The 288358-nt window shown below is 40.0% G+C and overlaps 1 protein-coding gene and 1 pseudogene across 1 annotated transcript; one reads left to right on the forward strand and one right to left on the reverse strand.

Annotated features, from left to right (window-relative positions):
• Window positions 1-30815: 30815 nt before the first annotated feature.
• On the reverse strand, window positions 30816-161961 carry NR5A2 (nuclear receptor subfamily 5 group A member 2). The gene is made up of 8 exons (XM_047077359.1): window positions 161898-161961; window positions 150016-150153; window positions 145779-145897; window positions 144096-144237; window positions 141191-141837; window positions 88055-88174; window positions 78110-78257; window positions 30816-31063 (listed from the first exon to the last, which is right to left on the reverse strand). Exons 1-8 carry the CDS (start codon window positions 161959-161961, stop codon window positions 30816-30818), a joined length of 1626 nt encoding a protein of 541 aa, XP_046933315.1.
• A 54602-nt stretch (window positions 161962-216563) lies between these two features.
• Window positions 216564-223426, forward strand: LOC124509833 (keratin, type II cytoskeletal 8-like; annotated as a pseudogene).
• Window positions 223427-288358: the final 64932 nt, after the last annotated feature.

The raw sequence follows: 288358 nt of genomic DNA on the forward strand, positions 1-288358 counted from the left end.
AAATTTCATATATATATATATAAAAAAAATGGATGCACTATGATTTATTTAACCATTTTCCTGCTAATGGACATTTATGTTACATTCATGGCTGTATTTCGGCTTTGTCATGAACATTCCTGAGCACATAGTTTAGTATACTTTTGCGAGTATATCTGTAAGCTAAATTCTTAGAAGTGAAATTGTTTGCTCAACGAGTATATGCACGTAACTTTGGATGGATACTGACGAAGTGACCTCTGGGAAGGCTGTACCAATTTACATTCATATCAACAGCACCGAGAATGCCAGTTTTCCGGACACTTGGTCACCAATGGTTATTGAGACATTACATCTTGGCTCATCTGACAAATGAAAATGGTATGCCATTGTTTTTATTTGCATCTTAAAATTAAAATTGACACTGAGCATCTTTTAATATTTAGCCATTTCTATCTAATTTCTGTGAATTTAAAATCTGTTCTTTCTACACACATGAAAATATGAGTGGTTAGATTACTTCATGCCGTATTTTCCCATTTTGCGCAGCTAACGTTGGTCCTGTAATATGATACGAGTAGATTTATTATTCATTGAATCCCAGGATGTTAGAGCTGACAAAACTCTTGAGATCACTCCATGATACGTTCTCATTTACAGATGGAGAAACCGACTTCTAGGGAAGCAAAATTAATGGTCCAAGATTCGAGAGCGGGTCAGCACCAGAACACATGCTGTCTGAGGTATTACTTAGGGTTTGTATTCTGCTGTGTACTATATCAAGAGGTAGATCATAGAGATTTAAACCACTCATTGTAATCTATTAATATCCTGAAGAGTTTCTTATGACTGTAACCACCAACCCAATGAGCCAGCATCTCCATCCAATTTTTCACTTAATGGTGTATTTTGCCACTGTTCAGCAATCTGGAGACTGGCTCTCTGTGCATTGTGCTAAACCTGTTTAAGCGCAGCAGTAAAACTTTCTGCATGTCAGTGGCCAGCTCACGGAATGGGAGCTCCTTATGCTCAGTCAAAGCCAACTCAAGATAAATCGAGTGAGAAAAATCAATAGTCTCACTGCCATTTCTTACAGTTTTCATGAATTGTTTAACATAATGAAATAGTCACAGGAACAAAACATTCTAACACTCCCTGATGTGTTCTTCTCTTTGTAGAGCTATCCCAAATTCTTCATAAAATTATACCCACTTAATTTCCATCTTGGATTTAGAAATTCATTTTTTTTTTTTGTATCCCTCATGAGACGTTTAAATAATGACCAAAAGCTGAGTTTATCATTAGGAGAATTTTAAGAAGAGATTTGTTCTGTCACAGACTTTAACCCAAGGAACCCTAAGGACATGGGTCCCAGCCTTCACTGTTCCCACTATACCACCGTAGGGTTTTTCCCAGGCTGAAGAAATAAAAATTTTGATTATCCTTATAATTTAGATACATCTTGGTCTTCTCTTCTTAAACTAAATTTAAAAAAACGTAAAGAACCTATAATCTATCAGCTATGAAGTTATTGCTATAATTTTCAAATTGATGGAAAAGACATGATCTTGAAGAAAAGAATGGAACAAGACAAACACAACTGGCAATTTGATACTTAAGCTACATATTACTAAGTCATCTTTATCAGGAAGCAAAAAAAGTGAGGTTTTAATATAGAAAAAAGAAATAAAATATGTGTGCACTTTAAATAGTGTAATTAATAGAAAATGTTTCAGTATGTGGTCTCACTTTTTTTTTTCCAAATGTGTGCAGCTTAACCACAGTTTGGCTGGGAATCTGTGGTGAAGGGCCTACGTGCACTATTTCTGTTTTTGAGAGAGTTGTTTTATTTTTTCTCCCTTTTTCATTTCCAGGTTATGTTCAGTTAATTATTGAAATGCTGAACATTCTGTCCTAATACTTGAGATTGCTTGACTTGTGTGGGGCAAAGGGAAGCATAATGGATACAAGGGAAATTCTCCCAGTCCTGTTTTATTGACCTTCTCTCCAAGTACATTCATAAGAAATTGTGCTAAATAAATTGAAGTGTGCCTTTGGTTTCAGCTAAATGCATTTTGGAGCTAGCTTTTTAAATACTAATAAAAAGAGTCTGGCTTTCAGAAGTTAACTTTCTATGAAAATAATGGCAAATACGGGATATTTTTGAACACATATGCGAGAGAGCTGATTTCTCATGAAAAAGCTAAGGCTGATGCTGGATGAAGCAAGGGGGTCAGGCACCACTATCCAGGGGTTCTTCTTATGGATAGAACAACAAAGATTCAAGAGTTGACCGGGGAGCTGTGGTAATGAAGAGTGGTTCCACCTACTAAAATATTTAAGAAAAAGTTGAAGAAATATTCCTTTTAGTTGCCCCCCCCTCCAAACAAACATGGGATGCTGACAACTGAAACCTATCACTGATTGAAGACAATGGGGATACTCAAAATAGTGGTAGCTTTGAACACTAAACCATGAATAGGGGGAAAGCCAGAAGGGAATTATTTACTGTCAGGTAAGTCAAGGCAAGTGAGGGGTCAGGTAGGACTGCCAGGGGAAACTCACTAAGGGAAATGTGTGTTCTTCTTGCTGTTGTAAGCTTTCTTTTATTTTTTAAAGACAGAGGTACAGGGGAAGAGTACTATTATTTAGAGGGAATTGTATACAAGTTTGTTCTTAAATTTTTTTTTGATCAATAATTATCCACTTAAAAAGTATACTGTTGTCAAATTAAAAAACAGAGTGCTAACAGTGTGTTGCACATGGTGGTGGTGAAATCAACCAGGCTGAGACCGACTATGGGTTGCATCACAGTGGCCCCAACTGGCAAGGTGTGGACTGGTGGGGACAGTTAAGGATGGATCAAAAGTGACAGTCAAGGGATGCTTGGTGGCTTAGTCGGTTAAGCATCTGACTCTTGATTTTTGGCTCAGGTCATGATTCCATGGTTTGTGAGGTGAATCCCTGCATCAGGGATCACCTGCTTGGGATTCTGTCTCTCTCTCTACCCCTCCCCTGCTTGTGTTTGCTCTCTATCTTTCTAAAAATAAATAAACTTAAAAAAAGAAGTGACAGCCAAAAGTGATTTTTGCATTGAGAAAGCATTTGACAAAATACAGCATCCTTTCTTGATAAAAACACTTAAGAAAGTAGGGATAGAAGGATCATACCTCGAGTTCATAAAAGCCATATATGAACCACCCAACGCTAATATCATCCTCAATGGGGAAAAACAGAGCTTTCCCCCTAAGGTCAGGAGCAAGACAGGGATGTCCACTCTCGCCACTGTTATTCAACATAGTATTGGAAGTCTTACCCTCAGCAATCAGACAACACAAAAAAATAAAAGACATCCAAATTGTCCAGGAGGAGTTCAAACTTTCACTCTTCACAGATGACACGATACTCTATATGTAAAACCCAAAAGATTCCACCAAAAAACTGCTAAAACTGATCCATGAATTCAGCAAAGTTGCAGGATGTAAAATCAGTGCACAGAAATCGGTTGTATTCCTATACACCAACAATGAAGTGACAGAAAGAGAAATCGAGGAATTGATCCCATTTACAATTGCACCAAAACCCATGAAATACCTAGGAATAAATCTAACCAAAGAGGTGAAAAATCTATACACTGAAAACCATAGAAAGCTTATGAAAGAAACTGAAGAAGACACACAAAAAAAATGGAAAGATTCCATGCTCCTGGATAGGAAGAACAAATATTGTTAAAATGTCAATACCACCCAAAGCAATCTACATATTCATTTCAATCCCTATCAAAATAACACCAACTTTCTTCACAGAGCTAGAAAAAACAATCCTAAAATTTGTATGGAACCAGAAAAGACCCCAGATAGTCAAAGAAATCTTGAAAAAGAAAACCAAAGCAGGAGGCATCACAATCCCACACTTCAAGCTGTATTACAAAGCTGTAACCATCAAGACAGTATGGTACTGGCACAAAAACAGACACTCAGATCAATGGAACAGAATAGAGAACTCAGAAATGGACCCACAAACGTATGGCCAAGTAATCTTTGACAAAGCAGGAAAGAATATCCACTGGAATAAAGACAGTCTCTTCGGCAAGTGGTGCTGGGAAAACTGGACAGAGACATGCAGAAGAATGAACCTGGACCACTTTCTCACACCATACACAAAAATAAACTCAAAATGGATAAAGACCTAAATGTAAGACAGAAAGTCATCAAAATCCTCAAGGAGAAAGCAGGCAAAAACCTCTTTGACCTTGCCCGCAGCAACTTCTTACTCAACACATCTCTGGAGGCAAGGGAAACAAAAGCAAAAATGAACCATTGGGACCTCATCAAAATAAAAACTTTCTGCACAGTGAAGGAAATACTAAGAAAAATTAAAAGGCAAACGATGGAATGGGAGAAGATGTTTGCAAATGACATATCAGATAAAGGGTTAGTATCCAAAATCTATAAAGAACTTACCAAATTCAACATCCAAAACCAAATAATCCAGTGAAGAAATAGGCAAAAGACATGAATAGACACTTCTCCAAAGAAGATATCCAGATGGCCAACCAACACATGAAAAAATGCTTAACATCACTCATCATCAAGGAAATACAAATCAAAAGCACATTGAGATACCACCTCACGTCTGTCAGAATGGCTAACATTAACAACTCAGGCAACAGCAGATGTTGACGAGGATGTGGAGAAAGAGGATCTCTTTTACTGCTGGTGAGAATGCAAACTGGTGCAGCCACTGTGGAAAACAGTATGGAGGTTCCTCAAAAAATTAAAAACCAGCAATTGCACTACTAGGTATTTATCCAAGGGATACAGGTACGCTGTTTTGAAGGGACACATGCACCCTAATGCTTATATCAGCACTATAAACAATAGCCAAAGTATGGAAAGAGCCCAGATTTCCATCGATGGATGAATGGATAAAGAAGATGTGGTATATATATACAATGGAGTATTACTCGGCCATCAAAAAGAATGAAATCTTGCCATTTGCAACTACATGGATGGAACTGGAGGGTATTATGCTAAGTGAAATTAGTCATAGAAAGACAAATATCAAATGACTTCATTCATATGAGGACTTTAAGAGACAAAACAGATGAACATAAGGGAAAGGAAGCAAAAATAATATAAAAATAGGGAGGGGGACAAAACACAAGAGACTCTTAAATATGGAGAACAGAGGGTTACTGGAGGGGTTGTGGGAGGGGGGATGGGCTAAGTGGGTAAGGGGCATTAAGGAATCTACTCCTGAAATCATTGTTGTACTATATGCTAACTAACTTGGATGTAAATTTGAAAAAATAAATTAAATAACATCTTTTAAAAAAAGTTATTTTGGGGGCGCCTGGGTGGCGCAGTCGGTTAAGCGTCCGACTTCAGCCAGGTCACGATCTTGCGGTCCGGGAGTTCGAGCCCCGCGTCAGGCTCTGGGCTGATGGCTCAGAGCCTGGAGCCTGTTTCCGATTCTGTGTCTCCCTCTCTCTCTGCCCCTCCCCCGTTCATGCTCTGTCTCTCTCTGTCCCAAAAATAAATAAAAAACGTTGAAAAAAAAATTTAAAAAAAGTTATTTTGCATTTTTTTTTTTCTGATTTCAAAGCTTATGCTCTTTCTTAACCATATGACTCTGTGGAGGAGTGGGGGGGAGTGGGTGTATGTGTGTATGTGCAAATATACTTAGGAAGTTGAAGCAAGGGAGGTTTATACGCATCTTTTTTTTTTTAACATTGTATTTATTTTTGAGAGACAGAGTTCAAGCAGGGGAGGGGCAGAGAGAGAGGGGGAGACACAGAATTCCAAGCAGGCTCCAGGCTCCGAGCTGTCAGCACAGAACCCAATCCAGGGCTCAAACCCACCAACTGTGAGATCATGACCTGAGCCAAAGTTGGACACTTAACCGACTGAACCACCCAGGTGCCCCATATACACACCTTTAATCATGAAGGAAAGTTAAGAAAGAGGTTAGGTGTGAGAAGAGGCTTGAAGTATAGACAGGCTTTCTTTTTTAATTAAAAAAATATTTTTTAATGTTTATTTATTTTTGAGAGTGAGCAAACGGGAAGGGGCAGAAAGAGGGAGACACAGAATCCAAAGCAGACTCCAGGCTCTGAGCTGTCAGCACAGAACCCACTGCAGGGTCAAACTCACAATCCGCAACAGCCGAAGTCAGATGCTTAACCGACTAAGCCACCCTGGCGCCCCCCTTCCTGTTTTTTTTTTTTCAATGTAAATTGTAATTATTGTTTTAAAACAATTATTTTTCTTATAAAAATAGTACATGTTCTTTGCATAAAAAAATGGACATAATTTAATAATAAAAAGAAAAAAACCCAGCCAGAACTGTGCCACCAAGAGAAATCTCCTTTTAACAACTTGGTGTATATCTTTTAAAACCTAATTTCCTTTTTCTAGATAGGTTGATGGGTAAATAAATGGAGACAGAGAGAAAGAGAAAGACAGAGAGAGAGAGAGAGAGACACGAATGAGCATAATTATATCAATGTACTAATGTATTCTTATTTGTTTGTTTGCTCAGCCGACATTACATTATGGAAGTAGTTCACAGATTTTATGGGTGGACAGGGCAGAGATATTTTCAGCAAAGTAATAGTTTAACAGGATCATGGATTCAGAAAAGATTGTGAGGTATAACAACTACTTGTTGTGCACTTTGGGTTCACGTTTAAGGTGAGGGAGACTTTGGAGCTAGATTTGCAGGACCTGAGAGTATCAGACTGGAGACTACGGACTTTATTTGGTAGAAAAGGTGAAACCATTTAACCATTTTTGAACATTCCGACACTCTGCTTTAGAAAGGTTAATTTGGGGATCATATACTGGACGGGCAGGAATATGAGATGCGAAGATTAAAGCTTGTTAGAGGACTCTGTTCCAGGAGAGAAGAACTGAGAACTAAAACCTGGAGGTGACAGTAACAAGACAAAAGAAGAGCCACAGAAAAGGAAGAATTAATGGGGTAGCGGGGTAACCTACCTGTGTGTGTGGTGGGGACGGAAAAAAGCAAAGATGGATGAGGGCTGCCAGTGGTGAGCTGTCAATAGTCACGGGGTCACGGGAGAAAGGGCTGACCCCAGGAGCAAGATGACTACGTGTCAGCTTTGGGAGGTGAGTGAGACATCCAAAGTAGAAGTGTCTATCAGGCAATCACACACGTGAATGTGGGGTAAAACGGCACATGTCTTTCAGTTACCCATTAAAAGCTCCTCAAAGCCAAGGGTGGGCAATGCATTAAAACTTTAGTTGGATTCTTCCATTTTTGTTGAGCTTCTAAAAAGCTATCTCTTGAACGGTGTCGCCACCATCCATATAATCTGCTTAATGTAGTGACCATTGGGTCCTGTTTAACTTAGCTCTGCAATCATACATGATTTGGGACTATAATTTCTAGACCATAATTTCATTCCGAGTTTCCTTTTTTTGGAATAAGTTGATTAATTTTGTTCTTTTTGTAAATAGTGAAGTGACTGAATCCCAACTGTATACGTAAATGAGAAGGAACTGACATCTTTTGAACAAAAAAGGAGTATGAGGAATCACTTTGTCTGGTTTGAGAGCCAGATGGTCCACTTTTGGCACTGATCATGTCCACTTCTCACTCTTCCTATTATAACATACCTCAGCTAACTGTTTATGAAAATGACAAGAATCTTATTCCAAGTTACTGAAAAGATTTCATGCTATGAACCCAATGCTCAATGAACCATTGTAAGATTTGAGACTATATTGGTGTCAATCAGGAAGATTGCATTAACTCTTTGAAGGCCTTCAAATTTGAATTAGCAGATGACAAGCTGTAAAATGCATTCATGGTATCTCTGAAACATGATTCTTCTTAAAGGTCTTGTTTTCAGGGCCATTGGCTGTGTGTACTCCACTGAAAGACTGAGCCCCTAAATCTAGAGGCCAGACTTAGACCTTCTGATAATTCTTAAGACCCAACTTTATACCCCCAAAGTTTCTTGATTCTGTCCATCTTCACATTGCTACTGCTCTGAGATTCAATTCAATCCTCTTGACGCTGCTTGACCTAGACTATTGCAATAGCTCAACTGGCCTGTCTGCCTCTAGTCTCATCTCCAATCCATCCTTCTTGCTGCCAGCATGGTCTTTCTAAAACACAGCTCTGAATATGACACTTCCCTACTCAGAAATCTTTCAACATTTTTTACAATAGCTAATATATGGAAGCAACCTAAGTGTCCAGTGATAGACAGATGAATGGATAGGGAAGATGTAGTGTATCTACATAAAGGAATATGACACAGCCAAAAAAAAGTCAATGAAATTTTGCCCTTCATGACAACTGGATGGACCTGGAGTGTATTATGCTAAGTGAGATAAGTCAGAGAAAGGCAAGTACCATATGACTTATTATTGTAATAATTTTGTATGATGACAGATGATAACTACACATATTATGATGAACATTTTGTAAAGTATATAATTGTTGAATCACTGTTATATACCTGAAACTAATAGAATATTGTATAGCAACTATATTTCAATTAAAAACAAACAAAAAACCCCAAAACTTGTCAACACTTGCATTGTTTATAGAGGAGAATGCAAAGTCCTTAGTATACCAGAACAAAACATGATACACCCCGTCTTTAGTTACCTTTGCACAACCTCATCTGTAATCACTCTCTTTAACATTGTCCACACTTGTCATACCTCCATGCCTTTGCATGCATGAATTCTGTATTGGTGTCTTCTGCTTGGTGAACTATTCATTCCTCAAAGTCCAGTTTGTATGTCAGTTCTTTGAATCTCTGTTTCTTCTTTCTCTCTTTATCTCTCCATGTTGGCTGAATAAATTCCTCTCTCATTTCTATTCACTTCATTCTAATGTACATCATGTTGTGGTATACGGTTAGTTATTACATGTTTTCTTCTCTGGCTAGGATATGAACTCCCCCAAGGGTAGCAACTGTGTTATATTTACCTCTCCACCTTTTCAGGAAACATAAAATAAGGATTGTTTAAGAAAAAGTGTTCTGGGGCACCTGGGTGGCTCAGTTGGTTGAGCATCCAACTTTGGCTCAGCTCATGATCTCACAGTTTGTGGGTCCAAGCCCTGCGTCAGACTCTGTGCTGACAGCTCAGAGCCTGGAGTCTGCTTCAGATTCTGTGTCTCCCTGTCTCTCTGCCCCTCCCCCACTCATACTATTTCTCTCTCATGAATAAATAAATACAAATATTTTTAAAAATTAAAAAAAATTTTTTTAAAGTATTCTGAGTCCATCTCAATCTCCAGTTTGGAGTTTGTTATTTATAAGGCAAATTGAACGGAAAAGAGAGGAGTTCTGTTTAACAGCAAGCAAACATATTTATAACTCTCGCTCTTCTGTAATAAAACTGATATTTTATAGAATATTTAGAAAATGGGATGAAGGGAGTCCTGGGTGGCTCAGTCAGTTAAGCATCTGACTCTTGATTTCAGCTCAGTTTCATCTCATGGTTCATGAGTTTGAGCCCCTCGTCAGGCTCCACACTAACAGTACAAAGCCTACTTGGAATTCTCTCTCTCTCCCTCTCTCTCTGTCCCTTCCCTGCTTGCACGCACTTTTCTCTCACTCAAAAAAAAAAAAAAAAAAAAAAAACACTTTATTTTTTTTAATTTTTATTTTTTTAAATTTTTTTTAATGTTTATTTCTTTATTTTTGAAAGAGAGAGAGAGAGAGAGCAGGGCAGGGGCCGAGAGAGAGGGAGACACAGAATCCGAAGCAGGCTCCAGGCTCTGAGCTGTCAGCACAGAGCCTGATGTGGGTGGGGCTCGAACTCATGAACTGAGATCATGACCAGAGCAGAAGTCAGAGGCTCAACCAACTGAGCCACCCAGGCGCCCCTAAGGAATCAACTTGAAATACATGAAACATTTTTGTATTTTTGCTGAAACATGTGCAGAGTTCAAGGTGAGATCTGTGGCCGTCCTGGAGGTATGTCACATGGCTGTCCTGCTAGAAGAAGGACAGTCAGCTGACAGCCTCCAGCTGCTGCACCTTTGGGACCCAACACAACGTTCACGCCAAAGCCACTCTCTCCATGGACTGTTCATCCTCATGGACCCGGCTAAGGCTTCCTCAGAGCAGACGTCGGACTGAAGTTTGAGGGTACTCTCACCCGGTTTTTCCTTCCTTCTGGTCTTCCACAGGGTCGCACCCTTGTTTGTTGCTCAAAAGGCTTTTCCAGCTTATGCCTGCTTCCCTTCCCTTTATTCCTCATGGAAGTCCCCCCCTGGTAAATCTCCTGTACTCCTGAACCCATCTTGGCATCTGCCTCCCAGAGGACATAAACCGGCAGACCTACAGGATGAACAGAGGTTACCTAAGCTAAGAAGGAAGACAGAAAAATTCAGGTAGAGTGGACAGCATGGTGAGTTCAAGGGACTGGGGCAGAGTGAGTGGAGGGGAAGCATGGTGTGGCATGACCTGGAGGTGGTGGGGGCGGGGGGGGGGGGTCGGGGCTTTTCCTTGTAACAAAACCCATTAAAGGGGTTTAATCAGAGACGATGAGCAGATTTGCATTTTGAAAAGATTATTCTGGCTCCTTTGTAGCAAAAGCAACAGTTTGGAACAGTCTAAATGAGAATTAATGGTAGGCCAAACTAAGGTGGTGGGGGGCAGGGCGATGAAGATGTACAGCACATCTGAGAAATATTTATGGAAGACTTGGTCATGAGTCGGAAATACAGAGATGAGGGAGAAGGGGCATATGTGCTTTTTCAGTTTGGGCTGGCATGACTAGTTGGGCGGGAGAGCCATACATTGAACTTGGGAACTCGTGAAGGGAACTGAGTGTAGAGGGAGGAATGCGTCCACTGGATGTGGACACACTGAGTGTGAGATGCTTGGGCGCTAACACTCAAGAAGGGAGGCGGGTAGGCATTTGACATGGGGACTGGGACGGGTGAGAGACAAGTGTGCAGGTGGAGGTGATCGCAGCTGAGGCTGTCGATGCAGAGGCCTGTGATCTAGGGGCCAGAGTCCGACTCCGTGAAGGCCACGGAGCGACTAAGACATCAGTAGTGGCCCCAGCCCCTCTGCTAGGGGGCTGTGGCGGAGCTGGAGGACGAGTCTCAGAGGAACGGAGGTTTCGTCCTGATACCTCCCTCGTGTCTTTTCATAGTTTGACAAAGCATGGACGAGTAGAGGTCTGAACACGGCAAGGAGAAACAGCAGGATCTCCTTCCTCCCGGCACTGAGGTACGCGGAGTGCGGGAAACACCAACACGCATGTGCGCGTGCACACACGCAAAGACTTATTTTAAGAAATTGTTTCAATTATAGGGGCTTCGAGCCTGAAATTTGTCGGGCAGGGATCTCAGGCAGGAGTTGATACAACAGTCTTGAGGCAGAATTTCTTCTTTGCCCAGGAACCTTAGTTTTGGCTCTTAAGATCTTTCAATGGAGTGAATGAAGCCCACCCATATTATTAAGGATAATCTCTTTACTTCAAGTCAACCGATTGTAGATGTTCACCACGTCTACCTTGACAGCAACACCTAGATCGGTGTTTAGTTAAGCAACTGGCGCTACAGCTGAGCCAAGTTGACACAGAAAACTGACCACCGCAAAGACTGGAAACCATGGGCAGGGTGGGGTCCTGGGACCTTGAGGTTTCCATGAAGACCAATGGAAGGAAGTAACATCCTGCTCCGCGTGAAGACTCAGGGAGCCTGCTGGTTTTGGACTGGCCTTTCCAGAAGGTCTAGAGGAAGTATTTGTGAACTCAGAGAAAACTGGGCTGAGAATGAAAAGGAGCTGCAAGAGTGGCCTATGGCTGTGAACGAACAAGGCTCCCTCTTCTTCCTCATACCTGCAGGTGAGACAGAGTCCAGCTTGGCCCTTCCTCTGGATGTAGGAGGTCAAGTACGTTGGACATGGCGGGTGCATAAGGCCCGGTTCTGGGCCATCCTCAGCTCCCACTGTCCTGGCCATTTCCATTAGGTTGTGCTCTTATAATTCTGCAATCCTTAGTTCCCAGTACAGATGGCTGTGTTTTAATAGTGGCTTTCTAAACAGTTTAACTATTGCCAACTCTGCTATGATTCAGAAAGGAAATGGCTTTCAGGAGTGTGGAAACCAATCAGTCTAAGCAGGAACTGCCACCTGTGGGAAAACAAGTGAAACTTTCCAATATTCTTGGCAATATGAATATGTTTATACTTTGAAAGCACAAACTGGTGTAGAAGGAGTAGATACTTGCCCTGTGATTTCTCAAGTACTAAGTGTCGCACAGAGCCATGAAGAGGGAATAAAAAAGTACTACTATTGTGTGACTTGGTACATGTTTCTTGTCTTTGGACCTCAGTTTTCTTCTCTGTAAACTGGGTGGAAGATAATTCCTGCCTGCCTTATTCCGGATTGTTATGAGGAGCAGGTCAAACGAACCTATACAATTAATTTATTAGGAGGGGTTAAGATGTCTGACTGATGCAAACTGTTGTTGTGTGATTTTTTTTATTATCATTCTCCTTATTTACAGAGAATCTAAATATGCAAGTTGGAATTTTAATGTGGCCTCCACACAAGGGCAAACAGTACAGTCGGGGGCAGTGCTTGGGTCTTTCCGTATTACATTTAATATTAAATAATTAAATATTAAAAATTGCTCATTATTGACTTGCCCGTGTCTGATTACTTAATCAGTGTAATGTTTATTTAGACTTTCTCCCCACAGTCTGAGTCTCACCCGTTGGATTAAAGCCCAGGGTGGCCAGGCTTTTTGACAGAGGGCCACGCAGTGGTTTCTGATTGAGCCTCTGGGCCTCCCCCGCGCAAGCCTGCTCCTGTCTGCTGCAGACAAATTGCACTGCCTCGGGATATTGACCCTTTGCCTGCCGGCTCATTTTCTTCTCCCCTCTGCAAACAGAGGCCGAATTTGTCTCTCTTTCACTTCCAATTTAGGAGGCAGATTGCAGTCTTGGAAATCGGAATGATTTGCCCTCGTATACATGCATCCCACCGAACATTCACAGGAATTCAAACTGTGACGTGTTAATACGGTTTACGGTTTCATCAAAGCGCAGTTAGTTGAATTGTTGGCCAGCTTTAACTGGAGTTGCTAGTGCTCACACAACAGCAAAGCCCCGTGGGGCCCTCCCTGCTGGTACCTGGTCACCTGCATTGTCACATTGTGGCTACACAGTGTTATGAATCAGGTGGGCAAAAAGCTAGCATTTTACATCAGCCTGAATTTTTTTTCTCTTCTTATTGCTACTTATTTTATTTTATTTTTTCCTTTATTTATTGATTTTTTTAGCCCTGAATTTTATTTATCCATGTGGAAGTTGTGATTTTTAGGGCAGAGATTATTTTGAATTTTACCCTCCCAGTTTTGCAGGGAAAATTGATTGTGTTAGGTCAAAAATTTTTTGTCTTTGGAAATTAAGCTTTCTTCAAGCCCTAGGTAGATGACTATACTATTTGCAAATCACTGATATGTTAATTATATTCCATAGCCTTTACTGTGTGTAGTATTCAGGCTATCAGGTTCACATAAACTGTTTGCTTTAAAATGTGTATATTTCAAGTCCCGAATTAGAAAGAAGCTGCCTGGGTTTCAGTGGTTCTTACGGCACCTGCTGTCCTTTCTCCCCACATCCCAAGGCTTGCGGCTAGAGGCTAGCATGGTCTCTTCAATATGCAAACCTGATTCTCTTTGAAAACCCTTCATCACCTTCAGGCTCCTCCAGCCTTCTGGTCCTCCTTGTTGCCCACCCTCTGCTTCATTTTCCACCCTCCCCCACAGGCACTTGTGTTCCAGTCACGCCGAACAATTTGCAATTACAGAGGGATTTATGAGCTATCAGGGGCTATATCTGTGCCCCTGCACTTCCCTGCATCAGGAATGTCTTTCCCTCTGTGTTCTCTTCCTTATGTGTATTTCAAGATGAAACTCACATGTCTCATTACCCACCACGTCCTGCCCCACCCTTCCTCCGGGCCCCCAAAGATCCTATCTATCACTGCACCCAAGGCTGTTGTAATTGTTTATTTATCTAGTTTCTCCCTTTCAGACTGGAAGATTCTTCACACCTGGGACCGGCTTCCATCTCTGAACCCCGGCATCTGATACACTTTGTGATCATTTATAAGCACTCAATAAATATTTCTTGAATAAATTGTTCCTATCTATTTTCTATATTTGTTCTAAAAGAGACATCTGTAGTTAATTTACGCTTAGCCTAGTTTCTTAGTTTACAGGTCTCAGCTCCTTGAAGTGTGGTCCCAGGACAGTAGCATCTGTATCAGCTGGCAGCTTGTTAGAAATGCAGTGTCCCACCCATCCCAGACCTGCGAATCAGAATCTGCATTCTAGTAAGATCTCCAGGTGACTGTGTGCACCTTCAGGTTTGACAAGCACTGCCATAGGTAACTGAAGGTAATGCAGTCTTTTAAAATACTTCTAAAATTTAACCATTTTTTCCCTGAAATAATAGTATACTATTCTAAGCAATTTTGTAAAAAGTTTTTAGCAAAACTCTAGTATGCTAAATTTAGGAGTAATTTTTTTATGAAAAATATAAATTATCATTGGCATTTGATACGATTGCAGATATAGGAAATTTCTGTCTGTAAAAAGGACATGAGACCACATGGATGAGTAAAGTATGACTCATAATCTGTTTCCTCGTAGGAGGGGCGTAAGGATGACCCCTGGTTGGAAAAGGAGGCTAGACAATTTGTCTTGAAATTTTATCTGTATGACAACACACTCTTTTGTTTAGATTATGTTACCAGGTTTTGCTTAGATCAAATTACCAAGTTAATTTGTCTAATGATACAAGTATCCACATTTTATATAGGTTGGAGGAAATGTCAGTTGTTCATAAAAGGAATGAGTTAACTTCCTTGCCAATCTTTTTCTGTAAGACCTCACATCCAATCCACCAGCAAATCCACTAGGCATCACCTCTGGAAGGTACCCAGGACCTGACTGCATCTCACCATTTTTGTCAATACTGCTCTTTTTTTTTTTTTTTTTAAGTGAATTCTACAACCTATGTGGGGCTCGAACACATGAACCCCAAGATATCAAGAGTCACGGGCTCTCCCAACTAAACCAGTCAGGCGCCCCTTCCCAATACTGTTCTAATCTAAACCACCTTCATTTCTTGCCGTAACTGTTACAAGAGCCTCCTATCCATTTTTCTATTTCCACCTACCACCCAACAGTCTATTCTCCACTCAGTTGTCAGATAATGCGTCCTCTGCCCCAGATCCTCTGATGGCTGCTAATCTCAATCTGCAGGACATTCAAGTCCTCGTTATGCCCGGCAAGAACCCCCCGTCCTCTCTAACTTCATCTTTTCTTGCTTACTTGTTCCATTTCACTTTTGTGCTCCTGCACATAGGCCTCCTGGCTGTTGTTTCTCAAGCCCAGTCACCAAGGCTTCTGCCTCAGGGCTTTTGCACATATCCTTTCCACTGCTGAGAAACTTTCCAAATGGCTTTGTGTCTGCTTTCTTTGGGTTTTTTCTCAAATGGTAGAGTCCTTCCCTGACCGCATAACCCTTCCATCTTTCCCACCCACTATCACTTTCTATCTCCTTATCCTACTTAGTTTCATCTTGGTACTTTTTGCCATTCCTTACTATAGTACATATTTATCATTTTACCTATTCTCATTTCTTCCCACTAAAATTCAAACTCTGTAAGGTAGAGGATTTGTTGTGTTCACTGCTACATCCTAGTCACCAGAACAGGCTAGCATATAGTAATTGCATAGAAAATACTGGTTCTATGATGGAATGAATGACAGCACAAAAAGCAGGCATCAAGGGGTGCCATTGATAAAGATTATTGGAGAGTGGCTCAAGTCCATTGTCATTACATCTGATGTTACCTACACGTGCTCAACTCTTTCTTTGTAAAATTGAGTGCCAGACTTGCTAATAAACTGCAACATTGCCAGATTAATAGATCTTTCTTTCCTTACCAATGTTGGTATAATACTCAGAAGACAACATGTTAGAAGCAAGAAGAAGAGAGAGCAGAAAGTTCTTAGTCATTATTGTTTATTCTCTATTATGATTATATCCTCTTTGTTTATTCCCTTTCTCATTTTCCTTTTTAGACTTTGAAGTCTGTGCCACTTTAAACTGATGGAATAATTGTTTCCAATGTGAAGGTTTTTTTAAAAAATTTTTATTTATTTTGAGAGAGAGAGAGCATGATCAGGGTACAGGCAGAGAGAGAGAACCCTAAGCAGCCTCTGAGCTGTCAGCACAGAGCCCAACACAGGGCTCAGTACCACGAACCATGAGATCATGACACGAGCTGAAATCAAGAGTTGGACGTTTAACTGACTGAGCCACTGAGGTGCCCCAAAGTGAAGGTTTTTTAAGTGACCCAGGTATAACTCCAAGCCGTTAGCCTAAACCAGGGGGCAGCAAAGGCTTTCTGAAAAAGACCAGTTGGTAACTATTTCAGGCTTTGCATTCAGGCTTTGCAGGCAACGTGTGGTCTTTGTTGTAACTGTCCAGCCATTGTCATGTGGAAGCAGACGATATCTAAATATGTGTGTGGTTGGGGCGCCTGGGTGGCGCAGTCGGTTAAGCGTCCGACTTCAGCCAGGTCACGATCTCGCGGTCCGTGAGTTCGAGCCCCGCGTTGGGCTCTGGGCTGATGGCTCAGAGCCTGGAGCCTGTTTCCGATTCTGTGTCTCCCTCTCTCTCTGCCCCTACCCCGTTCATGCTCTGTCTCTCTCTGTCCCAAAAATAAATAAACGTTGAAAAAAAAAAATTAAAAAATAAATAAATAAATAAATAAATAAATATGTGTGTGGCTGTGTTGTGACAAAAGTTTACAAAAGCAGGCCTGCTGCATATGGCACATGGGCCATGGTTAGCTGACCCCTGGCCTAACCTAAAGTCATATATTTCTAGACTGTAAGTCCTTGAGGGCAGGAATGGTGTCTAACACATGTACTAGGTACAGAAGACTATCTGTTGAATATGGAAATAAATATATAAAGCCTAAGACAAATCCATGGGTAATTTTATATGGATGCTAATCACAGGTAGAGTGCTTGGTGCTTTATCCTTCCACGGTCCAAGGATCTGGGTTTCTGACCGTGAGGAACCTGTAGCAAGGGACACTGTGTATCATCACTTCTAAGACATACGTGTTTACAGTTAAGGTTCTTTCAAGTCAGGGTATGTCTTACAGAGATAGCAGAAGCACGTTTCCTTTTTTTTTTTTTAATTTTTTTTTCAACGTTTATTTATTTTTTTGGGGGGACAGAGAGAGACAGAGCATGAACGGGGTAGGGGCAGAGAGAGAGGGAGACACAGAATCGGAAACAGGCTCCAGGCTCCGAGCCATCAGCCCAGAGCCTGACGCGGGGCTCGAACTCCCGGACCACGAGATCGTGACCTGGCTGAAGTCGGACGCTTAACCGACTGCGCCACCCAGGCGCCCCAACGTTTCCTTTTTAATGGTAAATAAAATAATAGTGGGTCTCGCAACTTATGTGTGATGAGCTGATATGAAATTTGAAGCCACAAGGTATTTCTCACTTGGATTCTCAGGTCAAAGAGTGGCCAAAGAACATATTCACCCAAGTAAGAATGTAAACTTATGTTGTTTCTGATGTAACACGTACAAGGGCTCATGAAGCTAATAGTACCTGTATCTTAAGTGCAAGGCTATTGTTGGCTTTAACTTTCAAACAATGTGAACATTCATGGTGAATTAATAGACAATAAAAAAACAAGTAGCTTTTCATGTTTGGGATGATAATGGCTTTCAGAATTGTTTTCTAAGTCATATTTTCTTTATCCTGGATAATTAAGAATCTGATGGTACTGAAATTATCAGTGATAGTGCAATTTTTGATGGTTAGATTCTTTTTGATGCTTTGAAAGCAGTTACACGAAAAGCAAAGAGGAAGATTTTCATACAAATCAGAGCATGTATTCCTTTTTCAAGGGGAAAGGTAGACCATTAGTACTGCTTTTCAAATTATTTATGTTTTCAAGTATATGTCGGTCATAAGAAAAGCAATTAAATATTTTGTTCAATCCAAGAAACGTTTACTGACTATCTATTTTGAGTAGATATTGAGTTAAAAGAAGCTAAAGCGATGAGCAGGCTTAGGTCCCTGGTGGAGAGCTTGGCCACCCAAAACTTCATGGCAGAAGAAACAGGCATTCGGTAGACTTTCCATTCCTTTTTAATGCACTAGAGCCATGTGATGGCACAGTACTCCCGATGTGTGTTTTGTTTATGCTGGGAGATTTGTGACTGAAATTTTGTAAGTCCTGTTTTCTCTCTGAGAGCACAGCAATTCACTACAAAGGAAGTAAGGAGAGAGGACGGAAAGGAAAGATCACTGCCTTTGGGCATCTGGGCCGGGACCTGGATCACAGCTCCCTTAAGCCCCTGACCATGGGTGGATAAGTAGCCAATTTACTTTACTCTGATCAAGGAAGTACATGTCTGAAATTGTCCAGGCAAAGATGTAGAGCACGATTCAGCAACCTGGAGACCAAGTACTAGCTGGTTTGGGGAGCACAGTAACCTGATTGAAGGGTAGTTGGCAACACAGTGGGGAATGTGAAGATGGGCAGTGAGGAAAAGTGAGAGCCTTCCTTGCTGCCTTCTCTCTCCTGTGACCTTCCATCTCTAGGAGCCTCAGGGTTTCTCTGGATGTCCTCAGATATACAAGTGGCAGAGGTGCCCCTCACCACATGTTTTGCAAAGCCACTGTCCTTTCCTTCTGCCACATCCACACTCCTAACCAAGAGCTGAAGGAAGCCTTGACCACCTGTGCCACTGAAGTCATAGACTCCTGTGTAGGCATGGATGGGATGACAGGACCTACTTGCCATCCCCGACCTCTTGAGAAATCCCCAATGGAGAGATCGTAGGGAGACCACGTGTCTTTATTTTGCTTGGAGAGCTCAGAAGCAAACGTACATGATTAATAACAAGTATTTTACTAACTGAATACAAAAGAAGCAGGCTTTGAGTTTCCCTATTCCCCTGTAATTATAATGAATTGTGTTCAAACACATAAAAATATCTGTAGTCCCAATTTTCCCTGAAGTCCCTTCCTTAAGATTAAAACAGTGCTTACCCACCGTTGTGCTTTGGATCCTTTCTCGTATCTTCACATCTGTTAGGAGGCTTTGTTGCATATCAGATTATATTTGGGAAAGTTTTCCGCACTGCTTCAAAAACAGGAAATTGGCATCTCTGTGGATCATAAATCAAAGTTGGATGGAAACCCCCTTCTTTTGACTTGCCTAGTGCCAGCTAAGCTCTTGCTGCACCTCGTGAAAATAAACGCAGGAAGTTCTGTGGATGCTTCTGTAGAGCCAAAAAAAAAAAAAAAATTACATATATATAAAATCACTTGATTTCAACTCCCAGCACATTGATACCTTATTTGGCCATAGTTTTGCACAGAATGAGGTAATACAATGACAGCTTTAACATTAGGAAAAAGAATTACACTTCTTATTGTTACCTGGTGGGTCCTACATGACATGATTTTTCTTTTTTCAGTGTGATAGCCTAATCACACTTCCTTTTCTCTCTCTCTCTCTCTCTCTCTCTCTTTCTCTCTCTTTGTTTCCAAATCCCTCCGTGTTTTGAGCTCATCTGTTTGTCCCTTCTAAGCCCTTGTCTTCTCGCTGATCAGCCCTGGGAATCTCCCTTGGCTGACTAGTTCCCAGTTCTCATCTGTCAGTAGTCTCCTATTGCTCAGCCTTTTACACCTTTGTAAGCGGTATCCGCATTTAAATATTGCACCTTCCGTAAAATTCTCTTCGACTAGTAACGTTTCAGGCACCAATATGGCTGGGTAAGGTGCCTGCGTTTCAGTGTGGAAAATAAATCAGGTCCTCCTTTGACTTCTTTTTACATGAAAATGGAATGAAGCGAGAGTAAATGAAGAGAAAACAAGGATAAGAAGAAATCACTGAGCCACTTTTATTTTGTGCTTAGTTTGTGCTTTTAAATGATTATTTAAAAACATTTTTTAAAGTTTATTTATTTATTTATTTATTTTCTGGTTTCACTATTTTCTTTATTCAAGGACTTAGAACATTTTTTTCTTTTTTACAAATACAATAAATATTCATTACAGGAGTTATAGAAAATAAAAAGCTACCAAGAAAAAAAATTATGTAAATCTCACTATCTAAAGGTAACTACTATTAATATTTTGGCATCTCTTTCTTTTTAATCTTTCCAATCTTTCTTCTAAGTATATCTCCCTACAAAATGTTACCTGGGGTCATGCTACACCCATTATTTCACAATCTGCGTTTTGCACTTAATAACATTTAGGAATCAACTTATAAATAGATGTCATATTTCATCTTCAAATTTTAAATATTGAAAAAAAGGTAAGGTGGGGCTTAGAGTAGTAGTTTTTCTTAACAATGTTGGTAGGAGTATAGATCCAAACATTTTGGAGAGCGAGATGACAATTTGTACCCTAAGTCTTAAAGAGGGAAGTACTTTTGAACCAGCAATTTAACTTCTAAGGAAATAATTAGGACATGCACAAAGACTAAGCAATGAAGATTGTTGTCATATGTTATTTATATAACAGAAAAAAATTAATATTCATAAATAGCAAATTATTTAAATGAATCCATAGGATGTACTACTATGCAACACTTTACAGCTAGTGTTAGAGTGAATAATGATATGTTTATTTATTTTTGAGAGAGACAGCATGAGCAGGGGAGGGGCAGAGAGAGAAGGAGGTACAGAATCCAAAGCAGTCTCCAGGCTCTCAGCTGTCAGCACACAGCCCCACATGGGGCTCAAACCCACAAACTCCGAGATCATGACCTGAGCCGAAGTTGGATGCTCAACCAACTGAGCCACCCAGGCGCCCCAATAAAGGGATTATTTTTAAATTTTTTTTTTCAACGTTTATTTATTTTTGGGGGGACACAGAGAGACAGAGCATGAATGGGGGAGGGGCAGAGAGAGAGGGAGACACAGAATCGGAAACAGGCTCCAGGCTCTGAGCCATCAGCCCAGAGCCCGACGCGGGGCTCGAACTCCCGGACCGCGAGATCGTGACCTGGCTGAAGTCGGACGCTTAACCGACTGCGCCACCCAGGCGCCCCAGGGATTATTTTTAAAGATGTGAAATAATCATGTGGCAACGGTGTGTTTCCTGCCTTTTCTGTATATATGTATTTCAACTGCAGTTGAGAAAAGGGAGATTTGTCTCAAGGGGTCAGGCAGTGTGGTGATGGAATGAAGATACAGATGTGGAGATTGACATCCTTCTCTTCCACGTGTTTTTCATAGATTCTGTAGGAATCCAAAATGAAATTCGTGGCTCCACGGTGAAAGGCCGGGGCTTTGTGTTCAGCTGGAGCTGGGTTTGAGTCACGGCCTCGCCACTTACCAGCTGTGTGACCTCAGGAGATGCGCAGTATTTAACCCACAACACAACTACAATAACATCCATGTTGTAGAGTTGTTGTGTGACTAAAAGGAGACGATTTAACTAAATAGGGGCTCGGCACTTTTAAGGATGAGATCTTTGTTCGTCCTCCTTGTCTCTGTTTTCGTGAACAACACTGGGTGCCGGGTGGGTGGAATAGTCTGGCATGTGTGTCTGGCAGCCCATGTCAAGAGACGTGAGGACTCCTCTTTCTCCCCCAGGCGGTCACCCCACTTTCAGGCTCCTTTAAGGGAGGTGGGAGGATGAGCGAGCACTGGCCGGGCATTGCCCCGGGAGCTTGGCTGCAATCCAGGCCACACAATGGTCATAGGAACGTTTGACACTCAAATAACACAAGGCCACAAGGCAGGGGCAGAGGGGAAATAAAACCTGTTACGGCAACACTCAGGGGCAATGTAACACGTGTTTCCACACTTATTTATAGAAGCTCATTCCACCTCTATAGCAGGGAGCTTTGGCCAGTCCTAATTTGTTTCTGGGGGAAAATCCTTGGGACAAGATTTTTTTTTTTAAATGGTGAATACTTTCATAACTGGGCCCATGGCAGTGGAGTATGAGTGGAAATGACAAGCACAAAATGTTTTCTCTTCATAAACACGATTTCTTTGGATTCACACAGTCCTCCAAATTAATGCATATAGGATGTTTTTCAAATACTTTTGTGATAAAATAAATAGGGAAACTACTAGTCAAACCAGGGCGTGAGAGAATTAGGGTAGCTCTTAAAGTTACAACATGGTCAGCACGAATATTTGGGTGAAGGGTAGTGGTTAGGATGCTGCTTTCTGTTAAGACGGGGCAGAAATAAATGTTCACCCCAAATTCTCATTTATGTGAGACTCAAAGAATTTTTGCGTTGAGGATGTTCCCAAGGCATTGAGCAATTGACAGCTATTTTTTTTAATGTTTATTTATTTTTGAGAGAGAGGGAGGGAGAGAGAGAGTGTGAGTGGGGGAGGGCAGAGAGAGAGGGAGACACGGAATCTGAAGCAAGCTCCAAGCTCTGAACTGTCAGCACAGAGCCCAAAGTGGGGCTTGAACCCATGAACCATGAGATCATGACCTGCACTGAAGTCGGATGCTTAACCAACCAGCCACCCAGGGTAAGTCAGACGCTTACCCAACTGATACCTATTATAGATGTCAGCGGTTATAAGGGAGCTCATTCAGGCTCTTGTTGAGGCAAAGAAAAAAATTGTGTTTTGGTGCCATAACTTTAAAAAATGTGTTGTCACCATTATGCGTTTTGAATTCTAAAGAAAATGTTCATTTAATGAAATAAATGTTGGTCTTGCAGGGTGCCTTGGTTTGTGCTTTCAGGAAGGTGCTATAGCCAAGTGGTTAAAAGTATGGGGTTTGGAATCAAACAGAAGTGTTTGAACCCTTGCTCTAACACTTACTAGCTTTAGGACTTTGGGCAAGTCATTTAACTTCTATAAGCTTCAGTTTCTTTAGTCATAAATAGGGTTTTCTTGAGGATTGAATGAAATCATTTTTGTATATTAGGGTAAATGACAAGCTTTTGAAACAAAGAGAGCCCTAAATAGAGTGGCTTAAATAAGAACAGTTTGCTTCTCTCTTGCCTAAGTCTGGCCAGGGGACACTATTCACCAGGTCACTGAGGGACCCAGGTACCTCCATCTTTTTGCTCCTCAGTCCCCCAGTCATCTGGATTGCTGCCACACCTGGGGTTCAACCAGGGAAGGGGATAGGAGCCAAAGCCCAGGTAAGGTGGACTGTCTCTAAAGTTGGAGAAAACTGAGAAGTTGCTCTTATCATTTCTGTTCACATTCCATTGTCACGGACCCATCTTGCTCACACGGTCACACCTACCTATAAAAAAGGGTGGAAAATGTAGTCTTTAACTGGTAGCCCTGTGTCCAGGGAAAAAGGGGAGGGTGGATTTGGGGGAGACAACGGTCAAGTCTGTCATACTGTATAGCACATAAATAGATGCTGCTGTTTTCATGAATTATTTCCAGTATGCCTTCTACATATGCATTTCCTTAACTAGATCATTACCTAGAACATAGTAGAGGCTCAATTAATATTTTTCAGGTGAGAAAGACTGGATTAATAAACACATTGTTTTTCTTTCAGTTAAGACATTTTTTATGGATATCCTGGGTTTCTCTAGTGAAACCTCTTTAATTTGCTCTCTTTTGTCAGATGGTAGGGAAGGCTGTTAAGTACAAGATGGGACAGCAATGACCAGCAACCAGATGAGGATATCTCCTCTAGCCCCAGAGCATCTTGCCCCTCACAGAGGAGGTATATGTAGGGCAACCAGCTTCTCCACCACCATGAGCCACCTCCCAATACAGGTCAGATGTTGGAGAAGCAGTTGTGGATGCGAGGATAGAATTTTTCAAAAAGTAGACCCTTTCTTTCTCAGAACATTAACTACTGCCTGATGTAAGGATGCGCTGGCCTAGCATGTTTGGCAGAATGTGATTTCTCTCTTGCGTCCTACATAAACACTGAAATGAGCTTTGTAAATTCATCTCTTATACATTTAGGTCTCTGGAGTTGGCTGGATCTTGCCTGTCAGTGTCTCATCATGCTAGTAGACTTCAAAGACACAAGCAAATTTTTCCTGGAGGGAAAAAGTGAGGGAAAAGATCCTTCCTGAAGTTTTGGACCAGTCTGTTTGGATAGCCATGCTGGGATCTTGGACTGTCACTTCTGGAAGGTCATTAAAGGTGACCCAGCCCTCTGCGGGGGGAATCACATGCCCAACCCTCCAGCTTTAGGTGGAATAGTTTTTGGAAAATCACCAGCCTCTAATAGCATTGGTTTCATTTTTGGAAAGCTTTGATTCTATTTTTTTTTTTTCATATTATGCCAAACTCTCCCTGTCCATGATATCTACGTATTTTACTACCATTTTTTTACCCCCTGATGCTGCAAAGCACATTTCCTCTCCCTTTTGCAGTTCTTTCTTCAGATGGTGCACAGAGATGCTGAGAGCCTCGTATCCGTGAAATACAATGCCATTCTCACCGCCTCGGTCTTTGGATTAACAAAAGATGGGAGCTCAAATCTCAAGATGGGAGCTGAGATGCAGTCATATGTATGCACCATCCCTGAAGGAAACATGAAATTCATCTGTGATACTACGTTTGGAGTTGGATGAGCATGTTGGATGAGCACTAGATTATCTTGGTCTTGGCCCCCCTAAAATGTCCCACATCAAGGAGACAAATGGGGAGCAACGTCCTTAATTATTCTGTGAAGATCACGTGTGGTGCTTGCTCTATGCCCAGCACTGGGCCAGTGGCTTAGAGCTGTTCCAAGCACTGCCCTTGCCCCATGCTTACAGTTTAGAGGGGCAGCCTTGGGAGAGAAACACAATGAGACTAGACTGTGATTCACATCAGAGGTCTAGGGCCTAGAAATGGGATCTTTTGACTTTGATGGGGAGGCTTGTATGGGATGCGGCAGCTAGGAAGATTTGTCCAAGTCTTGTCTGAGTTTGCTAGGCCATTGGGGAACATGCCAGGAAGTGCAGAGGCAGGAAAGAGCAGGTGATGCTCAGGGTGGCGAGTAGCTCGGTGTGTTGGTATGTGTCGGGAGTGGAGTCTGGGAAGGCCCGCAGATGCTGTGTGCTAACAGGTCTGAGGTGCCATCGTAGGGGAAGGTGTGGGCTGAAACTTTTTCTTGCAGATATTAGGTACCAGAGGGCTGGAAGTGAAGGAGTGACATGGTTAGCTCTGGGGTAGGAAGTGGCACTGGCACCTGTAGGAAGGGAGGTTTGGAGTGGGTTGAGATTGATGGCAAGAGACCAGCCCAGAGGCTATTGTGTAATTTTAGGCAAGAAACGCCAAGGGCCTGATCTACAGCCGCAGGGAAGAGGAAAGGGTTGATTTGAGACAGTTACGGAAAGTAACTGGTAGGACCTGCATACAGGGGCAATGTGGAAGGCAGGAGAGGTGCATGAAGAAAAGCTGGCAAGGAGCCTGAAGCAGGCGTGGCCCCAGGTCAAGGGGAATCTGGAAGGGCTTCAATTCTTGTCACTAAAAGTGCTGGAGGCCAGGGCCCTGTCAGAGGTCACTGGGCTGGGCTTCCTCCTCAGAGGTAGGGTTGACAGAGCCAGCCAAGGACAGGGGGCTGCTGTTGGATCAAGTGAAACAAGAGGGCTGTGGTCTGTGGTTCATAAAGTTCAAGAGTTAGATGCAAATCAGGTATCAACATATTGTCTCCATGGGAGGGCAACTCCAGTCTCATCTGTTGATGAGATGGTCCTGATATTGACATGGTCCTGAGAACAGTTTCAGATCTAGTGGCCCAGGGAATCTGGTCTGGGATCCATAATGCCTCCTGGGGCAACCTGGGGTGTGGAAGACACTGGCCAGAGCTCAGGTGTGGTGTGGAGGGTCCAACATGCTCAAGTCTACTGGTTTCTTGGTTTCTTAGGTGTTTAGTGTCAAATTCATATTGGGGACACTCGGTGATCAGTCTAATTACACCTCCTTTTGCCCCTTTCCCAACAATTAAATATGCAACGTTTCATAGATTGGTTCTTAAGTTTTTCTGCAAACAAGTCACAATTACTGCCTGATATCAGTCACTGAATTATTAATTCCCAACTTAAAATAAAACAAATGCCTATGTGAAACAGTTAAAGTATTTCAAGAATATATATTTTGAGTGACTAAACTATACATTTCCTGTTCAGTGTTAAGGAAAATTGATCTTCATTATTCCAGGGAAATGTCAAGATCACTAAGTATTGTAGCATTTTGACCTGTGTTATGTTGAGCAAACTCTCCACATGTTTCTCATAAAAAATATACATCAGAGATGGTTTCAAACTGAACGTCAAACTTAGTTAAAGGTACAAACCTCTTCAAAGTTATCGTGAATATCAAATATAACAATCACATGCACGTCAACGTGAGCCACTTTTTTCTTGGGGCTCCCTCATGCTGATGGATTTAGCAACTTCGTGAGTGTTATTCTGTGGGGAGTGAGGCCTCTGCTCTCATCAGAATGACCTCTGCCGGCTGCCGGGTTGGGCTTTGTAGAAACTCCCTCTCTGCCAAATTAAAAAACGAATGTGCATAACCACTTATAAACACATTATTTTAAAAGTTTATGTTCTATACTTTGCTGTACCTATGTGATGATTACCTGGGTGTATACATATGTAAGAATGTATCAAGCTGTACACTCTTCTGTATGCAAATTATAATTCAGTTAAATATGAATATACATTTTCAAATTCCATGGGATGTCAGCAAGGATAATTTTTTTTTATTAAGTTCTTCCTGGTAAGAGGTTGACCAGGGAGGTGTTTTATAGGCCACTATCTAGGTGCTTAAAAATCTTAGTTCTGTAATCTACCTGGCCCTACATATGGTGTAGAATCTGAGTCCTTGGTAGCTTTTAGCAGGAACCTAAGAAAAATCAGTGTCTGCTTGGCGAAGGGATGGTGACTTGTGCCAATCTCGACAGGGGTAGGGAAGGCAAAGGCAGGGCAAAAGGAGGTGGCTTTCCCTGGGTCACAATGTTTCATAAGCGTATGGCTTTGTGGCCCTTGCATTACTTTGTAGCAGGGGTAATTATTAATTACCAAAATGGATTTTGTAAACATCTCCAAAGGCTCCATGGTCCTGAAGGGGGCTACTTTCTAGGAGATAGACATGTTACTTTTCAGGGTTAAACTCCAGAAAGTGTTAAAGGCTTTTAGATTTCCAAGTTATTGATATTTGTATCTTCGGCAGTGATTTGATTTTATTTCATATCTTTTCCTTTTGAGACAAATCCTAAGTGTCACCCTGGTTTAGAGACAGTGTGGTGTAGCATTAAGAACATGAATCCTGGAGCCAAACTGCTTGGGTTCAAATCTCTGCTCCTTCACTGGCTAGTTTCTCAGTCTGTGCAAGAAGCTTTAAGAGGTACATAATAATACCAAATGGAGATGTTCTGAAGATCACTTGAATTAACAAGGCACTTGGTAAAGTTCTCACAGCACAGGGTAGACAAAAATTACAGACACTATGAGATTTTTCTGCCCATCAGTTATGACAGTAAATAATATGAAATGCTTTATTTCATGTATAGAGATGTGATGAATAGATTGACTTTAATGCTTCAAGTATCCAACCAAGGACAAGACTTCTCCAGATAACATCTACAGAGGGAAAAGGACCTGTTCATGTGGAATTCTTTTGACTCCATTCCTACTCAAGTATCTAAATTACTGGACGCTTGAGTATGTAATAGAAAGAGGACAGCATAAAAACTTTTAAAAATTATCAGGCTGGGCATATCAATATTTATTGAAATACTGAAAAAAAATTCCATTTTGTTGAGAAATTCCTGGCAAGAACTGACATGACAATATGTATTTCACTGATACAGTAAGAAAACGTCAACAAGTAACTGACTTCACACTCTAAACATTGCATGGATTCAGGTCCAAGGTAGCTGCAGAAGATCTGTAATACAAATATTCAGACATTACAGATTGTCTGTTTACACACATAGACCAACTATAATAAACCAGGCTAAGCCAAAAACGTTTATATTTGAGTCTGCTTTTACTGATAAATCTTGTAATTGATAAGGCAGTTGCTAAGGAAATGTCTGGTTACAAAGTGGTCACTAATGAACACTAGAGAAATTTCATTTGCCAACTTTGGATGGGCCACAGACGTTGACTGGGGCGCATTCTTGTTTATCAACTTCTGTTCTTCATGATACCAGAAGTGTGGATGTAACTGTCCGTGTTGCCCGTCTTTCTAAGTGTACTTAGGATGTAATTTACTAGGTTAACAACATACCAATATTTGACATTTTTTTAGGTTTAATATTCAGTGGGGAGTACTCCATTATTGAAAATAAGAAAACATGGACTTTCAGAATTAATATATTTGGGTGGGTTTTGTTTTGTTTTGTTTTGTAATGTTAAAGACCCTCCAAGTAACTATCCCACAAATCTCCTAACTGCCACCACCCAAGATGCACATACATGATGGAACCATTTCAGTAACGGTTAACAACACCCATTCCTCTCCGCATGTCTTCTAACCAACCCGGTTTTTAACTGGAGAGAATAATGATGCTGTTAATCCATTTCATGCTTTGCATATTGACTCTGGTCGGCTATTTTTCATTGCCCTTTGAGCCATGATTACAGGTGACTGAGATTTTGCATGAGGAGCTGTGGACACTCTGCTTAGTGAATGTGTACCCTTCATGTGGACGAATATTAGAGGAGATTAAGAAAAATAATAAAATAACCCTTTTTGTACACACAGAAGTAGTAACTAATATCTTTGGTATACAACTTACAATGCTTGTAAAGGAAACCAGGTAAGACTCCACCCCTGTTAAATTTACTTGAAATCAGAGGAAACTACAAGTCACATAATTTACAATAGATATTAAATAAACTACAGGAAGAATTATGAAGATTTACAGACATTTAATCAAGTGAATGATTTTAATTCATTAAGACCCTTTTCTGTCCCTGAACTATGTTCCACTAACTTGAAGACATGCTACAGTAAACACATATATTTGGTTTCTTCAGTCTTGGCTATATCTTATACAAAGGTGAAACCAAGGAACAATAAATTAGCATCATAATTGTCTACAGTTGAAACTATGATATACAATATAAATAAACTATTCAAAAGCCTGAAACATTTATGAAAAAATTAAGGGACTAGGAGATATTTATTTTTTACAGTTTCTACAAGTGATTGTGCCGCTGATAATCTCAAAAAAATTAAAGTCTAAATGAGATTCCCGTTTTTGATTTTAGTGTCTCACGACATACAATAATTAGGTACTGTGAAAAGTAATTACCAATCAGAAAAATAACATTAAGGAAATTACTGCTTTAGCTATTTTGTGATATCATAGTTCCCTCCCCTCCCCCCACAGGACCTAAAGAATGTAAACACTATCTTTTATTTGACTTTAAAGTATTAATACTTTATTTTAAACAAATGTTGATCCACGTCTGCACAGCTACCTCTCGGAATTGTGAAATAAGGCAAGACTTCCATACCTGTGGCATCACACGTTAATAATACTGCTATTGTTGTTGGGAGATATTGTTTTGCAATTCTTTGTACTTCAATATTTGTTCTAGAGCAGACTTTGGTCTATGACTTTGAAAGATCAGCATCACCCTCTTCCTCTCCCTTTCGGGGAAGATTTTGAATTACTTTATCATCTTTTCCATCCACATGTAAAAATCACTGTTTCCATTCTATGTTTAGGGGATGTTCAATTGCAACAAGCACGAGACTTGAGGCCATTTATTAGCCAACCCTTTTCTTTCTTTTTGCATAGCTTAACATGCTTCGGTTTTATTTTAAACTACTTAGCACTGTGACTATTTGACATCCCAGCAAAATACGCTTCAGGTTTTATTTTTAAATGAACTACAAACTTTGATGGTTAAAAAGACGGATGTACCCTAAGAAGCCTTTTGGTGAGAAATTGTTACGAAATCCAACAACGCCAAAGCCACGGTTCAGTAACAGTAGCAGAAATAAGGGCTAGCTTGCTTTAGCTATGGAGCATTTGCTTTAAAAGTTTGTAGTCCTTTCCCTTAATATTAATGCTTATATAAGATCAGAAGAGGGATACTGCCTGCTTCTTCTTTTTTTTTTTTTAACATTATGAACACATGACAAAACAAACCCGAACATATTTAAAATGGCAAGCTAACATATTAATAGACTGTTCTTATTAGCTGTTTGCAGGTCTAAGACACAGACATTCAAAATTATGCTTTTCATGATTTGGTGGAGCTATGAGTGGGTGTGGCTGAGCACAAGTCCGTAAGGACAGATTCCGTGATCACAGGAAAGAAGGTGCTGGGTCCTTGAAGGAAGAGGGAAGGGCTATTACAGGTGTAGCTGATGGGTTTTTGAGTTGTTTTAGTTCAGCTTTAGCATGGAGGAATTCTGTAAGCTCAAATCCCCTGCTGTATAAGCCTAATTAACAACACAGATCAGTTCCTCAATTTCTTCACAGCGGAGATCAGTTTAAATATACAAGAATTGTTCTGTCCATTTTTATTCTGATATGGTGTTGGTATCCATCCGTGAGTTCAATTCACTCCATTATAATGTCTTTTACATGGAATCCTTTGGGGATGTGAAGCCTTTGATTCACAGTTTGCAATACAAATACCCTGATACATCATTTATTTGCTATTAAGTATTTGATTATTATGCCTTTTTAAATTCAATATCTTTAAACCAAGTTTTTAATTAGTGTTGCTTGGAGCAGTTCAGAGTATTTTTTTTTTTTTTTTTTTTTTTTACTTCTGTTCTTCTTTTCCCCCCACCAATCTCTTTTTGTTTTGAAAGCAGAGCTTCTCAGGGTTGTAACCTAAGCTCTTTTTGCATGCAACATTTCAATGAGGAGGTTATTATAGGGGACATCCCCATTCAGGTGCTTATAGTAGAGGTATTCTTCAGCCTGCATACTGATGGCCCGGATTTCGGGTAGTCGAAGAAGTAGCTGCCCAAATTTCTCTGTTTGCTGCGGGTAGTTGCACATTGTATAGTCCAGCAGGGCGGCATTGACTTGTTCCTGGACACCTTCTACCAGCTGGAAGTTCTCAAGGTTTTTGACATCTGGATTTAAAAAAAAAAAAAAAAAAAAAAAGCACAATATTTTAATGGCTTTTTAATTCCTATTTACTACAGCGGTGTGTTCAATTAATGGATGTATTTTCCTCCTGACATAAAGCATACTTTATATGCTGCTGAATATTCAGTAAGCCCCACTCACCAAGCTTCCTGGGAAAATGATCACAAAAGAGCTTTAGAAGAATGTCTTGTTGAAATTCTGCATATACCTCAAATCAATTAGACACCAATGGATTTTGAGCAAGGTCAACTCTTTTCATATCTTACAAAAGGAAAGGTTTGAGGATTCCTAAAGTAGAGGGATCATAATATATTGCCAGCAAATGAGTCCCTGGAGAAAGACCTATCTTAACCCAGTATATTACACAATTCATATAATTCTGTATTAATTTTTCTGACCCAAGGTGAAATCTGTGTCCAGGGTATGATGTAGTTAATTCTAATAAAAAGTGACAGGGTTCTTGTTTCTGTTTGACATTTTCTAAATGATTCTGAAAGCCTTTGACTTGTCTAGCCTATGCTAATGAACCATCTGGTACACCCCAGTGACTGCCAACAGAATATTCGCTACTGGGAACTCTGTAAAATATATATCTCAGTGACTAATGATCTTTATCAAATGAAAGCCTTGTCCTTTAGGCAGAATATGTGCCAGGATGGCCGGTGCCCTTTAACCTGAATGTGGCTTCAAAGTCTGATAAGTCTGATAACTTTGCTTTTCTTTTCTTTTTTTTTTCTTCTGGTCCTGGGTCACTCAGACACAGAACATGGACACAGGCAATTCATTCAACCTAACTCCTGGTGATGATCCAGTTGTTTTAAGGCATCTGCCCTAGAGGTCCTTATAAATATTGAATAAGGGAGAAACACAGAGTCAAAAAAAGACAGACCAACATACAAATGCGTACACAGACAATGAGCACGGGAAAAATGGTTATGTTGGAATTTCTCTTCTGGAGTTTATTTACGTTAACTGCAACTTTTATACAATGTGTATATAGAAGCCTCTGGAAAAAAAATATAGATATGTGTGTTTACATACATCCACGCTAAGAAAGTAAACAGATGCGGACCCCTCCAGCCCTGTTTTATGTTCTAATTGGACAAAAATAAATAAGGATGGTTCTGAAGAAAACCACATAACACTATGATTAAAAGGTTAAATGTACTAAACTCAGTTAATAGTTACCATAGTAACTCATACCCAATATTTTTGCCACTAAACTTGGCTGTTAAACTTAGCCTGTACACGTGTGCATGTCCACTTTGGTATCTCCAAATGCTTTTTTTTTTTTTTTCTAATTTTTTTAATGTTTATTCTTGAGAGAGACAAAGACAGACAGAGTGTGAATGGGGGAGGGGTAGAGGGAGTGGGAGACACAAAATCTGAAACAGTCTCCAGGCTCTGAGCTGTCAGCAGAGTCCGACATGAGGCTCGAACTCACGGACCATGAGATCATGACCTGAGCTGAAGTCGGATGCTTAACCGACTGAGCCACTCGGGTGCCCCGGTATCTCTAAATGCTTTTAGAAGAAGGTTACTTACTTGCCAGAAGGAAGGGAGTGGGAGATGGGCAAAATGGGTGAAGGGGTGTGGGAGATATAGGCTGCCGGTTATGGAATGACTAAGTCATGGGAATAAAGAGCACAGGATAGGAAATGTAGTCAGTGATACTGTGCTAGCACTCTATGATGACAGAGGGTAGCTACCCTTACGCAGGGCATGGCGTAATGTATAGAGAAGTTGAATCACTATGTTGTCTACCTGAATCTAATGAAACATGGTGTGTCAACTATACTCAAATAAAAAAGTTAAAACAAACAAAATCAAAAATAAACAAAAAACATTGCCTTACATTTGCTGTTTAAATAGGTCTGGGATGATTTTAGTGTTTATATTTTGAGCCATAACTTTGCATTAAACATGCTTTCCCCCTCCCTATCCCCCAAGTCTCTGTCCCAAATTAAAAACAGCGAGGAATTAGTAGCGAAACAGATACACAGTGGGAGCATTGGATACCACATCTATTTCAAAGTGAGATGGGAGAATAAAAAATATTTGCTTATTTATTAATGAGATGTACAGACAAATGTTACACTTTTAGGAGCTCTGCCTCCTCTGTGGCATTTATTTTTTTTTTTTTTATTTTTTTTTTTATTTATTTTGGGACAGAGAGAGACAGAGCATGAACGGGGGAGGGGCAGAGAGAGAGGGAGACACAGAATCGGAAACAGGCTCCAGGCTCCGAGCCATCAGCCCAGAGCCTGACGCGGGGCTCGAACTCACAGATGGCGAGATCGTGACCTGGCTGAAGTCGGGAGCTTAACCGACTGCGCCACCCAGGCGCCCCATCCTCTGTGGCATTTAAACTGGCAGGCAAGTTGTTGTCCACTTGACATTTAAAAAAAATTTGTCTTTTAATGTTTATTTATTTTTGCGAGAGAGACACAGAGTGTGAGCAGAGGAGGGGCAGAGAGAGAGGAAGACACAGAATCCAAAGCAGGCTCCAGGCTCCGAGCTGTCAGCACAGAGTCTGACTCGGGGCTCGAACCCACACTCCCACTGGGAGATCACGACTTGAGCAGAAGTCAGACACTTAACCAACTGCACCACCCAGGCGCCCCATTTTTTTTAATGTTTATTTTTGAGATAGAGAGAGAGAGAGAGAGAGGGAGAGAGAGTCAGTGGGGGAGGGGCAGAGAGAGAGAGAGAGAGAGAGAGAGGGAGACACAGAATCTGAAACAGGGTCTAGGCTCTGAGCTGTCAGCACAGAGCCCGATGCGGGGCTCGAACACAGGAACAGTGAGATCATGACCTAGGCTGAAGTCGGACGTTTAACCGACTGAACCACCCAGGCAACCCCCCCCCACTTGACGTTTTATATCTGTAGCACTTTACAGTTAATAAAGTATTTTCCATCTATTTTATTTAAAGTATTTTAAACATTATTTTTAAATTATTTAAAATATTTATAAATTTTCTAAATTATTTGAAAATATTTATAAATTTAGTTACATTTGTTTCAAAATTACAAAATGTCAATAATTGGAAATACCGTTGGTATGCTATAGCTGGGTCTGCCACAGAAGAATTTACATTCGTGTTAGCTTTTCCCCTGCTGTGAACCTTATGCTTTCACAGGCTCACATTCTGGTTACGGGTATAGGTCCTTCAATAAAGGATCGTGGCAGAAAGATAACATAATTTCAAAATAGCTCATTTGAATTTTGACAAATTTCTCAGCATTTTTTTCTTTTTGCCCTTCATCCAACTTCGAAGAGACAGAATTTAGCATCCTCCTTTACATCCAAGCAGAAAGTTGAAAAAGAAAACAAGCAACGTTCGGGGTTATGGTGATCTGAACACAATGATAGAAAAACAACTGAAATGGAGTATTATTTGATACTATAATGAAAGACGTTCTCACAAGCAAGGAAAACTAACAATAGTCCTAGAGATTAATAGGGAGGATGTAGGAATTTGCACAGTATAAAAATGTAAGATAAATGAATAATAGTCTTTTAAGAAAGTTGTTTTGAAACTTTCTTTTTTTGATAAATGTATTTTTTGAGAACTAGGTTCTACCTTCTGTGACAAATAATGCCAGTCTGTTAATAATAATAATAAAAAAAACTATTAAAAAACATAAAACAAAGGATAGATCCTAAGTCCTGGTTTATTTGTGTACTATTATCACCGAATGATCATGTAAAGTCTTCAAATCAGCATGTGCTGGATAATTTCTAGAAATACTGGTCCAAACTGGTACCTTTCTCTCAAGTCTAAAAATATGTCCAATTTTCCTTCTGAAGGAAAATATACACGTTTCCCATACTTTGGCCATATATATAATTTTTTTCTAAAAGACATTAGAATTGAATTGGCACAACTGAGGGGCACCTGGGTGGCTCGGTCGGTTAAGCGTCCGACTTCGGCTCAGGTCATGATCTCACAGTCTGTGAGTTCGAGCCCCGTGTCGGGCTCTGTGCTGACAGCTCGGAGCCTGGAGCCTGTTTCAGATTTTGTGTCCCCCTCTCTCTCTGCCCCTCCCCTGTTCATGCTCTGCGTCTCTCTGTCTCAAAAATAAATAAACGTTAAAAAAAAAAATTAAAAAAAAAAAGAATTGGCACGACTGAATTCATTATCTCATTAAGCTATTTCTAAGAATGTCTCATTAAATCTCACAAAAGTTCTGCTGCTAACTGTCCCAAAGGTACTTACTTATTTTGTTTCTAGGTCTATGGAGGCAATATGCAATTTGGAATCAACGATCCTGATATTTAAACTACATAAGGTTAAAAAAAAGAAGGAAAAAGATTTTTATTGAATGATTCTCATTTACTGACCAAGTAGTTCCGGGATCATTGCTCTGCTGGTGGACTCTACTTTTAGCTCTATATGCCTCTCACTTCATTTTGCACTGCTTTGTTAACTGTCCATTTCCCTAGCAGACTGACTGTAAGCATCTTGGCATGAGGACTGTATTGGTCAAAGCATCCCCAGAGAATTCTCCATTAATGTTTGCTTTATATCATTGGTGCATATGTTCAAGACTGATATCATTGTGACATTACCTACTACGTTAAACTGTTATCTTATAAGCCAATTTCCTTTCTTTTTCTAATTCGAAACTGGCTTTCAAAACTTAATTTATATGATAGATTTCTCCCTGAAATAAAATATTTGCAATGTGGTCTTGTTTTCTATCCAAAGAATCCTGGGTGAATCCTTTCGTGGTCTGAATAATCAAGTCTTAATGCTGAATAATCAGGTCTTAATTTACATGTTTTGCCAATGAGGATTTTCACTGGTCAGTTCTGCTTTAAGGGAAACGTGCCCACATCCTCATTTGGACTTGGAATAGGGTCCCTGTGCTCCCACATTTCTTGCATCTCTGGCTTGAGAGGCAGACCTTGGTTTCTCTACCGTGGTTGAGATGCTTCACAAGGACCTAAAAGCAAGGGAGGACATGAATGACAGAATACAGATGACATCACCTCTCGGAAGACTTGGAATTTTCTCTTTTCTGTATTTACTTTTTAGGAGGAGTCCAGAAATTTAAGTGTGCTCCCACAATACGCATGGAATTAGTTTTTATGCGAATTCATGTCCTTTTGTGAAAATTCACACATGAAATACATTTAAAATCTGAAGCATTTTCTCTGACATATTTCTCCTACAAATCAAGCCCTATTCCACATTAAGTAATGAATGGGAGCTGGCATACTAGGAAGTCTAAACTCATCTATAGCAGGGGTCTGTAACACCAAAACTTCATGAATGGATATTAAACTACATGAGAAAACAAAATCTGGAAAAATTACTACATGTTCTGGAGTCCTCAGAAATAATATGTTTCTGTGATTTGTTTATTTCCCATATTAAATACCACTGTAGCATATTTGGGATTTTAGAAAGAGACTCGGCTGGAAGAAGAGAGATTGATAGGAGACCAGAATTCCCACCAGTTCTTCTGTGAGATCTTATGCTAGATCTCACAAGTCTCCTGCATTTGGCCCTCCATGTTCTCCTTTGAAAGTGATATAGGCATGGGGCGCCTGGGTGGCGCAGCCGGTTAAGCGTCCGACTTCAGCCAGGTCACGATCTCGAGGTCTGTGAGTTCGAGCCCCGCATCAGGCTCTGGGCTGATGGCTCAGAGCCTGGAGCCTGTTTCTGATTCTGTGTCTCCCTCTCTCTCTGCCCCTCCCCCATTCATGCTTTGTCTCTCTCTGTCCCAAAATAAATAAACGTTGAAAAAAAAAAGAAAAAAGAAAAGAAAAAAAAAAAAAGAAAGTGATATAGGCTTCATTGTAATACAATTTAAAAATACAAGTTAATGATCTCTATCATTGCAAATTCGGAGTTGGAAATTGTATGTAAACAGTCAGAGGCATCCCCAACCCTTCCTCTATAGCCTTTAAATTTTGATAACTGGCAAAAGCATTTTGGCTTCTCCTCTAAGTATCAATCTCTTATCATCTATTCTACTTTATTCACTCAGGGACTAATTACCAACTTTTTATATGAAGCAGCATTACGATAAGCTCACAGTGGCATGCTCAGATTTTTTCCATCCTTATTGGAAAGTAAACCCTTAGGTCTTCTTGAATATATTACAGTACTGGCTTCTCAGTCATACACAGCACTCAGATTCTCTCTGAAGATGAAGATCCTGATTTCTGCCTCCCTGGTTCCTGCCGCGTGGCACAGCCTGTGAATCTTCCTGTTCAGCAGTTTTTTCAGTGATGGGTCCTTTCGCTAAGCAAGGGGGCTGGGGGGTTGGGAGGCTGGAGGCTCAAATAGAGTCTGCTATCTTTTGCTGAGAAGATAATTACCTTTGCTAATTTCTCACAGGTGGGGAGAAAATTTTATCTGGCCCTTTAAAAAATATGAAAATGGGAAAAAGAAGTAGAATGCTTCTTTTTTCCTTGAGGCATCTGGAGAGATGACAATCTATAAATTGGTACACAATTTGTCCTCAGAAGACCCTTTCCTTTACTAAACCAGAAAAGGAGAAAGGAAATGAATTTTCCGTAAGGAATTAATTTTTACAATTATTTTTTAAAGGGCTATATTTAAATAATTTATGTAAATAATTTTAAGAACTTTTGGAGAGATACCTGTTATATTCTTTTCCTACAAACAAAGTTCACTTAATAAAGAGTGAGGGCTATTTAGGGGTTGGAGATGGGAGGGTAAGAGATTTTTAGTGGGGATGTCTAAAGTTAAATCATCATGTCTCCAGCAAAACTTCAAACCCAAGATTTTAAATTCATCACTGTTAAGTCCCCCACAAAAATGTGTTTGTATGCGTATGCTTATTAACCCAAGAGCTATTTTTAGCAACTAGAATATACAAGTGGGTGCCTTCCTATGCAAATTGCTACCAAGAAAATGTAACTCTCTGGCAGGAGCTGTGTGTAGAAATGTGGACAAATAGCATATGCATTATTTATGTACATAGAAATAACAAGCCCTTACAAATGACTGACGCTTTGTAGCTTACAAAGCACTCTAACATGCATTATTTATTACTTCACACCTTTATGTATATGCAATATACGAATTCATTCATTCATTCATCCATCCATTCATCTGTTCATTCATTCATCCATCCATTCATTCTGACAGCCCTGTACCAGGTCACGAAGACACAGGAATAAAACAAAAGTCTCTGTGTTAAGTAGTTTATTTGATGTAATAGAGAGAAGCAGTGGGTGCCTGGGGCACACACAGGAAGAGCACCCCTGGGGAAGGTCCCAACTGAAGGGTTTTGAAAAATGGGTCGGAGTGAGTTGTGCTACCCATGGAAGGAAAGGCCGGGGACGCCCCGCAGACAGTATTCGATATACAAAGACTCAGCGACTGGGAGAAAAAAGAGGTCCTGGGAACACCATAAAGCAGCTTAACTTTCATGCAGAAGGAGAGCAGAGGGGCAAGATAAGGATGGACCACAAAGTTTAAGACTGAAGGACACTGAGCGTCAGAAGGGGTCTGGATTCTGTTCTGAAAGCAATACAGAAGCACCAAAAGATTTTAAGAAGGAAATGGTCAGCTCTCTGACTTAGAAAGAGCACGCTACCAGAAGTATGGAGAAGGGATTGGTCTCATGAAGGGAGGACCACCCAGGAGGCTGTCACAGGAATAAAGGTGAGACGTATGGTGGGCCATGGGCTGGGATGGACTTGAAAGGCATCAAAATGGTTGACTTGACAGGGATTCTCGGCCCTGAACAGAGAGTAGGAGAGAGTGAAGGTCCTGGGTGACTTTTGGGTGTCTGACAAGGGAGGAAGGTGGTGGCTGTCCTACTGGCAAGACGCAGAAGAGCATATTTGAGGAAGCAATATTTAATGAGTCTAGGTATAGCCACGTTGAACTTAAGGAGCGTGTGGAACACTCAGTAGCTATGAAGGAAATGGCTGGAAATAAAGGTCTAGACCTCAGCAAAAAGGCCTAGATGGTGGTATAGACTGGGGACTCATCAATGGACAGGTGATGGATGAAACCCCAGGGGTCTATGAGGATGTTTAGAGAGAGAAGAGGCCTAGTTGCAGGGTTCTGGAGAAGGCTAACTTTTAAAGGATTCTTTCTTGAGAAGGTATTATAGGTATTTTGAAATTAAGACCGAGAGATTAAATAGCTTTTCTAAGATCTCAAAGGATGCCAGACCCGGGGGGGGAGGAGCTAACATTTCCAAGCACTAGTCAATATGTGAAGGATTTTTTTATATGTCCTCATTTAATACTGCTAAGGTATTATTCTCTTCATTCTCTAGATAAGGAAACAGATTTACAGGGGTTGCGTAACTCTACTTCCTCAGCTAGTGGACACAGACCCTGCTACCTGGGTCTAGAGTTCTTGGACCCTGCCCATAAGATGTTCCACCTGCAGAGCTGGGAAATGGACCTTGCAGGGCTTGTGACTTTCAGGTGCTGGAGCCTGTTTATCCCTACTGTCACAGCCTGCAAGTTTCTGCCACCTGCTGGGGTTGGAGAATGGGATGTCCTGGTTAATCAAATAGTTCATCTTCTAAAGAGTCTCCTAACACATGGACAGTTTTCCAAGAATTTGAGTGAAATAATATACTTTTGACATTTATACTGATATGTAGCAAACCTTAATTCATCTTTGATGATTTTGAAGATTTAACATCTTTAATGCCACAGAGCATTATTATAAAAAGCAGTCACAATTGAGACTGAGTACAATCTAGAGTCATAGAGTGCCTTCTTGGGGACCTTTTCTGGGCAGTCCCCACCTGGCCCTTTCCACTGAGACTCTAAGGGCTAAAAAATAAGAGTTTCTGTCTGCTTCATATATGGAGTTTAGGCAAAAGGATTCCACTGATTTAAAAAAAAGTTTGAAGGGCACCTGGGTGGCTCAGTCAGTTGAGCATCTGACTTCAGCTCAGGTCATGATCTCATGGTCTGTGAGTTCGAGCCCCACATCAGGCTCTGTGCTGACAGCTCAGAACCTGGAGCCTGCTTTGGATTCTGTGTCTCCCTCTGTCTCTGTACCTCCCCCACTTGCACTGTCTCTCTCTCTCTCACTCTCAACAATAAAATAAACATTAAAAAAATTAAAAAAAAAAAGTTTAAAAAGCACTTGATTTTGTGGTTACAATAACATCGTGCAAAGGGAATGTGGTCTAATATAATCTCATTGACCAGGCCGATCAAGCAAGTCATTTAATCCTCCCGAGCCTGTTTTTCTATCTGCAAAATATAGGAAATAACTCTCCTAGTCTCTTAGGATCACAGGAAAGTAAAATATATTTGAATTAAGTATGAATAAACTTTAAAGATGTACAGGTATTATATACACACAGGGCACTATTTCTTAAAATTTGAATGATAAAATCTGAAAATATTACCAATAAAATATTAAAGTTTGCAGGTTAATTTGTTTGCTTCCAACACACATCCTACACAGCAGTCTGATCATTTCCCTGCCATGAAGTTTCATGGACAAAACAGAATCTCTCATGTTACAGTTTTCCTAAATTAATGGAAGGCACCGTGAGTGCCTGAAAGTTTATCCCATCCTCAATCACCAAGAATATTCAAGAACATGAGACCAATTCTTAAGGTCGGTTAAAGACTTTTCATTCTATGATACTAATCTTGAAACCCAATTTTCCCAACTATAAATGGCAGTCTGCACAAAATGCTTCTACTAAGCCAGTGCCCAGCATAGGTCCCGGAGAAACCCAGGCTCAGGAAATGTCATTGCATAAAGGATGTCACCTGGAGCAGTGTCTGCTCTTTGGTCAATTTTTTTATCATAATATGTCATCCTCAAGAGGCAGCAGACATTGGGGGCACTTTGGTGGCTCAGTCTGTTAAGCGCCCGATTTCGGCTCAAGTCACGATCTCATGGCTCATGAGTTCGAGCCCCACATCAGGCTCTGTGCTGACAGTTAAGAGCCTGGAGCCTGCTTCAGTTTCTGTGTCTCCTTCTCTCTCTCTCTCAAAAATAAACAAACATTAACAACAACAACAACAACAAGGCAGCAGACATTTAATTCCTCACTAATTAAATGTCTTTATTTTTAGTCTTAATTCTGTTTCTAACTGTGAGATCATAAGCACGTTATCATTGTTGTCATTTTGGCCCTCAAGTTTTCCTCATCTGTGAACTTCAAGGTTGGACTCGGTCTCTACTGTCACCCACAGCCCTAAGATTATATGATTAGGAATTGAAGTATCAAAGGGAAGATTCTGGATTGTCAACAAACGGGAACAAGCATGACTCTGCAATCACTCCATTAGACTATCACCTGTTTCTCTGCTCAACTGTCTGGAAAGTACTTCAATTCTCCAAGATGGTTTTTGACCTGGATGACAAATTATGTCAAACTTTGTTTAGTATATAGCTATGATAGAACACAATGTGCCAGAGGAAAAATGGCATTAAATTCATTTAAAGTAGCTCCCTTCTTTATAGGGAACAATGTAGCTTTTGCATGCACAGAAACAAAGCTCACAGAAGTTTCAAAGCTAGCTCCTGTGTGCTGACACATATCAGGCATCTTTTCCCGGTGGGCACAGAATACAGAAATGAATACAAATGGCATCACTTAAATACTTTGAGCAAAACAATATTCCATGAGTTTGCATACATTTCTTTCTCAGAAGAAAACTGAAATCCTTTTTCATAGTCTAACCCTGAAACCGCATCTGTTTGCCTCACTCCCCTCCAGACACTGGTCTTCCTGCTCTTCTTTAATACACCAAGTTTCCTTTGGCCTCAGGACCTTTGCACTTGCACCTATCCCTCATTCTGGATAGTTCTTCCCCTATTGTGTAGGACTCACTCCCTCACTTCACTTCAGCCTCTGCTCAAATAACATCTACTCAAAAAAGCCTTTATTGACCACCCCTTCTAAAAGAGCTCTGCTTCGCTATCAAATCACTCTCTAGGCCTTTACTCTGCCTTATTTTTCTTTAAAAATGTATGTACTACATCGAAGATATATTTGTACACCCATAGTTGTTCATAGCAGCATTGTTCACAATAGGCAAAAGGTAGAAGCAACCTAAGGGGCCATTGACCAATAAACAGATAAACAAAATGTGGTATCTACATACAACAGAATAGTCAACAGCTTCAAACAGGAGGGAAATTCTGACACCTACAAGGAGGGCATTGTGCTAAGTGAAACAAGCTAGTCACGAAAAGACAAATACCCTCTGATTCGACTTATATGAGGTACCTAAGAATAGTAAGTTCACAGACAGAAAATAGGATGGTGATTGCCAGGGCCTGGGACAGGAGGAAATGGGGGTTGTTTTCGATTAAGTATAGAGTTTTAGTTTTGCAAGACGAAAAGAGTTCCGGAGATTGGCTGGACAAGAATGTAAATGTACTTAACACTCCTGAACTGTCAACTTAAAAGTGGTTAAGATGATAAATTATATGTTATGTGTGTTTTACCACAATTAAAAATTTAAAGATGTAATGTATGTGTAGGTTTTTAAACATAATATAACGAACACTTGTGAATCCACCACTCTGGAGCAACAAACAGCACATCAAACAGAACAACACCCTTCAGGCTACTTGTGTGTCCCTTTCGGGAACTAATTCCTGATGCCCCAGAGTGACCACTACCTGGTTTGTGTTGACTCTTTCCTTATATCCCTAAACTACGTATTCTTATTGTTGCTTGTTTGACTGATCTTATGTTACACATTTATTTGCCTAATTTTTAAAATTGCCCGCCACCCTCCCAAGAAGGAAAGCCGGGACGGGAGGGACTTGGTCTAACTTGCAGCTGCACCCTTAGCACCCAGGCCAGTGCTCAGCACAGAGAAGATCTTCATTGTGGCAGCTCCCCTTACCGTGGCTTTGCCTTCCACGGTTTCAGCTACCTGCAGTCAACTGTGGTCTGGAAGCAGATGGTCCCACATCTGATGTGTCATCAGAAGCTTGGGAGCTGCCTAATGCTACATCACACCGTCCGCATCCTTCACCTCACTTCACTTCATCATGTAGGCATTTTATCACCTCACATCATCACAAAGAAGAAGATGGGTGAGTACAATAAGGTATTTTAAGAGAGAAAGACCACATTCACATAACTTTTCTTACAGTATATTGCTCGATTTCTTCCATTTCATTATTAGTTATTGCTGTTTATCTCTTACTGTGCCTAATTTAGAAATTAAACATCATCATAGGTATGCATTTATAGAAAAAACATAGTATGTACAAGGGTTCGGTATTATCCACAGTTTCAGGCATCCACTGGGGGTCTTGGAACATTTCCCCCACAGATAAGGGGTCGGAGGGGGAGGGGGACACCACAAATATGCCAGGAATGAACAAAGAAATTTCTTGATTAAATAAATGCTGCTCTGCCCCAAACCAAAACCTTTTTCTTCTTCCTTTTTTTTTCTTTTTTTGCCTTGACATACTACTATTCTTCCATATCAAATTCATGGCAGACTTTATTTTTGTTTCACGCAGAATTATTTCATAACAGTAAGCAAAAAGCATGAAGTCCATTATGTATTGTGCTTTCTTGGGAAAGAGTCAAAAGGGAATGTTGGCTGTGTGCTTTGACTGTAGTGCCAACCTTGCCTGTTCTTCTTGAATCATTTGGACTCTCATATGTGTAGAACATTTTATTTTGCCATGTTTCACACATTTACCAGCTCACTCAGTGACCCATGCTGAAGGCTACAGAATACGACTTAAGGTTCTGCAGATACACCTCCTTATTGGACATCTCTTCCCGAATGGCTGGTGGGTATCTCAAACTCACAGTGTCCAAAACTGAGCTCAGTCTCTCCATTGTTTCTGAGCCTGTTCCTTTTCTTGTTTTCCCTATATCAATTATTGGGCCACTATCTCCCAGGACTCAGAACAGACATCACTGCTCCAGGAAGCCTCCTTCGAGCGATCTCTGTTGAATCTACAGCACCTTCCATTTGCCTATCACATAGGTCAACGGGTATCACATGGCTATCTGACTGTCAATTTTGAGAACAGGGATATATCTACCTTCTTAATGGTTACACTTCCTTCCCCAGGCCTCGCACAATGCCTGGACAGAGCAGGAGACAACTTCACGCTGGTCGAATGAAAGAGTAACATTCACGTTAACTCATCCATCATCAATCTTCCCCTTGCTTGTGTCTCTAAGATCTTCCAAATATTTCCAATCATATCTTCCCTGTCACACTTTTCTTGATCTTCCAGGCACTGAACTGTACCTTGCCTCCTCTACTAGGCTGTGTTCTCTTGGAAGGCGGGGATCCTGTCTTATGTTTATTTCCCACACAGCACAAGCAAAGCACCACCCAATACATGTACACCCAATACATGTACTATTAAGCTTGCTAATTTGAATTAAGGTCCCACGAATATAAGGCATATGCAAATCAACCCCCCTAAGAATATACTGAACACCTTTTATGTGCCAATAGTCCTAACTATTAAACTCTTAAATAGTTTTAAAGTTCCTCACCTTGTTAAATTCATAACCAATTTCAAATACAACAGTAGAACACATATCCTGTCATTTGTCTCTAGGTAAAGTATAGTTTGATTTAAAATTGAAGGAATTGAGTTCAGAGAATTAGGGGAAGGGAAAACATTTGGTTTGTCTGATGTTATGAATTGGTAACCTGATATTGAGGAAAATCTATTTTGGGGCTGTACTGGGTTAAGGGGCCTCATGAGCTGACATGGGACATCCAGTTTTCCTTCTATGTATAAATTTACAATTTGTTTTCCAAAAGCCTTGGGGATAAAAATGAGGAAGGAAGGCTATCCTAAAGAGTTATTTTAAAATCATGAATTAAAATAGATCTTATGTTTCATCAACTTCTACATACCAGATGATAGCAAAAACCACATTAAAATGCTTGGAAAATGAAAGGCAAAAACAAGGTCTCTAGCTGGGATTTGACTGAATATTCTGAGCCAGGAGAACAAAATTTGAAGGGGCATGCGATGGGGCAGTTTTCTGGTTCCCCCCTCAATTTCAAATAAAGTAAAGCTGTGTGTCAAAACAGACCCAGCACTAAGGGCAAATACACACAATGCTTCTCAAGTGCAGGTAACTTCTCAAGTGCACATGACGTTTGCAGCTGCCCGGGCTGGCCAGCCTTGGAAGTCACAGTCCTTATCTTGTGTAAAGACCGTCTGTCCCCTCAGAAAACGAAATGTCCACATTCATAAACAAGCAGCCCTTCCTGAGAGGAAAGCTCTTCACTCCATTCTGGTAGTCACGTCCTAAAACAGTTTTTGATTCATAAGTTTGCATTTGATTTCCATTCAGGAACTTTTGTGATTTTGTAAAGTTTTCTTATTCTCTCGGAATAAGATATGAGGTTCAGTTTGTTCAGGTGGTAAGTCAAGACTATGAATAAACCAACGTTATCATATGAAAGAGAATTAAACAGGCAGATCCAAGTGGGGATATATTAAGCCAAATTTAAGCTCCAGTTGTTGAATTTAGCCTGTACTAGATGTCTGGTTTGCCTCGGGATAAATTCAGCTTTCCAGCTAATCGAATGAGGAAAACTGCCTCAGGTATGATAAAATTTACAAGAGAACGCTGTCCAACAGTTCTTGTTAAAAATATTAGCTTAAAGGCATTCTTATCGTCTTTGGGATGAAGACTGTATTTGCATTTAATTATTTGATTTCAAACTTTTATGAACTTGGATCAAATATTAGCTTAGCCAATTAAAATATTATTTTGTGTGAGTGTGGCTGAGAGCCCAATTCAGTTTGACTTACTCAGCTTGGGTAGTGATCTACAACTGTCTTACTGACTCTCTATGAGAGAGGATTTCCAAGAGGTAACAAAGGCAACATTTAAGAATTTACATGGACGATTGGTAAACAAGGCACTGTATTGGAAATGAAGAGTTGAAACATTTCCCCACATTATAGCATTAGTCCAGAAGAAAAAAGATGTGGTCGTCTAGATATTTCCACTCATACAATCAATCAATACTCCTTCATAATTCAGCATTTGAAATAAATCCCTTTCTTTACAACTACTCATGTTAGCCCATCGGCCACATTGCAGGTGCACTGCCAGGAGCAGCTTCCTGTGCAGCTTTGCTTCCCCACAGAAGCCCAGGTAGGGCTTGTTGTTTCTATCCTCCAGGTCTCCCAGGGTGGCGAGGGATGTAGCTCATGCAGAAATGGGACAGGGATGAGCAGGGAAGCGAATGCCATGGGGGAAAGGCTTACACGAAACTAAAGAGCAGCAGAACACTCTTTAAAAATCCTTTCAGAGCGGAATTGTTGAAAAAAGGCGTTCAACAATTTCTACAAAATAATCAGTTTATTTTATATAACTCACATGACTCAGACCTCAATGCCCATCGTGGATTGGGCAGGAAACTTCGTAAAATCTTTGGCTGAACTTAGTCCTCTGGTGCCAAGGCCAGAAATGGGAGGACTCTCGAGTGCCAGAAGGACACAGATATGGTCCACTGTCCTGAGCTGCTAACCTCCCCCAAGTCCCTGGAGTGATGTGACCCTGAGGGGGGCGGGGGGGGAGGGCCATCTGTGATGAATTGCCTGTAATACCTCCTATGGGCATACAGCTGGAATGATTAGATATGAATGAAGTCAAACCACTGGAGAACCACTGCCTCCTTGCTTCTCAGTTCTGACCTCACTCATTTCAACAGGAGTTTGAAACCAAGATAGGAATATAATATACTTGTCATTTTAAAGAGTAAGTATTGATTATTTTAAAAGAATGAAACACATTACGGTCAGGTCAATACAAGGATGTATAGAGGGTATGAAATTTGGCCTCCCAAGCCGCAAGAAGCATAGAATATGGAAAACATTACGACAAATGTCCCACAGTGTGTATTGTTGGTTCACTAATTAAGACTCAGCAACTTGAACTCCATGCTAATTCAGACACTGTATTTAGGTTTTATTTTTGATAAGAAGTTTACAGATGCCTTTCTCTTTCATACTCGTGAGCAATTCTGTCTAAACCCAGCAGCAGAAGCAGAAATTCAGGAAATGAAGGGTATTATGAATGTGTCATTTATTTTAAAATCCAAGTTTTAAATGTTAAAAGACCGGTTATAAAGTCTATGTGAATCCAGGCTTATTGTGTATTACAATTTCTGAAAACAAAATATTTGCTTAGTTCTTTGAATTTTTATCAAAACCCTATCATCTATTTTATGTAACTTCTCCCGACACTCGGGCAGATCTGCCATTAGCCTTTCTGAGAGAGACACACAATGAATTAAGATAGAGTTGGGAGCAGGGTGAGGTATTTTCATGTTACATCTGACATTCCCAACCTCCTTTAGTTGCACCACACCGTATTAACTACATTACTCTACAGAAAGCATTGGGTTGGGTTATTAAACTTGCATTTCTTTAAGTACATGTTAAATTCAGCTTTTTGTTGCCAAGTTGAATTGTTCTAAAGTAGTGAGGTTTATCGTACATTCTATGTCTGTTTCTACTTGTACCAAAAAGTAACATCACAATCATGAAAATTCTTGCAGCTTTATGCCCTTCTGAGAACTGTTGTTTACATACGCCTCTTCTAAATACCCAAGTCTTTCTTTTTTAAGTTTATAGAGTTCAAGACTAGTCTTCAAGAGCTAGATACACTTGTTACTTATTATTACATCATTTCCCTTGGCTTATCACTATTCTGGTCAGTAAGATCAGAGGTTGAAATGAAGGGGGAAAAAATCATTCAGATGACCAATACTTATTCTGAATTATTTGGACTGTAAAAAGAAAAGAGAGGTCTTTGGGGTGAAGAACTAAGGCATAAGAGAAACTGATGACCTAACAAGATCATTAAAACTAAATACTTATCAATTTTGGGGACATAACTTAAATTAATAATTCATCCAATTGCTCAGGGATATGCATTTGTATGTGAAAGACAGAAAATCTATATTTCCAATTTGTTTTGTATTTGTTTAACCATGTGGCAGAGAAAATAACGGGAAAGATTAGTCTAAGAACTTCCAAGAGCTTTAAACATTTTGCAAAGGAAGCTACCTTTTTTTTTTTTTAAAGCATGATTATGGATTTTACTAAGACAGTGATAGTAATGATACTAAAATATCTCCTATGTGATATTTGTTTTATAAAATGCTATGTTCAATCCTAAGCCCTGTATAGCAAGGGAACTAAAATTGTGTTCACCATACCTTTTCACGCCCAGATATCATTAATTTAGGAGACAGAAAATGTTTATGTTCCTGTAGTTGCATTACAGCCAACTCTTGATTATTTAGGGGAATTATGGATACTTGCATTTTCCATAGCTGGGAAAAATGAAAAGAGGTGATTTTAGATCTGTGAACACTCCACTAATCAACTAACCTTGGAATGAGGAAAGTGCTCAAAGTCCTCTTCTCCTCATCTTTTAAAATGTATTTTAAAAGGAATTACCATGAAGTAGGACAGTGCACCTGGTTTGTAAAGTATCATTAGTTATTTCACCTTTCTGCCGTGTTGACTTTGCTGACCAGGACACATCTCCACCCTGTAGCCCACCTCATGCTGTGCTAAAGGAAAGCTCAGATAGGGTTCTTCCTGAGCCCAAAGCATCTACCGGCTTATACAGACAGCGGCTCCTAAAAGACATCAGGAATAGCATTAATGATACTCTAAGCTGCTCTGAGCAATTCACTGTGCTCTCTCCCCCAGGGAGTGCTCGGGTCCACTGACATTCCTACAGCTCAGGGTACTATTCCCTTGCCTCTTAAGTAGGCCCTCTGTGGAATTTGCCCCCAGAGAACCATTACTGTCTCCTGGGGATTTTCAAACTTAAGTATATCCAGGACATAAGACAAAATACCGAATACTCTTCACATTGGCCGCATGGTGGCTCAGTGAGTAGACCCACATCCAATTTCAAGAGCAGCCCTGGACCACTTGTGCTTTTCCAAGTTTAGTTGGTATTTAATAACAGCTGTCATCTTGTGAAATAGAGGATTTTTAAAAAATGTTTAAAACTCGATTTTTGGATTATCTGTGGATTCAATGTTGGCCTTAAGCTTCCATTAATAGAGAAAATCAGGGATAATGTTTTAAGTTCCAACATGGTGAAATTAGCAAATTGGCAGTGAGCAGTTAGTGATGACTTCAGAACCACCCACTTCTATGTGGAATTCTTTTGAAAGCAAACTGTGGTGTGGTTGTTTTTTGGTTGTAAAGAAACAAAGGGACTTCCATTTCCCAAATTTTAAAATAAACATTTCTTCAAAGCATTAAAAACATCTTTAAAAAAATGATTCTTGACATGCTTAGATGTCTGTCTCCCAGTCTATTGCATAATTAATAATAAGTAAAAATCATATCTTTTGAGGCTCATTTTAAACTCTACAAATGTCATCTGGATACAAAAATATTTCTTTTAAAGATGCATAAATCTGGGGTGCCTGAGTGGCTCAGTCGGATAAGTGGCCAACTTCGACTCTGGGCATGATCTCACAGTTTGTGGGTTTGAGCCCTGCGTGGGGCTCTGTGCTGACAGCTCAGAGCCTGGAGCCTGCTTTGGATTCTGTGTCTCCCTTGCTCTCTCTGCCCTTCCCCCACTTGCGCTGTCTCTCTCTCTCTCTCTCAAAAATAAATAACCATTAAAAATTTTTAAATGTGTTTAAAAAAATAAAGATGCATAAATCTTAGATTTCATGAGGTGGAGAGAGCAACTGTTTATCTTTTCTAACACTATTTCAAAGCAAACGAATCCCTCATCATCCAACTGATATATAATCAAGAACAGTTCTTATTTCTGTGATTAAAACAAAAGTCATGGTGGAAAGGAAGTCAGCTGGATATACAGAAATATATATTATCTTGCAACAGCTGTCTAAGCATTTTTAGTTTGTGAACTATGTGACTTTTATATTTATTATTGGTGGCCTACTAACTAATAATTATAATGTCAGCAATGAACATTTTCTTTAAAGTAAACTCTATGCCCAGTGTGGGGCTCGAACTCATGACCCAGAGATCAAGAGTTGCATGTACACTGACTGAGCCAGCCAGGCACCCAGCAATCAACATCTTTTAAGTGTCTATCTGGGTTAGTGCCATCTCATTTAATACATAAGACAATCCAGTGGGGTCAATATTGTTATTATTATTAATCCCACTTCTGTGCTGGTTGGCGGCAGAACTGGAAACTGTATTGGAATCCAGTTCCTTGGATTCTAAAGTTGTGCCCTCCCTGCCTATAATTACATCCTGCTTTTTGTATTCTGGAGACTACATTTTTGGTGGGAGTGGAGGGAAGAGAGAGAGCTCACAAGGTGCATTTCTTCCAGCCTCTCAAAGCTCTGCTGAATCTTGGTTCCAGAGGTGTGAAGATAGGTATTTTTCCAAAGCCATGTCTACAAAGGAGGTCCCTCTGCGATGCGTGGATGTGCAAAAACATTGATGGGTCAGTAAAATGAAACATCTTTTTAAACTTCTGAAAAAGCTTCCAACTACCTAGGCAGATGCCGAAACAGTGAGGGTGTGGGGCAGATTAGAGACAACCTAAACCGGGCATCAGTGTATGAACAAAGCAGCTTCCGAACTACATGCCCATTACTGTTTCTAAGACCCTTCCTAAATGCTTTGTTGGAATTCCTATAGTGCCTTTGACGATCAACTTCTTACTTCCAAGCGATAGATTGCTAAGGGGCCACCAGAGGAGAGGGGTCCCTCTGGCTCTCGAGTGTCACCCATTGCTCTGTGGTGATTCACGAGGGCCAATGTTTATTACTATTAGTTAAAACAGTGCAAGGCCAGTAGGTTCCCTCTCACACTGTCAGGCTTCACTTGTTAGGGGACTAGAGGGAGCTAAGAGATGGTGTGCGGCCTCTGCCTGAGTACCGACCTGTCCCTTTCCTGAATATGTCAAGTGAGCATGTCGGCCACCAGCGAGTGGGAAGTCTTCGCACAGGAAATATCACCACCTGTGAAGCCGATCACAGAACACTCCCACACTACTTAGTACTCTTAATCATCCTTACACACGTACAGCTTCATGACTGCCGAGACAAATTTGAAGGGAACATACACTGGGGAGTTGAAGGAAACAAGAACAGACAGGGAATCCCTGTGGATGGAAAGATATTTCTGGAATAATGCAGTGGATGTTATAAGTATACTTGTGAAACATAAAAATATCCAAAAATATTTTTCTTAGATAATGTGCGTAAGTAATGCACCCATTTTAAGAATTCAACTGGGTCATAAGATAATATTTATGCCAGGGCAATTCTGGAATAGTTCTTTTGACACATGACCTTCCTTTATTTTTTAAAAGTTTATTTATTTATTTATTTTAAGAGAGAGAGAGAGAGAGAGCACAAGCAGGGAAGGGACAGAGAGAGAGGGAGAGAGAGAATCCCAAGTAGGCTCCACACTGTTAGTTTGGAGCCAGATGCGGGGCTTGAACCCACGAACTGTGAGATCATGACCTGAGCCGAAATCAAGAGTCAGATGCTTGGGGTGCCTGGGTGGCTCAGTTGGTTGAGCGTCTTGACTTCAGCTCAGGTCATAATCTCGTGGTCCATGAGTTCAAGCCCCGTGTAAGGCTCTGTGCTGACAGCTCAGAGCCTGGAGCCTCCTTCAGGTTCTGTGTCTCCCTCTCTCTCTGCACCTCCCTAATCACACTCTGTCTCTCTGTCTCTCAAAAATAAGTAAATATTAAAAAAAAAAAAAAAGCCAGATGCTTAACCAACTGAGCCACCCAGATGCCCCTCCTTTATTTTTTAATTAGGAAGAAAATTCAAATCTGATATGATTAGGGAATGAAATAACTATAATCAGAGTTGCCTTTGCTTAGTGTATATATGACTTTCTACAACTAGCCTCTTCTTTTCTTTCTTTCTTTCTTTCTTTCTTTCTTTCTTTCTTTCTTCCTTTTTCTTTCACTCTCCCTTTCTTTTATTTCCTCATACATTACTACTTCATTCTTATATATTCTCACTTCCTGATTAAAATGTATTTTTTCACTATACATATTTAAAAAATGTATTAAACACCTAGGACACGTGTAGATGTCTGACCAGCAACCTCTTTGGTGGGGAGCCATATGAGCTGATGGCAAATTTGCTGTCATTCTGGATTTCCCCATTAATTTGACCCGACAGGGCTGAGGATGGCTGGGTTGGAAAGCCCCCTACTGTGCGTAAGGTCCTGCTCTGGGTTTTCCTGCCAGAGCTCCCGCTCTCTGTCTCTGGGGTACTGTACTAGGGCAGCTCTGGACCACTGTGACATTCACAGAACGAACATTCGCCCAGGCAGCTCAGGGAAAGCACCAGGTTGTTTGTTATCAGGGCTCAGCGTGTCGTGAAAGGATTTCTTTTTAACTACGCAAGACAAAGTATGTGGAAAGAATGCAGTTTTGCTGCCAGATGACAGAATTATTAAAAAGACTATAAGTGAGACATACCGGGAAGTGTTAGCTTAGTTCACAGAGATTCTGTAATCATGCCTGGTTGAAAACCACGCAAATGATATTCCGTTATTCTTAGACCTCCAATTATAGTTAGGACAACCACATCTACAGTAGGTTAAAAAAGGAAAAAGAAGAAGAAAAAAAGGAAAAAGAAGAAAAAAAAAAGAAAAGAAATACTGTGTGTAAATAATATGTAAAACATCAACCAGGAGAGGAGCAAAAGAAATAAATGAAAGCAAGAATTTAATTAGAGATTGGTATTATATGAATTATCTTTACAGTTTTAATTGTTAGGGATATTGGCAAACAAAAAGGCTAACCTCATGGATGTTACTGCTATCTGATTAGCCGGGGAAAGATCTTTCTCGGAGGCAGTGGTGTAGAAGGAGAGAGAGCCTGTTGCTAAATTCTCAGTGTCCTCTGGCTAACTAATCTTCTCACGATCCTTGTGGAGCAAACGTTTTTGAACATCAAATGCTTAATGTAGTGCTTATAGCTGAGTTACAGTTCATTCTTCTGTCAGAATGTCAAAGGGAAATTAAAAATCTTTACACCTTTTCTTGGTTGCATAAAAACATGGAAGGAAAAACATGTCTTTAATTGGGAAAAATATGAAAGAAATCAGAATATTTGAAAACTGCATCACTGAATTATTCCTCCCTTTTCCCCAAAACAAAATACACCCAAAGAAATCAAACCACCTGCCCAGATTCGCCAGTATTTTTAAATGGTTTGGAGAGGTATATCTGCTGTTCAAGATTTTTGTTTGTTTAATATTGTTGTGATATTGCCGAAAATATTTTGTAGTCAGTCAAGGATATGAATGCAAAAATTATTGTGGCACAAGTTTCTACTTTCTTGCTAAATATATTATCTCTAAAGAGATTTTTTATAACTGGGGTCTGGAATTGGATCATAATAGTAAAATATGAAAAGCCTTTATATAGATCATTACTATCAGAAAGTAATGAACATATTTACTTATATACCTGGATACATTCCAGGGTACATATATTCGGAGACTGGGAATTCAACAAGATTTATGGTCTCACATGGTTCAGATTCAGCACTTGTTAGGATCTGCGTTGGCAGTCTCCTCTTTGCATCGTCCAAATTGATGCTGAAATGCTAGACAAGTTCTGAGGCCTTGACAGCCTCCAGACTATCAGCTCATACGTTTTGTTTTTCAGCATTCTTGATTTACATGCACTAATTGGTAGCTAATATGCTCCCAGAGGTAGATAAAGGTATTTGTTGCTTTAAAATCCTGTCTTTTTCTTCAACATGTGCTTTGAAAGAGAATTAGACTCTGTACATATGAGTGTCTAGGATTCCTGAATCTGGTTAAGACTTTGGCAGCATTACTGTGAAATCGCGTGGTTTTTAGCGTCCTCGTTGCCTGGCTGGGTGGAGAGCCCATGACTGTTAGCCACTCCCTTCGGTAGTGACTTTTGCGTACAGAGTCAATCTAGTAAGTATTAACCTGGTACCTACTTCTGCTGTCCAGATGACCTTAAAAAGACAATCGCAAGACAGAACACATGGAGACTGCATCTTTATGCTCCTTTGGCAACGCTGTTTTCATTCTGAAACATGATTATATGCCCCCCGTCCATGCCCTGTAATGGCTTTCCTAGGCTCTGTGTTCTTCCGTTTCGCATGCAGTAGTATTTTTTAAATTCCCTACTGTTGATTTGTCGACTTCCACAATTTTTCACTTAGGCTGCAAAGAGCCAGTCGCGTGTTGTGCACCTTCCGTTGGTGAGCGTCTAACAAGGTGTGCTCTTGCAGTGTGGGGCTCTTTACTTGATGTACACAGTAATGAAAGCTCGCTATTGATTTTTCTGTAGCTGCTTGTAACTATTATAGTTGATACATCAATAGAAAAGGAAAGCACAATGTTTCATGGGAGGCAGAAAATCAGAGAATACATGATGCTCTGACAGTAAATCATGGCATAATCTTAGGGGTTGATAGATGGTTACTGCTAACTTGAAACCCATGGCTTTCCTTAAAAAGACTGTCCTATAATCGCCCGATATGTCCTAACAGACTGACTGCCCAGAATGGTGCTAAAGGACACAAGACAATGTTTCATCTTCTAAAGAAGGCTCTTTTTTCTCCCTGGGCGTTGAGTGGGAGACATTTCAGCTAGGTGGTTTGCAGTCAGGAGGACATTTTCCTTCTCCCCTTCTCTTTCTAGAGCTGAAATGTCATAGACTCTAAGAAAGCTCAGAGCGTAGGTCATTCCTGAGAACAGCAAACAATAGGGGAAAAATGAGCTGCCATTAATTCTTAACTCTCAAGGGCCTGGAATGAAAAACAGAACTTTAGTGGAACTTGGGCGTTGGTAGTAACAGCATTTTCGTTATTGGCTCAGAAAAGCAAACAAGGCTGGGAGGACTTGCCCCCCACCAGTTTCTACCTTCTAAAAAGTTACCAGGAGTCTATGACTCATGGGTGATGTTCTTATGAAAGGAATGCTCGAAAAATGTTTGGGGCATTAGGAATGCTTGCATTCTGCCTTTACAAAGCCTTCTTAAAAATCTTAAATCAATAAAGCCTCTAAATTATTGCAATGTCCTGTGATCACTCTCTCTCTTTTCTCCCACCCTCCACCATCTTGATTAAACATCTCCCACGTTTATATACACAGGGTTAACTCCGAAACAATTACACCGATGCCGTACTTTTAGTGTTTAAGCCATTTTACAAGCATCTTATAATCTGTCCATTAATTACTGGAGCTTTGAGCATTGTTTGAAGCTCGCCCCCATCAAATGTATTAATTATTTAAGAAGGAGCCATATTTTTAAGTGGTGCTGATAATCATTTAGAGTTTTACTACTATAAACATAGAGGCATTAAATATAAATGATACTTACTAGTGTCCAGGATTGTTTTTGTCTTTACACCAGATTGATGCTATAAAAACAAGCTAGCAATGAATAAACTGGTTCATCTATTAACTCTTTGTATGAATAGCACAGTTTCACATTTCCTCCACTAAGTATCTACCAAGGGTGACAAAATATGGGTTAGGTTCCTAGCTTTCCATATGAATTTGGTTTCCTTTTCAGTATTATCCTGGGGATTGAATGAATTGGGATAGCAAAAAAGTATGCGAGAGAGTTCTTATTCAAATTGCTTAACATGGCTCCTAGTCAATGAATATTCATTCCATCCATCCATCCATCCATCCATACTGTGAGCCAAGCTTGGGGTTATGGATTTTAAACAAATGGTACAAACTCTAGTATAGACAAACACAATATGGCAATTACTACATGGAAGAAAGTATGAAAATAGCATAGAGAAGTAGAGCAGGCATCTTCAAAGAGGCAACTTTTAGATATAGGCCCTTAATGATCAATAGAAGTCCACAGGTAGAAGCAGGTTAAGTCATATATATCGTATGGTTAGTATATGCTAAATACAGTTGGGATGTAAAAGCAATGCTGAATGGGTTTCCTACCACGAGAGGCCCATGGTATGTGCACTTCTGACATTGTGGTGCACACACACTGCCAGTACCTGTGGTTTTCTGAATTTGCACCACTACCTTTCTACAAATGGGCTCAGGTGCTACCTCTGACAGCTGCCAGGGTCCTTTGAGCATGGGCCTCTCTGTCATGAAAAGGTCCGTCCTCCCTAATCTCATCCCCTCTATGGCACTTTCCAGTGTGTTGAGGGAGGGCATGCTTGGACATGAAAACGTAGCTGAGAGTTGCTGGGGAATACCAGTGACTCGGTGACTCACAGACTGGCTTGATAGGTCACAATCAGAAACGAGAGGGTTCTTAGCCTCAGCACCAGTCATATAATTCCTAGAGCCAGGAAGGGTGAGCCTAGCCACAATCAGCCAGCCCAGAGTGGGAATCACCGTTGGCGACATAACTGTTATTGCAACCCACTCTCGTCTGCCATGGTTGCTTTCTTGAATATGAGAGTGCAGATGCTCAGCACCAAGAAGTGCAAATAAACCAGACTCTGTTGATAAGCATATTGTATACCAAGAATTGGACCAGAAGCTAAAGACAAATAGATGAAGAAGAATCATCTCCATCCTTTTTCGTATAGAAGATCCACAAAGGATCCCTTTCACATTTTCTTGTGCCTGAAGATCAATTTTTATTTCACTCCTGTAGATTATTTATTGAGGTAACAAAATGTATTAAAAAAGAGAAAAATCACTTATGGAGAAACAATAATTTTAATAATTTATTAATTATCAGAGGTTTAAAAAAAATTTTTTTTAATGTTTATTTATCTTTGACAGAGAGACAAAGCACAAGCGGGAGAGGGGCAGAGAGAGAGGGAGACACAGAATCTGAAGGAGGCTCCAGGCTCTGAGCTGTCAGCACAGAGCCCGATGTGGGGTTCAAACCTGCAAACTGTGAAATCATGACCTGAGCCAGAGTCGGATGCTTAACCAACTGAGCCACCCAGGTGCCCCTATTATCAGAAGTTTTTATTTTTTAAAATGGTGGGGTTTTTTTTCTCTCAAATTTACAGCTACTATATTTTCTTCATTTTTGATTCAGAACTTTTCCCATATATATATATATATCAGTGCTTCCCTGTTTTTTTTTTTTCAACTCTATAGTACTGTCTTCTCTCCCCATTTTTGAAAGGTATTTTTTTTTACTAATGTGATTAAGACGTAGTAATTAACCAATTACTTCCATTAACCAAAAATTACTTCCATTTTTTTTAACATTTAATCAAAACATACATAACTGCCAATCAGACATCTATTCAGCACAAAATGACTACTGGTGGGGGTATTGACTTGCTACTGTTAAGTAAAAACTAAAGACATTTTGTGTTATTTAGCATTTACAATCTTATTGGAGACACACGTGCAATTTTTAAATGAATTTTTGAAAGTGTTAACAATATTCTGGGTAGTTTGATCATTAATTTTGAATTCCAGTCCCAATTTAGGAACCATGAGTCTCAGAGATCTATCAGCAATTTGCATATGGGAGCAATTTAATAACTATTCCCAATTTAATTTTTTTTTTGATATCTAAAAAGCCATAAAAATCTTTTTATGACTCAAAAATGTCATCTTAAATATATCATAAGTTGCCTTTAAAAAGCTCTCGTACTCACTAGGACAGAGATAAAGAATGCCAGGTGGTTTCAAGGGTACCTACTAATGGCTATTTACAGACTGTTAAAATCATAGCTGTATCATGTTAAAACAAACAAATAAGCCAACAAACATACAACATGGTCCTATGCCTGTCCCCACAGAATACTACTACAGTAGTCTCAGGTAAGCAATCCAGAGCAACAGTATTCATTTGGGAGGGATTCAGAAAGCCCAACTATTCTTTTTTCTTACGTATACTTGGAGTACTGCAGATAGCTCATATTGACTTTGAAGAATTCTCTATATACCAGTGCAAACCTCACAGATGTGTTTCTGCAAGTAAATTAAGAATGCAAGAAACTTATTGTTAATATCCAGCAACCTTATTAATATTTAGTTATCTAAATATTATAAACCTAACTTAAATATAAATCATTATAAGTATTATGAATCTCACTTATAATTTTATTTCACTTACATTTTTATTGTGCTGTTTATTGAAGTAAGAGCTTAGGGGCACATGGGTGGCTCAGTCGGTTAAGTGTCCAACTCTTAATTTTGGTTTAGGTCATGATCTCAGTTCATGAGTTCAGGCCCTGCGTTGGGCTCTATGCTGACAGTTCAGAGCCTGCTTGGGATTCTCATTCTCTCTCTCTCTCTCTCTGTGTCTCTGTCTCTCTCCCTCTGTGCTCCCCTGCCCTGTGTGTTCTTCCTCAAAATAAATAAACTTTAAAAAAAAAAGTGAGAGCTTATATATGTGTGTGGTTACATATAGTATATTCAATAAATTTTTGAGAAATAAAATTATATTTGATAATGATCTTTAGTAAAACTTATAATCATTTATGCAGTATATTCATCCCATAAATTTGTGGGTTTTGAAAGTTCAAATTTCTGAAAGCAGGGGAGACATCCATGTCTGTATGGTAAACTGCAGTTCTCTTATATATGAATTTTTCCTTTATGTTCAGGTCTTTCTAGCAGTCATTTCTAAAGCTTTTTTTTTTTTTAGAGAGCGAGAGAGAGTGAGTTGGGAAGAGGGGCAGAGGGAGAGAAAGAGAGAATATTAAACAGGCTGCATGCTCAGTGCAGGCCTCACGAAAAGCTTGATCCCACGACCCCGAGATCATGATCTGAGCCGAAATCAATAGTTCGACGCTTAACCAACAAAGCATCCAGGTGCCCCACTGCAGTCACTTTAGTTATTTGGGGCATCAAGTCACTCAGAGTCCTGTAATGGGAGGACCTACTGTGGTAAGACCTTCTGAGTTTTCAGAGGGAAACTGAAATCCACATTTTATACTGGTTCTCTTAATTTTAAAAGTTAGATCATCTTCTAAAAAAAAAAAAAAAAGAGGTCCAAATTTTATGAATCAGCCACCAATTTAAGACATCTACCTAGGTTAGAATTTTTTAGACACAAGGTTGGTGGGATATCTGTTTGAGACTCACCTGAGAATTCATTAATATAGTGACATTCATTACTCAGGAAATTCTGGGCATTATTAACCTCCCCTCCCTGATGATTTTAACGAGCAATCTAACTTTAGAAATTACTGCTGAAACCTAACATGCTTGAGAATCACCTAAGGAGATGGTTAAAATACAGATTCTTGGGCCTTATCCTTAGATATTCCGTTTTAGTAGATCTAAAAGAGGTTCCCTGGAATCTGTTCTTTTCAGAAGGACCCAGGTGATGCTGACATAGGTGGTCCTTGAACAGGGGCCTAAAGGGCTCACGCCGTAGTAGCACAAACAGCATTTCCACAGGTCGTAGGTATGGGACCCATGTGGAACAAAGTGGGGTAGTGGCTAGAGCATGGGCAATGAAGTGAGCCAGGCTGCACAGTCCCTTTCTCCACTGCACACCAGCTGACCCTATGAAGCCTCCTCTAGCTGGGTTTCCTCGTCTGTAAAATGAGCACATTTTACCTCATAGCAGATTTAGTGACAGAATTACATGAGACAGCAATGTACCTAAAGTGCCTCGGGCAACATCTGGCACATAGTAGTTTCTTAAGAAATATCACTTTTATTAACATCTTCAACATAACACTACTCTAAGTCTTTGAGGCTGGGTAAGATGTTTTATAATAGTATGTTAGATGATGACAAATGCTTAGTAGAGACTGAAAACCACAAAGGGTTAAGAGGAGAGAAAAACTATTTCCCAAATAGGGGGGTTGGAAAGTCTCTCAGAGAGAAAGGGAAGGGTTTGTGGAGCTTGAAAGATTGGGGAAAGCTCTGAACGGCATTTCCAGAAAGGGGGTTGAGTAAGATAGTAAGGTGCAACACAGGCTCTAGGAACATCAAAGTGTTCAGTTTGCTGGGGAAAAAGCAGCATGCTGAGGAGGGGTAGATGACAGTGGGACATGACTGGAAAGGCAGGCTAGAGTCTCACCATATAGGGCTTCAACATGAGATCTTGCCTATTCTGGGTGTGTGTGTGAGCATGTGCAGATGTGCATGCGCACATAGTTGTGGTCACAGTAGTAGGACTAAGGGCTTCCAGGATCTTTGGAAAGAGAGATCTGCTGGACTTCGGTCAAGATGTCTCAGTGAATTCACATTTGGACATACCCTTTCTGTTTCAAACATATCAATGACAGAAAAATATAAAGAGAGAAAATGACAATAGTTAGGTCCCCAAACAGTATCAACAACTCTGTCAGAAGCAGAAGAGAAATGCAGAGCTGTGGCCAGTGCTGAAACGGTGAACAGTAGCTAGAGTCCATCTTCTGGAGGCTGATGGGAAATAAAGGACTGTGCATCAGGCAACCAGAGGCAGGACTTACTTGAAGTCCGGGCATGGGGCAGGGCTCAAGCAGGCATGCTACTGCTCTGCTCCTTTTATAAAAGGAGGCTGCAAAAAGAGAGAGAGAAACTATTCCTAATATACTGCCTGAGTTACATATTTTGGCAGGCTGTGGAACTAGGGAAGGGGTTCCTGGATTAGAACGGTCTTTGACTGGATCTGATCTAGGTCCAGTATCACTGCAGTGCAAAGCCCTAAATGCCATTATAAGGCTGGCTTTTTGAACTTGGGACGTTGTAGTGTTAGATAGAAGCAAATACAGAAATTATGACTCAAGAAGAGAGCAAAAGAAACCTAAGAGAAAGACATAGAAACAATAAGAGGCACCAAAAATCTCACTCAAAAAAAGTCTGCAAGTCATAATGTGAAAAAACCATCAAGATATATATTGCTAAGGAAGAAGCCAACAAAACAATTAAAACATCAATTTATGCCACAAGAAATTGTTTCTATGGAAGATTCAGAAGCAAACTTCAAAATTAGTATGCTCAGGATGTTCAAGAAATAAACAGAAGTGTGCCTGGCAGGCTGAGTCAGTAGAGCATGAGACTTTTGATCTTTGGGTTTTAAGTTTGAGCCCCAGGTTAGGTATAGAGATAACTGAAAAATAAAATCTTAAAAAAAATAATGCTGAAGAGATAAATAAAAGGACACTATTGATTTTTAAAAAATTTTTAAACTTATTTATTTATTTGAGAGAGAGACAGCACAGGCAGCAGAAAGGCAGAGAGAGAGAGAGAGAGAGAGAGAGAGAGAGGAGGGAGAGAGAATCCCAAGCAGGCTCCACGCTGCCACGTGGAGTTAGATATGGGACTTCATCTCATGAACTGTGAGATCATGACCTGAGCTGAAACCAAGAGATGGACGCTCAATCAATGGAGACACCTAGGTGCCCCAGGACACTGTTTATTAAAAAAGATGGGTACCTGGGTGGCTCAGTCAGTTAAGCGGCTGACTTTGGCTCAGGTCATGATCTCGCGGTCCGTGAGTTCGAGCCCTGCGTCAGGCTCTGTGCTGACACAGAGCCTGGAGCCTGTTTCAGATTCTGTGTCACCCTCTCTCTGACCCTCCCCCATTCATGCTCTGTCTTTCTCTGTCTCAAAAATAAATAAAAAAACGTTAAAAAAAAATAAAAGTAAAAAAAAAAAGAAAAATAGGGTCATGTGGGTGGCTCCATCAATTGAGTGTCCGACTTTGGCTCAGGTCATGATCTCGTGGTTCATGAGTTTGAGCCCCACACCCGGTTTGCAGCTGTCAGCCTGTCAGCACAGAGTTTGCTTCAGATCCTCTGTCCTCCTTTCTCTGTCCCTTTCCAACTTGTGCTTTCCCAAATATAAATAAATTTTTTTAAAAAAAGAAAGAAAAAAATTATGTAATGACATAGGCAAAAATTAAAAACAGTACATATGTTTAAAACAAAACAATAATTATTTATATAAAAAAATTTGATTGATGGGATACATGCTAGGCCAGATATAGTTGGAGAGAGAATTTGAATTTTTTTTAAGGTAGGCTCCACACCCAATGTAAGTCATATGCTATACCTAGAAGATGATATTAACACAAAAAACAGCACAGTAAGATGGGGGCAAGGGGTTGGGGAGGAGGAGGGTATAAAAAAGTGCAACACAGAAGATAGATTGAGAGGCTCCAACATGTCTAACAGGAGTTAGCAGAGGGGATTCCATAGAATATATGAAAAGAGAATAACAGAATTTTCCAGTATCTTCCAATAAGATGTGCACTTCTGGAATAAATTTTTACTTAGTTTGTAGTGAAAGTATATTAGCAATAAGAGAAAGCCCTAAACGTCATGAGGAAGAGATGGCAGTAGACATCCAATAGATTTTTCAAGTGTTCAGAGAAGATATCATCAACATGAAATTTTATATCCAACTAAACTATCATTCACGATGAGGCAAAATTTTAATTATTTTCATACAAATAAAGGATGGTTTAGCAATAAACAGATCAAACTCACCTCTTAAAAAAACAGATTATTAACATGCGATTGTCAAACCACCAAACAAATGCATTCTTGGGCATTTACTCCAGAGAAATGAAAAACTTATGCTCCTACAAAACTTGTTCATGATCTTCATAGAACTTTTATCTGTAACAGTCCAAAACTAGAAACAACCCAAATGTCCTTCAACAGGCAAAAAGTTAGACAAACTGTAGGACATCTGTACCATGGAATACAACACAACCATAGAAGTAGCAAACAATTGATACACTCATGGATGGATCTCAAGGGAATATTGTTGAGTGAAAAAGGCCAGTTACAAAAGGTTACAAACTGTATAATTATCTTGAAATATCAAAATTCCCGACAGAGAGAACAGATTAGTTATTGTCAGGGTTTAAGAAAGGAGAAAAAGGCAGATGTGGCTATAAAGGGATAGTGCCAAAGAGTCTGGTGGTGATGGAAAAATTCTGTATCATAATTCCATTGGTAGCTATAACAAATTTATACATGTGATAAAATTGCAAGAACTACACACAAACGAGTGTATATAAAAAAACTGGTGATCTAAGCAAACTGTATAACTGAATAATCTCAATGGACTACACCCATGTCATTTCCTGGCTTTTATATTGATTAGTTATATAAGACGTTACTGTGAGGGAAACTGGATGAAAGGAATGTGGGACCTCCCTGTACAATTTTTCTTCCTTTGCAACTTCCTCTAAATCTATAATGATGCCAAATTAGAAGCTAAAAAGGGATTATAGACTGGATTAACACACACACACACACACACACACACACACACAGTCCAGTCACAAGCTGCTTATAAGAAACCCACCTGAATCATAGAAATCCTATTGAATCAAGTGAGCAGCTGAAAATAAAGAGATCAGAAAAAATATTGCCAATATTAATTTTTAAAAGCTGTTAAAACTTTATTACTATCAGACAGAGCAGATTTTAAGATAAAAGAATTAAAAGGAAAAAAAGACACTGTAGTAATATTAGAAATAATCCACCAAGATAGAACATTGTCAAGAATAACATAAATAAATAAAACTTGGCATCTAACAGAGATTGTATTTTTTAGTACATATGCCACATTTATGAAAACTAATTAAGGGTAACATCACAAAAGAAGTTCTAACACAATTATTTCAAGGAATCAATAATATGCACAGCCTTATAATGCAATCAACATAGAATCCAAAAATGAAGATAATCAAACTATCCATTTGTTTGGAAATTTTAAAATATTAAGTGAATCATGGGTTAAAAAAAAAAAAAAAACAGATCATAGGGGTGCCTGGGAGGCTCAGGCAGTTAAGCATCAGAATTTGGGTCAGGTCATGATCTCATGGTTTGTGAGTTTGAGCCCCAGGTCAGGCTCTCTGATCTCAGTGCAGAGGCCACTTTGGATCCTGTCTCCTCTCTCTGCTTCTCCCTGGCTCGTGCATGCACATTCTCTCTCAAAAACAAATAAACATTAAAAAAAAGATCACAATAGAGATCACAAAATATTTAGAACTGGAAAAAGGGTCACCAGATAAGGCTGTTCAGGTTGTGTACCACACAACTGTAAAGGATGCACTGACATAAGACTATGATGTTAGTGGTGCCCCCTAGAGTTTTATAGAGTGATATGCACAACTCTGCAGCAGCATTTCCCACATTAAAACTTCTGCAGATACAATTATGGATGGGCAAAGTGGGAACTTTCAAACACTAAATGCTTTCATGAAAATATACTAACAGAATTTTTAACTCAAGAAGGTAGAATGAGAAGAGCAAAGTAATAAAGATGAGAGCAGCATTTATTGAAATTGGAGTTGAAATAAAGGATCACCAAAACCAAAACCTTTTTACTTAAAAAGAAGGCTAATAAAATGGACAAAACTTTCCATAGTAAGTTGTGAGATTTTAGAAGAATTCCCATTAAAGACTTCCCATTAATAAGGCAAGAGTGCCTGTTATCACTGCTTCAAGTCAATACTGCCTAGTCAGTAAAATAAGACAGGGAAAGGAAATCAGAAAGGCAAAGGAAATCAGAACGGCAAAAGATAAATCTGTATTTCCAGACTATGATGGTCTATATGGAAGGCCCAAGATAAACCACAGAAAACCCATTTCATATGAGAGAATTCAGCAAGTTTGTTAAACACAAATTTTATATATGAATCAGTTACATGTATATTAACCAATGAGAAAAATGTAATAGAAAAAAAATTTGCATTCACAATAAATTCTAAGAGCGGCTCTGAATAAATCAATAAAAAATGATACTTCTGGGGAGAAAATTACACGGCATTATTGAAGAAGCTGTACCAAAGCACACCTGACTAAAGGAAAGATAAACTATGTTCATGGATGGGAAGAACTCAGTTCTATGAAGATAATAGTGCTCCCCAAACTAATCTCTAAATATGATGCAGTTCTATTCAAATTCCCATTTGTGTCATCTCTGGAATTACAGCAAGCCAATCATAAAGTTCATATGGGAAAGCAAGACCATAAGAATAATTAAGACTATTTGGAAATATAAAGTAGAGCAACTACTCAACCAGATATCAAGTATACCAAGAATACTTAAAACATGTGGAATTAGCACAGTGATAATCAAATAGACCAATGGAAGAAAACAGTCCAAGAAGAGACCCACACATACATAGATCTTGAGTATATAAAAAAATGTGACCTTAAAAATAGTGGGAAAGACAAGCTATCCAATAAACTGTGTTGGGACAACTGACTACTAGGGAGGACAGTAAGACAAAATAATATAAAAACTAGATCTCTACCTCATATTTTACACAAAGTTAATTCTGGGCACATTAAAGACCTAAATTTGAAAAGCAAGGTTTTCATGTGTTTGGGAAAAAGCTAAAGGAAGATACATTTTATGATATATAGAATAGATAAGAAAGGATTCCTTTTATGATATATAGAATAGATAAGGAAGGATTCCTTAAAGAAGCTACAAATAAATACAATGTACAGCATGATACCTATAGTTATTAATACTGTATTGAATATTTGAAAGTTGTTTAAGAGAGTAGATCTTAAAAGTTCTCATTATAAGAAAAAGATTGTAACTATGTATGATGATGGATATTAACTGGACTTTTATTGTGATCATTTTGCAATATATACATATCAGATCCTTATGCTGCACACTTGAAACTAATCCAATATGTCGATTATATCTCAATTTAAAAAGGCTACAAAAAGCAAAAACAAATGGTAAAATATTAATGAATGCGGCTACCTCTGTGATAGAAAAGATACGTAAGTGAAACAAAAACCCAATTATCTTTTCTTTTTTTCTATCTTTTCTATCTATCTACCTATCTATTTACCTATCTATTTACCTATCTATTGAAGAGAACACTTCAAATCAAGAAGGAAAGAAATACATCCCAATGGGCAAAGGACATGAATAGGTACTTTAGAGAAACAAAAAATTCTTAATCTCATTGGTAATCAGAATGCAAAATAAATCAGAATAATGACAGAAATTTAATTATAGTATTGATGATGATATTGGGAACCCTTAGTTACTGTGGATAGGAATGTAATTTGGCACAGCCACTTGGGAGAACAATTCGGCTACTTCTAGAATTGAAAAGTATCATTCAGAAATATATGTATAAGAAGACATGTAGAAAAAAACGTTCCCTCAGCATTGCTTATAACAAATATCCATCAAGTGGAGAATGGAGCAATAATTGTGGGGTTCGTTATATAATGAAATACTACAGATCAGTAAAAATGATGATCTGGGCTCTGGATTCCTTAAGGATTCCAGAGCTACATGAATCAAAATAGAAATCTGGAAAACATAATATGGAGCAAAGAAAAGGTAAATTAAGGTGTCTTCTAATACTAAAAAGCCTTATTCTTTTCTAAGATAAGTTTCTGCAACTACCTCTTTGAAAGAGGAAGTTCCTGGAAGTTATAATTAGAAATGATACTGTTACAGTATTCAGGGACCCCGATCCTTTTTGACATGGGTTGTCCTGGACAAATGCCAGCACATGTGGTTATCCAATTTGGCCTACAATTTCTTGTAGCTAGGACTAACAAAAACTTTTTTATGATTTTAAAAGAAGTTGCTCATTACAAAAACCCTATCCTGACCATGACTATCAAGAACATACTAAAGACTACATGCTGAAACTTTTACTTTGGTATTCTTAAAACACTTAAAAACATGTGCGAATTCATTTTTAAATGTCCATTTCCTGTTCTTTTACTCTACTTAGTCTAGTCCTCTGAGTTTGAAGCTAGCCATATTAAACAAAAGGGAGAATCTGTTAATAATCCAGGCTAAGAATCTCTGATAAATTATCAGCTTCTGTTCACAATAAAGATTTGTAAGAAGATAGGAATTTGGGCACCAGATGCTTCTTCACATTAAAAAGAAAATCTGCATAGAGTCAGCATGAAAGATAAATACCCTATAATTTCAACAGTGCTTCTGACTTTGCAGTGATAAAACTTGCAATCCCATTCCTAAAACTGGTAAATAGGAACCAGCCCTGGATGAAACCACTCTTGGCAGTCTTGAGAGGGATGTTGGTGAGAAGGCATTGCTAACCATTAAGAAGGAACTTTCAAGAAATATCCAGAAGGATCAGATTTCCTCCAAATTCATAATGGGTCTACTTAGAAGGGGTTATCTTGATAATAAATGACAAGCATTTGTATAGTGCTTTATGGTGTACAGATGCAATCATTTCACCAAAAAAAGCAGCAGTGAGTAGTGGAAAAAATCTGGACTTTGGAATCTGAGGTGTGTTTAGGTCTCTGTTCTATTAGTTTCTAGCTGGGTGATTTTGTGTAGTTGTTTGACTTCTGTTCTCAAAGAAGAGTAGTAAAACAGGAACAGCTCACTTCTTGTCTAAGATTTGCTGTGAGGATTAGAAACAACATGTGTAAGGTGCTCTGCTCATAGAAGACAAAAGAGGCAGCTATTATACTAAGAAAACCAAAGAGGTAGCTATTATAATTGAACACACTAAGCAAGTATCACATTTGTTTGTTTATTTTTAAGTATTGCTTTTAATACAAACTATATTCCAGGCATGATGCTAAGTGCCAGGAATATAGAATGAAAACAGACCTGGCACTCTGGTTGTGGGGCATCCAAAACAATTACAAAATAGAGTGAATGGAGATCTGTGTAATAAGCGACAGGAATTCAGAGGAAGAAGTGTGAGTCTGTCTGTGCAGACTTCTCAGAGAAGGTTATCTTGAACCAAGACATGATGCACTCATCTGACACAAGAACCTGCAAGATAGTCACTGGTGTCCACGTTTTAGAGCCAAGGAAGCAAAGATCCTAGTAGACTTGCACGTTGTTATTAACTAGGGATTCTGCCAACATGCCTGTTATTCTGCTTCTAGGTGGTAGAACCCAGAAGACTGGATTTCAAAGTTCCACATCTTTGAACTGTGAAAACGTTTTAAACCATGCACAAGTTCATGTTTCAATCCTCACTCATTCTTCCACCCCCTTAGTCCCTTGAATTTGAAGCTAGTAATATGAGGGGAGAATCTGCTAATATTCATTTTATTATACAATTACTATTACTAGTTTTTATTAATAAGGCATCATATTATTTTGCCAAACGTGTCTTAAGTAAAGAACAAAGTTCATTGCTCTAAAAAGTTTTCATTTCTCAAATTCCAACAATGTCCTTGGAAGGATTAAATTACCCAGGACTTTAGTTCCAAAAGAGGTAGTAGGGCTCCTCTAAGTGAAATCTTCTGTTTTGTATGGTTGAAGTCAATTTTTGTTTACCCATCAGATTTAGAGACTATGTATAAGTCTGAGAGAAGAATTTCAAACTTTTTAGGTAAAGTTAACTATAAACACTTCCAATTCTAGAAAATCAGACAAAAAATGTTTAAGAATTTCCTGGCATAAGCATTCTCCAGGGAGCAGGTGTCCACCTGGTCACTCCACTTTGTCAGATCATCATTATGTAAGGCCTCACCAGCCTAGACAGAGGACTAATTGTTTACTATTTGACTTTGGTTTGATCTTGGGATTTGCAGTAGATAAAATAAAGGGAGTGACTTGAGTTTGCTTCCTCTGACATCTCTCAAGATACCAAAGGTCATAATGGCTCCTTTTGTTAGTAGATCAAAGATTTTAAACTGTGGCTTGGTACTGAATTCACATAGCAGTTATTGCTGACATGAGGAAGTCCTTTTTCATATAATCTGTAGATCCAAGAAGATCATATCTGAGAAGAGGTATTTCCCAATAAGGAACCTTCACTTAGATGACTTTTGCTGATGTAAACACAGATGCTTTAAATGATAATAATTTATTGATACCGTGTGTCAGACGTGCTAAGTTCTCCACAATAACTACTGCATTTAACCTCTCCCAACAATCTTTAGGTAGACCATCATTATTTCAATATTACCAATGGGGAAATTGAGGTGATGTAAGTTGGCTAAGGATGCAAATAGAAAAGAAAAAACTGACCTCAAGTCTGCAGTCTTTACCACTAGGCCACACCACCTCCGTAGTAGAGAGCTAGTTTTGAACGCTTCCCGTTTTTCTCTGTTGCTATTTCATGCATTACTCTTCCAGACCCACACCCTAAGACTTCCTTTCCTGTGTGGTACAGAGTGACAAGTCTGGAATCAAGAAACCTGGCTTGCAGCATGGGCTCAGACTCCTTGCCACTCCTTAGGCACGTTAGCCACGTTGTGCATCTAGTCATGTTCCGTAAAATTACTGTAACTTTTAATATTACAGGCAAAAATACTTCCTAAATAAAGTTCTGCATGTAAATCAGAATGGTGGTCGTGGGGGGGGATAGGGGAGACAGGAAGTCATTATTTAATGGGTGCAGAGTTTTAATGCTGGACGATCAAAGATCTTCCAAAACAATACGAATGTACTTCATGCCACTGAATGGTACACTTAAAAATGGCTAAAATGGCATATTTCATGTTGTATATATTTGACTACAATTTGTGAAAATAAAAGAAAAACTCGGTACTTTAGAAAAAGAAGTCCTACATAGACAGTAATACTGACGTAATAGTTATTTTCTCTTAGGCCAAACAGTAGACAGAAAGGAGTATTTCAGGTGTGCTATCAATGACTATTTATTACCAAGGCAGACAAAATGATACACAGCTAGAATGTGGCCATGCTCCATAGGGATTAGGCAGAACTGTCCAAGTTGAGGTCAGCATTGTCACTCAGGTCACACTGACCTTTATGCATGGCACAGAGCTCCGTGTCCCCCCAGCGAAGCTGGGAGAATCAAAGTATGAGCTACTGTGGGCCAGCTGTCTTCCTCCAAAGTTCAGGGCACCCAGACACAGCATGCGTAACACAGCCCTGACACAATAAAAGGTAATGCGCATGCTTTACTCTTCTAGGAAATTATTTTTATGCATCACAATGATGACATTTTTAGATTCAGTTGAAAAGGATGCTTCCCCCCACCCCCACCGCAAAAAAAAAAAAGAGAAAAAAAAGATACCTAATTTTGAAACTAATGTAAAAGTGGTATTTCAAGAATTACTGAAATCCGTGGCTGTGTTCTTTTCCTGTGTGTAGTATCCAAAAATTTCAGTGCGAGCCCTGACTCCGCACGATTATGCACAAGTCACTTAACCCCTTGAGTCTCAATCTTCTTATCCAGAAGGGAGAGGTGGACACGTTGCAGGTTCATTTCTATGGTAAAATTCTAGGATTTGGTTTCCTTTCAGGACTGAGGCCAAAGTTTCTGTCAGAAAGCTGGGTAGCAGAGGGTGTGGGGGGTTAGGCATGGTGTTCCCTGCTGGAGCTCTTGGTGACCACATGCATGGTGTCCCAACTCTTTTCATGCCTCCGATCACTGTCGGATTTGTGTAACATGAGGATTGAGAAAGGCTTTTTTTTTTTTAAGTGTTTTTTTTTTTCCTTTATGTTTAAGTAATCTCTACTCCAACATGGAACTCAAACTTACATCCCAGAGATCAAGTCGCACACTCTACTGACTGAGCCAGCCAGGCGCCCTGAGAAAGGTATTTTCTTTGACAAAATAGGCTAGACGAGACTAACGTGTGTGTGGAGCATGCATTGGTTCAGTGGGAAGAGGAAAAGGAATGGAAGAGAAGCTGTGGCCAACGCATCATGCAGTGTTGGGATGATGTGTTGTGTATTAGACTTTCCACTCGATGCATTCCACCTTTTTCATTAGTGTCCCCTGGGTCCTAAGTGCGGTTCTGCATCATATTGATGCAGATACTTTCTCTCTTTGGAAAGACTGTATGTTGCCAGTTCATATGCTGCCTAGGACACTGGCTTTGCACATAGTAGACACTCAACATATATTGTGGGATTCACTCTTTCACACTGACAAAAGACCTTTAAACTTCACGTTTGTTCTTGGTTCCTGTCATGAATTGTTCTATTTGGAATTTAACCCTCTTAACCAAACACGGCCAGAACTCAAGATTGGACTCACTGGATCTTAGCAGTAAACTAGAAAGAAGGTTTGGGGCACCTGGGTGGCTCAGTCAGTTGGGCGTCCGACTTTGGCTCAGGTCATGATCTCACAGTTTGTGGGTTTGAGCCCCGTGTCAGGCTCTGTGCTGACAGCTCGGAGCCTGGAGCCTGCTTCAGATTCTGTGTGTCCCTCTCTGTCACTGCCCCTCCCCTGCTCGTGCTCTGTCTCTCTATCTCTCAAAAATAAATAAATATTAAAAAAAAAAAAAGGAAGTTTAATGAATTCCTCAGAAGTGAGTCACTGAGTGACTCCATTCTAGAAAACACATCCCAGGAGTTCACTAGAATGTCAGATCTACACTGACCACGTTAACCATGTAGCCTCTTTGGAGTCTGGACTAGCACAGCCACTGCATTCTGAGATTTTAACAGTGCGGGGGGTACTGCTGAAGCGTAGAGAAATACCGACCAGAGCAGTCAGGGTTGACATCTTTTTCCTTGCTGGTGAGTCCCAGTTTGCCAGGCCAATACAGCTCTGAAAAATCATCTCACTAAACAGCAGTAGTTAGCAAAATGACAATATTAGTATTAACAACTAAAAAATAATAAATATTTTTTAAGCATAAGCTACTCAGAAATATGCCTAAACAAATGCTATTTAGGCAATTATATTCTCGTGCCAGTAGATAACAAATGATAATCACTTCTTCCATGGCTGTAAATACGTATTGATTAAGTTCCAACTTAGAACTCCAAAATGAATTATATCTGGTCATTGCTAAACTGCTTTGCTCACTGAAAGAAAAAAAAATCCACACAACACCTATTATACTGCATTTAATTAAGACAAGCATCAACTTTATGTGCCATCATTTGCTTCTGCCAAATCTCTATGGTGTAAATATTGAACGGTGGCATCCCTTGAATGCTAATCAATCTTTTCTGAATTTCAAATGATTACATAAATTTTGGGAAATGCTTATTTGCCAGCATTACCCTCAGCTGCATATATATCAGTGAGGCATTAGTATGAAGATATGCATAGTTATTTGACAAGTGTCTAGTGAGTGTTTTTCTAAATTAGAATATCATATATGAAAAGGTAAAAGCAGAGACTGAATGCTAATTACAAGAAGAACCCTGGGATCTCTCCTCTGCTTATTTGACTTCAGGAGGCACAATTTAACCAATGCACTTGGGTGACGATGTGAGATGCACACTGCATCGCTAGACAGGCCAGTAAGTGCGAGTGTGTGTGTGAGCGGATGTAGGAGTGTGGCACATGCACGTCTGTGTACATGTACAAACAGAAGCGTTTGCACAGGGGAGTGTATGGTCATACTTAGAGGAAGGCTATAAGAAAGCAGATACTGTGACCAGCCTCAGAAAGGACTATTACCACATAATGGGAAGGCTGTTTTCTGCCGTGTTAAGACCATGTTTTACGCAGATACCAGGTAAACAGAAGTTGGCGATGTGCCGACTGTTGTGCTGGTTTCAAAACTGAATGTTTACAGACATACACTGGCACGCACAGATAGAAATTTGTACTGTTTTTCCACCTTTCTGAAGTTTTTCTGACACTTCTGGAGGGAGGCAGTCAACTAAGGAATGGGTCCAGGCACTCCTATTTCACTTTCTAGGTTAGCTGGAGATTTGCTTTATAGCAAACTATACCTGTGCTATCATTCTCTGATTTATAAAGTGAATGGTCCATTTTGCTTTAGGCACTGCAAACACAGAGTTTAACCACTGTGATCAAATCTCTCTGTTGGATTTGGAAACCTCTTTTGTTAACTGGATTTAATGTTGCAAAAAAGTGAAAGGTAAATTCATGTTTCCCTTTGTTCCTGTTGCTTTGTTCTTTCTTGGGGCTCCTGGGTGGATCAGTCGCTTAAACGCCCGATTTTGGCTCAGGTCATGATCTCACGGTTCGTGAGTTCAAACCGTGCGTCAGGCTCTGTGCTGACAGCTCAGAGCCTGGAGCCTGCTTCAGATTCTGTGTCTCCCAATTAGGGGCCAAGATGGCAGAGCAGCATGGAAGTTCTCTACTTCTCTCATCCTGGATTCTATGTCTCCCTCTCTCTCTGCCTCTCCCCCATTCATGCTCTCTTTCTCTCTCTCTCTCTCTCTCTCTCAAAAACAAATTAACATTAAGAAAATTAAAAAAAAAAATTGTGCTTTCTTATCGCACGCTTATACCCAACCTCTCTGCGAACAGGGACACTTATGATGGTAGAAAGTCTCAGACCCAACAAGCTGCTGGGCCTCTGGAGAGCTGAGCAAAAAAAGAAAGGGTATCCTCTTTCTTTTTGTAACACCTTACATTTCCTTCTCCAACAGTGTACGCCAGGACATTTGCAGGTGACTCTGGAAGTGCTGAGGGAGCTCCGGACACCAACTGTGCCCCCATGCACATACCCTCTAGGGGTCTGGAGCTCAGGAAGGCAGGTGCAGGAATCCTGACACAGCCCAGGCCACAACAACTTTTCTTTCTCAAGACCACTCCATAACTGGCCAATCATCAGGTGACCCTACAAAACTATTTCCTCTGTACAGGAGGTGGGATTTTGAAAAGTATCGTCACGATTTACACTGCAAAGCCATGCTACCGTCCGGACTTGGGTTCACAGGTGGAACTGCAATTTAATCAACGAGTTTTCACCCTCCTCTGCACGATTAGGCTATGCTGCCCAAGGGGAGCCAACAACCAAGCAGGTGGCATGAGGGGAGTATGCCTGGTGAAGTCTTTTCTCAGCACAGGACAGGACAGGACAGACCAACCTTGGTGGTCACTTCGTAATAGTCTTTCTTATTGAGCAAAACAGCAAGAAGTCTTCCCTTCAGGGGCCCTGACTGAACCGCCATGCTTTCTGGGCTATGTTAACACAGAAGCTTCTACAAGTCTCTTAATGACTCCACATTTAATATTCATACAGGTCCTTATAGTCTCTTATCAAGTGAGATGTGAGATCACTAGTTGCTCTGCAATTCTTTGCCCATTTATAAAGCCTTCATTTTTCAAATGAAGTGTATATATATGCCAGTCTTCACAGTGATGAGAGAGTTCCCATTATGTGATTGCTTGTGATCAAGTCTTAAGCTCTGCACAGAGGTGCTGACTTGAGCTTGGGTCACATGAAACCTGTCTCCCTGTTGGCATTGTTGCTTGACTAACTGCTTTGCAGGGAGCTTTGACAGTGCATCTTGGCTGGGTTCTGATATTGAAAATCAGGAGGAGAAATGATATTCTTAGGAAAGGAAAACAAAGGATAGATCTTTATTTAAATAGTAAAGCAGAATTACTACACATAATTCAAATAAAGAAAAAAATACCTATTACATCAAAAATTAAGCCTACTGGAAAGCTAATTGCTGAAATTAAATTTTCCCACCTAAAAGACTGAACTCATCCACACTTTCCAGCTCGTAAACGCAGTGCAATTTTATTTACTATTAACAATGTCAACATCATAACGCACAAACAGAGTTATGGCGGGCCCCTTCAGCAGAGTGGAAGGTTCTACCTGAAGGTAGAATTTACCAATTCTCCCCACCAAGGAGCTTCATCTCCTGAACTTTAAAGACACATTTGGCTCCCCTCTTTTCTGAGGGTTTTTAATGCTGACGACCACCAAAGGGAAAGAGTATGATCACCAAGTTACTTTTGTTCATTTTCTCCTTTTAACATTACAAGGAGCGAGCTCAAGTAGATAAGAAGAGAGACAAACAAACAATGAAGGCTTATGATCATTTAGCTTTCCTAAAGTTCAGTAAATAATCCAGAGAAAATGCTAAACCTCTAGGCAACAGTAACTATAAGAAGGAATTCTTTGGTGAGGGAGGTACCAAGGTTATGAGGCAAGTGCTTTCTACAAGCTTCCTGAAGCTGAAACCCAGAGCTCACCTCATCATGAAACAAACAAAAAACAACCTGTGATATATTTAGAAGCCAAGGGAAGTAAAAAGCTTTATTATTAGTTAGCATTTTCATTCAATAAAGATGGGAAATTCACATAAAGCAGTCCCCTGTTTACACATGAGAGTTTGGTTTTCTTTTTGGTCTATATTCCTTAGAGAATTTTCTATTTTGTCTATATAGATGGCGCCTTAGTATGTATGTAGTATTTTTAAAATATTGGTTGATGAGTTCAAATGACTGTGAAGAAGATACTGTGCCGTTGCAGAGAAAACACAAGCCTAGTATTTGGGGTTGTTAGTTCTAGACCTGGCTCTGGTCCTATAATGTTGAATAAATCACCTAGTTTTTACAACTCCAAAATGGGAGGGAGACGATGTCTTAGGTCCCTTCCTTCTCTAAGAGGGAAACTGAGTGATTTCCCACCTTAAGATGTTTTATTATTAACACTACCAAAGAAAAGCACTCCTGCCACTTCCTTCTCTGGCTCATTTTGGTATCAGACACTCTCAGTGTCTCGGTTTCAAACAGAACCGAAATACTGATCATCAGTACTTAATTCCATTCATTATTTTATTCACAAAGGAAGACTCTGTTTAGTCTTTAATTTCCTTATAAAAACCCCTTTCATAATGTGAAGACTTACAGCTTTACTTTCTAAACTAAAAAAGTATGTCACATTCTCTAATATTTATCCATAGGATCTATTTTCTAGCCTCTCTCTTAAAATTTTGTGCCTGCATTTTTATTGTTGTTCTTGCTAATTTTTCTAGTTCCCATTACTTGTTGTTTTTTTTTTAACTTAGAAGTTGGAAGGTAAAGCCTTCTTTCATTCACGAATGCAATAAATATTTATTAAAAACCTATATTATGTCAAGTGGTATGCTAGGAGCAAAACAAATATACTTCCTGTGTTCATGGACATTCTAGTTTATTAACCTGATAAGAGGTCTTTGCTTCACTAAAAATACTAGAACAACCGTAGAGCACTCTTTGTTTAGTTTAAGTCTCAGACATTTCACCAACAGCTTGGATGGTAATTTACATTAGAGGTAATACATTTAACTCTTCTAAAGTAAAGGAGTTGGGGTGCCTGGGTGGCTCAGTCAGTTAAGCGTCCAACTTCATGAAGCTCAGGTCACAATCTTTATGGTTCATGAGTCTGAGCCCCACATTGGGGCTTGGTAAGAAGTGCTGAACGTGCTTAATTCAAGAACAAAGCTGGCTGCAGGGCTGTTTGCACATTGGGCTCTCTGCTGTCAGCACGGAGCCTGCTTGGGATCCTCTGCCCCTTCCTCACTCCCATGCGCGCATACTCTCTTTCAAAAATAAACATTAAAAAAAGAATAAAGTAAAGGATTTGTGATCTGACACTAGAGAATGCCTATGTACCTCTGACATGAAAGCCATGCTTTCCTTTTTTCCCCTTAAGCAACAAACAGGTGTAGTTTTAAGGGACACTGAGCTCGTTATTCAGTGGCATCCAGGTTCAGTACACATTTGTTGAATGCCTTAAGACATTCCATGACTGGGCTCTTGCCCACCACTCTGGCCATAACTGAGGCTTCCCTCAGGCCACACTGATCTCCTACTAGCTCTTGAACACAATCAAATAACAGAGTGTGCGGCTGAGGTTCTGGTAAATATAGGGCCCAATGGTTCAGGATGGTAATTTGTAAGGTTCAGAGGTTACAAGCACTTCAGGACCACCATCCCACCCCCTACTTCCATTGTACTGGCAGAGAACATAAGAATTTTGAAAAACGATGAAGGAAGGACTAAAAGGGAGGAAAACGAAACACGGTTCATGGTTAATCTCTCCATCTTCAAATGCAATGCAGTTATTCACCTAATTTAAAATACGATTGAAGTGACAGGACTCTCTTTAAATATTTTGTCTCTAAGATGCTGTAAGATTTCTTACACATACATTACCACGTTTTCCATTTAATTACTGATCAAAAGGCGCTAGTCGAAAAGACGAAGATCTTGCCATAAACCAGAATGATTTGTGAGATTACAGCATGTAGGCCTGTGCGATCTTCCTCTTGATTTTCTAAACACTGTTCATGGGTAAAAGATGTAGACTTACTTGAGTAGAACTTTCCTATTTATAGTGGTTAATACAGAAACCACACAGGATCCAGTCCTGGCGTTGCAAACCTTTGAACACCACATCTATGAAATTCTGTTGTCTTTTTAAATTTTCAGTAACATTTCTCTTTGCTATATTTATCACATTTTCCAAAATATGAAAACGTTCTTTTTATTTTAAATGTTGACTACATGTGAAAAATTAACTCTGGTTCTATTACTTCAAACTATCCCTTTATTAGCAACAGTTGTGCAGTGCTGTCACGAAGAATTTTAAAATGAAAGTACCAAATTTGGAGAGTAGACACATCTGTTTTACTTTGCAGTTTGTTTTATTGTTTTATTTCTTCGGCTATGAATTCACAACTATCTTATAACTGAAGACTAAAGAAAAAACATATGTTGGTAAATCTGATTTCTGCAGTGTTTTCACTCGGGGGAAGTTGCCTCCCTCAGCTGTCTGCCAATAAGTAATAAATGGACTTGGCAAAAAGTTTATTTAAGTTGGCTTTATTAAGCCAACAAAATACAGAAATCTAGTATGGGACAGGCAGAAAAATCTGTTCCTTTGAAGTCAATAAAAATCCATCTCCTTAATCCTTTTTTTATTCCAAGCAGTGGTGATTTTTCTCAACTGACTCACTGAGAACCTTGATTTAGCCAATCTGTCTTGCTTAGTTATCTTTCTTCTCCAAAGCTTTCCTAAAGAAGCATCCTTTCCCCTTGACAACCATCATCTTTTATACTTGCATAGTGATGCATCTGGTTATAAACATTCTCTGGTTAATCCTGATAGAGATTTAAGAAACAGGCTTTTAATTACTATCCATCATTTACAGTAAAAACAGCAGTAGCTTGCAAGCTACAACAAAAGGCGCATAGAAATCATCAATAGCAGAAGGATGGCTCCAATTCGATACCATACGTCCTTCCTAAGCAATCTCCATTCAACCTTCTGACACAGTTTTATATAACTGCTGCTTACTCATTATGTCCATTATGAGAGAAAATTCAGGACTCCAGTATAATAACTCCTTTCCCACCCCTAACCCACCTACTAACAAGCTATGAATCATGCAGAAGGATATACATAAAAATATATTCACGCTTGAAGATTTCGTGATTTGAAAAGAAGGGCATTACCTTGGTAGAACAAAAACATGCATTGACTTCAAGACACTCCGAGACTGGCATCATATAGTAACATTTGGCTGTATGTAGTATGAGAAAGGATTCCTTACCTAAACTAAAGAGCACCAAGAATTTCAGACACACAAACTCTCGTTGATCGAACTGTAGAGAGCGAAGCTTTGCCACTAACTCCTGTGCATGACTCATGAGATTGTTGAGGGTGGCCCCGGCTTGTGATGCTATTATGGAATAGTCCACCTGCAACACAGAATGACAGTTTTAGTGACTACCAGAATCAGAAACATGTATTTTAATTGAAACTTTCAAGAATTGTGGGTAAAATCAGATTCCACTATAGATTTACAACAGAGGAGACATTACCTGTGAAAATAGTTGGACACATGCTATTATTTTGCAATGTATCATAATTACTCTGAAAAAAACCTAATCACTTTGATAAGTTTTGTAGGGAACATATTTTTTGCCTACCTAAATTTTATAGGTATATACCTTCGTCTTTTTTCTATTGTGACACGACATTACCAGGTAGGCTAAAATTTTTAACTCTCACAAGTAAGTTTAAAGAAAAATGTACGATCCATACAAAGTGAATCCAGAATAGCATTCTGCGAGCACGTGATGATATTAGCCAGTGCATGAGGAAAGCGAAGGCAGAGATAGGTTTCTATTTTCATTTTATTAAGAGACTATATTTTAAAGTAGTCATTGTTCAAGAATGCATGCTTGTGGATGATGAAGGAATCACATTGAGATTATTCTTAAGCTTGTTGCTTCCTACAAAGCAACAACTCTTTTCATATGATTATTAATACATTTTTCTCTAAAGACGGCAATGATCGTATTAAGAAAAATAACTGCTTGGGGTGCCTGGGTGGCTCAGTCGGTTGAGCATCTGACTCTTGCTCTTGGCTCAGGTCATGATCGCACGGGTTCTCGAGTTCAAGCCCCACATTGGGCTCTGCGCTGACAGAGCAGAGCTTGCTTGGGATTCTCTCCCTCTCTCTCTCAAAAATAATAAACATTTAAAAAGAAAAAAGAATTTCTTGATTTGGAAAACAAAACAAAAAAAGCTTATTTTCTTCTTCATTAAAAAAAAAAGTGCTGTAATGCACCAATCTTAGATTATTCATGGGGACATAAAAAGTTCAGCTTAGAATAATAAGTTAAGATGTTGGGATGGCTGTCAATGATGGTACTGGCTTTGCTGCTGCAATTATAGCATAATGGGAAAGCCCAGTTGGTACCTGATACCGCCATCCTTTTTGTACTGGAGAGCTCTCAGGCAACCAGATACTCTTTTAGGTGCATTTAATATTTGCAGCAGCAGCAAATTTGTCTGGGAGGCAAGTCCTCATCTGCCACTCACCCGGAGCAGACTGTATTAAATTTTTATATTTATTGACATTTCATTACCATAATTGACTGCACTTGCTTCTCCAGGAGAAGGCACAGGGCTGCCTCCTAAGCAGGAGAACGAGTCCCTAGAGTAGAATTTGCAATTAAAAACAAGGCAGAATGGATTTTTTTTTTATTGTGTAAATATGATGAGTTGAATTTTCAGCTTTAACTAGAGAATACTGGGTGTACAGAAACCTTTTTCAAGAGTGGGAAAAATTATGAGTCAGTGGAAAGATGACCCCCAAAGGTGTCAATCAGTTTATAAAGAGTCAACTATGCATGAAAAAGCCACAGTTAATGTGTGTTCTAGGTATGCTCTCGTATCAGGCACAGCACTGTCCTACCAGCTCTGTCCATGTGCTGGCACCTGTCTGCTACATTTAAACATCAAGTGTTCTAAGAACTCTTTGGTTTCTGACAATGTGTGAAGGCAAAGGCCAGTACAGAGGCAACCTGAACCGTGAGCTGGAAGCAGAGAGGACAAGCAGAAGAACACAGTGGAGCACTCTGTGCAGATCTGTGTAGCACCTGAAGGCATGTCTCAACTATCATTTTGCCAGTTCTCTTACAAGGGAACTTTCTACTCCGGGGAAGTTTTCCTTTACTTAAAAGTGGTGCCTTAAATTCTTCAAAACTTATACACATCGTCTAACTACCCCAGATAATAATAATATAAATCCTACAGAGACATACGGGACAGGTGAGGGAATGACAGCGGGAAGGTCTGGTAGGGTTGCAAAGGCCAAAGAAAACCGGGACAAGATAGGCAGAGATCTGGGCCGACATGGCCACGTACAAACAAAGCATCTTAGGGAGGTCTTATGAGAACTCCATCCCTTAGGGCCCTGAACGTTAAATAATACAGTGAAGGTAGATGATAATAGGGTGCCTCCCACTTCTAGGATCACCAGGAAATGAGAGTACCTGGGGTAATACTACCAATTCAAGCTCGGCATCAATTGTTGAATGTGCCGCAGCTGAGTAGCATACTATGTACAGAGCACATTTTTAATCAAAATCACCAGTTAAGCCTTAAGCGAGGAAGGTGCACTAAAATAAACCACAAATCTGTCACTATGACTTAACTTTTCTCATTATTAGGATAAAGTTAACTGAGTGTCGATATGTATATAGTTCCAACAAGTTTGCAATAGGTTCAAATAGGAGAACCTCCTACTTGAAAATGTAGTACATTGTAACAAGAACCTAAAATCATTTTTTTGAAAGACAGGTTAATTAAAAGTTGATATATGTGCAGTTCTTTTTTTTTTCCAGTTTTTTTAATGTTTATTTGTTTATTTTTGAGAGAGAAAGAGAGAGAGCAGGGGAGAGGCAGAGAGAGAGAGGGAGACAGAATCCCAAGCAGGCTTCAGGCTCTGAGCCATCAGCACAGAGCCTGACACGGGGCTCGAACTCATGAACCGTGAGATCATGACCTGAGCCCAAACCAAGAATCTGACGCTTAACCAACTGAGCCACCCAGGCGCCCTGATATATGTGCAGTTCTAGCAGGGATGTGATAGTAAGTTCAACTCCTAGAACTTTACACTTCAAGACATAGTACACTAAACCGATAGAAACTGAAATTGTTCCACAAGATTCTATAGTTAGATGAACTTCAGGAAGTCAATCGGCATACCAACAACTTTCCAGCTATACATTTATTTACATGCTAATTTGAAGGCTCAAACATGCTTATTAAATGGGAGCTCCAATAACATTTCCTTCAAGGATAATTTATCAAATTGCACGGCTCTGAAGGAGGATAGGTGATTTATTCCTGAAACAGCACACACATCTGCAACTTCCTTACATTTTATTACGCACATAATTATGTTTTCATTGTTGAGGGCAGAGTTTGTGCCCATTTCAGGAGCAGCTGGCCTTGTCTTTTATGTACTTAGTAAAATTAATTTATTGCTCTCTTACATGTAATCTTCGTGCCATTAAATTCAAGGCAGATATTGAAGAAATACTATAAGCTGATGTCCCCTATGGATAAATTTTAATCATCATGAAGGTAGAAACAGTTTTAGCTAAATTGCTTTTAGTTTTTTAGTTCTAACAGCCGAAATTTTTGATGACTTATATACACTGTAAGATGCCTGTCATTTTAATATGACACAATGATAGAAGATAATAAAGAAGTTGCCAGTGGACCTTTCCCTTGGGATGATATTACAGTGGCTGTTAATTAGTTACAATATGCAAATACGAAAAGCGATCCCACCTTAAACTACTCTATTGTTAATACACACACACACACACACACACACACACACACACACAAGTATTATGTACACACAGATATGTCTTATGTGCATGTATTTCTTTTATTTTAGAAAAAGAGAATGCAAGCAGGAAGAGGGGTAGAGGGGGAGGGAAGAGAAGAGAGGGAGAGAAAGAGAGACAGACAGAGAGAACCTTGGGCTCCAGGCTCAGCGCACAGCCCGACACAGGGCTCTATCCCCTCGACCTGAACCAAAACCAGGAGTCGGTCACTCAAACAACTGAGGTGCCCAGGCGCCCTATGTGCATGTACTTTTAAAACACTGAATAGAAATGAATTTTTGTCATAGTTTTAAAAGGATAAAAGTATAGAATCGATCTGATAATACTAATAATGTTAATTATTAGTAATACTACTGATCATCGTTATTTCCTTTTTGCTTAACAAGATTTTTAATATATGCTTACGTAGATGGCTGATTAAAAGATATAATGAAAGCTTAACAGCTGACCTTAGGTTTAAGCAAGAAATTTGGTGTGAATCACCAAATCCTCATTTTAATACTAGGTAGTGGAGCCCGGGGCTGCTGTCTGCAGTGGGATTATTTCAGTTCCTCTAGTTCTCAATGAACCATGAAGGGACTCAATTGTGCAGACATTTATGTAGCAAACATAATATGCTAGCCACGGGACTTAGGAGAAAAGTGGCGCTGTTTTATCTAACTTTTCTTCTCTCTCTTCAAGCTCCAAGAAGCAGTTCCCTGGAACTGTTTCTTAAAACTAAGTCTAATCTTGGGGCGCCTGGGTGGCTCAGTCAGTTAAGTGGCCAACTTCAGCTCAGGTCATGATCTCGTGGTTCATGGGTTCGAGCCCCGCATCGTGCTGGAGCCTGCTTCAGATTCTGTGTCTCCTTCTCTCTCTGCCCTTCCACTGCTTGTGCTCTCTCTCTCAAAAAGTAAACAAACATTAAAAAAAAAAAAAGGGGGGCGCCTGGGTGGCGCAGTCGGTTAAGCGTCCGACTTCAGCCAGGTCACGATCTTGCGGTCCGTGAGTTCGAGCCCCGCGTCAGGCTCTGGGCTGATGGCTCAGAGCCTGGAGCCTGTTTCCGATTCTGTGTCTCCCTCTCTCTCTGCCCCTCCCCCATTCATGCTCTGTCTCTCTCTGTCCCAAAAATAAATAAACGTTGAAAAAAAAAAAATTAAAAAAAAAAAATAAAGTTTAAAAAAAAAAAAGCTAACTAAGTCTGGTCTTTTTCTTCCTCCTCTGTTGCAATAAATGCACCTTATTTACCATGAGCTGAGTTCAGTAGGAAAATGCCAGAACACGGGATCAAGGAGCACCTGGGGCCTCACATTCCTCAGCTTGTCTAGCAGAGCTGCTATCAAGCATTGCATGGACCCGACATGCAGTCTCAAGGTGACAAAAAATTTCTTACTGGGTTTCCTTTGTGTCAGGAGGATAGCCCTGATATTATGGACTGAGGCATATTTAATATGACTGTTCATCTTAAAATACTCAGCATAAATATTTTCATTTGTTCCAGAAGAAATCATCACAGGGAAGTTGAGAAAATTCTGTAAGTAAACCTCAAAATTTCTTTTTGTTGTTGTTATACATAAATGCTAATTTATTTATTTTTGAGAGAGAGGGCAGGAGAGGGGAAGAGAGAGGGAGAGAGAGAATCCCAAGCGGGCTCTGTGCTGGCAGCACAGAGCCCGACACAAGCTCATGGCCTCACAAACCATGAGCCAAAACCAAGAGTCAGACGCTCAACTGACTGAGCCACCCAGGCACCGCAAACCTGGAAATTTCTAATGAGTGATTTGGGAGTCCCGTTATTTCTTCCGGTTGAAGCTGTAAAAGGTGGTGGAGTTTAGGTAAAGTTCTATCCAGAAATTCTTTGTCACTGCTCCTCTAACCCCGGCAGGATTTAAGCAGTAGTGTCTGCCTCAACCTACAAAGGAGTTTGGTCAAACACCTTCACTTTGGAAAGAAGGCACTTCCTTCTAGAAGTGGAATCTGGACAGCTTCAAATGCCCATGTGATTCCCTTTGCACTTCTTCCACTGAACCTTCCTCCCATCTTATCTGAACCTGTGTCACGCGGCTTTCCTGTGAAAGTGCACAGTACAAAGCACTCTGCGAGGGTCAGTCATCACAATCGTTAGATGATAAATTACACCTCTTATCACCACTGAGTGCAGGACTCTGTCTAATTTTCCCCCTCACATCTTTGATAGGCCCTCAGGAATATTTTTAGCTAAATGAATAAAGCTGTTCCTCTCCCCTAGGTGAGTGTTAAGCTGCTCATACGGGTATCTTGCTTTATTGAAATAATTCTGTGGAATTTTTTCACCACGATATCAACATCATAACTCTATACGACGCATCGTGGAAACAGGCTTCTATCATTGTTTCAAAGTTCACATTCTGCACAAATCTGTGGTAGTAGGTCAATGTGTTTCAGTGGCAGATGAATTATTTGATTTAGGAAAGTAAGAAAAACCCACATTTAAAACACTTTTCTCCAAAGATTGGAAGAAAACTCAACAAAGACAGCTGATTCAGGGTGGTGGCATTAGGAATGACCCTTTTTCTTTTTTTCTAGCATTTTCTTCATGCTGAAGTAACTTCATAACAGTAAGTAATAAACAGGTGAAAATACTCCTGGGAAAATTTATATTTGTTTTTACAATGTGTTTACAAGGCCACACCAAAAAGTATATATACAACAAAAACATTTATTTATTCAGGCTCAATGAAAAAGAAATGAACGTTTTGATTGGAAGTTCCATAGAAGGGGTCAGGCACTGACATGATACACGAAGACCAAATTGAGCGCCTATGGTGACAGCAAGCTCTGTACATCTAAAACCATACAGAAAAGCAGTCTGGTATGTTGGTTAAGAACACAAAGTTTGGCACGAGGCTGCCTCAATCTGAATATCCTACCACTATTTATAGTTGTGTTTTGGCCTTGAATCAAATACGTCACCTCTTTTTGCCTCAGTTCCTCATCTGCAAAATGGGGATAATAATAATAATGATAATAATAGTACTTTCTTCATACGGTTGTTGACTTCATAACTGTCAGCTACATGTCAGCTTAGTTTTGATAGTTTCTAATTTTCACATCTGCACTTTACAGAACTATTTCTTGTAATTCCTACTATAGTCCTGTGAGGTGGTTTCCACTACAGTCCCCACTGGATAGGCAAGGACACTCAACCTTGGAGAGAAAGGGGAGCTGCTCAAGATGACACAGCTAGTAAGTTTTGGAATGGGGACTTGAACACAGGCCAGTTCACCTCTGAACTAGACCACATGTGTACAACACACACACACAGACACACACACACACACACACACACACACACACACACACAACATTTTCATACTAGAGAAAAAGGAGTCTGCACTGGTAATGAAGATATACTCTACCCATAGTTCAATTGTTGTTAGTCTCTAAACGAAGGAAATTCTCTCTCTCTCTTTTTTTTTTTTTTTGCTTTCTTCAGCCATCTCCATGCCTTTTCCTTTTAAAAATCATTCCCCCCACCCTGCATATTGCTCTACTCTTGCACTTCCTTTCATTCTTTCATCACTGCTTTCCTGATCTTCCTAAAATTAGCATACTCCAAATCCTGTATTATTGTCATTGTTGCTTTAACAACAACAACAACAACAACAAATCTAGGTTTCCCCACCGTAATCAGGGAAGTGTTTATCATTCTAAGAAAATTATACTTAACATTCTCAGTATCTCCCTGCATCTCGGGGTGGGAAGCAGTGCATGTCTCCTACAGTAAAAAAGTGACTTAGTAATGTAGGACCCGTGCTGGTGTCTCAGCCCCACGACAGAAAATGGGAAGTTGTAAGACAGTGTAGATGAGATGTGGGAACATGGAGGGGATTAATACTCTGGGTGTTGAGTGCAAGTTAACTTGTTTTAATTAAGCACTTAGGTTACAGATAGAATGGTTCTAATTTAGTACCATCAGCTAATATTTATCACGCACCTCACATATTCAGCACTAAATAGGTACTGTGGAGATGTAAAAATAAGTCTATGACCCCACATTAAAATATCTTTCTCATTCTGTTGGAACGGTCACATGCTTTGGAAAAGTCTTCCTTTGTAGCACTTCTTTTGCTTTTACTTAAGAAATTCTAGGAGATGAAATATTGCTGGATTCATGAATCGCTTAATAAAGCCAATTAGATCTTTAAAAAAAAGGTGTAAATTGCAAGAAGCCCGGAGATACGTTCAAAATGTTTTGTCTACTCTGTTCCACACCAGAATAGAAGATTTGTTTCACAATTTTCGTAAATAAGAATGTCTGATTATAATGAATCATTACTATACTATACTATACTATACTATATCATCACAATTCATTGGATTGGATGGAAAGGGGAAGGGGAGGGGTTTGATGCAAATGTTACTCACTTTAGAAGGGCAGAGGAGAGAGCTAGAAGAATTTGGGTGGCAGGAAAGGTGTGAGGTAAGAACTAGTTCTCCACCAGGGAGTTCTCTATTCTGTTGTGATGGCAAAACATGAAGTAGCAATAATTGATACTAAAGACTATAAATACCATCTATTCCTGAGTGTTCTTGGTTTTGAAAATCAGAGAGAAGAAATGCACTTTCTCTACTTTTTAAATGGTAATTACTTTTACCCAGGGACAGCACTTAAGGCAAAATGAAATGTGAAATAAGGAGTATTTCTAAAGAGCAAGAATGGAAGTGCTTTGCGAAAGAACCGCACAAACCCATTTGATTTCTGAAACTCAGAAGGAAATGAAATCAAATTAATCTGTGGGCTGAGTCTTCTTCTAATGCAGTTTCTACTTGGGCAGGGATGGGGGAATATAAGAGGGAGAGGGGGCTAGGAGTCATACCCAGTGATTAAACTCTAGAAATGGGTACGTTTTCTCCAAAGACTTGGGTCACTGGACGAAAATGTTAAACAGAAATTTCAAAGTGCAAGACATCAAGCCCATGAGACTTTATTTTCTCGTCTAGAAGGCTTTTCTCAAGAGATGTACAGAAAGCAGGGACCAGACAGTGATGGAGATGGTTGAATTGATCCAATTTGCAAAAACTCTGAAATAGTGCTTGCCTTTAATTTGATTGGGAAAATGTGATTTATTAATAATACAGCAAATGGTGTGGAGACAGCCTCTCATTTTCAAATATGCACTGCTGTGGTTTCACAGCACATAAACATTTATGGCTAGATGTAAAAGATCACGGTGCCTGAGTCCTGAAGTACTGAGGCATTGCTGAACACGGCAGTGATGCTTGAATAGGAATGACCCAATGGACTTAGGGAAGCCCTATGCTCCATGCATTTATTTTAATAACACATCGGTTATTGAATGAAGGCTATGAAATGGGAGGGACATGCCAAAATCCTGTAAAGTTGGACTTAGGTCCATGAAGCCAATAACTATCTCTCCTCCTCCAAGTCTTTGCTAAAATATTACCTTCTCAATAAGACCAAATCAACCACTCCTATCTAACACTGCAATCCTTGGGTCACAATGCAACATATGCCCATGGATGTGTGCTGATTCTCTTTTGCACAGAACTTCCTGTTTCTTTTTTCCATTTCTTCCTTTATTCAACAGCACTTGGACCTCTAATACAGTATATGTTCCTTATATATAGGTTTCTTATAGGATTATTCTTTATTGTCAGCTTCTCCCTACTATAATGTTAAGTTTCACGAGGGTAGCAGCCTTTTTCTGTGTTGTTCACTAGTACCTGCCAAAACCTTAGAATAGTGACTAGCACACCGTCAGACGTTCAGTAAATATTTGTTGACTGACAAACATCAATTCAGAAAGGTGTAGGACCTAACAGTAATTTTTTCTGCCTTTGTTTTGAATGATGGCTGGCTCTTGAAAACTCGAACCCCTGTCCCCTTTCACGTGCTTGCCTTTATGCCAAACATTTAGTTTATATACGATATTTGAATCAGTCTTTTCCACCACTATGACTTCAAGACAGTAAAGATTCCACAACGTATAAGCTTTTTTAATAGCTGATAAACAAGTGTGATAGATTGATGCAGAAGCTCGTGGAAAAAATGCTGGGTACTAATCGTGAATTCTGATTTAGCAATTGTTTGGACCCTTCAAAGCACAACTTTCAATCCCAGCAGACTGAAAGCAGCAGAATGTTTGTGATTATGTTTGCTTTTACAAGTTTAACCGTAATCATCGGTGTAGGAACAGAGTGCACCAGGCCAGCTTTTCTAAATTATGTACAGCCAATCTCTCCCTTTCAAAGCACCAGAGTGCTTCTGACCTAGTTAAATTCCTGCCATTCTGAACATGCTTAATAGAAAGACTTTTTTTCTTTTTTTTTCTTTTTTTTTTTTTTTGATTCTCTATACTCACTTGTTGCCCAGTAACCAGGAAGATTGATCCTTCCTTTCCGTGTACCACTTGTCGGTAAATGTGGTCGAGAATTAAGAGCTCACTCCAGCAATTCTGAAGCAGTTTCATTTGGTCATCAACCTATAAAAGAAATAGAAAAAAAAAAATGGCACTGTTATTCACCACATTTTTTGTCTTTGCATAATTTTCTGCATAAGAGAACTCGCTATAAGCCAAGAACTCTCTGCCGACGGTTGCCACAGCATAGATGCTTGGGGTTTACATCGCTGCTCCTGAAAATCATTATTTTCATTTGTACAAATACGTTTTAAGCCACGTATGAATACTTAAGAGTAGTATTTATAATCAATGAGCTGCTAGGAAAAGGTCCTCCATTAGAACGGTCTGTCCAACGTTAACAGAGCTATTAGAGTTTGCTTATGGGAGGTACAGGCGCCTCACTCTGTCCTCAGTAGACCCCACTGGAATGACCCCAAATAGCCTGATAGCCTGTGCTTATGTATCTAGAGTTTAATACATTGACCCAAAGCTGAAATAGGTCAATACATTGACCCAAAGCTGAAATATAGATATTTGCAAGCTGACAAACTGAGAAGATTTATATAAGAGACAACTAGCATGCCAGCACAAATGACTTTTGGAACTCTGCCATACTTTGTCATCAGTGTTGATCGGAAGTCCAAACCTTGCTAGACTTTGAACCAAACAATCACCAGCCATAGTCTTGATGCTCCCTGCATTTGCTTTACGATTTGGACGATTTTCCCACAAACTCTCTAAACTTCAGTTTCCAGAACTGAAAAATGAACCAAGAACATTACCTCCCTCAGAGGACTCCATGAAGAAAATGAAATGTGCTGTGTCCCAGTGGGCATTTTATTCTTATTTCGTCTTGTCCTCCAGGAAACTGGATTCTTCAATGACAAACCCATACCTATTTCATGTACAGCTCACATATCCACGGTCTAAATGTGACGAGCATATTTACCCAGTCATATGGCTACTTGTGATAGTTTGTTCTTCATTCCGTAACATATACCAGCCAAAGACCCTGGTTTTTCCAAATGTGGTGGCCACATCTAGACATACACTGTGTATTTATAAAAATAACATCTGACATTGAGATGTTGTTTCATAGTTTTTAGCGTTTTTTGTGCATTGGTTTAGACTTGACTGACAGAACATGCCTTTGAAGTTAGCCAAGCTGGTATCATTCTATTCAATTTATTCTATTCAATTTAAAAATAGGGTCTCAGAGAGGTTAAGTGGTATGCCTAAAAATTTTTCTCTCTCTCTCAAGTTCTAGGTTGTCTGCAAATTACATCAGGAGGTGCTAAAATTTTTTTTTTAATTTTTAAAAAAATTTTTATTTTATTTTAGAGAGAGAGAGTGTGTGAGCAGGGGAGAGAGAAAGAAAAAGAAAGATAGAGAGAGAAAGAGAGAGAGAGAGAGAGAGAATCCCAGGCAGGATCCATGCTCAGTACAGAGCCTGACTCAGGGCTTGATCCCACAATCCTGGGATCGTGATCTGAGCTGAAATCAAAAGTCAGACTGAACTTCCTAGGTGCCCCAGTGCTAACATTTTCTAAGTGAAATTAATTTGACTTACTTTTAACAAATTCATTTAAAAATTTTTTATTTTAGCATTTATTTTTTGAGAGACAGAGTGTGAGTGGGGGAGTGTCAGAGAGAAAGGGAGTCACAGATTCTGAAACAGGCTCCAGGCTCTGAGCTGTCAGCAGAGACCCCAAGCAGGGCTCGAACTCATGAACTGTGAGATCATGACCTAAGCCAAAGTCAGATGCTTAACCAACTAAGCCACCCAGGCACCCTGTTAACAAACTCATTTTCGAGTGGCCATTCAATGGAACTCTGGATAGCTTGTTGATTCTTGGGAAATTTCCACTCATACATTCATTAGTAGTGAGTTTGTGACTAACTTTATTTCCATGAGTCTAGGACATTGTGAATATGTTCAAGAGAGCACTGAACTCATAGTACAAAGAAGGATTCAAGGCATAGTTCTATACTTCCCAGCTATAAGAACTTGGTCAAGTCACTTAATTCTTTTGGACTTATTTCCTCACTTAAAAATATGAGATAGGGGGCGCCTGGGTGGCTCAGTCGGTTGAGCGGCCGACTTCGGCTCAGGTCATGATCTCGTGGTCCGTGAGTTCGAGCCCCGCGTCGGGCTCTGTGCTGACAGCTCAGAGCCTGGAGCGTGCTTCAGATTCTGTGTCTCCCTCTCTCTCTGACCCTCCCCCGTTCATGCTCTGTCTCTCTCTGTCTCAAAAATAAAATAAACGTTAAAAAAAAATTTTTTTTTTTAAAATATGAGATAGTTTTTGTGAGGATGAATTAAGACTGTGGGTGGGAAATTCCCTTCATAAAACGTAAAATAATACACAAATGAAGAAATAACAGAGGGCTCCTGCTTGGTAGACCACATTGATTCTGTGGAGGAGAAAAGTGGTAGTAGAAATTGAAACTACACAAAACTACAATCAGGCTCTGTGATCAGGAAAATGCTCCCAAAACACCTCCATCAGAAATACTTTGAACCAGGGACTCCTAGGTGGCTCAGTCGGTTAAGCGTCCAATGCTTGATTTTGGCTCAGGTCATGACCCCAAGGTTCATGAGTTTGAGCCCAGCATTCAGCTCTGCGTTGACAGTAAGGAGCCTGCCTGGGATTCTCTCTCTCTCCCTTTCCTTCTGCCCCTCCCCTGCTCACTCTCTCTCAAAATAAACTTAAAAAAAAAACAAAAAAACATACTTTGAACCAGTTAGTCTGTTCTGACAAGAAGAATTTCATTCAATTAGCAAATAAGATGTTTTTAAGAGATGATTATGTGGTGGGTATGAGTGCCAGACTGGGGATAGAACGGTGAACTAATGTGGTCTCTACCTTGTGAAAATGACTCTCGTGGGGGACGATGCTCACTCAACTACTACTTAGGGGTTTAGTGGCCATAGGAGGTCATGTTCTTCTCTCCAGGAAAATCCCCGGAGTGACATGTGGTGTAACAGGTCAGGCTTTGGGCAGCAGTTAATTAGATCCACCTACATGTTCTCCACAAACTGTTGTCACAAGGAGCTGGGGCCAAATGTACCAGCAACATACATGTTGTAGCATCCAGGGCAGAGTCCCAGAATTCTCTCATATGCTTGGGGTGATTTCAAAACAAATCTTACTTTGCTCTACTGGGTCTTATTATAGTCTTATTCCAGCAAAAACAAGATCAGCATCTTATTTCGAATTTATCAGTCTGTGAGGGCAATTTGGCTCCCCTATGGTTCTTTGTTTTGTTGTGTGGGTGTCTATGTGTGTCTGAAGCTTTAGTTATTTATTTAGCACTCTTTTCAGGGAAACCTAAAATACTCCACCCTGAGATTGTCTCCCCAGAAACAATTATTATACGTGTTCATGTTGCAGATAATTTCAGCATGGGTGGGGGAATACAGACACGTCAAAGTGTATTTGTTATTCCCATTTTAGAAAAATGAAAGAGCCAGGAGATTATCTGCGGGCCACACAGAAAAGGAGAAAAGGTGAGTGAAAATTAAAAGCAGCATAGTTTTGGAAGCCATCTCATTAAGGGGTTCTTCCTCTTCATTTGCATTTTATGGTCCCTTATTTTCATATAGAACATGACACAAATACTGCTGTAATAGTTTTCCAGCATCAAACCATGTTCCAGTTGTAAAACAGAATCAGACTTCTGGCCTTCTTTTCTTTGGGGATGTTGAAGATACACTTCCAAACAATGATATATTTTTGTCCCGTGTTCGGAAAAAGAATGGGGTGTACCATTTTCAGACTTTATGCCTGTGTGTGTGTGTGTGTGTGTGTGTGTGTGTGTGTGTGAGAGAGAGAGAGAGAGAGAGAGAGAGAGAGAGGGAGAAAGAAAAGGACAGAGAGAGGGAGAGAGAGAGAGAAGAGTGCCAGCCAATTGCCAAGGAAGATACCAAAGTTCTGCTTTCCTGTATCCTCTGTTAAGTTTTTTTTTTAATGTTTATTTATTTTTTATTTATTTATTTTTTGTGACAGAGGACAAGCACATGGGGGAGGACCAGAGGGACAGAGAGGGAGACACAGAACCCAAAGCAAGCTCCAGGCTCTGTGCTAACAGCATAGAGCCTGATGTGGGGTTCAGACTCACAAACCGTGAGATCATGACTGAAGCTGAAGTCGGTCGCTGAACTGGCTGAGTCACCCAGGTGCCCAATCCTCTGTAAGTTTCTTACTAAAGGGCTGGATATCTCTTCATCCCCATTTCTGCCCACAGCTGCCTACGTCCAGAGGCAGTAAGAAAATAGGTAGGCTTTTAAAATCTGCATATTTCCTGGTTCCTCAGCTTCTTCAGAAATTGCAAGAATAGGTGAACATGTCTGTTTCTCAACATGAGCACTTGATTTTTGGTTTTATATTTTGTACTACTCATGTCATCATTTTTTCCTTCGTGTCTAAGATAGGATCTCTGTTGTAATGCCCCTGTTTTCACAAAGTACCGTAATTGCTTGTTCACGTGTGTGTGTCTGCCCTCCGTGAGGACGGGGTGGAACGTCAGGCCACAGATCCTACAGTGCCTACCACAGCACCCGGCAAAAAAAAAAAATGTACTTCATAAATGGTTGTTAAGAGGGAAAACCTTCCCTTCTGCAAGTTTCTGCTATTCACCTGTGAATCTCTGGTACCTAGCCCACAAGATAAGCAAGCAACTCCTTCAGTGTTTGTGGAATGAATAATAGTCTTTCCCCAGCAATGAACACACGAGTAACTTATATCCGACCCTTCCCACGTGGGCTGGCAGGTCTGGACCCTCGGCTGCCCCTTCATAAAGACTTCTTGACTGATTGTAATTTTAACACTCTTCCTGAGCAATTGATTCCTTGTTTTAACACTCTCTGAGGGGGTTTTCCATGCCAACATTCCATTTCATTATTTTCCATAATTGATTATGCAATATTTCATGTTATCTTGAAATTGGTGAGTATGCAGCTTCACAGTGCTCTGGGTGGCACAGGTTTTATGCAGCTCTATGAATAAAAGGGCAGGGTAAATTTGATGACCCACTTGCTCTCTATCTCTAGATAAGAAAAGCTGGCAATTTTGAAGATATTTTTCCTTTAGAAAGCAGAGTTATAGTGACACGGGACGGGAGGAGGAAGAGGAGAAAAATAATCCACTACTTTGAGTAAATTCTCCACGTATCAATGCTGTCAATAAATATTTAGGGTGGCATCTGGGGAGCCTAGAAGGGGAACCAATGGAGTATAATTTCCATTATATATCAAAACCTCTCACTAGTTAGCCATACCAGCCTCATACAATGCTGTGTTATCAGCTGCAATAAAAGGAAACACTTCTCTCAGAAACCTAGTTACTCATCACAGAAACTATTTATATTGACATTACAGGTGAGTGTGTAAAAGAACACAATCCACATATTGTTAATGAAGCACACCTCCCACAACCCAGAATGTTAATCATTAGAAACTCATGCTTTCTCATAAGAACAGTGAATTTGGGCAAACAATTAGAGAAAGAAAAATGTGTAGAACTTTCTCAAGCCCTCATTTAATTTATCAAAACCTTTCTGTTGCCCCCTCCCCTTTATCTTTTAACAGTCTGGCAATGAAACTGATTTCACTTTTCCTCTGGCAGGGGGATTTGGAAATTGACATCATGAATCACTGTGGTTAAATTTTAAGAAGGATATTTTTAGGAGCACATTCTACTGACGTGGATTGGTAATTGAAAAGTGGACGTGGACCCGTCTATTTCTGATCATTAGGTCTGGTGTTCTGGGCCACGGTTACAAACTTGGCCGAGGTGAATACATCAGACACGATCCCTGCCTTCAAGAGACTCACAGTCCAGGGAGAGGAGACAGAAGTGTAAATCTGCTATTCTAATCACACATGCAGAAGAAAGCTGAGGAAGTCTTTACCCTGCTTTGCATCCCAGGGGGTCAGGGAAGCTTCTGAAAAGAGGGCACTTAAATACAGGACTTAATGTTGTAGAATCACTTAATGAACTTTCTTTTTTTTCTTTTTTCTCTCAGTAACTCCTGTTAGAATAATTCTTAGAATAAGGTATTTAAAAACAATGTGAAGATTCTTCACAATCATGACAAATAAATCCAGCTATTATTTCATTTTTTTTCTTCCTGGCAGAAAGGGAAAAAAAACCCTCAAAATGAACCTCCATTTTTTTATACTTCCTTTTGTGACAATAGTGACATTTATAAAGGCATATTCAAAAGCAAGGACAGAAAATTCAAAACAAATCAAAATCAACTTCACAAATCTTAACGGGAACGTGCTCTGGGCAAGGCAGGCATACAAGTTGCTTTAATCTTTTACTGTTTTTATAAAGAACACTGCTGATTATCTGCCTCTGTAATAAACTGCTACAAAGTCCAAGAAAAAAAATGATTTCACATTAACAATGATTAAACAAGCACTAAAAACAATACTGTACAAGAGAAATAACAGCCAGTAAAACTCCCCTGTCAATTGTTACAATGCCCCATAGATTTATGGCCAGAAGTTCTTCTCTGCCCTGAGATTACTGAAGTGGCTCCAGTATACTGTCTAACTGGGTTTCTCCTGGTTCATAACACAAAGACGGACCTGTCAATGCTTGGCCAGCACACTGTACTACTCTGGCCCTATTCTATGTTTCTTGAGTGGAACAACAAAGGATTCCTCCCCCTCACCCCCCTTGATGTAACTTCTCAGGTCACGGAAGCAGGAGGTAGAGGGGTTTCACTATGATATCTGTCCTTTGTCTCCATTCCACCAACCCCTTCCAATCTACACTCATTTCACCTTCCATTGAGGCCCAACAGCCCACAGAATCCAGGATCTCTGTAAGTCTACCTGCTTCTCCTTTTGTTCTCATTCATCATATACAGAGTCACCAGCATTATTTCTCTCAAAAAGGGAGAAACTTATAAACACAAACTTCTGGACATGAACCTCTTCCAAATTCCCTAGATTTCCATTCTGAGATGTCTACCAAACCAGACTTCCCTGAGCAGTGTATGCTGGGAACAGTTACTGACCAGCATGCCTGCTGATCCTTCAGCCTAGGGGGGCCTCGAGTGGCCAGAAGCTAGGGGAGTAAAGAGAAGTAAGTGGCTTTCATGCAGCTGATAGCCTTAATCTCCAGAGAAGTGGGGCCACCTCAGTCCTGTCCCACCCTCCACATAATTGGGTGTCAAGTTAAAGAGTGGAGTGTGGTTGGGAAATGAATAAGATAGCTGTCAGCACAGAGAGAAGACAGGAAATAAAACAGACCAGCCTCTACTTCTATAACACTCAATCCAGAGTCACTCAGCAAAGGCAGTCAGAGGCCCCAGGCCAAGGAACCCCAAAGGGAACCACCCTGTCACCCAGGGTACAATAGCAAGGAATGGTGTGATTTGTGGTAAAGGTCTTCCATCAAAAATTATTAAATTTCTCTCAAAGTCTAATGCATCCAAGGGGAAGTTTCATTTATGCAGAACACTCATATGGCTGGTATACCTTATTTCCTAGGGATGTCACATGCAGGACTTTTTTTTTTTAAGTTTATTTATTTATTGAGAGAGAGCACACACGTGAGATGAGCAGAGAGAGAGGGAAGAGAGGGACAGAATCCCAAGCAGGCTCCACACTGTCAGCATGGAGCCCCATCTGGGGCTCGAACTCACAAACTGTGAGATCATGACCTGAGCCAAAATCAAGAGTCAGATGCTTAATCAGCTGAGCCACCCAGGTGCCCCACATGCAGGATTATTTTATTCAAAGATGTGCTGATGCCAGATAATCAATGTCAGGTTTTTTTTTTTTTTTCATTTAAATAAATGTGAGATAATTACATAAGTGGGAGACATCTTTGAGGTTTGGAGAGAATACTGCACAGCGTATGTACCTGTTAAATACCACTTGAATTGTGTATCATCAGAGACAGCATAACGGAATTCAGCCAATTTCTTTCACATAGCACAGTAGCTATGGTCTCAGATTTTGTCAAACCAAAGGGCAAATTCTTCCCAGCTTTTACCCCTCCTCTTATCCACATTTCAAAAAGCTTCTTGTTGAAAGATCAATTATTTATAAGCTAATAGTAAGCTCATCATTTTTGGGGGGGGGTAAAATAAAAATGTGCACACAACGGTGCTGGTAGTCTTTCCTGTTTAAGTCTACATATACATCCACATATAATTTATGTGATCTGATTAAGGTGGACACAAAACACTAAAGAGACTATTCTTCCTTGTGGCTTATAAAATGCATTGCATTCCACTGCTTTGAAGCCAAAGCATGTACGTATGTAAAGAGATGGGGGAAAGAGAGTTTCTGCCACTCGTAGAAAGTTAGCTATGTTGATACTTTCTCTGAGAGTTACTTTGACATGACAATTCAGTTAGCATGATGGGGTGATTCTTCCACGTGGTTGTGGACTTTTGCAAAGTAAAGAAGACAGGAATTAGAGTAGCAACGAACTTCACAGCCAGCCTAGCCCCAGATTTCTGCCACTGGTATTAAAAAGGCTGGTCTGTATGACAGCATGGTTAATCTAGGAGTCACTTACCTTGTCAGATTATGAACATATCCCAATCAACAATAAATCAAACAAAATATAGCTGGGTTTTACTGAGACTTGAATGAATGTAAGATGTTATCCTCAAGGAACTTATAAATGAATTGAACAAATAAGACATATCTATGCCAAGTAATTAGTGTATAAGGCAGCATACACAGTGTTAAACTATGGAATCAATGACTTGAAAATGAATATATAATACTGTGTGTATGTCTGAGTTATGTGTATAACTGAGTTATATATGTAATAACTCAACTTACTATATTTATTTACTATAACTGAATTATTATATGTGTATCAAATGCCATATCCTTACAATATTTAAAGCAGTTTATATGTACATATAATAAAAGATGAATAATGGAATAAATGAGAAAGTGAAGATAAAAGGAAAATAAAGGTACAATGACAAGTGGAAGCCAAGGCTAGGATCAGTCCCTAAAATCAGTTTCATAAGGGTGGTTTCAGTTATTGGAAATGGGCCACAGTTTTGGTTCCTTATAGCCAGAGCACCATTACTAACATGATTTGCAGTGTGCATGAGATAAAATCTGGTGACCTGCAAAACAGCCTATCTTAGTACTGGACACCTGTGAGAAATTTCTCTGTGAGTTTTCCGAGGAGGACTCTGGATAATGCAGTAAACTAAGCTCAAACAACATCCTTAAGTGCACACAATATTTAGCTTCACAGGGAGTGTTCCTTCTAAATTTTTTTTAATGTTTATTTATTTTTGAGAGAGAAAGACAGAGCGTGAGCGGGTGAGGAGCAGAGAGAGAGGGAGACACAGAATCTGAAGCAGGCTCCAGGCTCTGAGCTGTCAGCACGGAGTCCGATGCGGGGCTCGAACTCACAAACTGTGAGATCATGACCTGAGTGAAGTTGGGCACTTAACCATCTGAGCCACCCAGGTGCCCTGGGAGTGTTCCTTTTAAAGCCAATGACAATGTTAAGAGGGCACAAGATAATTTGGTCCTGCAGCACAAATTTCTGATGGTCTGTTTTCCAAAGATAAACTGGGACAATCCAGAAATGGAGAGAATGCATGTATTTCAGGCCCCTTCATTAATAGCATAGTTCAGGACCATTAAACACTGTAAAGGAAATATATGAGCTTTGCAGCTCGGAAACATGGATTCCTATCTCGGCACTCCTGACATGTAACTTTGGGCAAAGAATTCAAACTCTTCAAACCTCAGCTGCTCTCACAGCTTATACTTAAATGACATAAATGTAAATGTGCCTAGCTCAGTAACAGGCACATACAGGCACCTTAATAATGCTAGTGAAACTTAAATCTAAATAATTAAAAGCAGGCAACACACCGGAGATGCGAAATGAAGTACAAAGGAAAAAATTTCAGGTGATGGAAAAGGCTGATGAACGATTAAAGAAAAATATTTTAAGGCAGATTAATGTGAAATATTTTCCAGTGCTTTCTCTTGCTGGGTGTTGTTTCATTTATGACCACTACCTGTTTCCTGTTCTCTAGTTTAAAAATCTCCTCTGTATAATTAAAGCAATGTTCCTCACATGTCCAACCAGGCAGATATTATTCAAGCAATGAAGACAAAGCCCTTTAAGGATGAATATATTTTCTTTTAGCTTGGTTGGAATGTCCAGAAAGCGTTTGTGAATATGGTGATCATTTTCAGAATGTCTGTATTCTTCATTATTGCCTGAAGGCAATAATACCACCAGCCACAGAATTCCAGGTATGTAGCAGGCCCATTATCTGGACATCAATGATTGAGGCATAATTAAGGAGCATTTTAGCTGCCCTACACCTTGTGAAATGGGCACGCTCTTGAAGTCCTTGCGATACCAGCGTAGAGAAGAAAGGGAGAAGCTGAGGATATTCCGGTGAGTGTGCTCTGTGACTCCCTGAGGTCTTAATGTAACTTCTTCCTTTGTAGACTACATTTCAAAACCAGAAAAAGAGTTTTCAGAAGCTAAAATGTCCTTGGGTCCTTCTTGGCTGGCCGTTTCAATCAGGCAATTGGCCAAAGAAAGGAGGAAAGAACCCAAGTGGCCTAAATATCACTCACCAAAAATACAACTGAAATTAGGGCAGAGGCAAAGGAGAGGTCCTTAAGGACCATCCAGTGATGGGAATTCACTGGGTATGAAGGCTCCTGGGAGAATTCCTCTACCCAGCTCCCCAGCGACACATGGATGACCTAGTCTCTTCACACAATTTACATTCTCCCTTCAGGTCACAGAGCTAAGTACATGGTCAATCCAAGCCTTTAGAGATACTCAGAAATGGATTCACAGAAAGTGGTGGCATTTGAGGAAAGAGCTCCAGGAGTCAAAGGGTCAGCCCCCAAGGACAGGATAACCGCCAATTTTCTGCTTTGTGAAAAACCTCTCAATAGCGTATATTCAGAAATATACATGCTCCAAACTCAGCATGTTAACAACACTAATAGCTTCTATCTAATGTCCCGTCTGGGACACTATGAATGGCATCCCTTCACGCTGTCTGAATTGAGGGCATCCCCATATGGATATATTACGAACTACACCCTGGTCCTGGGCGCACAGTAGGAGCTTGGTTAATATTTGCTTGATCAACACTGAAAGGACCTAGTAACCCCTGTAGTTTAATTCCTTCATTTTAAAAAAGAGGAAACTCAGGCCAGGTGGGTGTGATTTATATAAGGTTACTCAGGTGCCAGAAATGGAATGGGAATACAGGTATTCTGAATCCTAGTCCAGTGCCCTGTCACTATGCTTTTGTCATACAGGAATAAAGAATAATCTTATTTTTTCTCTGGAAGTTTATTTTTTTATTTTTTATTTTTTTGTAAGTTTATTTAGAGAGCACCCATAAACACGAGCAGTGGAGGGGCAGAGATACAGGGAGAGAGAGAATCCCAGCAGGCTCCATGCTTAGCACGGAGCCCAACGTGAGGCTTGATCTCACAACGGTAAGATCATGACCTGGGCTGAAATCGAGAGTCGGACACTTAACTGACTGAGCCACCTCCAGAAGTTTAGTTTTTTAATAATACCGCCTCAATTTCTTTCTTGCAGGGAAAGAAAGTAACAGTAATTTAGTTTCTTTATTTCAAACGTAAAGAAGTTTGTGATTTGAAAATTAAAGGCTTTTGGAAATGTAAAAACATAGACACCAAATGATAGAACCTTGGAATTATTTGAATGTCAAATGTAGAGAGATGATCTCTCCTATTTGAGGGGAAAGACTGTGCAGGTGACTTGGATGGAAGATGAACTAAGACTGGGCATTTAGTTAATCCCAAAGGGCGTCTGTTTTATGCCCCAATTTAGGTAAGAATGAGATTTTTCTGGGTCAACTAGAATCAAGAAGGAGAAGAATCCTAGAGAAATAAGATTGCACTCACTTCGTATTTTCTTTTAAGGTATTCAGGCAAAATAACTACCTCATTTGATTCTGAGGCCTTTTTCCCAGTAGCCCACATACAACTTTGTCAGGATGTGTCTATTTGGTCACAATAGAACACGTGTGGCACTCTGCCAGTAGTCCATGGGAACCACCTGCCACCAGCTGTGTCCGCTGGAACAGCATTTGGGACCACCTCCCCTCAAATCTTTTGGCCCTGGACCTCTGCACAGTGGTGCACCTAACTTCTTGGTGCTCCTGTGTGTCATCACTGAAAAGGATGGGTAGCCCCTTGCTGGACTAGCCCCAGTTCCAGAAGACCCAAAGGTGAACTAAATCATCACATAACTCCTGGTTGCCTATGCCCTTTCCAACAGCTCTCTGCAACTTGGGATGGTGGAGTTCAGGACTCCTGAGCCCAACGAAGGGCCCAGATCTAAAAACAAGTGACATTTATTATCACAGAAACATAATTCACCAAAACTGTACACCACTAATTTTGATCAATTTTTTTTAGTTCCCCAGTTCTGGCCATTTAAAAGGGGTAAACATTCTACCCCAGCTGCAAACGAAGTGATTCTGGAATCGAAATCACATGACCTAGATTTTTAGTAATATTACACCTTGCTCTATTGCACCTGTGCATGAGGTGGATGTGCCTTCTAGTATTATTTCCCTTTATTGCTACTTTCATATTGTTTCTATTCTAGATTCAGGGAGGGAAACATGTAGGCTATGACGCTGCACTACCTCCTCCCTGCCCATCCAACACATCCCTCCTATACACTCCCTAAGACTAAGGAATTGCCTCTTGATTCTGTTCCCAGGAGGCCATGACTCTGTAAGTCAATCTGAGGCCAATCTCTTTACGTCTTCCTTATTTCTAGGTGGTCTTCCTTTATTCACTCTTAGTAAACTCCACAGCTCTGGTGTTCCTATCTGAATAGAAAGATGAAAAGTAGCAAACTGATTTCTGAGAGAACTTACAGCTAGCACAGCTATCCTTTCACACAGGTTAGAAGTTCCTACAAAGATGACTGAGAAGGGAAATGCAAAGTATTGAATTCCATGTCCCTCATTATTCTCATCGTAAAATGAGAGAAAAACCTTTTAGATTGAAGGATGGCTTCTCTAATGGAGGTAAGTGAGGGCGGGGACATAAGCATCTTCAAAAAAGAAGAGAGAATGAGAACACTATTCAACCCCATTACCTCTGGGCTTCACACAAAAGAAGTTAGTACCAAATTTAAGTAATTAATTCTGCTGTGTTTTAGTCTAAGTATGGATCACGCAGCAAATGGACATAATATTTATAATATATATTCTATATCCTGTAATATTTATAGCATGAAATGACTTACATTTTCCACATACAGCACTGTTTTTTGAGAGAAAGTACTCTTTGGAGAAAGAACTGTATCTGTTCAGAGATACCACATTCTTGACAGTTCAAGGACATGTTGTGCCTACAGAGTGACTGCGTTGACTATTTTCTTGTAGTAGGCTCGCTGATTCATATCAAATAAAGTAATTCAGCCAACTCATGAAGTCAATTAATTTTTTAATTGAACAGGCCAACAGTTTCCAGATTGTGTAGACAGATAATAGGCCTAGAGATGGGATATTACAACACATACAACGTATCAATCATACAGCAGTTCTGTTTTCACACAGCTGGTCGTACAATTAGTGCCGTATCGTATCTAGTATTAAGAAAGCAGCATTATGGTGTGGGTGGAGTCCTGATAATTGGAATAATAAAAATGCAGCGACATGAGCATATGTTTTTTAAATTAGTCTGTCACAAGTCCTTCTCTTACTGATGTTGGCCATCACACACAAGTTAGAAAGCAAAGGGTTTCCAGGTCCAACATGTGCTGTTTTCCTATTATTTCTTCGTGACCAATTAGGAATTTCTCCTGCCAAAATAATATTTTTGCAATCCTTGTTGACTATAACTCAGAACTTGTAAGATACCAAATAACAATCATAACTCACTCACAGGACGTTCCTAAAATATTCCACCAATGGAGGACCTAGCCAGGTGCTCAAGTTTAGCCGGATTTGTGCAGCACTGTCCTATCCCCCTTCCCTGAGGCCCCATTCAACTTTGTCTGAACTGCCAGCCTAAGTATTGACCTAAGTATTCTTGCTTCAGACTCAAGCTTCTTTCTTTCAAAGCAAAATTTGGTTTGAAGATGAGGAAAATGAAGTCTAGGGGAAGTCTACAGAGTGCAAGGCCAACTGCTCATTGCTGTGCATAAGCACTGTGCTGGGCCTGGAAGGGATTCAAAGATGAAAAGGAAACACTTCCCAATGAGCTTAGAACCAAGTGCAATGAAAATAATGAGGTTGGGAGCTGTGGGGGCTGTGGTTTTCCCAATATCCACAGTTTCTCTTGGAAACCATGTCTGAGAGTTGGAGGACTCTGACTGTATTTCTGTCCAGTCTCAGTCTGGAATCTACACACCTTAAAAAACAAAACAAAAAACAAAAAACAAACAAACAAAAAAAAAAAACAGGGAATGTTGCTTGTTGGCTTACTTCTACCTGGTTTCTAGAATTCACATGGCCTATTACTTCAAAGAGGAAGTACACAAGGGTCACATAAATGTTTTACGAGCTAGATGCACCAAGTCACTACTTCCTCAGTGTTTCTGCAATTAAAGGATAACATAGAAAGAAATGGCAGCAAGTTGGGGCGCCTGGGTGGCTCAAGTTGGTTAAGCATCCGACTTCGGCTCAGGGCATGATCTCCCGGTTCGTGAGTTCGAGCCCCACATTGGGCTCCGTACTGACAGAGCCTGAAGCCTGCTTTGGATTCTGTGTCTCCCTCTCTCTCTGCCCCTACCCCGCTCATGCTCTGTCTCTCTCTCAAAAATAAATAAACATTTTAAAAAAAGAAAAAAAGAAATGGCAGCGAGTTTGACAAAGAGGAACATAGGGGTGACTCCCGGGTGGCAGGCAGGTGTCTTTTAATTAAGAAATGAACTTGGCAATGTTACATTTTAAAAGCAAATCTTCGGGGCGCCTGGGTGGCGCAGTCGGTTAAACATCCGACGTCAGCCAGGTCACGATCTCGCGGTCCGTGAGTTCGAGCCCCGCGTCAGGCTCTGGGCTGATGGCTCAGAGCCTGGAGCCTGTTTCCGATTCTGTGTCTCCCTCTCTCTCTGCCCCTCCCCCATTCATGCTCTGTCTCTCTCTGTCCCAAAAAAAATAAATAAACGTTGAAAAAAAAAATTTTTAAAGCAAATCTTCTGCCTACATTCAAACACATTGAATTCCTACACTGGTCACACATGATTTATAAAAACTACAGAAGGAAAACAACACTGCTCATAGTAGGAAAGCAATCCCTTTCTCTTAAAACCCTTTTGTCAGAGTAACTGATAAACAAGTGGGAGATCTAACTCGAGGAACCAAAACCACGCATAACTGAGGATTGTCAAAACCTCCACCTTCTGCCACGGGTGGCGGCCCTGCTAGAATCCTCTGGGTCAGAAAGCTATCCATCTCCATTCACACATGAGCTAATCAGTTCAAGGGGGGAAGCGCCAATGAGCTCTCAGATCAATATGGTGAAGTATGGAGATTGATCTCCTCCCAGAGTGAGTGCATTAACGAGCTCCTCTGTGTGACCTTTGCCCAGTGGTACAAATTAGACTTCGCCACAAACCACATTCTTGAATGGGGACCTTCAGTGTTTGCTCGTTTTAATAAAGCACACTGTAGGGAGACCTCAAAGATGACTACCAAAAATTATAGGGCATATTGTGTACAAAGTAGGTCTTGCAGAATTAGTATATTATGTTTGAAATTATGGACAAGACAGCCTAAATGCATACTTTGAAAACAAAGCATATTCTTTTAAAAAGCACCTCCCTTTCTTTCTTTCATTCTTTCTTTCCTCTCTCTCTTCTTTCTTTCTTTCTTTCTTTCTTTCTTTCTTTCTTTCTCTCTCTCCCTTCCTTCCTTTCTTCCTTCCTTCCTTCCTCTCTCTTCCTTTCTTTCCTTCTTTCTTTCTCCCTCCCTTCCTTCCTTCCTTTCTCTTTCTTTCTTTCTTTCTTTCACTTCCTTCCTTCCTTCCTCTTTCTTTCTTTCTTTCTTTCTTTCTTTCTTTCTTTCTTTCTTTCTTTCACTAATGGTACTGGATATCTTTCCAAGCAGGATGTCCTACTAATGGCTTCACTTCATCTGCTCTTAAGAGTTCAGGGAAATACAACTGTGCTCAAGGTCTGGGCTTCTCAAACTTGAAGACGCCTACAATTCACCTGGGAATCTTGTTAAAATGGAGGTTCTGATTCAGCAGGTCTGGGACTAGGATTCTATACATCTAACAGGCTGAGCAGTGAGGCCAATTCTGATTGAATATACCATATACCACCCTTCAAATAAAAAGCTCTAGAAAATCCTAGCAAATAAATACCACTCCCTTGCCACATGTGCCTGTGTGAGCACACACACTGTCTCACTCACACACCCATTTTAGGCATAGGAATATGGTTATGAGAATAATATACTCTGATGGCAAAGAGTAAGAGCTCTGGGATCAGACTAACCCGATACAAACCCAGGCCCCACCAGTGGCTAACAGATGAATGTAACCTGGGCAAATGACTTAAATCCTTGAACCTCACTTTATTCCAGCTTAGTCAAATTCTAATTAATATCGACACGTCCTCTTCCTGTACCTTTTTGTGAGGCTTCATTGAGCTAATGCACACACAGAACTTGAAACAAGGCTTAGGTTTAAGAAATAACAGCTATTATTAGAGTATGTCAGTGTTCTTCCATGAAAAGTCAGATCTAGTCCTTGACCCTTAGCTTGGTCCAGTGTTACAAAACATATTATACTTCAATGAAATTGTAGCTACAGAACTGTAAGATACTAAGTTTGTGTTTGGTTTTATTTATTTTATTTCTGAGGGATCTGGACCTCAGGAGAATGAGCACAATGGTAACAAGCTGCCCTTTAGTGGCATCTCAAAGCGGTCAAGGCCCAGGATGTCACCAGTGTGAGTGTGGATGTATGGCTGGTGAGAGGGCCAATAGTGACATACAGGGAAAATATGTACCTGTTTGTCAGTGACCTACATACACATACATCTGGGCTGCCCCCAGGGCTACCCCCTCCCCCTTGAAGATTCTACACCTCTGCCCAGGGGAGCAACTTCACAACCACTGGTAGTCAGAGAGGGTTTCTTTTCCCCTATCTCTCTTGACACTCCACTTACTTGCTGGTTTGAAAATTCCAGTTTGGGAACTGCATTCAGTTGGCATTCAAGCCTTAATCCCTATGAATGAGTAAATACCACAAAGGTATCAATATTTAAATCAGTGGTTTTACAAGTGTGGTCAGAGGGTCCAAGAGGTTAAAACTACTTTCCCAATTATATTAACTTGCCATTTGCCCTTTTGACCCTCTACCTCTCATGACTATACAGAAGCTCCAGGATGTAATGACATCATCACTTTGGTGGCAAATGAATTGCATGCTTGTGAACTCTTGTGTTTTACCCATTTCTCCTTTTTAACTCCTAATATGTTAATATTGGTAGTTAAAATGCACATAAACTAAAGGTCTTCAGAGTCCTCAATCATTTAAGAGAGTCCTGAGATCAAAAAGTTTGAGAACCACTGCTTTAAATCAATATCAATCATTTCACATCAAGATAAATAAATTTCTGACAAGTTAACAATTTTATGGAGTATCTACTGAGTTCAAAACTCTGTTCTAGGGTTTGTGAGAGAAAACACTGATAAGTAAGAGACAGGGATGAGTTGGGGAGACAGACATAAGCAAGTAACACTGGGGGAAAAGGGAGTAATAAGAACCGAGATTTTGTCAGACCGTCCTAATTTCAAGTAGTTCCATGACTACATTTAGACTTGCCAAATCAATGGCTTTGAGTTCGGTGGTGGTGGAATAGATCTATCTATATCTATATATCTATATCTATATCTATCTATAAGCTAAAATAGAATAATGAACAAAATACTGTAGTAATATAGGGAAGAGAGTAATTGATTCCAGCTCAAGCACCCAAGGAAGTTTCTTGGAATTCATATTTGAACTCAACCGTGTATGATAAATGCTAGGAGGGGAACCTAAGCAAAGAGAACAAGGTGAGCCAAAGCACAGAGGTGTAAAGACGGCTAAAGACGTGGGGACAAAGATGAGCACTTGTGTGTGTCGAGAGTCAGGGAGTGAGCTGTGGGGTGAGAGATGAAACAATAATGGTAATGGGATACCATCTGAAGAGTTTTACCTTTTTCTGTAGATGCAGTGAAAAGCTGAGAGTGCCTTGATCAAGTCAGAAAGCCTAGGGTAACAGCTGGAAGAAATGTGTTTAAGGAGAATACAGGGAAGGAAAGGAGGCCTCTGGGAGGTAATGTTGATCATGTTGGTAGCAGACATTCATTTGTTCAGCCAGCAGTTCAGAATGTTACGGTGGAGTCTGGAGAGACGGTTCAGCATAACTGTGTGTGGGGGTGAAATCACAAAGAAGAATGTGTAGTGTGCGAAGAAAAGGAGATTAACAGCAGCTGAATTAGAGAAAAGTACCACTTAAAAGTTGGGTAGAAGGAGAGGAGCCAGTGAGGGAGACTCACGTGGAAAAATCAGCAACATTGAGTAGTGACCAAAAGTCTGTTTCAGAAGGAATGTCAGGGATGCAAAATGGAGAAAGAAAGTTGGCTGAGGCCACTGATAATGTTTGAGATTCATGAGAGACATTTCCCATGGAGAAGTGGAAGTGCAGCCTCCCTGCTGGCCCAGCTTGAGAACTCCCCATGCTCCCTACACCCCCTTACACCCTCCACCACCATTCCCAGCAAGATTGGCTGTGGAGACACCAGGAAGAGATGGCATGGCCACCATGTTGGGAAAAGGCAGGATGGTGAGATGGAGAGGACTGGTTACAGAGGTGGTTTGTTTTGGGCCTTTTAGGAGGGGGGCCTTGCACATCCCTGTAACTGATGGGACCCAGTGGAAAAGGAAGATTGAAATGCTCGCACAGCATGAAAAAACTGATAGAATTGAGAGAACATGAGAGGGACCGTTCAAGTGGGAAAATTAGAAAAGAAAGAAACCTTCAGACTCCATAAAAAGAAACAGCATTTTTTTTTAAGTCAGCACCACACCCAACATGGGGCTTGAACTCACAACCCTGAGGTCAAGAGTTACATGCTCTACCGACTGAGCCAGCCAGGTGCCCCAGAAAGGACACCAAACTCAGCACAAATCTGAACCTTTCTTGAAATAGGGCTTGAGAGGGTTGTGCACCTGTGTGTTGCTGCAGGAGAGTTGTTGGAGGAGCGGTGTGTGTGTGTGTGTGTGTGTGTGTGTGTGTGTGTGTGTGTTGGTGCAAGAGGGAGCATTTTTTTTTTTTAATTTTTTTTTTCAACGTTTATTTATTTTTTTTTTGGGACAGAGAGAGACAGAGCATGAACGGGGGAGGGGCAGAGAGAGAGGGAGACACAGAATCGGAAACAGGCTCCAGGCTCTGAGCCATCAGCCCAGAGCCTGACGCGGGGCTCGAACTCCCGGACCGCGAGATCGTGACCTGGCTGAAGTCGGACGCTTAACCGACTGCGCCACCCAGGCGCCCCAAGAGGGAGCATATTGATGAAGGGAGGATGCATGTGTGTTGGTGCATGGAGTGTGTTAATGGAGGAGGGATGTGTGTGTGTGTGTGTGTGTGTGTGTGTGTGTGTGTTGGTGAGGGAGGGAGTATGTTGAGGGAGGAGGAGTGTGTGTGCCCATGTGTTGGTGCAAGAGGGAGCATATTGATGGAGGGGGGGATGTGTGTGTGTGTTGGTGCAGGAGGAAGTGTGTATTGATGGAGTAGGGATGTATGGGGGGGGTGTTGGTAAAGGAAGAGTTTGTATGTGGTGAAAACAAGGCAAACAAAAGTCAGAGCTCAAAGGCAGAAATCACCGGAATAAAGCCCTTTCCCCTTCATCTACTTCAGAAACTAAAATTTGCCTAAAATTTGTTTCTTTCTCCCCAGTTTTAACCCAGATCAGGGTTAGAGAGAAGGGGACTCACACTGTTGAGCTTTTCTTCTCCTTTGGGGACCTCTATTATTGTATTCACCATACTGTGATGTAATTATCTGAGGTTTTTTATATCTAAAAAAGCTTCCAGAACTCATTCTCTCTCCACCCTCACATCTTTCCATTAATAACAGACATAATTATTTGGCATAAATAAACCTTAGTTGACATACTAATAAAAGAAATACAGAAAGTTACTGAACAACAGTGAATGAATCGTATTTGACTCTTATAATTCTTTTCCTTCTCTCCACCCTGACTCCACCCAGCATTTCAGTATACTTACCACAGAATTAGATTAGATACCTGGTCACCTCACAAACTACTCTCTCCTTTTTCCATCTTCAGTGGTGACTAGGCACTAAGGGGGACTTACATCAGACCCAGGAGAAATGGGAAATAGAGACTCAAAACTGTCTCATAAAATGCCATTTAACTATAAAGCAAATATCAAATGCACATGAATAAACATAAGTGTTGTTTGAACAATAAATTGTGTTAGTCTTTAGCAGGGGTTTCTTTATAGTAAAATTTCCAAAATGTATTCTTGCTTTGATGATGTTGAGGTACAAGTTCATGAACAGCATTCAAGCATCTCCACGCCGCGCCCCCCCCCCCATAGCATATTCACACATAATTTCACATGCGTGTATCCTCCTTTCTAGGATAGAGACCATTTCTCATTCATCTCTGACTAGGTCCTAGGACCATGAGCTCTGCAAATGCTATTTAATTTAAAAAGATATCATGTAAACTGTACATTATCTCTATTTTATGGATAAGGACACTACAGTTAAGTCACATTCCTAACAGCATATGGCCAGCAAGCGGCAGAGGTAGGATTTGAGGCTGAGTTTGTTTGACCCCAGATCCCATCTAATTTCTGTATCAGGAGGCCTCTGTTGTGGTAAGAGGGAAGTAACTACCCTGTGCCTTACACCATGCCAAATTATTTGCCAAATGAATCTAATTTAGCATCAGAGACTTTCTTTTTTTTTTTTTAATTTTTTTTCAACGTTTATTTATTTTTGGGACAGAGAGACACAGAGCATGAACGGGGGAGGGGCAGAGAGAGAGGGAGACACAGAATCGGAAACAGGCTCCAGGCTCCGAGCCATCAGCCCAGAGCCCGACGCGGGGCTCGAACTCACGGACCGCAAGATCGTGACCTGGCTGAAGTCGGACGTTTAACCGACTGCGCCACCCAGGCGCCCCAGCATCAGAGACTTTCAAGCATTGATTAAGGAAAGATGACATTGGTATTACTTAAACATACACTCCCAGCAACTTGATTTGGGTTAAATCCTTTTATCCCACATAAAACCTCTGAAAGAACTAACACTGTGTTTTACAGATGAGGAGACTGAGCCTTAAACAAGCTAAGTAAATAACCCACAACCAGGAAGCTCTGACCCTCCCTCTCCTCTCTAAGAGAAGGCGGGTTGCTCCTAGATTAGCAATAGCTCCAAAGAGGTAGAAACATGAACTCACACTAGAACCTCCTCTGGGGAAGAACCTGGATACTTTTGCCTGTTCATCATCTTCAAGTCATTTGACCTGGTGTAAAACTTTTCACCATGGGGCCCTGTGACAGAATTCTCAATATATTAGATTTTAGCTGTGTTAAACCATAGCATTGTTTTGTAGGTAGAAAACTGGACCCCTTTTGGTAAGTAGATTTGTTTTCCTGTTACATTTTGTATTTAGGGGTATAGTACACTTTGATACTTCATTTTGTTATGCCAAAAATGTTCGTTGTTATTGTATTATCAAATCGATGAATTAGAGAGGTTACTATAAGATTAATGCATTTTTTAATGAAGCTGCACAATATAACTCATTATTCTCTAAGAATGATGGCAGGTCTATGAAATTTACACAGATAGGAGCTTTGTGAGTTGAAAAGAAAGTCTACAAATGGGTATCATTTAGCTGTAACAGGAAAAAATATTCCTAAAGATTCTATCAAGCTTTAAAATCATTGTTTATTCATATGCTTATTTGTATGATTTCCTGTATCTGTGATTAATTTACCTACATAAAGTTACTAGCTCTAAGTTTACGAAAAAAATATTCTTCTTAGTCATTTTTTTTTTCTTTGACCCTGTGCTTCAGAAAGGAACACTATTATCCTTGAACATACCAAGAGAATGTACTTGAACGCACGATGTATACAGGCTAGAACTGGTGAGGTCTTCTGGAGGCTCCAACAGAGAAGAAACCTTCCATTACCCGCAGTTTTCATCTTTGATTAGGCTACTTTGCTGAATTACAAATGCTTTTTATATGTTAATGTAATTATTCTAAAAACATTCATAATGCCGGGGCGCCTGAGTGGCTCAGTCGGTTGAGCGTCTGACTTTGGCTCAGGTCATGATCTCACAGTTCATGGGTTCGAGCCCCGTGTCAGGCTCCATATTGACAGCTCAGAGCCTGGAGCCGCTTCAGATTCTGTGTCTCCTTCTCTCTCTGCCCCTCCCCTGTTTGCTTGTAAGCTCTCTCTCTCTCTCAAAAATAAATAAAACTAATAAAAAATTTTTTTTAAATCTTCATAATCCCTAAAATATATATAAAATAAAATATGTTCCTCGAGAGAAGGGATTCTGTCTATACTCTTTGCATGCAATCTCCAAGTCCTAAAATGTTAACTGCACACAACTGGCGCTTGGTAAGTATGTACTGAATAAAAAAAGTAATCTTAAAAATACCCAACCAGGGGCACCTGAGTGGCTCAGTCCATTAAGTGTCCAACTCTTGATTTGGGCTCAGGTCATGATCTCAGTTTGTGGGACTGAGCCCCACATTCGACTCTGTGCTGACAGTGCAGAGCCTGCTTGGGATTCTGTCTTCCTCTCTCTCTCTCTCAAAATAAACATATTTTTAAAAAACTTGACCGGGATGCCTGGGCGGCCCAGTTGGTTAAGCATCCTACTCTTGATTTGGGCTCAGGTCATGATCTCACAGTTCATGGGTTCCAGCCCCCTATGGGCTCTGCACTATATCATCATGGAGCCTGCTTGAAATTCTCTCTCCCTCTCTCTCTGCCCCAGCCCCACTCATGCACTCACTCTCGCTCATTCTCTCTCTCTCAAAATAAACGTAAAAAAAAAACAAAACAAAAAAACACCTGACCAATCCTACGTACAGTATAAACTGTACATTAATAACTTCAACTGTAAAAATGTGAGGAAATCTTGAGGTCATGTTGGTTCAGTAGGTACTTGTGATCACACACATGACCTAGTCTTTCATTATCCAGGAACAATTAAGAGACTATACAGGAATCCACAGAATGCATAAAAAAACTTATCACTTGAAACAGTTTAAAAAAATAAACCATGTATACTCACATATTTAAATTTTAAATTACTTAAAAGTGATAAGAAAACTTAAACATCAAATAAGAATTGCACTGAGAATTACTTGGTTAACAAATAAGAATATTTGTTACTTAAGAAGAGAAGCAGCTGGACCCAAACTGAATGGTAACGTTATATGTCAATTATAGCTCAATAAAAAAAGTTAACAATTAAAAAGAAGAAGGAGACTGAGACGGAGATGGAGAAGGAGAGATAGCTGGAATTAATGCTTTAGGATGAAATGAAATGATATGAGTTTCAGAAATATAGTAAGTTGAACTACTGTATATCTTTCTTTTAAAATTCCTTTTGGGGCGCCTGGGTGGCTCAGTCGGTTAAGCGTCCGACTTCGGCTCAGGTCACGATCTCACGGTCCGTGAGTTTGAGCCCCGCGTCGGGCTCTGTGCTGACTGCTCAGAGCCTGGAGCCTGTTTCAGATTCTGTGTCTCCCTCTCTCTCTGACCCTCCCCCGTTCATGCTCTGTCTCTGTCTCAAAAATAAATAAACGTTAAAATTCCTTCTGACTCTGGGCTGCCATATTTGTAGGTGAACCAGTAAAAATTAAATTGTTCATGTAATGACAAAAGACAATAAAGTCACAATACTGTTATATGTTGTTGGTAGTCTGATATCTGTTGTCTATTGCCTCACTTAAAAGTTACCATTAGAAATCTGGGTTCTGAAAAACATTTTAACTGGTAGAAAAATTGTGGCTTTTTGCCTTTACACGAAAATAAATGTCATTTTAAATATCAGGAATTCACAGTCCAAAACTTCCTAGACTGAAAAATGAAGAGACATATAGTCTGAGTTTAGTTTCTTAGGGCTTATGTTAGAAGGGCCATCCTAATTCCAGAAAAAAATATAAATGCTTTTCAGATTAAAAACTGATTAATAAATGTAAAAGTTTTGTAGATTCACAGCAGGTGTTTTGAGGGCTTATGTTGAAAAGCTGACAACTAATTATAAAAGCCTTACTGGACTAATCAATTACTCAGATCAACATTAGGTGCCTATTATGTACATGAACATGGGAATTATATCTCCCTTAAGTAATGTACTAAAATCATGAGTCTAAAACATTCTAATGTGAAATGTGAAGGTATAGCAGTCTTAATATATTACTAAAACCCCTTCCAAATAATGAATTGACTTTTACGCTGTACATTAGACTCTTAAACACATTTTTTTCAGCTTGATTCCTTTTTTTTGTAATTTGTTTTATATTCTTTACAGTGACAAATGTGAACCAAATCATTAACTAATACAAGTACCCTGGTACAAAACATCTTATGTGATACTCTTATAACAACCAAAAAAAATTTTTCATTCTTCAAGAAACTTTAAAATTATATACTTAGATCTTATCACAACTTTTAAAAATGTAAACATGTTGATCTTTTTAAAAGTACATCTGTTGTACCTAACTCTGTTTTCAACATCTTTCCCCTAACCCAGAGATTTTCCGACACTAATAACAAAAATGTCCTCTTCCAAACAAGCTTTTGAGGAGTTATCTGTCAAATATGCGCTATTCGTTCTCTCCAATGAGAACTCTCCTTCTCTGGCATTTAGGGAAAAAGCCGGCTCTTAAATAGATTCAAACCATAGGAAACCCAGAAATAGATGCAACCAGACACCTGCTGACGAACAGTGACAAATCCCACTGACACTGCAGTGACCCCCAGTTAGTCGAGATTTAATTAAGGGCATAATTAAGTCAGTGGAACAGAACACTAATGAGTGTTTTTTTTAATACGGGTAATTACACGTAAAAATACAAAGTGTGATGGAGATCTAAATATATCATTAAAATGAACAGTATAGAATAGCAAACGGTACCATGTATGCCTCTTCTGTCGCAGTTAAAAAAAAAAAAGTGGAATAAGTCTCAGGTTGAATAATACTCAGGCAAGTTTATGTTGGCTTCATGCTGGGAACATTTGTTATTCTAATTTTGCAACAATAAGCGACTATGTGTATTGAGATCCTGTTTTCAATGCAGATTCCATTGGCTTTGAAGTCTTTCTGCATTTAGCATTTTGTCCAACTGCAAATGAGCAATTAAGAGACTGTTTGCAAGTATTTGGCTTCCTATGGATCAGCTTATGGAGGTGTCCATCTGAGCTGGGGGACTTTGACAGATGCAGAAGACTAGTGTTATTTACTAATTCAGACTGAGCTTCCATTATGTCAGATCCTTTGATTTGATCTTTGCTTTAGGCATTGACATAACCCACAGGATTGTGGTCTACTGACTGGGAAATACCACAGAGGAAGGGTAAATATGACTGAAATAAAGTTGGTAACTTTTCAAACATTAAAATGAGGTATTTAGGTCACAAGCAAAAAGGAGTAAAACAACCACATTAAATTCTGTGATTGAAAAGCATGCCTGCGTGGTTTGGGACCTGCCCTTCTGCCGCGATTATTTTATCTATGGTACCCCCAACTGGGGGCTTGAAGTCCTTGGCGGCCTTTTATCCATTTACCCAAGCAACAAGTGGAAAAGCAGATTCTCTTAACTGCTAACACTCATCATCCAACTCTGTATAATTAGTGATTCTGAAACTTTCCTTTATAAGAGCTAGTACATTTCCTTCCTGCACATACTAAACACATCTCTCCAGTCTCCCCACTTCTGGTCTAACCTGTGCTTTATAATATTCCAAAGAAAAAGAAAAGAACTTGTTTATAACCCCACTTTTACAGAGCCAATGGCCAGATACTACATCTTTCTACAAGTATCTACTAAGGGCTGGGGGCTTTTGTCTGAAAAGGATTATGATACAGGTGCCTTGAAAAATACATATGAAAGTATCTATAATCAGTGTTTCTCATTCAAAAATCAAATTCCTATTGGTATTCATTTATCAGACTGGATGCCCAATATTAACTTCTTATAAATACCAGTATATCTATAATGATAATGCAAAGTTTCTTCAAGGGAAGAATTTGCTTTTGACAAAGCCATTCGGGTTTAAAATGTCCACAAACAGAATTTTGACACTTAATAAGGTGATGTGAGTATTCACCAAACACAAGGGCAGTGGAACACAAAAGAACTGGAAACTCACCTTTTGTTTAGACAGTGAGTGACAGAGATCATTTTTACTTAATACCTTATCAAGAACTAAGCACTCTCTTTCTGTCAAGGCTAGTACAACAACTACCAGGAATTATAAAGTCAAAGGTTTCACATGTACACACCCCAAACCACAGTCAATAACTGATTCTAGAATACTTATAAATTAAGGCATATTAGAATTCCTAAGATTTTAATGAATATTTAATCCATGAACATTTGGAGGCAGGGGCTAAGTGACTTTTGCAGTCTTAGACGCTGGAGGACAACTTTTTAAAGGCCACACAAGGTTAATTCAAGAGACTGGTTCCATTAATCTAGTGACCAATTCATTTCTAACATTTGAGCCATTAGACATACTTTTCGTAGCGTTGCCCAGCAGTTCTTGTTGGGCAAATCGATCATCACCCTCTGTGTAAAGCATCTTTTTCTAACTAGTGGCTCACCCCTGTATCCCAAATCACCTCAAATTTTCTGAACACAGTAATAAAATAGAGTAAGCCATTTATTAAAAGCTTAAGGAGAGTGCAAAACAGTTACAAAGTCCAAAGCTGTTTGGTCGGGCCGATCTTTTATGGAAGTCACTTTTGAAACCCAAATGACTGTTGCACTGAGCCCATCTTCCCAGACTGACCCACATGTCTGATTCCCAACATCGTTTTTGTCCCCCTTTTTTTTTGGGGGGGGGCAAGGCCACTCTTATCAAGTTATGTATGAATGAACAGAAGTGCCTTTCATCCCCCACTTGCCTCATGGTTCAAAAGGAACTACTAAAATAGCAGCAACAAAAATCCAACAGCCTGCCAAACGGGCTTGCACACGTCCCATTCTTAAAGGCATGTGAAAGGTTGGAGAGCTCAGCAAAATTTTTATGTACGGGAGCAGACCCAAGGAAAACTCACACGCCATAACCAATTGTGGACAGAGGATCATCTATCAGCAGACAAATGCAGGAACTCCAGAATGTCTCTCCTCAAATGAAATAATATATCTTTGAAAGCCAATGCCCGTTTTAGGCCCGAGGCCCATATATCAAGCCGGAGAGGCTTGTGGAATCGCTCCAGGGCCATTAACCTTCCACCTGTTTCCCCTTGTCCTTCAGGATGAGACCCTGCCCTTGATTTTACTCCCTTCCCCTGTTCATCTTCCGACACAGTGTAAATGTAAAGCAGCGGGCCTGTGAAATAATTCAAAGGCAATGGACCAGGGGCATGGTTACAAATCTCTGCCACTGGCACTGTGACTTATGCAGGCAGTTTGTCACACATGAGCCAGGTGACCTCTGTGACATAACAGAGAAAAATATCGCCAGAGATCAAAGATGGGATTCGGAGAGCTCTAAGTAACTCTGCTCCACAGAGTGTGCGGGTTATCTGGTATCCAAGGATTTCCCCTTATACCAATAACATTTGTTCTGGTGAAATAGAAAAGGTAGGCCAGGGACTCCCTAATTGAAATCATTTCTGTCAAGTCGAATTGGGGGCTTTCCTGTAACATCAGGATTAGAATTTCTGTTTTCTTGGTAATCCTTATGGTTTCTATGAATGCCAGAATGGGCAACATAAATCTATCTAATTTGACCTTAATACAGAGAAATGAATAGAATTTGAAAAGTATAAAAGAGGGGCCATGAAAAATTTTCAGTCTGAGAATTTAAAAGCTCTAGTTGTGAAGGCAAAAAGAAATTTCCCTGAAGCGTCTACATTTTCTAGGTGAAATAAGTGGTTTAGTAAATTTTTGAGACTTAACGCTATTCATTAAAATGAAATCACATAGGTTTAGTTATGCATTACGCATAAAAAAATGATAGTAACTAAAGGATCAAATGAGATTCTGTCTATGAAAGCACTTTTAAAAGTCCAAAGTTTTCTCCAAATGACAATTTAGGAAAATGTATAATTACCCATGAATGGTTTAAGAAACAGAGATGTATACTGGAAGGAAATTAGCAGCTTATAATATTCTCTCTTTTTTTAATTATTTAATGTTTTTATTTATTTTTGAGAGAGAGAGAGAGAGAGACAGAGCATGAGCAGGGGAGGGGCAGAGAGAGGGGGAGACACAGAATCTGAAGCAGGCTCCAGGCTCTGAGCTGTCAGCACAGAGCCCGACGCGGAGCTCGAACTCACGGACCGCGAGACCATGACCTGAGCTGAAGTTGGACGCTCAACCGACTGAGCCACCCAGGTACCCCTATAATATTCTCAAATGTGAATTAGAACTAATTTCTGGTTCGCATTTATTACTTAAATGATGGCTTTCTCCAGTCACTCTGCATATTCCAGTATTCCGTAAGCACATTATTTTCTCAGTGGGAGTATTTAATTTTGAATTTTCCACCAATTAAGAACAACAATAACCAGTTTGGGTTACTGGTGGAGAGATGCAAGCATGCCTTAGTTCATTCATTTCCTGTTCTAAAGCAGAGACTCTGGCCAGGATACAGTGGCATCCTCTGTAACCCTATACTCTAGTCGTGCACACACAGTACTTCTCTCAAGTACAACACAGGTCCTTGGTTGGTCGACTAACGTGTGTTTCCCTGCTGACACCAACGTCGAATTTCTAACTTAGAAATGTCAGAAGGTAAAAACTCTCAACCTTAACAAAATAATTGGAAGGCCTGGATGCTGAAGTTTAGAGCAATTTAAAAATATCTCTTAAATCTTCACATAAGCATGGGGATACCAACCTTCTTTAGAGAGTCACAGGGTTCTTAACCTGGGACCTCCCTGAGGCTCCCAGGGGTCTGTGAAGTCCTAGGATGGCATGCAAAAATTTTCTGTTTCTGCATTTTCGGGGAAGATTAAGAAGAGCTCTCATCACATACTCCAAGGTGTCTGTGGTCCAAAGAAGTCACTGACAGTGAATGGTAGAAAGTAAAATTTGAGGTCTTGAAAGGTTTTATTACCGAACTAGAAGCAAAAATGGTGAGAGCCTGAAAGAATCCTAGAAGTCATCTAGCCCCAGCCATCATCTTGCAGGCAAGACAAAGAAGGCTGAGCAAGAGAGGGGCACACAACCGTAGTTTATTAACGTGACCAGTTAGAGCAGCTGGGACTCCAGACTCTCGCTTCCTAGTCTAGGACCCTTCAACTACCTATGATCCCAATCTTTCCTTTGGCTGTTGTTTAAAAGTCAGATTTTGTTTCATGTCTCTTAAAATAATTTTTCTGTGATGTAGAAACCTAATTATAAGAGATACCTACTATTTGAAAGAACATAAAACATTTTATAATTATGGCCTTAGGCATCTGTTGTTATGAATAAACATTAAAAGACTTTCATTTGTGGATTAAAATTTGTTTTTATAAAAACGGCACTCGAATGATGGATATTATGCTTTGAATTCTTGTTAGGTTTTCTTCCTGAAAAAGATGGTTTGTGTATGTGCCATAGCACATGCTCACATGGTGAGTCTAATTTTTAAGTAGCTTTGTTGTGTCTATTCCATTGTGAGCACATTTTAAGCTTCTCTATAAGTTAGTATTTCATTTGCACAGATAAACTCATTGTCTCTTATAGTAACTATGAGTTAGTGGATGCTCCTTTGTAATAGTCATGAAAATTTCAAACCAAGATCATGTAATGCCAAATATTACCAAATAAATATGTTTCTACTTAATGTCTGATTATTTTGAATTGTCTTTCCAAATTATCAACAAAAATACTGCTGAAAGCATAGTATTCATTTATCTGAATTCTCAGATAAAAGTAAGGCATTTAATATTTTCAGTAAACCACCTAAAATAGTCACTCCTTTTAGAAGGAAATGCTGAACCAAAAAAAAAAAAAAAAGAAAAGATATTCTAATAGTAAGTTATCCTAAAACGTTTAATCCACTAATGTTCTATGATTTAAAACAAATAAAATATGGTTAGCCTGCAGCCAAAAAAAAAAAAAAAATTCCTGGGCATGAATCACTGCTTACATTCTTTTCCATCCACAAACAATTTCGTTTGGGAAAGTTGCCACATAGTATCGACAGTGACAACAAATGGCATTGTCCCGTGAACATCTGTTTCCGACTCCCACACTGATACTGCAGGCTGAGTACTTAGGAGTTAGTTGGTCTTCACAAGTTGCTGAGCCACAAAGGAACTGGAAATCACTGGTACGTTCAGGTTTTATTATTGGAACACAGGAAAACTTTATCATCATGCTGGGAAGTTCTGTATCTTTTGAAATATTGGAACCGGGGTTATGTTAGCACATTAAACCATGCGGAAGACTACTTCTGAAGAAAAGGGAGAAAAAAAATTGTTTCTTGTCTATTATGTCCTTGGGTTGAGGCTCCCACTCAATCTTCATATAACTTCCTCACCCACCCACCCTCAACTGAAAACTACTTTGTTTCTGAAAGATGTTATTGAGTTTAGTTTCTTTTTTAAAATTAAAAGAACTGAATACCAAAGAAATTGTAAGCCAAACATGATAAATAAACACTATTGTTTCTTAACCAAAAAAAAAAAAAAAAAAAAAAAAAAAATCAAATGAAACCAGAAGAGCTTTTATATACACTTGTATTTATTCTAAATTCAAACTACCATGCTTACATTTTCCGGGAACCTGGCTGCAGAGGGCTCAAAAAGACTCCTGGCTAGTCTATCCACGCCTTAGTTCAAACTGTTAAAAAGAGGAGGGGAAACACCAGCAGGGAGAAAAGCCAGCATGAATGGGATAAATGGAGAGGTGGACACAGGACACAGACATGGGACTTTTGCAGTTGAACCCGTAAAGGTAATGGTTTATGCTAGCCCATCAATAACCATTCAAGTGCACAGGACAGATATCTGTTCTGTTTTACACTTTTTCCGATTGGCATTTACTTTTAGCAAAAGTAATACTGGAAGTGAAGATTATTCACAATGGTAATTCTAAATCAATGTGTGCTCAAATTATTTGCATAGTCAAAATTAATTTGCATACTGCTGAAGCAAAGAGGCTTCCCTTCTTTTCTGTTGTTGAAAATGGGATCACATATTACAAAAGTGGATGGGACATGGAGTCAAGATGGGTGGGTGGGACATGTAGTCAACATCCGACTTGCATGTACTTTTTAAAGGTTTCATTCTAAAAAGACACTGGAACATATTCTGTAAGATATTGTTTATCTAGTTTGACATTGCATATAGCAGGCACACAAAAATATCTGTTGAATGAATTGCTAAATGAAATAATCACAGAGTTGTCCGGTCATAGGAAAATAATAAATTTCTACTGGAGAGAGGTAATTCTAATACTACCTATTTTGCCTAGAAGATAATCTCTTTGGGGGCACCTGGGTGGCTCAGTCGACTGGTTAAGCGTCCAACTTTGGCTCATAGTTCGTGGGTTCGAGCCCCCTATCAGGCTCTGGGCTGACAGCTCAGAGCCTGGAGCCTGCTTCAGATTCTGTCTCTCTCTCTCTCTTTCTCTCTGCTCCTACCCCATTCATGCTCTGTCTCTCTCTCTTGCTCAAGAATGAATAAACATTAAAAAATATTTTAAAAAAGAAGATGATGTCTTTCATCAGAATATACCTATAGTTTGTGAATAAGTGATTGATTTTTTTTTTTTAATTTTATTGGGGGTGCCTAGGTGGTTCAGTCGGTTAAGTGTCCAAATCCTAATCTCAGCTCACGTCATAATCTCGTGGTTTGTGGGTTTGAGCCCCATGTCTGGTTCTGAGCTCAGAGTGAGATGCCTGCTTGGGATTCTGTCTCTCCTTTTCTCTGCCCCTTCCCCATGCACATGCTCTTGCTCTCTCTCTCTCTCTATCCTTCAAAATAAACAAATAAATAAAATCTCTTAAAAAATAATCTTATTACTTCATATCCTGAAAATCACCAAAAACATAACTATTTAAAAAATAATTACTATCATTACTATTTATGGCAAAACATGTTCAAATTTGGAGAAGTTAATCTTTATTTAATTCTGGTCTGTACCAATTAAAAAATAAATAAATAAAACAGGGCTAAGCATCTGACTCTTGATTTCACCTCAGGTCAAGATCTCACAGTTCGTGAGTTCAAGCCCAGGTCCAGCTCTGCACTGACAATGTGGAACCTGTTTGGGATCCTGTCTCTGTCTGTCTGTCTCTCTCTCTCTCTCTCTATCAAAAATAAATAAATTTTTAAAAAACTTAAAAAAATAAAACAAAAGTACTTGAAATTTGTGTTTCTGTCACTTTCAAGTACAATTTCACAGTCGGCTCTTAAATAATTGTACTCACAATTTAGTTATCAAAAAGAAACAAATTAATAAACAATCAGAAATGAGAAGTAGATCTATAATATTCGTTCACGTGAGTCCTTTTGTTCTAAAAAATAAGATAAAATAGAAATGTTTTCCGAGGGCTCCTTAAGTAGACAGAGTTCCTCTGCCTTGTGTTCTCACACATATCAACTCTATAATATGTTCTTTGTGAATTCTGATTATGTGTTCACAAGTCTGCTCCTTCAGCCATAGGGACCAGGTATTTTTATTTACTCTGTATCCCTATTGGCTTAGCACGATGCCTGGAATATTGGGGCTCAATATATGTTTGCTACATTAATCAATCAGGAAACTGTGGGCCAGGGATAAATGCTTTGACCAAAGTCATAGAGCTCACTGGCGGCCCCGGTAAAACTGAGACCTGGCTCCTTTCCAGGGCTGCCCACACTGCAGCAACTTCGAGGCATCGACAGATCGTCCATAGATGTAATCTGATAATAGTAACCAAATAAGTTGAGAAAAAGGCAAGCAATCAGTGCTGATTTTAGTAAGGAAGTAAAGATAAAATTCTTCATCACACCTTGTGTCACCCAGAGGAAACATCAGCCTGCCAATTTTACAAACATGCCAGTAAAAGAATTTCCTTGGCAAACAGACAGCATGGAAATGTCCTTTTTAAAAATCAATTAACCCCCTAAATTCATGAGCTTGCTAGAAACATTTCCTATGCCATGGAATATAAGGCTCAGCTAGATGCTCTTCCCCTTTCTATTTCTGGAATCTTCTTTTGTTCATACAAGCTAATAATAGTGGCAGAGTTGGGGGGGTTATTTATAGTCCAGAAAGCAGCATGACGCTGTGAACACTTTATTCATTTATATTTCCTGTGTTTATTGTTACCTTACCTTTTTGGTAATTTAAAGTGTTCCTCCAAGATTTTATTTAGTAACAAATTACCTGTAAATAGCTTTTCTTTTAATATATGAAAGCCTATATTTAGGCTCAATAAAATATTTTACTCCCATTTCCGTATTAACTAAAAACAGGTTTCTATGGGGGGAGGGGTATAAAACATTTTTCCCGCAAGTTTTATATGAAACCTTATTATTTGACCTTTAGATGTTTTGCTTAAAATATTTTCACGTACGTTATAGATCATGCATTCTCAAATCACTCAAGTTTTGTCTTGCTATCAAAGCAAAATTGCTATTATAGCTAACCCGCCATTAACTTACTAATCAGCAGACTATAATTGCAAAAGATATCTGATTGCTACATAATAGGGTTAGAAAATATATTACTAAAAAAAGTGCCTCCTTCCGCTCCCCTCCTCCTCAAAATGCTTTCTTGAATACAGGGTCTCTATAAGTGGTCATACCTAGAAATCTGCTTTGAAGCCAATAGTTTTCCTAGTGTAAGAAGCATCCAAAAGTGGAAAGACTTATTTTTCCAGATTCCTTCTATTCCTTCACCTTGAGTTTTGATAAGTAAGTTACATCCTATCCCTTTACAAGTACTTCCTTATCAAAAGGGTTATATCAACAATGGATCAAATCTTTCCTCTAAGACAACAAGAATGTATATTCTGTCAACCTAACTAACATCCCATATCCATTGAGCCCTTTATTCCACAGCATAGACTGTTTGAATCACAAATTCAAACGGCAGATCATCTGTATACATCTCTTTTTAAATTGATCAACTTAAGATCTTCAGGGAAAAAGAAAATCCATTAAATATTATAATTGGCTCTACCTCCAAGTAGTGAGATGCTGAGCAACACAGGTGGTCCAGGCTCTTGTGGTCTCACTGAATATCAGCTCTGCTTTTCAGCACAACCTTAAAATCCACTAGAATGGAGACAATTAGTTTTTTTTTATCTGAAATAGTCTATTTAGAAAAACAATTGGCATTTAATTATAGCATTCAATCTTAAAAGCTCTCTTTGAATAAAAATACTTTTTACTCCCCTGCTCTAAAACTGATGGAACTGAAAGGGTCAGGAAAAGTGAGGGCAATTATGGAGACATTCATTCACTGATTCTCAATATGGGATAATTTAACAACTGGATTTGCCCTACACTCAAATGTACTAGAATAATAGAGTTTGGGCACCGATGTTAGTTTAAGTGCCATTTCATTGTGTTTTTACCGAATGTTTTGTTTTGGCACGTTAAACTAAAATAAATACTCTTTACTTCAGAAACCTTGGTAAAATATTACATCTGTGCAGCAAAGTGCTTTCAGATCTAAGCTAATTATTGATATATTAGAGTTTTTTCTAACTCCTCAGGTGAAGTGGGCTAGGGCTCAAAGCTGTAGAAAAACCAAAACTTCAAAAGCAGGTGAAATAGTATTTGGTGGATATTAACTCCTCTCTCTGAAAGCATCCTGTAGGATACATTTAGTTTAGCAATCAAAGAACATGAATCAAAGTGGTTCTACATGGGATGTGACTGATCTCTAAATTCTTACCAGTTAGTGATCTGGGTAAGTAATTCTTTCTTTCTTTCTTTCTTTCTTTCTTTCTTTCTTTCTTTCTTTCTTTCTTTTTTAAGTTTATTTAGTTTGGTAGAGACAGAGACAGGGTGAGTGGGGGAGGGGTAGAGACAGACAGAATCTCAAGCAGGCTCCTCGTTGCCTGTGCAGAGCAAGGCTCGAACTCACAGAACTGTGAGATCATGACCTGAGCTGAAACCAAGAGTCAGATGCTTAATGGACTGAGCCACCTCCCAGGTGCCCCGGAGTAAGTAATTCTTAACCAAAGAAGATGACTCAAAAAGACCACCTCATAAAAGGATATGTACTGAACATCTAGGAAAAGTAGGGAGTTTTGTTCTCATTTCAAAAAACAAATTCGTTTTTCACTTGCTCTTACAAAGTATGCCAATGTGTTTTGACTATTCCCTACAAATTCTTCCAGAATTCTCCCCTTCACTTGAGAGCCTACATGCAAAGACTGACACTCTGGTGAATGAACATCGTCACTGCTCATGTCCATACATCATCAGGTATGGTGCCTTTTCACAGAGCAAAGCCAGCAACCTAAACCAGCTCTAATTCAGACTTATTTATATATCCAATTCTTAGAACAGACTTTCTATTAAATGTAATTATGCAGAAAACAGTCTATGAAATCTCCTAATCACTGTATTGAAAGGATATTCTTGACTTGTAAACTATTTAAAAATAAAAATCAAAAGACACTCCAAAATATGTCTTGGTTCATAGAAGTCATTAGACTGCTTTCTCACTCCCATTACTTTTCAAACTACTTCCATCCCTTCATTCAATTAACATATACTCCTTCGGTCCCAGCTACTATTTATTTATTTATTGCTTTATTTATTTATTTATTTATTTATTTATTTATTGCTTTATTGAAGTGTGGCTGACATTGAGTTATAAAATATTTTAAGTGTCTATCGTGGTGATTTCACATATGTATATTGTATGAAAGAAGTACAAATGAATGTGTACACGTGCAAATCAGAAGACTTTTACCTGCAACTAATGAGTTTAAGCTTCAGAAACTATCCCATGTCCAGGCACTTCTAGGCTCTCCAGGGATTCAAGCGATTGTACACACAAGGTCTGTTTTTCGTAAACACAAGGTCTGTTTTTGTAAAATGCGCAAAAGAGGAGATATTTTTACATTTTTTTTTCATCAAGAGCTTCCTAAAATGCGTAAGCTCCAGGATCCACAAAGCTGGGTTCCATCTCTGCAAGTGACCACTGACGGGCTAATATGTGAACTGGCTAGAGGTTTTTTCAACTGCAAACATATCAGACAAAATTATACCACTCTTTTTCAATGCCTAGAAGTAAAGTAAGTAAGGTGCTAAGTAGTGGAAAACCAAGACCTTTTGGAATATCAGGAGACTGAAGAATTCTAATAGATAAAACACTCATTATTATTAACAGGGTTATTAATTCTGGTAGGACATATTTATGCTCATTTACAATTTTGTAGGTGAATCCCTGGATTTGTTTTATAAGCCAAACCCTGCCCCTGCTCTGCATTGGGAGGAGAGAAGCATTGGAAAGAGCATAGCTTGGATATTCTGCGTTACTATAGAAAAGAAAGTTGTAAAAGTTTTTAAAAGAACAAAGAGAACTAAAGGATTGGAGATAAAGCTTAGAAAGAATTTTATTCTTATTAAAAAGGACTATGGAGGAAAACAAACTGGGCCTATGTCCAGGCACTGACCTCAAACTTTGGGTCAAATTCTTCTATAGAATCCACATTGAACTAAGAAAAATATTTTTTTGAGTGTTCATTTATTTTTGAGAGAGACAGAGTGCAAGTCGGGGAGGGGAAGAGAGAGAAGGAGACACAGAATCCAAAGCAGACTCCAGGCTCTGAGCAGTCAGCACAGAGCCTGATGTGGGGCTCCAGCTCACCAACTGCGAGATCATGACCTGAGCCCAAGTTGGCCACTTAACCCACTGAGCCACCCAGGTGCCCCGAAAAATACTTTTAAAGGTAGTATTCTACACCTTTAAATCAAGGGGTCTGGGGTGCCTGGGTGGCTCAGTGGGTTAAGCATCAGAATCTTGGTTTCTGCTATCAGTGCAGAGCCTGCTTAGGGTTCTGTCTCCCCCTCCCTCCCACTCCCTCCCCCTCCCCCCCCCCATGCTCACCCTGGCAAGCTCTTTCTCTCTCTCTCTCTCAAAATAAATAAACTTATTTTTTCCTCAAACAGTGCTAGAATGACCCTGAAACCGTCTGGGTCCTTTGGACTTCCTGTATACCATTACATTCGTTTTTATTTTTTCCTCAAACAGTCAAAATAAATAAACTTAAATCAAACAAACAAGGGGTCCAAAGTTCCCCTCTTCCTTCAGAAGAGCTCAGAGCCAATCTTACAACAAAAAAAAAGTCACGTGGGGCAAACACTGTATGTTCTTGGCCGTTAATTTCCTCCGCCACTTAGATTGAATTTGCAACCTGGTCAGTTTGGTCAGCATAGGGATCCAGCCTCAACGAGACTCTTCAGCCTTAATTACTGAAACAAGTTTGGATCCCTTTAATGACAGAATATGTTTAGGTTTTCACGAAGCAGCTAAAATAAAAGATTAGGATCACGTGGAGGGTAACCTCATGCTTTGACTATATTGACAGACCCAGAGGGAGTGACATATACCTGCACAAAGGATTTAAGGTGTGTATAAAACAATGTCATGGCTGCTGTTAAACTCTGACATAGACTGTATAGGATTGTAGAGAGGAGCTTGAATTCTTATCTAAATGGGGTGGTTCAGCTGTGTTCTCTTGAACAAAAACAGGGATCAGAATAAATCAGTAGTTCTCAAAGGAGACATCAAAAGACCAAGGCTGGCATCTGAAACTATGTGTTCAGAAGCTTTTTAGAAAATGTGCAGTCCTGGCTACTGGAGATTCTATGTTCCCCTTCTCAATAAATGGCTCGCAATGGCTTATGCCAAAAACCTAAGTCTTCTTGTGTCATCTTTTTCTCTCAAAGCCCTTTTTAGCACACTGTCAGCTTTATTTCAGTCCACTTCTTCCCATCTCCACTGTCGTGTCCTGATCTCAGCTACCATAATATCCCTCCTGGTTTGCTGCATCTTCTACTTCCATTTCCCGCCAGTAGCCACAGCAACATTTTTATAATGAGGATTTGATGGAGTCTAAGCCCTACATGAGCTGGACCATGTCAAATTCTTTGACTTATCAAGAGCCACTTCACACACACACCCCCCCACCCCCGCCATCACTGATTTCTACCCCCATTAGCTTTCCTCATGTTTCTTGAAAACACCAAGCTAGGGGCGCCTGGGTGGCGCAGTCGGTTAAGCGTCCGACTTCAGCCAGGTCACGATCTCGTGGTCCGGGAGTTCGAGCCCCGCGTCAGGCTCTGGGCTGATGGCTCAGAGCCTGGAGCCTGTTTCCGATTCTGTGTCTCCCTCTCTCTCTGCCCCTCCCCCGTTCATGCTCTGTCTCTCTCAGTCCCAAAAATAAATAAAAAAACGTTGAAAAAAAAAATTTGAAAACACCAAGCTAGTTTCTACCTCAGGGCTTTTGCACTTGCTGTTCCTATACCTGCACTCCTGTATCTCCCTCCAGATTTAGCAAGCCTAATTCCTTCTTGCTATTTCACTATTAGCTCAAGTATCAGCTCTTCATACCACTTCTCCGATTTGAAGAGCTCCCTCCCTCCCCACACCCTACTACTCTTTTATGCTATCAGTTCTCAGTATTTTTATTGGCTTATCATCTGCTTCCCTCCTATGAGCGCTAATAAAAGCAATACCCTTGTGGATCTCATTTACTACGGTATCCCCTGGTCTAGAATAAGACTTGGCACATAGTGGGCATTTAATGAACATATGCTGAATGGAAGAAGGAGTAATTCATCAGGTTGGAGGTGGGACCTAGGCACAAGTAATTTGCTCATGTGTGATCACTTTAGGTACACTGGGCAGACGGCCCCCCTTCAATATGTATATAAACTGAAAGGCTGATTTGGTGCCATTAAATAAATGACTAAGACATAAATAGCAATAGACATTTTGAGGTTAAAAAATTCTTTTAACCATCCTGGTCAAAAAATATGTTATACTGGGGCACCTGGGTGGCTTAGCCGATAAATAAGCATCGAACTCAATTTAGGATCAAGTCATGATCTCACGGTTTGTGGGTTTAGGCCATGTGCTGGGCTCCGTGCTGATAGTGCAGAACCTGTTTGGGATTCTGTCTCCCTCTCTCTCTGCCTCTCCCCCAGTTGCTCTCTATCACTCTCTCAAAAAATATTAAAACATCCTGTTTATTTAAGTTACACACAAAACAAGGACCAACACCTCAAATATATACATATCACCAATAAGTGAAATTTACCTAGAGGGAAAAGGCTTGCTTGAAAGAATAACAAACGTAATTATGTCAAAGATATCAACCATATACCTTCTTTACAACAACAAAATTTAAGCTATACATAAAAAGACCATGTTGGAATGCACTATCAACTAAATGCTGGGATGCAAAGGAAAATCTATACCAAAACCAAAATCATGAAATAACACAGTATACGCATTGTCCAACAGTTACCATGGTAGATTTCCCATACCTCTGGGTCTCCTGTACCTAAGTTCCTCTGGAGGCTTCCCTTTCATTTGAATAAAATCCATACATAAGGACTTTATGTAAGTGCCCCTGCTCACCTGTCTAACTGTACTCCTTGGCACTTCCCTGCACACTCAACCCTCAGCTATAGGAATTATTCACAGTTCCCCAGAAGCACGATGCCAGCACTTCTGATTTTGTACGTGTTCTCTGCTAGCAATGCCTCCCTGACCCCCCTTACCCCCACTGGCTCACCTGGTTCACAACTCCTGCTCATCCTCCAAGACTCTCCTCAGATATTACCTCCCCCCTCCCCTACGCTGGGTTAGGTGCCCTCCAAAGAGCTTGCACTATATTCTGGGCAAGTCTCCCTCCTTTTCAGTCAATATTGGACTAAGGCCATGTTTCTCAAGGGTTGGCTTGTTGTCTATGAGAATTAAATTGCATTTTTCAGTTCAAATATAATCTTAAACATTGGTATAAGCAAAGTCAGGATCATCTGCATGCCTTGCACAAGATTTCCACGTTAGGGTTTGCCATTGTATTTTAGTGCTGCATCAATGCCAAGGAGTTCTACTTTAATTGAGAAAAATGCCCTGGAGGGCTTAACATGTAGCAAGACTACTTTTGTTTTTATCTCTAGCAAGTTAGCATAGAGATAGACACACAGTAGGAGCTCACTAAATGTTTGATGAATGAGCTAGTGAACAAGTGAATTACTAAATGTATAAAAACTGAATCTGACCTGGGGTGCATGGGTGGCGCAGTGGGTCGAGCGCCAGACCTCGGCTCCGGTCATGATCTCACGGTTCGTGAGTTCAAGCCCCGCGTCAGGCTCTGTGCTGACAGCTCAGAGCCTGGAGCCTGCTTTGAATCCTGTGTCTCCCTCTCTGCTCCACCTCTGCTCACGCACACTCTGTCTCTCTCTCAAAAATAAAATAAAACATTAAAAAATAAATAAAAACAAACCAAAATTGAATCTAACCTAATCCTAAATCATAACAAATTATTCATGCCAGGAATGTTTTAGGGGCAGCTTGAGAATGTGATGCAACCCTAAAGAAAAATGTTATATCCTTGTGAAATGCAGACATAGTGTGTGGATGGTTTCGAAAGCTACACCTTCAGCTGCACCCATCCAAATATATGACTGCAATGAGGTTACGTTTTCAGGATTGCAACATTTCATTGATAAAAATCATAAAAGTAATTCTCAATGGTCAAATAAGACTCCTTCAAAACACTCATAACTATGAATCCCAATACAGGAGTGCAAAATATGAATGCTTTTAAAGCAAGTTATTCCCCATAAAAGTGAACCAGAGCTATTATTTCCACTAAATATCTGACAGGATTTGAACCTAATGTAAACAGCAATGTTTTTGTGCCCAAGCATTTCCACCACCACCACCCTCCGCCCCCCTGCCCCCTGCCCCCCGCCCAATTTACTTGCCAATGGATCCAGAATATTTTTTTCTCCAAAGCTGGAGCAAGAATCAATTAAAATATATAATAACGTGTTAACTAGCTAATACAGCAGTTAACATTAAGGGGCGTTTCAGGCTTCCGAGTTTTTAGCAGCAGACCTGTTCTTTCATTCACTCTGTAAGATCTATAATTGAAAGAATACCATGAGAGACGCCTTTCATCAGCTCCCCGAGTTACATTTCCCACTTTGATAACTGCACAAGGAAAATCTAAGGCACTTCAAGCTACCCAATTACATTTGATTAGCTAGTCAAAATAACATAACAGCTTTTCATCACCCAAAGGAAAACTTTTGAAGAATTCTATTGCCAACACTTCTGCAAAAACACTAATCCATATCATTATTTTACAAGGGGAAATGTAGTAAAAGGTTGTGGTTTTTGTTTTGCTTTGTTTTGTTTTTAAGTTAGGCAACAAGCAAAGCCTCTTATTCATTGCAACTTTGGATCAAAAAAATCGCAACTGTGATGATCAGATATGTGTGGTAAAGAAGCATTTGTAGTGATTTTAGAGTAGGCAGGATACAGTGGTCAAAATAAAACAACGGACCTTAGAATGAGCCAACATTTCAGAGAACATGCCTGAAAACAGGATATGCCCTCAAACCCTTGATATATACACACAAGTTCTGCCAGAGAGAACTACTTGGGTGCATGTAATTATTTTCTAGCAAATGAATGTGGGTGTGTCTGTATAAAATCAGTAACATGAATTAAGAAATCATTTAAAACATCATTTTGAGAACTGTCAGATTACCAAGAATGTATATTTAATGTTGCTTAAAAGACAAGAGGTATATGTGTTGCCTTTACCACTGAGGAGTCTGTCTCCCTCTAAGTCTTGAGTGCATTAATTCAACATGTATCCTGTGTTTTTACTGTGTTTCATTCCCATAAAAATGTTTTTAATTTAAATGAAATAATTATACTGCTCTCCCAGGTAAAATATTCTGTAAACAGGGTATTTAGAAATGTGATAGTCAATTCATAGAAGGTGGTCTTGCTGTAGACTTTAAAAACCAACACTATGAACCATTGATGAAAGGCCAGTTACGCCCATGCTCCCAAAATGAAAGACAGAGGCCTGGTGCCTTTAAAGGTACCGGTGTGAGGTTACATTCTGCCTTTGCAATGCTCTCCTTGCACAATGAAGGACAGACTTTGGACCTATTGGCCAATTATTCTATCTGTCATGTAAAGAAAAAGCTTTCTTACAGAATTAGAAGTCGGATCAAGTTTGGTTGTAAAGTTAATCCTGAACGTTGTGTAATCTTAGTGACATTTCTAAATATTCAAGATAATGTGGTTTTCTTTTAGTTTTCTAAGAGAAAAGTGAACAGCAGCTGTGCCCTATAGTTCTGTCTACTTCAGACTGCACATATTTCTCCTCAAAGTTTTTGGCTATTCCTTCAGAGTACACCGTACACGAAAAATTCATAGACTTGGTCATGGTAGGTCAACATGGCATTTGAAGTTGATTTCCAAAGAGGAAGTTAAACGTGAGGGAAACATTGGTAACCATCTGTGGGACTATGTGGAGATGTGGCTAAAACACCTGAAACAGAAGTGCCTTGCCATGCACAGAAACTCTCTTCACTATCTGAAAGCTGGAAGACTATGAGAGATACAGAGGACTCATACATACTCCCTTTGCTGAACCTGTAGCCATAATATTCCCTTTTGACCTTTAAAGCTGACCTGCTACCCCCAATAGAAAATGCCACAGTGCGGAAGTCACCTTGCACCATGGAACAACTACATAGAAGTTCTATCTACTATCATTGAATACACTCCATTCCTAGGGCCTAGCTACCCAACTATTTTTCTTGCTTTCTCTATCCCTCCTTGCACCTACAGAGCTCTGGTTCCCTCACTGCTCCACATTTCACTTGAGGGGAAAATGCACATACAGCCAAGGGGGCAACTATGTGGTCCCTGAACCACTATGCTCTACAAAGTACAGTAGTCCCCCCTTCACGATGGTTTCACTTTCCCCAGTGTCAGCCATGGCACAGTGCCTCCATCATTCTCCTCACTTCATGTGATCACATAGGCATTTTATCATGCACATCATCACAGGAATGGGGAGTATAGTACAGTAAGAGATAATGAGAGAGAGAACACGTGCACATAAGTTTTATGACAGTATATTGTTATAATTGTTCTGTTATGATTAGTTGTTGTTAATCTCTTACTGTGCCTAATCTATAAATTAAACTTTAGCACAGGTATGTATATGTAGGAAAAAATAGTATATTTGGGGTTCAGTGCTATGTGCAATTACAGGCATCCACTGGAGGTCTTAATCTCTGCAGAGGAGGGGCAGGGTGGATGGGGGGAGGGGGACTACAGTAATGTAGTCAAATGCCTTTGAGAAGCCGGAGGCTTAAAAAGGGAAGGCAGAAAAGTGGAGTGGAAAAAAAGAAAACAAAGGCAGTCTGGACAGAAAGAAAAGAAAAGGAAAGGTGGACGTGGAAGGTAGTGGAGAATGAAGAAATTGACACAGAAGATAAGAGTGTCTCCAGAGATGGTGGCCGGGCCCCAGGCCACTGGCTGGCTGAGCTTGGCCTGGTGCACGGAGAACACAGAAGTGCAGCCGGAAGTAGGTTTTAAGTATCAGTCATGTAAGAAAGACTCAGCTGCTGGAATCGGTGATGCAGTGTGGGTCGTTGTTCTTGAGTGTGGGTGGTGTTCTTGGGTTAGAGATTAATGTCTTTAAAGTGAAGAATAGCTTAAAGGCCCAATGTCTATGCAGCCATTCTGCAAATGGATGTTGAGCCCTCAAAGATTTGTATGATCTACTTCCCAAGCTGTAGAAGAATAAGTCAGAGCAAAGTCATTCTTCACTTATCTTGGAAAATAAAAAGACCTATTTTACCTCAGAAGTTCAGAGGGCAAATCCCTTCAAAGTGTGTTAAGGGGTGTCACACATGAGTCATGTTCTCAGAGTTTTTTACCTGTTACCTGACTTTTGTAGGACAGAGGATATGGCGTTCAGAGGGGGACCCAGGGGGCATAGGGACTGAAGGAGCTCCACTTCCCCAACACCAAGGAGCTAACCTGGACAGACTTTCCATAAGATCTGTGAGCAATTTGTGTGCCCTGATGGGTAAGTTCAAGTAATGCAGTAAGCAGGGACCATAATTATTCTCTGAAAACAGGTAGGCAACTGCTTCTAAGCAGACAAACTAGCCAAACAGCTTCTAGTAATTATGCAGCAGGAGCTGGGACAATGGAGGCACTGGGGGGGGGGGGGGGCTACCAGGTGTTCCTAAACTGGGAGCATGAGTGGGCTCTAGCTTGTCACTGCTTCATTCTACGCCGCCTCCAGTTACAGTCAGGTTTCACACATGACGGTTTAGAGGCTCTGGAGTGGGACTCTTCAACCAATGGCAACCATGACCCTCTTCTGATGCTAACTTACTGAACTGTTCATTACTTTCCATTCCTACAATGTCCTCATCTAATTAAAAAAAAGACAGAATTTGCACATCCTTGGGCCAATTTAAGATAAAGCAGGTTGAGGGTAACAGAGGTCCTTTAAGACCTATTGTAATGTATACAGATATGGGCACAGTGATAATGGCTACGATTATAAAGTACTTTACAGTTTACATTTTTTGTTTTAATGACAGCATTACCACTACTATTAATTATGTGACTCGGGGCAAGTCAGTAGATGTCTCTAGGTCTTACTATCATCTACACACAGGGAATAATAAAGCCTACTGCACAGGGATCAATTAGTGTTAAATGAGATAACACATGTAAAGTGTTATCACTCCTACACATGTAAAGTGTAACAATTGTCTGACTCATAGTAAAGCTCAACAAATGGCAGCTATTATTATCAACCATTGTCCAAACTCTGTAGTCAAGGAAAACTGGAAGTGTTTGTCTGTGACCTTGAGTCTTCTCTAAACTCTCACCTGTTAATGTTATCCCACGCCTTACATGTAAACTACCTCTCAAGGTTTTTTCCATGTCTTTGTTTTTTTTCCCCATCTTTCTCATTCCTGCCCCCTGGAAACCAAACTGATTCAAGTATCTTGGTTAATTTTGCTGGTACTAACAGATTAGTAGACTGAAAGGACTGGTTGGTTAAAAAAGAAGGTAGCAAATTTTTAGTAATCAAGTAACTCAGTGTCTCTATGGGCTATTATGATCCCTAGCATGAGAAGGGGTGGATGGATAGATATATCCTCTGGAAAGAACATGTTATGTGATGGCAATGGTCCAAGTCTTTACTCAGACTCTCTCACCAAAGGGAGACCTTATACTATGCTCACTTCAGAGGGCTTTCTAAGGGATCAAACCAGAAAATGGCCTGAAAGCACCCAGTACTATAGCAAGCAAATAACGAGCACCCAATAAAAGGGACTTCTCTTCCCCTTCACCATCTGACCTTGAGCACAGCAAGGAAAATGTTGATTTTCTTCCTATTCTCATTGTTCATTTTTAGACACCTGACAATGGCCAAGCCAGTTAAACATGGATTCCTTGGGTGTGGCTGGCTATTCTCATGCTCTCCCCGTGATTCTAGTAGATAACAAAAAGATTAATAGGAACAGGAAGCTTATCGGTGTGTGAACAAGCAAACCCAGTATGAAGCTATGATCATCACTACTAACACTCCTACCAAATATCCTGGCTTCCCATGGAGGATATGTTTGCATGGAAACCACCACACTGAAACCAAGCTTCAGGAAGTTAGAGTCTAAACTGAGTCTGTATTTCTAAATGCATACTCACAGAATAAAGCAAAGTTAATACTTCTAAAAAGTAAGTAAGTGCAGGGTGCCTCGGTGGCTCAGTCAGTTAAGCATCTGACTTTGGCTCAGGTCATGATCTTGTGGTTTGTGAGTTCAAGCCTGACATCGGGCTGTCTGTCAGCACAAAGCCCGATTCAGATCCTCTGTCCCCCACCCCCCACCCCGCCCCTCCCTGGTTCATTCTCTCTCTCTCTCTCTCTCTCTCTCTCTCCGTTTCTCAAAATAAATTAATAAATAAACGTTAAGAAGTAACTACAAACTGAGGTGCCCGGCTGGCTCGGTCAATAGAACATGCAACTCTTGATCTCAAGGTTGTGAGTTTGAGCCCCATGTTGGGTGTAGAGCTTACTTAAAAAAAGTAACTGCAAACTATGAGGACAAAAACAAGGGTTGACAGGAGCTGGGTAGAGAGAGGCCTTGACTATGAGAAAGAGCACAGGAGAATTTGGGGAAGTGATTTATATTTGACTGTCCACTAAAGAGCGAGTTTAGGGAATATAAATTATACCTTAATAAAAAGAACTAGCACATAGCAGTTTCAGGGTGCCTGGTGTACTTTCTTGACATCCTTGTCAAGAACAGAGAAGGTAAAGACTACATATTTTCACAGTCAGGTGGGCATTGTCAGCTGCCCACCAAAGAACTAGCCATAGGAATAACAGGTATTGACTGAGAAGAGTGGTTTCATCCAGTAGGTAGTGAAGAAGAAAGATTAAAATACTGGATTCCTTAACTGATAATAGACATGTATACAGTTGCACGGGCATAAGCAAGTAAGCTTAGAATAATACAAATCTTAATACCATCAGCCAAACCAGAGGCTTCCCTTCTAAGTCTACCTGGAAGAAATGATGGAAGCAGATGTCTGACACCTGAAGAGACCTGACAGACCATCGAGTCAAACCTGCCAATTCCAATATTCTCTCCAAATTCACAAGTTCAGAAGAAAACTTCCATGCCCACCTCTGGTGGAAGAAAAGTTAGTTTTCCCATTTCTACCTACGTAGGACAGATTTCTTTCATTCCGACATCTTTTGAAGAGTAAGTAAGATGGTGATAAATGTTTTCATTCTCCTTCAGTTAGAAAAATCTCTCTCCTCTTGAGTGGGAATCACTTTGAAGTTTGTTTCCTGCATATCATCTCCTCCCAGGAGTAACCACTTGGCATCCAGAGGAATGAAAAGACAGTGTGTGTGAAGTGACTAACTGTAACTCTGGGAAGCCACAAGAGCAAGTGAGGAGGTGGGAAGGGATGCTGGGATTGGACAGTAGGTGAACGTGGAAAGACCCTATGCAGGGGCTTTGTCTATGCTCCCCACCACTACCCTACATGCATATAGAAAAGGGCTGAGTAAGCTTACTAAAGAATATAGCTTAAAATTGGGGCAGATCCAATGAAATCTCAGAGTATAAACCTGTATTGGTTAGGAAAGGTGAACGAAGGCTTGGGAAAAAAGACCTAGAATGTTCAAAAGAAATAAGTAAAAAGCTTATGTCATAGACCAGAGAAAAGAGAAGGTTTAATCCTACTCTAGCCTTTAGACAAAACTGCGCTTAGAAACTGGCTTCGGCGTGGCTGAATTCCTTTGGCACAAACTCCCTGAGTCTCTGAGACCTATTTTCCACAGAAACGCCAGTTATGTGTTTCAGTCAGGATTAATTTAGAATTTTTTTTTATTCCTACTTGTATCAGAATCATTCATCGAGGGGAAGTTCTTATATATCCATTCCCAGAATCCTCTTAAGACATCTGGTCTCATTAGAAGATCAAATAGATCCTCCAGATTCATTAGTTGTTCAACAAAGTGGGAATTATTTTCTCACTGCTCTTGTGTTCGTGAGATGTTTAAGACCCAGATGAGAGAAAAATAACAAAGAAAACATACAGTCTTCTTGACTCACAAAGACAGATCTTTCAGCAGCGTGAGGAGATCTTGAATTTGCTCTTAATTTTGAAAAACACAAGGAAAAAAAGTCAAGATTATCGGCCATTGTAAGATAGATTCGGTTTAAAAATTAGAAAGTGCACAGGATTTAAGATATTACCTCAGAAAACACTGCTTACACTTTTATAATTACTGGCTCATCTATCACTTGATTACAACCATGTATTCTCTTTCTGCATATTTTCACAAACATGCATAAAAAGTAACCCATGCTGAATATGCCTGGCATTGAGTAGAACACAAGATATGACTGTAGTTAACCATTTAACTGCTGAGCACCACCCGTATGTGGTTGTTGACCCAGATTCTCCCAGACGGTATACTATGTGTAGAGGGTAAGGTATTAAAGGATGCTCCGGACACGCTTTCAAGGCTCAGAAGTGCTAGCTGGTAGATCTACTCTACTGAACGATACCCCCGTGGCCTGAAAGAATTATTGTAGCTTTCTAAAGTGACTCATTCACTCCCAGGGGGTTGGTTGTCTGGGCTCAGAGAAAATCTGTCTCACTGATTATTAGTGATTTAGTAATTGGACGGTAGTGGTGGACTTCTGATAACCTAGAGATTTGCTTTAGCTTCACTGGCAAAGGCCTGTGTTTTCAGGGTCAAAGGTTACACCGTCTGTGTGTGTGTGTGCCTGTGTGTGTGTTGGGGGTGGAGAGGGGGACTGTACAAAGTACTGCTTTTCTGAATCTGCCAGTCCCAGTTCTGACTGTATCATCCTGAGCAAGTCACAATTCCACTCCTGCCTCAATTTCTTCATATGTAAAAGCAGGAGGTGGGTCAAATGATCACCATGTCTTCAAACTCTGGAAAATCTGGTTTCTAGTCATGGCAACTCTTTTGATGCACATGTGCTGTTTTGAAAGCTGCTAGTTTTGTTTGTTTGCTTTTTACTTTTGTTTTTTAATGTTGACTTATTTTTGAGAGAGACAGAGACAGAATGCGAGTGGGTTGGGGCAGAGAGAGAGGGAGACGCAGAATCCGAAGGCAGGCTCCAGGCTCCGAGCTGTCAGCACAGAGCCCGACGCGGGGCTCGAACTCACAAACCGTGAGATCATGACCTGAGCTGAAGTCAGACGCCCAACCGACTGAGCCACCCAGGCGCCCTGAAAGCTACTAGTTTTGTAATAATGATTTTGTCTTTCTCACACCAGTATCTTGGATTAGAATTAGAATTGTCCCTTACAGGTGTAGAGAAAACAAACAGCTCACTTACGTTTCCTCTATCTCCTCTTCCCTAATCATCTTCCAGCTGTGAAACTGCACACTTTCTATGAGTATACTGTCCTTTTTTCTTTCTTTCTTTCTTTTGCTGTTTGTGTCCTATTTCATTAACTGTGATGTTGGGAGTTGTAATTTCCTCTTTCTCATGATGATATTTTGAATAGGACCTAGAATATCTTTTTGCACCTTGTAGACATGTAGAAAAGCAGAACAACCCACCAAATCTCCTCTGGCCCTTCTGTTCTCTTAAATAGTAAACAAATGAAATCTGTATTCCTTCCTTTTATACATGGTGGAGAGTGTAACTTGTCCTGGGAGACTGAGCCAGGGGTCATTTGCAAAATTGCCTTATTATGCTATTACTATCTGGGAACAAATAAGTGACTTTTCGTCTTGGGATTGTAGAGATACAAGCAATCTGCCCTATTAGTATATCACTTGATGGGTAATTTGCTGTGTTAACAAGAAAAAAAAAAAAGACAAAGGTTTAAAGGGGAGCATTCATCTTCCCAAATGATATTTAAAAAACACAACTTTTGCAGGAAGATAGGGTTTTGCAAACTATAACTTCAGTGGCCTTTCTTTTTTAATAGATATTTTTGAAACTGTCTTATCATAAAATCTTTGAGAGGAAATTATAAGTTTCAGAGATGTCTTGGAGGCCATGCCAGGGGAAAGAGGCTTTTTTCTGGACTTGTTCTTAGCAATGCCAGGTAGGCAATGCCCAGTGGATGGTCCACAAAACCTTCCCCAGAGCAACATTTCTTGAACTGCAGATCATGCCTCATTAGTGGGTCATGCAATCAATTCACTGGGTGATGACCAGAAATTTTTGAAAACATGAAGCAAATTAGACTAAAGCAGAATAGAATAGAAAACATCAGAGCGCATGGCATGGAGAAGTTCATGTAATGTCTAGTGAAAACTTTAGTTTGTTTTGTGTGTGTGTGTGTGTGTGTGTGTGAGAGAGAGAGAGAAAGAGAGAGAGGGAGAGAGAGATCTGTTTTGGTACACCAAGTTCCAGTGTAAAATACATTCTTACTACAGGTCACAGTTTAAAAACTTGTATTTCTAGGGGCACCAGGGTGGCTCAGTCGGTTAAGTGTCCAACTCCTGATCTTAGCTCACGTCAGGATCTCACAGTTTGAGGGTTCAGGCCCCGCATCAGGCTCTGTGCTGATGGTACAAAGTCTGCTTGGGATCCTGTCTCTCCTCCTCTACCCCTACCCCACTTGTGCTCACTCTCTCTCTCTCTCAAAGTAAAGACATACACCACAATACACATGTTTCAATGTGGGCTCCCAACAACTTACTTATTTGTGGCAAGGTAAATTTATAAATGAAAAGAATACAAATTCTTCTGAATGTGAATAGTTACCTTCCAACTCTATATTTAAACTGCCCCTAAGTTATTCTGAATTCTACTTTTTTGTCTCTGAAAAATACTTCTATTGAATCACTTTTCCACATCAGCCCAAGGCAAACTGGAAAGTGGGTCAAATTTGTCTTCCTCTCATGGGGGTGCTTCCTACCTCTTTTCCTGGGGCGCCCCCACCAATGTTTGTACTTTCTTTCCCTTTCCTTTTTTCAAAGCATCTTCTCATGAAAGACTGATAAATGCATTAAACAGTATAAATGACTGATGATGCTTTACTATAACTCCATTCCCAAAGGTATTTATATTTTAGCCAAATATGAGACCTCACACCCTATAAAAGAATCTTGTAGAATTTAGCTGCAGGGCAAGGAAAAGAGAAATGTGGAGAGGAAGAGTGCTTTCGCAGCACCCTTCAGGTCCTAACTGTGGCTGGCGCTATTCCCTTCCAATGTCTCCTTTTTGACACGTAAATGATATGCATGATTTCTTTCCCCGGGGATTTGGGAACTACAACTTCAGCTGCTTTTCTTTTTTTAATAGATATTTGAAACTGCTTATCATAAAATCTTTGAGAGGAACTATTTTATGTTACTCAACTTTGTATTCATCTTACACCCACCTTACTGCCTGACAAATTTTACATCTTTGATTAGTAGTAGTTATGACTGTGTATTATGTAATGACACTACTTTCTAACACATGTGGTAACATTGTTTCCCAATGTCAAATTAGCAAGAAAGCACAAATGCATGTTTTTATGCTGAATATGAGATGGTGTTATGTAAAACTGACACACACTTATCACAAAACCACAATAATAACAATTTTTAAATTACACTAATAATTTATTGAGTATAAAATATATGCCAGGCTCCCAGTACTAAGTATTTTGCCCACATAGTCTCACTTATTCCTTGTAAAACCTCTTCAATGAAAATACTGTCATACCCCCTGCACCATAAACAGCACATGTACAATTTTACAGATGAGAAAACTAAGGCTCGGAGATTGACATCCTGCCTATCAAGACACAGTTACTGAGTACCAAAGAAAGCCATGACCCAAAGCTAGTCCACCTGCCTGCAAGGTCAGTTTTGCTTTCCTCGCTTTTACACTCACCTAAAATTGTCATTTTCATTTTCATTTCAAATACCTTACCTGCCGACTGAAGGACAAAGCTGTGAATGTAAAAACACCAGGAAGTTTCCTTTGTTTGTTTTTGTTTTTAATGAAAAACACTTTATCACAAGGTGGTTACATACTCGGAAAACATCTGGCCTGACGAGCTAACTCAATACTTTCTGCTTGTCGTCTCTGCAGTCTAGTATCTATCTCCACGTTCAAGTCATCTTTAAATGGAAAGATAAAGGACAAGAGAGTAAAGAGCTGGACAGGTAAACAGTCTCAACAGCATTGTGGTAGCATTCTACCAACTTGTTTGGATCTGTTCAGATAACTTTTGTTTCCCTGTACAAATCACAGTGCTTAAGGACATCTGCTATGAAAAGCACCATCTTCCATTTGCACACAGCTTCCATATTCCCTAGTCCGTCTACACAGACAGTTTTTAATGGCCACCCTTTACATTAAAGGTCTGCTTTGTACTGTCCTCCTCAAGAGTTTTAAATCTCCTCCAAAAGTCCTAGGTGATCAGAAGCCACAGATGTCTAGCAGCCTCATCTACTCCCGTGACAGTAAAAGGAAGAAATAGGTTTTGTAACAGATACACTGAGAAATCAAATCCAGGATTCACTTCTGTTCTTAGAACAGAGAATGAAACCACTGACGACCATGTGTGCTATGGGAGGTACTCTTAGATTCCAAACTTCTATAGCACTTTCCCATATTAATTCAGTCTTAAGTTTCAGGAAATAAAATAATTATGTAGTTAAACAGAGATCCTTATACAAACAAGTACCGTGTTTACAATGTAGCAATCCATTAAAATCAAAGAGAGTCATAGATTATGAGAACTAAAACCTGAGCCAAGTAGACTAGCACTCACCATTTGCCCAATCCCCATCCAATGACAGTAAACATCCTATTGGAATCTGCTCAGAAAACAAAGGTTTTACCCACCTAATGTCAAGGTAAACAGGTAGTAAAAACCCATTTTACACTACTAACTGGTGGTATCATTTTCACTCTTTAGGGTCTAAACACAACTAAATTTTGGTATTTTTTTCTTTTAAATTGGCACCAATATACTACAGCTTTTTTACTTGATAATTTTTAAGAAGTTCACTAGGTACTGGTTCGCGTTGACTTAAATTTTATAGCCATAAAACATCTGAGTTAGAGGGAATAAAGACATTCTACTATTCAAGAAAAAAAAAAATTTCCTATAGTTTACATGAAATTCCATCCCCCTAGACTAAGAGCTACATAGAATAAAAGCCCCATAAACTTAAGCTGTGATCGTCCTGAAATCAAGGTCATAAGATTCTTCTACTCTGTAAATCATACAAAGAAGAAAAGTAAGGAAAAAGTATGTTCAGCACCACGAATATATTAATTAGGAACAGAGTTAGGTCTCTCTTGAAAGGGCTGTAAGCTGTAATAGCTGATGACATACCTTAAGTTCTCTGAAGAAGATACTACTCCTGGCCCACTCAACAATGGAGAAGAGGGTTTGATCAGCCATTTTGCACATAAGCCCAAACGTGCTCAGCTTTTCATGCTTGCTTCGATTAGCTTGCTCTTGCTGCAAATAGGCCATGATTTTGGCCTGGACTTGAGGCTCATCTGGCTCACACTTCAGAAGTTCCAGTATCAGATGTGGGATGCTTGCCGGGGAGCTTGTCTGGTAACTATCCATATAGGAATAGCCCATGATCGACTCCGGTGAGCTGGTGTAGGGGTCTGGATACTCAGACTTGATGGCCCGGCTAGGAAAGTGACTGTATGTTTGGTAACCTTGCAGGCTGCCATGAGGTGGCATTGTCATGCTAATGGGGGAGGTTACAAAGGGACTTCTGTCATAGTCTGTGGGAGGCAAGGCAGCGTGGTTCAGAGGTAGGCCTTTGGAGGCAGAATGGATGTTCTGAATTGCAGAAGAGATGGTGAGCTCAGAGGGCATTGCTTGGATCACCTGAGACATGGCTTCTAGCTTAAGTCCATTGGCTCGGATGAGGGCTTTTTTCTGTTGCTTTAGGGCCCTGTCTCTCTTGTACATTGGCCCAAATTTATTCCTTCCCCCGCGCATTCGGTCAGCCCTTACCGCTGTAGGGAAATAAAAAAAAAAGGAGTAAGGGTATAAATAAGATGGAAATTATTATCATTCTCTGGATCTCCAGATATCTAGAAATGTTGAAAATTGTCCAGAAGTGTTATGTGTGTGGTTGTTTCACACCATACCTCTCAAAGGTTCCCCCCCAAAACCATGTCTTCCTTATTTATGAATTCTCTCCTCTAAATGTTTGTCATCAAAAAAAAAATATTTTGGATACATGGGAACCTATTACTATTAACCCTTTGGTGGACTGAAAAGATTTCATAATTTTTGCTACACACAGGGGATCCTTCAGATTGCTAAGAAAGAGTATTATGCCTGTTGTGTCAGAATTCTCTTTACAGAAACCCAAACTGCTAAGAGGAAAAACTAAAAAATCAAATAACCCATTTCTGGATTAAATTGTGAATGTTTTCCCTTAGACTATCTTCCTCCCTCAAAGCCATTTTGACTAATTTGCTGCAAAAGATTGGGTACATGCTCTTCCTGGAAAATCATTTTCACCTGGACTTGATGAGCACACATCAGATAACCACCAGTTATTGTTTTTAATTTAGGCAGAACTGGACATAATTAAAGCAAATTCATTTCAGAAGCTGTCAAGACAGTCCACCATCACAGTGCTGTGTGGAGTCTGGGACCACGTCTAATAAGTGAGTTAGCAGTTCTCTCCAAGCCCATAGTGGCCAATGGCAATTAGAAACCAGCGACCTCTGACAGCTTCTGACATGTTGAAATTGCTGGAGGTTAAGTTTTTGAGCTTTTTATCTTAGGATTAGTATGGCATTAAAAATTTATTGTGAATGCAAGGTATCCAGAATATTGCACAAGATAACAGAGAGTTTTTCATCTGGGTGATAATTTATTGAATATTCAACTATTTCACATCACTGTTAAGGAAGTAGACCTCAGCCCCACAAGTGACTTACAGTTAATAAAGCACACTTTTTAAGGTAAAGAAATGCAACTTTTTCCTTTCATTAAAAAAAGAAGAAATCAAATGATATCATATGAAATCACAACATTTGATTTTTGACATTTTATCTTTTGAGTCTCATACTAGAGTAAACATCTCCCACAGTATTTTGCTGTCTGGAAAATAATAACGTGATTGGTAATAAAGAAATGAATGAGCATTTCTTTCTCGATCTCTTTCCCAATCTCTTCTTAAAAACAGTACAGAGTTAACAGTTCTCATGATAACCAAAGTGGCTACTTCTATTGGGAAGGAATCTGTTAGCGATTCAGAAGATTGATTCGAAATCTTCTGAATATTTCTATCAAGTGTGAGTGCCACATAACAGAAAAGCTCCAAACAGAAGTAGCCTGTGCCTCACTGATCAAATAAAATGCATTCTTGTATCTGGCACTGAACAGTGACCGGCATGCCTTACTATTACTTTCTTTGCACTGTAGTTAATCTGTGGACAGTCAGTAGGCTGGAGGCTGAAAACCAGCACCACACCATGAGAGTCCATGCACCAAATTATTTACAGTGGTCACACATTAACTTTACTCCCTGCCAACCTGTACATTGTAAGTACCAGGTTCTACTCTTTCGACACAGTTTAACATGGCTTTTGGAGAACCACTCTCTTGTTCCTGTCAAACCAATGCTACTGATTTAACAGTTCATCATTTTTCACGTTTCCTGCTTTCCACCTTCATTTTGCAGACTTCATCGTTATCTTACAAAAAAGAAAAAAGAAAAAGGAATGTGTTTTCCTCCACCATCAAAACTTGCACTCCCTATGAGCAACTCCATTTCACAGTTAAATTAGCTTTGACTCTTGCTCAGGAGTCACGAAGTTAATAGCAACAATTATGACAATTAAACAATTTAAAAGATTAAAATCAGGCTTTTACTAAGTTATCCTGACTTGAAAACTGACAATACATTTTTTTTAATTTTTGCAAATTTTAAAATTTGTTCTCATTTCAATCACAGTCCTGTTTTCATCTCACCTGGCCTCTTTAGTGTCAGGTGCATCTGCTCCCCAAACTAAAAATTAAAAGAAAAGGGGGAGGGGGGACTCCAAGACTGAAATTTTTTCCTGGTAGATTTCACCAGTATTTAAATGAGACTTGGACTGTTCTGCTGATGAAACATAAAAAGATCTTACATTATTGTCCATGGTGTTAGAAGACTAGGAGAATAATGTTACCATATTATAAGTACAATGTTATTTTAAATCTTATGTCCTTGGAGAGTTTTAACAGGCAATAGTAGTCTTTAGAAGAAACTTACCTTCTAGCTTCATTCCAACACTTAGACATTTTTGAAATCGACAGTAAGGACAACGCTTTCTCTGTGTTTTATCAATTTGGCAGTTCTGGTTTTCTATACATGTGTACCTTTTATTATTTTGGACTGTTCGCTTAAAAAACCCCTATAAGACAGAGAAAATAGTGAGGCACAGTATAAATCTAACACCCGTCTCGTCCATTGTTTCATTTTAAGGAAATCACCAATAAATCTTTTCATTGAACCAATGAGCCTTTCCGTGGTTCTGTGGTTTGTTCTACATTTTAACAAGATCAACCCTCCAAAACAGTGCTGGGCCAAAGTGGAGATTTTTCTGGCACTAAAGTTATATTCCTAGAATAACATCAAATCTTGGGGAGATTTGGATATACACCATTTCATCTCAACAGACGGAGAAAATACATTTCATATTGACCAGTAATTTCAAAAAAAATCTGTTTTCTTATTAACCTCATATTCCAGATAAGGTACTCATAGAGCTCTGCACCGTTTGTAAGCAGCCTGATAGATTTCAGTGGCAAATTATTAAAAAATACCATTGGAAAAACTGAACAGCAAAACACCCCAGATTTTTTTTTTTTTTTTTACAAATGTCAGCACTAGACTGTCGAGAGCAAGAGGATTTAAAGAGTAAAATGGGAAAATGTTCATAATTCCATTGAAATACATTCAAGTTGGGGAACTCTGTAATAAAAAAAAAAGTGAAACTGATGGAAAAGAAAAAATGTATAGCAGAGAGCTGAATTTTAGCACAGTGTGTTTTTCTTCTGTTTCACCCAAAAGAATTCATCAAAACAAATTTTGTAGCTTTATAATATAATAACAGCTTTACCAGGATGGTATACTCTTTATGTTGATCTTACTAGCTATAAAGTGGAACAATCTTACTTTGTTATAGAGAATGAAGGGATTTTCCTGGCAGTGGTTTAAGTATTTGTACTAAACTTTCTACTTTAAAAAATGTTGAGAAATAGCAAATAGTATCAAATGGACTGGGACTATATCAAAAAGGTCTGGGAGAAATTCTTGATGTATGGTTGATAGTAATAGGAAAAATTTAGTACATTTTAGATATTAAAACTTCTTGCATTTAAATAGGTCATATGACTTATTTATGAATGCCATTCTACTATAAACTGAGATGTGCTTTCTTATCCTTTATGATACAAATTTTTTAAAAAATCTTCAAAATTGTTTTTGGAATAAATCAGGATGAAATCATGCAGTTGAGAATTTAGACTTTTATCTGTGGATAAAAAATGTTTAGACTTGCAGCACAGAATACTCTGAAGTTAAAATATATTTGGGAAATACTTTGTCATGTTCCCTCTCAAGAACAACGATGCTTTAAATATATATAAGTCAAGCAAAATCAATATTTAGGACTGTTAGAAATAGAAGTCTTTCTACAGATACATCACTTTACTACAATAAAATATTTTAAAGCCATGAGACGGGCAAAGTTTTCTAAACAGCATAAATTTTTTTAGCCTTTGGAATTAAATCAAACACATATTTCAAAGAATCATCTCCCCAGGACTAACTCTTTCTCTCATTTTTAATTGAGTCTATAAAAGACAGCCTCCATTTAGCTTTAAAAAGTAATCCAATGGTTTATTTTGGATTTAAACATTATATTTATCAGGTAGCAACGTGGAGGCAAACCTTGCAGCTTTCACAGGTGAGGAGCCCATAATGGTATCCAGACACTTTGTCTCCACACACCGGACAGAGTTCTTCAAGATCTTCATCATAAGAGTAATTCACCATTTTAAACTGAGACACTGAAACAAGAAAAAGAAATGTGTATACATATCTAATTAATTTACTATGTAGGTTTTAATCCTGCAGTGAAAAGCATTTTGGTGATCAGTGGGCAAATATCACAGGTAAAATATTATATATATAATATATATATAATGTATATATATTATATATATAATATTTTATCTTGCTATACTTAAAAAATAGTTTTATACAATGAAAGCAAAACATCTTTAGGACTCAGCGAGCATGCACTTCCTATTTTTTTAACTTAAAAAGATTTCCAACTTCTTTTGTTAAGAATTTTAAACTGACCGCTGTTGAACACATAGGTCATAACTGCAAGACAGCAAATCAGAAAAGAAACATGAATTGCAGAAAGTAACCATTTAGAACTTCTTTTCAACCTTCTAAAGTTAAGATCCAAAATGTCACCTTTGCCTAAGGAAGAGAAGCAAGCTCTCGCATTCTCGCACTCTTGGAGTAAGTTTGCTGCAAGTACACAGCGCTTATCAGGATAGCAACTGCCGATTTGCAAACACTTGACCGAGAACCTGAAGCCCCAGAAACAGCTTTCCAGCAGCAGCCCCCACTTTTAACAGCCTGCGGCTGTACGTTCGAATCTGTTAGACTAATTGAAACATTCAGTTACTTATCGACAGGGCTCCTGTTCTGGATACTTTAGTCTCTTCACATTCGAAAACGTCCTGTTAAAATAAAGAAGGAAAAGAGGGAGGACGCCCGGATGGGAGGGGGGGGGGGGAAAAAAGACAAGAAAAGATACACAGGAGGGTTTGGTTTCGTCCCCAAGTATTAAAGTCCTGCGATAAAACTTCACATGTTTCCCATAATCATTGCAAAATATAAACACCTTGAGATTGCCCGGTTAAAGTTAAACAGAAATCAGGCCGCGGCTACAAGCGGCTCACTGCGGGGATCGAGTAACCGCCTTCCGCCGGACTTAGCCCCTGCGAAGGCGTCATCGCAGCTAAAAGATGGATAAACTATGCACAGGAAGGACAGTGGCCAGGAGACCCCAGATGATACCTGATCTAGTCCCTTCCTGAGACTCACTCGGGGGCAGGTCTCGGAGGGCGACGCGGCGGGTATCGGTGCTAAGGGGCAGGTCCGCGCAGCCCAGCCACCAGCTGTACCCCTCCCGGGCACCTTCCTGTGAAACCCCGGGGCGCGCTGTCCTTTTCGCTTTTCGCCCCTTGCCCAACTCTTGCTCGGCGACACACAGGCGCACAAATGCAGATTCGAGTTTAAGTTAATCAGTGGCGTTTGCAGGGGGCGGGGCGGGGGGGGGGAGATGGGGGAACCGACGGCCGGACAAAAGTTTCCTTTGATTTGTTTACCAAAACGGAAAGAGAAATAGCTCCCACTGCATCCCCAAAGTTCCCGGCCACTCCATCACGATCATGTGGCCTCTTCGCCAAGGACTCGTTCTTTTCCTTTTTATCTTTTTAAAATAAAGTGGGTTTTTTTGTTTTGTTTTGTTTTTTGTTTCTTTACGGATTCTGCAGGCCTCCGGAGAGGGCCGTGGGGAGGTGAGGTCACTTGCACCACTTCGAGGCTGAGGGCCGAGGACCGACCGGCTGAGTTGAGACGTCTCTTCCCGAGACACAGAGCCCTGGCCTGGGGCAGAAACCGGAGTGAGTTAGCCAGAGTTTGGGGGTGGGGGTGGGGTCCCGGGAAAAGATGTTCTCGTAGAAGCAGGCGCCTTGAGCTCCGTGAAGTAGAAGTAGAGACGCTAAGCGCAGTCCTCCTAGTGGCGCCAACCCTAAGAGGTCCGCGCTCGGGCTTTGGGAAGCTGGGGGTTTGGGAAAACTGAGGGTTTAAGTTTGTTTATAGCCCCATCTCTTCCAAAACTCGTAACTATTGTCCTGCGGCGTGTTTTCGGGACGGGAAAAACTGTACTTTACCAAGTGTGTTCTTCTCTATCTCCCCTTCTCCCAAAAAAGTAAACTCTAATTTCGCACCTAAGAGGCACAGCGAGGCAACCGTTTGCAGGAGGATTCGGTGCCCACCTCGGGGATCCAACGCCAAAAGACCAGGGCTGGGAATGGGGACCCTCTTGGACAAAGACAGAGGCCTTGTGGGTAGCCAGTCGGTGCTGTGCGGGACCCGGGCATCTTTCAGAGTGTCCCAGGTGCCGTACCCAAGTAGGCTTTCGGAGAACGGAATCCGTTGGGGCAAAGAAGTCCCTGTCTTTAGAAAGTAGAGAGGCCCGTGGGGCCTTGGAAAGCTAGGGCCGAAGAGAGGCACGCGGATAAATCCCTCCATAGTAAGCTGTCCCGAAACCTAGTGGCGAGTCTTTCTGGTAGGACCAGGGCGCGTCCCCGGCTGAGCCCAGAGCAAGCAAGGGAAAGGGGTCCCCATCCCCAGGCACTTCCCTCGAGGTGCAGGCCGAGTGGCATAGAGGAAGTCGTGCCCTGACCCTTCCCACGATGTTTTCGAACCCAAAGCTGAGCGAGCGGCCGGCGGCTTCTCCTGAGACCTGTGCACAATGGAAGTCTAACTTTCTGCTTTGGGACAGTAGGTCGTGTCAAGAACGCCCCTCCCGAACTTTAAAAGGAATACTACAGTGGCATTTCCCTCGCATCTCCCCCGCCCCCTAAACCCTTATTCTTGCCTCCCCTACTTCTTGATCCAGCGTTTCCCTGAGGGTCTTTTCCCTAGTCTTTCAGAAACGCGCGCGCCTGAACGAGGGGCAGAAACTTTCCTTTTGGACCTAAGATCGCGGTGGCCTCACGGGCGCCCAAAGGGCACTCCCTCTCCGCAGCTACAGGCGGAGGGTTCCGGGAGCCCGCTCACGGCGCCGCGTCCCCCACGCCCCGACTTCGCGGGACTCCCAGGTACGAGCGCCAATGCCTCTTTGGGCCAACCGGGTTCCTCCAGCACCCAACCCTCAAGTTAGTCTCAGGGGCCACAGCCCCCAGGGGACGTCCACAGCCCTTCCTGGAAGCTTGGAGAGACCCCAGCATCACCGAGAGGTAACCGACCCACATGCACAACGCACGCGTAGCTGCCACCCTCTTTCCCCAGTCCCGGAGGTAGACGTCAGGGGCCCTGGGCCCGAGCGCGGCAGGCGCGCCGCCGATCCCGCACCGCGGCGTGCACCAACCCCAAACTCTGCTCCAACTCTGCTCCCAACACTTCCCCGGCGCTTTCAAGTTCGCTCAAGGGGATGGCAGGAAGCGTTCCGGGATCACAGGCCCGCCTGCCCGCACATCCTGCGCGCGGGAAGGGGCGAGGATGGAAGAGCACCGGTGACTTTTCCTAGCATTGTTCCCTCCCCGGCCCAGGGCAACTGCGATAAACTTCTGAAGGGCTTAATACAACCACATCTAGAGTCGCTATTTGGAATGCGGCGAAAATATAGCCAGCAGGGTTTGCTTTTTTTGTTGTTAGCAATCAAGAGGTAAGAAAACAAGCCGGGCTTCCACATTCCCAGCTCTGGGACTGTAGAAGAGGCATTAAGCTAAACCGGTGCCCCGTTCCCTCAACTAACTCGGCAATACCCGCGCAGAGGATGGGGGTGGGATAATTTTGGATTTCTTCAGTTCTGTCTGAGGTTCTGAAGTTGTCCAAATTAGAGCCAGTTCGCAGTGTCCCCCTGGGCTTTTGGGGGTGCCCAACATACATTCTAACGCCGCTAAGACCAGCTTTCCCGGAGCCTCCTCTCTTTGTAGCTGACTTTGCTAAGCAGGGTGTTCTTCCTCCACACACGAGCATTGATTAAAGTTCCCACCGATTCCTATGACCGAGAACCCGCTCCGGTTTCCAGTGAGGCATTTCATTTCTTAGAATGATCTTATTATTCTGAAGTATCTTTAGCCTGAAGCTGCCCCCCTCGGGTTGCCATAGAGCTTGAAACCTCTCTTTTCTTAATTAGAAGCGGCCAATTAGGCATTGCTTGGAAAACCTCCGCCCCGCATTGTTCAAGAGCCATAAACTTTTATGCCTGCCCCTCGGGAGGGGGCCTGCCGCCCGCGCGCGGCCCCACAGCCCGGCAGCGGCGAGCGCCCCGCAGGGCTGCTCCGGCGCCCGCGAGGGGTGGGTGGCTGAAGCCCTCAGGGCGAGCCCGGGGGCGGTGTGGCCGAGGGAACCCGAGCGCCGCGCAGCGCCTCCTTACCTTGCATGTTTTCCGGCATCTGCCCCTGTTCCCCATGCGATCGAGCCAGTCCCAGGGCTTCCGTCTCCACTTTGGGCAGCATGACAAGGCGGCCGCGGGCGGGGAGAGGGGGTCCGCGTCCGTCCGGAAGCCCAGCACCTGGACACGGGCAGCACAGATTCAACTCCGGCGGAAAGGAGGGAGGGGCGGCTGGGGTGCTGGCTCACCCACCCGCTCGCAGGAGCGTGCCTCCGCCTCCTCCGGGGCCGCGGGTCAGGACCCCTGAGCCCCGTCCAGTCTCGCAACTCCGGAGCCGACCCCAAGCTGCTGGGAGGAGATGGCGGGCTACGAGACGCGGCGAAGACTGCGTCCGCGCGCCTGGCTTTGGCTCGGCTAGGGCGGCGGCGGCGGCGGCGGCGAGGGCGCAGCTGCCCGGGGCGCGGATCCGTGCGCGGCCGAGCTCCGGGCGGGCAGCGGAGGCGGCCGCCGAGCTGCTGCTGCCGCCGCGGCGGTGCCGCTGCCGCTGCTCCCGGACGGCTCGGGCGACTTCTACCCCTCCCTCCACCCGCCCTCTGGCTCAAGATCGGCAGGGGTCTCTCTCTCTCTCTCCCCCTCTCCCTCTCTCTCGCCTCACTTCTCTCTCCCCTCCTCTCCGCCCCTTCCCCTGTCTCTGCTTCCCTCTCGCTGACTATCACAAGTGTGGAGTTGTGAAGTTACAACCCCCCTCTCCTGCCTCGTTTACTCCTCTCGCGTGTCCGAGAGCAGCCCTTCCAGCCCCGAGGGTGACGGTGCTGGGAAGGAAAGGGGGAAGATGAGGAGGAGAGGGGAGGTAAGTAGGACGGGGGTAAGGGGAAGGCTGGGATGAGGGGTGATGACAGTGAATGGGGACGCGGGTTCCGGACTCGGTCGGACACCAGCCGCCAGCCAATGAGGATGAGGCGCGAGCTCCAGTCCCCTCGCCTGCCCCAACCTCACCACCCCGCCTTAACCCCCTCCCACCCCACCCTGACCTGGGGCGGGGGATGTGAATGCTGCCGGGTCTTACAGCTAGTGGGAAGCGACCTCTGTCTGAGCGCAGCGGCGAAGGACGGGAGGCTAGGGCGGCGATTTATTTCTGCGAGCTGAGGGGAAACCAGAAGGGACGCGGGAGTGTGTGAGTGTGCGTGTGTGTCCCCGCGCGCATATCGGGTCGGGGGCTGGAGGGGGAGTTAAACACCCATTTAAACAACTTAAAGGAGAAAAGAGATGTTGAATTCAGTTGACCGCTCTTCTCAGAAGAGCTGGCCTGCTCTCAAGGGTCTCCCGGCTTCATTGCCCATCGGTATTCAGTCCGAAAAGGCCCCACCATGGGCCCCAGGAGTCCTGCCGTGGCCGAGCGTCCCGGCTCACCGAGGAGACCCATCTCGCCGAGAGTTCGCCCACTCGCCGGCAATGGAGGAACAGCTATCCCTGTTTCCCCCGCTCTTTACCGGGTCCTTCACTCATTTATAAACACCCCACCCCCTCCAGACTAAGATTACATTGGCGGCAGACTTCCTAAATTTTAGGGCACTGTGTTTCCAAGCAGAAAGCAACGATCGGACTAGGCTTTCCTTTTTCATTCTGGTGTCTCTGGTAGGACAATCCACATGAGGCCCAGAGGCCCAGCACTTTAATAAAGTTTTAAAGAACCATCTGTTATGTAAGCTCTTCGGCCACCAGCCCAGCCACATCTTCAAAGTTTTCAGATCTCATCCCAACAAGATGAAAAAACATTTTTTTCCAGCCTCGTGACTGCATATGAAATGCCTCATATGCAGTGTCTGCTGTGAGACTGGGTAATTATCAGAGTCCTCCTGCAAGGGGGTGAATTTGAATCTCAAAAGATCTGAATTTATTCTATTTGAATGGCATAGAGATCACACACTCAAACTGCCCAGGCCAGTATTTGATGAATTGAATAACACTCCAATCATCCCCATGATTAATCTACACTTTTATATGAAGCGGGTTGTTCATCACCCACCCACGCCTGGTAATTCAGGTACTGTTGGCTCTCTAATTCTTTTTTTTTTTTTTTTTTTTTGGTCATTTTGTTCTTCTTCAATGTATATTCAGAATCTAGCTTATTTAAATCTCAGTTTTGTAGCACCAAATTTCATTAAAATGCTTAAACTTGGGGGGAGGGGGACCAGCCACTAGTTTGTAAAGGGCAGTGGGATGTAGTTGCCAAAATGAGTGACCCTTAAGATGATCAGATTTCCAGGGTAGCATCAACTAACACTGTCAATTCATTTTCAATATTACTAGTTGTTTTTAAATATCATTGTAAATTAAATAAGTTTTGTGGCTTAAGTATATATATTATATATAGAATATATACACACACGTACACACAGTTCAGAAAAGGAAAGGAGTTGTCTCAGGGCTCAACTCAGTTCTTGCTGTGCTTTGTGGATTTGGATGAACTTTGAAAATCAGTTTATTCCAAAGTCTTAATCTAGGAACAGCCTCCTCTCACTACAGTCAAAGAGCTCATGGGGGCACTTATGTAGCACTTTGCAAATACCAGGCTGGCAGCTTTGGGGGGACTCCAGGCTCTTGGTCCTCAGAGGGAGCTTCCAGGGTGAGGGAAGGTCCTCTGATTGGTAGAGCTGGAGGAAGAGGTTGGGAGAGTTTGAAAGAAGTAGAAAGGGGGTCTGACAGGACCATATATTTGTAGCATGGCAAAAGTGCTTGCCTGCACTTGAGGCAGAGCCTTGACCTAGCCAAGGAAAACTTTGTGATCACATTCATAACCCAGCTTCAGCCCCAGAAGGGGCTTGCCTAGACCACCCTAGTGCCTTTTCAGTCCAGGCCAGTCTGCCCTTGCCTCACACCCCAAACCAGGAATGATGGTGACAAAGGAGCAGTTGGCATTCGTTTCTCTCCTCCCAAAATCAGAGGGGGCAATGGTGGGGAAATAGGGGCTGCAGACAAGATTTCAAAAAACCACCCTTAAAAAAAAATCCGCAGTTGTATCACAGAAGAAAAGATCCAAGGTGCATCGCCTTGCTTTGAAGTTCTTGTCCAGGCTCACGGCTTTTCCCCCCCGAACGGAAGGGGCACCTAAGCAGCAGGTCTCAAGCAGAGAGAAGACTTCGGCGTCCCAGGCCTCCTGCTCCAGGAAGAGAAGAGTTCCCTAGGGTCAACCATATCCAGATCCCCATCCGGGTCGTAGAAACCCCTGCCGGCGGTGGTCAAGGGGGAAATCTTCCACTGGAATTGGTTCATGTCAGAGACCCGAGGGCACACTCACCTTTTCCCGGGTCGCTTCATAAGGGCTTTAGGGGAGCGGCAGAGACCCCAGCCCTGGGGCAGACGCAGAGGGTGGGGCGGCGGCACCAGGCTTCCCACATCACGCTCATTTCCGCCCTGCAAGTGCATCCTTTCCAAACCCCCAGAGTTCCCTGGTTCCGAACGATCTGGTCCCTTGACCCTTCAATTCCGCTGGGCAGGGGCCCACACTGGAGCCCCGGACCTGCTTGCCCTGTGACCTGGGATCAGCCTGGGCGTCTCCCAGAACACCCTCTCGGAAGGATAGCTGGAAGAGGAGGAGCCCGGGCCGCCCACGGTGCCTCCGATCGGTTACCTGAAGATGGTTCTAGGTTGCAGAGGCAGCAGTGAGGAAGGAGAGCCAAGTGGACGCGGGAAGGGGAGGCAGTTGTGATGGGAGTAGGGCAACAGGGCCTGTGTGGTCTAAACGTTGATGCTGGTGGTGGTCTGGACTGAGGGACAGACACATCGATCGACTTGGAATGCTAAAACGCCCGCAGGCGGGCAGACGCATCCCATCCTCCGCCAGGAACATCTAACCTACTGCCCCCCTGCCTCTCAGTGGATGCACACTCAAGAATCCACCCCGTCTGGCGGGAAACAAGTGGTGGTGGAGACCACAAACCAGAGGCCGGGAGACCGGGGGAGACCGTTCCGGCTTTAGCTACGGTGCGGATTCACAATTTCTCCCCTCCATTCCTTTGCCAACTTCTGACAAACTTCTCTCCCCTTTCCCCTCACTTCCCCCACGCCTCCACCTTCTTTCCGACGAGACTGGTCTCCAGGGCTCGTCCTTCCCGGTTCTGACTTTGTCTTAAAGCGTTGATTGACGGTTGCAATTACAAAGGATGATGGCTCGGGGAGGCTCCCGCGCAGCCTTGATGAGCCCGAGGAGCGCAGTCCTGGCATATTTTATCCAGGCTCAGCGTTACGGGGCCGTGCGCCCCATTCACCCGGCGGGCTGCAGCTGAGGAGGTCTCGCACTCCCCACCCGCGAGGATGTAACTGCCTCGCTCTCCTCCCCCGCCTCCACTCGTGCGCTGTTCCGCGCTGCATTTCAGAGAGCGCGCCGGGAACAGCCTGCCCTTGACCTGACCTGAGAATTGTATGCCAGCCCTGCGCGCTTAACGCTTGCAGGCCGCAAAGGGAGTGAAAATGTCATGATTTTTTAGAACTGGTTCAACTTTCCTGGGCTCTTCCAAGTGGAAGACCCACCCCTCCCGCGCGCCTAGGTGGGAGAAGCCTCGCATGACCTACCGAGTCTCGCACGGAACTTTCAAATCTGCATTCTTGGAAACAATTTCTGATGTCTCCTCCATTTCTACTTCTTGGTGTTTTTAAGGAACCAGAATCATTACTTTTTTTTTTTTTTTTTTTTTTTTTTGTAGCACGTGTCTGCTTTTCAGCCTCAGAAGCAGCCTAGATATTTTTCGGGAAGTCTCCACCAAGTGGCCGGGATAGCCCGAGGGGAAGAGAAGCAAGTCTATCAGCCTACTGAAAACTCGGGCTCTGCCTAACTTTTCCGCCCCTCCCACTCAACAAGCCCATCAGAAGCCACTTTTGCCTTTCTCCGAAAATTAAGTTTCGCAAAGAATTCCAGAGTTCCGCTCCAGAGCTCTGGAGGCTGGGCTATTCGCCCCCGCCTCTAGTCTCCAGTCCCCCCCGCCGGCGTCCGGAGCGCTTTGTTTTAAGATAAGAAGGGTTAAATTTCAGTATAGACACACAAATTACCGGGGAGCACCGTATTGGCCGGAACTTTGAAAAAACAAACTTAAATAGGTGAGAAGTCCTGCCTCATTAAAAAAAAAAAAGATCCCTTTCTGCTACGAGTGTAAGTAACTACTTAAGACATCATCTACCACAGCCCCGGAGCAGGAGGAAAAACTGCTATCAGTTGAGACCTTCTGCCCCTGGAAAGACTTGTGTGTTTGGGGTAACCCGCAAATGGGGATTGACTCACAATCACTATGGGAGTATCTTAACATACCATGGCCCCATCTTTACTGAGGAGGAAAATATAAGGTGAAGCAATTATCCAGGTAATCCAGGTTCCTCCAGCCCCTCCTCCAAACAACATCCCACCCTTGTCCTGAAGTAAAGGTGAGGTTTTTGGAGAGTTTGGCCTGGATTATCGGTATCCGCATCTCTCTAGAAAAAGGCTAATCTAGAACGTTTTGGCTTCATTTTCTTTGGCGACTGTTGCCCCAACCCAGGGGTCCGGGCGCATCCCGCCTTGGGTATAGCCCTTGCCCTTCTCCAAGTGGGCGGGGAGATCCGGTCTTGAGAAAGGAGCTGGCTAGGGAAATAATCTTGGGTAGGTGGTCCAATCTAATCTATCTCTTCCTCTGTAATTGAAATGCAGATGTGAGTCAGCTCCAACTCAAAACAGTGGGAGTCCCCTCTCGGAACCACGCCGTCCCTCCTCGGGACAAACCAGAACTCGGAGTGACGTTCTCGAGGGCGATCCTGGCGCCAGCAGGCCACCGAGGGCTTAGTGAAACCAGCTGAGAACTTGCGTCGCAATTCCACTCCCCATGTCCCCTCCCCCCTCCTCAACCCGGACCAGGAACTAAATCCTTAGCACGAGATTATTCAGGGCTACCATTCAGGTGAATACGACCAGACTGGAAGTGTCATGAGGGAAGGGATTGCACTCCGCGGAGCTCGCGAATTCCTCTGCTCTCGCAGCGCCGCGGGGATGGGCAGTCTCGAGGTTCTTGCCTTAGGGAAGCCCCCACCTAGAGGTTTCCGTTCTAAGATCAAAGCGTACCGGGCCGCGCAGAGCTCTGTCTACCAACTTGGGCCCCTCTGGGACAGAACACAAAGCGAGGGGCTAGAAAGGCGGGACTGGCGGTGATAGCTCCACCGTCTGGCTCACGGTCCCCAAGGATGGGAAGAGCTCGGGTCTAGGAGGTTCCGTCGTTCTCTCGTTTGGGAGGATGTCGGCTCCTCCAACCTAAAGGCAACTTTGGCGATGAAGAGGTGGTGGCCAGCCAAGCGCAAAGGTTTGGGGCAAATTCTTTCTCCTTCCCTCCAAGGTTTCTTGTCTAGAAACTGGGAAAATGCATCGGGGACCTGATGGCGGGTTCCGACCTATTTTCTTTTCAATCATGTATAGACCGCTGGTGGAACAGGTGGAGCTTGGTGGGGGTGAGGCCGCGGATGTCCAGATCATGGGGAAGGAATCAGCATTTACTGTGAAACATGATAGCGCCGGTTGTGGGACCAGCGTCTCACTAGGGACACCCTGGGGTTTGTCAAAAGTGGTTTTTCAAAAGGGTGTGTGTGTGCCTGTCTGTGCTTAAACTATCTTGTTCTCTATTTCCTCCCTTTATAAGAAAACAGATGTTGGTTTCTCAGGGTGGAAAAAAAAGGTCCCTTTCTCTGAAAACTCAGTCCTTCATGTTAAGTCATTTCTCTGCCCTCCTCATACCCACTAACTAACAAATAGATGCTCTGAATTGTCTCTCAATTCCCTTACACCCTGTCAGTAGCCCTGCAAGTTGCCAGCATACACCCCAAACTGCAAGCAAAACTCCATCCAAACTCCAGAGATCCTTTCCAAGAAATCCCAGAATACAAGATCCAAAGTGCCTTCCCACCCTGATTTGCTCTGCCCTCAAGGGTACTGGGCTGCTGTTTCCACCCTGCCTGCTACACCTCTTCCCATCCCACCCTTCTGAATTCTGCTGGAATCTAAATCTGGTTTCCACTGTGGAATGAAAAGGAAGATAAATAACCATTTACAAATGTCTTAATCCCAGAATGCCTTTGGAAAGAAAGTCTGAGTAGATTAACATTTTCAACCATCATTACATTATATCAACAAAGGCAAATAGTCACTACTTGGAGGAAAGAGCATGGATTTCAGAATCACATCCATGGGTTCTGTTTATGGTTCACTCTCCTGACAAAGCCGAGTGGTCTTGGGTGACTCACAAGACCTTTCTGATTCAATGTTGTCATCAGTAAAATAGGGTTAACAAAGTAAACTTTACACCTGGATGAGACAGTCCCAGCAGGGCAGCATATCCTGCTGTTAATAAATACCAGTTCTCCTTTGTATTTATCTCTTTTCTTCTAAACTCACCCACACTCATCTTTCTGTAAGGAAAATCACTAGGAAGGGAATCACTAACCATTTTAGAACCATTAAAAATAAGGGCCTTCCAGGGGCGCCCAATTCTTGGTTTTGTGAGCTCAAGCCCCAAGTTGGGCTCTGCACTGATAGTTCAGAGCCTGCTTGGGATTCTCTCTCTCCTTCCCACTTTCTCTCTACCCCTCTCCTGCTCATGCTGTCTCTGTCTTTCTCAGAATAAAGAAATAAACTTAAAAAAATTTTTAAATAAAATAAAATAAAATAAAATAAAATAAAATAAAAAACAAGATCCTTTCGGGGCGCCTGGGTGGCGCAGTCGGTTAAGCGTCCGACTTCAGCCAGGTCACGATCTCGCAGTCCGTGAGTTCGAGCCCCGCGTCGGGCTCTGGAGCCTGTCTCTGATTCTGTGTCTCCCTCTCTCTCTGCCCCTCCCCCGTTCATGCTCTGTCTCTCTCTGTCCCAAAAATAAATAAACGTTGAAAAAAAAATTAAAAAAAAAAAAAAAAACAAGATCCTTTCAGTAAGAGGTACTCGCTAAACTTGACTGTCGTGCACTGCTTGACACAGTCCTCAGGGACTTAATTACACTCCCAGAAAAAAACTCACCAAACTGCTTATGTTCCTCTGTATTCAGATTATTTGGAGTTTAAACTTGTGTCTTTTCTTACTTATTACACAAAAAAAACATATATCAGAGTTTCCCAAAAGACCAAAAAAAGAGGCAGCCTTTGCTAATTTGTCTGCTCAAGTTCAGTCCACATGGTTCTCCCAGGCTTAATCTCTCAAAGCCACTCTGGTCATGTTTCAGTTTTTCCTTAGGACATCCCCAGACCTCAAAGCCCCCAAAATCCCAAAGTTCCTTAAAGCCAACTGGATTTCTCAGAGAATTTTTGTTCCAATAAGGTGAAGAGTGAGGAAGTATAACCCAAAGAAATAGCTTTATCCTGAGGTAGGTTCTGGTCTCGGGGACCGGAAGATGTCTGACTGTCTCCCTGTGTCAAACTTCCCTGTAAGTACTTGGGGGAAGCTGGGCCTCCAGGTGGGAGTCTGTCCCAGAGCCCTTCAGCTAGCTCATCTCAAGTTCAAGGCTGAAGCCAAGATAACCTTAGACATTGTGTCTGGGTGGAGGCATTAAGTAAAGGAAAAAAGCACTACCAAGCCTCTGTTCTCCCTTTCTCCATAAATCTCTCTTGGTTTATTAAAAGAGGTGACTTTAGCTCCAGTCACAACTTGTCGATCAAGGCCAGTAAAAAGAGTTTGGGAAAGCACTGTTTTGGAGTTGGGCTGAGGCAGGGAAGGAGAAGAGGCACCAGGGTTTATCTTCCTTGAGGGAACTGGCTAAGCCCAGCAAGAATCAGAACGTTGGTTTGAGTGACTGACATTCTAAACTGCACTGCAAATAGAGCTGGCTAGACTTTAGGGTGGCATAATGGGGCTATCTCATTTTCCACTCCATGACCCCTACTTGGAGAGACCCTTATGGGCACAGAGATAACTGGAGGTTATTGCTGGAAAAAAATCAGACTCCAAGAGTGCTAAGGGGACTAGATAACAAACTTTATATCATTTCTTAATATTGTTTGCATTGTGTGTTATGTACCCCTCACTATGAAGACATAGTTTCCTGTAGATAATATACAATAATAAATGTGTATAATATATTCCATAAATGCACTTGATTTGAAGCATTACATAAATTTAATACAAACCAAAGCATAACGTTGAGCACATTGCAGAAGAGTCAATAAATACTTGTTATATGACATGTTTCCCACCATGCAAATTTGGCTCTTTCGTTGATATAGACAAGTACTTTTTCTTTCTCCATTCCTCTATCTTTCTCTCTCAAATTAGTACTGCATATCATCAGTAAAATTGCCCCATTTTGGAGAATGAAGAAGTACCTAAGTCAGAAACCAAGAATCCAGAGAGTGTCCCAGAGCTAGTTAACTTAAAAGGAACAATCTGGTTATATTCCCAAGTCTGCTGCTCTTACACCACACTGAATGATTATCTCGCAGGTAGGCAGAAGGAACAACGTTCTCTTATATCTACTTTTCTATACAAGTATTGACATCTATGCACAATTTTCAGGTAGCCATCAGCGTGCATAGAAGGAAAATGTCATGCCCAGCTAGGACCCCCAGAGACAGCTTTTTTAATGAACAGAGGCACATTTTCTAGTCCAACACAACCGAATCAATGTAAAGTTGGAAATCTTGACTGATCTCTACATGCTTTGGCCTCAGTTTTGTGAACCACTTCTCATCTCTACCCTAACTTGCAATTTGCCACCTCAAAGCTACTCCAGGACCTGACACTCTCTAGAGCTCCACCTGTGGGTTCTTCTCAATGGGCCTGCCCTGGGCAGACAGAATCCAACCCAAGAGGCACTCACCTTCGTGGTTGCGGTCAGCCCTAACTGTTTAGTCTGATGGCTCACGCTGTCCCCCTTTCCTGTCAGCCCTTTGGGTGACCTGTCTAGCCAAGAACCCCAGGAATGACCCTCAGTATTCCTTGGAGGCTACCCCATGAACACATGGGATTCTCAGTGCCAGGAGCCGCCTCTGAGTGTCTAGGATGTTGCACACAGGGACATCTGACAGCCACCTGGGAATACCAGGGAATTGAGGAGGGACAGTGGGTGGGCCGGGATGGGGCGGTGGCTTCCAACGAGATCCGGAAAGAGGTTTCTTTTACCGGAAAATTGACTGGAATTGTGTCATCCCGGGATCTGGCGCCCGGAAGTGCCTTGGAGAGGGTTAGGGTGTTGGGATAGACTCGCTGAGCGACTTCATCTGTACTTTTTTTTTTTTTTTTTGAGGCTGTCTTTAGCAGTCCCTCCCGGACCAGACATTCCGCAGGTTCTGGCTCTCTGGAACCCGGCTGATCCCGACTTGCGGGTGTTCTCTACGCGCAGGATGGACCTGCCTCTGCTCCATAGCATAGCCGGTGCGGTGTGAGTCCCGCTGCGGTGGGTAAAAACACAGTTACGCGGTAGCAGAGAGACACGCAAGGCGTCTCCTTCTACCACGTTACCCTCTTTAATTCACCCCAGGGGTGTGAAGGACGCCGTGGAGGGGGGACGGGGAGGGGGAGAACAGAACGTGTCCTCGGGACCCCACGCCCTCTCAACTCGCTGCCTACCAGTCCCGGCTGCGCGCGCCCCGAGCTGCGGCCGGAGCGCGGGCCCGCCCAGCACGCGCGCCGCCCTCGTCCCCGCTGGAGCGCGCTCTCGCCGCGAGCCCCCGGCCCAGAGCCCCCGGAACGCCCAGCCCTCCGCTGCCTGCGAGGGCTCATTAGCGCGTCGCGGCGGCTTTGCCGGGCGAAAAAGATTTGAAACCGTTTGTGCTTCTCTTTCACCTCCTTCTTTGCGCTCGTATTTTCTTTTTATCTGCAGGGCAATTGATTCCCTGTTGCACTCTGCTTGTCTCCCTCGTGTTTTCTTTTTCTCAAGTAGAGAACTTTTTTTGTGTGTGTGTAACCATTTCCTCAACTGATATACTATAGGGTGTAGTTGGCCCATAAAAAAAGCAATCACTGCAGTCAGGGGAGTCAGCTGGTTATCAAGGGAGAAAGAGGAAAAGCCCAAGCAAGCCTTGATTTGCCTCCTACAGCGGTGCTGGAACTCAGAGCTCATGACAGGCCTCTGCGAATTCGCAGGGAAATTCCGGTGCGAAAGCCTAAGAAAGTGCTACAAGAAAAGGAACGGGTCCTTCAAAAACTAAGGGAAAGGAAGAAAGACATGATTGCCAACAGACTAATAATTACACACCACTGGAGATCACTTCCCTTTAGTCCTTTACTTTTAGGATTAAGTGAATGTATTCTTGCTGTAACAACAGTATTTTTTGTTCTTTTTAAAAATGAAAATTAGCTTTATTTACTTCTGTTTATAAAAACAAGCCATGCTCATTATTTTGGAAAACAGACAGTAACCCTTAAATTCGAATCTTTAACTAATGATGGTGTATGTGTGTATATATACATATATTTATTAAATATATTAAAATATGTATCTATTTACATGGCTTTTATTCGTCAGAGAAACAAAAGATTCTCTATAGTATCTGCAATGAATGAGACAGCATACTGTGGTGTGGCTTGAAACTTTACAGTATTTGAAAGCTTTTTTTAAAGTTTGATCAGTGATGATTCCATATGGTTAACTTGTTTCAAGTTGTTAAAATTTTAGCTTATTATCTCTGATTAGAAATTATCAGAAAATGTTAGTGACGAAATACATATATTATACATTTTTGTTTCTGACTGTTTCAGAATAATGGATGGGCATCCAAAACCAGTGGGTATAATGAAAAATACTGAAATATCCATTTGCTTTTTTTGAATTTCACGAAAGATAAATGTGTGATACATGGGCTAATGTGCTTTTAATAGACAATAGGAGGAGCAATGACTTATAATACTAAATACATCAATAAGATTAAATTACATGAATTAATATAGTAGCAAAATAATAAATGGATGATATAAAGCAACTCCTACTTACCAACAGGTGTAAGTCCGTGCTTTAGAGAATCCTGTAAATTTCCAGTATCCAAATTAGAAGACATTCTTAGTAAAATTACAGGTGGTCCTTTGGTTTAAAGCAGAAATCATTGAGCATAAGAAAAAGTATAGCTTTTGTAGCCTTGAGGAGGACACATCAGACTACAGTAACCCTTAGTGAAAGTTAAAAAAAAAATAGCAAAAAAAAAAAAAAAAGTCCAAGAATTCAGAAAGTTACAAGCAAGTCTTTCCCTGGACTCTGTACTTTTTCCAGCATTAGTTGCCTGCTGTAAACCATGTATCCAGTTACATGATGGTTTCTAATCAGAAGAATGGAAACTTTTGATAGGCTTGGATGGATCACATGACTCTATGCAGGTTGATAAGAGGACCCTGTTATAAAGTGACAGCAAAAGAGATAAGAACTCCTGGCAGATAATGGCAAAGAAATGATTAACTCAGAAGTGGAGAGGTGCTATGCAGCACAGAGAGTGGAAAGTTGTAAAACTGAGGGGTCAGAAGATCATACTTAGTGGATAAAACTCCAAACCAACTTAAATCTACTAACTGAACTTAGGCTTGTGACATACCCCCTTGATGTCATCACCTCTTTGCATAGAGGAGGACAGACGTAGCTCTTCTGACCTCTGTAAATATATTTTAGATGATAACATTGGCACACATTAATTCTTTAAATGATGACTACAGATATGATTGACACTTTAAAATACTACAGGTAGTATTTCCAAGCTTATGGCTATTTATTCATTCATGCATCATCAACCAACTTTTTAATCATGCCTATTCATTAGCCGAGTTGTTAATCTTAGCTTGTTTGGACACTGGTCAGTTGATTAAAAGGGCAGCCTATCTATTTACCCCCAATAAAGTAAAATTTATACTTTGAGGTTGGTGCTGGCAAAATGGTGAATGTGTAATATATTTTCCATAATTTTAAGTAATTATTCTTTGCTTGAATCCACAGGAAAAATCTGGATCACTCTTTGCCATGAAAGAATTATTATGCAAATGACCAAGGGTAGTTTTAGGCTCTTGTTAAATATCCCTATTGTTCTTCAAAGTAATAAACTATGGATTGTATAACAATGCATATCTTTTCCCATGTTGTGGAGCAGTTCATTGTTTTTTTATTTGTTTTGATTTCTCTAATGAAGCAAACTTTTTTTTTTTTTTGCCTGAGATTCTATTTAGAAAACTCAAAATGTTTATGTACAGCATTTTAAAAAAAAATTTTAATGTTTATTTTTGAGAGAGAGAGAGAGAGACAGAGTGAGCAGGGGAGGGGCAGAGAGAGAGGGAGACACAGAATCCGAAGCAGGCTCCAGGCTCTGAGCTGTCAGCACAGAGCCCGATGTGGGGCTTGAACTCATGAACCGTGAGATCATGACCTGAGCCGAAGTCAGACACTTAGTCAACTGAGCCACCTGGGCACCACTGTTCAAAATTATATTTTCTTGGGTTAGATTTCACTGCATGTAATAGAAAAGTCATAATAACAGTGATTTAAATAAAACCTTTATTTTCCTCTTAGAAGTTCAGATGTAGACAATCCAGGGATGGTACAATAGCTCTACAAAGTTGTCGGGGACCTGGTTCCTTCCGTTTTTACTATCCTTGATCTCTTATCTTCATGTTCTAAAATGGCTGCTAGAATTCCAGTTCTCATTCCAGGAAGCAGTATGGAGGAAAGAGAGAGAACGCCATACTTGTTTTTTTTTTTTTAACGTTTATTCATTTTTGAGAGACAGAGAGAGACAGAGCCTGAGCGGGGAAGGGGGAGGGAGAGGGAGACACAGAATGTGAAACAAGCTCCAGTCTCTGAGCTGTCAGCACAGAGCCCGATGCGGGGCTTAGGCTCACTAACTGCGAGATCCTGACCTGAGCCAAAGTTGGATGTTCAACCCACTGAGTCACCCAGGTGCCCTGAATGCATACTTGTTTTTAAGGACATTACCTGTAAGTACCACATAAACATGTTACTTACATTTCATTATGCAGAAATTAGATACATACTCACCCTTAGCTGCAAGGGAAGCTAGGAAATGAAGTATTTTAATGAGCAAGTATTTCAAACTAAAAAGGATTGGGTGATTATAATTATCCATGTTAGTTTTTTACTGTTCTTTCTTTCATTTTTTAAACTTTATTTTAAGAGAGAGAGAGAGAATGAGTGAGGGAGGAGCAGAGAAAGAGAGAGAGAGAGAGAGAGAGAGAGAGAGAGAGAGAGAGAATCCCAAGCAGGCTCTGTGCTGTCATCATAGAGCACGAGTGGGGCATGATCTCATGAACCCATGAGATCATGACCTGAGCCAAAATCAAGAGTTGGTTGCTTAACTGAGTGAGCCATCCAACTTCCCCTGTTATTTTTTAAAATAATCAAACAATAGGGGCATCTGGCTGACTCAGTCAGTAAAGCATGTGATCCTGGATCTCCTTGGGTGTGTAGAGCTTACTTAAAAAACAACAACAACAAAAACAACAAAAAACCCAACTTTATTTAAAAAATGAATAATCAAACAATAACATGCCACAATACTAGAAATGTACCTATGCATGTGTTAAAGGACATATGCCTCTGCTATTCTCTCTTTTTTCTTAAGATTATTTATTTGAGTCATCTCTACACCCAACATAGGGCCCCAAGAAGAAGAGTCACATGCTCCTCTGACTGAGCCAGCCAGGTGGCCCAAAGCAGCTGTTCTCGTAAAAATTATTAGGACCCCCAAAAGTTTTTGCTTCTGTGAATTATACCTATGAGTATTTGTTGTATTCAAGATTAAAATTGAGAAAATAAGTTATTAATTATTTAGAAATATACTAATTTATTTTTATTAAAAAACATTAATATGTACAGTGTATTTTAAATTAAAATAACTCTTTTTCAAAACAAAATAATTCATAAAAAAGCAGCATTTCCAGAAGTCTTTTTAATATCCACCTTAATAGAAAGCTGTAGTCTCATATCTGCTTCTACATTCAATCTGTAGCAATATATTGTTTTTGTTAAAGTATATATAAGAAAATATCGTCTTCAATATATGAAGATAGAAAAAGGAGGAATATTATAATAACTTCTTCAAATAATTTTGGATTTTTTTCTTTGACACTGCATCAAAACTCCACAAGTAATATCTTCTTAAAGACTAGTTGTAATGTGGAATCTGAAACCATATCTGTGAACTTTTTACACCCTATTATACTAAAATTCATTGGCTTATTTTACACTTAAAATACACCTTTCACCTATGCATGGTTTTGTTACATCTTACGTTGGTAATTTGGAAGATAGAAGTTCATCAAATTTGGCAAATTTTCTAAATGTTGACATGTTTTGTTACAGAATATCAAAAATTCTATTTATTGGTATGCCTGGTCCGACTCTTGATCCCGGCTCAGGTCATGATCTCACAATTTGTGAGATCCAGCCCTGCCTTGGGCTCTGCACTGACACTACTTGTGCACTCTCTCTCTTTCTCGAAACAAACAAACATTAAAAAAATTCTATTTATTAATATTACTACTGATCTCATCAGATGTCTTTAAATACTGGGAAGCTGTCAAACTCACTGTGGAATATACACATTTTCTTAAATCCAAATTTTCACTTGGAAGCCTGAATTTTACCAATGGAAAGAAGTACCATCAGTTTTTTCTGTGCAGTAACAGGTTCACTTCATATTTGAGAATTTCCTCCAAAATACCCATGTCTAAATAACCACAGTTTATCTATAGGTCATTCTTAAAATGTAGAAATAACGTTCCATTTTAAAAAGCAGCTAGATCAGCTCCCCACTTGAACAGTCACATCAGTGTTTTTCCTAGAATCAGCCTTCATGGTTTGACTTAAGCACTTAATGACATTGAAGAACTTAAAGAACTATGGGCAGTACATTCAGGGGGAAATTTAAGTTACTTTGTGAAGTAGCTGTGTTCTTAGAGTATCGTGTTAATTACTTTTTACAACCCACATCATATATTCAACACGGTAGTTGTTCCGCTCAGAATACAACATATGGAATTTTTTATAAAACAAAATGATCTGTTAATTTCATCTATTTTAAAAACATACTTTCATATTTGTATTTCTGTGAAATTGGGGGCATAGAAGAAATCCAAATTGAATTAAAATAGTATTTCTTCTTTTGTCAAATACTATGAGCCATTTCCCACCCCCCACCCCCATGTTGAAAAGGAGGCAAGTTGAGATTTCATCTGTGAATAGAAATTTTCCTGGTCTCATAGGCTTCCATATCCTAACCTGGGGCTGCATGTCCCCAGTGTGTTGTGAGGGATTTTCAGAACAAGGAGGAGCTTATTACAGAATTTTATGTGCTAGCCTATGATCCTATGTATCCTATGATTTTAGCTATTCTTTTTAATTTTTTTTTAATGTTTATTTTTGAGAGGGAGAGAGAGACAGAGTGTGAGCGGGGGAGAGGCAGAGAGACAGGGAGACACAGAATCTGAAGCGGGCTCCAGACTCTGAGCTGTCAGAGCAGAGCCCGACGTGGGGCTCAAACTCGTGAACCACGAGATCGTGACCTGTGCTGAAGTCAGACATCTAACCAACTAAGCCACCCAGGCAGCCCCAATTTTAGCTATTCTTATGGCTTTTCATCTCTTTGAAACAAATGTCAAGATTATTTAAAATGTACCTCTCTGTATCTTGGGGATACATTGTCCGTGATTAGAAGACTGGTTTCTGGAGAAATGGTTTGTGTTTATGGCATTGAAGTTAGAAAACTCAGGGATATTTCCCTGAGCCTTTGAAGCTCTTTAAATAGAAAAGACTTGGTGTTTGTGAGGGGCAGTGCCCAAATAATTGTACCTCTGGCCCAGGACCTAAGAAGAAAAGTTAAATGAATAGAAAGGTGTCTACATACATATATATAAAAGGGACTATATGTTCCCTTAATGATCACATTATAATCTAATTGGATTAGTTGTTTAAATCAGAGTGTTAATGAGGCTAAAGTCCAAATTTTAATTCCTGTGGAAGAAAAGTTTCATAAAGGGAAAAGCTATTTGCAAGATCATATGGACACCTATTATCTCTAGCTAACACTCAGAGTTGTGCCTAGATTAGAAAGGGCTCAACACAATATACTCATTGTGCAGTTAATAAAGAGGGACGGGACCTTTTCTGAAATCTCAGTTGGATAAGGATACTGAGTTAATTAGAATATAAATTTATGCCTCTAGCTAGTTTCACTGTTAAATTTTAAATTTTACTTTATTATTTTAGGTTTCTCATAGAAAATCTGCCTCTATAAGTGACTAAAGCCCATGTAAATATATTTTCAAGCATTCATGTGGTTTTAAACAATATTAACATTGACATTTCTTTTAAACTAAGTAAATGAGGTATGTATGTATGCAGGTAATTTATAACTTAATATATGGGTGTTTCTTGAAACATAATTTCACATATCATAGAACAGATTTAGCAGTCATTGTCTGAAGATTCACATTATGGAATTTATGATCTTTTTTTCTTTGTTGTTTATTTATTTATTTTTATCATTATTATTATTATTTTTTTTTTATTTAAAAAAATTTTTTTTTCAACGTTTATTTATTTTTGGGACAGAGAGAGACAGAGCATGAACGGGGGAGGGGCAGAGAGAGAGGGAGACACAGAATCGGAAACAGGTTCCAGGCTCTGAGCCATCAGCCTGACGCGGGGCTCGAACTCACGGACCGCGAGATCGTGACCTGGCTGAAGTCGGACGCTTAACCGACTGCGCCACCCAGGCGCCCCTATCATTATTATTTTTAAGTAGGCTCCACGCTCAACATGGGGCTTGAACTCATGACCCTGAGATCAAGAGTCACACTCTCTACCAACTGAGCCAGCCAGGTGCCCCCGTTTGTTGTTTATTCTGATTACTGTTATGTTTTTATTTCTCCCTCTCACCTTACTTTATTTCAGTTGAAGTGTTGGAATATAGTCTGAGAATGATAAACATGCTTTATGGAGAGAGACCAGATAGAAGGGAAAGAAGAACAAAGAAAGGTTTTACCCTCTGTCCCTGTCCCCTGCCTTTTAAATGTTCTGCTGACTCCCAACCCCACCCAGTGCAGACTCACATCTGTATTGGATTGGGTGATTTGAGGTCTGGGCGACTCCTGGAAGTCAGGGTGAGAACTGGCCATGGCCATGACTGTGGTCCTCATGGGTGTTGGAAATGTCCCCAGTTAAATATTCACATAGCCTCATCAAGGTGAGATTTTGTTGAGGAGACCTGCTCATGGAATGTAGGTAGTTTCAAACTTTGCTGATTCACACAAAGTGAGGGGACTGGTAATTCTGGCTGCCAGCGGAGAGAGCATTTGGTAAACATTATGTCTGTCTGAGTTTTAAGTTCTTTTGTACACATAACCAACCCAATCTACTCTGCATTAACACCATATTAGGTATCATTTGTTTAGATTCATTTTTTTCTTTCAAATATATGTGGATTTCAAAATATGATTTTTTTAAGTTTATTTATTTATTTTGAGAAAGAGCGGGAAAGCATGAGCGGGGGATGGGCAGAGAGCAAGGGAGAAAGTGAGAATCATAAGCAAGCTCCAGACCCTCAGCGCAGAAGGGAACTCGGGGGCTCAACTCATGAACCAGTGAGATCATGACCTCATGAGCCAAAATCAAGAGCTGTATGCTTAATCAGCTGAGCCACCCTGGCACCCCTGAAAATACAATTTTTAGTGAAACTAGTGATAAGTTGAAAAGTCAGAAAGGGCATATATTTTTAGGCATATTTTATACCTATGACTACTTTGAAATACATGGGTCTTCTTTTATATATGACAAAATGTTGGAGACACATTTGTTAGGGTTTTACATATTATTCAGTTCATAAAACATTGTCCATCAACTCCTCAACATTCTGGCTATAGACATAAGTGTGTTTCCCTGAGAAACCATGCAGTTGTGCTTGGTGAATACAACTTATCTGAGCATGACAACACATCATGAAATCGTGGTACAAATGAAAACAGTAGCTAAGATTTGGAATCACAAAGTTCACAACTTTTGTCCTTGCTTTGCCCCTTACTCAGGGGCCAAGTAATGCTTGACTTCTTTAATTAAGCCTTATGAATTCTTCATAAGTAAAAATGACAAAAGTGATGGAATCCAGTGGTGGTGTTGTGAGAAATAAAATGATATAATACAGAAATGCTCAGTTTCTAAGAGAGACAAAGTGCTCAATACATATTTAAATGGCATTAAAAACCAATATAGACCATGTGACTTGGGTCTTAGGTGAGAGACACCTTTCATTATGGAATTTTATTATTTATTTATTTATTTAATTTATTTATTTTTAACGTTTATTTTTGACAGTGTGCAAGAGAAGGAGTGGAGGGGACAGAGGATCCAAAGCAGACTCCATGCTGACCCCAGAGAACCTGATGAGGGGCTTGAAATCACGAACCGTGAGATCATGACCTGAGCCGAAGTCAGATGCTTAACTGACTGAGCCACCCAGGTGCACCTCATTATGGAAGTTTAAAAGACATCTGCAAGTTTCTTCTTTCGTGTTTTGTCTTTGACACCAGCTCTTAGTCACAGATACTATTTGACATTCTATAGAAGATCTCATATGACTCATTTAATTTAAAAACATTATGTAGTGATTTGCTTTGATTCTCTTCCTTTTTATATGTGGCTAATAAAACATGCAACAACAAAAAAGACTGAATTTCATTCTTTGTTATATGCCTCTGATTAGACAGAATTATATTACCAAATGTACCCAAAAAGTTGAAGGATGATAGCATCACTAAGTTCCTAACAACTCCTACAAGAACCTTTAAAGAAAATACTATTTACTATTTGCTGCTCTCTTACTTTTCTGTAGAACTTACTGGCATGCAGAGGAAACATTACATTAATGAGTTACTTTGGTCTTTTGAAGCTTATCTACCTGGTTAATTTAATAGAAATAAATACTCAGTACTTTGTGAGAAATGAACATATTTTTGTGAAAGAGGGAGTGAAGTAACATTCACATGTGATGCAAATAACAGGTGCTCAGAACTCAGCCCCTGTGACAGTTAATAAGCAATTTACATTCCAACTATGGTGGGGAAAACCACAAAACAAATGACAACCTCAGTTTTGAGTAATTCTTTTTCTCAATCAAGGCACAGTCTAACCCATTTCCTTTTGGCATATGTGGGCATTTTCCATTATGGCATTCTGTGGCATCCTACTGAACTCATTAGATACCACCACATGGCATACTTATAATGACTCACATTTACAAAAATACATGTTTATGATGATAAAACATTATTTGCTAACTGATTTCAGAACGGGTTTGTAAATGATTGACAGATCACTAATGATTCCCAAGGCATCTTTGCCAAAATCCAAAAGGCATTCAACAATGTCATCTGAACCCGTATTGCACGATGATGTTAAAAGTTCAGTTAATGAATTACAGTCACTGTAAACTTCCTGAATATACTCTTCCAAGGCATTATAACACATCTGTTAGGAACTGATATTCTTGTAAAATTGGATTTCTGGTGAGCACTGTACATGAACATATACCAGAAAGGCCCTTCAAGTTTGTTTATAATTTGGATTTACTAAGAACCACCACCCTAAATTAGTCATCATTCAAATGGACTGAGGAACCAGATGTTAGGGAGTTTACAGAAGGCATAAATATCGAACTGGGTAGTTTCTGCCGAACCATTGCTTACTGGTCCATTGTTGTTGGACTCTTCACTGACAAAGGCATTTGCCACTGATTGCATTTAGAACCTGGGGCTAAGGTTGGCACTTTTTTTTTATCAGCTTCCTTAGCAACCCGCGAACCCCCAAATTATATGAGACGATGGGATGGCAGGTTTGGAAAAGAAGTAAAGATTTCTTCTCATTCTTTTTAATAGCTGTGAGAAATGTGGCACCTGGCAGGAAGATAAGTGACTTTTATGCAGTACTATTATGGTCCAGGTAAATATTACCCACTTTTTATAGCACTAACAATTAAACAGAGCCTTAGTCAATCTTTTGGCAATTGAAATGTTTAAGACTTTACTCTTCTGTAGGCTTATGTTGAGTTCCCCACGTTTATCACGATCTATGATCTATGTCCAGTGACTTATGGTTCATATCTTTATTTAGGGTAAATGAAGTAAACTCAGTACCATTTTGTTTCCATTTAAAAGCTTTTAAAATATTTAGTCAGGAGTGTCTCAGTCAGCTGAGTGTCTGACTTGCGCTCATGATCTCATGGTTTGGTTCATGGGTTCAAGCCCTGTGTCGGGCTCTGTGCTCACAGCTCAGAGCCTGAAGCCTGCTTCAGATTCTAATGTTTCCGTCTGTCTCTGCCCCTTTCCCAGTTGTGTGCACACACCTGCACTCTCTCTCAAAAATAAATAAATAAACATTAAAAAAATAAATAAAAATAAAATGTTTATTTATGTTGACAGAGAGAGGAGAGGCAGAGAGAGAGGGAAAGAGAGCATCGTATGTAGGGCTCAATCTCACAAACCATGAGAGCATGACCTGAACTGAAATCAAGAGTCAGATGCTTAAATGACTGAGCCACCCAGGGACGCCAACTAAACTATTTTTAAAAAAGGGGTCTATAGTGCATTCAAAGTGATTTCCTTAGGAATCACATAGTAAGTATTGTTAAAATATGGAGCCACAAAATAGATCTTAATTCATGAAACTGTTGTATGTCACTTAACATTGTCTGGTAGACCACGTAAATAAAATAGGTTTTTTTCTTTTCTTTTTTTTTTTAAGTTTATTTATTTATTTTGAGAGAGAGAAAGAGAGAGAAAGCATAAACAGGGGAGGTAAAGAGAGAGAGGAAGAGAATGAGAATCCCAAGCAGGCTCTACACTGGCAGCACAGAACCTGATGCAGAGCTCGAGTCCATGAACCCTGAGATCATGACCTGAGCCAAAACCAAGAGTTGGATGCTTAACCGACTGAGTCACCCAGGCACCCCATAAAGTGTCTTACTTAGGCTCAGGTCATGATCTCACGGTTTGTGAGTTTGAGCCCCACATCGGGCTCTGTGCTGACAGCTCAGAGCCTGGAACCTGCTTCACATTCTGTGTCTCCCTCTCTCTCTGTCCCTCCCCATTTTGACTCTCTCTCTCTCTCTCAAAAATAAATAAACATTAAGAAAAATAGTTTTTTCAGATAATAGAGGTTCCTCTAGAATGAACACTTTTTAAATATTTTATTTGGGGGGGGCACCTGGGCGGCTCAGTTGGTTGAGCATCCCACTTAAGGTTAGGTCACAATCTTGCAGTTCGTGAGTTTGAGCCCTGAATTTGGCTCTGCACTGGTGGTGTGGAACCTGCTTGGGATTCTCCCTCCTTCCCTCTCTCTCTGTCCCTTCCCCACTTGCACTCTCTCTCTCTCTCAAAATAAACAAATAAACTTTAAAAAATTTAAGTATTTTATTTTTCTACATCCATTGTGGGGCTCAAACTTACAACCCCAAGATCAAGAGTCACTTGAAGTGACTCTACAAATTGAACCAGCCAGGCACCCCTAGAACGAAATATTTTATACGGCTAAATCTTATATATGGCTATATAAGCCTATCTTGATTGTGTTTCAGTTATTTTAATAGACATTATTTTCTGCCCTCTAAATTCATTTGTGGAAAAAGGAAATGTTAATAAAAATGATAATAATAATGATAATAATGATAATAATAATAATAATAATAATAATAATAATAAATAAAGTACGGGTGGCTGGCTGGCTCAGTCAGTAGAGCACAGGACTCTCGATCTCAGGGTGGTGAGTTTGGGCCTCACATTGGGCATAGAGATTACTAAAAAAAAATTTTTTTTAAATGATAAAGTAGAAAGAGTGCATATATGTACATATGTTATCTTTTTTATTATATTTTGAAAAATAAAGGATAAAACCTAGAAAGAAAGGATTAGTAAAAAAAAAGCTGTTGACACTTAGAAAGGTCATCATATACAATATGAAATTGAAAAAACGTAAATGAGTTTCAAAGGTAAGCTTACTTTCTACCTGTTATTTTCATTACTGTGAATCTAACAAGTCCTCAAGCATTATTTATGCACACACTAATATATTTTATTTTATTATTATTATTTTTAAAATATTTATTTTTGAGAGAGAGAAAGAGAGCACAGGGGAGGGGCAGAGAAAGAGGGAGACAGAGGATCCAAAGTGGGTTCTGTGCTGACAGTAGAGAGCTTGATGTAGGGCTTGAACTCACAAACTGTGAGATCACGACCTGAGCCAAAGTCAGACCCTTAACTGATTGAACCACCCAGGTGCCTGGACACACTAATACATTTTAGATTTTTGGAGTTCTGTTAGATTTCAAGTCCCAAATGGAACTCATTAAATTTCATTTCAAATGCCCACCCCCCCCTTTTTATTTTGCTGGATGACACCACTAAATCAGAAATGTTGGTATCATTCTAAAATCTCCCTCTGATTTACTTGCTGTTTCTATTCAGTTGACAAGCTTAGACCATTCTGTTTCCTTAACATCCCTCCTCTCTAGCAGTGCCCTTGCCTTTTCTTCACAACGTCCACGTGGAGAGCTTACTGGCTTTGAGCCAGAGGAACTTGAGGTCCTGTCAGGGCACATCATTGATTAACAGTGTGACCCTTGGGGATCGATTTGTTCCCTTTAGCATGGTTTCCTTAGCATGGGTGCAGCATGAACCATGGCTCTTGGGGTGATGGGAAGATTAAATGAAAACACACATGACAAGTCTAGGCCAACAGTCGACACATAGATGGCTTCCTTAGCATGGGTGGAGCATGAACCATGGCTCTTGGGGTGATGGGAAGATTAAATGAAAACACATGTGACAAATCTAGGCCAACAGTCGACACATAGATGGCCGTCATCATTTCTCCTTTTATTACTTTGTTTCCTTCTAATGGTACCTGGTCTTTCCTCTGGCTTAATATAGGACATCTTCCATACTCAGCCTAAAGAATTTTTAAAAAATTTTTTAATGTTTCATTTATTTTTGAGAGACAGAGACAGAGTACAAGCAGGGAAGGGATAGAGAGAGATGGAGACACAGAATCTGAAGTGGGCTCCAGGCTCTGAGCTGCCAGCCTAGAGCCTGATGCGGGGCTCGAACTCACGAACCATGAGCTCATGACCTGAGCCGAAAGTCAGACGCTTAACCAACTGAGCTACTGAGGCACCCCAGCCTAAAGAATTTTTAAAAAATTAGTGATATTTTGAGGAGCGCCTGTGTGGCAGTCGGTTAAGTGTCCAACTCTTGATCTCAGCTCAGGTAATGATCTCACAGTTTGTGAGTTTGTGTCCTATATCGGGCTCTACGGTAATGGCACAAAGCCTGCTTGGGATTCTGCCTCTCCTTCTCTCTGCCCCTCCCCTGCTTGTGCTCTCTCTCTCTCTCTCTCTCTCTGTCTCAAAATAAATAACTTAAAAAATATTAATGATATTTTGCTGCTTAAAATTCTTCGATGGTTTCTCATACTATGGGATAAAGTTTATACTTTTTTTTTAATTTATTTATTTATTTTGGGAGAGTGTGTGTGAGTACAAGTGGGGTAGGGGCAGAGAGAGAGAGAGAGAGAGAGAGAGGGAGAGAGAGAGTCTCACACTGCAGAGCCTGACTTGGGACTCGAACTCATGAAACATGAGATCATGACCTGAGCTGAAGTCAAGACTAGGATGCTTAATCAACTGAACCACCCAGGCGCCTGTGTGTGTGTGTGTGTGTGTGTGTGTGTGTGTGTGTATACATATACATATACATATACATATACATATACATATACATATACGTATCTGTGTACGTATACATATATATGTATTGTTCTTGAAGCATTTCTTCAATAGTGGCAAATGATTAGACATAAGTGAAAATAGAGGGAATGGCCAACAATTGGGGAATGGCTGAATAAATTACAGTATCTCCACTTCACTGGCTATAATGCAGCCATTAAAACTGGCTAAGTAGAGACTTTCTGGATGGCTTAGAGGAATTCGTGTGAAACATTTAGTGTTGCATGAGCAAAGCAAGGTAATTATGTGAATGGGAGAACCAAGCAGAAGAGAAGCAAATAAAGTACTGGAGTATGATCACGTCATGCATTTATATAAAAATCTGTGTACATGAGGATATGTATGCAAATAAAATAAAGAGATTAAAACAACTTAGAAAATGCAGACAAGTATAAAGAAAAGGTATACGAATCACCTGTAATCCTGACATCTTGAGATCTTTACATTTTGAAGTCTGTTTTCTAATCTTTTTGTATGTATCGGAGTACTTAAATACAGACAAAATTGGTCTATTGTATATACAGTTTCATATTCTTCCCTTTTAGACATTTACCATTATATGATGAATATTTTTCCACACCATATTTTTTCTAAAATATGCGTTTTATTTTTGACCACTCTCCTTCAGATGGTTCCTTCATAACTTGGTCTCCTATTGTGGGACACTTGTTATGTATGTATTTTGTTAATTTAAACAATCTTGTCATTTACTGGCTATGTTAATCTTTTCGTGCCTCAGTAAAATGGACATAATATTAGTATAGGGTAGTTGTGAAGAGTAAAATGATTAAAATATATTTGCTTATAACAAAGCCTACTGCAAAGTAAGTACTCAATAAATACTTGCTCTTAAGAAGCTCTTTTAAGCAGTGTATGAGAATTTCTTCTCTTCTAAAATGAAGAGGACAGTGTCTACCTCGTATCACTGTTATTGAGTATTAAACAATGTGCTCCAAGTGGCTAACGTGATATGTGATACATAGCAGGCCCTCAGTCCATTTTCCTGGGTCTCAGAAGGTCTCCAGCCTCCATAAAATGTTCTTGCTTTGTGCTCACATGACAGCCAGCATTTAATTCTATTATAGGACTTATCTCTCTGTATTGTGATGGCTTATTTTCCCCTTCACTTGTTCGCTAAGATCTGAGTCCTTTATTTGTCTGTCCCTAGCACCCAGTGCAATGGCTCATACATTGTGGGCACTCAATGTCTGGCAAAGGAATAGTAGCAAGAAGGAGGACCTACAAGGGAGGTTATTTGAGGGAACAGAGAAGAAAAAGACCAAAGAAGAATCATCGTGAGAAATGGGATTAAACTGTCAGGGAACCAGAGAAGGTGAAGACAGGGAAGATAATGTGAGGATAACAGGAGCAGTGAAATTGGTGAGGATCTCTGTGGTGTGAACTGATTAGTTGGGGGAAAAAACAAAAGGAAGAAGAGGAAATCCCGGGCTAGCAAGGTGCAAGGCGGGACTGCTCTCTCTGCCTAGCAATTGGCAGCTAACTTTTGAGTCCCTGCTATGTGGCAGGCACTGGGCTAAATTCTAACATGATTTTTCATTTAATCACTTCAAGCACCCTGCGTTAGGTAAATGTATTAATTCCTCCACGGGGGAAATATTTCCCAGAACTATTTTAAGGGTGAGAAAACTGGGGATTGGTGAAGTTATTTGCCCAGGGTCAATGAGCTAGTAAGGAATGGAGCTGTGATTCATGGGTCTGTCTGGTTCTAGGGCCTGGGCACTCATCACTCTGCTTTCCCCAGTCCTTTATGGAGCTTGGACCAGACCTGGTTTCAGTGTTTGTCAAATAAGGTCAAGTGTGTCTTGTCAGTCACCATGGTAAATTGCACAGCCAGCCTAGCTCTCAGTATTCTTCTCCTGTAATGGTTCGGCATACAGTTATTGACATTCTTACAGGGCTATCCAGTAATCTGAAGAGGCAACGTCCTGCAGGAGGAAACCAAATCAAGAAGGTCAGAATGTCCCCTCAAAGATGGCAGGAAGAGCCTGGTTTCAGTGGACCAAGCTAAAGGTATGCAGTGGTCATGCCCTTTTCCATCCATAGTCTTGGGCTGTCTGCAGTGACATCTGTCATCTCATTGCTTATGAGGCATCAGTGAAAAGAAAGGAAAATTGAGGGCAATGAGTAGACATGGGATGAGAAGTGGCATTTTCCTATACTAAATCATGGAAAAGTAGCACAGTGTTGGTGAAATAGGCAGGGAGACATTAACAAGGTAAACAGCAAAACTAAAATCTATTTTATTTTTAAACAGAGATATGAATCTGGAAATCTTCAACAGTTGAGAAGCTAAAGGTTAAAACATTTGAAAATATATTTATAAAATCCCAAACGTGAGCTTCGAGAAAGCCACAGTACAGTGTACAAGGAACAAAAGGACTGCTTTGAACTACAGATTTGAAGGGCACCTGGGGGGCTCAGTCAGTTGAGCATCTGGCTCTTGATTGCAGCTCAGGTCATGATCTCAAGGTTCGTGGGTTTGGACCCTGCACTGGGCTACACCCTGGCAACTTGGAGCCTGCTTGGGATTCTCTGTCTCTGTCTCTCTGTCTCTCTCAGTCTCTCTCTCTGTCTCCCTCTTTCTTTCTCTCTCTCTGCCTCTCTCCCTCTGCCCGTCCCCCATTTGCACATGCATTCTCTTTCTCCTTGTTAAAATAAACAAACTTAAAATAATTAAAAATAAAATAAAGACTTGAGCTTTTATTTAATTTTTTAAAAGTTTATTTATTTATTTTGAGAGAGAGAGAGAGAGAGAGAGAGAGAGAGAGAGAGAAGGAGGGGGGGGAGGGGCAGAAAGAGAGGGAGAGAGAGCCTAAGGCAAGGCCCGATCTCATAAACTGTGGGACCATGACCTGAGCTGAAACCAAGAATCAGATGCTCAACCAACTGAGCCACCCAAGCACCCCATGATTTGAGCTTTTAAATAGAGGGCACGAAGGTTTCTAACTGCAGTTCTAGAGAAATGTCCAGGGGCAGTTCATTTGGGCAGGCTATTTGCAACAGAACCACAAATGACTCCAGGTTCTTACCAGCCCCGATAATGCATCATTTACTTCTGAATTCTGGGTTGGACAAATAGTTTTTAGGGGTTCATCATATCTTCACAGTCTCCCATTTCTGATACGATTGGACTTTAGATCTTTACAAAGAGGCCACTCAACTAGAGAAAGATTTGAAGAGGAATGTTTTCTCCTTTATTCATCAAAAGCAAAAATACTTTTACTTTCTCTCCCGAATTGAGTCTCATAGGGAGTTAGTGGGTGGTTAGAGTTGTTTGCAGCGAATCATTGTATCAGAGAAATGGAGTGTCAGTTAATGGGAACTAATGATTTAAACAATTAGCATTGATTTTCTTTTCATAATGTTGCCTCAGGTAAGCTCTGACTTTGTAATGAGGAGTAGATGCTGGACTTGACTTCCAATTTGACTACCCAGTAATCTTGAGGCATTTGACAAAAATTTGAAGTGTTTTGGTCATCACCATGGATAAATGCCACAGACCTATAGTCTATATGGCACTAAATATTTCTTCATACAGTTTATCAGCTTTTATGCAAAGAAAAGGGTAGGGTGTTCCTACAATTAAAAATAGACTAAAATATATCCTGAATGCATCATTAAGCAACTCATAATCACCCTGTCCCTCTCCCTCCATCCTCCACCCTCTTTTCTCCAGGCATCTCTTTAGGTTATTTTCTTTTCAAGACAATGGTTTCCCTTTGTTTTAGTTAAACTGCAAACAATAGAAAGCCCAGACCCACCTGGCTTCAACCTGAGGAAAATATAATCTCTCTCACATCATCAGAGAGTCAGAGGTGGGGCAGCTCCAGGGCTGGTTAATCCATGGCTTGGTGACATCATCAGAACCCTTGTTTTTTTTTTTTTTTTTTTTTTTTTTCCTGGTAATTTTTCTGGTAATTACCCTTCTGGTAATTTTCAGCCAATATGTTGACTTGTCTTCTGGTAATTTTCATTGTTGCCAGGTGGCTGCAGCAGTTACAGAAGTCACATCAGATGACAAAATGAGGTCCAGTGAAAGAAATGAGGGTGTCTTATTTTTTATCCTTTTATCAGAAAAGAAATCCTCCCAATAACACCTGGCAGATTCCTCATTATATCACTGATGATATCCTGGTCACATGCCCATCCCTAAACCACTCACTGGGAAGGGAAATGGAATAGCCATAATTAGTTAGAATATTCAGGATTTAGACTCAAGCTCAGCTTACAATAGATCACTTGTCCAGTGGGAAAAAATTAGGGTTCTGTTGGTAGGAAGAAAGAGAGGATGGTTTGGGATAAGTAATTAATGTCTGCCACGTTCTTTAAATGTTGTTCTCTTTCTGCCCCTTTAATGCCTATGTCATTTTAGCAATCATTAATTTCACATATTTAGACAAGAGAGTTTGCAAAGTTGGAATGGAGCAGTCTTTGTGTGTGGTGGGGGTGGGGGTGGGGGTGGGGGAGGATTTAACAGCCTGAGGCAGAAAGGAGACTCACAGGCAAGGAGGTGAGAGCAGTGTACACAGATCATACGGGGTGGTTAGAAGTAGGTAACACCTATCGATGAAACACCGTTTCCTACCCAACTGTATTAAGATAAGACGTGCAAGAGGTAGAAGTCCTGAGAACCCAAAATAAGCCTGAAGAGATACAGAGGCTTGGAAACTTTATATTCCCCTAGACATTTTGCATAATTATCAACTTCTATCAATTCTTTGATCTGGGCCATCATTATCATGATGCACAAGGATTCTGGGGCAACAGAATCAGTCGGTTAAGCATCTAACTCTTGATTTCAGCCTAGGTCATGATCTCGTGATTCATGGGTTCAAGCTCTGAGTTGTGCTTCATGCTGATAGCATGGAGTCTGCTTGGGATTCTCTCTCTCTCTCTCTCTCTCTCTCTCTTTCTCTCCATCTTTCTCTGGAGATGCACAGAGATTGTGTGCAGTAAGAAAATAAAATTGGACTCATCAGAATATCCACAGGGAAACCGGCAGAGGGTAGAACCAAAACATATGTGGTTCTTTTATATGTCTGACCTTATTTGAATGTTCCGGTCCTATCTTCTATCTCACGAATAATACCAAACAGTTAAGTGCAAATTGCTATGTTGAGACACTGTTATATGCACTTAATATGAACTAATTCATTTGTTCAACAATCCCGTGAGGTAAGTAGTATTTGCACTCCCATTTTGAAGATCAAGAACTGACACATGGTGAGGTTGTGTAACTTGCATAGGGCTGAAGACATTGTAAATGGAAAAAACTGGTGAGTTCGTTGTTTTTGCACTTAGCCCCATACCTTCCTGCTTCCTTCAGGAGGCTTGAACCTGCTACAGATGCCACTTTGATAACTTTTTTTTTTTTTTTGCCTTATCAAGTAATTTCACTTAACCTTGGTACAGGGGAATGTTAAAAATGTTAAAAGTGCTTTAGTTTTCTCACTAGTGTTTTTCTGTTTTGTTTTGATAATTGTTTTGCATCTCACACCACGGCTTAATGTTTAAATTGGAAATCCAAGAGAGTCTTTGGTTAACACTTCAGACAAATATAGAGCTAGAAATCATACACTGTACATTGTATGTATGGATGTATGTGTGTGTGTGTGTGTGTGTGTGTGTGTGTGTGTGTGTGTGTATACTCTCTGATAATGAGTAACCTTAGAGGCAATGATGATTATATTTGAGTACTTAAGTCACTGTTTTCCTAGAGTACCCTTAAACACACAACTAGGCTTTTTATTCTTGTATTCTAAAGATGTTTAATTAGAAAAGGTCAATCTTAACATTTAAATGATCTAGCAATAAAACCCAGCTACAGCACTGGAAACTGTGGTGGCTATTTCCGAAAACTTTGGAAATAATGTAGCTCAAACTTTTGCAAGTGTAAGTAAGTATCATCATATCTTGCTTTATTTGATAGATTTGTTTTAAAAAGTTTAGATATAGGGGCGCCTGGGTGGCTCAGTTGGTTGAGCGTCCGACTTCGGCTCAGATCATGATCTCGAGGTCTGTGAGTTTGAGCCCCGCGTCGGGCTCTGTGCTGACGGCTCGGGGCCTGGAGCCTGCTTCAGATTCTGTGTCTCCCTCTCTCTCTGCTCCTCCCTAGCTAGTACTCTGTCTCCATCTCATTAATTACTATTAATGTTTAATAATAATTGAACATTATTTAATGTTTAAATAAAACATTAAAACTTTTTTAAATAAAAAAATAAGTTAGATGTAAATCAAATTTAACAAAATAAAAATGCCATATTTGCTGTTCAGTCAGTGCAAGCTTGTATTCCTTTTGTTTTTTTTTTAATGTTTTTTTGAATTTATTTTTTTTTTAATTTTTTTTTTCAACGTTTATTTATTTTTGGGACAGAGAGAGACAGAGCATGAACGGGGGAGGGTCAGAGAGAGAGGGAGACACAGAATCGGAAACAGGCTCCAGGCTCCGAGCCATCAGCCCAGAGCCTGACGCGGGGCTCGAACTCCCGGACCACGAGATCGTGACCTGGCTGAAGTCGGACGCTTAACCGACTGCGCCACCCAGGCGCCCCTTGAATTTATTTTTGAGACAGAGAGAGACAGAGCATGAGCAGGGGAGGGGCAGAGAGAGAAGGAGACACAGAATCTGAAGCAGGCTCCAGGCTCTGAGCTGTCAGGGCAGAGCCCGACGCGGGGCTCGAACTCACGAACCGGGAGATCCATGACCTGAGCCGTAGTCAGACACTTAACCGACTGAGCCGCCCAAGCACCCCAACTTGTATTCCTTTTGTAAAATGGAAATCTCTTTGCAGTGTTGATACCCTTCTCCCATTGATCCATTTGAAGTTTGCAGTTTGGGATATCAAGTCTGTGGTGTGGATCCTTTCTCCTCTTTCTCTTCTCCCATTTTCCATCCTTTACCAACTTATTTTTTCTATGCTTAGTCACACATGTACTCTCACACAAAGTAGCTATCTGAATAACTCACATAAGATAGTCATAAATCTGACCACTGGGAAATATTCAAAAAATATTTAACTGCATCAAAAGCAGCCCCCCAGTCACATCCTATTTCCTTGCTCCCAAGTTATCCTGTCCACACTGTGACTGTTATCTGGATGATTTGGCTAGACTCCTAGCTGCTACAGAAAGTTTTAGTGGTTGGGTTGAGTCTTTTTAAAGGTTCATCATTTGGGGCGCCTGGGTGGCGCAGTCGGTTAAGCGTCCGACTTCAGCCAGGTCACGATCTCGCGGTCCGGGAGTTCGAGCCCCGCGTCAGGCTCTGGGCTGACAGCTCGGAGCCTGGAGCCTGTTTCCGATTCTGTGTCTCCCTCTCTCTCTGCCCCTCCCCCGTTCATGCTCTGTCTCTCTCTGTCCCAAAAATAAATAAACGTTGAAAAAAAAATTTAAAGGTTCATCATCCATCCTTCAGTATTACTAAAATCAAATTAATTGGCAGTAGAGGGGCACATGGGTGGCTCAGTTGGTTAAGTGCCTGACTCTTGATTTTGGCTCAGGTTATGATCTCAGCATTCGTGAGTTCAAGCCCCAAGTACAGCTATTTGCTGACAGTGAGGAGTCTGCTTCGGTTTCTCTCTCTCCCTCCCTCTCTCTTTCTGCCCCTCCCTCATGTGAACTCTCTCTCTCTCAAAATAAGTCAATAAGCACTTAAAAAAATTAATAGACAGTACTGAGAGGATGTCCTCCCAGAACTGTCCTAGGCTTTGTAGGGGGAAACAAAGAATCAGAGTAACAGAGCAGTGGATTCTGGACCTGAAGGGTCATTATAGTTTTAGTTCCTTACTTGTGTTTGGTGTGTTATTAGATCACATTGTTCCCTGCATGTCTGCTAAGAAGGTACATTCTTAGTACCAAATGGGAGAGACGATGCATACTTGGAGTTAAAGAAATGTGTGTGCGTGCATGTGCGCACGTGTGTGTGTGTGTGTGTGTGTGTGTGTGTGTGTAGGCAGTAGAGTGCTGGGCTTCAGTGTGCAGGTTCCAAAGGCCAACTGCATTGATTTAAGCTCAGCTGACTTTGGGCAAGTCACTTAACCCCTGTAAGCCTCAGTTTCTTCATCTATGAAAAAAGGATACTAATTGTCCTAAAATGTCCTAGGGTCACTGTGAGGATGAAATGAGTTACACTGAAAGCCTGGTACATAGTAACAAAGTATCTTAGTTATTACTTTCTCCCCATGGTTGGCTCTCCACTCAAGCCTTCCAAGGTGAAAGTTTTTGACTAGAGTTAGAATTATTAAATATTGATTAGAATTGATTCTAATAATCATTTATTCATCTTAAACCTACATATATATTAATAGAAAAAAACTCTAATATCTCTTTTGGAAGAATGCTAAGAATTACTATTTTGGTAAAAGCTGCTTTGCAGTCCTTTTAACATCAAAGTTGATGTGGCATAAAATGAAGTATGAAGAGTGGTCTGGGGATGTGGGGCAAGGTACACTAGAAAAAAATAATTTTCCTTTTTGGTGGGAGGGTGGGGTCATTGATTTTGCTGACTGGCTTCAGCTTGAGAGAACGAGATGAGATTTCCAGAGCATAGAATACACCCGCAGGTCCTTACTTTTCATCTATTAATACTGACGTTATATTTTCTATAGAAAGTACCCATCCGTGAATTAATTGATCAATGAAGCCATGTGGGATTTGCCTAAGTTTAAAAGCGGAAAGCAAAAGACAAAAAAAAACTCTTTGAGAAATGCTTGCAAAGACTGATTGATTTAGGGGCTTCAAAATATTTCCTTGATGAATGGGTTTCAAAGCAACTTGGTAGAAAATTAGACATTCCTGTTTTTATATTATCTGGCATCAGTAAGGATGCTACATCATCAAAAGTAGCCCCCACCCCGAAAGAAAAATTTTGGTCCAATTTAGGAATCCACAATACTTTGTACCTCATCTTAAGCCTCAGTTAGATGGCTCATTGTTCTAGAAGGTGGTGGGACAATTTTGAATTACTAGAAGGATCTGCCTTAGTCCTAAAGTCACTAGGAGGTACAAAAGACCTATTGTGTTGACAACTTTTGAAGTTTTATGGGAATTACTATTATGTTGACACTTTCTAAATGTATTATTAGATAATTTTCAAATGTGCTTCAAATGCAACTTCTTAAAGAAATACAGTTTTCTAAAACCTTTATGAACTATGATCTAAACATCTAAAGACCTTTAATTGAATTTGCAATAAACTTGTGTATTTGAAAATAAATTCTTCTATTATGTCCAAATACTGGGGAATAGGATTTCAAGAGCTTACATTTGAACTTTTTTTGTGAAGATGTTTTTTTCCCTTTTATTCAACTTCAGTTTCCTCATCTGTAAAAACTGGTTGTAATTATAAATCTGCCTTATCAGATTGCTGAGAGGGATGATACAGAAAAATTATTCTAGAGCCCTTCAGGGAATATTTCATTACTTTTCTGCATTCACCATAAAAATTATACTTTATAACTTTAGGGAATTTTTCTGTATAGCTCTTGGAATCCACATTAAATATTTTACTCTTCTTGGTTTTGCTTAAAATAGAATTCTAGGGGCGCGTGGGTGGCTCAGTCGGTTAAGCCGCCAACTTCGGCTCAGGTCATGATCTCGCGGTCTGTGAGTTCAAGCCCCGAGTCAGGCTCTGTGCTGACAGCTCAGAGCCTGGAGCCTGTTTAGGATTCTGTGTCTCCCTCTCTCTGGCCCTCCCCCGTTCATGCTCTGTCTCTCTCTGTCTCAAAGATAAATAAATGTTAAAAAAAATTAAAAAAAAATAGAATTCTATAGCTAGAGACTCACACGTGTTTGTGTGTGTGTGTGTGTGTGTGTGTGTGTGTGTGTGTGTGTATTGAAACCACTTAAAGTACTATCTTGGGATTTTACATTTTCATCACTTTGAAAAGTAGCTTGTGTTTAATTTTTATCATTGCTTTCCCCCATATTTAATTTTAGGGGGCGCCTGAGTGGCTCAGTTGGTTAAGCGGACAGCTCAGGCCATGATCTCATGGTTCGTGAGTTCGAGCCCCACCTTGGGCTCCATGCTGACAGCTCAGAGCCTGGAGCCTGCCTCAGGTTCTGTGTTTCCCTCTCTCTCTCTGCCTCTCTCTCTCTCAAAAATAATTAAACATTAATTTTAGAACAAAAACCTCACCTAATGTCACTTAGGATAGCTTGTTAAATACTGATTTGGTTTATGTATATTGTGTATACTTTCTTCTGAGATGTATTCTAGGGAGCCTGAAGAATATCCTTCTTTAGATTGCCAAGATTTCGACACTTCACTTCCACTCACTTCCATTGCCATTGTACCATGAGGAAAAGACAAATATTATTACTATTATTCCTTAATGAGATGGAAAAACTCAGGCATGAGTGGTGGTGTTGTGAAAGTCAGAGTAACAAATCAATAGAAGGTTTGAGATTGCGTAAGTGATGACCCCAGAGGGGGATGGCCACATCCAGCCACCTCTCTGATCCTGGGTAAGCCTACCCACAGGTTGATGGCCTCCCAGAGAAGCCTGCCTTGCCACATGGAAAGCCCACAGCCTGAAATCGATTTGGCTACATGTTTACACTGGCTTAATGTTAAGAACTTGGTTATTCTCTTTTCTTGTTTCACATATGAAAACCAGCAAATGCAGATCCTCTCCTAATATCTTTCAAAGAGCAAATGACTCTCATCAAATCTGCTATTCCAGAGCTATCACATAAAAACAAAATCCCTCTGCACAGTTAATACATTTAAGCAATTTAGCTTCTCTCAGTAAAAACATCACTTTTATACTTGTGATCTGAATCTTTGTTTGAGATATCAAAGTATCAGGCTTTCAGGAAAAACTTCTATGATTTTTTAAGTGTATTTATTTTGAGAGAAAGAGGGGGGGAGGGAGGGACAGAGACAGAGAGAGGGGAGTGAGGATCCCAAGCAGGCTCCCTGCTGTCAGCACGGAGCCTGACACAAGGCTTTATCCTATGAACCATGAGATCATGACCTGAGCCAAAATCAAGAGTTGGACACTCAACCAACTGAGCCACCTAGCTGTCTCAAGACCTCTCTGATTTGCTAAAGGTATCCACGGTCCCAAGTCCTCAAATCATTTTAGCAAGAGATTAGCATGGTGTTCCATTTGGTTTAAGATTTCTCCTTTCCTTTAAAAAAATGTTTATTTGTTTTATTTTTGAAATAGAGAGAGAGAAGGGAAAAGGTACAGACAAAGGGAGAGAGAGAGAGAGAGAGAATCCATGCTCAGCTTGGAGCCTGATGAGGGGTTCGATCCCACTACGATGAGATCATGACCTGAGTCGATATCAAGAGTCTGATGCTTAACCAACTAAGCCACCCAGGTGCCCCTCCTTTTCATTTTTCTATTACAAAAAGAAACCATAAACAAGAGAAGACCATTGAGCCTCCCTTGTTCTTCAGGACCCAAGTGGGTCTTTTGACATCTGAGGCTGACTAACAGCAAAGTCCATTTTCTCCCTGAGGTAAGGCCGAGCTGGAGATGGCCAGTGCCCATGTTTGCTGCTTGTACAGGAGAGAAACCTCAGTACAGTAGCACAACCAGCACCCTGTGTCTCAATCATTGTAATATCTTGATTTCAACCTGATTAGTCAAAAGGTAGGCAGAGATAAAATGTCCAGAATTTTCAAGCTATTGAGGAATAAGCTATTTGGGGATATACAAAGAAAAAAGCCTAGCAGTGCAGGTAAATGAGCACAGTGGTAAATATATTTAGAATATTTTAAGTTCAAAGCCTTCTTGCTACTTTAGAAATTGACAAGTGTATTTGGCATAATTAATTTACTCATAAAATGATCATTTCTGATCTTTTTTTAAAGTTTGTTTATTTATTTTGAGAGAGAGAGCAGGGGAGAGGCAGAGAGAGAGGGAGAGAGAATCCCAAGCAGGCTCTGGGCTAGGTGTGGGGCTTAAACTCACAAACTGTGAGATCATGACCTGAGCCGAAGTCAAGAGTCAGACACTTAGATGATTCAGCCACCCAGGCGCCCCTGATCATTTCTGATTATTATTATTCTGATTATTTTAAAATGAAAGTATTCTCCAAAAAAAATAAAAAAATAAAATGAAGGTCTTCAAAAATAATCCAGGACAAAAATGTCTCCATTTCTTCTATTTCTCTATCACTCTCTACAGGAAGCTCCCTGCATTCTCCTCCTCAACATGTCTCCAGGTTCTTTTCTCCTAGGTTTTCACACCACAATCAGATTCAATCTTAGTTTTCTCAAGTTACAGAAGATTTTTTTTTTAATGAAAGAATTTGGCAGCCTTGGGATATTTTAGTGCCAAAAATAAGCAAGAAAGAGAGTTTTCACCTTATAAGAATTAACGATCAAGTTGCTGATATTTAGGTATTGACTCTTTGATATTAATTCATATTTATTGAGTACCTACTTTGTAGTAGGCATTGCACAAGGTGTTGTGAGCAAAACCTAAGTCAAGATGCACCAAGGCCCTGGAAACCTCTGTGACAGCATCACCTTGAACAGCAATCTTCATCATTTATCACCTCTAAAAAGCAGCACAATAAAAGTCTCTATATTTTAAAAGAGATTAAATCCTCTCCAATTTACTCATTTTACTCATATTTAAGGAAACCTCAAACATTTAGATAGTGGTATGTGGTTGTCGAAGTGGTCGTGTCTTATATTTTCAAATAAAGAAGGCCGATCACTTAGCGTGTATTATTAAACTGTTAATAAGCATTTTGTAGCATATTGGTAGGTTCTATGGAAAATACAGTAGAGGCCTAAGACATCAGCCTTGTCCTCAAGGAACTTAAAGCATTTGAAGATAGTCTTTGTGTTGGTGGGGGGGGGAGAGGGGGAGTTACTTTGAATTTAGGTCAACTGGTTAATTCCTTTTGCATTTGGTCAGGACTCAGTCAGTGTGAAAAATAAAATTTAAGTACACCCAAATATACCATTCACTTATTTTTTTCAACAAGTTTATACATTACATAATGCTCACCACAATTGTAGCTACCATCTGTCCCTATACATTACTATTATAATATCATTGACTATATTCCCTATGTTCTACCTTTTATCCCTGTGACTTATTCATTCCATAACTGGAAGCCCATACTTCCCACTCATTTTCATTTATTTTGCCCATTCCTCTATCCCCTTCTCTCTGATAATCATCAGTTTGTTCTTTGCATTTATAAGTCTGATTCTCCTTTTTCTTTCTTTATTCTTGTTTGTTTGTTTGTTTGATTCTACATGTAAGTAAAATCATACGGTACTTGTCTTTGTCTAATTTCACTTAGTAGAATACCTTCTAGGTCCATGTACCATGCACATTCTCACAAGTGGCAAGATTTTTCTCCTTTATGTGGCTGAGTAATATTCTATCACACACCACACACACACACACACCCCATATCTTTACCCATTCATCTATGGGTAGACTCTTGGGTCACTTCCATACCTTGGTTATTATACATAATGCTGCAATAAATATAGGAATGCAGACATCTTTTTGAATTAGTGTTTTCATTTTCTTTGGATAAATACCCAGTAGTGGAAACATTGGATAATATGGTATTGCTGTTTTTAATATTTTGAGAAAACTCCGTATTGTTTTCCACAGTGACTCTACCAACTTACATTCCTACCAATAGTGCACAAGAGTACCTTTTTTTCCCCACATCCACACCAACACCTGTTATTTCTTGTCTTTTTGATTCCAGCCATTCTGATGAGTGCAAAGTGCAATCTCACTGTGGTTTCTATTTGCATTTCCCGGATCCCATACCCACAGTTTTTGTGATTCAGTTGCACAGGCTTTATAAATTTTAAATGTGATTGCTGGAATTGTCCTATGTAGTCCTTTAATTAAGTATTCACAGTTTCCAATTATGTTCCCCTCATTTATTTGAATCTAAAATATGCTTTTACAATTTGATACATACTTTGAAACTTAAATCTGAAAACTTTGACTAGCTGTGTTTAAAAAATTTTTTAACGTCTACTTATTTTTGAGAGAGAGAGAGAGAATAGACAGGGGAGGGACAGAGAGAGAGATAGATGGAGACACAGAATCCAAAGCAGGCTCCAGGCTCTAAGCTGTCAGCACAGAGCCCACCCCAGGGCTCGAACCCACGAACCGTGAGACCATGACCTGAGCTGAAGTCAGACTCTTAACAGACTGAGCCACCCAGGCACCCTAACTAGCTGTGTTTAAACCAGTGTAGTCTGCACAGCTTTCATTGAGCACCTCTTGAATGGCTCACACTGGATGAGATGCTGGTAATAAGAAGAGAAAGGGAACACTTCGTGGTCACATGGGAGACAATAATGTAATGCGATATGAGCCACCATTATATTACCTATAGGCTTCCAAGGGTCCAAATAACTGGTAGTGAGAGACTTGAGATGTGATATTAGTTTAAGAAATAAAAATTACTGTTCAGACATTATATTCCTCTCCCTAAACTATTCTCAAAAGGCCATGCATATCATTCATTTGCAGTGTTCATATTTGGCCTTTCCCATAATGAGACAGGAGATTAACTAGAACAGAAGTGTCAAAAGTGAAAGGGAGCTTTTATGTTATGTGCTGTTGGGGGCAGTGTGGGTGGGTCTTGTTTTGTTCTTCATAGGTCTTGCCATCCTGGGGACCATTGTTTATACATAGACATTTCTGGGTCACCAGCAGCTGAACCTATGACAGGAAAGATGAGAATTTTGAATGTAACTGAAAGTTTTGCCCTAAAGAGAGCTGGTCCTGGGGACTTGAGTCAGGAAAGTTTTTGCTTCAACTTCCAATTTTAATTTGGGACAAGGTTTGGGGCTAATGGCACAAAGAGAGCTGTCTACCAGACTCTCTCTCTTTTTCTTTTTTTTAAAATCAATCAGACACATTGTTTGTTCCTCTGGGTTTGATAGACATGTTGTAATAAGGTCCTGAACTGCTCACTGCCTCTTTATGTACCTTCAGTCTAAAGGCTTGTTACTATTGTGACCTATATTCATGGAACCACAAACAATGGGTTTAACCATTAACTTTCAAACCACCTTTAAATGAATTCTTTTATAAGATGACAATTATATAGGCTTCCAGTGGTTGCTTAGAGTGTCAAAGAAAAGGATTCAGGTTGAACTAGGTTATTAAGGAACTGGGACTTGATGGTTAGGCTACCCCTAGGCCAAGCAGATAATTTGCCTTGACCCGACCATGTCAGATAATACTGTTTAGCTGACATTCCAATGTCCCTGAAAAACATAAGGCTTTTTAAAGTTGGTTTGGTTGAGAATAAAATTAAATTGTAGCAATATCATATTCAGTGAGTAAAATCCCCCAGTCTATGCCAATACTTAGTGTCCATTAAGGCATGATTTCATGTTAGGTATCTGTTTTCTGGATCCTTCCTTATGGGCCTTGAGAAGTTACAAATTACAAAGTATACATTGTTTTCTCAACTCATCTAAAAGACTGAAGAGAGTGACCGAAATTTTGCCCCCTTAGATTCATGATTATCTCTATGAATTTTTTCTTCTATTTTTAATTGAGCAATAATTAAAAAAATGGATAGCTTTCCAGAAAACTATACAATCCAGTAATGTTGGAGTGCTTAATTAATCTCAATAATATTTCATGCAAAATAGAGGGACTGTCCCATTGCAGTTGTGAAACTGACCTTATTTGGATTGCTTCTGAAACACTGTTAGTAATGAAGGACTTTATTTGGGTTTTCCATGGTTTCTATTTTTTGATTTTTTAATTGGGGTTTAATTTCCACATGCTGTTTTGAATCACTTGAACTCATGCTATAGCATAAATTTTTTTTTTATAACGTCAGAAAAACCTTTTCCTATCTTTCTGGTAGATTATTTTTCAGAATCTATCTGTAGGCAGGTTTGATCTATTGGCCTCAATTTTCAGATCAAGAAATAGAAACACAGTGCAACTAAGTGATCGGTTCAGCACAACCTGGGAGTCAGCAAGAGCCACAGTCTCTTGGTTCCAATCCTGACTTCACTTTCTGAGCCATTAGGCAGTTCCAGAGTAATTACTTTTATTTATTTATTTATTTATTTATTTATTTATTTATTTATTTATTCATTTATTTATTTAAAATTATTTTTAAAATGTTTATTCTTGTTTTTGAGAGAGAGAGACAGAGAGAGAGAGAGAGAGAGAGAGAGACAGAGAGACAGAGAGACAGAGACAGAGACTGAGCACCAGCAAGGAGGGACAGAGACAGGGAGATGTAGAAGCAGAAGCAGGCTCCAGGCTCGGAGCTGTCAGCAAAGAGCCTGACTCTCGAACTCATGAATCGCGAAATCATGACCTGGGCCAAGGTCAGACGCTTAACCAACTGAGGCACCCAGGCGCCCCTGAGTAATTACGTTAGAGTGAATTCTCTGATTCACAAATAGACGAACTGATTTTGATTAAATTACTTAATCTGCTTCATCAGTGTTTTTTGAAACTCATTGTATCTGTGCCTTTCATCTAGCAATTAATTACATAATGTGCCAGGTTTCTTTTTCGTTGGTGTCTTGTATTGATATTTGTTCTTTTCCCCCCTCAACTTTATCGAGTTATTATTTATTCTTACACATTTAAAATGGAATTCCTTGGGGCACCTGGGTGGCTCAGTGGGTTAAGTGTCCAGCTTCTGCTCAGGTCACGATCTCACGGTTCCTGGGTTGGAGCCCCATGTTGGGCTCTGTGCTAACAGTTCGGAGCCTGGAGCCTGCTTCGGATTCTATGTCTCACTCTCTCTCTGCCCTTCCCCCACTCGTGCTCTGTCTCACTCTATCAAAAATAAATAAATGTAAAATAAAATAAAATAAAATAAAATAAAATAAAATAAAATAAAATTGAATTCCTTAAGAAAGCCTGTGCCATTTGTGAATCACTCAAGGAAAAAGACTGTGATCTATAATTCTTTGTAATCTCTATAATACATAGAGCCTTACATACTGTGGTACTAGGATTTGAATTGATCTTGTTTGCAATTTGAGGAAACATATTTTAGATTTTGAGTGTATATCTCTGCTAGTATTAATTAGTAGAGGTTAGTAGAAGCAGAGTTTTCTTAGTTACCTTGTATCAAAGGATGCAGTCACAGGATGCAGAAAAAACTATTTGTTCCTATTTGTTCTTCACCAATCTGCCTTGGTGCTTTGAGTTCCCTCCCTGTTTTAGTATCAAGTAAATCACACCAGGACCTATTTAAAAGTCAAGGATACAACATACCTGCCCATTATGATCTTGGTCTATAGGCAATGCTATGAAGGCAGATTTTCCAGGGTACAAAGTGCTGGGGTAGCAGACCAGGTTGAAGCACTGTTTATATTGTTGCTGCTACTACTACTATTGTTATTGATAATTATGAGAGTAGACATTTCTCCATCATTACTATATGCCAGACATAGTTCACAAGTGTTAACTCAATCCTTACATCACAGCATCCCTATAAGTTAAGTACTGTTATTACTCTGTTTTACACGCAAGGGAACTAAAGCTCAGAGATGCTAAGCAACTTACCTAAGGTCACGCAGCTACTAATCAGGTCGTCTGGCTCCAGGACCTGAGCTTTACTTGCTAGGAGGAAAACGAGTTGGAAGAAGGTAGGAGTGGAGGATGGTTGACAGTGGAGATAAGACTTGTCCTACCCTTGATGTTCTTAGAATTTTGTCAAGAGCAAGACCTTTGTCTTTGACATATTCCCTCAGTGTTGGCCTTAAGACACATGAAGCCATGTGGTGAGAAGAAATCAGGTCTTTCCAGGATATATATTTTTATTAACCACAAAGTTCCCGCTGCTTGAAAGTAGCAGTAAATGACCAAGCAGGAGATTGCAGTTCCATTTCTGATCCCATGCTCCTCAGAGATGGCAGGGAAGATGGAAAGAGCTAAACAACTGAGGCTCAAGACTGTCTCAGTTGGACATGAGAGTTCCAGCTATGGGAGTCTTACTCATAGCTTACACATAGCTCATAGCACACTCCCTGTCACTACTGTTACTGTTCAATTTTTTTCAAATAATAATTAAGAACTTGCCACTTGAATCAGTTTTCTGGGTTTTCTCCTTCTATTTCATTTTTGTTTTCCATGCCTATAAACAAAAGTCAATCCTGAAGTGTTTAAGACAATTTGATGAACTCAAATATCTGGTCTAATTTTTCACTTCAAATTCAATTAAAATTCAATTTCAATTAAAATGTCCAAACCTACTTGATCTGAACAAAACATTAAAAATAGGCTTTATCTATTCCTCTCTTTTTATGTATGAGGAAACAAAGTGCAGAATAATAATATGGTCCACGGCCAACGTACACTCAGATAGTAATGTGGATTGGGACTAAAACCATACCACCTATCTCTCATTTCAGTGTCTTTTCCACTCCAAAGATAATAAAGAGTGTCTGTTTTATTTTATTTTATTTTTTTAAGTTTATTTATTTTGAGAGAGAGAGAGAGAAAGAGTAGGGGAGGGCCAGAGAGAGAGGGGGAGAGTGAATCCCAAGCGGCTCTGTGCTGTCAGCATAGAGCCTGGCAAGGGGCTCAATCTTGCTAACTGTGAGATCATGACCTGAGCCAAAATCAAGAGTCCAGACACTTAACTGACTGAGCCACCCAGTTGCCCCAACAGTGTCCATTTTAGTGTGTTTGTTCTACCTCTGTTTTGGAAGAAAGTCCCATTTTACTTAAAAAAATTTTTTTTTAATGTTTATTTTTGAGAGAGAGAGAGAGAGAGAGAGAGAGAGAGAGAGAGAGAGAGTGTGTGTGTGTGTGTGTGTGTGTGTGTGTGAGCAGGGGTGGTGCAGAGAGAGAGGGAAACACAGAATCTGAAGCAGGTTCCAGGCTCTGAGCTGTCAGCACAGAGCCTGATGTGGGGCTCAAACTTAGTAACAGTGAGATCGTGACCTGAACCAAAGTCTAACACTTAACCGACTGAGCCACCCAGGCGCCCCCAGAAAATCCCATTTTAATTCTTCTTTCAATATGAAGTGACTTCCTGTCTAATATGGTATGATAGCTGCTTACCAATATTTTCATACATACAGGAAGGTAGTATTTCCTTGCCTCCTAGAAGTGGGACATAGCCATGTGAATTTCTTTGGCCAAGATTATGCAAGAAGAAGTGACAATTATGCGATACTTCTGAGACAAACATTTATTTAGGTGTCAGTGTGACACTTTCCAGAACCTTCTCCCTTTCCACATTAACCAAAGAGGCTATGTTTTCCAGATGATACAAGATGGTGGTGCTTACTTCAGTATGGATGGCTGAGTTGCTACATTGAAACCAGTTATCTTGGGGCTCCTGGGTGGCTCAGTTGGTTAAGCAGCCAACTCTTGATTTCGGTTCAGGTCGTGGTCTGGCAGTTCATGAGTTTGAGTGCCCCCATCTATCAAACCTGTCGCTGGTAGTGCAGATCCTGCTTGGGATTCTCTCTGCCTCTCTCTCTGCCCCACCCATGCTTGCGTATTCTCTCTATCTCTCTCTCTCTCTCTCTCAAAAATAAAATAGACATTAAAAAAAATAATAATACAGTTGTCCCAGGAAAGTCACTCAAATCTTGAGATATTAACCAGGTATTTCAGTGAGTGTCAAACAAATTACCATTGTGTTAACTCACCAATATTATAACCTTATTTGTTACCACAGTATAATCTAGCCTATCCTGATTTGACCAGTGGGATTTAGGAATCTATATCAAGAATACTAGTGAGAACCTGTTAGGTGTTAGTCACCATGATAAGTATTTGGGATTATTTTCTCATGTGATAATTTAACTTTAACCACGACACCAGTAAGGCATGTGTCTATATCATTTGCAATTGGAGACATTGAGCCTCACAGAATGTAAGTAAATTCCCAAGTTTACTCAACTAGTAAGAACCGGAGTCACTCCCAAGCATGTCTGGCTCTAAAGTGTCTGTTTGTTGTCCCACTCCACAGCACTGCCTGACTTAGAATGGTGTTACTCTGAGTGTTTACAAGTAGTAATTGTGGGGTGTCTGGCCAGCCTAGTTGGTAGAGCACACAGCTCTTGACTTTGGGGTTGTGGGTTTGAGTCCCATGTTGGTTGTGGAACTTACCTTAAAAAAATGAACTAATTAAAAAAAAAAAAAGTAGTACTTGATCCCATAAGCATTCTGTGGAGTGTGATTATCAGTGTGCCACATGTTCTGGGTAATGCAGTGTGATTCCTTAAGGAATTCAGAGTCTAGTTGAAGGTAGTCAAGCACATGAAACAATAATGAACAATATGAGATGTGGGTGTCGAATTGGGGCTTCTGATGTGATGGATGGGAAACACTGTGGAGACCTGTCCATACTGTTCCTCATTGTGGGAAAGAGTGCAGATTTAAATTGTAGCCCTACCACGTATGCCTCTCTCAGTTCCTTTGTTTCATGAACTGGGTCAGTAACAGTACTCACATCATGGGGTTGTGGTGAGAATTGTATCGGACAATGAGTATCACTTAGCAAAGTTATGGCACACAGTGGGTGTTCAATAAATATTAGCTGTCTTCTTGGAATGCCTGGCTGGCTTAGTTGGTAGAGCATCTGACCTCGATCTCAGGGTCATGAGTTTGAGCCCCACGCTGGTATAGAGATTACTTAACAAAACCATATTAGGGGGGTGCCTGGGTGACTCAGTTGGTGAGTCTGCTTGGGATTCTCTCTCTCTGCCCCTCCTCAACTTGTGTGCACTCTCTCTCTCTCAAAATAAATAAATCAACTTAAAAAAAAAACATATTAGGGATCCCTGGGTGACTCAGTCGGTTAAGCATCCGGCTCTTGATTTCATCTCAGGTCATGATCTCACAGTTCATGAGTTTCAGCCCCCTGTCGGGCTCTGCACTGACAGAGTGAAACCTGCCTGGGATACTCTTTCTCCCTCTCTCTCTGCCCCTCCTCTTTTCTCTCTCTCTTTCAAAATAAATAAATAAACTTAAAAAAAAAAAAAACACATTAGCTCTCTTCCAATGCCTGGAGACAATAGGCATTGGTATGAAAACCAGCATGTGAAGTGATGATATGTGTGGTAATATCCATGGGCTTAGAGGGTTCCATTTATGTCCGATTCTTTCTTTGAGATACATAGAAGATAAAACAGCCCCTTATGAATGCCATGAGTTTATCTCTACACTAAGTGCTCTGAGGGTACAAAGATGAACTAGACTTGATGACTCTCGAATGGAAGAGCATAGATGTATTCAGGGAGAATGGCCCAAGAGAATCACCACATAAATTACAGGAGGGAGAAGAGAGGGGGGAGTGCGGAGGAAGGGATGACTGAGGTGTCCCCAGGCCCAGACTTACGAAACAGCACATGTTGCAGATGCTAATGGTAAGCATGGCTGATGCTATTCTTGCCATTTTTACAAACCTGCTCCAGCAGCTGCAGGGATGCTAGCTGCTACTCGTGTATATGTAATTTTTACTTCAGGAAGTCAAGCTGAGCAAAGGGCTTGGGGTTTTTTCTTCTAAGTGTTTATTTTTGAGGAGAGTAGGGGAGGGGCAGAGAGAGAGAGAGAGAGAGACAGAGAGAGAATCCCAAGCAGGTTCCAGGCTGTCAGTGCAGAGCCCAACGTGGGGCTCAAATCCACAAACTGTGAGATCATGACCTGAGCCCAAATCAAGAGTCAGATGCTCAACCGACTGAGTCGCCCAGGTGCTCAAGAGCATGGGTTTTTGAATCACCCTGATGTGGATTTAAATCCTCATCAGGCACTTACTTGTCTGATCTTGGGACAATTTCTTAACCCACTCGAACTTCAGTCTCCTCATCTGTAAAGTAGGGATAATAACATCCACCTTGCAGGTTTCAAAATGGATTAAGAAGGATATATTTAAAGCACCCAGCACTGTGATTCTTTATCAGAACTGTTGCTGTTATTAATAGTGGATCTTTAAGATTCTGGCAAGCAGTTCTTGCTAAGTCTGTGATTTGTGAATATTTACACTGTATGCCAAGAGCCACTTGGGAGGACCAAGAATATTACACGAAAATCCTCTTCTGCAAACTCCTCCACTAAATTATTCCCCCTCCCTTTGTCTGAGTGATTTCCGAGGAAAAGAATCAAACTAGAAGTTTGTAATAATCACAGAACACCAACCCATGTGGAAAATGAGTATTGTAACTTTATTCATATTAATTTTAATTAGCCAAAGATTATACACAATTGGTTCCTTAAAGCGAGTACTTTCCAGATGTTCATATTCTCCTTTGAAAAATATAAATATGAACCAGTTTAGTTACTATTTTCACCTCTCTCTTCTTCCTGTTTGAGTCTAAGTTTACCGAACAATTAAATATATGCTAAGTGAAATCAAGTGATGAAAATCTCACTCTTCATTCAGATGACCAGATTGGTATCTGTAGTTGGAAGACTAACTCTGCTATCTTGAAGATATTCACATTTTCACTGTGAAGCTTGGGCACACTTACACCTCCAGGCCAGAACAAGCTTGCTCTGAGTTCAACTTTTGGATTAGTTGGCTGTCACAGAGGGATACTCAAAGAGATATATTTCCTTGCTATTCAGTTCTTTCTGAAATACTTTTTAATAAATAGTCCTTAAGATATTGCTTAGTTCTTGTCAAACTGGAGGGTTTTTTTTAATTAAAAAATTTTTTTAACAGTTTATTTATTTTGAGAAAGAGAGAGCATGAGTAGGGTAGGGATAGAAAGAGAGAGGGGAGAGAGAGAATCACAAGCAGGCTCCGAACTGCCAGTGTAGTGTGGAGCCCAATGCAGGGCTCGAACTCATGAACCTTGAGATCATGACCTGAGCCAAAACGAAGAGTTGGACACTTAGCCAACTGAGCCACCCAGGTGCCCCTCATCAAACTGGAGTTTGTGTTCATTATGGAATTTTCAAATTTAAAAATTTTTTGAAGTTTATTTATTTATTTTGAGACAGAGAGAGACAGAGCATGTGAACCTGGGAGGGGCAGGGAGGGGAGAGGGAGAGAGAATCCCAAGCAGGCTCCACACCATCAGCACTAAACCCAATGCAGGGCTCAACCTCACGAACCATGAGATCATGACCTGAGCCAAAATCAAGAGTCAGTTGCTTAACCGACTGAGCCACCCAGGTGCCCCAAATTCAAACTGGTTTTAATGGCCCTGTTTGTTCTTCATTCTGGGGAGTAACCAGGACTATTAATGAAAAGGGGAGGGCAAAGACTCATGATAAAACTTTTTGTTGCCTTGCAGTTCATTCATTTCTTTATTTAGCAAATATTTATTGAGTGCTTATTCTAAATCAGTGTGCTGGTTTTGCAGATACTGTGGAAGATAAAGCATAAACCCTGATTTTCCAGGAATTTTTCTAGTTCAGTATAAGATTTGGGCAAGTTAACAGGCAGTTAATCAGAAACGAGAGGTCATTGGAAATGGAATGCCTATAGAAGTCACCGAGCGACTCTAGCTAAAAGTAAATCCTCTGTCCTCATTCATAGCACCCGTCACCTGCTGCCATGTAGAAGTTGTATGTGTACATGTTTCCCCACCCACCCTGTACTCTAATACTAGCTCTTTGAGGGCAAGGACTTTTTGTCTTATTTATCCTTGGGTCCTCCATTACACTGAATGCAGTTCCTAGCAACAGCCACTCAATAAGTGCTTCTATGATAAAAATGTTTTCTCTTTCTCATCGTATTTGCTTTATCCAGAAAAATAGTACACAAGTGAATCTCAGCTTCCAATTTTAATACTGGAAGAAGAATATTATAACATCACAAAAGAGGAAAGGTTATAACGCACATAATCCCACCACCATACCTTACTCAGTAAGGAGTTAAAATTCATGAGTAAATGAGTAAAATTCCCCAAAGTGCTTATGAGCAGACAGTTTAAGCATGGGAATTCTTCGGTAAAGAACCCATATGTAGTCCCTTTTGTGATGGAGCTTAGAGCCCAAGGGAGGAGCTAGAAAACAAATGTAGATTCAAATTCCAGTTGTGCTAAGTGACCTCTTTTCTCCCACTGGACCATGACTGGCCTCAAGTTCCAGGAGCCATTGGTTCCTCGGACTGGGAGGGAGGGGTGGAAGTAGGTAGGAGGGAAGTTCAGTGGAATGTGGGGACAGCACCAAGCTGGGAGGCAGACTTCCACCTGTTCCCCCTCCTTGAAGTTTGCCTTGATTGGCCATAGCTCCTTAAGAATATTTACAAATCAAAGGCTGCTCCCAGGGCAAAGTCCTAATGTTGCATTCTACAGGATTTGGAATTTCTAGAGAATTGCCATCCCATAAACCAGAAAACAGCTTTGTTTTACATTCCATCTCTTAGATTCCCATTTTACTGCCTTTCAGAGGAACTTTAGAAAGTCAGAAGCAGGTTTTCCAATTTTATTAAAATGTAGGTTTTATTTGCTTTCTCCAGAGAACATTCAAGGCTATGCCAATCTTATGCAAACCACTGTCTTGATTTAAGTATGGTATGTGACCAATAGTGATGTACAGATGGTGGCTTTTGATGGTGAGGTAGACATGAGTAAGTTGGAAGTACTAATTCAACACTAAAGTTAGTTCTCTGTATATTGCCAGTGATCATTCTAAGGTGACTTAAGCTTTAAATTTGATGCTACCCCTCTAAATTAATAGGCTTCTATCAGAATGAACAAGTCAACCGAATTTTGATGAAACTGAAGTCAATATATATGTGGAATATCATTAATTTAATCTGGGACACTGGTTCAAGCAGTTGCTGCTGTGTCTTTGAAATGGAAACTGAGGTTGTTCTAATATGTGTTTGTTTGATATTGAAGATGACTTTTCTGGTTCCAGAGATAAGAAGCTCAAGTATGAAAAGATAACAAATAACCTAACAATGGATAAGGATTCTCTAAACTTGTACTGTCCAATACAGTAGACACTAGCTATTTCAATTTAAATTATTTAAACTAGATTTATTTCTTGAGTTCCACTAGTCACATTTCAGGTGCTTAATAACCTATCATGGCTAGTGGCTACAGTAATGGACAATGTAGATATAGTACATTTCCATTATTGCAGAAAGTTCAATTGGACAGTGCTGCTTTCATTCTTGAGTGAGAACCAAGCTAAAACAGTCAGACAATGTAGTACATCTGCTTTCACACTTAACATTATTGCCAAAATATCATATTGAAGGATGACATAAATTCTGATGAATCAGGATACCAGAATAAGAGATTCCAAAATCAAGATACTATACCAGAATGTGAGCAAGGGGGCACATTACAAATCAATATATTAGACAGACACATTTATACTATGCTCAAGTTATATATCTAAAACTGAAATCAAATCTGATGAGAATTGTTCTTCCACTATAAAGAGATCTAACATTATGATGGCTTTTATTGGATTATTGAGTACTGTTGTTCTAGAAATTCATAATTTTGGAGGCTGTTTGAATATATTGTGCCCCCCAAAATATTGTGCTGTACTGTTGCTGCCATTTTCCTTTCATGGATTCTAGAGGTCAATTATCTATCAAGTGATTAAAAAAATGATCTATCAAGTGAGGTTAGACACTGTATGTCATTTCTTACATTAAATTAAAAGCCAACATTTGCTCACAAAGGGCAGAAGAATAATATGCTAGTTCTTTCCAAATATCTTGTGCTTGGAAGAGTGGACTGGAATGTTCTCCAGCAACTTGCACTTCAAACTAGCATTGCGTTAGCTGTTCATAGAGGTTTTGCTTAAATTTAAGGCATTTTGTGGGACCTTCAAACTCTATTTCAGTTAGTTTTTAAATGCATTAGCTCAAATGAGACAATTACGATTAGGATATATGAGATCATATATATTTGTGTTTCTATGGAAAGTTTAAAAATATTTTTAATGTAGATTTTTCTTTAGTTTTGCAAAATTTGGGTAAAGATTATAAGTTCAGCTTGCACACATTCCTGCTTTGAGATATTTGTGAAACATTCAAATCTAGATGTTTGCATTTTTTCTGTATTCCCTTTTAATCTTCATTTACATTTTAGATCATAATGATTAAAGATAAACAAGATTAACACTTACTTAGCTTTAAGTGTTACCTTATATATTAACATTTTTCTCTCTTGTTCTATGCTGCTATTTTGTATTTAATAAAGATGTTTTAAAATTTGCTTAATAGTCCGCCATGTTTTTATGCCAACATTTATTTGATAATTTCTACCTTTCTGAGTGATGGTAGTTTTCAGATTATTTGCTATTTTGAATTAATATGCAATAGACATTTTTATGACATCTTTTTTATTCTTTTGAGTTATTTTCTTAGGATGCATTCCTAAGAAACTAGATTATCAATACAAATGCTATGAGCATCATTATGACTCAATACGTGTTGCCATTTCTTTAAAAGAGTTGTATCAGTTTGTACCCAATCAACGTATAAGCTGAATGGTTTCACCACCATCTGTCCACATTACAAATAATCAGTTGTAAACAGGTATCCTGAATATATGAAGATCTGGAATCAAACTGCTTGAGTTCACATTTCTGTATAACCAAATACTAGTTACATGACCTTGGATAGATTGCTAATATCTCTAAGTCTTCATTATCTGTAAAATGGGAATGAAATGTACACTTTTATGTGTATTGTTAAGGTTAAATAAGATGGCATCTACAGTTTAGCCCAGTGCCTACCACATAATAAATGTTCATTATTATTATGTTGTTATTAGTATTTACTTTTATTTCCTTAACTGTTAACAAGTTGAGTATTTTTTTGTGTGCTATAATTTTCATTTTCTTTTGTACGACTTAGGTGTTTCCTTCTTTTGTCTTTTTGTTTTTTGAGGTTTTGTTATTTTTTTTAAGTTTAATTATTTGGAGAGAGAGAGAGAGCACAAGTGAGGGAGGGGCAGAAAGACAGGGAGAGAGAGAATCTCAAGCATGCTCTGTGCTGTCAGCAAAGAGCCCAATGCAGGCCTCAAACTCACAATCTGTGAAATCATGATCTGAACTGATCCAAAAGTCCGACGTTCAACCAACTGAATCATCCAGGCACCCTGAAGTTTTGTTATTCTTAAACCTTAAGATGAGATATTTATAACACAAATTGTTTGACATTTATATTGATTTTCCTCTCTGATCTTTTTATTGTATAGAAATTTAAATATTTTATTTTATTTTATCTAGTTATCTTTTTGTTTATATTTTCTTCTATTGTGTCAAAGCTGAGGAACAGATTATCATCACTCTTCCAAAGACATATTTGCTAATTTTGAATGATTTAAAAACTAATGCACTCTATTTTGGTGTTTGATTTTATGAATTAATATAAATCATTGTCTGGCCTCCTTTTTCCTGTGTGTAGAGTTATCTAGTTATCCCAATACCACTTAATAATAATCTTCCTTTTTCCATTGTCTTATGATAACTTATTTCCCACACATTACCTTCTGTTATTTGACTGTTTCAATCAGTTATGAGCTGTGATCTGACAATGTCTTTGAGGTCAGTGGGGCAAGTGGTATCCAGGAATTTTCACTGTCTTGGGAGAGTCCAACATTTACAAAGAAACTTGGTCACCATATTCTGTGTCACAAGGTAATTGTGGGTAGTGCACAAGAGTTTAGTCTTACTTGAAAGCTATAAATCTTATCTTAGTAAATAAAATAAAGCTGGCTAATGATCACCAGCCATATTTTCTTCTCTCCTAAGGGATGGGCTTGAAAAAGAAAAGGGTGTGTTGGGGGGTTCTTACAATAGCACTAAAACAGCTTTTAAGCAGAAAATAACCGTATGTCAACCAAGACAGGTTATTCTCATTATACAAACATACCTTTCTCAATTTAGTCTTTTTAAAATTGTTTCCACATCTATAGAACTCCATGAGAGATTACGCTGCAAATATATTTTTTGTTTGTACAAAAATATTTTAAAGTATTTTACATTAGGGGCGCCCGGGTGGCTCAGTCGGTTGAGTATCTGACTTCAGCTCACGTCATGATCTCATGGTTCGTGAATTCAAGCCCTGCGTCAGGCTCTGTGCTGACAGCTCAGAGTCTGGAGCCTGCTTCAGATTCTGTGTCTCCCTCTCTCTCTGCCCCTTGCCTGCTCACACTCTGTCTCTGTCTCTCAAAAATAAATAAACATTAAAATAATTTATAAAGTACTTTATTTTACAGAAGGACCAGCAATTGGCTTTCATTAAGACACATCAGGGCAGGTTGGTTTCAGAAGAAACATATGCTAGTGCTAATAATTTGTTACATAAAATTCCAATTATCTGTGGAGAAACATGGTGAACCAATTGGGTGTGGAGTTTGAGGGAAGGCTAGCCTGGTTAGCTGTAAGCCATTTAATCATCTAGTGAAGGTGGAATCAGTGTACTTGTTTGATTGGAAAACTTCACTTGGAGATAAATCTGGATAAGCCATAGTGAATTGAACTGAAACAGGTTTATGGTTTTGTTCTAGTTCAACTGAGGCATAAAGAGATGGTCTTTATGGTCTTCTAACCATACCTACTTTTCTAATGATGGAAACGCCATGGATTTGGTTTGATTCCATTTAGTTAAAAGTGCAAAGAATTTAGTGAACTGCATCTCCATTCATGGAACTATGCTTTCTTTTAAGAGGAAAACAGAGCTCTTGTGTTTTAGCTGTTTACAGTTCAGTTTTGGGGACAAGACCTACACATACGAAAATTTAACCAGCAGTAAAAACCAGTTATATAAACCAAAGTCAAATGATGAAACAGTGACCGAGTAAGCATTCAGAGGGGGGAAATCATTGTTGGTAGGAGGAATCAGTAGCAGCTTCCTAGGCAAGGTAGGATACAACTGGGTCTTAAAGGAGTGGATGGGTGATGAGATGAAAAATGGAGAGCACTCAGGTGAGAAGTGTTTAAAAAAAGATATAAGGACTTAAATGAACAAAATGTGCTGAGGAAGCAGTGATTAAATAAGACAAGTTGGTATAGAAGAGAGTAGAGGGAGGAACTTTGAGTCTGATTATGAACATCCTTGGATGACTAAATAACTAAAAGAGAAGTGGGTTTATTTACTTATTAACTCTTATTCACACACACACACACACACACACACACACACACACACACACACACAAGAGAGGCAAAGCACAGAGGATTTTGGGGGCGATGAAACTATTCTGTATGATATTATCATCGTGGATACATGAATATATTTGTCCAAACTCATATAATGTACAACTCCAAGAGTGAACTCTAATGTAGACTACAAATTCTGGATTATAATGATATGCTGATGAAGGTTCATCAGTTGTAACACATAAATCACTCTGGTGGGGAACGTGGATAATAGCGGAGGCTAGCATGTGTGAAGGTAGGGACTATATGGGGAGCTCTGTACCTGCCACTCAATTTTGCTACGAACCTAAAGCTGCTTTTAAAAAGTCTATTAAAAAAAGATTGGGAGAACCTGAGTGGCTCAGTTGGTTAGGCATCTGACTCTTGATTTAAGCCCAGGTCATGATCTCAGGGGTTTTGAGATCAAGGCCTAACTCTGGCTCCATGCTTACAGCGAGGAGCCTGCTTGGGACTCTCTCCCTCTCACTCTGCCCTCCCCCCCCTTCAAAATAAATAAACATTAAAAAGAGTAAAAACTTAAATCGAGATAACCAAGCTAAAAGTTTAAAAATGTGCACTTCGTAGGAGAAAGGTGTAAAGGATTTGATTTTTCATCCGTGATTTAAAATCTCCTCTCTGCTTTTTTTTCTTGCTTCTTTAACCCTCCACTCTTAGAAATAATTTGACAATTTATATCCTAAAAATTATATTTCTATCATTAGGCAACTGGGCTGTCACCTTTCACATGTGCCTTAAAATTTATCACCTCAACCTCCAAGTGCTATTTGTCAACCAGTCATACATGTTGATGTTGTTGAACTCTACAAAACAAGTTAGAGTTTCTAGTTCCTGCTACCTGGGCAGTTACAGCAGTATGCTTGGCAAGACTGTGCAGAAGGAAGCACCTGGGCACATAGCAGTTGGATGTGCAGGACTAAAGTAGGTCCTACATCATGTCAGGACAAGGTTTTCATTACATTTTTTGTGTATGCTTTTGGATAATCTCAACTCTCCCACTGGTTGAGGAAATTGAAGCACACAGTTCAGGGAGTTAAAAGATTTGTAACGAGGCCTAAGAGGTGGCAAAGGACTAAAATGTGTTTATTTTGTCTATCTGTTCTGTATCCCAGAATTCTCTCATCTCATATTTCTTATAAACATTTTGACATTCTGTTGAATTTTCTCAAATTTCTTCCATCTGGAGAAGCAGAGCATTTATCAGACAACTGCAACCATCTTGTCTATCTTTAAACCCTGAACCTTCAATTGCTGACCATAGTAAAAAATTGAACACATACGTGTTGAGTTGGGTCACGCAGATTTTCCATTTTGAAAGAACATTAAAAAAAAAAAAAAGCAGTGGGAATTTATACTAATGAACTACAAGAAGGAATGACGATTTCTATCTGTGAAAATTATTTTTGTTGTTCATAAAGCCCTGATCTTCCAGAGAGTGTTCTATAATCTTGCAATGTGCCCAGTGGCAAAGCCAATGAGAAGCTCACATCTGTGCTTCTAGCCCGCGGTCTCTCTGGGCCTCAGGTCTGTGAAGGCTGTTCGGCTAATTTACATCACCTGTGCCTCAACTTGACTCTATTCTCTTGCATGGGCTTGACATGCTGTTTTCAAATGGTAGCCCCTAAGTCATTTGAGCTTAGAGTCTGAAATGCTTTTTGCTCGGTCAAATGTCAGTACTTACAAAATGCTAGAACTTGATAAAGAGAAGAGTCTTCAGAATTTGTGGGCTATGCGTGCTCTCTCTCATGGTATTATCATGTTTATTGGACACATCTCTTTAGGATAGTAGCACTTCCAGGGAAACTCAACTAAATGGATTCAAATAAGATTAATTTTTTCATTTGTGATTCTCTGTCCTTCTTGCTCTTTTTTTCCCCCCTATCTTTAATGTATAGATTATATTCTGGCTTCAGTGTAACATTACTATATGTACTGTTAAACATGTAGCAAATGTTTTTTTGAAAGTGTAAAAATAATTTCAAGAAAATTATCAAAGAAAATCTGTGTATAATTTGAAAATGTTTTTCTTTCAACTTTATCGGGCCCATAAATATATTTTTGCAAAGCATAAAATCTTTTAGTTTCTTTTTGTTTTTACTTGATATTTTACCAGGAATATCTTCTCGTGTCGTGAAACAATGAATCATTCTTTGTAAATATGGTTTTCGACAGTCCCTTAATATTCCATCTTAGCAATTTGAGACTACTATTTTAAAAACACATTTCTGTTGCCAGAATATAATGTGATTTTTTTGGCTATTATAAATAAGGCTAAGATGACTTGTATATAAGCTTTTTGAGGTGTTGCTTAAAAGCATTAAGTGATTTTTTTAAAGTATTAAATGTTTTTAAATTAAAAACTTTTTCTTGAAAGTATTTTTATGTGAAAAAATTCAAACACAGAGGTTGAGTCTATTACAACGAACCCCCACATTCCTGTCACCAAGTTTCAAAAGACATCAAGATTTTCACAATTATCAATATTTTCCCACATTCATGAATGATTACTTTTATTTTTCCAGGTACTCAATGTAAAAAAAAAAAACTTTCAAGAAAGGTTGTGCCAAATTGTTTTACCATGAGCTTGTCTCAGTAAAAATATTAGTGTGAAAAAACAAATTTTTATAGGCAAAAATTATTTTGTTGTTTTGATTTGCACTTATTTGATAGCCGAGTTTGAAGATACTCTTCAAACTTGTTTACAGTCAGTATTTATTCTTATTGGATTGTACATTCATACCCTTTGTCCATTTTTCTTTTCTGGTATTTATCTTTGTCTTATTTAAAGAGCTCTATATAAAAGGGATAATAATAGCTTGTCTGTCATAAATGTTGAGAGTACTGGTATTTTCCCCAGATACTTATTATTTATTTGTCTTTTAAATTTTATGTACGTTGTTTTCTGAGAGAACGATTTTCTCTTTCTTTTCTTCCTTCCTTCCTTCCTTCCTTTCTATAAGTCTATGCCCAATGTGGAACTTGAACTCATGACCCCGAGATCAAGAGTCACAAGCTCTACTGAATTAGCCAGCCAGGTGCCCCAAGCCATTTTCATTTTTAAGTAGATTAATCAACATATCAGAACACTTGATAACTTTCTTTTTGGTAAGGTTTGTATTACCTTTCTGCATTCTGGATTTAGAAAAATCCTATACCCAGAGGTGGTATAACTTGGTGATTGTGTGAGTTCTGGAGCTCTGCACACAGTTCAAATCTTCACTTGGTATCTACAAGTTGTGTGACTTGAAGCAAGATCATTAACCCTTTTATGCCTCAGTTCTTCATCTGTACAATGATTATATTATTACCAACTTCATAAAGCTGATGTAGAGATTAAGATACTTTGAAACACATAGTAAATGCTATGCAAACAAATATTTGCTATTGTTCTTGTATATTTAACTCTTTAACCCAGTTGAAGCATTTTGGTGTGTAAATAATAATTACAAAATCCTTTCAGGTAAGTCATGGCTTACACAAATCTTCAATACTTTGTGGTGAACAAAGTTCAGCAGATGAGTAAAAGTATGTAAGAAAGGATTCAAAAAGAGCTCTTCTTTTCCTTTTTCCCCATGGGATAGAATCTTGCTCATAAATCATCTTAGCATTGTAGAAAAATATCTAATTTTTAGAATTACATATTCTAAAGCAGAAACTTTACCTGTTATTAGCTAAACCTTGTCATTCAAAAAGTTGGAAACTGAGGTACAGCAAAGTCAGGATCTGACAGAGAATCAGCTGTATTGAGTCTAGAACCAAAGCTTCTCTGGCCTAATTCTTTTTTTTTTTTTTAATTTTTTTTAATGTTTATTTTTACAGAGAGAGAGAGAGAGACAGAGACAGAGCATGAGTGGGGGAGGGGCAGAGAGAGAGGGAGACACAGAATCCGAAGCAGACTCCAGGCTCTGAGCTGTCAGCACAGAGCCCGACTCCAGGCTGGAACTCACAGACGCTCAACCAACTGAGCCACCCAGGTGCTCCTGGCCTAATTCTTTTCTAAGTGAAGAATGAAAAAACAAACAAACAAAACCCCAAACTATCTGCAAATATATCCATAATTCATTAGAGCTTCACTACTTTGAAACTTCCTAATTGTTGAGGAAGGAGAAAAGCCTATTCTCTACTGTCAGTGGAAAAGCTGTTTATAGCCAGATTTACACATACAAAGTCAAGTCAAGAACCAAAGGAACTGGAAAGATTCACTTTCTCTTGAAATGGATATCTGAGGTCAAAGTAGGTTTTTGCACCTGAATTCTCTGGATATTTGCCACAATTCTTACTTTTGACTTGCTTATGAGGGATTTAACCCATTGAAATGGAGCGATTGAAAAATGATCTTCAGGCTTCAGGCACTGTAGACCACCACCCAGGTAATCCAGGTCAAGCATTTGCTCATTGGATAATAAATATTTGTTGGGCACTATTCTCAACTCTGGCCCTGCAAAGGAGAATCAGACAGTCTTGGGTGCCTGCCCTCATGAAGCCTATATTCAAGTAAGATTGAAACAATATCAAGAAGTTGCTTATCAAGAAGTTAAATATCAAGATTCTTTCAGAGTGACAAATACAGTTCTATCGGAAGGGCAGTTATATCACTGTGGACACTTGGGAGTCTGGGGGGTGTTGGATCCCCCTTTAAGAAGATGCGATCAGGGAAGTCCTTCTGAGGTGAGGAGCTTCAGAAGTTTTGGTGAGAAGCAGCCAGCTAAGTAAATATGTAGGGGGATGGGGCATCAGGCAGAGGGAACACAAAGTACTTAGGACTTGAGATCCAGAAAGGGTGTCTGTGTAATCCACTGGGTTTCCTCTCATTACTCAATCTTGTGTTTGTTAATCTAGGCAGACGTGATATACAATTGTCTGGGGAGCATACTCTATAGACAATTTTAGCCATGGTCCTTGTAGATGAACAAGGGGTTTGGCTTCTCTCCATTACCCTGCAGATATGTCAATCTCATCTAAGAGGTGATGGGAGGGAGAAAGCTTTTAAGAGGGCCTGGCAACCAAAAACAGCACATTTTGATTTTCCTTGAATGTGCTAATGTTAGCACAAATACTAGCTGTGCTGCCAGGATATTTCCACACATGTGGCCACAGAGATGATAGAGGTAGTCATTTATTGATTTGAGTAGTTGCAACATTTTTTCCTTTTAACTAGAAAACTCACGTTCTGGCAATTTCTTCCAGGGCGCTGCCTAGAAAAGGCAGTTTTGTGACACTGATGTTCCATCTTGATCTCTCACATGTTGATACTCTAGAACGCAAACTGACTACCTGGTTCACATTCTCCATTGAACAGTTAAAAAAAAAAAAAAGACCTAACAAACAGAATATCAGAAAAACCTTTTCAACAGCTCACTTATTTTTATTTGTTTTTCAACGTTTATTTATTTTTGGGACAGAGAGAGACAGAGCATGAATGGGGGAGGGGCAGAGAGAGAGAGGGAGACACAGAATCGGAAATAGGCTCCAGGCTCTGAACCATCAGCCCAGAGCCCGACGCGGGGCTCGAGCTCACGGACCGCGAGATCGTGACCTGGCTGAAGTCGGACGCTCAACCGACTGCGCCACCCAGGCGCCCCTAGCTCACTTATTTTTAATTCCAGGACTAACCCTTGGGAAGGCTCAGATTTTTAGCTGTTCCTTTGGATGGGTCATTCTGCAGAATCACAGAGTTAGAGAAGATGAAATGTGTCCTATGAGGAAAGAGTTGGGTTTTGTTTTCTTGTTTGCATTTGTATCAGCACCTTCAGGAATTCCCGATACATTCAAGACCTCCAATAAAATAAATACCAGCTGAATAAATTAAAGGTGGAAGAATCTAAAAGACATTTTTTTCCCAACTCCTCCATATGATTTTCTCCTTCAGAGAAGACAGTCCTGAGAGAGTTCAGATTGACCCACCTAGAGGAAGGCCCAAAAGCCTGTACTCCAAAATGCCTATTCAGCTCTCTACTTGAAAGTCCAACTTCATGTATCCAAAACTGGATTCTGGATCTTCCTTATCCCCAGTTCTGCCCACTCACCGCCCCCTTTTTGGTTGATAACAACCTCATCCTTTCAGTTGCTCAAACCAAAAGCTTCGGAGACATCATCGACTCGTTTTCTCCGAATACATCAATCTTTCAGGACATCCTGATGACACTGTCTGCAAAATGCATCCAGAAGCTTATCGCTTACTACATCTATGATCGAAGCCACCATCATGTCTCATTTAGTTTATTATACCAGCAGCCTACCTGGTCTCCTTCCTTCATCTGATGTATTCCAAGGAAACAACTAGATTGATTCTTAAATATATATGTATATATCTATATCTATACGTATGTCTGACAGATCATGTCACTCTGTTCAATGCTGGCTCTGATGTCACACAGTATAAGCTCAGGTTCTCACAATGGTCTACAGAGCCCTATATGGTCTGTGCCCTCTCCCATCCTGCCATTAACTCTCTGACCCCATCTGGTACACTTCTCCCCTCTACTGACTCTGCTCCAGCCCCACCGGTCCCTTTGCTGCTCCTTTGCCAGGCACGCTCTTGCCTCAGGCACTTGGCACTGGCTATGCCCTACCTTGATGATTGCAGTGCCTGTTCTTTCAACTCCTTTAAGTCTTTGTTCAAATGGTAACTTTTCAAGGAGGATTATCCTGACTACTTTATTTAAACATTCAACCTATTCCTCTGCACTCCCAGTCTCCCTTCTGTGCTATTTTGTCCTCTAGCACTAGGCACCTTTAAGATAGCATTTCTACATGCATTATGTTTTTGGCATGTCTTTCTTCCATTATATTATGTGCTTCATAAGAACAGGGATTTTTTACTGTTCTATTGATTGCTGTATCAACACTGCCTGGCACATAGTAGGCGGTCACATTTTTGTTGAATGAATTAAAGAATTCAACAGTGCATTTAGTATCTGCTCTGTGTACTCTTTTTTTTTTTTTTAATTTTTTTTTCAACGTTCTATTTATTTTTGAGACAGAGAGAGACAGAGCATGAACGGGGGAAGGGCAGAGAGAGAGGGAGACACAGAATCGGAAACAGGCTCCAGGCTCTGAGCCATCAGCCCAGAGCCTGACGCGGGGCTCGAACTCACGGACCGCGAGATCGTGACCTGGCTGAAGTCGGACGCTTAACCGACTGCGCCACCCAGGCGCCCCTGCTCTGTGTACTCTTAATGGGACCAAAATGAACTAAATTGTTTTATTGAGCACTGGTGAGTATCAGGCACAAGGAATAAACTGTATAGCAAAGGAGAAATGACTCCTATCCTAGAAATATTTAACATTTATCAAGCATTTCTGTGTGGCAGGTACTATACTAAGGGCTTTATAGACTTTATTTTGTTTAGTATTCACAACAACTCTACAAGGTAGGTATTTTTCAGATGATGAAACTCAGGTGTGAGAGAGGTTGAGTCATTTTCCAAGGTCACACAGCAAGTAAGTGGCACAGTAAGGATTTGAACCCAGGCAGTGTGACTTCATAGTCCCGTATATTAGCCAATATGTTATATTGACTCAGGGAAGTTACGGTGTAATGCAGAAGTCAGACTTCAAATAAGTAATCATACAAACACATTAAAAAAAAGTTTATTTATTTTTTTGAGGGTGGGGGGAGGGCAGAGAGAGGGAGAGAGAGAATCCCAAGCAGGCTCTGTGCTGTCAGTGCAGAGCCTGATCCCATGAATTGTGAGATCATGACCTGAGCCAAAATCAAGAGTTGGACCCTTAACTAACTGAGCCACCGAGGCACTCCCATACAAACACATTTAATTGCAGGCTGGACTTTGTGGTGTAGAGAAAAAGATGAACTCCTTGAGAGCTCATATGATTTTTTTTTCTTGAAAGCCTGACATCTAGTAGTCTCTCAGTAAGTGCTGACTGAATGAATACCACTCTCCTGAGGGCACAAACCACTGCTTTAAGAGGAAGTTAACCATTATGTGGAGAACTATTTGAAGTGTGTTATCATAGAGTAAGAGTTTAGGGATCTGAAAGAGGTGATATGACTCCTGAGGCAGCATGACTTCTAAAGGTGTGAACAACCCAGGGAATCTCACATGATAATCGTGGACTGACAGCAACATAGTGATCATTCTTTGATGATGATGATGATAAGATCCATTTTTCAACCACAACTTCAAAAGGCAGCTATTTTATATCCTTTGTGTTTCAAGACCACTACAATACTGTGTCTGCAGTAACAACACTATATTGCACACACAAAAGTCTGCTAACAGGGTAGCTTTCATGGTAAGTGTTCTTCTCATACACATACACAAAATAGACCCATTTTGTTAAAATCTCCTCTTCTTATTTCTGATAGGTCATGCTCACATCACATTCATTCTTCACTGTTATATACTTCTTCATCAGTAAAGTTTCTTTCTATGTTGTCTTCTTCTCCTTCTTCCTCCTCCTCCCCCTCCTTTTCCTCCTCCTCCTCCTCCTCCTCCTTCTCCTCCTCCTCTCCTGCTTGTTCCTTCTCCTTCTCCTTCTCCTTTTTCTTCTCCTTCTCTAAAATGCAAACTACCAGAGGCAAGATTCTAGTTTGTACATCCTGGTATCCCAAACACCTTGCAGAGTTCTGTATGAAGTCATTGTTCAGTACGTGCCTGTAGGATAGAATCAGTTTGACTATCCCCCCCACCCCAATAATTATTTTTTCTCACCAATAATTTTTGTCTTCCAAATATTATAGGTAACCCATAGAACCCTTCTCTTGTGAGGGAGTATATGAACTCTATTCTTTTCTTTTCTTTTATACATTGTTCAAATTTTAACTAGGCTCCATTCCCAACATGGGGCTTGAACTCATGACCCTGAGATTAAGAGTTTCATGCTCTATTGACTGAGCCATCCAGGTGCTCCTGGATCTATTCTTTTAGAAGCAAAGTTTGAGTATGTATACAGGATATAGAAAAGCCAAGAATTTAAGATATCAGAAAAAATGACTGAATAAATTATAAAGATGATTTAGGATGGGGAACACAACATATTTAATATTAGAAAAAGGTTCTGGGGATATTTGAACTATGTTGCTCATATACTATGAAGTCTGGTGAAATTGCATATGTGTGGTCACTGTGTTCCTGCACAAGATATTTAAAGTGGAATTTTCTAATCTAGGCCTCATGAAACAACTTGCCTCACATAGAATATTTTCCTGAAAATTTGTGGTTGTTTCTACTACTTTGGTTTCTGAAAATATAGGAAAACTTGTCTTTAGATTCTATCAAATCTCAATTTAAAATGTATAGTTACCAAGTTGAATATAGAGATGAAATGCTAAAAGCAAAAATTCTCGCATTTTATTCTCAGTATATTTAGTGGAATTTATTCATTTTGCTCAGTTTATCAAAATGTCATTAAGTGATTGACATTTTGCAGACTCTGGGTTGCAGGAGTGCAAATTAGATTATGTGAGCATATTAGAACAATAATTTACTTTTTATTATTCCTTTACAATTTGTTAAAAGACAAATATTGGGTCAAAAATAGCCCGTTTAGAAATTCTAACAATATATGTTAATAAAATGAAACAAGACTTCATCATCCTGTATATGTAAGAGTAATGATTCTAACGTCATATGATTAACTTTTTTTTTAAGTTTATTTATTTATTTTAAGTGAGAGAAAGAGAGAGTGTGTGTGCAAGTTGGGGAGGGGCAGAGAGAGAGAGAGACAGACAGACAGACAGACAGACAGACAGACAGACAATCCTAAGCACAATCCTCACTGTCAGTGCAGAACCTGACTCAGGGCTTGAATTCACAAACCATGAGATTATAACCTGAGCTGAAATAAAGAATCAGGCCTTCAACTGACTTGAGTCACTCAGGTGCTCTCATATGATTAAGATTTTGAAAACCAAATATGCCAGAACCGATGTGTTCAAAGAATGAATACCTTCTCCTCAAAAATAGCAAAAATTGTTACCTTGGGAGAAATATACTTAAAACATGATGTTATTTATAAATATTGTTAACATATATTGTTGATATTATGTTAATACAGTATTATCTTGATACATATGGTTTTTTTTTAAAGTTTACTTATTTAGAGAGAGAGAGAGGGAGAGAGAGAGAGAGAGAGAGAAACAGAACACATGAATGGGGGAGGGAGACAGAGACTCCCAAGCAGGCTCCACACTGTCAGTGCAGAGCCCAATGCAGGGCTCAAACTCATGAACCGTGATATCATGACCTGAGCGGAAGTCAAGAGCCTGAGGCTTAACCAACAGACCCACCCAGGCGCCCCTTCATACATACTGTCATTGACGTTACTAAAGTTAAACTATTTTTAGAACCCATTTTTTGATATTGTTTTCAAAGCCCAAGGAACACACTTTTGGACACCTTTGCTGGTATGGTAGCCTGGGAGATGTGCTACTCAGATCCCCCTTCATGAAAGGACTCGTTTGGGGGTGCCTGGGTGGCTCAGTGGGTTAAGCGCCTGACCCTTGATTTTAGCTCAGGACATGATCTCATGGTTTGGTTTGTGAGTTTGAGCCCTGTGTGGTGCTCTGGGCTGACAGTACTTGCTTAGGATTCTCTCTCTCTCTCTCTCTCTGTCTTTGCCTCTCTCTCAAAATGAATAAATAAACATTAAAAAACAAACAAACCTGTTTAAAAAAAAAAAGACTTGTTTGTTACTTGGCTCCCAAAAGTTGTGTTCAGCTGACAACTCCACTTGTTGGCTTGTTCAGAGTTGGCCTCCGCTTTCAGGCCGAGGTCATACTCTTCTCAGAGGGGTCTCCACCAATGTCTAAGCAAGGCTTATGCAGTCCAGCCACGTGCCCAACATGAAGCCCCTGTCATGGGAAACCTTTGTCGCACACTCTCTGCTGAGCTGGCAGAGACATTGTCAGGTGTGCATCTCAGCCTGACATTTAGCTCTGCCCATCTGGCTCTTCCTTTTTTTCTTCCTAATTAGCATTACTCACCGATACATCTCTTGTACTCTTAACCTCCTACTATTTACTTTCCAGGGGAAACAGCCTGTGACTTTTGGTAATAAATTCATGCATTAACTTTCTAAAAAATGTAGTGCTTCACATTTACTAATCACCTTCTAACTACTAGAGACACAAGAGAGAAGACATGGTTCCTACCTTGAACATCTCATTACAGTCTGATGGAAGTACCACGAGACGGGCATTGATGACAGAACATAATGAACAGTTTGGTGGAGTAAGTACAACATAATGGGACTTAGGGAAGCCTTTGGCAAGTCTGGGAAGATTTCTTTTTTCTGTTAAAAAACTTTTTTTTAACGTTTATCTCTTTTTTAAAAATTTTTTTAACGTTTATTTATTTTTGAGACAGAGAGAGAGCATGAACGGGGGAGGGTCAGAGAGAGAGGGAGACACAGAATCTGAAACAGGCTCCAGGCTCTGAGCCATCAGCCCAGAGCCTGACGCGGGGCTCGAATTCATGAACCGCGAGATTGTGACCGGAGCCGAAGTCGGACGCTCAACCGACTAAGCCACCCGGGGGGCCCTGGGAAGATTTCTTAAAGACATGATTTCTAAAGTGACACCTAAGAAAGCCTAGAGGGAGGACATAATATTCTAGGAAAATGAAACTGCCTGCCTACAGGTTTGGTGGTGGGCGGGAGAGGAGAAGGCATGTTGGGTGAATAAAAAGTAGTTCTGAAAGGCTGGAGCAGAGAGACAGGGAGAAAATGGTAGAATAATTTAGAAGAAGCCCCAAGAGGGGGATTCTGGATTTTCTTCTATTCTGTGTTGAGGATTGGGTAGGGAGAGGAGCGAGAGATGAAATCAGAGAGATAAATAGGGACTAGATTAGGAATGTCACTTGTAGACTATGGTAAGGAATTTGATCTTTATCCTGAAGATGACAGGGAATTAGGAAGGCAATTTAAAAAAACAGACCAGATCTAAGATTTAGAAGAACCATTTTGGATGCAATGAGGAAACTCCATTACCAGGAGGTGGGGCAGCAAGGAGGCTAGTTAAGGAGCTGTTACAAAATATCAGGTGGCAGACAATGGCAGCTTGGACTAGAATCAAAACAGTTGGGATGAGGCTAAGTGGATAAATTTTATACATATGGAGGTAGAATTGAATAGACAGAGTCAAGAAAGATCACCAAATTTTTGGCTTAGGCAACATGGCTGATTGCCACTTACCAACTATAGGAGATCTGAGAAAGATTTGATGCACTCTTGCTGGTTTGAAAATGTACAGGGCTACACAGTAAGGCATATGGGCAGCCTCTACAGCTGAGAGTGAGTGATGGCTAGCAAGGAAATGGGGTCCTCAGGTCCCACTACTGCAAGGCATTGAATTCTGCCAACCAAATGGACAAGCCTAGAAATGGGGGTGGCATTGGAGGTGATAAATTGATAACAAGACAAGAAAGTATTACTTCCAAAGAGTAAACAGGTAAGTGGAACTAGCTACATGAGAGCCAATGTAGTGCAATTGCCAAGCAAAGAGTACTCAGATTTTGGGATATAGGAATGAAGGAGTCTTGTGAAATAAATTGTGTGTGTGTGTGTGTGTGTGTGTGTGTGTGTGTGTGTGTGTGTGTGTTAAGGAACTTAGGGGTTGAGGAGAGGAAGTGGGTAGCAGGATAGTGAATGGTTTCTGAGCAAGGGAAGAAGAGGGAAAAAGATCCTATATGTCAGTATTGAAAAGACAGTTCTGGGCTTTGGGAGGGAAAACAAGACGGTGATTTTGCAGGTGAGTCACAGAGCAGATCTTACTACAATGCTGTAGAGCTGCCTGGTGCCTGGGGTAGACTAAGCATGAGGCACACGGAACTGAGAACTGAGAGGCGGACAGGTGGGCAAGACATCGGAATGGGCTTTCCTTCTCTGGAGTGGGCATCTTACTGACTACCCACCCCCCCTTCACACTGCATCAGCCCCTAGAATTCGGGAATAATTTAGGAGAAGCCCAAAGAGAGATTCTGGAGTTTCTTCTTCTGGAATGTGGGTGAGAACCAGAATTATATTTTATCATAGAGCTACTCATTATAATTTGCGCTTATAAAGCAAAAGCGAGACAAGTCTGGCTGTTACTCCAGCAAAAAAGCCTTTAGGATACCTTTGCTTACTCTGTGTGTCACCCAAACCCAGACTGAAGACACTTGAGAATAATGTGTTTCTCTGATTCTCTTGTCATCCTGAAGTTAAATCCCTTGATTTATGTCAGACTTCAGACTGTGTCATTATTGCCAATGTGGAATGTTCATTTATGTAGTTATTTTTGGTAGGGTGTACCTACCAAAGGTGTACCTTTCTTGTAATCTGGAGCTGGAAAACATCCTGAATGCAGGCCTACATTTATTCCGGTTATATACCCGATATACACCACTCTTTTAAAAGTGGCAATTGTTATATCATAATGGTAAATAATATTTACTTATGCATTCAACAAATAAATGTTGAGTGCTTCCTATGTGCTAGGTACTGTTCTAGATGTTACAAATTTAGCAGTGAATAAAATAGACAAAATTCTCTGCTTTCATGGAGAGAGAATAAGTCAAGTAAATAAAATATATCTTATGTTAGATGATGATAAGTACTCAAGAAAAAAGTAAAGGGTGAAGAGAAAGCCTCTGGGGGTATGTTTTAGGACAGGGTGGCTGGGGAGGGCCCCTCCTGGAAAAGAAAGCTGAGAATAAATGGGAAGGAGAGGCACAGGTTGTCTTACAGGAGGCATCTTTATCTGGCACCTTATCAACACAGTTTACTTTTAAGTATTTGAATGACAATAATGCAGTAACAGGTTCTTTTTTTAAAGATTAAAAAAAAATTTAAGTAATGTCCATACCGTCACGGGTCTTGAACTTACAACTCCGACATCAAGAGTCGCATGCTCTACCAACTGAGCCAGCTAGGCGCCCCAATACAGGAACAGGATTGGCCAAAAAGCTTTATATGTAACTTTAAAAATTTTTAGGCATTTGATTTGAGTTTATCACAGAGAGAGTCAGTTTGTCTCTGTTAAATTGAGAGGTGGTGCTTGCTTTATCTTAGTTCACAGAGAGAGACTCTAATCTTTAAAAAAAAAAATGTTTATTTATTTATTTTGATAGTGAGAGAGAGAGCGTGCACGACCAGGGGAGGGGCAGAAAGACAGGGAGAGAGAGAATCCTGAGCAGGTTCCACTCTGTCAGCACAGAACCCCACATGGGGCTAGATCTCACGAACAGCGGGATCATGACCTGAGCTGAAATCAGGAGTTGGACACTTAACTGACTGAGCCACCCAGGCGCCTCAAGACTCTAACCTTGAGCAACAATTTTGACCTGAAATCTAACTTCTGCCACTTTCAAGAATCTCTTCCTTTGTATATTGGATACTTAATGGATAGTCTAGGAAAACCAGCTTGCCTAGAATGGAGAGCAATCTAGTGAGACAATGTTAAAACTCTGGGGAATCTTAGAGAATATTTAGTTACTCCCCACCCTGTTACAGCAGGAGAAACTGAAGGATCTTAGGCAAGGACTAATGTTTACTTTTTGGCAGATTAGATCTCCATCTTTCTGCCTTAAATTCACTGATCTCTCCATTAAACTCCATGGTCTCCTGAAGTAATGATGAGGAAAGGGGTGCTTGGGTGGCTGAGTTGGTTAAGCAGTTAAGCGTCTGTTATAGGCTCAGGTTTGTCAGTTTGTGAGTTTGAGCTCTGCTTCGGGCTCTCTGCTGTCAGCATGTAGCCCACTTCAGATCCTCTGCCCCCTCCTCTCTATGCTCCTCCCTTGCTTGTGTGCGTTCTCCCTCAAAAATAAATGAATATTAAAAAGAGAATATTTTTATTACATTCCACTCAGTGCCCACCATTAAGGCTCAGCTGTGGTTTTATTTTCCTCTGAGTCGATCATTCCCGGAAGAGAATTGTGAACAGAATTAGTGAATTCAAACACATTGCTCGTGCATTCACTCCCCATCTTCTGAAATTTCTTGCTCGAGGTCAGCTTCTTGAAACCAGCCAAGGAGTAGCAAAGTCCATTCCAATTAGCTCTCTGTGCATGATATTTTCTGAGTTATCTCACTGGTAGCTTTTGATGGCCACGAAAAGAAAACAAACACAGTGACTGACAGAGGGAAAGGAATTCTGTTATTCGGATTATGAATGTGTACAGAGTGGTTTGGATGGGACCTTGGAAAATTCTGCTGATTCCTGTGGAAGTATTTATGTTTCGATGGCATGTCATTATAGATCATCTTACAAAATGTAAATTGAAAAAATACCGGTGGGTTGAAGTCAGGGATGTCATTACGTGCCCAAGCTATTTCCCCCAGATGCCTTGCAGGTTTGTAACTCCTGCTTAATACAATCCAGTATTTTTTGCTATCTATATTCTTTACTACATAGTGATATAGTTAATCACCTTTAAATCTCCACACATTTCCTTATCTGAGATGATACTTTGAAAAGCTTAAGGAGCTATATGGACATGGTGATCTGTTGAGTCCTAACAGATCTTCCCAGGGGGTATGTGACAGGCCGAGGTGAGAATGGGCCGTGGCCACAAACCAAATCATGAGCAGGTGACACCACCACCAAGCAGGATTGAAACACAAAATCAGAGTCAAAAAGAGCACACGCACAGGGCGATGGGGATTGGAGCTCCTGTGCAGGGGTGGGGATGGAGTTGTGTGGGCAGCGTCCTGCTGCAGCAGTGCCTCTGCTAAGGCCCGTGGCCCAGCCCCTGTGGCTTGTGTGGGGCGGGCAGAAGCGGGGGAGGCTTCCTCGGTTTTCAAGCCATAATGTGCTAACATCGGCTCGGAAACCTTTCCAGATTCCTTTAGAGATAGGCTCTCTCCAGTCTTTGAGCTACCAGAGCAGGCATTTGGAGTATAGACTCCAAAACGCCCAGGACAGTGCTTTGCACATACCACGACCACAAGAAACATATATTGACTTGAGTAGATAAGCCCTAGTTCTGATAGAGCTTTGCTCAGGGCCTGGCACACAGATGTTCATTTTCTATGAACTATTCTTACCATTACTACAAACATTTATTGAATTGAAACAATACATCAGAATTTAAATACTTGTTCTGCCAACTGGTCTTTTGGCTTGTGACAGTCATAAGAATTCAGGAATAAATTTTTACAATTAAAATATAATATTTTTGGGGTGCCTGGGTGGCTCAGTTGGTTATCCATTCGAATCTTGATTTCAGCTCAGGTCATGATCTCAGGGTAGGGAGATTGAGTCCCATGTTTGGCTCTGCACTAAGCATGGAGCCTGCTTCAGTTTCTCCCTCTCTCTCTGCCCCTCCCTTCTCTCTCTCTTTTTCTCAAAAAAACAAAAAACAAAAAACAAAAAACAAAAAACACCACCTTAAAAAATGGGGTGCCTGGTGGCTTACTTGGTTAAGCATCCAACTCTTCAGTTCAGGTCATGATCTCACAGTTCATGAGTTCAAGCCCCGCATCGGGCTTTGTGAAGACAGCGTGGATCCTGCTTGGCATTCTTCCTCTTTCTCTGTCCAGAGAAAACTGTGTTTTAACATATTTCTTGTTCTCTGATAACCAATACTGAACTAAGGACCGAAGCTGGACTGATTTGAAACAAACACCTGAGACTTTAAATGTTTTGAGTCCAGGGGTGCCCGGGTGGCTCAGTCGGTTGAGCGTCCGACTTTGGCTCAGGTCATGATCTCGCGGTCTGTGAGTTCGAGCCCCGCGAACTCTGTGCTGACAGCTCAGAGCCTGGAGCCTGCTTTGTATTCTGTGTCTCCCTCTCTCTCTGCCCCTCCCCCTGCTCATGCACTGTCTCTCTCTGTCTCTCAAAAATAAGTAAATATCGGGGCGCCTGGGTGGCGCAGTCGGCTAAGCGTCCGACTTCAGCCAGGTCACGATCTCGAGGTCCGGGAGTTCGAGCCCCGCGTCAGGCTCTGGGCTGATGGCTCAGAGCCTGGAGCCTGTTTCCGATTCTGTGTCTCCCTCTCTCTCTTCCCCTCCCCCGTTCATGCTCTGTCTCTCTCTGTCCCAAAAATAAATAAACGTTGAAAAAAAAAATTTAAAAAAAAAATAAAAAAAAATAAGTAAATGTCAAAAACAATTAAAAAAAAAAAAGAAATTTAAGGGGCTCCTGGGTGGCTCGATCAGTTAAGAATCTGACATTAGCTCAGGCCATGATCTTGCAGTTCGTGAGTTTGGGCCCCATGTTGGGCTCTGTGCTGACAGCTCAGAGCCTGGAGCCTGCTTTGGATTCTGTGTCTCCCTCTCTCTCTGCCCCTCCCCTGCTCATGCTCTGTCTCTCTCTCTCTCTCTGTGAAAAACAAATAAACATTAAAAAAAATTAAAAAAATATTTTGAGTCCACAGAGGCCATATTTGGATCACAAAATGCTTAAGAATAAAAATAATTGAAACCAACATGCATTTATCACTCAAGACCTATATAGAAAGAGCTTTGAAAAACTTAAGAATGTTTACAGAAATAAGATAACGAGACTTTTTAAAGGTTAGGAGTTTCCCCATATGCATGATGTGTTAGAAACCATACTACACAAATGAGAGATGGTAAAGATAAGAGAAAGAGAACAAGGACTTAGCTGCAGCCCGATCATCCTCTTGGACACTGAATCTATGACAATATTCCTATCCATGGACTAATTCCAATAACAAAAATCTGTTCTTTCATGGTTTGGACACTAGAAACTGTGACTTTTCAAGGATTCCTGTCAACAGGGAAGGAAATGAGTTTTCACCATTTTGTTGTCTTTGTTGGTGTGACTTATGAAACGAGTTTCTTAAATATAGGAATGAATTATAACGAGATGTACAGTGGTGTGTACTACCTAAAATTTATACTTCCTTATAATTTTAAATATTTTTAATCTGCTTATTCTTTCATCGTAGCTAGATGTTAAATCTGATAAAGGCAGGAATTGTGTTTATTATTCTGTGCATCCCCGAATGTGTTATTACTGATGATTATTTTATAAATTTACTCTGATTTAACAATTTGATGTAACATTTAAGCCAGTTTGATTTGGTAAAAAGCAATGTCTAATGAAGGCTGGCAGTCAGCCTGTTTGGAATATTTTATTCCAATTATTAGGGCATTGCCTTTCAATGCCTTTTTTGAAAATTCTTATTTTCCTGATTAAAATCTATACTGTGCATATCATAATGAGAGTGAGCGCCCCACCTAGAAGTCATCCTTGGCTCCCTCTGGAATCTCTGGCTCAGCCTACTTGCCTCCTCTCCAGCCTCTACTGTGTCCATCAGGGTGACCCAGAGGTCCTATAAGGTGTCTACCTCTGGCCCCTGGGCCTTCAGCAGCAGCTCATGCTCTGGCACACCTGGCTCCCATATCAGCTCCCCAGCCCCCCAGGTGGGCAGCAGCAGCAGCTTCAGAGGTGGCTTGAGCACCGGCATGAATGTGGTCGGGGGCTACGCAGGCGAGAGGGTCCAGGGGGCACCGTAGCTGTCTCAGGGCACCAAAGCCTGTTGAGCCCTCTTAAGATGGAGGTGGACCCCAACATCCAAGGGTGTGCATCCAGGAGAAGGAGCAGCTCAAGACCCTCAGCAGCAAGTCTGCCTCCTTTATCAACAAGGTACGCGACGTGGAGCAGCAGAATGAGATTCCGGACACCAACTGGAGCCTCCTGCAGCAGCGGAAGGCGGCTCGGAGCAACATGGATAACATATTGGAGAGCTACCTCAACAGCTTCCGGTGCCAGCTGGACACACTGGCCCAGGAGAAGCTGGAACCTGCGGTGGAGCCCATCAAACAGGAGGGGCTGGCGGAGGACTTCAAGAATAAGTAGGAGGAAGAGATACAGAGCACACAGAGATGGGAAGATGCATCTTCCGAGTCAAGAAGGCTGTGGGTGAAGCTTCCATGGATGAGGCAGAGCTGGAGTCCCTCCTGGAGCTGCTGGCCGGCCTGTGAAGCGGAGAGCCGAGAGCAGCCACAGATCTCTGACACCTCTGCGTTCCACTCCGTGGACAGCAGCAGCCTCCTGGACCGATGGCATCATCACCAAGGTCAAGGTCCAGTACAAGGAGATTGCTAACTGTATCCGGCCGAGGCTGAGACCTTGTACCAGAAGTATGAGAGGTGCTGGCACTGGCTGAGAAGCACAGGGATGACCTCAGTTGCATAAAGACGATTTGTGAGATGAACGGGAACAACGGCCGACTCCAGGCTGAGATCGACAGCCTCAATGGCCAGGGGGCTTCCCTGGAGGCTGCCCTTGCTGATACCGGGCAGTGTGGGAAGCTGGTCACGAAGGACGCCGACGCCAAGTGGAGGCTGCACTGCAGCGAGCCCAGTGGAACATGGCAGGACAGATGTGCGAGGGCCTGGAGCTTGGGAACATTAAGCTGGCCCTGGACATGGAGATCGCCACCACCTGCAAGCTGCTGGAGGGCGGGGAGATACAGCTGGAGTCTGGAATGCACAACATGAGTAACCATACCAAGGTGGCTGCTCCGGTGGGCTGAGCTCCGCCCTTTGGGGGGGCTCAGGAACCCTGGCCACAGCTACAGCCTGAGCTCCTTCCAGTCCTGCTTCTGCTGCGGCGGGGCTCCAGTACCTTCAGCTGAGTCAGCTCCTCCAGGGTTGTGGTTGTGAAGAAGGCTGAGACACGTGATGGGAAGTTGGTTTCCGAGTCATCTGATGTCCTGTCCAACTGAGCAGCCACTGTGGCTGCTCCCAGCCTCCTCGCTCCTGTGGCTGCCATAGAGCCTTTGGGGAAAGGGGCTGTGCAGGGTGGCTACAGGAACAGGAGACCCACCTGAGGCTCAGTCCCAATCCTCAGTCTATCCTTCTGGGGAGTCTACTGCCCTGGGTATTCCCTCTCGCCCTTGCCCCCAGCTAAAAGCCAATTCAAGTGTCTTTTCCCAAATAAACCCTCAGCTGGTCTGCCAACCATTCCTCCACATCCTTAAAAGTGAATGAATAAGAATAGCCATACTTGCAACACACAAATAGCAAATGCTTAGCCCAGAATAGAGAATTTCAGTGAATGAATAAGAGAAAGATTAACAACCAGAGTAGAAAAAAATGGCAAAAGATGTGAGCAGTCATTTTAGGAAATGGAAACCACAAAGAAGATACCACTTTATTTTCACCAGACTAAATTTATAAACATTATCTAATTCCTGCATAGAAGGCATTGTTTTACATGATTTATAAGCAGTAGCTTATTTAATTCCCTCAACAGCCCTATAAAGTATGTTCTATAATTTTCTCTAACAGATGAGGAAACGGAGGCACAGAGCTGTTTAATAACGTTTGCAAGGTCACACAGCATTTACATATGTGCAATGTGGGTTTGATGCAGGGTTGGAGATTTGCAGCATATCCAGATGGCAGGCTGGGGAAGGAACCATGGAAGACTTGAGAGTGTGGGTTTCGTTCTTTCTTTCTTTCTTTCTTTCTTTCTTTCTTTCTTTCTTTCCCCTCCCCTCCCCTCCCCTTCCCTTTCCTTTTCTTTTTTATGAACAGGCCTGGAAATGTGGTTCATCACTTTAATCCACATTCCACCATGAGAGGTCTTCGACATGACCTTACCTAACATCACAGCTTCCTTCTCAGGTTTGAGGGACATTTTATGGGTGACTTGGGCTTTTATGATGGCAGGGGTAAATGTGCCATCAGTGAAAAGGCTTACTTTGGAGGTCAGAAGTAGCTGTTTGCTCTGCTTTTTGGGCTTCCTCAAAAGAAGAAGAGAACCTCCAAGACTACGCCAACAAACACTTGCTTACACTGGCAGCGTGGCTTGAACCTAACTACCAATCTCCAGCCCAGATCTGGAGAAATGTGGAAATGCTCTTTCTCTCTCTACCAAATCCAAACAGGAATATAAATGCCAGGTCTTATTCCCATTGGGAAATAGCCAAAGTTATTGTGACAGTACTGTATTTTGAGCAATGTTGGCTATTTGTTTTTTGGAGCACAAAGCAAGCAATAAATCTGTCACCCTGAAAAATCAGGTTGTGACCTAGAGGAAGGAGCAAATTGTGACTTTAGGTAAAAAAGAGTGACCTACCAGGGAGGATAATTTATCATGAGAACAAAATTGCTGGTGTTCTCCTGACCGACCAGGAAGAAGGGCTGCAGTAAGCAAATTCAGGAGATGCAAGCGTCCGAATATTTTTAACTGATCAATATTTCCAGGGTTCACAAGCAGCCAAAAAACTGTCATTGTTCAGAGTAAGTACATTGCTCACCTGATTTGTAAAAGGAAAAACTGAGAGCTTTAATTATTCTCTTTTTTTAAAAAAAGCCACGACTCAACACCAGGCATTCTTTGTAAAATGAAAATAAATATTCTCCTGGGGATTCAGGTGAGCCTTCTTGATTTTTATGGGGAAGCAGGAGATAATGTTACCTGAAAATGCTTAAGGAAATTGACTATGGGGGATTAATGTCCTTCACCCACTCTTAGGTTAAAACTCTTCCTGCTGGAGAGGAAACCAAGCAAATAATATCATCTAGGGAACTACCGATAAAATAAAGCTTAGGCAAAGCTAGAGTTTACTTAAGACAATAACACTGTCTTTCCACTTACGTTGGGTACCTTCCATTTGCCCCTTCAGGTTACCCTACCTGCTACTCCACCTTGCACCATGCCGGAGAGACAGCTTCAGAGGGCTCTCTGCCCTGGGCTGTTGGTTGGGTTCAGTCAATGGGCGGCACCTGCTGGAGAGTAGAGGGAAGAGAAGGCTGGGGTATTACTTGCCTATCCCCCTCCCTGCAGGATGGCTTCAGACTGGCTGTGTCCCTCTTCTGAAAGTCACAGCTTCTGTAAGGTGATGTTTTCTGCATAGCCCTTTCTGTCTCTAGATTCCAGTAACCTCTTCCTTCTCTTGACACTTCTGTTCCAGGAGTGGTAAATGCTCCCCACTAATACTACCTCAGGGTATGTACTGTACTATTTTTGTGGTTTTCGTGTACCCTGCCCACACCTTTGTATATTAAGCTTTCCTAAATTACAGTGTGCTGTTTCCTGGTTGGTCTTTGACCAATACACCACTTGACCAGCACTTTCCGTAGACCTGAATATCCTCATGGCTCCAGGGAGCTCTGGACAACTAAGGCACTTCAACAGGCCTTAAACAGGGATGGCAAATGATATCAGTCATTGGACGAAGAATGTTAAGTTTACATTGTGTGGCTCAATACTGGTAGCAACTCTGATACACCCAAGCTTTGTATACTAGGAAACTGCGATTTCATCTCTGGACTTTGCTGACAAGTACACAGATATGACAAATCCAGCTTTGTGCCATGATCACTTCTCAATAAATTTGAAGGCTAGAGAAAGCATTCAGTTTCTGAGGATTAACACCCATTATCTCTCAGCCCCTGTTGCCACGTGGCACAACTTATATTCACTTTACCAGCTTACAAATTCAACTGTCCTCCCAACAAACTTGGCAGGCTCATCCCATTTCTCAGAAGAGATTTAATAGCAGTGAGTTCATGTATTACAAAGACTTCATTACTTTTATTAGCTTTCCATGCTCCCTGCTTACTGGTGCACTGAGGGGTATTACTGAATAATCCATAGTTGTCAGAAATATAAATGTGCCCTGGTATAGTACAGCTTTAATTCTACTTATTTTATTTTCTTATTTAGGACATTTTGTAAGAGATTAGACAGAGTTTCTTCTGTAAGGGAACTTGCTGCAGAGTGGTGTTGGTTTATGTCCAACATAAGAGTAAAGCAGGAATAACCAATTTTTATGTGCCTATGGCACCTGATAAAATGCATTCATAATGCCAGGCGCTGATTCCTATTCCTTTTCAGGCTCAGGCAAAATTTTTGCAAGAAAAAAATTTATTCACTGCTTCATTTAATCAAATATTCTTTTTTTAAAAAGAGTTTTTACTTATTTTGAGATAGAGCATGAGTAGGGGAGGGGCAGAAAGAGGGAGAGAGAGAGAGAGAGAGAGAGAGAGAGAGAGAGAGAGAATCTCAAGCAGGAGCCACACTGTCAGTGCAGAGCCCGCCCCTTGTGGGGCTCGAACTCACCAACTGCGAGATCAAGACCTGAGCTGAAATCCAGAGTCTGACACTCAACCCACTGAGCCACCCCGGCGCCCCTAATCAAATAATTTTGATCTTAAACAAGTTAAACATGTTTGTGTACCCATTTCTTTACTTCTAATATGTGTATATGCATAAATTGTGCCCTATCTTTTTTAAAAAACACCACAACCAAAAATACTGGATGGTATTTTTGTGAAATATTTGTTTGCTTATTAAATCGATATCAATTTAATTATAATGGAAGTATGTATGTACTAACAGAATAAGAAAGAGATGAAATAAGTAGAATTTGTCCAATTAAGATTAACATTGATAAAGCAGAATGCTCAGTTTCAATTGCACAAAATCTTTCAATTGTCTTAGACTGTAGTATTATTCATATAAAAGAGAAAAGGGAAGAAAATGTCTATTTGTGTCAGCCAGGGAAGTAAGAACTTTCCATATATTACTTACTTTTATTTTGATTTTTAAATTAAATTTACTTTTTACTTCTATTTCTTACAAACCTTAATGATGAGGACTAATATATACCACTTAGTATGTAAATCGCCCATATATTTTAAACTATTATCCATTTTATACTTACAAAATTTTGGAGTACTGAATTTGACGATATTAATAACCTTTAACATTTTGTAGGGGGCGCCGGAGGCTCGGGTGAAAGAGCATGTGACTCCTGATCTCCAGACTGTGAGTTTGAGGCCCACGTTGGGTGTAAATAAAAAATAAATAAACTTAAAATTTTGTTAATAACAAAACATATGGCAAATTCAAAAAGGAAGAAAGCAGGGAAAGATTAATCACATCTCTCGATAATCCTTCTGTTCTGCAACCTATTTTCTGACAAGAGTTGCCTATATAGTAGTTCCCCTCTTATCCGCAGTTTCGCTATCTGTGATTTCATTTTCCCCACGGCAAACCGCGGGGAGGAAGCAGATGATCCTGACGAATCATCAGAAGGTGAATAGTAGACTAGCTACGTCACAGCGCCTGCGTCACTCATCTTTCTTCATCCCATTACGTAGGCAGTTTCACATCTCACAACGTCACAAGAAGGGTGAGTACAGGGTAGTATCTTTTTTAAGATACTTTGTAAAGATGACAGTATTTAAATTTTTTAAAAAAATGTTTATTTATTTTTGAGAGAGAGAGGGAGAGAGAGCGACCGCGCGAGCGAGCGGGGGAGGGGCAGAGAGAGAGGGAGACGGAATCCAAAGCATGTTCCAGGCTCTGAGCTGTCAGCACAGAGACTCAGGGCTGGAACCCATGAACCGTGAGATCACGACCTGAGCGAAGTGGGGCGCTTAACCGACTGAGCCACCCAGGTGCCCCTACAGTGTAATATTTTGAGAGAAAGAGAGGGATCACATTCACAGAACTTTTATTACAGTATATTGGTATAATTGTTCTATTTTATTATTATCGTTGTTAATCTTTTACTGTGCCGAATTTATAATTAAACTTCATTATAGGTATGTATAGAAAAAGCCATAGGATATATAAATTTTGGTACTCTCCTTGGTTTTAAGCATCCACGAGGGGTCTTGGAAGGTATCCCCCGTGGGTTCGCGGGGAGGACTGTCCTTGATGTCTTCATTTTCCCACCTCTGAATGCATTTTGGCAGCTCTTGCTCAGGATACCACCTTGTCAGGTCCTTGTCTGACTTGGCCTTTCCACCGAGTTGGACATTGGTGACCACTACTTCTTGAAGTTTTCTCTTCTGATGGCCTTGGTGATTTTACTCCTCCCCACCCTGGGCTTTTCTCCTTTCATGCTAGCCTCATTCTTTCGCAAGTCTTTGTTCTTCTCCAGCTGGCCATCAATCTTGGGAACTTCTAAAGGCTAAGTCTTAGGGATACTTATCTTCGGTCTCTGCTTTGAGAAGCTTTCCCACAGCTTCAAATATCCATGTTTGTAGCTTCAGCTATCCGCTAAATGCTGATGAGATCCAAATTTCTTTTTCTAGCTCCTACCTCTACTCTATACTGAACCACTTACTTCACTTCTACATGAATGTGTCAGAGACAATTCAGCCTTAATATGTTTAATATTTAAGATAAAGCTCATGATCCATCTCTTCCCCACCTGGTTTTCTACTGATTTTAACTTGCCTAGTGAATGCCATTATCACATTTTGGCATAATAGAATATTATCTTTCCGTCACTCCCTTAATCCTTCCCGTCACCAAGCTTGTGTGTGTGTGTGTGTGTGTGTGTGTGTGTGTGTGTGTGTTTAATCATTAAAGTATCTTTGAATCCATTCACTTGTCAGTATCTTCATTACCATCCCTCTGGGCCAAATTCCTAGAGCTTCTTGCCTGTGTTAATACAGTAGCTCACTAACTTCACATGTTTGAATAAATTATCTTGTCTATAGTCAGAAAGTCAAAACACAAATATGATCATGTCACCCACCCAATTAAAACCATTCACTTTAAGTAACTTTCTTAGGGTAAACATCAAATATCTTCCTGAGGCCTTATAAGGCTTTGCAACTTCTGGCCCCTGTTTTCCTCTTTAGTTCTTTTTGAGCCAGTCTCTCATTTGTTTGCTGTGTTCTTGCTGCTTTGGCCTTATTTCAGTTTCTCAAATGCACTAAATTCCCTCCCACCACAGGGCCTTTGCACATGCAGTTTCCTCTTACTGGAATGCTCTCCTGTACTTATTTACTGGCTTCTATTCTGGCTTCTTCACTAAAGTTTAAGTGCTGTGTGAATAGGGGTTGTGCTTCTTTCTGCTTTCTTTCCTTCTTTTTTTCCCCCCTGCTTTCTACTTAAGCTCCAAATACACAGTTCTGGCATATAGAAGAAGCTCAATATGTTTTTGCTATGAAAACACATATATAAGTAATAGCTATTACCAAATTTAATTCTTGTTTTCCTTTTAACTATTTGTTGAAATATGAAAATTTTGTGTCAGAGTCAATATTTTTGATTTTTAAACATACAGTGATGTTTAAAAGTTTCACATAGATCTATCAATCATTTTATTATTGTTTCCTTTACTGGTAATCATGCTTAAAAAGGCCTTTATCAGTAGAAGATGATATGAACTATTACCTATTTTTTTTTATAATACAGCTTTTTCTTCAAACAAATACTCTTTTTAACAATATGGAGTGTATTTGAAGGCAAGATGTCAAGGAGTTAGGTTTTTGTTCTGCATATTGTAGCCACTTGTCACAATGAATGCTCCATTTCTTTCTTAAAATGTCACTTTTATTTTGTATTTTTTATAGATTTCAGACTTTTTGATATTTAATTTTGGTCCATTACTCTGTCATTTTGGTGACACATTATTTTAGGAATGATGACTTTATAAGGCATATATGGTTGTATTAGTTATCTGTTGTTACAATTATGCTATATGACAACCATCCAAAGTGCAATGGCATAAAACATCCCTTCTTAGCAGGGTTCCAGAATATAATTAAGCCTTAATACCCTAAGACATTTATTATATGTAATGAATTAACTATGTACCATTTGGGAGAATTGAGAAAATAGTCACTCAAATATTTTTTCTATAGGGCTTAATTTTCTTATAAAAACCCCACTGAGAAAATACAGCTTAAAACAATAAATGTTTATTTAGCTCTTGCATTTGCAGCTTGTAATTTAGGCTGGGCTAAGCTGGGAAGTTTTTCTGGCTTTAGTTAGGCTCATTCTTAAGTCTGGTGGTCTGCTGGCTCATGGTCTAAGGAAGTGCATGCAATTGGGCTACATATCTTTTAACCACCAGCCAGCTAGCCCAGACATGTTCCATGGTGACGTGCAGAGGGCAGACAGGAAGCAAATGCAAAAGCACTTTTATAAATCTCTGCTTGCAGCAAGTTTGCTAACATCTCATTGGCCAAAACAATTCACAGGACTGAACTTAGACTTGAGGTGCAGGGAAACACATTCCATTTTTCCTAGAAGGAACTGCTGAGTCACACTGCAAAAAAGGTGGATGCAGAGAGGGATTGAGGAATTGAGTCCATTAATGTAATTCATGTACCACCATGGTAGTCTTCCATTATTCTTCTTTAATACTTTTTATTGGCTCTTCCTGGAGACTTGTTATATTTTGGAACCATTTTGTCACGATAAAAAAAATACTCATTGGAGGGCTCCTGGGTGGCTCGGTCGGTTAAGCATTGGACTCTTGGTATCAGCTCAGGTCATGATCTAAAAGTTCCTGAGTTTGAGCCCCAGGTTGGGCTCTGTGCTGGCAGCATGGAGCCTGCTTGGGATTCTCCCTCCTCCTCTCTCTCTGCACCCCCCCCCCACCCCGCTCGTGCTCTCTCTCTCTAAATAAATAAAAAAGAATACCCGTTGGGATTTGCATGGAAAGAAGTTAGAAGTTGGAAACAGAGCTAGATATCTTTATGTATTCATTTCACTTATCTGTTCAGCAAGTGAAAGTAGCTATCAGCACACACATTTCACAGGTAATGGCATTGATAAATAACTATCAGACCTCTAGTTAAGTTGAGAACCTGGACTCAAACTCAAGCTTCCTGCTTCAGAGCACACTTCTTTCACTGCTGCATGACTGCTTCCTTTGGAAATTGCTGTGAGGAACATGCATGATAATGTCCGTGAATGGATTTGGAAAACTGTAAAATGAGCTGAGACCCAATGATTTTGGAGTTCCCCAAATGCTCATGTGTCTGTAAATACGACTCTTGAAGTTTCAGCTTATAGAAGACTCTATTATACCTTCTTCCTGTTTCATCTGTTAGTTTAGGTAACATCATTTACACAGTTGGCTAAACGAGATGAAATAATCACAAGAAGTGTAGCTGGCATTTATTATGGAGGCACTAACTTTTATAGCTCATTTGTGATATGATCCATTCAATTTTCTGCAATTTAGAAAAATAATTTTCTTATTTCTTTTTAAGTTTTATTTTTACTTAAGTAATCTCTACACCCAATAGGGGGCCCAAAATCATGACTCCAAGATCAAGAGTCACATGCTCTTTCCACTGAGCCAGCCAGGCACCCCCTTAAGAATAACTATTTTTTTAATTATTATTTTTTTAAATATTCATTTTTATTTTTGAGAGAGCATGAGTGGGGGAGGGGCGGAGAGAGAGAGAGACTGAGAGAGAGAGAGAGAGAGAGAGAGAGAAGGGGACAGAGGATCTGAAGCAGGCTCTATGCTGACAGTAGTGAGCTCAACGTGGGGCTTGAACCCATGAACCGTGAGATCATGGCCTGAGCTGAAGTTGGATGTTCTACTAACTGAGCCACCCAGGAGCCCCCCAAAATAACTATTTCAAAGGGGTTAGATATGTTTTCAGGCTTCCAAAACTTTCCTTTGGGAGGCTTTGATTAGAGTTCAGAAATGATGTAAGCGAACTGAGGGCCTGTGGCACAAAATGGTGGTAGTGTTGCCAGGGATATTGTCAGATGCTGTCTTATTTCATTTCACCCTTTTGGCAGACTGTGCTTAACAGGTAAATTCTCTACCAGGATGCCAGACAATCATTTGAAAAGTAAAGCATTTGTGTGGATTTTTTTTTAATGTGGATTTTGATTAAAGTCAAAGTGTTTGTTGCTAGAAATTCTGGAAGCGAGTAATAGTAGAAACATCAGTAACAAAATTTCTCTTTATTTCTTTTTATTTTTTTAATGTTTATTTATTTTTGAGAGAGAGAGAGAGAGAGAGCGAGCATGCAAGCAGGGGAGGGACAGAATCTGAAGCAGGCTCCAGGCTCTGAGCTGTAAGCACAGACCCCAATGCTGGGCTCAAATTCATGAACCATGAGATCATGACCTGAGCCAAGGTCGGATGCTTAACCAACTGAGCCACCCAGGCACCCTGGCAACAAAATTTCTTGAAGTTAGACTTGTTTCATTGTGGGTATTTTTAATAAAAGTGAAGCCATTTTGTGTATGAAAACTTAGTCATGTAGCCAAGCATCTTAATGTTCTGAGTAGGCCCATCAATCTAAATCATATGTTGGCCCAACATGGAAATGGTTGGAAGTGGGAAGAAGAGGTTGAAATCTTGGAGCCCTGGTCCTGGAAGTGCCTGGTGATCAAGCACCATGGGTTTTCACTGGGTAATTTATACTCATGTGAATCATGAACATATTAATTTGCTAAGAGTTCATTAATCTCCCTGATCATTATGGGGTTTGACATGCCACAAGCCTGAGAAAAGTATAATGTATGCCTTAAAGGTCCTAGGAAACATCCTTGAGAACCTGCTGTTGATGAAAAATGCCATTCAATCACTTTATCTTCTTTGCTTAAGATGGCAGGACTTTCTGAAGCACCACATGGACACCTAACAATGCCCATCAGAAGCATATGAAAAGATAAACTGCATGAGAATAGTGCAGAACATCTAGAGAGAGGAGATTGTAGAAAGTTGTTTACTCACAGCATGGATTTAAGAGTAGTTACAAAGATTGGAGGGGAGGTTTGTTAAAGTGGTTCACAGCAGGCGCTTTACACATATTAACTATGATTATTACAACTGAAGAGTTGTCTGCACTTACATTATTCTGAATGGAAAAAGGGGGATGGACTAGATCAGTAGTGTCCAAAGCTGACTGATCATCACAATTTCCTGAGTGCTTCCTAAGGTCCTAGATTTCCAGGTTGCCGCACTGGACATTCTTATTTAAAAGATCTTTTCTATAAACCTCTGCGACTGATTCTGGTGGCCAGCTAAATTTAGAAACCACTAGATTAGGAGATTTCTAAATTTCCTCTCCGCTGCACATTCCAGAATTTAAATTTGGAATATTGAGAAGGTTTTGGTTTTGATACTTAATTGCTCAAGCTCATGCAAATTGGCACTAACCAAGGTCAAGTGATCTTATCAAGGAATCTGTGATATTGTTAGAGCTAGTTACTCTCAGGGCAAATTGGCTTTAATATAGGCCTCAGCTATTGCAATGCTTTGATAGGTCTCATAGCCATTGTAATACTTCAGGGAATCCAAGACCTGTGATGCCTATGGCTATACCTCAACCCTTAGTCTGATGTCCACATTCTCATGTCTTCATTACCAAGTTTATCCCGTGGTATGAACAGAAATAAGGGGATGCCATCCAAAGAACCTGCTGTCACATTTTTCTGCTGCCACATACAGTTTATGCCCAAAGGCAGGTACATATCATTCCCAGATATGTACCCCCTGTAGCCCCATGTATTTTCCTCCTGGACAAAGAACACATATCAGAATGCATGTGACTAAGAATAATTCATTAAGGCATAAACATATAGTCATTATATATATGAATGCACACATCTATGTATTAATATGTCCATTTGAAACAAATTCAACAATTATTTGTAAATGATTACCTGACAGATGCCTCCTAACTAGAAGAGATACACATTTATGTCCAGATATGGTTGAGAGTTGCCAACATAAAGATTCCTAATGCCCAAGAAAGGCACATGTTTTAGTACAGTGATTATCTTCTGCTGTAAGTCAAACTGTCGGGGTCCTCTTTGCTCTCAGACTAGGTGTTGCCTGCCTTCTGCTCTACTTTGGGTTGGATTCTGGGCAGCCTCTTGCTAGGACATTTGTTGTCTTACCAGAGTAGGAGAGTTTGTGGTTTGTGGGAGACTTGTGGTTTTTGAGGAAGTTGGGATATTTAGCACATGGTAATTTAGGAATCATTCAGTTTTCTGAGTATACATTTTCTAGGAACTTGAACTGAATTGAACCGGGAACCCAAACCTGGGGCTGGCTAACCAACTTCAATTTCTGAAGCAATAAATTAATTGGTTAACCACAAACCAATGGAGAAATGTTTTAGTTTTAACCCAGTCAACCTATTCAAACCAGAACCAACCATGAGTATTTTTCTAAAACCACGCAACCATAACACTAGAATGTTTTCAAATCAAATCTAAATTAAATTTGGTTTGAGCTCCTGACTTCAACTTGTATAGTTGCAATGCTTTTTGTAACATTCTACATGCTTAGCATTGGTGGTAATTTGATATATGATGGAATCTTGTATTTGAAGATCACAGACATGTTGTCAGTTTAGAAATATCCCCTTAAATATATTATAATTACAGTATAAGGTAGAAAATACTGTCATAGACTAGATTAACTGAAGGTTTGTTGAAGGTGAAGTGATAAGTCAGAGGAAGAGGTGGATAGAATCTAGGCAACCTATTTAGATGTTTGTTGCATTGATCATTGAGCCAAGTTGCCAACAATTATATAAAGTTTCTTTTGTAGTATTCAATAAAGAAGGACATAATAGATCCACCCTCTTGTTCTTATACTACCTGCTGTCTTGTACTACTGAGGCTAAGACAATTTAAATTTATTGATGAATATAATTTTTTGAAGCTTGGTTAAAAGCTTCATTCTTCTCTTATAGGCAGAGACCCCAAGGCTCTAAGAGGGTCATATGGCTGTAAATGGATGAGCTAAGTTAAATTTTTTTTAAGCTTATTTATTTTGAGAGAGAGAGAGAGAGAGAGAGAGGGAGAGAGAGATTGAGAATCCCAAGCAGGCTCTGCACTGTCAGCACAGAGCCTGATGCAGGGCTAGAACTCATGACCCATGAGATCATGACCTGAGCTGAAACCAAGAGTCAGACACTTAACCAACTGAGCCACCCAGGTGCTCCCAAAGAGCTAAGCTTTAAACACAGCTCCCTTTTGATTCATAGTCCAAAGTATTAACTGCCATGCTATATGCCCTCTGTCTTGAGACATTGTCCTATTGTTGCCTGTTTATTTTCATGTTTCCTTCTATTTTGATGGAATTAGCTAAAGACCAAGCTGATTGCTTTTATGCTTTGGCAACACCATGCCGAATTAAGTTTTTTAGTTCCATTTGCTTTTCAGGAAGCAAGAGCCACGTGTTTATAACTGAGTGAGAGAGAACCAGTGGCCTGGTGCATCCCTTCCTTCTCAGTGGGTTGCTGCACAGAAAGGGAGCCTGAGCATCACAAGGCCCTGCACAACTTTTTGCTATGAGTGCTGTCTCAGGCTGCTTTTCTAAACTCCAGTAAAACTGATGCAGCAGAAAGCCAACTAGTGAACAAAACCTACAAAACAGACCCAGCTCCGGTTTGACATCTGCTCTGAAATGAACCTCTTAAGTCCCTTATTCCCATTAGAAGATTGTTTTAAAACATATTCCCAAGGAGATGAATTTGATTCTTTATCTCTTCAGGTTTCTTTGGCCTTCTATTACTTTAACTGCAGCCTTACAATTTCTGAAGTATGTCTGCAGTGAAGCCAGGCAGAGCACATTAACAGACCCAGCATGCCACGGCTAAGTAATCCAGTAAAAGTATTCTTGTTGTGCAGTGCATGCATTCATAGGACCATTTTAGTTATTGCTATAATTAGTTCCGATTCAAGTATTCCACAGAGAATGAGGTTTCTAGATTGAAAGTGGTTGGATGCAGGTTAGCAGTGGGGATGTAGGATGCAGATGGCAGACAGAGCCTGAAGGAGAGATGGGAAATATTTCTATATGCCTCAATTTGTAGCATTTCTGATTTTTATATGGACATTAAACTTGGTCAAGCTGAAGTGCCATTTGCTTTAAGAGAGGATAATGTACACTAATCCCTATGAATTCTAAAAAATAGACTGAAGCTGGAAGTGGCAGCCTATGAGAGCTTATCATGACATGTACATTACAGAATGCCTATACTATAAGACTTACAGATAGGAAAAGAATAAGCATATTTTGCCTGTAGAGTTTTAGGTACAATTATTTTCAACCTTGACTGATCATATAAGTTATATCTGGATGAGACCCAATAGATCATGTAGTCTTCCCTAAATTGCAAGTATGACAATTTTTATTAATGAGTCAGCAGAATATTTACTATGGGCCAGGGACTATGCTAGGAATTAGGAGTGGTAACATAAATAGTACAACAGTATTCCCCTCCCTCAGGGAATTCGTAGTATAGTGGAGGAGACAGAAGTCTAAATAGTTTTTCAAAACAATGTGGTAAATGGCATTTGGCATTTATCTGAACTCCCCTGGGAGCTCAGAGGGGGCACTCGTGATGGCTAGGGCAGGGAGCTCAGAGGGGGCACTCGTGATGGCTAGGGCAGGGTTCTGAAAGGTTGGGGAAGGTGTCAGAGAGAACGTGCTTCTTGGGCTGACGTGAATGACAAGGATGCTGGAGAATCTCTAGGCCAAGAGGGTGTGTGGTGTGGATGGTAGTCTAGGCAGCTTGGTTCTCATGTCCAAAGATTTGGTAGTGTCAAAAGGTACATTGCATTTAGGGAAGTCAGATGTTCCCTAAGGCTTGAGCTTCAGAGGGAGCTAGCAGGAGTTGACCTTGAATAAGAAGCGAGGTCATGAAAGGATGTGACATGAAATTTCGTGATGTGGGCTTCCTTATGTATATAGTGGCAGAACATATATGCAGTTTTGGATTTTAAAGAGAAGAGTGGCATTTGGGTTTGTCATTTTCTGGAAAAAGTACAAAAGATGGACTGTTAACTGTAGAGAATATTTTTGGGGAGACTATAAAGAGAGGTATGAATTAAGGCAGTGAGAATGGAGAAGAGGGAACTTATCTGGGGGACATAAAGGAGTAGAATTGCAGTATTGACAGGGGATAAAGGAGCAGAAAAGTAGAGGAAAAATGTCAGATGTATGGCATGGAAAACTGATGGGATGGTGATGCCATTAGTTGGGGGAAAAGATATAGTTTTGAGGGAGTTTAGATATGAACATATTATGGAGTTTAAGATTTTTATGGGATGTTCAGGTGGGAATATCTACTTGTGAATTGCAAGTGTATTTCTGGATTTGAAATGAGATGTCTATGCTAGAGATGTGGATTTAGGAGTTAATCAGCCTATTAACTTGAAGCCGTGGGAATACATGCCACCCAGTGACAGTTCATTGAATAAGAGGAAAGGAGGGCACTTCTGGTCCTGAAAATATGGCAGACCAGAAAACATAAGAACTCACCCCCTGCAAACTCATACAAATCTAATATACATGCAGCGACTCTCACTAAAGCAGAGCCACACTCAGGAAGTAGTGGGTATTTCCAGGGGTCAGAAATGAAAAAGGAGCAGAAAGCTTCCTTCACTATCTCTCAATTATGATTCCCTCAAAATTACCATAATGGTGAAAGAGTAAGCTGAGGTGGTGCCCGCCTGATGGAATGCAGTGGAGGCTTTGTGCTTTCAATAACCTAGAGGATTGGGTTGTAACACATGTGGTCAAGAGATGAAGCTTTTGTCCCTAGTGGAGTAGGACTTTAAAACTCAAAGCCATTTGGGATCCCTGAATGGATGTATGCACTTCAAGTGGTGGATTAGGGAAAAAATGCCCACTGGCACAGAAAGAAGGCCTGTAAATTGTTTTACCTGGGTTTTGAGGTAGAAAGAAAAAGTCTCATGTAGGGATTTTTAAATAAAAATTTATCAATAGGGGTTTGGGGTTCAAAAAAATTTTAAATCACATTGAGGTATAATTTACAGACTGTAAATTTCAGTCTTTTAAAGTTAAAGGTTTGATGAGTTTTTACAAATGTGTATAGTTATGTAATCTCCAAAATAATCAAGATATAGTATATTTGATGTACCTCAAAACTTCATAGGAATTTCAAAAAAAAAAGAACCGTTGAAAGGAAAAGTCATTGGACACAAAAAAACTAGGATTATACTCCACAGACCTTTGAATAATGAAACAATCTGGGAGAAACAATAAATAAGACTTTTTGGAAAGACTAAATTCATAAGATTATTGAGAATATAGAGAAAAATATGACACTTTGAGAAAAGAGCAGATAGATTGGAAAAGAAAAAAATAACTTCTAGAGATGAAAAATAGAAAAGAATAGAAAACTCAGTAGATGGGTTAAATAACAGATTATCCATAGCTGAAGACAAAATTAGTGAATTGGAAGATATTTTTTGAGAAAATAATCCAGAAAACAGTTTAGAGAAATTATATACATTATATATGTATATACATATGTAATATATATAACATATAAAATATATGCATGTATAATGTTTAATAAATAATACTACATAATTATGTAACATATATAATAAAATATATAATGTATATTATATATTTCATTTCCCTAATCAGAGAAACTCTATGTAATTTATATATGTATACATATATATGTACATATACACATATAACTATGACTGATTTAGGAAATATAAAAATAAGTTAATAAAAAATACTCAATAAACAGTGCTAAAATAGGAGGGATATTACAATTAAAGTGTTTTTAGGTTCTCATATTGTTCAGGAGGAGAATAGTACTGTTGCTTAATTTTACATTTTATTAAGCCAAATATGAATATTAAATAATATGAATATTAAAAAGAAAATGTAACCTGATTTCTGCTTGTGGTAATGATAGACATTCTTGTAGTAGAAAGCAATCTTCTGCTCAGCTCATTAGAAAAACTTGTTTAATAGGGGCACCTGGGTGGCTCAGTCATTTAAGAAAAACTATTAAATATTTAAAAAGCTGTTTGAAGGCCTTTGAGATCTATCAAGGTAGCAAGGAATTGTGATATATATATTATATATATATAATATAATATAATGTAAATTATATGTAATTATATGTAATATATATATATAATTATATATATATTACATACACACATATATAAACAACATCCTTGAAAATTGCACCCACCAGTTAGGAAAAAATAAAAAGCAGAACTGCCAGATGCTGGGAGTGTATCTAGTATAACCACTTTGGAGAGAAATTTGGCAGTGTTATATTAATGCAGAGATCTTCAACCTTGTGTATACCTAAGAGTAGCGGCTCTCACAATGTGATCTGGGACCTTTGGTCGCCCCTGAGATCCTTTAGGGGTTTTGGAAGGTCAAAGCTTTTTAATAAAGTATGTATGTATGTATGTATGTATGTATGTATGTATTTATTTATTTATTGTACATGTGTGCAAGTGGGGGAGGAGCAGAGGGAGAGGGAGAGAGAAAATCTTAAGCAGGTTCCACACCTTGCAAGCATGGAGCGTAGGGCTCGAACTCACAACCCAAGAGTTGTAGTCTCTTCAGACGGAGACAGCCAGGTGCCCTGCATTGTTAATATTTAAGTTTCAACTTCTGATATGACAAATATTTATAGATATAATCCACATAAACAAAAGTTCCTTGGGGTCCTCAGTGATTTTTAAGAGTGTAAAGCTGTCCTGATTACAAAAAGTTTGAAAATCTTCAAGAAAGTCTCATGTGCACCAAGAAAAAGGAATGCTTACTGCAGTGTTATTTACAGTTGTAAAAAGCTGGGAACAGCCTAAATGTCTACTAGTAGGAGAAAAGATAAATTGTTTTAGGTGTCTAAAAATAATGTTGAAAATTTGAATGAAAAGAACAAGTTGTAGAAGGATAAAATTGTAGAAATATGTACAGCTTATACTATAAAGTTTTTTTTTTTTAGACTTTAATACCTGCTGCCATCACACGTGCACAGCCTTCCACATTATCAACATAGCCCACAGAATGGTACATTTGGTACAGTTGAACTTACATTGATACATCGTAATCACTCAAAGTCCATAGTTTACATTAAGGCTAACTCTTGGTGTTGTACATTTTATGGATTTGGGCAAATGTATAATGACATTTATCCCCCATTATAGTATCATACAGAGTATTTTTAAAGTTTATTTTTGAGAGAAGTGGGGGGAGGGGCAGAGAGATATGGGGAGAGAGAGAGTCCCAAGCAGGCTCTGTGCTGCCAGCGCAAAGCCCTACTCAGGGCTCGATGTCACAAACTGTGAGATCACGACCTGAGCCGAAATCAAGAGTCAGATGCTCAACCGATTGAGCCACCCAGATGCCCCCAAATTATTTTAAAATTATAAAAGAGTCAGTGACAAAACCCTTGGAATCCAACATTGAAAGTTTGGTCAGAAAAACCAAATAGAGATTCTTAGAAAGAGAGGTCAGGAAATATAAAAACCAGGAAAACCCAGCCCCAAGTACTTACTATAAGGTGAGGGACAGCATCATAATCAGATGCTGCTGAATGGCGAGGTAATGTCAGGGCTAGATATAGGAGAGGATATATAAGGCATGTGATTAAAATGGATCATGATTAGAAATTTGGGGAGCAGTAAGGCTGGAGAACAGGACATTAGCTTGTTGAGGGTGCAGGTTAGGTGGTTATTAATGGTCTAGAAAGTGTGGGTAAGGGAGATTAGTAGGGGGTGAGTAGAAGGACTGAAATCTCCATGGGGTAGAGGAGCATGTGGGAGGGCAGTAAGCAATCAGGTGAGGTGGAGGGAGAAGGTGTAATGCAATTTGGAATATTTCATATAGGAGCAGTTCCCAGTGCCCACAGACTCCTGGTTTGGCACTGGGAGTTTGTTGTTACGAAGGGAGAGGCCACCATGTTTGGGAAATCAAGGAACTGTGGTTTTTCTGTTAATCTAGGGACAGCATGGGCTAGTGGTTTAAAGTGCAGCCCAGTGGTCATGCTGCCTGAGTTTCCCTCTCAGTTCTGCTACTTAGTTGCTTGCTGTGTGATCTTGGCCAAGAGTCAGTAAGAGTGTCTAAGCTTCCATTTTCTCACCTGTAAAATGGGGTTAATTGTAGCACATGTCTCATGGGATCAGTGGGAGGATTAAACAAGATAATTCATGAAAGCACTTGCACAGTATTTAGCACATAGAAGGTGCTAAAAAATACCAGGTAGTTCTTTTCCAATTTTTAAGCTTCCACATAATTGTTGAAGTTGCCCATAATAACATAAGAGATGAGAGAAAAAATGTGAATTGGGTGCCACAGTCATCAATGACTTTTGGGTCATGGTTTTGAAACAGGTGTTTGACATTGACAAGGAAATGGAGATGCTGGTAATAAATAAGGAGGCATGAACTTCAGGGGAAGAGGGTTTTGTAGATAAAAGCGCTAGAAGAACAGTCTGAAAATAGCAATAAGGGGCTAAGAGAATACAGACTTCTCATTGTCTCCTACCATAGAGATATAAATTCTGGTGAGGGAAAAAGAGAGTGAGGGATTGACAGTGAGAGAGATTGGGACATGGGTGCAAATATGAGAGTACATACAAAGATGTAAATACAGAATTGATGAGGATGAGTCCAAAACAGCCTGGGTGAGTGGAAAGGCTAGCATTTGGAGTCTTGTCTGCAGAGAACATAATGTGTAACCTGGATGGCATTAGGGAAGTACTTGAGAGGTCATGACAGTTATTTTCGTGCTTACCTATAAATACTAGTGACTTTCAAACTCATGCATTTATTGAGATTACAATGTCAGAAACGGTGCTCAATGCTAGGGATACAAAAAGGTCTAGGGGCAGAGAGAGGTGTATAACTATATAATGCCATGTGAGGAGGACGGGGAACTAATTTATTAATTGAAGTTGGGAAAGCTTCACTGAGGAGGTGGCATATTTTTTTTTTAGCAGAGTCAGTTTTTTTTTTTAACATTAATTTATTTTTGAGAGACAGAGAGAGACAGAACACAAGCAGGGGAGGGGTAGAGAGAGGGAGACAACTGAATCTGAAGCAGCCTCCAGGTTCTGAACTGTCAGCACAGAGCCAGACGCGGGGCTCAAACTCACTAACTGCGAGATCATGACTTGAGCCGAAGTCAGAAGCTTAACTGACTGAGCCACCCTGGCACCCCTGAGGAGATGACATTTTAAACCGGGTTTTGACAGATGATAAAGAGATACGCACAAGAAAATATGTCATGAAGGAGAAGGTAGACTAAAGAATCTGACCAAGAGAGAATAGTAAAAGAACATTTACTCATTTATTTTTTTAAAGTTTTATTTATTTATTTTGAGGGGCGCCTGGGTGGCTCAGTAGGTTAAACGTCCGACTTCGGCTCATGCCATGATCTCGTGGTTTGTCAGTTCAAGCCCTGCGTTGGGCTCTGTGCTGACAGCTCAAGAGCTTGGAGCCTGTTTTAGATTCTGTGTCTCCCTCTCTCTCTGCTCCTCCCCCACTTGTGCTCTGTCTCTCTCTTTTATCAAAAATAAATAAATCTAAAAAAAAAGAAATTAAAGTTTTATTTATTTATTTTGAGAGAGAGAGAGAGAATCTGTGAATGGGGGAGGGGCAGAGAGCGAGGGAGAGAGAGAATCTTAAGGAGGCTCTGCACTGTCAGCAGAGAGCCTGATGCAGGACTTGAACCCAAATGAACCCATGTGAGATCATGACTTGAGCTGAAATCCGACTCTTAACTGACAGCCATGCAGACACCCCAAAATCAGAATATTTAAAATTAGGGGCACCTGGGTGGCTCAGTCAGTTAAGCATCTGACTTCAGCTCAAGCCATGATTTTGCAGTTTGTGGGTTCAAGCCCCGCGTCGGCCTTTGTGCTGACAGCTCAGAGCCTGGAGCCTACTTGGGATTCTGTGCCTCCCTCTGTCTCTCTGTCCCTCCCCTGCTTGTGCTCTGTCTCTCTGTCTCTCTCCAAAATAAATAAACATTAGAAAAAAAATTTGAAAAAAAAAGAATATTTAAAAGTAGAACATAATCATTGACAAATTTTTAAAAAAATTTTATCTAAGCTTTTAAAAACTAGTGATAAAATGATTACTTTGATAAAAAATTGATATGCGACAAGATAAATATGAGCTTGGAATTCTCTATAGATCCTTTTTTGGCCTTTACTGAACGTCAGTTTAACAAAGCTGCCTTTGAAATCGTATACCAGGACTTCCTTTTCAAGAAACATGTGGGCATCTTGCCCGTCTCCCATGTGACTTAGACTACTCTGCTACTACTACTTAGCAATTACTTTTGTTCCAGATTGTGCATATGTTTAAGATGAGTAACTAAAAATTCTAGACCACTAATGCATTGGCTTTGAAAATAATTTTCCCCTATTTTCAGAACCAAGCCTGCTTTCAGTGTACAATCTGGATTGGAACTTAGATGAGTTTGGGATAAGCAGATAATCAATCACAGCCAGATAATAGACATCAGTGATATTGCTTTGCAAGGTATATGCTCTGATTTATGTCGGTGGATTGTTGTTTATGATACCTTTAAAATATTTGTGATGGAATAAGGCTTTTATAACCAAGCAGCAAAGACAAAGGCATTGTTTTATTTATTTATTTATTTATTTATTTATTTATACAACCCATTTATCCTTATACTGATTAAATTTGAATGTTTCATGTGGCCATCAGTAACTGTACCTTATATAATTTATATAAATGAATGGTTCTCACACGATGAGCATACTAACCACTTGGCAATACAGACTTTAGTTGTTGGTTCCAAAACTCATTTTCAGTTTGTCATTTAAAATTTGCTTTTAGGGGGCACTTGGGTGGCTCAGTCGGTTAAGAGTCCAGCTCTTGGTTTCAGCTCAGGTCATGATCTCACAGTTTGTGGGTGCTAGCCCTATGCAGTGTGCTGACAGTGCAGAGCCTGCTTGGGATTCTCTCTCTCTCTGTCTCTCTCTGTCTCTCTCTCTCTCTGCCCCTCCCCAACTTGGTGTCTCTCTCTCAAAATAAATTAAAAAACATTAAAAACATGAAAAAAAACCCACTTGCTTTAAAAAATAAATAAAACTTGCATTATCCAGTCTAAACCTGGAGGGTTAAAAGTATTATTTTACTTGCAGTCTACTAATTTTCAAGAGTGAGAGAGGCATTTTCAAGTATCTCCAAACATGTTTCTTTCATTTAGCTGCTTTGATGGGCAAGCCAAGTCAATGTGGAAATAAATATTTCTACTGAAAAACTTAACCAGTAGTGGTGCTTGCAGCAACTTATTCCTGTCCTCCAACTTTATTTTCCCTTTTTAGCTCTCGTCCATGTTGGTGCCTGATTTCACATCGCTCGTACTTTCATTTTCTGCGAATGCTCTCTTTTCCCGATACCGAACTTGCTGTTGTCTCTTCTTCTGCACCTCTTTGTCATCCCTATCCTGTGGCAGGGCCTACCGGTCTGTACTCTGGATCACATCACCTCCACCTTCCAGGAACCTCACACTGTTAATCATTTCTGTTTTCTTTTTATTTGTTTACTTTTAAAGTGTTCTGCTGTTTGACTGAATCAGTTGAATTTGAGAAAATTTGAAAACCTACCAGATCAGTCAGTGATACTTTTGCCATCTATGATGGATAACATATAGGATCTAAATAAAGTATTGCTTCTTTTTTCTCAAGCATCGTCATCTTTCTCTCAGATTCTCCCCATCAATTTTTAATCATGCTTAAGTACATCCAATTAAAAACAAACAAACAAACCCTCACTCGATCCCTCATTTCCCTCTGTGCCCCTGCCTTATCAGTCATCTTTCTTTTACAGCACATTCACCTTCAAGACTTGAAAAAGTTGTCTACTCTGGCAGTGTCCGTTTCCTGACCTTCTTCTTGCCAGCCTGCTCCTACTTCTTGTCATCTCTTCTCTGTTCCTTTATGGGCTGCCTTCCTCCATGCAGTTGTTAAGTGCTGGGGTATATTGAGGCGCTCTCCTAGACTTCTTTTCTTCCTACTCTACACTGTCTTTAGCCCTACTGGAACAGCAACTGACTGTTCTGTAGAGAAAAAAATCCAATACTGTTGCCAGAATAAGGAAAGTGGATACCAGAAGCAGATATTGGGAAAGCAAAAAATAAACAAGAGAACAAAACAAAAACCAAATTAGAAGTCTATCATAATGGGTATGCTATTATTTATACTCTATTGTCAAACTTATCATTCCTGTTCTTTCTCAGCCATCCTATACCCAACCGTTTTGTGACCATGTCCCACCATTTATTACTTCTGTGCTTTTGAACTAATGCACGTTTGGAATTTTTGTTTTTCCCCCCAATCTGCTAAATGAAATCCTACCCACTACCTTAGACTCAGAAGCTATCTTTCTAGAAACCCTAAATTAAACTTTTCCTTGTATGTGTTCTCATTACTGTTTACTTCTTTGCTTGGGCACTTACATATTCTAATTTGTAGAATAGTTATTATAGTCCAGTTCTCTGCTAGTGTGTAAACTTAAGCTCTGTGAGGACAAGGCTATACCGTGTTTATCTTTTTATCCCTCGTAGGATCTAATATGTGGCCAAGTTCATGGTAAGTGCTAAGTAATTTTTTGTTGGTTTGATGATCATTGTCTATTCCTAGTAAGTCATAAGCGGGCATATTGAAACTTCAAAGCATTAAAAAATGACAATTAAAGAAGGAAAAGATGAAGTTTTATTTTTTATGCTCAGGTACTTAAATAATTAAGTCAATCAGAAATAGCCATAAATTTTAGACTCCCAAGAGCTATGATGTTATAACAAGAGCCCCTTATGTTTCCTATTGTTACATAGAGAAGATATCCTAATACTAAATATTGTGAGTTTTTCCCCAGTCTGGTTTTATCTCTAATAAGTGACCTGCCCTTTGGTTGTTTGTGTTGGTCAGACATGATCCTCATGTCCTAAACAGATGCAAACAATTTTGGAATAACCTCTTTAAACAACCAAGTTCTTGGAAAATAGAATCGCCACTGTGATAATTTGGAAAGAATACTGATGACCTTCAGCTTCAAAACAATGCAATTGCAGCATCTTTCATGTATTATTTATGAGAACACGCATTCTATAAGTCACATGGGGAGGGGAATGGCCCATGTTTATACACTAGAGGCGGTTGCACTTTCCCAAGGATGGGTTGGGAGAACATCATTGCTCATATCTTTTTCTAAACACTGTGTAGGTCTGAGGTGAATGTGACCTTAGTTTTTCCTTCTCCAAGACAGTTCTGCTTATAGGATTCTAGAATAATAATTTCAGCGAAAGTGACTTTTAATCTGAATGTAAGACCCTGACAAACATTGGTGCTTCACATTGGGCTTACTCAGCATTGCATCACACAGAAAACTGTTTCTCTGACAATAGCAATGGGGAAGGAATTGATGGAGATAGGTGTCAGGGATACTTTGAAGGGTAAGTAAAATGGCCTCTGTTAGTGGTCCCTCAACTCTTTGTGTTGAGTATTTCAATTTCCACACAGCCGTGGATTTTTTCTTCAGACCTATCCTGTCTAGGTCGTCTGTCTAGAAATACAGCATTGTAATTTTTGAATCACCTAGCTCCTACAATCTTTAAGCTTATTTCCTATAAACATTATACCTTCTGCCAAGAGCAGAGTAAGGCCATAATATATCATATTTAAAGAACAGAATACCATAAGATCAATTATATTCTGGTTAGTTAAAATGATGTCTAGGAAAGGCAGTTTTTCATCCTCAATTTATTGTAATGTTTTTTGTCTTAAGGATAACTGAAGCTTATCGCTGTCTTTGCTGCCTACATCTTGTTCTTTCTTTTTTTTCTTTTTTTTTTAAACATTTATTTATTTTTGAGACAGAGAGAGCATGAACAGGGGAGGGTCAGAGAAAGAGGGAGACACAGAATCTGAAACAGGCTCCAGGCTCTGAGCTGTCAGCACAGAGCCCGATGCGGGGCTCGAACACACTGACCGTGAGATCATGACCTGAGCTGAAGTCGGACGCTTAACTGACTGAGCCACCCAGGCGCCCCTTTTTTTTCTTTATCAACATGTGTTTCTGTGATGATTGAGCCTGAAACAGACTTAAACAGAAATGATTCTTCCTATTTCAAAATTATGCTTTTAAAGGTGTAGAGTACTTTGAGAAATGTATTGCACAAAAATACAGATGTGCAAAAATAACACTTTAGGACACAATTGTTTTTCAGAGAGAATCTTTGCTTTACTAAATTACCCTGACTTCATTTAAAAAGAGGCCTCCTAGTGTTCTCTGCTCAAATAATTACTTGCTAGAAAGCCTGGCTAGAAGAGGATTTTTAGGTTATTCTTTACCAATAGGGTTACCAGGTAAAATACACAATGCCCAGTTAAATTTACATTTAGGATAAGCAACAAATAATTTTTTAGTATAATATGTCCCAAATATTACATGGACATATTTATACTAAACAAAGTATTATTTGTTTTTCTGAAATTCAAATTTAAGTGGGTGTCTTGTATTTTTACTTGCTAAGTTTTGCAAACTTACCAGGGTAGAAGAAAATCTTGAAGTATTGATTAAACATTTTTTCACAAAATTTCAACTCGTAAACAATTGTTCTTTGGGTAACATTTCTCTTTTTTGCATTTAAGTTGATCTGCGTTAGATAATACCTGCAAAAGTTCCTTGTGAACTGAAAATATAGTCTATATGTTTTAAGAACACAGCAGCATTCAAGAGTCTAACAGGGCGTGACAACAAACTAACAACTATCTGCACCTCCCAGCAAAAACAAAAATCCCAGGGTGTTGCTTCACCTTCGAATTCTTTCCTCCAAGTCTTGCTGTGATTAATGCAACACGGTTGAAACTGGTTAAACAATTATTCAAATTTGTCTAATAAAAGGAAATACTCAAAATGACTACAGGGAGGCTGTCCAGCTCCCACATTTCCAGATGAGAAGTGAAAAATCAGTATTTTGAAATCTCTAGCTAAGTAACATTCCTTCGGCCAGTTTTTGAAATCATTGATAGATTTTTTTTTCACTTTTTAATTTTTCAACACAGATACAGTCTACTGTCTTTTGGACCACTCGCTTTGTAAACCGTGCGATTGATATTAAAGAAAACAGTAGTACACTGTAATAATGTTGTGTGATGACACATGGCAACTACACTCACCAATCCCTGTTGTACACCTGCAACAGTATAACATTGTATGTCAACTTCAATTAAAAAAATTGGGGGACGCCTTCATGGCTCAGTTGGTTAAATATTTGACTCTTGATTTCAGCTCAGGGTTGTGAGTTTAAGCCCTGCATTGGGCTCCATGCTGGGTGTGGAGGCTGCTTAAAAAAATTAGAAGAAAAAAAAAAGCGTTAGCAGAAAGCAAGCTCCATTCCTGAGGATTGATTAATAAACATACAACTTGAGACCCTAAGATTTGAGAAAATTATAAGGATCCTGTTTAAAGACTATTAAAAAATATAATCTTTTTTTCTGTAGAGAGCAGAGGTACTTTTTTCTAATAATAGGAAAACTAGACTTGAATCAAGGTGGCCTAGATGCATATATTTTGGAAGAGCCTTATAAATCAGTTGAGAACCAGTCGTGATTAAATGGTATTTCACCCAAATAAATGTTGTCAGTGTTTGGCAACATGTAGATTAACAAACTCTGGCATGTAAAAGTTTCTGAGAGCTATGAATATAAGACCCAGCGTAGCTTGTCTACAGTTAGGAATTTGCCCCAAGTTATGAACCATTCCCCAACTTTTCTAACACGCTTTAGGATTTAGGAAATCCCGGGGCTCAGGTGGAGAGAATCCTCCCTTAGCCCCTCAGGTCGTCAGCTTATAGCCTGAGGCATAGGTTTCATTAGAGCACATCATTATCATAGCTTGCATAGCTACAGATGCAAATGACAGTAATTAATCCATTGTATTTTCAAAGAAATGGTTTAGGAGGAGCCTTGAGCCTTTCACTAAGGCTCAGGACTGAGTGACCACCTTGCGGTTATGACCTCTGACAGACTTCTCTGAGGTCTCCTTCACGTGCACGTTGGAAACCAAGAAAGATGAAGCACACGGCTAATGAATTTAACAGCCTCATTAGGTAACTCTGCCTACCCTTAATAGTTCACAGAAATGCTCTCGGCATTTTAAAACAGGCCTTAATGGAGAAAGCTTTGGGGATTTCAGGCAACTGCTTCAACGCATTTGCCTTTCTGTTTCCCAGATGCCTTCCTACCAACAGCTTAGCTCTTGGGCCAGCTCGTAGCTGCCTGCTTGTCAGGTCCTATCTGTGTTTGGGACGCTCTACAGGACTGCTGAAGGAGGCAGTCATTTTAAATGGCTCCAAATGAAGTCAGTTATTGCCTATTATTTATTTACTTGATCTTGGAGTCACAAGAAATTATATAAGCCAAGATCTGAGGCTTCTCTGTTCACTTTGGCCTGGGCTTTCATTCTCTGAGTTTAGGTGGAGATGTTTCGTTTATTGTGAGCTGAATTTTAAGGTCCTTTCTTGAAGGAGGTCTGTTTATTCTGGATCCACATGGTCCTTGTTCGTTGTGCAGAGCTGCTTCCAATACAGTCAAATTTCTGTCTGTGGAACATTTTCCATATTGGACCATTCTGAACCCCTCTTTGGGATATCTCAACCCTTGTGGTTGGTACAATGTATATGTGTCTGCAGTATGGTTTTTCTTTCTCATTCTTCTGGGATGCATATTAGATACTGTGTATTAGATAAGCAGGTGCTACATTAATTTAGGCAATACCTAAAAGACCAGAAAGAATTAGATGAGAATGCATTGTTTAGGAATTAGAAGAAAGAAGAATTTACTCCGTAAATCTCAGGACTTCTCTTTCATTTCCAAATAGCTTCGAGAGAAGGGTGTGTCTTTCTCTGGAATGTTCTGATGAAGGCATCCATATTCTATCAAATGTGCCTTATTTGTGTATTTTCTGCTATTCTTATATTCAGTTAGTATCTGTAAATCAGTACTTCCTAACCTTTTTCATTGTAATGACACACACAGAAAAATGATATTTGTATTGTGCAGTAGAATGAACCGAAGGGGATTTGAGTTGTCTATATGAAGCCTGGGGAGAAATTCATTGTTTTTTTTTTTTTTTAAATTCAAATGTTTATTTATTTTTGAGAGAGAGCGAGTACATAGGGGAGGGGCAGAGAGAGAGGGAGACAGAATCCGAAGCAGGCTCCAGACTCTGAGCTGTCAGCACAGAGCCTGATGCAGGGCTTGAACTGAAAAGCCATGAGATCATGACCTGAGCTGAAGTTGGATACTTAACCCACTGAGCCACCCAGGCACCCCCCCCCCCACTTTTTTGTTATTAAATGGTTATGAGAAGAGAAGAACTTACAAAGAACTTACTTATAAATAAAATATTAAAAAAATTAATAACCTTAAACTTGCTTTCATGTCCATAAAGTTTTATTATCAGGTGTTACAGTTGAAATATAATTTCTGATTAAGACTTTTTAAATAATAGTCTCTTCATATTTAAGGTCAAGTTTGACAATAGAACTTCCTGCAATTATATGATGAAAATTTTAAACGGTTAAAAATATTTATAACACTTGAATTATATTGGAAATAACATTTTTGCTTCTGCTTAGAAGTGTAATTAATGTTTATTTCTTAGGATAATGTGATTTCTGTAAAACCTTTCCTATCAGATATTTTAACATAATAATAAAGTTACATATTGCAGAATGCATTTGCATTGTTAGGGCAGTCAGTAGCAATGAATGTATCTGATACATATAATGACAAGAAATTTAAGCTGTAAAAAACAGTGTCTGCCAAGAGCCAACATTTAACCTTCTGATACGGGGCTCATGGAGCTGCTGGAGAAGTTTATATAAAAGATTCCTAAAGTGCATTCCTGCCCATGGTATGAAGGCGGTAGGTGGTGGTGAGGCTGACAGGGCTCCTGGCAGGCCCTGGGAAGGAAGCAGCTTGAGTCTTTGTCACCATGCATGTTGGACACATCTGTCCATTGGTACTGATGTGTTCTAAGTGACCACTCTAAAAAGTCAAACACATTCTGCAAAATAGCTTTATTATTATTTTGAAATAATCTAGAGAGCTGGCTCCTAAAAATCAATATCCAGGCAGTGGAATACCCTTTTGGCCAGGCTTAGAGAGTGGCGAAGCAGCAAGTGCCAGATAACAGTCATTTTGCTTGTCCCCTGCAGGCGCTTCTGAGATGTGTCAAACTCTGCTCACACTCCTTCAGTCCTCTGAGGGTCCTCAGGGGAGGCTGTTTATGGATGGAGGTGACTGGCTTGGGGACAAGTTAGTCTAGGACAAGTTGCCCTGCATTTTGAGGGGATTTGTATCACTCAGCATATCCATAATCCATTCACTATGTACCAGTATATTTTGGCACCTTGATTAGCAAGCTGTACTGTGGATATTGTTTTAAAAGGATATCTCTGTATCCCATTCCCTATGCCATGTATATGCCTAACTAGGATGCTCCAAAAACTGGTTGAGCCTAACTATGCCCAGGAGACTGTGAATTCTGAACTTACAGCAAAGTTCTGCCGAAAGAGACCTTCCTCAGCTGCCTCACACAAAGCCATAGGTGGTTATGGCTGGGAAATGTCCAACACGGTACCCAACCATCACCAGCTGAATTGTGAAAGATGGCATTTCTTCAGACAGACAGACTTCTTTAGGGTGTATCAGCCTGTAGACGCTGTTCCTGTTGGTGGAAGGAGAAGGCAGAGGTGGAGAAATATGCCTTGAGGACATGTGTATATACTTCCTGACACTTGAGGTACAAAATTAACTGTTGAAAGGTTGAAACATTTCTGTGCTTCCTTAGACAGCACATATACTAAAAAAAGAAGTTGAAACATTTCTTCTCTTATTCAGGGATTAACTTTCCATCTATGCTTTTTACTCCTTTCCTTTTAACGACTTATAAGACCTCATTTATCTCTTCTCCACCCTATGTTTTGAGCTGTATCTCCTTCTCTGATTTCTTCTTTTCAACCTGTCGGTGTTTTGCTTTGTTTTTATTTTGTTTTTCCTTCATAACAACTCTCTTGTCCTTCCTCTGGCTGCAGTTCAATTTTCCCATTCTCTTCTATGAATGTCTCTGAAGTACAATACATTTCAGTTCATTTCCCAAACACTTGAATTTGACTTCTGCTTTAACTGTTGCACTGAACTGATCTCAGTATGGTTCCTGTTGACCTTCATATTGTTAAATGCAATATGCATTTCCCAGCTCTTAGGGATCTCTTTGCCACATATGCTGCTGTTAATCATTCCTTTGAGAGATTAAAGAGGTTCAAGAATTCTTTGGCACTCCTCCCATCAAGAGATGTTTAACTGCCATGAAAGCTAGTGGTTCTTATGCAAAACAGACAAAGTAGGTGGCAGTTTACGTTTATTTTCTACAGAATTAATCTGTGCCTAGAACTTTTCATCTGTAACTCAGAAAAAAAATAATTGATGCCTAGAAATACTAATGATAATGTATTGATAGGAAATATTAGATCTACCGTAATTTTGTATCTAAAATAGCATTCACAAATGTTAGTAGTTTATTATTTGTATTAAGTTCTTTGCAGTCCACCTCTCAGGTGGTTTCAGTACAGTCAGTGATGACACCATGGTTGAGAACAGTGGCTCTAACCTAACACTGTAATGAACTGTAACCCGTAGAGCTACTGCAAAGAGATTTTAACTCTCTGACAGTGAAGTCAATGATTATGGACCTTGAAATAGTTCTTGAATGTCCAATACATTTTGCTACCTAGCTTCCAATATCAATCACTTTTATTTCTCTTGGGAACCCTCTGGCTGAAGTTCAAGGCCTTTTTCCAATGCCAAAATCCAAAATCTTCATTTTATCAGCTTTGAATGTATTTTTAAAATGTCAGAATGCATTATGACAACTTTGTTATGGGATAAAGCCAGAAACATCCTTCCACTGTCTTCGAATACTCAGAAGATATGACGTGTGAAAGAATATCAGAGATGCTTCTCTGGAAACCTTAGTGTCATGCTAGGACCTGCCAGAAATTTGCACTGTAGTCTTTATAGCATAGGATCTTATATTTGCTTCCATAAAGGGAGAGAGTTTCCAGCAGGGAGTTCATTCTTTCCTCCTTGTGCGAGTTTATTCCAAGGCATCAGACCACAGATCAGAGGCAAAGGATCAGAGGCATCATTAAAACTAGTGACCACCTTCTGTGAACAGCGTGTATTATTTTTTTAATTAGAACTCAGGTTATTTATTTATTTATTTATTTATTTTTAATGTTTATTTATTTTTGAGAGAGAGAGAGACAGAGTGCGAGTGGGGAAGGGGCAGAGAAAGGGGAAGACACAGAATCTTTTGCAGGCTCCAGGCTCTGATCTGTCAGCACAGAGCCTGAACCCACAAACTGTAAGATCAAGACCTGAGCCGAAGTTGGATGCTTGACCACCTGAGCCTCCCAGGTGCCCTGTCAGGTTCTGAACTTAAAAAAATGAACGATATAGTCCCAGTCTTGAAGTCTAGATGGGGAAAAATATGAATAGGTGATAATACAGTGTAAAAAAATTCTATAATTGAAGCACCATGTAACAGGTCACCAACTCTGCTTAAAGAAGTCTTCCTAGAAAGGGGAAACTTTTAGGTGGGCCTTGAAGAACGAGCTGGAGTTTATGAAGTGAAGAAGAAGCCTAACAATCTTTCAGTCAGACAGAACAACATGTGACAAAGCTTTTGGGAGTAAGAAGTTTGGGAGAAATGCAAATTGTTCTGTACAACTAAATTAAAAGGAGTATGTGACTGTTTTGTCTGGAGTCCCACTGACATTTTATTTCTGAGATACTATGGTATCTCCTTCTATTTACTTCTTTCTGAAGAGTTAAATAAACAGGGATCCAAGACAGGCTCTGCACCTAGTAGCTTTTCGTACTATTGTAGAGTGGGTTAGGATGGATGTCTAGGATATTTATAGATGATACCTTTAAAGCACTCACAGTATATTGATTAAGACAAATGAGAAGCATTCTGTATCTGTTTACTTGTGGTGGGGGTAGGGAGGGACCTGAAGCTTTGATAGCAGTGAATGATTTCTTTAGGAGGGTTTAGATTATAACTCAGGACTCCTGACTTCCAGGGAAGTCCTTGGTTCATACCTGCACACCACCCAAGATCTCCAGACATTGGTTTCCACAGTTTCCAGGTTCATCACCACCTTATGGGAAAGTACATAAAGAGGGCGACTATCTCTGCCAAACTGAGATCTTTTTAATTCTGGAAAGAGTGACCACTTGGAATCATTGTTTACCACCCACTGAGAAAGGAAATACTTCATAATTCAGCAATGGGTATCTACTGAGCTTTGTCCCATACTCAGTACAATCTAAAGGGAATTAGAGATTAAAGGTTCTGCATCCAGTGCCAATGTGTGGGGTCCCCTCCTCCCAACACCATGGAATTCTCTGATACTAGCTGAGTGTCCTACAATTCAACTCAATTCTTACACTACCCGAAGATAGTGACAGATTCCACACATTAAGGGTTCAGTTCTATAAGACTGCCACGCCTCCCCAGTCCACACTCCACCTGCCACCTGGGCTTCTGACCTACTTACCAGCTATAGCTTGGAGGTTTCAATGACCCTTTCCTTGGGTTTGATTAATTTGCTAGAGAGGCTCACGGAACTCAGAGAAACATTTTACTTACTTACCAGTTTTTACTGACTTTACTTACCAGTTTGTGATAAAAGGATAGAACTCAGGAACAGCCAAATGGAAGAGACACATGGGGCAATGTAGGAGGAAAGAGGACAGATCTTTCATGCCTTTTCCCAGACCTCCTTGTGTTTACCAACCTGGAAGCTCTCTGAACCCAGCCCTTTTGGGTTTTTATGGAGGTTTTACTACATAGAGATGATAGATTAAATCATTGGCCATTGGTGATTGAACTCGGTCTCCAGCCCCTCTCCCTTTCCAGGAGGTCCTGTGGTGGGACCAAAAGTTTCAACTCTCTAATCACATGATTGGCTCCAAGAGCAACCAGCCTCCATCCTTAGTTTACCTAGTGGCTTTCTAAAGTCACCTCATTAACATAATAAAAAACACCTTTGTGCTCTTATCACTTAGGGAAACAAGTGTTTTAGAAGCTCTGTGCCAGAAACCAGGGCAAAGAACAAATACATACTTTTTATTATAAATTACAACATCACAGATACCTAGAAGGCATGTTCTTTACTCTTTTGGAGTTCACAATCAAGGTGACAATATAACCCAATTGGAGCTTGATTACGTAGAGTTGGCTCTAAGAGCACAGGAATTCTACTTTGTTTTCCTGAATGATCTCATCCATTTCCATTAGCATTAGCTTAAATTTGCTGTGCACCTTGAAGACTTCCAAAACTTCTTTCCTTTTCTTTTTATTATTATTTTTTAATGTTTATTTATTTTTGAGAGAGAGAGAAAGAGCACAGTCAAGGGAGGGGTAGAGAGAGGGAGACACAGAATCTGAAGTGGGCTCCAGGCTCCAAGCTGTCAGCACAGAGCCTGACTTGGGGCTCAAACTCACGAACCCGTGAAATCATAACCTGAGCTGAAGTCGGACGCTTAACCGACTGAGCTGCCGAGGCACCCCCAAAACTTTTTTCTGAATCAGAATTTCCAACTGGTTCCAGGACATCTTTACTAAGGTGTATCAGAGGCCCTTCAAATTCAACAGATTAAAAATCAGATTAATCTGTTTTCCTATAAGCCCATTCTAGGTGTTCTTCTCATATTTATACATTAGTTAATGATATTATTTCCACCTGGCAATCAAGGCAGATACCTGGGGGTCATATTTAATTTCTCCCTTTCCCTCACACCTCAATATCCAACCTGTCACTAAGTCATGTTCATTTAATCCTCAAAATAATCCATTTTTTCTTGTAGTTAGTGAAAATGTAACATTCTACAATTCATACTGTGCCAAAAATTTATAGTTGGTATGCTTGGGTAGTAATGGGTAGTGGTGTTGGAGCATCCATTTAACAATATATTTTGCCTCAGTTTCATCCAGGTTCTATTTTAGGTTAACTTAGCCTTTTAAGATTTCTTTCTTCCCCCGATTTCTTCTTAAGAGGGCATCTGGGTGGAGGAAAGCTGACTTATTTCACACAATGTGAGAAGTGTGTGTGTGCGTGTCTGGGGAGCAGTGGGGTATGTGTGTGCAGGAGGTGAGATCCACTTGCTGTCATCTGATTTCCAGCTGAGATATCGTGTCTCTCTCTGGGTATTAACCTCTGTCTTCACTAACAAGTCTTACCTGGTCTTTGATGGTGTTAGCATCCACTGTTGCTAACTGTAAGCTCCACCATTACCTTCCAGTCTTGAGGTACCTGCTCTTTGTGGCTTCTACATTCTGACCCCAGGTTCCTGCCATTTCAGGGGTCCTCTCAGCATGCCCTTGCCACCATGGCAGGTTGGAATTTATGGATCTTTTGTATACTAGCCTATGTGCTAAGTCTATCTTGCAGATCACCTTTCCCTGCCATAGCCATTTCTGTATCTCTACCATTAGATCTGATGTTCTCAGATCCAGTCATATTTATCTGAATTTTCTAAACATCCCTTTGAGTTTTCACAGCATCGTTCCACCTCTGGAAGATGAAGGGCCTTCTCTTTTTACCAGTGTCTGTATGATCAGGTTGTGTCTTTCTCCATATGAAGGTAGCATTTGACATCCTTTCCCTGGGACCATAGGATGAGAGGACTATGAGCAAATATGATTTATAGAGGAAATAAAGACTATTATTTACTATTTTCTAAATAGTATTCTTACTATGCAAAGAGTCATTCATACATATCCCTACACATTTTATTAAAACAAAATTATACCATACATATTTTTCTGAAATTTCTCCTTTAACCTAATAATATATTTTGGATCATTTTCCGTGTTTACATATTCAGATAAACCTTATTCTTTTTAGTAGGCACATAGTATTCTATTTTATGACTATCATAATTTGTTTATTGGTGGACATTTAGTTTGTGTTCTATTTTTGATTTTTTTTTTTTTAATTTTTTTTTTCAACTTTTATTTATTTTTGGGACAGAGAGAGACAGAGCATGAACGGGGGAGGGGCAGAGAGAGAGGGAGACACAGAATCGGAAACAGGCTCCAGGCTCTGAGCCGTCAGCCCAGAGCCTGATGCGGGGCTCGAACTCACGGACCGCGAGATCGTGACCTGGCTGAAGTCGGACGCTTAACCGACTGCGCCACCCAGGCGCCCCAACTATTTTTGATTTTTATGAACGTTTCTGCAATAGATATCGTTGCACTTTGTGCCACAAAAATTTTAGCTTCTGTATTTCCTTTATAAGTGTGGTGTTTTTTATCCTGCCTAAAAAAAATGTTTTTCTATTCCAAGACCAAAAATGTATTTCTTTTCTGTCTTTAAATATTTAATGCATTTGGATTTTATTTTTTACATGTCCTGTGATGTAGGCAGCCTTGCTATTTTCCATATATTTTAGAACTATGTATTTTTAAAAGAAAACCAATTTTTTTTCACAGAAAAAAATTTGGGTAGAATTGTTTCCATGGGGAAAAATTTAGATTGAGGGATGTTCTAATTGACCTCAATTTCACACTCAACATTTCAGTTCCAATTCTTTTGTCTCAGTCTACAATTGCCAAATGTCCTAAACCTGTCTTTGGAATAAGATGGATATAAATTTCCAGTTCCTCTGCTTGCAGTTAGGTTGTTAATTATTCAAATACTGAATCTCAGTTCACAGATCTTCACCATGAACATAAAGATGCACAAGCAATGTTAGGTCTACTTAAAATCCTTGTAGAGCCCTGAAGTGAACTCCAAGAGTTAGAATTTGTGCATCTCTGTCATCATATTAAAATATTTTCAATGATATGTTTGTAATAAACTATAAAAACAGAATGATCAAAGTCTGCATTTTAATGATATTTGTATGTCCTGCTATTTTGCTAAAAAGAGCATTTGTTTCTTTTTTATCTAACTACCAATATATATTTTTTGAAGAAACTGGGAAACATGAGATATGTACAGAGAAGAATATAATTCACTGGCACCTAGAGAAAGTCATGCCTAACGTGTTGGCCTATTTTTTTTCTCATGTTGTACCTGTATAATGCACCCATGGTTTCTGTACATCGAGAGTGAAGGAACACTAAATTCATCTTGGCCAAATGCTGAGAGATTGACTATGAAGATCAATATTCAGTGGAACTGAGACCAAAGGCAAATGTAACCATCAAAAATGAATTTACCAAAGTAAATTCAAAATGAGGTCAATAAACTTAATTATTACTACAGTTCCATATTAAGATTTTCATCATATAATTTGAAAGTTTGACATTATGGGACAGGAACATTACCGTCTACCTAGATATCTTAGCTGCTGGTCTGCTCATGGGCCTCAGACTCCACTTTGGGCTACTAAAGAGATGCTCATTTTCAGCTCAGTTCTGTGACAAACATGATATTTGTTGCTAATGGCCATGTTGCTCTAAGTGATTGAGTGTTTGCTTCTTTGGAATTGTAACCAACTAAGGTAAAAATTTATCTGTTGTTTATATTCTGTCTTTGAAGATTTGATTAGTGGTAATTATGCAGCTTTTTTGAAGCAATTCCACAAATTTAAGCTTTTTGTTCAATGGGCGAAAGATACTTAATGAATAGCATATATATATACATATATATATATATGTATATATATATGTATTTTAAACTTATTTATTCATTTTGAGAGAGAGCACGAGCAGGGGAGTGACAGAAAGAGACTGAGATAGACAATCCCAAGCAGGCTCAGCACAAAGCCCAATGCAGGGCTTGATCTCACAAACCATGAGATCATGACCTGAGCCGAAGTCAAGAGTTGGATGCTCAACTGACTGAGCCACCCAGGCACCCCTGAATAACATATATTTTTAATTAAAAAAATTCTTTTGTCTACACATGATGTTTTATATAATCACTGGGGCAATTTTGTTATTAAGTCTTAGATCTAGACATGTAGCAGTGGAATAACGTAATTGGCTTTCAGTTTAGCAAAATTTTCTTTGCCTTTCCATCTGTGTCTCAGCTTTCACTGCATCTTTGGTGGAACAGTGTGACCTGAAGCTCTTCACAGCAGATATCATCATGTAATACTTACTCTTTTGTGGTAAGCTTCACTCAACCAACCACTTTCTCTGTGAGGAACTATGAGTTGCTAGTGTATTCTGTGCTGTAGATATTCATCTCTACAATGTACAATGTTAAGGCTTTCTTTTGGAAAGCAGTTAAGATTATTTTTCTTTGTTTTTTTTTGAAGACATTTATTATCTTTTATTGTTTGATCATCTTATATGATGATCAGGCAGTTCCCAAACCTCTTGTATGTCAAGTTGTCTTTGGCTGCAGAAGAATTATGAATGTGACCACAGTTTTGCTGCCTGTAGCCAGCTTTTTTATGTTATACTCCGCTAGAATTACCTCCTAAACACACATAACTGAAGGATTGAACAGAACATACAACTGGGTTTTTAAACCATTCAGAGGATTGTTTGTTCTGTTGTCAACTATAACAATGTGATTTCCCATTCTATAAAGATTCCTTTAATAACACTGGTATGTAAGATTGGTGTTCAAGATAGAGAAATTTCTTTTTCTTTTTTTTAAAGTTTATTTATATTTATTTATCTATCTATTTATTTATTTATTTATTTATTTATTTATTTTTAATGTTTATTCATTTTTGAGAGACAGAGAGAGAGTGCGAGTGAGGGAGGGGCAGAGAGAGAGAGGGAGACACAGAATCTGAAGCAGGCTCCAGGCTCTGAGCTGTCAGCACAGAGCCTGACGTGGGGCTTGAACTCACAGATGGTGAGATCATGACCTGAAATGAAGTTGAGTGCTTAACCGACTGAGCCACCCAGGTGCCCCTATTTATTAATTTTGAGAGAGAGAGAGAGAGAGAGAGAGAGAGAGAGAGAGAGAGAGAGATAGAGAGAGCAAGCAGGGCAAGCTGAAAGAGTCAAGTGAATGAAATTGTAAATTAATTAAATTCACTCTCCATTCCTGTCCCACCCATGGACTAAGGTACTGCATATCTGTATAATCTGACCCACTGGGACCTGAAATGCTCTGCATATTTTGGTGATGCAGGACCATCTGAATTTATTTCTCATCCTTCACTCCTCCCTTCCCTTATTCCCTCACCCTCCCTGTCCTGAAGTTGTATCTCCCCCATAAAGCATTCATGCTTAAGTCTCTCTGCAGGCTCTGTTCTCTAGAGAACATTGCTTAATACATTGGCTGTTCTCTTTTTTCCTCTCTTTTTTTGAGACTTGCCTATGAGTAGCCTTTGTCCATTTTCCTTTTGGGAAATGTTTATATTTTGTTGAATGATTTGCAAAACTCTTTGTCAGATAAAGAGCTAATAGTTTTGTCACTTGTTTTAAATTTTGTTTTATTATATTTTTAAATTAAAAGTATTTTTAATTTTGACTTTTCTGCATTTTGGGGTACATTTTTGTTTTTATTATTTTTATGTTATAGTTGTGAACTATGTCACACATGTAGAAAAGTGTCTAAAATGTATCTCTTTTAGATAATATAACAAATAATATAATACTATAATAAAATAAACTGTGTAGTTACTTCTGTTAAGAAATAGGTCATTCATTGCTTATAATGTAGAAACCCCCAACTGTGACCTACTTCAATCACATAGTTTTTCTTCTCTTAATAATTTTGTAATTTCTGTTTTTTTGTACTTTGTGTATGCATGTGTGTGCTTATATGTATATGTATGTATATGTCCGTGTGTGTGTATCACTATTTTCAACTCCCTGCCTTCCATCTTTTCAGTCGTCACTCTCTCTCCTTTCTCATCGACAAGAGAATTCCATCTAAGTTAAAATGTGGAAACATAAGGCAGACACAGGGAGGTCAGATGACAGATGGATACTCAGTTAAACAGAATTCCAGCCAAAGGAGAAAGGAATAAGACTGACTGAGTCATAAAATTTGAAGACAGCAACCACTCTTATTTCTAAAATACTGTAAGACCAGTTGTGGCTATGGATTCTGAGGGAAGTAGGGAAAGAAAAAAAATTGAATGAATCTCTTAAGCACAGCACAGTATTTTGTGGACTTAGAAATACAGAGGTATGACAATTCAGGAAACAACAGATGTTGGTGAGGATGTGGAGAAAGGGGAACCCTTGTGCACTGTTGGTGGGAATGCAATCTGGTGCAGCCACTCTGGAAAACAGTGTGGAGGTTCCTCAAAAAATGGAAACTAGAAGACCCTTGACCCAGCAATTATACTACTAGGACTTTATCCAAAGGGTACAAAAATGCTGATTAGAAGGGGCACATGCACTCCAGTGTCTATAGCAGTGCTACCAATAACCAGTTACTGAAAGAGCCCAAATGCCCATCAACTGATGAATGGATTAAGATGATACGGTGTATATATATACAATGGAATACTACTTCGTGATGAAAAAGAATGAAATCTTGCCATTTGCAACAATGTGGATGCAACTGGAGAATATTATGCTGAGCGAAGTAAGTCAGTCAGAAGACATCATATGATTTCACCCATATGTGGAATTTGAGAAACTTAACAGATGATCATAGGGGAAGGGAAGGAAAATAATATGAAAACAGAGAGGGAGGCAAATCATAAGAGACTCCTCAATACCGAGAACAAACTGAGGGTTGATGGAGGTGGGGAAAATGGGTGATGGGCATTAAGGAGGGCACTTGTTAAGATGAGCACTGGGTGTTATATGTAAGTGATGAATCATTGGATTCTACTCCTGAAGTGAAGACTACACTGTATGTTAACTAGAGAATAAAGGGGAAAAAAAGCAATACAGAGGTAAAATAATGGAAGAAAAATTACCCAAAGACATTCAAATATGCAGTAAAACCTTGAATTGTAAGTAACTTCAAGGGTACTGCAAGATGAGCGAATATTTCTATAAATTTTAACTTGATAAATGAGCAATATTTTGCAATATGAGTAGAAAGTGATGCTGAATCTCACATGATCACAACTGAGCCAATGGTTCTTCTCTCTCTCTCTCTCTCTCTCTCTCTCTCTCTCTCTCTCTTGCTGCGGGATTGTGGGTGATCATTCCCCATGCTTGGATGCTCAGTCTCAGGCCATTGTGTTTGGCAGAAATCAGTGATTTTTAAGAACATTGGAAGGTGCCCACAACTGGCACTAGTGTATTTTTTTGTCACTTCAAAGCACCAATGGACAGTCCTTTGCTTCTTCATATAAGAGTAAGCTTAGGACTGCTTTGCTTCGTTCTAGGTCAGGCTGCCTACAGATATAGAACCTTTCCTCTGCTGCCTTATTGCCAGTTACATTAAATACTGTATATGATAAAGTTTATTAATACTGTACTGTAGTCAACATCTGTGAGAGCATATACAATGGCCCTGATGCAGAAAAAGGTTGAAAAGAAAGGCAGTAAGAAGGAGGAGATGACTATGGCAGAAGTTAAGGAAATCATTGAGAAGAATGAACAAGGTATGCCCATGGATTGGCAGGTCATTTTGAACTTTAGAATGCTTTATACCAAAGCACTATTTTCAGCGATGCTTTGAGGTGACTGAAGGATCAAACCTTACCTTCCAAGAGTTTGGGAAAAATCATTTCCACATCATGAACTACCTCAAGGTCATCAATAAAGCCTGGGATGGGGTCATCAAGAGAACCCTCAATTCTGTGTGTAGAGCTATGGCCTGATTGTGTTCTTGAACATGACTTAGAGGGGCTTGATCATCACCAGTTGTGGATGAAATTGTGTCCTTGGGGAAGATTGTGGGACTGGAGGTGAATGAGGGTGACATTCAAGAGCTGGTGGGGAAACATGGCCAGGAGCTGACCACTGATGAACTGATGGATCTGTGTCAAGAGCAAGAGTAAGAAGTTATGGGGCACAAAAACAGATACTCAGATCAATGGAACAGAATAGAGAACCCAGAAATGGACTCACAAACGTATGGTCAACTAATCTTTGACAAAGCAGGAAAGAATATCCAATGGAATAGACAGTCTCTTCAGCAAGTGGTCCTGGGATAACTGGACAGTGATGTGCAGAAGAATGAACTTGGACCACTTACAGCATGCACAAAAATAAACTTGAAATGGATGAAAGACCTAAATGTAAGACAGGAAGCCATCAAAATCCTCAAGGTGAAAGCAGGCAAAAGCCTCTTTGATCTTGCCTGCAGCAACTTCTTACTCAACACGTCTCTAGAGACAAGAGAAACAAAAGCAAAAATGAACTCCTGGGATGTCATCAAAATAAAAAGCTTCTGCACAGCAAAGGAAAAAATCAGCAAAACTAAAAGGCAACCGACACAATGGGAGAAGATGTTTGCAAATGACATATCAGATAAAGGGTTAGTATCCAAAATCTATAAAGAACTTATCAAACTCAACACCCAAAAAGCAAATAACCCAGTGAAGAAATGGGCAAAAGACATGAATAGACACTTCTCCAAAGAAGACATCCAGATGGCCAACTGACACATGAAAAAATGCTCAACATTACCCATCATCAGGTAAATACAGATCAAAACCACAATGAAATACCTCGTCACACCTGTCAGAATGGCTAACACTAACAACTCAGGCAACAACAGATGTTGGCGAGGATGTGGAGAGAGAGGATCTCTTTTGCACTGGTGGGAATGCAAGCTGGTGCAGCTACTCTGGAAAGCAGTATGGAGGTTCCTCAAAAAATTGAAAATAGAACTGCCCTATGACCCAGCAATTGCTCTACTAGGTATTTATCCAAGGGATACAGGTATGCTGTTTCGAAGGGACACAGGCACCCCGATGTTTATAGCAGCACTATCAACAATAGCTAAAGTATGGAAAGAGCCCAGATGTCCATTGATGGATGAATAGATAAAGAAAATGTGAGTAACAAACAGGGTTACTGGAGGGGTTGTGGAGGGGGGATGGGCTAAAGGGGTAAGGGGGATTAAGGAATCTCCTCCTGAAATCATTGTTGCACTATATGCTAACCAATTTGGATGTAAATTAAAAAATATAAAATTAAAAGAAACCATAAAAGATTAAATTAAATCAGACTAAATTGATAGATTTCTAAGAATAGTTAATTCAATTATTATGTAATTGCAGAGGTCAAGGCTCTCTAATGTACCAATGTAAATGAAACTTTGAAAGCAGTTCTCTTTGAAAATAATTTTTTTTTTATTGCAAGAAAAAAATTGTCTTCAAAACAAAAAAGTCATAAGAATACAAGTGTTTGGTAAATCTGTGAAAGTATAAGCACTGTCATATTAAGTGATCATCTGTCAACTATCAAAGTAATAAAAATTGATAGATTTCTAAGAATAGTTAATTCAATTATTATGTAATTGCAGAGGTCAAGGCTCTCTAATGTACCAATGTAAATGAAACTTTGAAAACAGTTCTCTTTGAAAATAATTTTTTTTTTATTGCAAGAAAAAAATTGTCTTCAAAACAAAAAAGTCATAAGAATACAAGTGTTTGGTAAATCTGTGAAAGTATAAGCACTGTCATATTAAGTGATCATCTGTCAACTATCAAAGTAATAAAAAGTGGCCATGAAAATATAAATAAAAAGTAAAACCTACTGAAAAAAAAAACCAGTGAGAGGTTATGGAGGAGATCTTGTCTGCAGAGGAGGAGAAAAAGGCAGAGGAATCTATCACTTCAAATGAGATTAGGGAGGTGTGTAAAATGTGGGAAACGTTGCCAAATTCTGTGGAAAAGCACCACCAGAGTAAGGCTGTAACAGTATGAGCCATGAATCTGTTTAACAATGCAATGTCACATTTCCGTGAAATCCTCAAAAGGAGGCCAAAACAAGTGTCATTGGATAGGCTCCTTGTTAAAGTTTCATGAAATGAAAAAGATGCCATTGAGCCACTAGACAGCAGTGATTCTGTTAGTGATAGTGAAAGTCGTCCTACACAGTATCCTTTCTCTCTTTTGTCTCTCTCACACCAATCACAAAGGTTTTCAAAGGTAATTGCAGGTTAATTTTTTCATTTTAAAAACTATTTTGTATTTTATTTATTATTTTGTATTACATTACAGTATGGTAATCATTTTTATGTGAATATTCTTGGGTTGTGGAATGAAACTTTTGAGTTGCCATTATTTCTTATAGGTAAATTTGCTTTGATATACAAGTGCTTTGGATTTCAAGCATGTTTCCAGAACAAATCATGCTTGCAAACCAAGGTTTTATTGTACATTTGTATATATGTTATATAATATCTTTAGACATATATTCCTCTGTTGCATGCCAACGCTTCCTTAGTATAGGTGAGTCTAACCCCTTCCTTAGTAGAGGTGAACACAGATGTGTGAGACTATAAGTTAAACATGGGATCATAAAACCAACCTTACGTGTTGGGAAGTGACTTTATTTCACTGATAGGTTACAAACTTTGGGGCAATATCAATTCTTTTGTCAAGGACTATCATCAATCTTGGATTTTAGGGTAACTTTTTAGTTCTTAACTTCCCTATAAGTGGTTTTCTTGTCACTTAGAATATAAAGCTCTCAGACAGCTTGTATGTCAGTTTTAGAGTAGGAACTTAAATGAGTTTTGGTTAGTCTAGCTAAAAGTTTGTCAATTTTATTGATACTTTCAAAGAACCAATTTTGTTTTCATTGCCTTTTCTCTATTGTTTTTCTATTTTCTATTTCATTGATTTCTATCCTAATGTCTCTTATTTCCTTCCTTCTATTGCTTTGAGTTTGGTTTGCTCTTCTGTTTCCAGTTTCTTAAGGTGGAAGTTTACATGTTGATTTGAGGTTTTTACAATTTTGGTGTTACAGCTAAAAATTTCCCTCTAAGCACTGCTTTACCTCCATCTAATAAATTTGGTATGATTAAAAATAGCACTTGATTGAACATCTCAGTATAGAATGCCATTGTCATCTGGCTTCCAGGATTGTTGAGAAGTTCAAAATCATTCAAATGGATCCCCTTTCTCCCTCTTTTTCTTTTTCTTTTTCTTTCTCTTTCTGGTGAATCTTTTAATTGTTCCCAGTGTTCTTAAGTTGCATATTCATGTGCCATAATATGGCCTGTTTTCATCCATTGTCCTGGGCAGTTGATGGCTCCTTTTTTTTTTTTTTTTTAAGTTTTAATTTTAATTCCAGTTAGTTAACGTACAGTTGTATATTAGTTTCAGGTGTACAATATAATTATTCAGTACTTCCATACACCACCCTGCACTCATCTCTTTAATCCCCATCACCTATTTAGCCCATCCCTCCACCCACCTCCCTTGTGGTAATGCCAGATTGTTCTCTACAGTTAAGAGTCTATTTCTTGGGGCGCCTGGGTGGCGCAGTCGGTTAAGCGTCCGACTTCAGCCAGGTCACGATCTCGCAGTCTGTGAGTTCGAGCCCCGCGTCGGGCTCTGGGCTGATGGCTCTGGGCTGATGGCTCTGGGCTGATGGCTCTGGGCTGATGGCTCTGGGCTGATGGCTCGGAGCCTGGAGCCTGTTTCCGATTCTGTGTCTCCCTCTCTCTCTGCCCCTCCCCCGTTCATGCTCTGTCTCTCTCTGTCCCAAAAATAAATAAACGTTGAAAAAAAAAATTAAAAAAAAAAAAAGAGTCTATTTCTTGCTTTGTCTCTCTCTGTCTTATTTTTTCCCCTTTGCTCATTTGTTTTTGTTTCTTAAATTATTTATTTATTTAAACAAAAAAATTTTTTAAACGTTTATTCATTTTTGAGAGACAGAGACAGAGCATGGGTTGAGAGGGGCAGTGAGAGAGGGAGATATAGAATTCAAAGCAAGCTGCAGGCTCTGAACTGTTAGCACAGACAGCTCAGCCACTGATTGAGACACCCAGGCACCCCTTAAATTCTACATATGAGTGAAATCATACGGTGTTTGTCTTTCTCTGACTTACTTTACTTAGCATTGTAACTCTCTAGGTCTATTCATGTTGCTGCAAATGGCAAGATTTCAGTATTTTTTAATGACTGAATAATAACCCATTATATGTATATATAATGTATATAAATATATATACAACATCTTCTTTATACTTTCATCAGCTGATGGACACTTGGGCTGGTTCAGTAATGTTGCAATAAACACAAGCAGTGTGTATCCCTTTGAATTAGTGTTCTTTATTTTTGAAAAAAATTTTTTTAAAGTTTATTTCTGAGAGACAGAGTGCGAGTGGGGGGGGGGCAGTGGGCAGAGAGAGAGAGGGAGAGACAGAATCTGAAGCAGGATCCAGGCTATGAGGTGCTAGCATAAAGCCTGACAGGGGGCTTGAACCCCCAAACTGTGAAATCATGACCTGAGCTGAAGTTGGATGCATAACCGACTGAGTCACCCAGGCACCCCAAGCATCTGACGCTTGATCTCAGCTTAGGTCTTGATCTCAGGGTCATTAGTTCAAGCCCCGCACTGGGCTTTGTGCTGGGTGTACAGCCTACTTAAAAAAAGAAAAAGAAAGAAAATACTGCATCTTAGAGGGGCTAAGTACGTTGTTCAAAGTCACACAAGAAATAAGTAGTAGAGCTGGAATTTGGCCTCTAGGATCTTCTGGCTCCAATACCACATTTTTTTTTTTAACCACACCATTCTGTTTCTTATCCTATGTGTCAGGGAACAATACCTTTTCAGGTTAAAAATGACAAGGACTACAATAAATATGCTATTTAGTTTGGCTATAATGTCCTAATTTAAATACTCATGACTCTTAGAGTGTAGTTGAGGGGCACGAATGCATCCTTCTTGTGAAAGAGCAACCTTAACTACTTAATGAATCATAAAGCAAACTGTTTCCAAGAGAGACTAAATAGCAATATATTGTGCAGATTGAATAAGGTATTATCAGTGTAAATAGAAAGTATTGATATTACACAAAAGTTAGGCTCCATTTGCATGGCATACATTTCATCATTCTGATGACAGCTTGAACATGTGTCATTCTATAGAGGACCAGAGCCAGAATTTGCCATTACACCACAGGGAATTTTAAGAGGTCCATAACTCGGCTAACACTGTTTTTAGGTTAATAGATGTTGGATGCATGATTAGAAAGATCAAGTTCTTCCAAAGCTTAGGAGGGAGAGTCACCAGCAGGAAAGAAAGAGAGGTCGGATGGTTATGGTGTTGGACATGACCTTAAAAGTCTCTAACTCTGCTGTCTTGTTCTTAGGAAAAAGAATACTTTGGAAAAATAAATCATTTTGAGATTTGATTTGGGAAATCAATGAATCCATGATCTGGATGTTTGCAAAGATTATTCCTATATCCATATTTTTAGAGACTTTCAAAGTAAATGGTTCTATAATTTTTCTCAGAAGCACATTGTTGTGCAGGGGAGTTCTTATATCTTACTCTTATCTCTCTCTCTTAGGTCCTCCATGGAGTAAGAGAAGTATCTCTTCCCAGTGATTCCTCAGTTTTCCTTTTCTTCTGATATCTAGATTCTGACAAGATATTTGAGTTAGGTTAATTCCCTTTTAGTATTATTAAAAATGTATAGCTTAGTGGCTTAATAGTATTTTAGACTGTATTTTTTTTGTTTTTACATCAGTGTGCTTATGCTAAAATACTAAAATAAACTTACTTGTGTCTACTGAAAAATTAATTAAAAGTTAGTGTATGTGCTTAAGAGCTATATTTGTGACATTTTCCTTGCTTATATGCATTTGATTTTCAACAAGCACTAATCTTTATATTTCCAATTCCTATAACTCCCCAAAGTATTACCTGAGTTATGAGGCATTTATTGATGTCCTAGTATTCACTTGTTAAGCTCCTAATTTATTAAAGGCATAGGTAGGGGGAACCTGGGTGGCTTAGTCGGGTAGGTGTCTGACTTTGGTTCAGGTCATGATCTTGTGGTTGGTGTTTGAGCCCGCATCTGACTCTGTGCTGACAGCTCAGAACCTGGAGTCTGCTTCAGATTCTGTGTCTCCCTCTGTCTCTGCCCCTCCCCCAGTCACACTCTGTGTCTCTTCTTAAAAATAAGTAAATGTTAAAAAAAAAAAGGCATAAGTAGGGGATATAAAGAAATGCTGAGATTAGGATCCTTGTTGGAGTTCACAGGTAAGGTTTAAATTTTTTAATGTTTATTTATTTTTGAGAAAGAGAGAGAGAGAGAGAGAGTGAGCAGGGGAAGGGGCAGAGAGAGAGAGAGGAGAGAGAGAATACCAAGCAGCCTCCACATTGTCAGTGCAGAGCCTGACCTGGGCTCCATCTCACGAACCATGAGACAATGACCTGATTGGAAATCAAGAGTTGGACACTTAACTGACTGAGCCATCCAGGTGCTCCTAAGGTTTAGATGCTTGTAAATTAAAAAGCAATCAAATGCAGTCTATAATTATGTATCAAGTTAATGGTGCACATAGTAAAGTTTGAGATTTCGGAGAAGAGGGTCTTGAGGGTGAGCTTTTGCTGGTTGAGAATGTTTTTATGGAGAAGGTATGACTTAGAGTGGGTCTTGAATCATAGGCAGGATTTAAATGGTTGGAGAGGTGGAGGCCACATCAGGTTTGGGGAGAGGAATGGATTAGAATGAGCTGGTATGTATGGGAGTGTGTAGAGTTCATTCTGAAGAAGAGGGAGTTTGTATTGGCAATAGTAAAGTTAGTAAAAGAGGCTGTGGTTAGGTGATAAGGGCCTTGAAAATTGCTAAAGATTTGATCCTGTGGGAAATGTGTTTTGGAAAAGAGAGTGACAGAATACTTTAAGAAAATGAATCTGGGGGGTGCCTGGGTGGCTTAGTTGGTTAAGTGTCTGACGCAGGTCATTATCTCATGGTTGGTGAGTTTAAGCCCCACATTGGACTCTCCACTCTCAGAGCAGAGCCTGATTTGAATCCTTTGTCTCCCTCTCTCTCTGCCCCTCAGTGTTCTCACTCTCTCTCTCAAAAATAAAATAAGCACTAGAAAAAAAGAAAGCGAATCTGGTGATAGTGTACAGTATATAGCACAGAGGTAAAGAGCATGGGTATAGAATCAGAACGATAGCCTTGACTATTTATTTGCTGTATAAACTTTAGCAAATACTTTATCCATTCTGAGCCTTAGTTCCCTCATTAAAGAGCTTAATTTATTAATTAAGTTTTATTTTTCATTGTGGTGAAAAATACTGTTGCTCTATTTTTAAAATGGAGGTGTTGAATGATAATACCACCTATCTCTAGGGTTATTGTGAGGAGTAAATGAGAGGAAGTATGTAAAATGCTTGGTCCTTTCATACATGCCTGGCACATAATCCTTCAGGATAGATTAGCTAAAAATATTATCTAAAAGGGAAGAGGCTTATCGGGCCCTAGCCCCTGGTGGTGTCACCCAGAGACCCTGTGGTCATGCGCCCTCATGATGGCAACTGGCTATGGAGCAGCACAGTGGCAAGACAATTTTTGCCAACTTTACTTGCTCTAAGGATGCTGGAGGGAATGGCTGATGTCCAACTGTGCACAGGCTGAACCAGTCTTAGGAGAGGGGCTGAAGTTTGCTAGTGAAGGATGTGTGTTCATCTGCTGCCAAGTAGGAGAAAAACCTTTTTGCAAAGATCCAAATAATGACTTCAGAAAAAGCTTGGAAGTGGGGCACCTGGGTGGTCCAGTGGGTCAAGTGTCCAACTTTGGCTCAGGTCATCATCTGACAGTCTGTGAGTTCGAGCCCCGTGTCGGGTTCTGTGCTGACAGCTCAGAGCCTGGAGCCTGCTTCGGATTCCATGTCTCCCTCTCTCTTTGCCCCTTCCCTGCTTGTGCTCTGTCTCTCTCTGTCTCAAAAATAAGATAAAAACATTAAAAAAAAAATAAAAAAAAAAAAGAAAAAGCTTAAAAGCAACTGCAGTGTCTATACTACCTAAATATGGAACATCTCAAAAACTGGTAGAATCTGAGTGTCTTCAGGCCAACTTTGTGGAGATGTTGTTCTCTGGATGTTAGCATTTTTTAATTTTAGCTAATTTATTTATTTTGAGAGAGAGAGAGAACAGGTGCGCAAGTGGGGGAGGGACAGAGAGAGCGGGAGAGAGAGAATCCCAAGCAGGCTCTGCCCTATGAGTGCAGAGCCTGATATTGCAAGGCTGGATCGCACAAACCATGAAATCATGACCTGAGCTGAAATCAAGAGTGGGATGCTTGGGGCGCCTGGGTGGCGCAGTCGGTTAAGCGTCCGACTTCAGCCAGGTCACGATCTCACGGTCCGTGAGTTTGAGCCCCGCGTCGGGCTCTGGGCTGATGGCTCAGAGCCTGGAGCCTGTTTCCGATTCTGTGTCTCCCTCTCTCTCTGCCCCTCGCCCGTTCATGCTCTGTCTCTCTCTGTCCCAAAAATAAATAAACGTTGAAAAAAAAAAAAAAAAAAAGAGTGGGATGCTTAACCATCTGAGCCACCCAGGTGCCCCTCTGGAGATTAACATTCGATGATGGCAATTTTGTCTTCATTTCCTGATTTGCTTTAGTATAAAAGAAACTGCATGCTTGCCTTGAATTCATGTTAGTAATAAATAAATAATAATAAATAAATAAATAAATAAATAATGATGTAAAAGAAATGGTATGTCTAAACAGGAAGTGCTATTAAATGCTCATGAACTCTCAAAGAAAAAAAAGGGAAGAGGCTAGGGATAGTGAGATTAGGGGAGATTTATAATTAAATTATGAGTTTCTCAGGCATTTTTCTTTGTAACTAGTTCCACAGTCATTTTTGTCACACTGTATTATAGCTGATCCTTTAACAAGGTTGGGGGCAGGGGGTGAGGGACACCAAAACTACCCCCTCACATAAAAAAATATTAACTACTAATAGCCTACTGTTGACTGAAAGCCTTGTTGATGATATAAACAGTCTAACATATTTTATGTGTTATATTTATTATATATTGTATTCTTATCACAAAGTAAGTTAGAGAAAAGAATGTTATTAAGAAAATTATAAGGAAGATAATATACACTTACAGTAGTGTACTATAAAAAAATCTATGTATAGGCAGATCCACAGGATCTGTCTCTTGCTTCAACAGTGTTGGGAGGGAACACATCCAGGGAATAGCTTCTTCCAGCCCCCCACCACCCTTCCAACTTCTTTTCCAGTTGAAACCTCTGAAAGCATCTTCTTACCATCTTCTATCTCCAGGGCCAGCCAACACTGTTTCTTGAGCTTAGCACCTCATTGCTGATCAACCGTGAACGATCACATTCATCAAAATTACTCCACGGAGGTGAAGGCTCCATGGACCACCTGTGTGCATCCAAGGACCTGGGCACCTACCTTTCTCTACGCTACTGTTTCCACCTGGAGGATGTGCATGTTGAGAGCATGGGCCATTTTTTTCCGCCAGAGGGTGCCAGGTGTCCCTTGACCTTAACAAACCAGCTCCGTGGCTGTGCTCTCTTTCAGGACAGTCAGAAACCGCGGACATCATGGAAGCCGCCATGGCCCTGGACGGAGAAGGACCTGAAGCTGCATGTACTGAACTGTGCATGTCCTGCCTGTCCCCGGGCAGACCCCCATCTCTGTGACTTCCTGGAAAACCACTTCTTGGATGAGGAGAGGGAACTGTTCAAGAAGATGGGCAACAACTTGACTGTGCAGGCTGGCTGGCCTCCAGGCGGGGCTGGGTGAGTGTCTGTTGGGAAGGCTCACCCTCAGTCGCCACTGGGAACCTCTGGAGCCCCACGGTGTCAGGGCTTTTGCCTGAGCCTATCCCTGCAGTCACTAGGAGGCTTTTCAACCACCCTGGAATCTTCTTCAAAGCTGCGGACCAAATGGAGACAATAAAATTTTGTGCAGAAAAAAAGAAAAATTCTGGCTTATTGGTGGATTGTTGCAGTTGAAACCCACATTATTCAAGGGCCACCTTGTATTTGTTTATATGTCTCATTTGAACTCGTTGAAGGCAAGAACTATCTTCAGTTACTAGTGCGGGTGCAGGGTAATTTGAGTCCATAATTGAGATATGCATTGAGTTGGTCAGAGTGGACAGAAAAGGTGGGTAAAGGAGACCTGATGAAGAAACGATTAATTATGCTCCAATGATTGAAGCTGGCACTGGAGAAGCAAAGTGAATAGTAGAGATGATTCTAGGATTTTAAGAGCTTGGGGAGCTGAGAAAACAATGACTATTAAAAGATGTTTTTTTAATTAATTTATTTTGAGAGAGAGAGAGCATGCACACATGCGTGAGAGCGAGGTGGGAGGGACAAAGCGAGAAGGAGAGAGAATCCCAAGCAGACGTTTTGCTGTCCGGGCAGAGTCTGACATGGGGCTCGATCCTACCAATAGTGAGACCATGACCCCAGTGGAAATCCAGAGCCAGAAGCTTAACCGGCTGAGCCACCCAGGTGCCCCTAAAAGGATGACACTATTAACAGAAGAAAGGACATCAGCAAAGAATGAGTTTTGGAGATGAAATGGTGAGTTTGCTTTTATTGCTGTTACTTCAGAGTTAGATGCTCATTTATTTATTCCACAGATACCATTTTTACCATATGAAGTCAGATACTTTGCGCAAATTTTGCTTATAAAATATTGCGTATCTTGTTCCTCAGTTTTAAGTTTCTGTCCCTTTTCTTTCTTTTAGCTTTTCTTTGCTTTGCCTACTGTCAGAGGAATAGCCTTTTCTATTTATTTATTTGTTTATTTATTCATCTATTAATTAATTAATTATTATCAATCCAGTATAGTTAACTGTATTATATTAGCTTCAGGTGTCCAAGATAGTGATTCAGCAATTCTATACAATACCTCAGTGCTCATAAGTGTACTCATAATCCCCTTAACCTGTTTAACCCATCCCATGATTTTTTTTTTCTTGTGTTCCTTCTCTTCTTGGTTTTCACTCTATTCTTGTCTTGCTTCTGCCCAAGAATTACTTCTAACCCATTCATTGCTCTTTTCCCACACTTCTCTGTCTCGTCTGTAGTGCACATTTTTGCTGCCTCTCTCTTTTTTCTTCCCTGGTATCCAACAAAATCAAGGATTTTGTCGTCCATGGTGCACCCCCTTCTGAAGAGTTTTGAGCAGTAAATGGGAAGGTAGTAACTGCAATTTAGTAGGATTGTGTGTGTGGGGAGGTTGTATGTATTGTTTCTCTGGAATCTCAAACCAAAGAATGATTCCTTTGAAACATGTTGATAGTTTTCACTTGTGCTTCTGATTACCTAGGATATTTTGGTTATGGCAAGATGAGAGAGGTATGAGTTTAACTGTAACCTGATCAGGTCAGTTTTAGATAAAGCTAAGAAGAGTTAATGAGCTGTACTTCACAGAGGAATTTCTGTGTAGGAGGACCTTTTGTTTTTCAGGTGTACATTAACATGGGCCACTGTAAGCCTGGTGTATAGAAAAGAGCGTTAGCTGCATATGTAGAATCAGAACATTCAGGCACTTTAATTCTGAGACTTGAATTTAAAATCTCTTTTTATTGCCATTCACTGCTTTACCATGCTGTATCATGAGGAAGATCAAATGAAATTGGAACTTGAGTGATTTTCAACTGGTGATGGTTGAGTCAGGAGCATAGTACTGAGGTTTATTTTGCTACGCAAACACTTAATTTTTTTTTCTTTTTTTAAATTTAATTTATTTTTTTAATTTACATCCAAGTTAGCATATAGTGCAACAATGATTTCAGATTCTTTAATGCCCCTTACCCATTTAGCCCATCTCCCCTCCCACAACCCCTCCAGTAATCCTCTGTTTGTTCTCCATATTTAAGAGTCTCTTATGTTTTGTCCCCCTCCCTGTTTTTATATTATTTTTGCTTTCCCTTTTGTTCATCTGTTTTGTATTTTAAAGTCCTCATATGAGTGAAGTCATGTGATATTTGTTTTTCTCTGACTGACTAATTTCGCTTAGCATAATACCCTCCAGTTCCATCCACGTAGTTGCAAATGGCAAGATTTCATTCTTTTTGATTGCTGAGTAATACTCCATTATATGTGTGTATATATATGTGTGTATATATGTGTGTGTGTGTGTGTGTATACACCACATCTTCTTTATTCATCCATCGATGGACGTTTTGGCTCTTTCCATACTTTGGCTGTTGATAATGCTGCTATAAACATTAGGGTGCATGAGCAAACACTTAATTTGTAGATAACACACATTACATATGTAAACAAGACCTGAGGGTAGGAGGAAATTTTTAAGTTGTTCAACAGAATACATGGTTTGAGGCACTTAAAAAATTCCACTAAGCACTGTAGAAACACAATTTATATATGGATAATTGATGTGCTAATTGCAATTTGAAATCTCATTAAACTAATTTTCTAAAGATTTCTACCAGGTGATTTTTTTCTCCAGATTAGTTTATGTTGTTTGTACTTGAAAGGAATGAAACTGTACTTCAAGAATGTTTATAATTCAGATGCTTCACAAATTCCAATTGTTTCTCATCCCTCATTACTGATGTTTGATGGTTTGTTTCTACATTGTTTCAAGAAGCTCCTGAAAGCAGGATTTCTACAGGAGATCTATCTATATATGTATCTAAAAATATATATATATTTATATATAATTTATTTGTAGGCAAATATATATATTTAATGTTGGGCATTTCCAAGTTTATCTCTGCTGAGAATTCCTCTCTGCTTTTTAAACTTTGAAAATATGCTTAAAATTTATGAAAATACAGAACATTATTTTTAGTATGCTGGATTAATTTTCCACTTCTTCACTCCTTTTAATTATGGGCCATACATTGAAGCCTTTACTGTGTGGCTTCACAGTCCCTCCTTCTAGAATAGGCAGAACATACATATTTTCTTATCTCATTGATTTACTTTGGAAACTCTAATCTTATTTTTTATTGAAACATAATTCATATACCATAAACTTCACCATTTTAAAGTGTACAGTTCAGTGGCTTTTAGCATATTCGTGAAAATGTGCAACCCTTACTGTCATCTAATTAGGGACATTTTCATTACCCCAGAAAGGAACCATATACTAGTCAGCAGTCTCTGCCTATTCCACCCTCCCCCAACTCCAAGCCTAATCTACTTTCTGTCTTTATAAGAAAGATATGTCCATCTATTTTGGATATGTCATATAAAATAGAATCATATGTTACGTGGTCTTTTGTGTCTGTCTTCTTTTACTCAGTACAGTGTTTTATTTTTTTAAATTTTTTTTTTTAACGTTTATTTATTTTTGGGACAGAGAGAGACAGAGCATGAACGGGCGAGGGGCAGAGAGAGAGGGAGACACAGAATCGGAAACAGGCTCCAGGCTCTGAGCCATCAGCCCAGAGCCCGACGCGGGGCTCGAACTCACGGACCGCGAGATCGTGACCTGGCTGAAGTCGGACGCTTAACCGACTGCGCCACCCAGGCGCCCCTCACTACAGTGTTTTAAAGACTTATGTAGGCTGCAGCATGAACTAAGAGTTCATTTCTTTTTATGGTCAAATAATATTCCATTGTATGGGTATGCCACATTTTGTTTATTTGTTAATGGACATTTTGGTTGTTTCCACCATTTGGCTGTTGTGAATAAAGCTGTTAGGAGCATTCACGTACAAGTTTTTATATGAGCAAATGTTTTCAGTTCTCTTGAGTATATACATAGGGATAGCATCGAACCATAAGGTACCTCTATTTTGGAGAATTGCCAATCTTTTTTCTCCAGTAGATATACCATTTTATATTTCTTCAGTAATGTTTGAGGATTCCAGTTCCTCCATATCTTCAACAACATTATTATAATCTGTCATTTTGATTATAGTCATCCTAGTGGGTGTGAAGTTGTATCTTATTGCTTTGGTTTTCATTTCCCTAATGGCTTAATGATGTTGAACATCTTTTCGTGTCCTGGTCAGTAGAATGAATATCAGTGGCTGTGATGCAAACAGAGGTTTTAAATTTTCCTGTGTGATTTGACTTGGCTTCTTGTGCTTCTACCAGTTAACACAAGAACATCCTCAGGTAGCTGCTGATCCAAAGAGAAGGAGGAGACATGTGAAGCAGACCTGAACCCATTTCAGAGTCTGCAGCCAAGATCAGCCAACCTCTATACCCTTGAGCAAGACTACCTGTAGTCTATTTCAAATTTGAAGGGAATATCCATTTTTAAAGCAAATTATGTCTCTTACCTATATTAGCAGAAAAATAATTACCTTTATATATGCACTGTAATGAAATATAATAAGTTATGTAGCATGTCAGCAACTTCTGTGTTGAATCTATTCTAAAAATTAAAAACCAGGGGACTTTGGTCCACTGTAAGGTCCTAGAATGATACAGCCAGAAGGAGATTTTGAGACTATATAATCCAATCTCATCCTTTTGCAGATGAGGCAGTTGAGACGTCTTATGCTACATGCTCAGGTAACTTAGATAACCAGTGGCTAAGCCATGAGAGAAATCCAGTTGTCTGGCCCCCAGGACAGTGTGCATGTTTTAAATGAACCCTCTCCCCTCTCTTTGTTCTCTTTGTACAATCAACAGTCAGTCTTGGCCCTAATGTTTCCCATGATGGTACTTAATAAGCATGTGAGAATGATGACTAAGCTAATTTATAAATTAGCTGGAAAACAAGAGAAGGGGAATAGACTATGCCTTCATTTATGTAGCACATATTTATCGAGTGCTTACCATGTTGCTGTGCATTGTGTAAGACACTCCGTGAGACACAGTAGGGTACAACAGGGATGTGAGCCTTACCAGTAACTGTGGGGATTGCAGTCTAGGTGATTGAATCAGGGTGGTACTTTGAAGGTAATTTTTGTTCCATAAGGAAAGGTAGATTATTGGATTGTCAATAAATGTTCTACCCAGTTATTTCTCTTTTCATCACCTAGAATACAATTTTATTTGTCAACTAGAATTCTAGGAAGGTGTTTATCCACTAAGATCTGGAAACAGAACATACTTCAGGTCTCTTGTCAAGGGCCAAATGGATTTCTCAGCTGACTGTAATGAACACCTGTAATCTCAGGAGTGTTAGACTGCGGGGCACAGGCAAGTGGAAGATTGAACAGGCGATGCAGCCCTGATCACAGAGGTTGCACAGCAGCCAGGGCAAAGGATCCTACAGCAAGTGTGAGTCAGACAAAAGTTTGACAGCCAGGTGTGGAGTTGTAGACCCTGAACCTCATTTTTAGGGCCGGGAGAGCAGTCATCTAGAGTAATTAGGAAATGAAGATATCAAGATATTGAGATGGGACGGAAGGCAGAGGTTAAGCAAAAGATAATATGGCAGATTTACTGAAACTGGATAATGGGGCAAGGCTTGCTCAGGAGAATACAAAAGAGCCTGGTTGCTCAAAGCAGAATGCAAAGCTGAGGATAACCCTGGTAAAGCTTGTTTTATGCTGAGCTATCAAACTTTGTCCTCATATTTTTCTTGCCTAAGGATTAGGTGATAAAAATCAGCTTATAAGTGATGTTCAAGCAGTTCCAAGTGTGGGGAATAAGGTCTAGAGACTCTGTTGAGGTCAAGAGCCTTGCCACTGGGGATGACTTTTGATTGACGTTATCTTATCAAACAGGCTTTCACACTGTAGTGTGCATTAGAATTACCTGGTGGGATTATTGAAACATGGATTTCTGGGCCCTAGCCCTAGAGTTCTGATTTGTTAGGTCGAAACTGGGGCCAAATAGTGGGCATTTGTTTTTCTTTCTTCCTTTTTTTAATTTGTTAATGTTTATTTATTTTTGACGGGGGGGAGGGGCAGAGAGAGAGGGAGACACAATCTCAAGCAGACTCCAGGCTCTGAGCTGTCGGTGCAGAGCCTGAGGCAGGGCTTGAACTCACGAGCCATGAGATCATGACCTGAACCAAGGTCTGATGCTGAACATACTGAGCCACAGACACCCCTGGAATAGTGTGCACTTCTAAGGAGTTCCCAAGTAATGCAGGTGAAGCAGGTTCGGGGACCGCGCTTGGAATACTCCTGTCTGATAGTATCAAAGATACTTGAGGTAAGATAATGGAGGTTGTTAGGGCCTTATAATGGCACCTGGTGGATTTCTTCCAGGAAGAAGCAGGAACCTCAGAGAATCTGTTTCCTTTGAGTACATAGTAAAAGCTTATACTCTTTTGTCAATAACTTTCAAACACTACATTTTTTTCCTGCTAATATACTTAAGATACATGATTTGCTTATAAAATTAGACCTTCCTTAAAAATTAAAGCAGTGTTAAGTATTTGCCTTCCTAGTACAAACATCACATCTCCAAGAGGGCAGGACTGCCTCTGCCTTTTCATAGACTGCCTCTATCCCTGGCACATTCTGCTGATACATCATAGGGGCTCAGGAAGTATTTCTTAAGTGAGCAAATAAATTTAATTTGCACATACTTTAAATTTATATTTTATTAATTTTCCTCTATGGCAGCATTAAAAGTAAGAATGCAAAATAGTTGACATGAAGGGAAAAAGATGGGGACCCATGGGAACCACAGGAAGGACCATTAGGTAGAACTTCAGGAAACAGGTATAGAGACTGCCCCACTTTGTGAGACGAGTGGCTGGGTAGGTACACATCAACATTCCCATGCCTCTGCTCTGCCCCTCACTAGGAGAAGGTGCACAGTGAGTGGTGGTTTTTTTTCTCCAGCTTTTCACTGCACTCACTTGTCAAACCTCTGAGACCACAGTCCTACATGAGTCATGGGAGCTTGCCTCCTGCCTGATGCTCCCCACCTGCTCCAGGCCACCTCTGCCACTCCCTGGTGGTCTCTGTCTTTCCTCCCTGCTTTCTCAGACATTCTTCTCTTCAGGGCAGGAGCCAACTGCTGTACAACGTGCCTCCCCCCCCCCCCCCCCCAGGTTGATTGCCAGTAACTGGCCCTTAGTTTCCACTAATAAGGAAATGGAACTTCTGTGTTATCTAAAAGAAATTGTAAGCACTAACCTAATAGCTGCAAGGTTTAACGAGCTACTCTGTAAAGTAGATAGTTTAGAAATGCAAAATTTTATTCTTGTGATCATCCAGTGGCTCATTCTGTTTTACCTCTACCTGTGTCTCTTGCTTCCATTTCAAGTTTCTCTTTAGTCAAACCTATAATCATCTAGAACAAAAGTTTTCACTCCCTCACCACTTAAAAAAAAACTTTTTAAAAATGTTTGTTTATTTTTGAGAGAGACAGAGCATGAGCAGGGTAGGGGCAGAGAGAGAGAGAGGGAGACACAGAATCTGAAGCAGGCTCCAGGCTCTGAGCTGTCAGCAAAGAGCCCGACGCAGGGCTCGAACCTGTGAACCGTGAGATCATGACCTGAGCTGAAGTTGGACCCTTAACCAACTGAGCCACCCCAGTGCCCCTCCCACACCATTTTAAAAACCACGAGATCTTTAATTCAAACAACCCCCAGTAAAAACTCTGTGCATAAACACTGGGAGTGGGAGTGCCCTGTGCTCCACCTGAACCCAGCAATGTCACTGCGGCAATTCAGGCCAGCATGGTACGTGGCAATAAATTAGCTAAGACAGATGGAGCACAGTTATTTCCTCAACAATTACATACTGGGTGCCCCAGAAAATGACTACTTTGCTGGATGCTTATTTCAGACGGTAGTAGGGAAAGGAAATAAAATGGAATCAAATGCTGAGAACAAGGGAAGCTATTTGTGCTTCTTCTTCTGAAATACTGTTTCCTCTCCCACCCCGGGGGATTTCAATCTGACCACTGGCAGGAAGGTGGTCATTAGAGTGAAATGGTATCTTCTTTTTCAAATACCCCACTATGCTGTACATGGTAATAATTGGTACTCGAATGCTCACCATCCACAGAAATAAAGGGGGTAGAATTGGGTCCTAGATGGTGCCAGCTTCTGTAAAGCTCATATTCTAGGGGAAGCCTGGGATGAGCAGGAAGGAGCCAGAGTTCCTGGGCGAAGACCAGCCCACTTGCTGGCTGCAAGAGTTAAGGCAAATCTCTGGGCCTTTGGGACCTTCAGTGTTCTAGGTGTAAGATGGGGACGGTAATCCTTGTTCTGCCTCCTTCGTAGGGTGGTGGGGGGTGTTAGGACTCAGTCTCCTAGGTTAAGGGCTCAAATAACATAATTACATGAAAGTGATTCATGAAGTTAGAAACAAACATGAGCTTCTATTATATAAGCATTTGAGAAATACTTGTGGGTGAGACACAAAAATTTTTTGTGAAGGTGCACTGTGCATAGGAGACTGTCATAGGCTCTTCAAGGAAGAATGGGACCAGTAGACAGCGCATTTAGGAGTTAAATAATCAAATGAACCCATGGATGGAATAGGACATTGTCAGCTGTCATTTGTTGAGCTTCATTGGGTCACACACCGAGACAAGGGATCTCAATGACAACCTTACAAACAGAAATAATTGTTCTCAATACAAAGCTGGGAGCTGGGAATTCATAGGAACTTGCACTGGGTCATGCAGCTTGTGAGGGTCAGTGTCAGAGCCAAGACTAAACCTCTCCCTGCTCCTCCGTTTTCTCTCCACCCCTCTTCATCTTCTTTTTCCTTTCCATTGCCTTCCATTTCTCCTTCTACACACACACACACACACACACACACACACACACACACACAGATATGCCTATGTCATATTTAAAACTAAGCACAGATTTTGTCATTATTAGCCAGTTGGATTAGTTTTCCTGTTAATTTATATGAATCATATTTTAATGTTTTAATTTTCATGTTTTAATATTTTAAAACAGTGCTATAGATTATCAGCTTCCAAAGAAGACATCTTAGAGCCCAGATTGTTGGATCTGACATCAAATCTATACTTTTAGAAATATGACTGGTGGAGTAAATTAAGCCTATTTCTTTCAACATTACATTAAGTCTCTGAAATATTGGGTTATTCATGTAGTAAAAAGTCCTGTCACAGAAAAAACCATTTCAGTTGTAACTAAAACTTGATGTGATAGCAGTTAGATTTGATATGCTTCTTACTGAGCATATTACTCAGAGCAATAGGGGGTATAGCTTTCTTTTTTTTTTAATTTTATTTATTTTGAGAGAGAGAGGGTACACATGTGTGTGAGAAGGGGTGAGGGTGTAGCAGAGAGAGAATCCCAAGCAGGCTCCGAGCTGTCAGCACAGAGCCCTGTGCAGGGCTGGAACCCATGAACTGTGAGATCATGACCAGAGCCAATCAAGAGTCGGACACTTAACTGACTAAGCCACCCAGGCACCCCTGGGGTATAGTTATCTTTTAACCAAGCATAATGAACGTGTTTTACACCAGTATCCTCTGTTAACTAGTGAATTCATCACGGCTTTATACTTTGCCTATATGATGTGATCTATTCAGCTTTTCTAGATTACTTTATAAGTTGCTGTGGAGAATAAGTTACATGGTAAAGGTGAGTTTTAGCAAGTGCCAAGAACAAATCTCCTAGATTTTCCTATGGGGAACACATTTATGTTGACATAAATTGGGCTGCTAATTATGTAACTAGACGTATCACATATTTAGCAAACAGCTTGTCATGAGCAAGTCTCAACCATGCATGAAAGAGTTTAACTTTTCAAATAATCCTTTGGAACCTCTGAACAAAAAGAACAAACAAATATATTTAGACTAGTACAGGTTGGAACAGTGCATGGAAACTAATTACATCCCACTGTCACACCTGAGGGACACACACCTTTCTTCAAGTCAAGGTTCTTGGTTCTTATTAAGGACTAAGGAGAGAGTGATTACTTGTGAGCTAGGAACTTGGGAGTTCACTTTCAGAAGCTTCCCCACCTCTCAGGATGCTGGGAAAATTGTCACCAGATGAGACCCATCTTTGAGACTGTGCAGTGCTTATAACTATGTCTTGAGGACTTAGACACATGGAGTGGCCTCTTCCCTATACACCATAGAGAGTCGTGTGGGGTTTAACAAGACTAATTCTCCTACTCTGCAGGGGAGAGGCAGTCACCAAGACAGTTTACTCATTCATTACTTCATTTCTTTCATTTGAGGATGAGATATAGTACCTACCATCTGAGGATTTGATAGAGCAATTTGACATAAGAAATTTTTTTTATGAACTGGAGAATGGAAGGAAATGATCATTTGTTTCATGCTTGCTTTGTGCCAGGTATTTTCCTATCCTAAAACATTTAATTTATATTAAAAATCCCATACTATCAAGTTGTACTCCTTTTTTTTTTAAGGACGCAGTAAATCATTTTTTGATTGTTTTATTTTTGAAAAACAAATACATGATGACATTGTGTGCTGTAGCTAACATCATCAAAACACATACAACTTCTAATATAGCTACTCAGAATGTTAGAATATTATTCTAAGTTCTATATGCCCTAGCAATATTTTTTTTAAGTTTATTTAGTTTTTTAGTAATCTCTATACCCAATGTAGGGTTCAAACTCACAACCCCGAGATCAAGAGTTGCTTCCTCTTCCAACTGAGCCAGCCTGGTGCCCCTACCTGAGGAATATTAATTTGGAATTACTGTATTCATTGTTGAAGTGTATTCTGGAGCATTAAAAAGGTTCACTTACAATGTTTATCTAACGATATGTTGAAGTCTTTGCCAAGGATTCAGTTTTTTGCACGTCACTGATAAGAATACTTTAAGAAAGCACTTCAAAATTAATTGTAAGTGCAGACTGTGATTGATTTAAATTTTTTTTTATTGCATCCTAGAAGTAGATGATCTTATTTTGTTTCTTTTTTTTTTTTTAAAGATTTTATTTTTAAATAATCTCTATACCCAATGTGGGGCTTGAACTTACAACCCTGAGATCAAGATTCACATGCTCCCCCTATTGAGCCAAAGAGGCACCCCTTTATTTTTGTTTCTAACATATAAGTGGCCAAGAAAAGTATATATTAAGGCATCCATCTGAATAACAGAGACACAAACTTAATCCTTTTCTGAAAAATCTTTGGAAAAATAAGCTGAAGTTAAGTTTTTATTAGCATGAGCTTCCAGCTTTCTTTTTTCTCCCCAGTTTTATTGAGATATAATTGACATACAACATTGTGTAACTTAAAGGTGTACAATGTATTGGTTTGACATACTTAGATATTGTAGAATGATTATCACCGTAGCATTAGTTAACACCTTCATCACATCAAATAAATACCATTTCTTTTTTATGGTAAGAACAGTGAAGGTCCTTCTTAGCAGTTCCCAAGTATATAATACAATATTATTAACTATAATCACCATATTGCACATTAGATCCCAAGAATGTATTCATCCTATAGCTGGAAATTTGTACTCTTTGACCCACACATTTCCTCCACCCCCAAGTTTCTGGCAGCCAGAATTCCAGTCTCTGTTTCTACAAATTTGGCTTAATTTAATTTAATTTAATTTAATTTAATTTAATTTTTAAATGTTTATTTATTTTGAGAGAGAGAGAGAGTGAGTGAGCATGGTCAGAGGAGGGACATAGAGAGAATCCCAAGCAGGCTCTGTGCTGTCAGTGCAGAGCCCAACAGCAGCTTAATCTCATGAACTGTGAGATCATGACCTGCGCTGAAGTCAAGAGTTGGTCTCTTAACCAGCCTAGCTACCCAGGTACCCCGAATTTGGCTTTTTTAGATTCTACATATACATGAGATCGTACATTATTTATCTTTCTCCATCTGACTTATTTCACTTAGCATAATGCCTTCAGGGTCCACCCATGTTGTCACAAAAGACAGGATTTCCTTCTTTGTCGTGGCTGAATAGTACTTAATATTATATATATATATATATATATATATATCATAATATATATGGTACATATATGTATATCATTATATGTTCTTCTATTGACTGGCACTTAAGTTGTTTCTGCATCTTGGCTATTGTGAATAATGCCACAGTAAACCTGAGAGTGTGGATATATCTTCAAGATTCTATTTTCATTTCCGTTGGTCATATACTTAGAAGTGGGATTGCTGGATAATATGCTAGTTCTAGTTTTAATTTTTGAGGAGACTCCATATTGTTTTCTGTAGTGGCTGCACCATTTTACGTTCTTACTGACAGTGCCCACGTGTACCTGTTGGCCTTTTGTAGGTCTTCTTTGGAAAAATGTCTATTCAGTTCCTCTACCCATTTTTTAATCAGTTTTTTTTTTTTTTTTGCTATTAAGTCACATGTATTCGTTATATATTTTGTATATTAACTCATTATCAGATAGATGATTTGTAGACATTTTCTCCCATTCAGTAGGTTGCTTTTTCAGTTTTTTGATGGTTTCCTTTGCTGTGCAAAAGTTTTTTAGTTTGATGTAGTCCCACTTATTTCTTTTTGCTTTATGTTGCCTTTGCTTTTGTTGTCAAATTAAAAAATCACTTCCAAGATTGATGTCAAGTAGTTTATTGCCTACATTTTCTTATATTTCTACATTTTCTGTAATGCCTACTAGTTTTGTGGGTTCAGGTCTTATGTTCAAGTGTTTAATCTGTTTTGAGGTAATTTTTGTGTATGATATAGGAGTCTAGTTTCATTTTTTTGCATATGGCTAACCAGTTTTCCCAGTATCATTTATGTAGAGATTATCCTTTCCCCATTGTATATTGTTGGTTCCTTTATCATAAATTACCTGACCATATATGTTTGGTTTATTTCTGGGCTCTGTATTGTATTCTGTTGGTGTGTGTATCTGTTTTTAAACCGATTCCATACTGTTTTGATGACTGTAGCTTTGCAATACAGTTTGAAATTAGGAACCTTGATGTGCTCAGCTTTGTTCTTCTTAAGATTGCTTTGGCTATTCAGGACTTTTTGTGGTTACATACACATTTTAGGATTGTTTGTTCTATTTCTGAGAAAAAAAAATGGCATTAGAATTCTGATAGATACTGCATTGATTCTGTAGATTGCTTTGGATATTATGGGCATTTTAACAATATTCTTTTAATCCACGAACATGGAATATATTTCCATTTATTTGTGTCTTCTTCAGTTTCTTTCATCAGCATCATATAGTTTCAGTGTATAGATTTTTCACCTCTTTGGTTGAATTTATCCTTAAGCATTTTATTCTTTTTAATGCTGTTATAAAGTGGATTGTTTCTTAATTTCTGTTATGATAGATTATTAGTATATAGACATGCAACTGACTTTTTTATATTGGTTTTGTTTCCCAAAACTTTACTGAATTTGTTTATTATTTCTAACAGTTTTTTGATGGAATCTTTAGGATTTTTTTTTAAAGTAAACTCTACATGCAACATGAGGCTTGAAATCAGGACCCCAAAGGGTCACATGCTCTACTGACTGAGCCAGCCAGGTGCTTCTAGGGTTTTTATAGATTTATTTTTAGGTATAATTGTTTGTAGTGGTCCTTACCATCATTTGTATTTATACAATAACTGTTGGAATGTCTCCTTTTTTATTTATAATTTTATTTGTATGAGTCATCTTTTTCCTTTAATTATTCTAGCTAAACCTTTGTGTATTTTGTTTATATTTTCAAAAAATCAGGTTTCAGTTTCATCAACCATTTCTGTTGTCTTTATAATCTTTATTGAATTTCTTTGCACTCTGATCTTTGTTTTTTCTTTCCTTCTGTTAATTTTGGGCTTAGTTCTCATTTTTCTAGTTTCCTTTAGGTGTAAAGTTAGGTTGTTTGAGATCTTTCTTTTTTCTTAATGTAGGTGTATATCACTATAAACTGCCCTCTTTAAATTGCTTTTGCTGTATCCCATAAGTTTTGTGTGTTGTGTTTCCATTTTTATTTGTCTCAAGATATTTTTTGATTTCTTTTTTTTTAATTTCTTCTTTGACCCCCATTGGTTGTTCAAGAGCATGTTGTTTAATTTTCACATGCTCCTGAATTTTCCAGTTTTATCCTTTTAATTAATTTCTAGTTTTATAACATTGTGAATGGAAAAGATGCTTGATATGATGTAAAATGATACTCCGTGCAAATGGAAACCAAAAGAAACCAGAGGTAACTGTACTTAATATCAGACAAATTAGACTTTTAGACTTTAAGCCAAAAACTATACAAGAGACAAAATAGGTCATCTGATAATGATAAAGGGATCAATCCAACAAGAGGATATAACATTTGTAAATGTTTATGCACCCAACATAGAAACATCTAACTATATAAAGCAAATATTAACAGGTCTGAAGGGAGTTATTGATAGCAATACAATAATAGTAGGGTAATTCAATACCCCACTTTCAACAATGGGGATAGATCATCCAGGTAGAAAATCAATAAGGAAACATTGGCTTAAATGACATATTAGACCAGGTAGACATTTACAGTATTTCATCTAACAGTAGCAGAATACACAGTCTTCTCAAACACACAAGGAACATTCTCTAGGATAGATCATTTGTTAGACTGCAAAACAAGTCTTAATAATATGAATTTATGTTCTCATACCATTTTAAAAATCGGGAAACTGGGGCTCTGAGAGGTTGAGTAGAAGGCCCAGGATTTCTCAGGTACAAGGTGTGGAGCTGGTATTTGAACTTAATTTTTGCACTTCCAGTACTAGCCAGTCTTCTGTGATTACTCTGGGAGTAAATGTATTGTCAGTTGTCTTTTGCATTTCATGAGAATTTTGTAATATACAAGTGTAAACTATATAGGGCAAAACTAAGAGCCTACACACATGAGTTTGAGAAATTGTGATATATTTAAATTTAGGAATCCCAGGACTAAAACTTGAAAATCACTTCATTGCTTAAAAATTTAATACACTCTAAGAAATCTTGATTTGGGTTCTTCTGGGTAAGCATTCACATCGAGAGAAAGGTCTGTGATATAATAAACTTTTTATTAGGAACAAACATGCCAAAAATTGAACTTTAATTTCCAATAAATATGTACAGCCACTAATCAGTGTAAACATATGTACTTTAAGAATATCACAGGTCATGTAGTTTTAATTTCCTGAAATTTCAGCAAGGGAAACTATTTTCCACATTTTTTTGCAGAGATCTACATATATGATGGATTGTGTTAGATTTATTATATGGATTAAAACTTTTTCAGGTTCATAACTTTATCTGCCAAAATTGGTTTCCCCAAATGGTCATCGCTAATATTTAGTGAGTGCTTACTATGTATGTGTATGTTTATTATGTACATGCTTCATGTGAGTTGTCTTCCCAAATCCTCACCACCTCATGAGATATTTGGTGTAGTTATTTCCATTTTACAGATG

The sequence above is a fragment of the Lynx rufus genome, unplaced genomic scaffold (assembly GCF_022079265.1).
Source record: "Lynx rufus isolate CCGP_SWC_20201006 ecotype Redwood Valley unplaced genomic scaffold, mLynRuf1.p SCAF_15, whole genome shotgun sequence".
NCBI lineage: Eukaryota > Metazoa > Chordata > Mammalia > Carnivora > Felidae > Lynx > Lynx rufus.

Excerpts from the sequence above, each read along its gene's own strand:
- NR5A2 (XM_047077359.1), bottom strand. The coding sequence starts at position 161,961 with ATGTCTTCTAATTTGGATACTGGAAATTTACAGGATTCTCTAAAGCAC. Across the intron at positions 141,838-144,095 it reads TGTTGGAATGAAGCTAGAAG|CGGTAAGGGCTGACCGAATG; the intron begins GTAAGTTTCTTC and ends ATTTCCCTACAG. Across the intron at positions 88,175-141,190 it reads TCTTCTTCAGAGAACTTAAG|GTTGATGACCAAATGAAACT; the intron begins GTATGTCATCAG and ends TTTCTTTTATAG.